The following is a 243793-nucleotide window of genomic DNA, read 5'->3' as shown; positions in this document are numbered from 1 at the left end:
CCATAGCCCGTTGGAATAAACTGGTAAATGCAAACTGACAGTCTGGCATGTTTAATATTAACAATTTAGCATGAAAACAACCATAACCAGCACTAAAATATTATTTAAACACAGCTGGGTCAGCTTGAAAACCCTTACTCAAGAACTCAGGCACTTTTAACTCTCCAAGTTGATATAATCTGCAGTAAACATAGTCAGCTGTAAAAGGGCTAATGGTACATTAAGTCAGCTTTTCAAAGAGAAGGTTCTGAATGTTGTAAAATGCCATGGGACTGTATGTGCTGTGGGGTCCTAATTTGTGAATTTACTGTTTGCTGTTTTAAATAAACTCTCAGCTAATAATCATCTATCAGAGTCATCTCCTAGACTGTCATGCAAAGGGCAACATTTCAAAATTGTAACATCACTTGTTCCAGGTGACTTCATACTATCTCCACTTAGAAAACAAAAGGTTCAAGGTATCCCAGATTCAGCTTTGATTTATTTCTATAGTCAGAAAATGCTTGATACAAGGAGCAGGAGAATCGATGTTTTGGGCATAAGCCCTTCATCAGGAATGCTTAATAGTAACCAATTTAATTTTCTTCTGGTCAAATTAGAGCTAAGATGACTGACATCCAACAAACACTTCATCTTTCATTATTCCAGGTATGAGTTCATTGGGTATATCATTCTCAGAAGACAGTGGAAGCAGAGTCTTTGAACATTTTTAATGGGAAAGTGGATAAATTCTTGATGGATGAGGAGGTGAAAGAATAGGGGGAGCAGTTTAGGCAGGAATGTGGAGTATTTAGATGATCTCATTGGATGGTGGAGTAGGAGGCCAAATAATCTATTGTCATTTCTACTCCTGCTCCTAATTTAATACCTTCATATCGACAGACATATTAGTGGCTAGGAGTGTGTCAAAGAACGTCCACACCACAGTGGCTGACATGGAAGGATTGTGATAATTTTCTTCAGGCAACTAAGTTTCTCCATGATTTTTCAAGGGCTCTCAGAGCTGACTAACTGTATCTAAGACATTAGCCGGGTCAACAATGATGGTGCATAGGTCCATGCTCTGCTCTTGCCATTTGTCCTGAAGCTATCAAACTGCAAAACAACCCTATCTGTGGTTCCTCAAACTTTTTGAATAAACAACATTGACTCTAAGGCAGCAGATTCTGATCGAGGTGTTGCACTAAACTGTTCAGAAGGATTCTGGTGATGCTTTTGCTAGCAATGGACAAGAATGACAATCCTCTGTGATCATTTGATTTGATTTGATTTGATTTGTTATCGTCACATGTATCAAGATACAGTTATAAGTATTGTATTGCATGTTAACCAGACAAATCAGACATTATAGGCAAAAGTGAGGCCTGCAGATGCTGGAAACCAGAATTTCGATCAGAGTGATGCTGGAAAAGCATAGCATCCGAGGAGCAGGAAAATCGACGTTTCAGGCAAAAGCACTTCATCAGACCTTATGTAAGTACATCAGGATAATAGAACAGAATGCAGAACATAGTATTACAGCCACAGAGAAGGTACAAAGAAAGCTCAACTCTAATATATGAGAGTTGAGCTTCATAAGTCTGATAACAGCTGGGAAAAAGCTGTTTTTGAATCTGTTTGTACGTGTTTTATAACTTCTGTAACTTCTGCCCAATGGAGCTGAGTATAACCAGGATAGGAGAGGTCTTTGATTATGTTGTAGGAGCAAATTACTGCAGTTGTTCAGATCTGCACTGAAATCAACAATGCTGGAGATCACAAATTGCAGCAGCCATGGCAAGCCAATGTTTCAAGTCCAGATGATTCTTCTTCAGAGCTCTGATTGGGATACAAAACATTAGCTTGCTCTCTCTCCATGGATGCTGCCTGACCCGCTGTGATCTCCAGCAGTTTTTTGTTTTCAGGCTTTGATTATGTTGGCTGCTTTCAGACAGTGAGCAATGTAGATAAACTCAATGGAAGGCAGAGCTGAAAATGTGTTGCTGGAAAAGCGCAGCAGGTCAGGCAGCATCCAAGGAGCAGGAGAATCGACGTTTCGGGCATGAGCCCTTCCTCATGCCCAAAACGTCGATTCTCCTGCTCCTTGGATGCTGCCTGACCTGCTGTGCTTTTCCAGCAACACATTTTCAGCTCTGATCTCCAGCATCTGCAGTCCTCACTTTCTCCTCAATGGAAGACAGGCTGACCTTTGTGATGGACCGGGCTACAGTCACAAATCTTTGTAATTTCTTGTGGTCTTGGGCAGAGCAATTTTCATACCAAACTGCGATGCATCCAGTTAGAATGGCTTTCTATGGTACATCTATAAAAATTGGTAAGAGTCATTGTAGACATGCTGAATTTCCTTAGCCTCTGAGGAAGTAGGGGCATTGGTGTGCTTTGTTGACTGTATCATTGACCACAAAGGAAATGAGGGTTGTACCTGCCTAGACCATCTCTCCCTCGTTGGGTTTGTTGTACTGCCATGACACCAGTTACACCTCCAGCTGTCTGAAGATTCTTCAGTACTTCTGATTTTCCAACAGGCATGGGGATCATCTATATTCTCAAAAATAATGATTTGGAGGTGCTGGTGTTGGACTGCGGTGTACAACATTAAAAATCACCCAACACCACATTATAGTCCAACAGGTTTAATTGGAAGCACTAGCTTTCGGAGCGCTGCCCCTTCATCCTGTTGAAGGAGTAGCCACATGAAAGCTAATGCTTCCAATTAAACCTGTTGGACTATGACCTGGTGTTGTGTGATTTTTAACTCAAAAATAATAGTTTTTCATCTAATTTTATGCCTCTCAGTCCTGGTTAAATCTGTTTAAAATCTCCTATTCTGACCCTGACAGACCTGTGATTCGGTAAATTCTATAGTCCGGCAATGGCTTTTGACTTCTGACTGTGCTGATGGAATCCCTGTCAGCTGTGACCTAAAGACCATGGAGGTGAAGCAGACAGTGCTCAAGGTACTTTCTCTAGCCCCTTCCTGATCCTGGTGAAGAGAGCTTCATGCTCCTGAAAAGGGATGTTCAATCACTCAAGGGGCAGCCAAGATCCATTTCTGCTTCCTTCCAACCCCGTGGCCTGAGCTGACTGGACAAAGTTCACACATGTCGCTCCCAGTGAACCCCCCCAACCTGCTGCTACTTGACTCGGGTCCTGTGAGAGATCAATGTTGGTCAAGGGACAAGACGAGGCTAGGTGATGGCGATAACTCAATGTCTCTTTGTCGTGTTGCGATCTATAATTTCCACAGCTTGCTTCTGAACCCCTTCAAGACTGACAGACATTGAATTGTTCCCATCTGCTATGAAGTCATCTTTCTTACGCCAGGCTAGGCAAAACCTTATGTCCTGCGCTTACCTGACAGTTTTGACACATGTGACTTGTAAACAATTACAGGTAGCCAGAGGTGAAAGCTGATAGACAGTCAGGACCAACAGAGGATGAGCAACTCTACTGCAACCCATCCTTGTAATGCACATTTCTAACACATTTGTAGAGTTCAGAGTGAGTTACTTCTTGGGTAAAATATACTGGATTTCATTGAGAGAATGAACAGGCAAGTCTTGTTCTCAGCATCATTGAATGACCAGAAGGCTGGCCAGCTGAAACAGCAATGTATCTCAAGCCATTTCCCAGTTATCTCCCTATAATCTCGCATTCTTCTTTTTCAGAGAATAATCCAATTTCATCTTAAATGCTACAATTATACTTGCCCTCACCATACTCTCCAGCTGAACATTACGGCACATTGTTACCTAATTCTAGTTTTGCAAAAGATATTGGGACATCTTAATTGTTAGCCAACAAAATAAATAAATCTGCTTCAAAATGTTCAATAGTTGTATTAGCAAATAATTATGGTAGTAATTAGGATTTTGTCTCTGATACCTGTGCAGGCGAGGGAATATAATTACACTGTGACAGGTTTACATTGGCCCTTTTATTAAACTAGACACGGAATTAATAAAAGGAAAAGATTTACACACTTGACAAAAAATCCTGACATGATGTGTAGCTTGACAGTAATTGCATACAGATGTGAAGTTTCTCATTTGATAAAGACATATACATGAGCATTACATCCAAAAACACACAATATGAGCAATTTTCTTAAAGGGCAAATCTAGTTTAGCACCTTTCTGGCTGAAAGCATACATTAGGAATTCAGCTGTACACCCCCATGGATTTCCATCTATTTGTTTTCTGGATATGAGGTCCTGGTTTGTTAATAGTCTGCATTGAGAATTTGATTTGGAGAAATTGAGTTAGACTTTTATCATTGTACATCTGTATATCTCAGGGTGTTGTTCATTGACAAGTTAGTTAAAGATTGAATTGAATTGGACTATTTCCACCTTTTCTTGCATTGCCATTTTTTTTCCTTCCTTTCTTTTCAGCTATGTCTCTGTCATATTTTGCCTTGCACTTATGCTGCATTGTTATATCCATATTGTTCCATTTGTCTTCATGTCATTTTGCAGTTTCTGAAAGTCTTCCCTTTGTTTTATTTTCTGTATGTCTTTCATGTTCCCTGTATGATTGAACCATCAGTTCACTGAGAGCTTATTTGGAATCGTTTGCCTTTTGGCTGGGTGCACTGTGGGATGGGATTTACAAATAGTAAGGCGTTACACACATTATGAATGGATAACTGTATGGTAGATCATTAAAAGCTCCTGAGTAGCAACTTTATGTTATTCCATCTGTCCATAATGGAACAGTAGCAGCCTGAAAGTCCAGAGTATAGTAAACCACCTGTTTCTACCACTTTGTCTCTGTTTCCACCTGGTGTCACTTTTCTGGGAGTCCCATTATCAATGTGCTGCCCAGCCACTATCTGAAGAAGGAGACAACCTAATATAATTTAAATCCAGGTCTAGTGATGTTAGCAAGAGTCCAGTGCCACTTACATTCGAAGATATCGTTGTAGGGTGTTGTTTTCACCCTGACAGCAGGAAATCATACTTGGAAGCATGAGTTAAAATGACACTCACCTTCAATCATTCCTCTGCCTCGGTTTCCTTTTCAAGAATTTTCATTGCAAATCCCGATTTTCTATTTCCTCAGAATTTGAATGTATAAAATGCCCAGAGTTCAAATTGTTGTCTTCCTCATCACTGTGACTGAAGGAAGAAATGCAGACATAGTACTAGGTCAGGGAACATTGAGAAGCTACAGCTGGTGCACTGAGGAAAGCAAATATGAGACATTCTGTCTATTGCCATCCTTACCCGGCCCATACGATAACTAACACCTGAGTCAATTCCCTTTATAGCTGAGTAACAACAACCAGTATAGCATCTTCCAATCACAAGCATTATCTGAGGCACTGAAAGTAACAATCTTGCAATTCCTTTTTGCCTTGGGCTCTTTCAAGGCTTAAGCAGTTACTTTCATCATATTAGTCATTCTGCAAGCCTGCAGTTAGCAGGTGGCAGATACCCTCTTTCTAGTTTTCAACATAGATATCAACAGTTAGCAGAGAAAGACTTTACAAAAGAAGGTCTTCCTACAAGGTCTCCAACATCTGCAGTCCTCACTTTCTCTCAGTGTCTGTCTGGATAAACATTACCTATTTTCTGCCAAAGACTTTGTGTGGACGTCCTTCCAAAGTAACTTGCATTAAAACCAAGAAGAAGAATTAGTGGCAGTAAATGTTTCCATGTAATCTCAGCTAGTTCTACAGGAGATAGGCACAAAGTATACCATTGACAGAAGGGTGGATTTGAGAATAGAGCTATGAGAAAGTCTCATATAATATGCTAACAGTGGTGATTTTCTGATGAAATCTTCCACTCTACAAAAGCCACAGCCATCTGAAGAAAATGTTCGAGTTAGAAAATTGTGAGCATATTTTCAAATATTCAGCAGCTTCAAAGCACACAGAGCCAGTCAGCTTCTATGAATGATTAGATTAGATTCCCTACAATGTGGAAACAGGCCACACCGACCCTCCAAAGAGTAACCCACCCTGACCCATTTCTCTCTGACTAATGCACCTAACACTATGGGCAATTTAGCATGGCCAGTTCACCCGACCTGCACATCTGTGGACTGTGGGAGGAAATCGGAGCACCAGGGGAAACCCACGCAGACACAGGGAGAATGTGCAAACTTCACACAGAGAGTTGCCTGAGGCTGGAACCCTGGTGCTGTGATGCAGCAGTGCTAACTACTGAGCCACTGTGCTGCCCAAATGTAGCAACCAGCAGTTAAAAAGGCCTGCATGTGAACATACAAATGTACGAACAAGGAGCAAGAGGAGGCCACTCAGCCCTTTGAACCTGTTCTGCCATCCAATAAGATCACAACTGATCTGATTTTAACCGTGATTCTACTTTTCTGCTTACTACCCATTAATCTCTCATCCACCTGCAGAAGCAATATTAGGACAAAGCCCGTCTGTGGAAGCTCAAAACCGCTAGAAATTGTGAAAACCTTTGAGTAAGTCACTGAGCTATGTCAAAGCTAAGAGGAGGAAAAGCCAAACCATAACCCAGGGCTAAAATGGTGGATATCAGATACTTAAGGGAAGTTAAGTCCCTGAGAGGAAGGGTAAAAGTTCTTATGTAAGAAGTTCTAGGCTGAGAAGATTAGTTTAAATCATTATATTTAGCAAATGAGGATTGTTATCGTTGTTTAAAATGATTAGACAAATCTTCAGATAAAACTTTGAGAAACAGATGCCTGTTAAGAAAATTGAGAAATTGGTCCAGACGTGATTTCACTAATCAATTTGTTAATCCTTTCCCATGTTTCCAGAAGCTTCACGGCTATTCCTCTTCCTCTCTTCGATATTGATCCATAGGTTGAGGGCATAGCTGGCTAGTCCAGTATTTATTGCTAAATAAATGCAATTATGAATGATTTTGAAGTGCAGTCACTTGGTACAATCAGGGACAAAAAAACATAATTTATCCTTCAAAATTGTTATGTAATGGAATTTGGATAATGTACAAATTTAGCTTTGTTAGATCATAGTTTGTTCTTTTGTTCACTATTCAATGATGCTGAAGGGATATATTTTTTACTGAAAATACATACTGCAATCTGTCATTACTCAAATTTAGCAAAATCATTAAGATTGCTTTTGAGGACATGTGTTAATAATCAAATATAACACCTACATCAATAGAACTGAGGTTGAGAGGATGGAGTGCGTCAAGTTCCTCAGAGTGACAATAACTGGCAACCTATTCTGAACTTCCCATGTTGATGCAACAGTCAAGAAGGCACCTCTTCTTCTGCAGGTGGCTCAGGAAATTCGGTACATCCATAAAGATCCTCACCAACTTGTACAGGAGCAAAAGGAATTACCGAAGGTGGTGTGCACAGCCCAGACCATCACAGAAGCCAACCTTCCATCCATGGACTCCCTTTACTGACTCACTGCTGCAGAAAAGCTGCCAACATCATCAAAGACCCATCATGCCTTGGCAATGCTCTCCGACAACCTTTTCCATCAGGCAGAAGATACAGAAGCCTGAATACACACACCAGCAGGTTCAGAAACAGCTTCTTCCCTGCCGTTATTAGACTGATGAATGGACTCTTTAGCCTCAAATAATGCTGATCTTAGTAATGTTGATCTCACCTAGCACACACCCTGGTAAAGTAACCTGTATGGCTCTGTCTAAGTCTTTTTGATCCGTACATCCTTGCTTATTATGATCTGCCTTTTGTGCCCGTAAACAAAGCTTTTCACTTTTGTGCCCGTAAACAAAACTTTGGTACACGTGAAAATAAATCAATTAAACCAAATCAAATCAAATTTCCCTGGAAGACCAAAATGCACAAATCCTGCACAACGTGGCTTTTTTCTGAAAGGGGGGAGATAGTCAATACCATCATTATCTCTTCAAGTTACATTGCTCTCAGCGTTTCAATTTTTCCTGGTACTCCACAGGTACGATGTTCCATGGGGTCCACCAGATCTTTGTATGTTGGTGACTGAATTTACATCTGCAGTCATTTTTTTTTTAGATGTAGCAGACTATTTTTTAAAGGAGTTGAAGTTAACAAAATCCATGGTACTTTGGCCTCTGATCTTTCATCATAATAACAGGGTGACCAAGGTCCCATTATGACATGGTTTTAGTGGCATTCTTAGTGGGACCAGGAGGACTGGGATATTGATTAATCAAGCAGTTTAGTAATTAATTAATGTGATACAATGTATAACAAAAGACAGTCTGGGGATTTCTGTACTGGGCTCTATTCTTCCACAACCATCAGATTGTGTCAAACTGGTTGACACACTGTGGCTTACAGGAGGAGTAGCAGGTACTCTCCTGTCTTCATTTCAGCTGGCCAGTGATATGGTGGATTGTAAGTGCGGCCTTGCTGTTTGTTTCAGCTCGGTCTTTTACAGAAATTACTAGCTCCTTGGTTCACGTTTCTCACATTGGCTTCTCACATATGATGTAAAATATCTCCTATATTAGTAACACTAATAGCTTTAATCAAAACATAAAATTTCCCATCAGATATACGGTTTCTGTATAAACGTCACTGGACTCACTAGAATCAGACAATGTGCACAATGGCAGTGGGTACTTATCCCACTATCAGTATGTTATGGACACGTAATGATTTGGGGATGAGATGGATGAAGAGGTAGGAGAAAGCGAAATTGGGTAATCGCTTGTAGACAAAGCCAATAGATCTGACGAGAAACAACAGTACCAGAAGTCAATTACAGTATGATACTTCTTTATTATACCCATTTAATCTCCCTTAATAACACCAGCAATCATGTTGTCTCTTTATGAAATCAACTTCACTGTGAATTTCTAGTGATTATTGGTGTACATTAGTATCAACTGGATTGCGTCTGAAATCTTACGAAGAATCCTTAAGTTGCCAGGAAAGGTAACTTTCATTCCAATAATCAGGAGTAAATTCAAACCCGTGGCTTTATATTGTCAGTCAATAAGCACTCTGCACCCTGTTGAATTACTTTATTAGTGATAAACATGATGTCACACATTGTTGATGGATTTGCAGACTGGCTTACCCAGCAGATCTTTGCTGGAAGGGTCATGCTGCATGGAAGTGTGATTCCACTGTGACCATCATAGCCATGGGAATACTTCTACAAGCGCTTGAAATCATCATCAGATGACATAGCATGGTACTGCTGTAGTGAAGCAAAGACAGTAAAGAGCAGAGCCTCTGATATCCAGGGAGGAATGATGTCTTTGAGTGTTGATGGGATTGTACAAAGCACCTAACTTGTCCTGGACATGAAGTTTCTGTCTACTTGTGAATTTATCCTTCCTGGTTCATTCCTGATGAAGGGCTTTTGCCTGAAACCTCAATTCTCCTGCTCCTCAGATGCTGCCATACTCTTGACTCTGATCTCCAGCATCTGCAGTCCTCACTTTCTCCTAATTTATCCTTCATGCCTAATCCAGATAACTCTACTGGACAACCAAATAGGTGCCCAGCTTTTAACTGTGTTGCCAATTTGCCAGATCATCCAAAACAACTCCCTCATCAAACTGCAGACCTAGAAATATGTAATAATAAGGAGAGGAAATTAAGTATTTCGAATGTTCATTTGAGACGTAAATATCCACTGCAAAATAAAATCTTCGTTTTGATACTAACTTAAGTACCACCATCCTTTCTCTATTAATAATCCATCATAGCCTGGGATTGTTGACTTGTATTTAAATTGGCAAAATGCCCAGAGTGTCAGCTGAAGTTGCATAGAAGGGTCTTCAATAAAAGAACTTAAGTACAAAACTATCAGGCTGGTTTGTCAGTAGCACAGTTGACCTCGCCTTCAAAAGGCACGGCATAAGTAGCATAGCAACTCAGTGGTCAGCACTGATGCCTCACAGCACTAGGGACCTGAGTTTGATTCCACCATCAGACAAAAGTCTGTGTGGTGTTTGCACATTCCTCCATTGTGCATGGGCTTTTGCTGGGAGTTCCACCCAGAGTCCACCCAGAGTCCTACAACTTAGGTGGATTGGCCATGGTACATTGTCCCAAAGTGTCCAGGGATGTGCAGGATTAGCCATGCGAAATATAGTGATACAGGGATGGGGTGAGGAGGAGCGGTGAGTCTGGCTGGGATATTCTTTGGAGAGTTGGTGTGGGCTTGATGGACCAAATGGCCAGATTCCACGCTGTCAGCATTCTATGATTCAAAACTGTCTATGCTAGAATCTTATCACACTGACATACTTGCTCTCAGCTTTAGAAATATCTTGGAGCAGTTGTGTGAAGAAAGAGCTGGATGGGATGTGGAGCAGACTACAAAGCCTGATAGTTAGTGTATAATCAGATCCCGTTCATTTGACCCAGAATTCCACTCAACTTAAAGAAACAGGAGGCCATTTTGAGCCCAGGAGGTCTAAACTATCATGTATATTCTATCTGTGTTCCTCCCACTCCCAACCACACCCTATTCCCTTAGATCCATTAATGATATTTGCTTCAACTGTTACATAGTCTTAAATTTTTCAATGTTAGCATTCATTCCGAAAATCCATATATAACAACCTCTCGTCTCCTCTTTCTGTTAGCTTTTCAAATAATTCAGTTAAAAAAAGAATTTCTCAGGATATTTTGTGAACTGATCTTTAAACAAACATTCTGGTACTTTGCTGATCATTGTTGTTAAGTAAGTTTTCTGGCTTTCCTTGTCATTTCAGTTTCACCTCCTTTGAGTTTACTTTTCTGCTTGGTCACTTTGGATTGGTAAAGTCTAAGAGGTGGATTGAGTTTTTCTTATGATTAATGCTGCAAACCCCTGGACTGGAGCCAGGACACAAACTATCTTTGCAATTGGTGCTAGTGAAATTATCAAATTAATTTGTCCAAACCATACAACATTTGCACCATGTGATTTGTTCTTAATACAAACCCTTTTATTTTGTGTGAATTATATCAAACTAGAACATGCCACAATTACACAGTTGAAAATGTGTTGCTGGAAAAGCGCAGCAGGTCAGGCAGCATCCAAGGAGCAGGAGAATCGATGTTTCGGGCATGAGCCCTTCTTCGGGAATGAGGACAGTGTGCCAAGCAGGCTAAGATAAAAGGTAGGGAGGAGGGACTTGGGGGAGGGGCATTGGAAATGCGATAGGTGGAAGGAGGTTAAGGTGAGGGTGATAAGGTGAGGGTGATAGGCCAGAGTGGGGGTGGGGGTGGAGAGGTCAGGAAGAAGATTGCAGGTTAGGAAGGTGGTGCTAAGTTCGAGGGTTGGGACTGAGACAAGGTGGGTGGAGGGGAAATGCGGAAACTGGAGAAATCTGAGTTCATCCCTTGTGGTTGGAGGGTTCCTAGGTGGAAGATGAGGCGCTCTTCCTCCAGCCATCGTGTTGCTATGGTCTGGCAATGGACCACCCCACCAACCTCCATATACATCGTATCATCCGTCGTCATTTCCGCCACCTCCAAATGGACCCCACCACCAGGGATATATTTCCCTCCCCTCCCCTATCAGCGTTCCAAAAAGACCACTCCCTCCGTGACTCCCTCGTCAGGTCCACACCCCCCACCAACCCAACCTCCACTCCCGGCACCTTCCCCTGCAACCGCAAGAAATGCAAAACTTGCGCCCACACCTCCCCCCTTACTTCCCTCCAAGGCCCCATAGGATCCTTCCATATCTGCCAAAAATTCACCTGCACCTCCACACACATCATTTACTGCATCCGCTGCACCCGATGTGGCCTCCTCTATATTGGGGAGACAGGCCGCCTACTTGCGGAACATTTCAGAGAACACTCTGGGACATCCGGACCAACCAACCTAACCACCCCGTGGCTCAACACTTCAACTCCCCCTCCCACTCCATCAAGGACATGCAGGTCCTTGGACTCCTCCATCGCCAGACCATAGCAACATGATGGCTGGAGGAAGAGCGCCTCATCTTCCACCTAGGAACCCTCCAACCACAAGGGATGAACTCCGATTTCTCCAATTTCCGCTTTTCCCGCCCCCCACCTTGTCTCAGTCCCAACCCTCGAACACAGCACCACCTTCCTAACCTGCAATCTTCTTCCTAACCTCTCCGCCCCTACCCCCACTCCGGCCTATCGCCCTCACCTTATCACCCTCACCTTAACCTCCTTCCACCTATCGTATTTCCAACGCTCCTCCCCCAAGTCCCTCCTCCCTACCTTTTATCTTAGCCTGCTGGACACACTTTCCTCATTCCTGAAGAAGGGCTCATGCCCGAAACGTCGATTCTCCTGTTCCCTGGATGCTGCCTGACCTGCTGCGCTTTTCCAGCAGCACATTTTCAGCTCTGATCTCCAGCAGTCCTCACTTTCTCCTACAATTACACAGTTGCCTTGTCAACATCTGTAAACAGAAGATGCATGAACACATCAGTGACACCTGAGGCATGATATCTTTGGTGTGGTGGATACAGATACTCATTTGATATATTTGGATTTAATTTTTTATGTTGGATCTTTCTTTTAGATCAGCATTGAAACAACTCATGGAAGCTATTGCATAACACTTCCTGCAAATAAGTAATTTCGTATTAAATATTTAATGTGAAAAAATGTACTGTTAATGTGAATATTTTATTCATCTCCTCAGTTTGTTGATTTTTGATCTCTAACATATGTGCCTTAAAATGGCAAGTATCTTATCAATAATACATTTCCAGTTTGTTTAATGTTTTTTTGATTTATAGACACCTAAAACTTTATGGGTTTTCACTGAGTCATGTCTGAAGGATTCCATATAGAGGCCTAACTCTCAGTGTAAGTATTGCTGTGTTTACAGCTAAAGTCTTCTCTGCCTTTTTTTTCCATTACCAACAAAGTGAGCAAAAGGCATTTTACTACAGATGTTCAGACATGCCAAAAATTACCTAATAGCACATCAGTTCTGAGTAGATTTATAAACCTTAACAGCCGATATGAATGAAGTTTTGTTTGCATAAAATGATGACTGTCTTTTATTCAACTTTCAAAGGTTCCACATTAAATTAATGAAAGTAGCCCTACACTTCTACTAGTAATACTAGTGCTTGTGGACTTGCAGAAAGTACACTATCATTAAAACAATCCTACTGGAAAAATATGGCAGTGTTTATTGATTATTAGTGTTTTTCCCAGTGAAATTGACTACAAATGCCTTGGGGAGTAGAAATGCTATGTAATGAATCATTGGTCCAAATGTGCTCCTACTCATTGGAAAATTTGAATGGAAAAGTTAAACATACCCTGTAACATACGGCCTTTTCACTCTGATCTATGGGAGCGAATGCTCTCAGCTCCATTCCTTCCATAACACCTTCAAAAAAAGGCAGGTATAAAAAGAAGTTAGTCACTTGATGCAGAGTTCTTGGTGTCTGACCAGTTGTTGTAGCTATGTTATTTCTGTAAAAACTGAAAGAACTCTTGATGCTGTAAATCAGACACAAAAACAGAAACTGCTGGAAAAGCTCAGCAGGTCTGACAGCATCTGTGGATAGAAATCAGAGTTAACATTTCAGGTTGCGTGACCCTTCCTCAGAACTGATGGTAGCTAGGAAAATGTTGGTTTATATGCAGACGATAGGGTGGGGGATGGGAGTAAGGGGTAAACATTAGGTAGGGATTGAGCTCAAAGAGAGACGAGAACAGTTGGATAGACAAAGAAGTGGATAACGATTTGGCTAGGAGGCTAAATAGCTGTTAATGAGGACTCGGTCACAAGTTACACGACACCAAGTTATAGTCCAACAGGTTTATTTGAAATCACAAGCTTTCTGAGTGCTGCTCCTTTATCAGGTGAAGTAATTAACAATCCCTTTAATGGGGACTATTACTAACTAAGAGAAAGTGAGGACTGCAGATGCTGAAGATCAGAGCTGAAAAATGTGTTGCTGGAAAAGCGCAGCAGGTCAGGCAGCATCCAAGGAGCAAGAGAATCGATGTTTCTCCTGCATATGGAACTAATCAAGAGTACAAATCCTGAACAGCTCACCAAACATAACGTAAAAATCTTTTCAGTGAAATGCCACCACAATCACATCTAGAGATGATCTTACACGATTAGAACTGCCTCAGTGTGGAAGCAAACCATATGGCCCATCAAGTCCACATCAACCTCCTAAAGAGCATCCCATCTCCCCCATCCTATCCCTGTAAGCCTGCATCTCCCATGGCCACTCCACCTGGCTCACACATCCCTGGACACTATGAGCAATTTATCATGGCCAATCCACCTAACTTGCACATCTTTGGACTGTGGGGGGAAACTGGAGCACTCAGAGGAAACCCACACCGGCACGATATTGAGTTTAATAAATTTAGGGCTTGAGCTCTCCAATGTCCTGACCACAAACCCCACAGATCAGACATTATTATCATATCGTCTGCTATTACACACAAACCATTGTTAGTTAGTAATAGTGAATTGACGTTTCGGGCATAAGCCCTTCTTCACCATATGCATGGCTATGGGAGATGCAGGCTTACAGGGATAGGATGGGGGAGATGGGATGCTCTTTAGAGGGTTGATGTGGACTTGATGGGCCATATGGTTTGCTTCCACACTGAGGCAGTTCTAATCGTGTAAGATCATCTCTAGATGTGATCGTGGTGGCATTTCACTGAAAAGATTTTTACAATATGTTTGGTGAGCTGTTCAGGATTTGTACTCTTGATTAGTCCCAGAAAAAAAGTGGCTTTGCTTGTTTTTCTTTCACTTGCTGTTATTCAAAAGTTAACATTATCAAGCGTTTTGAAGGCTTTCCAAAATGTGACACTCCCACATTGAGCTGCTATGGTGGACATTAGGGAAAGAGCAACACTCTTTCAGACAGGGGTCTGCCAAAGTATGATGTTAAGAACAGTAAATCTGTGTAGCTTCATTCTTGCAATGGCAGTTCCAATGACAATTGATCAGACAGGTAATGAGGTAAAAGGCAATGCTTTAATGGTAATCAGATTCTATTTCCAATAGAGCGTCATTTCCTTCCTACAACATGTACCATGATGGGCTATTTGTGACTGGCTGTGATTGATCTGGTGCACAAGTGGGCTTTAAGTAATGCGTCGGAGCTGGAAATGCTGCAAGATTCCAACAGCACTGAGTACGTGGTAGCATGAATGTGATGCTGCTGGACATGGTGCGTACATAATGAAGTGAGCAGCAGAGAATTACATAGATTAACTCTCCAGATCTCACAGAGAGAAACCCTGTGTGAAATTCTCAAAATTGACATTAGCTGATTTTCTTTAAAATTCAACTCATGGTTTCAAAGTTTTTAGATGTCCCTGAACTGGGAATTCTAGTAAACAGTAATAAAAATTGTAACAGATATCAGAAAGATAATAGACAGGTTGGTAGAACATATAGACAGAAGATAGATGAAATCTAGCCTAAAGAAGGAGAAAGTGGTTGAATTTTGGTTGGAAGCATTTGGAAAGATAATATAAACTAAATTGTGTAACCTTAGGGGGAAGGAGGAAGAAGTGAACTCCAGAGTGTACAGATATAAATCTTTGATGATAAAGTTAAGAATCATATGTGGCTCTTGACTTTATAATTAGATTTATAAAGCATATAAGTAAGAAGTTATGATAATTTCTTATAGGTAAATAGTAAGCTCCCGGGTGCAGTACTGTGCTCAATTCTGGTCACTAAACTTTAGAAAAAAATGTCAAAATCTTGGAAGATTGTGCAGAATAGATTGACTAGAATGTGTAAGACTCTTGAACAGGGAATCTCACTATCCTCTGAAGTCCAGACCCTTTACTCTTGAGGTATCAATTACATATGAAAGATCTTGGATACAATTTCCACTTTAAATGGAACACCCACCAAGTGACCGTACCGTCTTGCTACACCAGTTACTTAGTGACCGCCGTGTACAGGAGCTCACTCTAAGGTGGTTGATCTAAGGTGGTTCTTCTTGCGCATCGTCCTGTTACTGACCTGGTCACCTTTCTCTCAGCTGCAGCAGCAATGTCTTTCCTGAATTCTGACACTTATACCCTGTCTCATCTTGTTCCCTTAACATTTAAGGCAAAATCTCAAATCTGGTCATCCGATAGACTTCTGGTACCTTAGCAGTTCAATCTGAGTACCTCATCACCTCTCAAAGAGCATCTAGCAGATGGTCATTTCTTGCTCCCAGTCATGCGATGGTTGTCCTCCAGGTGCATCCCAGTGATAGATGTTCTTTGTTTGTGATGTCCCTCTTTAGATAAGGCAGCGTAAAAGCTATTTACATATTTCCAGGGAAGCCATTGTTTAAAATTGTCCATTTTGAAAAAGAGAAAAAGAAAGCATATTATCTAAATGGTCAGAGTTTGCAGAGCTCTGAGGTGCAGAGAGGTTGGGGAGCTTTAGTGCATGAATCACAGAAGGTTAGTCTGCAGGTACATCAAGTAATCAGGAGAGCCAATAGAAATGTGATGGGTTCTTACGAGGGGAGTTGAATGCAAGCATATGGATGTTATGCTTCAATTATACAGGGCATTGGTGCGACACCATATGAAGTACAGTACTTACAGAAGGATGTTAATCCATTTGAAGCTGTTTGGATAAGGTTTACTCGACCAGTACCATAAATGAAGGGATTGCCTTCTGAGGAAAGGCTAGATAGACCAGGCCTATGTCTTCTAGAGTTTAGATGAATTGGAGGACCATATAATATCCTAAAGGGACTTGACGGGGTGGGGGGGTGGGGTGGATGTTGAAAGGATGTTTCCTTTTGTGGGTTACTCTGGAACTAAATGTCATAGTTTAGAATTTGCCTGTTTAAAACAGAGATGAGAATATTTTTCTGAGAGGGTGGTGAGGCTTTGGAATTCCCTTCCCCAAAAGCGGATACAGAATCTTTAAATATTTTTTATGGCAGAGGTAGAGTTAGCTGAGGTCACCACCTTTAATGACATGTCTTGACCTATCAATGTGTGTGACCTTGTTCAATGAAATCTATTCATATTTATAACACGTTCGTTGAAATTGATGGACTATTAATCATTAATTTGATCAACTGATTAATATCTAAAAGGAAAACATTTGAATTAGCCCTGATACATTTAAAATGGTCTCAGAAGGCACCTGACTTGCAAGTTGGTTAAGCTCCACAGGGAATAACAATATGGTTGTCTCAATAACATTGTTGAGGATCTGATATGCATTAAGATGGTTGAAATTGGCAATTATCAGTCGACAGTTCATCTCCTTGAATGGCCAGAAATAAAAAGAATCTCACCATCATACAAAAAGAAGTGATGAAACTCTCTGGTACTGTGCAAAGTTATGATTATAAGTCTATCTGCTTGTTGCAGATGGGAGTCACATCAAGAAGGTCTTTAGGATGAATTAACAAGATCTCTCTCTTAAACGTTTTTTGTTTGACAAGCTAGAAATATATCTCTCTTATAGATTGGAATATATCAACAAAGCTGGGGAATTTTTAAAAAAGGGATTTCAAATGTCTGGTAAATGTAACATTGCCATTGTCTAACCAGACCATTGGGCCGCTCTCTCATTCGAGGGAGATGACTGGTAGTGCTTAAACCTGAGGGTCACTATGCCCCAAGTGAGAGGAGAGGTTGAGAAGGAGGCTCCTTCATGGTAACCTCAACAATGCAGGAATTGAACGCACACTGTTCGTATCATTCCATTGCAAGCTATCTGTCCAATTAATTGAGCTATTGCTGGGTACCCACTCTGACTGCAGTTTAAGAGACACAGTCTCCAGAAGAATGACCATCTTGATCAGCAGCAACACTGCAGACCACTAAAGGGACATGCACTGACATTGGCACCTGAGGATGTTCATGGCACCTCTTTGACCCGCTTGCAAGATGTTTACAAACTTGAGACCTGCACTTCTGGGCAAACTGGTAACTATCATTGAATCTATCAGAGTGGCACGGTGGCTCAGTGGTTAGCACTGCTATGTCACAGCGGCAGGGACCCGGGTTCGATTCCAGCCTTTGGCGACTATCTGTGAGGAGTTTGCACATTATCCCTGTGTCTGCATGGATTTCCTCCCACAATCCAAAGATGGGGAGGTCAGGTGAATTGTCCATGCTAAGTTGCACATAGTGTTCAGGGACGTGTAGGTTAGGTGCATTAGTCAAGGGTAAATGTAGAGAAATAGGGTGGGGGAATAGGTCTGGGTGGATTACTCTTCTGAGCGTTGGTGTGGACTGGTTGGGCCAAACGGCCTGTTACCACACTGTAGGGATTCTATGAAAAACGACACAATGAAGTGAGCAGCAGAGAATTACATGGAATATCTCTCTAGGTCTCACAGAGAGAAACCCTGCATGAAATGACCTATTTCCACACTGCAGGGATTCTATGAAAATAAAACAGCAGCAGGACCACTTTGTACACAGGAACAGGCTCCCAGCTGATCGATAAGATCAAGCTGTCTCTCAGAATTGCTTACGTGTTCTCTTAGAATGCGCTCACTTAGCACCTAGCTGCATTCTTGTGGCATCCATAACCTTCCCTGCCCTGCCTTTTAGCCCTGCCACACAAACGGAAGTTGACCTTGCTGCTCAGCCAAGATGGGGTGACCATATCGCTGTACAGCAGTGTGCTATGTCAATCTCCCAGCAGCACGTTGTACCAGCAACTTAACAGCAAGCACACTGTGTGGGCAGCGAGCTGGTAGACCAGGCTCCAAGTGTTAGGAGAGCAGTCCTCACCAATGTCAATGGAGGAACCCATCAGTCAGGGGATACAGTAAGTAAAGGGCAGTCAATCGAGAGGATTGGCCACAGTCAGGTGATCAGTCAGGTTGCTCTCCATTGGGTGGGCCAAGCCTCTGTAATCCAATGAGTGGTCTCACTAAGGTCAGGTGCTCCGTAGCGGCCAATTCCATGGAGATGAGCAGGTATCAGTCAGCGCTCTGAGCACTTCTCCTCTGGGGGGGGGTCCATTTAGGTCACCCACTAAATGGGGTGAGCCACTAAGATGGGGAGGGGGCCATATTCAGAAAGGAGGGGCAAGTGTAGGGGTATGGGTGGGTTGCGCTTCGGCGGGTCAGTGTGGACTTGTTGGGCCGAAGGGCCTGTTTCCACACTATAGGTAATCTAATCTAATCTAATCTAATCTACGTGTGGGGATTGGGTACTGGGGGGAGGGAAGATGACAATTGTGAAGGGGCAGGTCAATTGTATTTGTAAAGGGAGGGATATGGTCATGCGGGGGGGAGGGTGCGTTTGTACATGGTCAGGGTGGTGGAGGAACTGTATCTGTCCACACCTGGCATGGTCACCTCCTATGCTAGGAGATTAGGGGTGGAGGGAAGGCCAGATGCAAGCATGTGTAGGTGGTTTGGAGAAGGACCAGGATGATGTGAAGCCTAGGAGAGATTACAAAGAGCATCTGGATGTCTCAGTATTGCCAACTTGTGGACCTGGAGGTGTGAAACCATCAGAAAAAGATACGTGCGATGAAAAAGAAAATACCTATGACCAGGCCCAAAAAGAGCAGAGTAAGTGTCTCAACCTGTAAGGGAAGGGGCAATAAAACCCATTTACCCTTGAGAGAGCAAAGACTCCATGTCCAGACCCATGCATTATACAGGGTCTCTAAACCCTGGTGATCCTAATGCACTGATTCCCTGTTTGATGTACACCTCCCTGTCCCAGACATTGCCAGCTACTTCATTCAGCATTGACACTCTTTGTTTCCAGGGACCAGGGAAAGAAAAGGGATGTTTGACCAAGAACTAGAATAGGTCCAGCAGAACATGTAACCCCTTATAATTTGTTCACTTTGCTTCCACAAGCTCTCAATGCGGGCATTGATTAATGGTACATCCAATATGGACATGATGCGTAGAAGATAGGAGCAATAATAGGCCATCTGACCCCTCGAGCCTGCCCTGCCATTCAATATGATCATGGTTGATCATTGTGCTCAATACCCCAATCCTGCCGCCCTCTATATCCATCATCTCTTTAGCCAAAAGAGGTACTGTATATCTATCTCCTTCTTGTAAACACAATGTTTTGGCCTCAACTACTTTCTGAGATAATGAATTCCACAAGTTCACCACTCTCTGGGTGAACAAATTTCTTCTCATCTCAGCCTTAAAAAGTCCTAAAGGAAGGGCTTATGCTTGAAATGTCGATTCTCCTGCTTCTCAGATGCTGCCTGACCTGCTGTGCTTTTCCAGCACCACACTCTCGATTCTGACCTCCACTACCTGCAGTCCTCACTTTCTCCATCATGCTGGCACAGTTACATTCAGGGCTAGGCAGAGACTCCCACAAACAGATGCTGTGCAAAGCCATTAACATCTACAGAAGCATGCAGCGATGCACAGTGTAATGTCACCCATGCCACTCATGTGCTCTCAAAAGACTATCTTTTCTCTTTCTCTCCTATTACATTTCAGTGCAGTGCCTGGTTCTGTAGTTGGGGTAGAGGGCCCCTCCCTACAATGGAGGCAAATGGATGGGGCTCTTATGTCTAGACAACTTGGACATGTTGAGAGTTTTCTTGTCGGAGGCAAGTGGATCTTCCTCAACTTGAACTTCTGGTGGTTGAGGGGGGCAGGCAGGGTGGAGACAGAAGGCTCAGTCTCTCTGGAGTGTACTGAGAGAGGATTTCCTAGGGGTCTGTGTGCGTAGTTCCTCCTGTAGCTTGGTGCCTACTTCGAGTGAGCAAGGGGGACCTGTAACATTTTTGACTTCCCTGCTTTTGGAGCAATAGCTGGGATATTGGAATGTAGGTCTAAGGCTCAGCTCTGAAGCAGTCAAACTGGACTCAAAAATGCTTTTTTTTTTCTCTCCACAGATGCTACCAGACCTGCTGAGTTTCTCCAGCATTCTCTGTGTTTCCAGCACCTGCAGTATTTTGCCCTTACATAGGAGACATGTTGAGGTGAGCAGTGTAAAACTGTGACAAAACTCATTACAACTCTCCGCTAACATTTGGCCAATTCCTTTGGTAAAATTTAGCCCCATTGTTCTGAACATTTCAAATTCTGTTAGGAAATCTGTTGTACCCCAATTTAAACGAGGGAGCTTTGTGGACATTTTGACAATATATCTCCAACCTTTCCTTGTTTGCTTTTGATCCAGCTCATGCTCTGATCACTTGTCTTTCTCAAGGTTGAGGGGGTGGGGTTAAAGTGGCCTCTTTATAGGAATGTTTCTGCCAACCACTAAGCTGTGTTTTCAATACTCTCTGATGCTGCAGTAAGTAAAGATGCTGAAATTTGTCTCATACACTTTAGCACAATTAAGACTGTCGATCTAGGTTATGGTGTGTTGCTGACTGTTTAAGCATGATAAACCTCATCAGCACAATGCTTCCCACCACTATTCACTATTTCGTACTAAAAATGGCTCACGGATCACAGATTCATCAACCTTGTGGGTTAGTTTATTTAAAACAGGAAAACACAATATACGTTATGAAGCAGACATTACAACAAAACAACAGGTTTTAGAGTGTGCAGCTTTCAAACCTGTATCAGCCAGGTATAATCACGGCTTCATGTTCACATTACACAAGAAGTCCTCAAAGGTAAACTCTTTTAAAGGTAAGGCACACTCACAGTAACACAGCTCAATGGGTGAAGCATTCAGGATTATATTTAAAGTACATAGAGCAGCAGGAAGGAAGGACAGATGCTGTCATTGGAGAGTGCTGTTTGCCCACTAGGGGTACCCACTGAGCAGATTGCATGTCCCTTCCTTTCATCCACATGTTCCTTAAAGCCGACATCACTCAGGGTTCTGGGATGCAAAGCTCCCTGATTTCACTTGCATCTGAGATCCTTACTGTATGGGTCCAATGGCTATCCCAGTAGTGCCCACGATGGACGTCATATGCTGCTGGTTCTGTTGACACTGCCAGCTAATCAGTTTGGCTGGTGGATCCCGAAAATGTGACTAGGAGCCCACCCTCAGTAGACGGCTGTGGACGGAGCTTCTAACTGGCTAGTTGGTTGACTGACTGACTGACAATCTTTCTTCTAGGGCGGAAATGAGCCATCTGCATCCACATCATTTCCTGCCCAATGTCTTAAATTATGAACTTGCTGGAATAAAACCGAAGCAGGGGATCTCATGGTGTTTTTACTTGTCGGAATATTTACCTCAATTTTCAGTTCAAGGTTTGTTTTTACCTTGTAAGTTTCTAGAGGTGCCAACTTGAAACAGGATGGCAAGGACAACCAGGCAACTGGCACAACAGGGTTAGAACCAAAGTCCACCTCCTTAACCAATGAGATGCAAGGATTGAACAGGTATCCGTAGAATAATAGAGAGTGGTTGATTACAATCAAATTAGGGACAGAAAGAAAGAATAAACAAATGGAAAGAGATGAAATTAAGAGAGAGAAAAGTGAGGAATTAGATTAAAAAGAGAAGTATGGAACAATTCACATGGTAAAATTTAATTTTAGGGATTTGTAAGAATAATTTATGACCAATAGAAATGTGAGCCCACAGTTTTAATTGTTCCCTTTCTGGATTGGAGAGGCTGAGGCTGCAGAAACAAAACCTCCTTATTAGAAACATTGTCTTACGGGAATAGGTCAGTCAGACTCAGTTTATTTCCACTGGAATTTAGAAGAATGAGGAGTAACTTGATTGATGCATATAAGATCTTTAATATTGTTGACAAGGTGGACTATGGAAATTATGTTTCCTTTGTGGGTCAGCCCAGAACTTGGGAGTACTGTCTTAAAATCAAGGGCTGCCCTTTCAGGACAAAGAGCAGAAGATTGTTTTTTCTAAGAGGGTTGTGTGACTTTTGAACCCTTTGCCTCAGGAGGGGTCAGAGGTTGGGGTCATTGAGTAGTTTTTGAAGACCAATAGATTCTTGTTAGGCAGAGGAATCATGGGGTCATTGTGTACAGATATGAATGTGGAATTCAAAACACAAACACATAAAACATGATCTTATTGAATGGCAAACCAGGCTGGAGGGGCTAGAATGATCTAGATGGCGCCAATGAATGGCGACTCTTCGCAAGGTCTCTACAGCAGATCCTATTCTTACATAGATTACAATTGTTTGGCTTTTTTAAAACCTTAATTCACTTTTTCTGCAGCCGTAACGTTGTATTACTTGCTCTGACTGTTAGTCTGTGCATTGAGTGGAGGAGTTGGGAGGTCATGTTGAGGCTGTACAGGACATTAGTTAGGACACTTTTGGAATACTGCATTCAATTCTGGTCTCCCTCCTATGGGAAGGATGCTGTGAAACTGGAAAGGGTTCAGAAAAGATTTGTGAGGATGCTGTCAGGGTTGGAGGATTTGAGCTATAGGGAGAGGCTGAACAGGCTGGAGTGTCAGAGGCTGAGGGGTGACCTTATAGAAATTTAGAAAATCATTTTGGGTATGAACAGGGTGAATAGCCAAGGTATTTTCTCCAGGTTGGTGGAGTCCAAACCTAGAGGACATAGGTTTAGGGTGAGAGGGTAAGATTTAAAAGGGTCCTAAGGGGCAACGTTTTCACACAGTGGGTGGTACATGTGTAGAATGTACTGCCAAAGGAAGTGGTGGAGGTTGGTACAATTGAATTGTATGAACTGGAAGGGTTTAGAGGGATATGGGCCAAATGCCGGCAAATGGGACGAGATTGATTTAGGATATCTGATCAGCGTGAATGAGTTGGACTGAAGGGTATGTCTCCATGCTGTTCATCTCTATGGCTGTAAGACTTTGTATGTTATGATCTGCCTGTACTGCATGCAAACCAAAACGTTTCACTATACCTAGGCACATGTGGCAGTAATAAATCAAATAAAAGAAAAAAAGCCTACTTCTGTTCCTACTTCATTAGCTCAAGTGTTACATTACCAACTCTAACGGATGGCAGTGAGTTCAATTCACAATTAACATGCAAATGTGACAACTTCATAAAATTAACAGGGAGCTTGAGGGAATGTTGCCTCTTTTGCAAGGCTTGGAATTGTGATCAAAATCCTCCAGGAACAAATGACAATCTGTGCATATACCTCTTCCTTGCCACTGTTTGCCTGACAAGTTACACACTAATAATGGCACGTACACTAAATTCACCATATTTTTGGCAGGAAATTCTGAGCCACAGTATTGTTTTTTAGCGGTATGTAAAAATGTTATAGCATGTATAATCACCAATACTGTATCTAATGAGTTCAAGCAGCATAAAAGGAACAACACTTAACTTGTTGTTCCCACAATATTTCTCATCTTTCATTTTCTCATTCTGTAGGAATGTGGTCTATTTCAAGGACACGGACTCATACACTCATTAATCCGTCTGCTCTAAAATGCAGCATAAATGGTTTGAAATGAAAACATGAAATCAGTAGACTTCATACATGCCAGTTGTGTTTTTGTAAAATGGCTAGCCTTGAACTTTGTCATCTGTAGCAGTATTAGTTTTCAGCTTTCACTCAGCTATATGATCTGGAAAACATAGGCATTTGGCAGAACTCCCTTTCCCATTGAAAATTGGTGAGATAATTCACTACTGTATCCATTTCTCAGTATCCACTCAATGTAACTGCTTTATCCTGTTAAAGTAAGCCAAGATACAATTATTGAAGTTTTTCTAAAATATCAAAGAGCAATTCTGGAACAAAATCCTGCTATTGATCACTGAATCAATCATTGCATTCTCCTTCAAATATCCAATCTAGGAATCAGTGACTCCAAAATACCTTAATCCTGCTAAGATGATAAATAATGGATATTTTTATATTTATTGTGTTTGAGTATTAAAGTGACAGTGCGATATTCGTAACGAATGCATTAACATGACAGTATGAAATTCCATTCTCCGCTATTTCATCAAAGCTTAATAATCTCAGAGGTTGGTGACAAACAATGGTGAATTTAATGTGCTCACTATTATTAATGTGGATTAGCTTCCAGAAACTTTCAACAAGGCAGGAATCCCTCATGAATTACACACTGTGACAACTTGCTTTTGGCCTCAGGGATCAACAGCGCAACCTTAACAGCCCAGTAGGCTTCAGAAAAGTGCTGCAATTGTGTATTAAGCAGCAATTAACTTTTCTATGGTGAGCTCGGGCTGTTACTTAACAGTGGAAGTACATTTTTTAACGAGAATATTAATGTTCATGGAATGCCCTCTGCTCCAGAAGAGGAACAATTGCAACTGTGGAGATTTCCATTTCCAGCCACCCTCTTGTCCTTTCTATCTTTACATGCAAGAAATTATGTGGTGCCAACATGGTGACTTGCTCCAAACAGAAAACGTGCCTCAATATATTTAAGGGTAGCAACTTGGAGCAGTTTCATTAATACAGTAGACGATGGGCTTATCACAAAAATTAGCATTTCTAACAAGTGGTTAATCCACCACTTTTGAGTCACATGTTTATAATTTCTGAAAATTAACTGAGAAAAACCTAAGATAAATTACATGCTGTATTATTGTACAAGTCCATCTACAGTCTCCACCACTGAAAGTCAACAGCTATGCTGCAGCCATTGGGGGCAACACCTACTTTGGAGCTCTAGGGGAGCATAGGTTAGAAGACAGACATCAAAACAATGCACAAAATGATTTAGCTGGATGCAAGACTGAGCTGTGAGAAGGGTGCAGAGATGTTGCATTGAGATTTAGACAGGCTGAGTGAGTGGTTGAATGCATGATAGATGCACTATGACGTGAATAAATGTGAGGCTATCCACTTTGCTAGCAAAAAGAGGAAGGTAGATTATTATTTGAATGACTGTAAATTGAGAGAGGGGAATGTTCAATAAGACCTGGGCATCCTCATGCACCAGTCATTGAAAATAAATGTGCTGGTGCACGAGACAGTAAAGAGGGCAAATTGTATGTTGGCCTTCATAGCAAAAGGAGTTGAGTACAGGAGCAAGGATGTGTTGCTGCACTTACACTGGTTATTGGTGAGGCCACACCTAGGATATTTTGTGCATTCTTGGTTTCCTTATCTGAGGAAGGATGTTCTTGCGACAGAGGGAAGACAACGAAGGCTGATACCTCGGATGGCAGGACTGATGAATGAGGAGAGATTGATTCAGTTAGGATTGCATTCGCTGGCGTTTAGAAGAACAAGGAGGAGATCTGATAGAAACCTATAAAGTTCTGACAGGACTGGACAGGATAGATGCAGGAAAATTGGTGATGGAGTCCAGAACCAGAGGTTATAGTTTTAAGAATAAAGGGTAAATCTTTTAGGAATAAGATGAGGATTCTTTACCCAAAGAATGATGAGCCTATGGAATTCACTACCACCAGAAGTGGTTGAGGCCAAAATACTATGTGTTTTCAAGATAGGGGTCAATGTAGCTCTTGCAGCTAAAGGATGAAGGTATATGAGTGGAGAGTGGGGTTACAGAGTTGAGCTCAATGATCAGTCATGATCACAATGACTGATGGAGCAGGCTCAAGGGGCTGAATGGTCTAATCCTGCTCCTATCTTCACTGTTTCTATGTTTAACTGACCTTTGAGTTGATTAATAACAAGTAGGTTGTTTGATGAAATAATTTTGGAATATTGTTTTGCTGTTGCTTATATTTGAGTGTTGTGGCCAAAGTTATACTGTGCAGATCAGCACTGTAACTATAGGAAAAGAACATGGGGGACCGGAGGTACATCAGGATTTGCCTCCCACTGGTCCAGCATTGACAATGCTGGATAACCTAACCAGAAAAAAAACGCTGTTTCCACTTCTCCTTTTCTTCCTCATCTTTGGCTGATCTTTGCAGAGCTAAGAGAGCTAATCCTCATGGTCACAAGATAATATAAGATGCTGCCGACCATGATTCATTTGGGATTCATAATCTAGGGAGAACTGCAGGGAGTGTGCACCTGACACTAGAAGCTTGGTTAGCCATCTGTGTGACTACATTTTGTGTGGCAGCATGAGTTTCTTTTATATGCATGTTGTCCATGGTCCGAAGGACATAGGTTTAGGGTGAAAGGGGAAAGATTTAAACAGGACCTGAAGGGTAACTCTTTCACGCAAGGGTGGTGCATGTATGGAATGACCTGCCAGAGGAAGTGCTGGAGGTGGGTACAATTGCAAGATCTGAAAGGCGTCTGGATGGTTATATGAATAGGAAATGTTTAGACAGATATGGTACAAATGCTGGCAAATGGGACTCGGTCAGATTGGGATCTCTGGCTGGCACGGACGAGTTGGACCAAAGGGTCTGTTTCTGTGCTGTATGAATCTACGACTCTATGTGTGTGGGTTATGCTGCACAGTTATGATCCAGGTAGTCAAGGGTAGCCTTATTATCCTGGCACATCCCTTTGGCTTTTCATGTTGGACTGACAGAAAATGGCCTTCTCTCCTTTCTGTACCATGCTTCCCTCTGCCATATGAGCACTAGAGTAACTTCTCTGGTCATCCCCCCCCCCCTCCTTTGTGTGTTGGAGTATCCTCATCTCACACTCCAGCTCAACAACCCTGAGTCCCAGTGTCTCGAGCTGAAGTGAATTATTGCCAATGCGGCAGCCTGAAACACATATTACAAACCTGTCACATTGCCAGCTTTGCTAATTCATTCAATAATTTGTCATTTATTTGAAATTTGAATAACTAAGTGGTCACTTGAGATCTAGATTTATTAAGAAGGAGGATTTAGCTTGATGCTAAATAAATTAGTAATTCATAGCTGTGATTGATTGCTTAGTATCAGTCAGGAGTGTCTTTAAATAGTTAAAATTTAATCACTTATATTGTTTTTCTTTGACTTACAATTACCTCTAAATCCTTGCTAATACAAGTTTAATTAAATGCATATTGGGGTATCTTTCTTTGGGTTCTGCTGGTGTGTTGATGACAAGGTCACTTTTTCAATTTCTCCTGCTCTATTATTACCTTACTTACCTTTCCATCTCAGTTTAAACTTAAACTTCATTGTGAACATGATGTCGAGGTGTCAGTGTTGGACTGGGAGGTACAAAGTCAGAAGTTACACGACACCAGATGATGGTCCAACAGGTTTATTTAAAATCACAAGCTTTCTGAACACTGCTCCTTCGTCAGGTGAGGGTGAAACTTCATCTGCTGTAGGAGCAGTACTCCAAAACCTTGTGATTTTAAATAAATCTGTTGGGCTATAACCTAATGCCGTGTGACTTCTGACTCCATTGGTGCAGACAATAGACACTTGGTTTCATGGTTAACTAAGGGCCTTGATGCTCTCTGGCAGCCCCAATATTGTCAGTGCATATTTTCAGCAATATCTGGTGTAAATCATTTTTGAGCTGAAGGATAATGGTTTGGTAGGGGAGAGGGGTGGGAATCCTAAAACATGGTGCACACTCCGGAGAATCTGTCTTTGTTCTACATTAAACAGTGATGACACCTTTGGAGCAATGAATTAGCATCAAGGATGATGATGGGATAGTGTAGGGGGATGAGCTTAGATTAGTTCACAGGTTGGCGCAACATCGAGGGCTGAAAGGCCTGTTCTGCGCTGTATTGTTCTAGCTCTAAGGCACTTTGTGATATTCAGACATTATGAAAGGTGCTCATTCTTTCCTGCTTACTTTCTTTCTCATTTGCTAGCAGAAGGAATTGATACAAATCTGGTTAAGTGCATTTCTCAATGATATTATTTAGTAGATTTTAACTAGTTTATATCCAAGGGACTCTACTTGTCTGGTGCACACTCCCCACAGCATTCCCTAGATTATATTGATCATGGTCTGCAGCATCCTATGTGACCATGTGGAACAGCTCTTTTAGCTATGCAAAGATCAGTGAAAGACGAGGAAGAAAATTAATTATGATACATATTAACAAATTGTTGAGGGGTTTTAAACACATCAAATAACAGAAAGCTAGAGAAAGGAATCTTCAGATGGTTTAGTGGTAAATACTCTATTGTCAAGCAGGTCCTAGGTTTCATGTTGTGTCTCTGCTGAATGAATTGATTTTGATTATATCTGTGACGGAGATGGGAAAACTGACTCACTTTGTCCAGCTGGGAGACAGCAAAGGCAGTAACTTACCACCGATTATGCTGGCTGGAATGTGCTTGTGTACATATGTGACAATTTAATAATTACCTGTACTTACTGGGCAAGGTATATGCAACTCTTTTAGAAATAAGGAAGTTAAGAAATGCCTTCTACTTGTGAAAATACATTTTTAAACATGAATGGAAAAAACTTTATGAAGAACCAGTGGAGCTCTATGTCTCATGTACATGTACGCTGTGGTATAACGGGAATCAAATTATAAAAGGGAGCAGCACAGCTGGATGGGGAACAAACAGTCTGTGACTGTGAATCCATGAGAGTATGTTAGCTTCCTGGCACCAGGGTCAAGGATGTCTCAAAACGGTTGTCAAAGAGCAGAGTAAGAAGCCAAAAGTTGTTGTACACATTGGTAAGAACAACATAGTTCGGGAAAAGATTATGGCTCTCCAGAGTGAATTTAGGGGGTTAGGTTAAATGGTTGCTCTGGTTTCCTCCTGGTGTCATATGCTAGTGAAAATAGGAATAAAAAAATAGGGCAGCTAAATCAATGGTTGAAAAGATGGTGTAATGTGCAGGGATTCAGATTTTTGGATCATTGGAATCTCTTCTGGGGCAGAAAAAACTTGTTCGAAAGGGATGGGTTTCACCTGATCTGGAAAGGGACTAATGTCCTGTCAGGGAAATTTGCTAGTTCTGTTTTGGGAGCCTTTAAACTAGTATGGAGGTGGGATCTTAAGTAGCAGTGAAATTTGAAAGGCTGAATCAAAAAAGACTGAGTTAATTAGAAAAGACAGACAAAAGCAAGTCTGAGAACAAGGTAGCAGCAGAATTAAACTGCATTTATTTCAATGTAAGGAGTCTTATAGGTAAGACAAATGAAGTCAGGGTAATGGGACAGTGACACCCGAGCTGTTACAGAAACCTGGCTGAGGAAAGGACAGACCTGGCAATTCAATGTTCCAGGTTTTAGATACCATTGGAAGGATAGAAAGGGAGGCAAGAAAGGAGGGGGAAGAGACGTTTTTGATTAAGGAAAACATTACTACTGTAATGGATATTTCTGGTGGTTCATCGAGTGAAGCTATACAGATATTACATAGAAATAAGAAAGGGATGATTACCTTTATGAGATTGTACTATAGGCTCCCCAGTAATCAGAAGGAAATTGAGGAGTAAATATGTAGAGATCTCAGATATATGTAAGAATAATAGGATTGTAATAGGAGGGGATTTTAATTTTCCAAGCATTGTCTGAGAGGCCATAATGTTAAGAGCTTGGACGGTGAGGAATTTGTTAAATGTCTTCAACGTAATTTTCTTTATCAATATGTAAATGTACCTGTTAGAGAAGGAGCAAAGCTTGACCTTCTCTTGGGGAATGAGGCAGGGCAAGTGACTGATGTGTTAACAGGGGAACACTTTCAGACTACTGATCATAATTCTATTTGTTTTAAAATAATTATGGAAAAGAATAGGTCTTCCATAGAAGTTAAGGTTCTTAATTGGAGTAAGATACATTTTGATGATATAAGACAGGATGTAGGGGCATTCTTAAAAGGGAAATCAGGAGGGCAAAAGAGGGATATGAGATAGGATAATCTAAAGAGATTCTACAGGTACATTAAGAGCAACCAGGGAGAGAATGGGGCCCCATAAAGATTATATGTGTTGAACCTCAGGAGATAGGAGGGATACTAAATGAATATTTTGTGTCAGTTTTTACTGTGGAGAAAGAAATGGAGGTGAGAGAACTTGAAGAAATAAATATTGATGTTTTGAAAGAAGTTCAGAAGAGGATGTGCTGGCGGGTCTTAGGAAAAATAAATGTGAATAAATCTCCGGGACCTGATCAAGTGTATCCCAAATGGTTGTGGGAATTTAGGGAAGAAATGTAAAGGCTGCTAGCAGAGATATTTGTGTCACCTGTAACAACAAGTGAGATGCCGGACGATTGGAGGGTGGCGGTGTGCTTTTATTTAAGAAGGGTTGTAAGGAGAAGCTCTATAGAGCTGTGAGTCTGACATCGGTATTTGGTAAGATGTAGAGGTAATTCTGAAAGATTGGATTTCCATGCATTTAGAGAGGCAAAGACTGATTAAGGAGAGTAAGCATGGCTTTGTGCAAGGGAAATTGTATCTCACAAACAGTCTGGGGGGATGAATAGCTGCTTATGGGGGGCAGTTAGTGGCTGATAATGGGTTGTGTGTGGTAGTAACCCATGTATTGACTCTGTGCATGTCTGTTTGGCTGGGGGAGGGGGTGATGAAGCATGCGGAAAGGCGCTGAAGCCCAAAATTTGTTGAGGTTTATATTAAGTCCAGAGGCTGGAGAGTTCCCAAGCAGAAAATGAAGTGCTATTCTATAAGCTTCACTGAGTTTCTCTGGAGTTTCTCTGTAGCAAGCCCAAGACAGAGATGTTGGCCAGGGAACACGGTGGTGTGTTAAAGTAGCAGGTAACTGGAAGCTCAGGGTCTTTTTTGTGGATAGAACGTAGGTGTTTTAGGAACAGTAAGGGAGCAGTCACCTCATTAGGGGTTTACTATAGGCTCCCCCAATAGCAGCAGGGAGATTGAAGAAAGCATAGGTTAGCAGATTTTGGAAAAGTGTGAATGTAGTAGGGTTGTTGTAATGGATGACTTTAACTTTCCCAATATTGATTGGAACCTCCTTCCAGCAGATGGTTTGGAAGGAGCTGTTTTTGTAAGGTGTGTTCAGGAGGGTTTCCCAATTCAGTACGTTGACAGGCTGACGAGGGCAGAGACCATTTTGGATTTGGTGCTCGGCAATGAGCTGGGGCAGGTGTCAGATCTTGTGGTGGGAGAGCATTTTGGTGATAGTGACCACAACTGCCTCACATTTTACATAGCTATGGAGAAGGAGAGAAGCAGGCACAATGGGAGGATATTTAATTGGGTAAAAGGAAACTATGATGCTATCAGACATGAGTCGGGAAGCAAGAACTGGGAGCAATTGTTCCATTGAAAGGGCACTATAGACATGGAGACTGTTTAAGGAACAGTTATTGCGAGTGATGCATAAATGTGTTCCTCTGAGACAGGCAAGAAGGGGTAAGATAAAGGAACCTTGGATGACGAGAGCGGAGGAGCTTCTCGTCAAAAGAAAGAAGGTAGCTTATGTAAGGTGGAGGAAGCTAGGGTCAAGCTCAGCTCTAGAGGATTACAGGCAGGCGAGGAAGGAGCTCAAAAATGGTCTGAGGAGAGCCAGGAGGGGGCACAAGAAAGGCTTGGCAGGAAGGATTAGGGAGACTCCAAAGGCATTTTACACGTATGTGAGGAATAAGAGAATAATCAAAGAAAGAGTAGGGCCGATCAGGGATAGCATAGGGAATTTGTGTATAGAGGCTGAGGAGGTAGAGGAAGCCCTAAATGAGTTTTTTGCTTCTGTATTTACTAAAGAAAAGGACCTTGTAGTGAATGAAACCATTGAGGAGCAGGTAAGCATGCTGGAACGGATAGAGATTGAGGAAGCTGATGTGCTGAAAATTTTGACAAACATTAAGATTGACAAGTCGCTAGGGCCAGACCAGATTTGTCCTCAGCTGCTTTGGGAAGCGAGAAATGTGATTGCTTCGCTGCTTGTGAAGATCTTTGCATCCTCGCTCTCCACCGGAGTCATACCTGAGGACTGGAGGGAGGCAAATGTAATTCCTCTCTTCAAGAAAGGAAATAGGGAAATCCCCGGCAATTACAGACCAGTAAGTCAGTCTCATGTCTGTCGTCTGCAAGGTGTTAGAAAGGATTCTGAGGGATAGGATTCATGACCATCTGGAAGAGCATGGCTTGATTAAATGCAGTCAGCACGGCTTTGTGAGGGGCAGGTCATGCCTCACAAATCTTATTGAGTTCTTTGAGGATGTTACTAGACAAGTTGATGAGAGTTGAGTGGTGGATGTGGTGTATATGGACTTCAGCAAGGCATTTGATAAGGTTCCCCATGGTAGGCTCATTCAGAAGGTCAGGAGGAATGAGATACAGAGAAATTTAGCTGTCTGGATACAGAATTGGCTGGTCGACAGAAGACAGTGAGTGGTAGTGGAAGGAAAGTATTCTGCCTAAAAATCAGTGGTGAGTTGTGTTCCACAGGGCTCTGTTCTTGGGCCTCTACCCTTTGTAATTTTTATTAATACTTGGATGAGGAGATTGAAGGATGGGTTAGCAAATTTTCAGATGACACAAAGGTTGGAGGAGTCGTTGACAGTATAGAGGACTGTTGTAGGCTGCAGCGGGACATTGACAGGATGCAGAGATGGGCTGAGAGGTGGCAGATGGAGTTCAACCTGGATAAATGCGAAGTGATGCATTTTGGAAGGGTGTGCTATACTGTTCTATGTTCGATGTTTTGTGAAGTGTCATGCAGTCTACATCTTGTTTTCCCAGTGTAGAGGAGACCACGTTGTGAGCAGTGAGTGCAGTGGGCTCGGTTGAGTGAAGTGCAGATAAAGTGCTACTTCACCTGAAAGGTCATATCAATTGGACTCTCATTTAAAAGTGAAACAATGGGCACAAAAACTAGGAAGTTGAAAAGAAAAGCAACACATTTCAGGCATAATTCATATCCCCTTAACAAAAAGTGATAATGGAATGATGACATTCAAGAAATGGGTTTCAAGAAATTAGTCAAATGAGGTAGCAAGAGCGATATTAAAATCAGAATTCAATGTTATTGACACCTCTTTGACCCTTAGGGTCTCTGTTCAGGGTGTAGGTTTGCTCGCTGAGCTGTAGGCTTGATATCCAGAATGTCGGTTTCTTCCAACTTTCAACAACATAATCTACAAACAAATCAATGGCACACCCATGGGATCTCCACTATCAGGATTCATAGCAGAAGCAGTAAGGCAAAGACTAGAACAAACAGCCCTACCAACCATCAAACCAAAAATCTGGGTCTGCTACGTAGATGACACCTTTGTCATCACAAAACGAAATAAGATAGAAGAGACATTTAACATCATCAACAACACCCTCACAGGCATAAAGTTCACCAAGGAGGAAGAAACCGACAACAAACTCGCATTCCTGGATGTCACAGTCGAAAGAAAGGACAAGGGAGAACTACAAACCTGCGTATACAGAAAACCGACAAACACTGACCAAATACTTAACTACACCAGCAACCATCCGAACACACACAAACAAAGCTGTATCAGAACACTATTCCAACGAGCCACCACACGCTGCAGCACAGATGAACTACGCAAAACAGAGGAGAACCACCTATACAACGTATTCAAGAAGACCGGATACTCAAAAAAAAATACAGTGCGCAGATTCCTCAAGAACAAACCACGACAAGCAGACCAAACACAGCCAGAAACCCAAATCACCTTACCATACATCAAAGAAGTTTCAGAAATGACAGCCAGACTACTAAGACCCCTCAGAATCCTAGTAGCACACACCCACCAACACTCTCAAACAAAAACTAACAAACTTAAAAGATCCAGTACATCCCATGGACAAAACCAACGTCATCTACAAAATTCCATGCAAGGACTGCCACAAACACTACATAGGACAAACAGGAAGAAAGTTAGCCACCAGGATACACGAACACCAGCTAGCCACAAAAAGACACGACCCGCTCTCCCTCGTAGCCCTACACACGGATGAAAAAAGCCATCATTTCGACTGGGACAACACATCTATCCTGGGACAGGCTAAGCAAAGGCATGCCAGAGAATTCCTAGAGGCCTGGCACTCCAACCACAACGCCATAAACAAACACACAGATCTCGATGCCATCTATCAACCCCTCAGAAAACGAACAGGAAATGACATCACCACAAACCCCAGGAACCCCATCCAGGTAAAAGATATAAATAGAAAGCAGGAGACAACAGCTTTGCTTCACTTGGAGGTCGCCACTGATGATGTTACCTAGCCAGGTAACGAAAAGTCTGGATATCAAACCTACAGCTCAGCGAGCATACCTACACCCTAATTTGGTGACAGATGAATAATATTATTAGGGCAACATGAAGCAAATAGTTACAAAATACCATCACTTTTTAAATGTTCGTCGTACAAACAATTGATCATACTAATTTTAAGCATACTTAAAGGAGTCTTCTGAACAAAATTATTACTGAAATGGAAGACAGTAGGATCCTGCAAGCATTCCTTTTGTCAGATTAGTTTCACTGTGGGATTTCAGTAAGTGGTGAGAATTGTGAAATAGTTATCTGTGACTGGCAGAAACAAACCTGCTTTTCTCATCCGGTGAAAAATGACTCATAATTTATTAGAATGACAGGCAACAGAAGTAGGACTTCAACATTCATCTTCAAGCACAGCAGGAAGAACAGGAAGCATTATAAATCCTGAGAACTTGCTTACCGGAATCACAGGAGATGAAATGTGGGATGGCGGATTGGTTTTTGCAGAAGAAGGGGTCGCTATAAATGCCAGAGATAGGTAATGGCCCAGTGGTATTATTGCTGAACTGCTAACCCAGAGACCCACACAATGTTCTGGGAACCCAGGTTCGAATCTCACCATGGCAAACTGTAGAATTGGAATTCAATAAAAATTTGGAATTAAGAGTCTAATGAAGACCATGGGTCCATTATCAGAGAACCCTATCTGGTTCCCTAATATCCTTTGAGGAAGGAAACTGCCATTCTTACTTGGTCTGGCCTGTATGTGACTCCCAACTGTCCTCTGGAATTTAGGGATGGGTGCTAAATGCTGGACTAACAAGCAATGCCCTCATCCCATGATTGATTTTCTTTTAAAATTGGCTTGAGAGGTGTGTAGAGATTCTTAAAAATGCCCACTCAAGTCCAACCTACCCATTCTCAGTCTTAGCACAAGTGGAATATAGAGCAGGCAACCAAACTTGCTCACAAAAGATGGGGTGGTAATTTAAATATAATGAGGCAATGTCACACAGATCTTATCTGTCTTCCAGATTTAACACTGGCCAAAAAAGCCAAACGCTAAATGGAAGTGAGAATTGGTACAAGAAAAACATTAGATACAGAAATGCGTCCCCCACTGGCAGACAACCTGTTCTCTCTCTGGAAGATCGGAAATCCATTTCCAAAGGATCTCTTTGGAATACCTCCACAGGATCACCACCCCTCTGTAGCATTTACGATCCCTTCAGTCAATGGTCACCCTTGATCTACCGGATTACCAATCAGCCTCTTCCAGTAATGCCCAACCTTTCCCAGGATCACCACTTCTTCAAGGTTACCACAGACACCACACAACCCCATTTCCAGAATTGCAATCACCTTCCAGGCCCCAACCTGCTACCTGCCTGTGGAATATTCAGAAAAGACAGCCTATCAGAAGGCTGACATCTGGTTTGACATTCAGCTGGGTAAAATAAATATACACTTTCTTAATAAAACTGCATATTGTGCTGGGTGACCCGGATTCCCAGGTTTCCCAACCAACGTTCAGCAATTTTGTCACCATATAAACCACAGCCATGATTACACTAAGGTAAAGTGTGCAATGGCAAACTCATTTTTGTTTGCTTTTTTAATTTTCACAAAATACAGAAGTTAAAATGATGTTGAAGCAAGGGAATAGGAATATCTGGCAAAGTCGACAGAAATTGGTCCACTCTATTAAGACACGTGTTTGCAAGCAGCATACCCATCCTTAACCTAACATTGTCACAGCTGAACCCATGAGAAGGCAGGAATTTATTTCTCTTAATGTTGCTTCTGATGAAAATATGATGCAGACAAAATGGAGCAGCTAGCCAGGCGATTTGGTCTGTTCCAGACCTCCCTGTCTTAATTTGTTCGCTTGCCCACCTCACTAAACATCATGGTATTGATTATTTTCTATTCTTACATGTCACAAAACAAATTGTTGCTGTTATAATATAATGTGCAGTCTGAGTACCAACGACTGATGACTTGTCATTAAGTATTGTCACCAATTCTCTTCCTTTGCTAGTCTAAAGAGCTGTTCTGTAGTCTGTGGTGGAGGATGGAGCATTAAAAAGTCTCAATTGAAGAGGTACTTGTCTCTGATAAAAAGATGTATTATTTATTAGCAACATATCTATTACATCACAGTAACAATATATAGATTATATTTACTCTTCGACATATTAGTTATAGCTAACAAGAGGTAAAATTCAGAAATGTTTCTCCATCAGGAAACCATATCTGTTTCTAACTAATTCTCTGTCCAGTGACTGTATAACATCATCAAACTGCTCAGCTTGGCTCAAACAGTAACTCTTTCAGAACCATTACCTGAAACAATATCTCCTCCCAAGTTTTCTTTTCCCCTTATTTAACCCATAATAGAATTAGATATAACCATATTACATTTACCACTCCCCTTTCCTCACTCCAAACCTCTAACTTCATCTATTCAAGTAAACTCAAGCTTTCACAGTTTTACCAACATGCACTTGGAAGATTGGTATGGTTTTGGCTTTAGGATTGTTGACCTTGATTCTGATGTTTAGATCAGTTCTCCACTGGAAGGTCCTTTAACTCCTAGATTTCCTTCACAGATGTTGTTGTTCTTTATAAATGTTAGTGTTTGCCATTAGCTATCTGGAAGATGTTTAATTTTGTAAATGTCCCTCATAGGAAAGAGCAGTATTTGTGAACCATTTTTCCTTGTGGTTTCCTGGATTTCTGGATCAGTCAATCTCTTTCTAACTGGAGGAGGTGGTTTGTTTTATTTTGTGGTATCCCAGATGGTTAGACCAGGCAGTTCCTTCTATTGGACCATCTCCTGGATATGAAGCTGATTGATCATGTTGGAAATCTTCAGTCACTCTTTGTAGTTGTTGGATCAGTGAAATGGACTTGTCTGGACTCTCAATCATTGATGACTTAATTCTGTTGCTAGAACTGATAGCATTGTTTTATCAACATGTTTAGACTGCCGTGCTGTCTGGACAGTATCAGTTGAAAGTAGATCAGTTATATCCCACTGTTCAGTCTTGTGGGTATCACCTGAAGGATCTTCAGTGATGACAGGAATGGAAAACATCTTGATAGTCCTGTAAAAGCTTTCTTCTTTTGATAAAAGACTAAGAGAACTGAATCCTGTAGGTTCAGTTTTTTTAGGTCTATGAAAGTCAATGTGGTCTTCTACTGCTTACTCTTTGACTGGTTGATCAATGACAGTTTGTATCTAAACCAGTTGTGTATTGAAACCCATTGAACTCTATCTACCACTTTCTGAGATCACATCACGACATGGCCAAAACTGAAAAGTATAGATTGTAAACTATATATACATTTCCAACTCCCCTACCATCTCTGTCTTGAAGTGTTACTTGGAATGTAACTTTAGCATTAGCTGTTGCTTCACCAGCACCATGTAGTCTTATGCTGTAATGTCTGATACTTCAGCAGTGGTGTACAGTCAGACATAACAGTATTGCTCATTCCTGTGTTCATCTTAAATTGAAGAAGATGTCCATTGAATCAATAGGTTCTGTCAAATTCCCTTTGGATGGATCTCCAACTTACACCCCAGGAATATAACATACAACACAATACAGCACTGGAACAGACCCTTTTGGATCACCAAGCCTGCGCTGATTCCTAATCATGATTTAGACCCACTACTTATTGTCCATACGTGGTTTCTGTCCCTCTGTTTCCCTCCAGTTCATGTTTCTATCAAGATATGCCTTAAACATTGCCTGCTTCACCACCTTCCCCCACAGTGTGAAAACTCTTCACTGAACTTGTCCCATAAACTTCCTCCTTCTCACCTTGAACCTGTGCTCTCTAGTAGCTGACCTTTCCACCATGGTAAAAAGTCTCTGACTATTCAGTCTATCTATACCTCTCATAATTTTATAGACCTCAATCAGGTCCCCCCTCAGTCTCTGACTTTCCAGTGAAAACAATCTGAGTTTATCCGACCTCTACTCATAATTAAAAATCTCCAGACTAGGCAACCAATCTGGTAAATCTTCTCTTGCAACCCTTCTAAAAGATACACTCCTTCTGGTAGTGTGGCAACTGGAACTGCAGTATTCCAACTATGGTCTAACTAAGGTTTTGTACAGCTGTTAGATAAATTGCCAACTTTTCTTTTTGATGCCCTAGCCAATGAAGGTAAGCATGCTGTCTCATGTATCTCCTCTGATGGAGATACACCATCAAAGGTAGGTAACTCTTCCAATAGAAGTGGTTGTTCTATTGTATAGATTCCTGTTTGTGTGTTATCACTAGCACTTCCACTGTTTAGAAAATGTTTCTAACTTCTTAACATCCTTTGGAATTGATTTGTTTTTGTTCCAGATATTACGTGCTTTTGTCAAAGCTTAGCACTTCATTTCTGTGAGGTGTTTGTTTAACAGCACTGACAATAACTCTTCATTTCTGATGTTATGTCTACTTTTTGTATTGGCTTCTATGATTAGTTTGTTCTTCCACCCCTCAGGATTTGTCTGTGATTTTTCCTGGCCTTTCCTTCCAACATGCCTTGAATAGTTATTGCCAGAGTTAGGTTTGTAAACGGTCTGACAACGATAAACCAAAAATTTCAACAACATTTCTGTCTCATGTGAATTTTAATTGCAATATTCCAAAACAGGAGTTTTAATTAAACTGTACAGGTCATCAATGAAATTGCCCACATATTCTCTTGAAAGTTGAATTCTCCTGTTAAATCTTATCTCGTTATGAATTCTATCTGTTCTTAGATTAAGGTGATTAAACCTTTCATAATTTCATCAAAGTAGTCTATATCTTCTTTTACTTTCTGTTAGTTGATAATAACACCAGCAAAAGAATCCCGTGAATACAATAGAAGATTAATTTGTTCTGTTTTTGATTTTGTATTTAATTTTGAATCAATTCTAGATTTTAGGAGCTGTTTCGAAATGAAATCCAATCTTGTGTTCTTTTAGAAATTTTGTTATAGCTGCTAGATAGTATTACTGTTTTTCTCCTACATCTCAATATGTCAATCAATATATTTTAAAAGTATATTTAAAAAGACTTTTTTAAGTACTTTAAATATGTATAATTTTAACATTGTTTATAACACGATTTTCTATATTCAGGAAAAAACTAATTATAAAGGTCACTAGTGTTTTTGTAGCTTTTTCCTTTAGTTTACTAGCACCATTGTATCAATGTTGAACTGTGTCAAATTCTTCAAATAAAGCTTTCAATTTTAATTGCTGATTGTTCTGTTGTGATCTATTGCCCTTAACTTTTAATTTTTTTTCTTGTAAAACACTTGTGTTTATAAAATTGTTTTGTGTTTTAAAATTCTGTACTGTAGCATAAAGTTATAATGAAACATTGTGCTGTAATAATTTTTGTAATTTAGTAAACAATATAGGTACAAGATTACTGAGAATAATGAGCTTAGGTATTGTCCAGCACTTTAGCAATACACCAATTGGATATAATTTACGTCCAGACAATAATATTATTCCAAAGCGTTGGCATTTGGAGCCACAGTAAACAAAATATGTTCACAAAGACTTAGAAATCTAACTACTACTGATGCATTGAGAAACATTGGACAATATTCACAGCTGGTAAGAATGATTAATAGAGTAGAATTAAAAGAGACAAGATGAAATATAAATGCTGTGCTCAACCCACCAAATTAAACATACCCCAGCAAACTTTACCACCTCTTTTCAGAGCAGACTGTAACCACTAAAAACGATTGAGTCGGTCACCCAGCTAGCACCCATTTTAAATGAGCATGGAAAACCAGCAGCACTCTCTCGAGACTGTGGTTACATTGCCTAGAAATTAATTATTTTCATAAATGTGGTATGAACATTGGGAGGAAGCAGGTGTCATGTGTGCTGCCTTTGGGCTCCTTTGGCTTTCTTTATATGCATCGTATTCTGACCATAGAGACCCAGCCTCACATCAGTTGACAAGGTTAAATTATTTCAATATTTGTACAATGCCCCATGTGCAGATTCTGTAGAAGAAGGGGGAATTAAAGGTTCATATGTAGTGACGTTAGGTTAGACAGCCTGCTACTTGAAGGAATACAATTCCAGAGCAGTAGTATTAGAAGAATAGCAGTTTGGGGAGAACCTAGATATATTTAGTTTCCACCAAATGAAAATGGTGGCCTTGTCTGTGTCTTTGTTTGTGTGTGTGTATGTATGTGGTGTGTGTGTTTATTTGTGGTGTGTGTGTGTTTGTGAGTGTCTTCATTTGTGTAGATATGTAGGTATTTACTTATGTGTGTGTGTGTGCCAAATTAATTTTATCTTCATTGCACATGCCGGTAATGCTCGAACATGTGTAAAAGTGTGCATAACAATAAATGGATGTATATTATATACCCTTTGTGAAGAATTACATTACCACATTCTAAGAGAAATGGAGTGAATGGAGACTAAGTTCACAGTGGAGAGAGGAAGAATATGGTCTTGGGTGAGACAGCTAAGACAATGCTAAAACAAAGTGATTGTCATGCAGAAAGTGCAAAGATAAACAAGTCAGAATTTTTCACAAGACTATATGGTTGGTCCCATAAACAATATGCTCCAGATATCCGACTCTGAACCCTTTAGTGGAGAGAAAAAAAAGAGAATTTGTGCTGACATCTGAGAAAAAAAACATTGAAAGGAATTTAATAGTTTTTGTAACTTTGTGCTTGAAGGTAATGAGCACCATGCCTGTATTTTGTAACATTCATTCATTGTTAAGCTAAAGCAAATAAACCATCAGGATGGATTTTGTAACTACTCAAGACCTCAACATTGTAAGTAATGGGTTTATTCAGATTTTTCAGATTCTGTGTTGGAATTTTGGATATGATGAGCAATCTCATGCACTTAATCCATTCAGCTCAGGGACTGCACCTCAAATTTGTTCCAGAATCCATGGATCTGCAGAACCATGCAAAGAATTGAAATGTGTTCCTCTTTCTGATATCATTTTAGTTATTCTATTCAGAAGCATACTCCAGGGAGACTGATCTGTGATCTTTTGCAACTGAGGCCAAAAAGCACATCAAATCTATAATCGAAAATATGCTTATGCATCTAACCTACTGGGCCAGAAACATCTAGGTCTCTTTCGTGGAATCAGGGTTAGGGTCAGGGTCTGGGTCTGGAATGGTAGTGGGGGTGTGGTGGGAAGGTGTCGACTTGGGAGGTGGTGGAGGTCAGTCACAGGATGGGGTAGACGTAGGTGGGACGTATTGGGGTCCAGCAGGGGCAGGTGTGCTGTCTGCTGGAGGAGATGGGGGCTGTGCAGGTCAGGCAGGCTCATAGACAGCAATGTCCTAGTGGGATTATCACTACACTATTAATCCAGAGACCCAGGCAATGTTCTGGGATCTGGATTCAAATCCCATCATGGCAGATGGTGGAATTTGAAATCAGCAAGAAAGAGTCTGGAATTAAGAGTCTAGTGATGTTCATGAAAGCATTATTATTGTTAGGAAAACCCATCTGGTTCACTAATGTCCTTAAGGTCAGAAACTGCCATCCTTACCTGGTCTGGCATACATGTGACTCCAGACCCGCAGCAATGTGGTTGACTCTTAACTCTGAGCATTTAGAGATTGGAAATAAATGCTGACCTAGCCAGTGACATCCACATCCCATGAATGAGTTAAAAAATATATAAACAGGAGTAGGCCCCTTGAGCCTGTTATAGAGTTAGAAACCACAGAAACAGACCTTTTAGTCAATCTTATCCACGCCAACCAGATTTCCCGAACTAACTAGTCCCATTTGATTGTGTTTGGCCCATATTCCACTGAACTTTCTTATTCATGTATTTGTCCAAATGCCTTTCAAATGTTTTAGTTATACCAACCTCCACCACTGCCTCTGGCAGTTTATTCCATACACACACTACACACTATGTGAAACAGTTGCCTCTCATGTCCGTTTTAAATCTCTCCCCTCCCACCTTAAACTTATGCCTTCTACCTTTGGACTCCCCTAGCCAGAGGAAAAGACTTTTTCTATTCACCTTATCCATGCCCCTCATGATTTTATAAACTTCTGTAAAATCATCTCTCAACCTCCTATGCTGCAGGGAAAAAGGTGCCAGCCTATCCGGCCTCTCTTTATAACTTGAATCCTCCATGTTCTCGAAACATCCTTGTAAGTATTTTCTGACCCCTTTCCAATTTAATAACTGCTTTCCTACAGCAGGGTGACCAGAACTGTATGCAATACTCAAAACGTGGCCTCATCAATGTTTTGTACAGCCACAACATGACATCCCAATTCCTGTACTCAATGCTCTGACCAATGAAGGCAAGCATGCCAAATGCCTTTTCACCACCCTGTTCATCTATGACGTGTTTTGCCATTTAATGAGATCATGGTTAGAGACAAAAAAAAACTGCAGAAGCCAGAATCCAAGGGAGACAAGCAGGAGGCTGCAAGAACACAGCAACACCTCATCTTCCACATGGGCAGCCTACAGCCCGGAGAACTCATTACTGAGTTCCCTAATTTCAAATAACCTCCCTTCTCATCTCCCGACTCCCTTGCCAGCCCTCCCCTCCATTCCTCTGACTGACCCTTACTTCCAGCTACCAACCGGATTCGTTCCTTCCATCGAATAATCAGGTCGTAGCCCCTACCCGTGTTCACCTAACCCTACCTCAGCACCCGGCTCCCACTCCACCAACCCCTTTATCTGCAGCTCCACTTACACCCACACCCAGCCCTAAAGAAGGGTTACAGCTGAAACATCGACTTCTCCACCTCCTGATGCTGCCTGCCTTGCTGTGTTCTTCCAGCCTCCTGCTTGTCTACATTTAATGAGATCATGGCTGATCTGTGGTCTAATTTCCCATACTTGCCTTTGGCCCATAACCTTTAATACCTTTGCTTAACAAAAATTAATGCATCTCAGATTTAAACTTAACAACCGAGCCAGCATCCACCACTATTTGTGGAAGAGAGTTCCAAAGCTCTTACCACACTTTGTGTATCGAAGGACTGGGATAGGTTTGAGATGGAGGAGCTGAGTTGAGGTGGGTGTTGACAGATCCACAGGTGTCAGAGATATGGGCCACAGTGTAATTGGGGTGGATCAGTGGAGATCAGGGTTTTAGCTTCATAGCTTTTTAACCCTCTCACATTTCTTGAATAACTGTTAAGTTTAAGCAAGTCAGAAATCCTTATCTCTAAGGGCCTTTTTCAGAGGGTTCCAAATGCAGAACAATTGCCCCCAGGAAATTTCAATTTCCCGGGTCATTCCAATGGAGTTTGCTGTGTCAGGAGTTCCGCATGGATCTGCATACAGCTCCAATCTATCCTGCAGAAATGACTATCTGGCCATTGGAGTTTAGACAAGTGTATACCTAACCAACTTGTAAAATCTTGCCTTCGGTTTAAAAGTTCCAAGACAGAGTCAGAACATATCACCTGGATGGCAGGCTTTGATACAAAGTGTCTTGGAAGCCTGTCCAAAATCTACTCATATTCTTATAACGAAAGAAGAAAAATTACAATGTAGACAAAGGGATAACTTAGCTGGAGTGGACAGAGTAATGTCAGACAGCACTCACATACTTCGAAAGTTAAATAAAATATAAAGTTATATCATTCTGTCTCCTCAGTTTACAAAAGTGACCCTGGTGAATCAAAATCAGAACAAGTACATCTGTTGAAAGAGAATGGCAGTTATTTCTCAGATTTTCGTTAGCACTTTAAGTTAAATTACATAAAACCCCCCTGAAAGAACTGTGGATGCTGTAAATCAGAGACAGAAACAGAAACTGCTGGAAAAGCTCAGCAGGTCTAGCAGCATCTGTGGAGAGAAATCAGAGTTAACGTTTTGGATCAGTTCTGAGGATGAGTCACTGGATCCGAAACATTAACTCTGATTTCTCTCCAAATATGCTGCCAGACCTGTTGAGGATTTCCAGCAATTTCAATTTATATGAAATTACACTATTTATTTCCAATTCCATCTGATTTTCACAGTTGTTAAGTTTTCTTTTCCATTTACAAATATCTGAGAAATTGGGTTTAAATTTCTTTTCGACATTCTGTTATGTCCTTTTATAAGATCATACCAATCAATTCAGAAAGTTGTTGCCTCCATCTCCTTTTGCTGATCTGACATTTAGGAGGCAAAAATGTGTCACGGCACTTTTTAGTCAAGATTATTCATGGCCATTTTAATTTGTTAATCTGCTTCCCAAATTTCTGACATCTTAATTTTCTCATGTTACATTGCTGTCTAGTAATCTGGGGTCCTACTGACTTCAAAAGGATTCTCAAAGGAGTACTGTTGCTTTGAGAGATATGACCGACAAACGCATATATGATCACAGTGTAAACTGAAAAAAAATACCTTCTGTATGGCTTCTGTATTTAGAATGAAGCTGATGTATAATTGTTGGATGTGTATTTGCAAATTTCATTCTAGAATGTTGGAAATGTATGGCAGATTTGTATTGCACCTGCATACAAAAAGTCAGACATAATTCTGGCACCAAATTCCAGGATAATGTTGAAATAAATGTGCAGGATCAAGAGGGGAGTTTGTGTATATTGATTCTGGCAGATCAGGCTTCCTTAATTAACAGGGGAATATATGCAGAATTGTACACATGGAAGATGAATGTCAGCCCAATGTTTTACCAGAAGTTACCGTTCTGTAGTTTTGGAAAAGACAACCTGGAATGAGCTTCACAAAATGGGATGAGGGAGATTGCTTTAAGCATATCATTTTGAGGCAGAGTGCTTCATCAGCATTTGTAATATTGTGACAGGTAAAATGTTTTAACTGTGGGGGTGAAGGTATAATCTGACCGTTGGTGCGGTACTTCTGTAATCTGGTGACCACTTTCTTATGCCAAACTCATTTAAGGCGAAAATTCAATGGTGCTCCGAATTAGGATTAGAGTGGTGCTGGAAAAGCACAGCAGGTCTGGCAGCATCCGAGGAGCAGGAAAATCGACGTTTTGGGCAAAAGCCCTTCATCAGGAATGAGGGATGAAGGATTGATGAAGGGTTCCTGCCCGAAATGTCGATTTTCCTGCTCGGATGCTGCCTGACCTGCTGTGCTTTTCCAGCACCACTCTAATCTTGACTCTGATCTCCAGCATCTGCAGTCCTCACTTTCACCTAGGTGCTCTGAATTGGACCAGGCAAGGGAGATAGTTTTCCCACTGGGAGCCACAAAGAGGGTGAATGGATTATGATGACAATGGAGTGCTTTGAATCTCTATAGGTCTGTCTTGGGGGCACATGAATAATTAGCTGTTCAGGGAAGTGGAAAGCATCCCTGTCGGGATTCCACAGTGTAGGGTGAATGAGAGGCCATTGGTTCAGCAGCCTACAGCTGGTATTATAGATGGATAGATTGGTAGATCAATCCTTTAACCATCGATATGTGTATGTAGATTCCAGGCATACAGTGATGGCACTCAGCCCCTTATCTGTCAATTCCATGCAGCCCTTCACTGGTTCTAAGCTGTCAGATTACTTGTCTGAAATCCAATGTAACTCTTCCTCTGAAGTGGGGTCACTTCAGTGCCTGAATGGTGAGAGGGTTATATTCAGCTCCTGCACTGATGCGGCACTCATCTTAAAGATGCTGATGTCTTGATCCTGCACATTTATTTCAACATTATCCTGGAATTTGGTGCCAGAATTATGTCTGGCTTTTTTTGTACAGGTGCATCTTGAGTGTTAAAGCTTTTGTATTTGCATTATTTTCCAGATGTAAACAAGAGGCTCCTTTCAGATGCAGGTGAATAGTTGCTGCCTATATATCTTCCTATATATATAGCCTATATATATTCCTATACATTCAACTCATTATAACCCATCAGACTGGACACAGACTTAATGTGATCTGCATGAAAACCTCAAACAGACTTATTTAGACTCAATTAAAATGTTGGGTCAGGTAGTTTTCACAACATTCATGGAAGAAGTTATTGCTTTCATTTCAAAAGCCCTTTGAGACTTTTCTGACATTGTGAGGCTGTTTGAACTCCTAAATTTACTAGCATCTAAATTTTAACATCAGGTGGATGTATGTATGGAATGGAAAATGAGCGCTGGTTGGAGGTCTACCTGACACTGTGTATGATTACCTGGATTACCTACAGTGTGGAAACAGGCCCTCTGAAGAGAAACCCACCCCCCTATATTTACCCCTGACTAATCCACCTAACACTATGGGCAATTTAGCATGCCCAATTCACCTAACCTGCACATCTTTGGACTGTGGGAGGAAACCGGAGCACCCGGAGGAAAGCCACGCAGACAGGGGGAGAATGTACAAACTCCACACAGACAGTTGCCCGAGGCGGGAATTGAACCAGGGTCCCTGGCGCTGTGAGGCAGCAGTGCCAACCACTGAGCCACCATACTGCCCTCATGGTTGTGGTTGTTGGAGAATCAAAAATACTGAAACGAATCATTTGCACCTGAGACTCAGCATGGTGTTCACTTTTTAAAATGTTCTGTCTTGGTACATTAGGGGTTAAGACCCAGCTTGGCTCATTGAAAACATAGCTGGTGATTTCCTGAATGGAACACAAGCAGAAAAGCCTGGTCCAAGTCTCATCTAAACACAATGCAATATTGTAACTACTTGCCAGTTGGTGATCAGGAGGTTTGCTTCAGGGCAAAGCTATGGCATTCACTTCAAATAAAACATTCCATCTGACAGTTTTCAGAATTCCACCCCAATTGGCAGTGTTTTGAATTGAACGAGAAGTTATTTAAATTTACAAAGCTGTGATTACTGTTTCAGGTTTTATTTTGCTGTGTTTAGTGAGTGTATCTGTAGCCTTTCAAGAATAATTGTTAGGATATCACTGTTGAAGAGATAAGCTAACAATTTCAACTCACGAGGAAGGTAGAATTAATGACGCAGCAAATAGGGGCGGCACCGTGACTCAGTGATTAGCACTGCTGCCTCACAACCCCAGAGACCTGCATTTGATTCCTGTCTCAGGTGATGTCTGTGTGGAGTTTGCACGTTCTCCAGGTACTCTGGTTTCCTCCCGTGATCCAAAGATGTGTAGGTTAGGTGAATTGGCCATGCTCAATTGCCCATAATATTCAGGGGTGCATAGGTTTGGCGCTTTAGTCAGGGGTAAATATAGGGGACTAGGTCTGGGTGGGTTAATCTTTGGACGGTTGGTGTGGACTTGTTGGGCCAAATGGCCTGTTTCCATACTGTAGGGATTCTATGATAAATGTAATTATTTCATTCCAAGGGTAAGATGCATTTATTTTGTACTCAGCAAGGAGTGAGTAAAGTTAAAAAAAAAACAAATTATAAATCAGTTACATTCCTGCAATGATATATTTGTTCATTTATTGTAGAAGAGCTTGTATGTGTTTAAACTTCAGGACAAATTCCTATGTATCTCTAACTGTGTTGCCTCTGAAGATAGAGTAAACATTGACGGGCACAACGTTTGGAGTGCTGAATGGGCACTGTGCTGTAACTCAGGCCCGGGCAATATTCGCACGAATATTAAACAGAAAGCCCCACAAGGCTACCTGTTGACTGAAAGGTCCCTTCATAAAGGTTCATAAAATGAGACATCTTTGGCACTTTTTAAGCCATGTCTTAAAGGTCACCTCCGATATTACAAAGTTAAAAATCACGCAACACAAGGTTATAGTCCAACAGGTTTATTCGGTAGCACTAGCTTTCGAGGCACTGTCTCTTCATCAAGCAGTGAAGCTTGTATTTCCAAATAAATATGTTGGACTATAACCTGGTGTTGTGTGATTTTCAACTTTGTCCACCCCAACACTGACACCTCCAAATCAGATATTACACAGATAATTGCCACGAGGGTCTCTGGGTACAGAAAATAGAACAGGGAACCTCAGTGGACGTAATCCTTCCTCGGGGTAAAGCGTCCAAAATTGTGCACATTACTCAAACTGTGGTCTCTCTAATTCTCCACCCACTGCCATCTGGTCATGTGAACCACTGAGGGGCTGCAATGTGGTTCTTGCTGCTGCTAGGCAGAAGTGGCTACTGCAGATGCTGGAGATTAGAGTCAAGATTAGAGTGGTGCTAGAAAAGCACAGCAGGTCAAGCAGCATCCGAGGAGCAGGAGAATCGGCAAAAGTCCTTCATCAGCCCTTCTTGATGCTGCTGTTCACTTCTGATGATGGTGGTGGACCATGCTGGATGGTGTAGAGATGCAAGTTGTGGCGTGAAGAGTCTCCGGACATGACCAGATGGCAGTGCCAAGCCTGGGTGGAGAATTAGAGAGACCAGACCTTGAGTAATGTGCACAATTTTTGACCCCTTAGTCCGAAGAAAAATGTCATTATATTGGAGGCAGTTCAGAGGGGATTGGCTGGACTGATTCCAGAGATAAAACCCTTAATCTGTGATTAATTGGCCAGTAAATTGAATTAATGTACTTTTTGAGTTAATACTGGATGAAACAATGGAACAGTGGGGACAGACAGAACAACAAAGTTAGGATCCCTGGCACATAGGTACGAAAAGGAGCAGATTGAGAGTCAGGGGATTTAAGAAAGCCATAAGCACAAAAGTATAATAAATAATCAATCGTATGATAGCAATATAATAATAAAATGGGTTGCACTGAGGATAACCTATCAGCTAATGCCAAAACAGACGGTAAACATTTTAAATATAGAAATAGGAAAGTGAACATAGGCCTATTAGAGAATAAGCTTGGGAAGTAATAATAGGGAACCAGGGAATGGCAGAGGAGTTGAATAAGGACTTTGCATGAGTCTTCATGGTAGAAAACACTAAAGCACTCCAAAATACTTATTGATAACAGGTACAAAGGGGAGGAGAAATAAATGCAATGACTATCAGTAGAGCAGAAGTACATAGGAAATGCATGGGGCTAAAGGCTGATAAATCTCCTGAAGCTGACAGGGTTGCATCCTTGAAGGTAGGTGATGACGAGGCAATATTGTTACTGGATTAGTAATCCAGAAATCCAGGTAAGGTTCTGGAGGCCCAGGCTTGAATTTCTCTACACCAGATGATGGAATTTGCTGGATAAATCCAACCTGGCCAGTTATTACTCCATCAGTTCATCTCTAGATCTTCAGTGATGGTAGTCGTCATAAACTGTGCTAACAATCAGCACTTGCTTAGTAATAATCTGTTCACTGACACCCAGTTTGAGTTCTACCAGGGCCACTCAACTCCTGACCTCATTACAGCCTTGGTTCAAACATGGACAAAAGAGCTGAATTCCAGAGAGGAGGTGAGAGTGACTGCCCTTGACATCAGGGTGGCACTTGACTGTAAATCATCAAAGTACCCGAGCAAAACTGGAGCCAATGGAAACAAAGTGTAAACTCTCCACTAGTTGCAATCAAACCTATACAAAGCAAGATAGTTATTGGTGGTGGAGATCAGTCATCTCAGCTCCAGGCTTCAATGCAGAAGTGCATCAGGGTAGTATCCTTGGGTGAGCCATCTTCAGTTGCTATATCAATGACTTTCCCTCCATCAAAAGGTTAGAAGTTGGGATGTTCGCTGATAATTGCACAATAATCTGCATCATTTCTGAACCTTCAGATATTGAGATAGTCCATGTCATATGCAGCAATATTCAAGTCTTACAGATGGAGAACTGTGTGGGCAAGTATGAAATTTTGCTTTTTGTGGAAAGAACAAAACAGCACATTCTCTAAATAGTGAGAAATCGCAGAAGCTCTGAGGTATAGCGAGATCTGGTGTCCTAGTCCATAAATCATAGTAGGTCAATAGGCAGGCATAGAATTATAGAGTCATAGGGTCATACAGCATGGAAACAGATGCTTTGGTTCGACTCAACTAGGTTTCCCAAACTAAATGAGTCCCATTTGCCTGTGTTTGGCCTCTATCCCTCTAAACCTTTTCTATCCATGTACCTGTTCAAATATCTTTTTGAGGTAGTAATTATAGCTGAAGCTACCATATCCTCTGGCAGCTCATTCCATATACGTATCACCCTCTGTGTGATAAAGTTGCCCCTCAAGTCCCTTTTAATTCTTTCTCCTTGCACCTTAAACCTATACCCTGTAGTATTGAACTGACATGTCTTAAGGAAAAGACCTTTGTTGTTTATCTTATCCATACCCCTCATGATTTTATAAGCTCTGTTAGGCAACCAAACCATCCTATGCACTAGGGAAAAAAGTCCCAACCTATCCAATCTCTCCTTATATCTCAATCCCGGTAATATCCAGGTAAATCATTTTTATACCATTTCCACATGTTATAATTTTACTGTGAGGGGAATTGAATGCAAGAGTAGGAAGATTATGCTTCACTGACACAAAGCAACAGTGAAACTGCATATGGAATACTGAGTACAGAACTGGTCACTGCACTTATGGAAGTATGTTAGTATTTTGGAAACAGTTCTGAAAAGGTTTACTAGACTAATACCTGGAATGAGAAGATTGCCTTGTGAGGAAAACTCAAAGAGGCTAGTCTGCATCTTCTGGAGGGTCAGGAGTTGCAGGTAGTCAGGGTAGTGAAGATGGCATTCCTTTATTGGTCAGCGCTTTGACTATAGGGCTTGGGAAGTCATGTTGCAGCTTTCAGGATGTTGGTGAGGCCACTTTTGGAATATTGCGTGCAATTCTGGTCTCCTTGCTACAGGAAGGATGTTATGACACTTGAAAGGTTTCAGAAAATATTTACAAGGATGTTGCCAGGGTTGGAGGATTTGAGCTACAGGGAGAAGCTGAACAGGCTGGGGGTTTTCTTCCCTGGAACAACTTAGGCTGAGGGGTGGCCTTATAGAAATTTATAAAATTGTGAGGGGCATGGACAGGGTGAACAGCCAAGGTCTTTTTCCCCAAGTAGGGGAGTCCAAAGCTAGAGGGCAGAGGTTTAAGGTGAGAGGGGAAAGATTTAAAAAGGACCTAAGGGGCAACTTTTTTATGCAGAGGGTGGAACGTGTATAGAATGAGCTGCCAGAGGAAGTGGTGGAGGCTGGCTCCATTACCAAATTTAAAAGGCATCTGGATGGGTATATGAATAGGAAGGGTTTAGAGGGATATTGGTCAAATGCTAGCAAATGGAACTAGATTAATTTAGGATATCTGGTCAGCGTGGATGAGTTGGACCCAAGTTTGTGTGTCTGTGCTGTGTAGAGGTCATTCTGCTAAAATGCATGTTTTGTTAATGCAAATTTGATGTAATGCAATTGACGAATTGGGGGGCAGTTTGTAAAGCGCAGACTTTTAAAATGTGTGTTGGTTGTAACACGATTACATCACCAACACTTTAAGTGCTCTTTCTAAAGCGTGATTTTTCTGTAATGCAGGGTTGCACACAAACACAACCATTGTTTAATAGAAGAACTATCTCTATCTCTATGACTCCGTGACTCTAAAACATAATGATCTTGAGTGGCGACAGATATTGAAATGATCCCAACTACATGTTCACTGATGATAAAACACAGCCCATAGTTTCAGATTTAATTGGAGCAGTATGGAAACAGACCCTTCAGCCCGACAAGTCCACACCGACCCTTCAAAGAGTAACCCACCCAGACCCATTCCCCTACCCTACATTTACCCTTGACTAATGCACCAAACATTAGGTCAATTTAGCATGGCCAATTCACCTGACCTGCACATAGAGTCATAGAGCTGTACAGCATGGAACCAGACTCTTCGGTCCAACCTGTAAATTCCGACCAGATAGCCCAACCCAATCTAGTCCCACCTGCCAGCACCCAGCCCATATCCCTCCAAACCCTTCCTATTCATATACCAATCAAAATGCCTCTTAAATGTTGCAATTTTTCTAGCTTCCTAAACTAGCCTCCACCACTTCCTCTAGCAGCTCATTTCATACACATACCACCCTCTGTGTGAAAAAGTTGCCCCTTAGGTCTCTTTTATATCTTTCCCTCTCACCCTAAACCTATGCTCTCTCGTTCTGGACTCCCCCACCCCAGGGAAAAGATTTTGCCTATGTACGCTATCCATGCCCCTCATAATTTTGTAAACCTCTATAAGGTCACCCCTCAGCCTCCGACGCTCCAGGGTAAACAGCCCCAGCCTATGGCTCAAATCCTCCAACCCTGGCACATCTTTGGATCGTGGGAGGAAACCGGGACACCAGGAGGAAACCCAGAGGAGAATGTGCAAACTCCACACAAACAGTCGCCCAAGGCAGGAATCAAACCCAGGGCCCTGGTGCTGTGAGGCAGCGGTGCTGTGAGGCAGCAGTGCTGACCACTGAGCCACCGTGCCAGCTTTCAAGTAGGCAAATCATAGTTATTCAGAGGATGAACCAGAGAGTGAACTTCTGACAGTTTTGATTTGGATGTTTGTAAAAATTACAAAGTAATTTATAAGCTTGATGAAAGATATGGTAGAGAGAATAAAGAATTTTACCATTTCAATAATAACATACTGCAGAATCTTTTAGAGTATCAAATTTTGACACTAACATCAAGTTCATCGATTACTTTTCAAACTTTACCTCTCAAGTGTTAGCTTAAAAACAATATTCAAGTGATCTAAAAATAAACAGTTTCATGCCATTGGTCCACGTTTTGGATACCATTCTGAGCATTGTCATGCATGTAATTTCTAGGATAAATCTAGGGGCACTGGATAACCACTTAAAGTAATTCATGTTGCAAAAGGACATGTGAAAAGTTAACTGCAGATAGGTGGAGTTATTTTAACACTGTCACAATTAGGTCAAAGTAAATACTTTATAGTCTTGTTTAAAGAAAAGCATTTATCTAAAACATAAGAGACACAACTGGAAAGTGCATGCTTGGAAAGTCAAAATCATTTTTGTCTACCTCTATCTTTTCCATGGTATTACATATCATTTCCCATTTGAGGCTGAGAAACTTTGAAACTTGATACCATGTGTAACATACCATTTCTCATTGCTTGATGTTTTCTTATCTCAATTAATTATTTCAAAGTCTGTGTGGTTCTAGATATTATTGAGCACTGTTCATTTCAATCCATTGCTATAACCCACCAGTCATCAAAACAATTAAATTATAAAGTAAGTTAAATTTTGTACACAAATGAATCCCTTTTTCCACTTCCATGGAAAAAAAAAGGTATTAACGTCAAAATGGTTGATTGTCAAAGAGAACAGTTTTAACACCAAAAGGTATCTATTACATGAGAACTTACTTCTGGCGCCAAGAGGCATTTAGATCGTTTGCTCTGCTATTCCACAGAGGAAAGCGTGCTGAAAGTTGTTGATACCTGAGCAACACAACCAAGGTTTCAGAAAATAAATGAGCTTGAACAATTATTATAAGTCATTTCCTCCAAGGTTATTCGATTTTCACTGATGTGTCGAAAAGCAGTGAATACTTTGACCAGAACAACCCTGACAACAGACAGCTTTCTCAAGTGAAAGGGATCAAAAAGGCAACACTGTTAAGTCAAAGGGGAAATATCTGTGTCATGAATAACACTGAGAATATATTTTGAAATGCTGCCATTTTAATTTGAACACTCATGACCAATAACACATTTCCGATAGATTGAGCTTTGACAAAGGGTCAGTTAGACTCGAAACGTCAGCTCTTTTCTCTCCTTACAGATGCTGCCAGACTTGCTGAGATTTTCCAGCATTTTCTCTTTTGGTTTCAGATTCCAGCATCTGCAGTAATTTGCTTTCATCCAATAAATTGCTTCTGTCTTGCCCTTGTGCAAATATACTCAAATTCATTGATACTAGTGACTTCACCTCTAGAGTCATAGAGATCTACAGCACAGAAAAAGGCCCTTCAGCCCATCTTATCAATGCCTATCAAAAACAATGACCTACCTAATCTAATCCCATTTTCCAGCACTTGGCCCACAGCTTTGAAGTCTTGGCATTGCAAGTTTAAATACTTAGACTCTTAGAACCATAGAGTTGTACAGCACAGAAACAGGTCCAACATGTCCATGCTGACCAGATATCCAAAATTAACTTAGTCCCATTTTCCAGCACCTGACCCATATCCCTCTAAACCCGTCCTATTCACATACCCATCCAGATGCCTTTTAAACATTATAAGTGTACCAGCCTCTACCACTTCCTCTGGCAGCTCATTCCATACACGCACCACCCTCTGCGTGAAAGTGTTGCCCCTTAGGTCCTTTTTAAATCTTTCCCCTCTCAGCTTAAACCTATTCCCTCTATTTTTGAATTCCCCCATGCTAGGGAAAAGACTTTGTCTATTTGCCTTATCTATGCCCGTCATGATTTTATAAGCTTGTATGAGATCACCCTTCAGCCTCCGTTGCTCCAGGGAAATTAACGTCAGCCTATTCAGCCTCTCCATGTAGCTCCAACCCTCCAACCCTGTCAACATCGTTGTAAATCATTTCTGAACCCTTACAAGTTTCACAACATCCTTTCTATATGAGGGAGATCAGAATTGAACCCAGTATTCCAAAGTGGCCTAACCAATGTCCTATACAGTCATAACATGACCTCTCATCTCCTATACCCAATGCACCAACCAATAAAGGCAAGTGTACCAAACACCTTCTTCACTATCCTGTCAGCCTGCAACTCTGCTTTCAAGGAACTATGAACCTGCACCTCAAGATCTCTTTAAATTGTACCAGTTTCTGCCTCTTGTGTCCTGAGGGGCAGTGAGGATCACACTGAGGAGCTTCGGTGGGCAGTAAATTTATTTCAAAATCCTTTTGAGTCCTGGCCTGCTGTTGACTTTGAATTCTTTAGTGAGGCCTACAGTAGTAAGGTCAAGAGGTCTACCTTAGTCCCTATACTTCTCTTGTAACTGGTGTACGGGGATGATCATGTCCCCTGTCAATCCACAGAAACCACAGCTCAAGGACACAGCTGGTCTGAAGGTAGATGAAGACGTTTTAAACACAACCTCACTGATACTGACTGAGGTGTTCCTGTGGTTGTTGCAGTCTCCTATGGCACCTTGAAGTTTGTACGACACATGTTCTGTGCAATACAGGAGGAGGAGATCTTGATGTTGCTGAGGAAGTAGTTGCTACTGAACTGGGTTATGAAAAAAACATTAGTGACAATAGTGCCACACACCTGTCTTCCAAAAAAATTACAAAGTTGTCAAAAAAACTTTTTTAATTATAAGAAAATGATTCATTTGTAAGGAAAGCTTCACAACTATTAAACTATTAAAATGATCTATTAGGATCAAATTTCAACTGGTTATGTCAGATTCCTAAAGATAAACAATATGTGAATTAATAAACAGATCAATTAAATTTCATGTTTTATGTATTGCTGAAGAAAACACATTTAGTTGAAACTTTGCACCTTGCACTCCATCAGGACAATTTACAAGAAATACCGATATAAGGGAAAGGTAACATTATACTGCATAAGAATTAGAATTAGAATCCCTACAGTGTAGAAACAGGCCATTTGGCCCAACAAGTCCACACTGACACTTCGAAGAATATCCCACCCAGACTCATTCCCCTAACTAATGCACCGAGCCTACACATCCCTGAACACCATGGACAATTTAGCATAGCTAATTCATCTAACCTGCACATCTTTAGATTGTGGGAGGAAACCAGGTTACCTGGAGGAAACCCATACAGACACGGGGGTGATGTGCAAACTCCACACCGACAGTAACCCAAGGCTGGGATTGACCCATTGAGCCACTGTGCTGCCCACAAGAGGCAAATGATAATTGGTTCACAAGTAGGTTCTGATCAGCAGAAGCACTGACAATGGGAATGTATCAGTTAATGATGACTAATAATTAATAGCCAATCTTGGTTAATGTTTTAAGGTTGATGCTGAAACATAAACCTAAGAATGGCTGTTGCCTATTTTGTTTAATGGAAATAAGCGCAGCATTTGTAGTTGTTTGTTACGTCTGCAAAGATCAGGGTCCCATGCATTAGAGTATCCAACTTCTCGTAACTGCACCACACTGCAAGTCTGACTGATCATCCTCAATTAGTCATCAGCAAAATTCTTCTCACACCCTCAGGATTAATTCGTGAACATTTTCCAGTCACAGTATCACATCAAACATTGCAGATTGTGAATTTTGGAAGTGTGTACTGTTTACGTAATCAGTACCTTCCTTGTTGTTAACAGCCAAAAGCTGTTTGACTATGATCTGCCAGTCTTTGACATATATATGCCTGCAGTACACCGGCACTGAATTCTATATAACACATTACTCATTTCTGTGATAGGCATAACAATGCTTTAGCTGGACAGCAGATTCCTGCTAGTGACAAACACCATTTGTTTTGCTACTGCATAGTTGCAGGATGAAACAGCCAGATTTGCCTGTTGAGCTTTCAGTCTGGTGCACTTACATGTACCAGAAGCTGCACATATTGTTTCACAGTTTTGAAACAACAAATGTGTGATGACCATTTACTGGATCATTGTTCAGGACAATACCTTGACCAGTGTGAACCTGCCAGATTTAATATGTAAATAAAGCTTGACAGTTATTTGTCAGTCATCATTAGCCAGTACATTCTTCATACCAATAGCTCTACTGATCAGACTGCACTTGCCAACTCATAGCCCTCTCCTTACATATAGTATACAGGATAGGCATTCAGTATGTTGAAGACAATCTGGCTTTGATGGCCATAGTCATAATCTGAAGTGTTTCTCATGTCCCACTTCTGAACCAGTGTCCACATTTTCTCTGGTCCATTCACAAGTGGTTGAGCATTGTCTAGATTTTCTATAAAAAGGCTGAAGCCAGAGATCCCACCACACAGGGCAGTTACCAGGTTGAGGGTAGAGTGGTTGTTATCCGTGCAGCTAAACCAAGTCTACACCTCCCTTTGTGGTAGGCTTACAGCCATCATCAGTTTAGGTACAGGGATCCACAAGGCCTGCTTGGTTATTGTGATAGAGGAAACCACTTACTCCTCTAACTAGAGGAGTCTTTTGCAGTTAACACGCTTTTTTTTTCATGTTAACAACCAATGGAAAGTTACATTGAAAGGAATAGACATTGTTACAGAGACTATGAATCTTAGGTCTTGTTCCTTTGAGATTCTAAGCTGTTCTTCTACATGTCCATAATACATCATTATGGTGCTTATTGCAAGCCTCAGTATTAACACTTCCTGATCTTTTAGAACCATATTTTATTTAAATGCCTCCCATGCTTTAGTCCCATTATTAATATTATAGATTTGTGCAAATAGTTATACTTACTGCCACTTCATCTCTATCCAAGTCTCTGGCTTTGAAAATTCACTCTGTCCCAGAATGTTTTCTGTTCGGAGTTGGAAGACTCAATGGAAGAGTATTATTTTTAAGCTATTCCTGACAGGTCTGCAGGTTCCTTGAAACTGGAAACCATTTCACCTCTTGGATTTCCTTCATGAGAGATACCTTCCATGCAATTAAACACTGCAGTATCTTCGTCATTGGGTGTTGGTTGCTCGTAGAGGGCAGATTTGTACTTTATACAAACAGTTTATAGATCTAGAAGGAACTAACTCTCTTTACTTCAACTTGTTGATTGCTTTGTTGATTTTTAGTTTGCCTAAAGCAATTGCATTAATGGTGAACTCAACTTTTCCTCACTCTTACTATTTGAGGATTGCTTCCCGCTTAGCATGATCTCTGCTAGTCTTACTAAGGCTTCCTCTTGAGGAAGTGAGGAAGTGAAATATTCTGCTAGAAGCTACCTCTTCTGAGCTACCTCAGACTTGAATCCGTCATAGTTATCTGTTCACCAAGCTGCGTTGGTTATATCACTTACAGATATGTCAGTTGGCTCAAGTAGTATTGCTCACACAACTGCGGACAATGCTGGAGAAACTCAGCAGATCTGGCAGCATCTGTCGAGAGAGAAAAACAGTGTTAAGGTTTTCAGTCTTGTATGGCTTTCCTTTAGTATAGCAAATAGGTCAGGCTCCAGACCTTAATAGTCTTTGTCAGCACTGTGGAGCAAAGAAGCCTCGCAGGCACAGACATTGTCCAGTTATTAAAATTAAATGTTTTGCGTGTCAGACCAAAGGTCATTTTCAGAAAATGTAGTCTGTTCTGAACCAGAAATGCCAATAAAAGGGAAAGGTAACATTTACACTCCATAAGAAGCATATGTCAATTGGTTCACAAATAGATTCTGATCAGCAAAGGTGTTGACAAGGGGAATGTACCATTAATGATGACTAACAATTAATAGCCAATCTTGGTTTATGTTTTATGGTTGACTCTAAAAAAAACCTAAGAATGGCTGTTGCCTATTTTGTTCAGTTGAAAGAAGACTTGAAATGTTAACTCTATTTCTCTTTCCACAGATGCTGACAGAACTGCAACGTTTCTCCAACATCCTCTGCATTTGTTTCAGGTTTCTAGCAGTATTTGAGTAATACTGCATATTGGCAACCTCATTGCTTGAGATTCCTTCCAAAACCTGCTGGTTCATGCAGTCCGAACTCTCTTTAGGTGTTGATAGCAATGGAAAATACTTCTGTCAAATCAATATATTCACAGATTCCCATCTGAGTGATGGTGTGAAGCAATTTTTTTATGCCAACAAAACTAATCTCAATGGATTTTGCTTTCTGTCAGGTGTTACCATAAGTCTTGGAAGGCTTATGAAATCTTACATTTGGCTGGTTATTCCTCAATCTAAACTAATTTAATTCTTCCTGTCATTTGAAGAAGATTGAGATCAAGACATCCAATTCCACTCATGACTGAGAATTCTTGGTTGTGAAGTGTACATATAGATCTTCCACAATTTGCCATTCCTTATACTATGTAGTTGCTCATAGCATACCTTTATTCTTAAATGTTATATCTCCTGGAACATTTAGTCGCACTGCTCTCAGATATGGACAGTGTTCTCTTAACCATGAATCACTATCTGATAATATGGTGATGTTCTCAATAGCATTGAACTGAAATTCTTAAAATGGCCATTAACATAAATATGAGCTTTCTCAAAAAGTTAGACCTGGTCAACTTCTCATGAGTACACATCAGATTTTCTTCTATTGCAGATTGTTCCTACTTCATTAGCTCTTTATGCGGGTAGCTATTTGATTTCTTGCTTTTGCATGACTACGTTTTCTGAAAATGACTTTGTGTCTGTGGGGCAAGGTATTCAATGTTAATAGCTGGACAATGTATGTGCCTAAGAAGCTTCTTTGCTCCACAGTGCTAAAAAGGACTATTAATGTCTGGAGCCTTATCTACTTGCTATATAGGTCCTCATATGTGCTGTAGTAGCTCAAGGATCTTCAGAATTGAATGGACTCCATTGATCTTCTGTGCAAAGGTTGATTTTCCCCTCTTAGTCTTGATTTGTATGACTTCCAGATTTTCGATTCACTCACTATCTGACTGGTTTTCTCTAGAGTCAATACTTCTGACAAAGTCTCATCAGCAATTCTGTCTTCAAGAATACTGGCTTCATACCACCGCACACACAGAGATCATTAATGGACTCATCTATAAATTCTTTCAGATGTTGAATCCATCTATTAAGTCTTATTCTTTCAAAATTATATTTTTGTGTGATTAAAGTATTTTTTAAAAATCCTTTCTATAACACTTCAATGGTGTATGTTGCTTCTTTTACCTTTTAGTAAGTTATAGAATTGTCCCATTACTCCTTATTATATATAAAATGTATTAACTTGTTCAGCTTCTGATTCAGTATCTAGTTTCCAAGCTATTCTCCATCTTTAGAGTTGTTTTCTCCAAGGTGTCTAATTGTTAATTCTATTTGACTCATCCCTTAAATACAATCTTCTTGTCAATATTATTGCTGATAAAATGTCTTTAAAAGATAAAATTTTGAAATTTTGCCTGAAGTTGTATAATAATATTATAAAGTTAAAAATCACACAACACCAGGTGCATGTGTGTGTGCAACACACACACATACACTTTCTCACACTCACAACCCCCAACCTCGACAGACAGACACACACAGACAGACAAAGACCCACATGCACACAATTATTTTGTGGGGTGAATTTGTACTTGCAGGGTTACATTGTACTTTGCTCAAAAACTGCATGCATTCATGTAGAACTCTGAGCTCAAAAACTGCATGAATTTATGTAAAACTCCGTTATCTCACTTTTTAGATTAGAATCAATCTAAGCATCATGGCATAGACAGAGAACACAGGGGGCTAACACCTTCAACATATAGTCTAGCTATCACCATTGTTAACAGCTAACCTGAGAATGCAACATATTTAAAAAAAAAGGTTTTGTGATTTACACATGAAAGAAGTGAAACTATCACTGTATTCTAACAGATGAAAGGCTTAACAGACAATCAATTTTTCAATGTATAACTTCAGTTACATCACACTGTAAATTTTTGCTATAAATTCTGCGTTACGATTGAGCCCTCCACTATCACCTGATGAAGGAGTGTTGCTCCGAAAGCTAGTGTGCTTCCAATTAAACCTGTTGGACTATAACCTGGTGTTGTGTGATTTTTAACTTTGTACACCCCAGTCCAATACCAGCATCTCCAAATCATGAATAATATTATAATAATAGTAACATGACTGCTCTGTGATGCTGCACTGCAGGGATTTCCCACATTTTGCAGCTAAAATGGAGGACTCCTGCTTTTTGTAGCCTGAATGGAGGATAGTCACCTTTTCCTGGTTTCACTGGATGAATCCTTGACTAAATGATTCCCAATTCATTAACAGTTTTAGTGACTTAATCTCACTGCCTGTAGCCTTAATAAATGATGTTTACTTTATTCACGATTTTACTAAATGGCTTTCACTATTCATTACTTTAAGAGATGAATCCGGCTTCCTTTAATTTCTTTTTCTGGATGTTTCCAGCTTACAGTGGCTCAAAAAATGATCCCCATTTCTTTCACAGTTCTTTTCCTAAATTATTTTCTCACTTTTCACCATTTAAATAAATGCTTTCCACCTTTAGCACAGTTTTGATGGAGCCCTTAAAAAAGTATTCAAAGTTTTACTTTAGTTACACCAGAGCTGCTTAGATTTCTAATTTGTCCTCGGGCATTAAAGTGGGTCAATGGTTAGCACTGTTGCCTCGCAGAGTCAGGGACCCAGGTTCAATGCCAACCTCAGGTGTCTGCCTGTGTGGAGTTTGTACATTCCCCCCACCACCCTGTATCTGTGTGGGTTTCCTGTGAGTGCTCCAGTTTCCTCCACCAGTCCAAAGATGAAGTCAGAAGTCACATGACACCAAGTTATAGTGCAACAGTTATTTGAAATCACAAGCTTCCAAAAGCATGGTGTGATATGACTTCTGACTTTGTCCATCCCAGTTCAACACTGGCACCATCATGGCGGCCAAAGGTGTGCATGTTAGGTGGATTGACCATGAGAAAATGCTGGGTTACAGGGATAGAATAGGGGGCTAGATACTTTTTAGAAAGGACTCAATGGGCTGAATGGACTGCTTCCACACCGTAGAGATTCAATGTTGTCACCTTAATACAGTTTCCATAAACTCCCCAGCTCTGCAGCCATGATTTAAATTGTTTTTTGTGGCCCTTAATCTCCTGGCTGTTGGAAACATTATGCAACCACCCTCTTTACATCACCCCTGCCCAAAATAACAGTGAGACTTGATCTGAGGCCGTGGGTACTTACCTTCCTTCTTGTTTTTCCAGCCTGTAAAATTGTGCCATATCGAAAGTTTCCCTTGCCTACCCGGGACTTCCAGTGCCTGTGTGAGAAGAGGAACACCACTTACTGGTCTAACTGGAAGAGGAACTCATATTGAACAAGAAGTGGTTCATTGTATATTAATAAAGAATTACAGGTTACATGGGTACGATAGACATTAGTGGGTCCAGACACTCTGATTGGGGTTGGAAAGCCTATTTCCAACACTGATCAGACAAAAAAAATGTACATGGAAAATTTTAGATGACTTCCACGCTGGAAATTTCTGAACCGCAATGTCCTGTTGCGAAACAGAGGAAACCAATCCAGGAATTCTTGAAGCCAGCAGGGAAGAAGATTAGTATCGAAAACACAGCCGCTTTTGCAGTACTGAGTACATCGTGTTCTGTGATTTAAATGTCCAGCCACATGGATTGCTTATGTGAAAGGGTAAGTATTTAAAGTGACTGTGGGGCTAGGGTAGCAGGAAGGCAGGTAGGGTGTTAAAGTGTCAAGCTGGTGTAGGGAGGAGGGTACCAGGTTGTTGAGGAGGTGGAGTAGCAGACAAGTGGGTGAGTGTTTAGGGTATGTCAACAGGTCTGGTCTGGGGAGGGAATCCAGTTGGCTCCTGAAGGTGGTAATGTCAGATCAGATGCCAGGATGTGGGAGGCGTTAAGTTAGTTGCTATTACGCAGATGAGTTATGTCAGGTTGTGTCATGGAGGTGTCTGCCTGGATTTCAGGGGAGGACTGGGGAGCCAAGGCGGGTGCTGGTTCCTGTCAGAGTTGGGAGGGGGGTTGGCTTCAATTAATGGGGGTGGGGTGCACAGTGGATGTCAGGTCTGGGAAGGGGGGTTCAGATCAGAACTCATGGTAAATGGTGGGGTCAGATCTCAGGAAGCAGGCCACCTAATTGGAGGGGTGGGGCCCTTCAGGTTGAGCGTCTTCAGTCCTGAAGAAGGGTTACACCCGAAACATCGACTTCTCCACCTCCTGATGCTGCCTGGCTTGCTGTGTTCTTCCAGCCTCCCGCCTGTCTACTTCAGGCTGAGGGGGCAGGGATCAGGAGTGTGTCATTGGGTAAGAGGAGGAGGTGACTCAGTGCTGAGCCAGTATATAGTTACCCAGTCGTTAGAATAGTATTTAGTCCTCTAACATTATCTGAGTAATTACTAAGCTTACATTCATCAGAAGCTTTGAAATTCACCTACCTTAAGGGATTTTTTGAGGTTTCTAGGTGTAGGTGAATTGCCCAACAGAATAATCAGTTTTCCTCAGGGTCAGCTGTGTCAGGAATTCAATGTGGTCCCAATACAGATCTTCAATCTCTGTTGGTTGAACTGAAATAAATAATGATTTGACTATCTGGGCCATTGTTATAGACAATATATGGAGGACATGGCAGCACTCTGTCCAAAAACCCTGCAGCCTATTAGTATCCTCCTCATAACACACACTGCCACCCAGCTTAGTGTCATCTGCAAATTTGGAGATACAGCATTCAATTCCTTTGCCTAAATAGTTAATAGATATTGTGAAGAGCTGGGGTCCCAGCACTGAACCCTGCAGCACCCACTAATCACTGATCACATTCTGAAAAGGATCCATTTATTCCAACTCTGCGTCCTGTCAGCCAACCAGTTCTGCATGTCAATATATTACTTTTGATACCATGAGCTTTAATTTTCCTGACTAATGTTTTGTGTGGAACCTTGCCAAAAGTATTTTGAAAGTCCAGACACACAGCATTACTGATTCACCCTTGTCTACTCTCCTGGTCACATCCTGAAAACAATTTCTAGCTAGCTAGTTTCTCCTACTCTAATTTCTTCCTCCTGATTGATGGCATGGTGGCTCAATGGTTATCGCTGCTGCCTCACAGTGCCAGGAACTTGGGTTTAATGCCACCCTCTGGTGAGTGCATGGGGTTCCCCTGAATGCTCCAGTTTCCTCCCACAATCCAACAATCCCACAACCCTATAACCTGATGAAGGAGTGTCGCTCCGAAAGCTAGTGTGCTTCCAATTAAACCTGTTGGACTATAACCTGGTGTTGTGTGATTTTTAACCTCACAATATTCAACATCCAATTCTCGTCATCCTGCAGCCATGACTCTGTACTGCCGATGATTGTGTTTGCTCACTTCAACAATTCAGAACTGAAGAACAGTCACACCGGGATCAAAACATTAACTGTTCCTCTCTCCACAGATGCTGCCTGACCTACTGAGTTTATCTGTGTTTGTTTCAAATTTCCAGCATCTGCAGTGTTTTACCTTTATTTTCAATGAATGCTATCAATTTATTGACTTTGCCATGAATGCATGTGAAGGTACAGGTATAACCTTTGCAACATTTAGTATTACATTTTGCTGCACTCATGTGTTTTGCCTCTCTGTCTCTTCCTGCTATTCTCAGACCTTCATTTCCCATAAAACTATTTTCCTTTATGACTCTATGACAATGACTCTCTCGCTTACCTTGTCTATACTTTCTGACATATCACATCTTTTCACATTTGATCCCTTGCCTCAAAGTTTATTTTAAAAGCTTCTCTATTTTTCAAGTTATGCAGTTCATAAGAACACTGGTCCCAGCACAGGACAAGTGTAGACTGTCCTGACTCTACAGATCCCACTTTCCTCAGAACTATTGTCAGTGGCCCATGAATTGGATTTCACTGCGCCCACACCAGTCTTTAAGCATTTGTCTCTCCAATTATATGTACTCTGTCAATTTGCACGTAGTTCAGGTAGTAATCAGAGTTTATAAGCTTTGAGGGTGACTAGCTTCTCATATTCTCTATAGACAAACTCTTTCTTCCTTCTACCTATGTTTCTCTCTAGACCTGAGCACATGTCCTGAACCCTGGCACTGGGCAAACAACATGGACCCCTGCACTTTGCTGCAGAACACAGTGTTAATCCTCCTCTCTTTGCTATCCTTAACAGTCACTGTTTACCTTGTTTCACCTCCTGCCTCCACTTGAATGGCATTCCCATTTGATCCAAGGTACCATGGTCAGTTTTCTCATCCACCCTGCAGTCCTCACTCTCAACCAGACAGATTGAAAGAACCTCCAAGATTAGAGTGGTTTTGGAAATGCACAGCAGGTCAGGCAGCATCCCAGAAGCAGGAAAATCAACATTTCAGGCAGAAACTCTTCATCATTCCTGATGAAGGGCTCCTGCGTGAAACGTCGATTTTCCTGTTCCTCAGATGCTGCCTGACCTGCTGTGCTTTTCCTGCACCACTCTAATCTTGACTCTAATCTCCAGCATCTGCAGTCCTCACTTTCGCCCTGAAAGAATCTCCAATCCATGGACTGTTTCAAAAGTTAATCCTCTGCCTCTATGTCTACTTACCCACCTAGCTCACAGTTACATTCTCTCATCACAAACCACTGACCAAACCAGAAGACCCTATTATTCTAAGTGGTGTGACTGCCTCCTGGTGCAAAGCATCCAGGGTAAATTTTCCTCTTCCTGGTGCATTGTTACAGCGTCCACCTTCAGCCTCCAGCTCAGTGACTTTGAGCAAAAGGTCTTTGAGCACCTGAAATGTGAATAGCTGGTATCAATATGAGTGGGTGCCATTTTGAAATGTGATAAAAGAATATTAAATGAATGCAGCTCAGCTTATTGATTGAATTACCTCTACAGAAAGTGTTTAACCACAATCTATGCAATTTAATACCATCAAATTCATTGTTATCAGATTCCAATGCAACGAATTCATCAATTACTTTCTGAGTCTCTCTGACTATGGCATTGTCGTAGTCATATGTGGCACTTTTGGTTTCAGAACCATCCCTTCACAACAGATAATCTTTTTCTCCACCCACTGAGCTGAACGTTCAGCATTTTTTTTTGAATGGCATTTTGCACACCATTAGCATCCCATGAGTTGATATGGAAACTAGTCACCTATCCCATTTGGTGCCCACAGGATCCTTGAATGGCTTGTTGAAACATCTAAGGGTGAACCCTTGGTGTAACTGGATTGTGAGCATTATTCCTTTGCACTTCATGAACTCATTTCTTCAATGGGAAATTACAGCTACATTCTTTAGATTTATTTTCATTCATTCATGGGATATTGGAGTCAATGACTAGGCCAGCATTTATTACCAATCTCTAATTTCCCAGAAGGCTGTTAAAGACCAGTCGCATTGCTGAGGGTCTGGAATCACATGTAGGCCAGACCAGGTAAGGATGGCAGATTCCTTCCCTGAACCAATCAGCAATGGATTCAGGATCATTATCAGACTCTTGATTCCAGATTTTTATTGGATTCAAATTCCACTATCTGCCATGGCAAGATTCACACCCAGGTCCATGGAACATAACCTGGGTTTCTGGATGAACAGTCCAATGATAATACAAATAGACCGTCACTTCACCACAGGCAATCAAGACATCATTCCACATATTACCAATCCATGGCTTCACTCTATCCTCATCAATCCAACTATTGTCATGGACGTGCACAAAAACACCTGCAGGAAACATGTTGTAGTTATATATTTGAAAATCACCAAAGCTACTATTTTTCTTTTCTGTTGTCAATGCAAGCTTCTTGTTTCCTATCATTCCCAATAGAATTGGTTTTTATCCTGATCACTCCACATTCTACCTGCTGGACTTATTGAAATTCATGAGCATTTCATCCGTGCTGCTGAATTATCGTAGTTGGTACTCCTGTTTGTGCCGCTGTCTGATGATGAATGGCTGGAACCTGGTAATTTTGGCGTTAAGGTCCTTTGGTAGTCTCTGAGCAATCTTGGTCTTCTGTCTCAACACTAGGCTTCTTTGTTCCATAAAGCAGCTGTACCAACTCGCTGTTGGTCTGAAATTCTTGCTGGCTTTAGTGATTGATTTAAATCACTTAAATGTGTATATATGCACTGTATTTCTGGTGATGATGTAACCATTCCAATGATTTTTTTGTGGACACATGCCAGTATGTGTTCTCAAGATCAGGTCAGTGTTTGGTTTCTGTTCTTGTGATATGCTTGGTCTTGAATATCTTCTTCAGAACTGTTATTCTTCCATTCTTGTAGCAGTTTTTTGACTAACGACAAATTCACTCACTGTAACCCTTTACTTTTAATTCATTCTTGGAATGTGGGCATTATTGGCTAGGCCAGTATGTACCAGCCATCTCTAATTGCCCAGAGGGCTGTTAAGAGTCAACAACATTGCTATGAGTATGGAGCCACATGCCGGTTAGATCAGGCAAGGATGGCAGTTTCCTTCCCTACAAGACATTATAGTTTTTCCAAAGATTGGCAATGGATTGATGGTCATCATCAGACTCTTGATTCCAGATTTGTATTGAATGCAAATTCCACCATCTGTCATGGCAGGATTCTAACCTGGGTCCATGGAACATTACCTGCATCTCTGGATTAACAGTCCAGTGATAATTTAAAAACAAGGACTGCAGATGTTGGAAACCAAAGTCTAGATTAGAGTGGTGCTGGAAAAGCACAGCAGGTCAGGCAGCATCCGAGGAGCAGGAAAATTGACGTTACGGGCAAAAGCCCTTCATCAGAAATAGAGCTCTGTTCCTGATGAAGAGCTTTTGCCCGTAACGTCGATTTTCCTCTCGGATGCTGCCTGACCTGCTTTGCTTTTCCAGCACCACTCTAATCTAGAGTCCAGTGATAATACCACGAGGTCATTACCTCCCCCTGTTATTATTTGATGAGTCAGTAATGTTATTTTTTCTTAGCTTCAAAGCTGCTTCGTACTTCATTCTTTTTGCTGGAGGATCAATTTCTGTCCTTCTCTCATGATATTGTGCATGGTATGCTTTGTATGGGCATGTCTTCAAGTTCAGTGCACCTTATTGGCAACACAGCTCATTTATACACTGGATCAACTTATACTCTTTGATCTATGGCATCTCCTTTCATGGCAGGAATGTTCAATATTTGTAAGTTTTCTTCGTGTGGCTCCTCCTAAGGTTGTGGATTCAAGCTCCATCCCAGAGCATGAGTATTCCATACATGCTGACATTCCACTGCAGTACTGAGGCAGTGCTGCATTGTTGAGGTACGGCCTTGCAAATGAGATGTTAAACCAAAGTCACCTTCTTCTTGGTCAACAGTGCATAAAATAAATCTCAGAGCTGTGTTGAAAAAAGAACAGAGTTGTTCTTGTAGTGCCCTGACCAAAATACATCCTTCAACCAACACAACCAAAAGAATATTTTTAATAATGGATCTCATTCAATAGTTGTGGCTTTGTTTTGTGTGTGAATTGGCTGCTTCATTTGTGTACAAACCCTAGGAGTACACTTTGAAAGTGATCTCTTGATCTTGAAGTACACAGGCTCACCCAAGACAATAATAAATGCTAATTTATTATTTTATGTTACTTTATTATTTTGTTATTTTCTTTAGAGAATAAATATACAAAGAAATACAATCTCTGAATTTGGCAGACATTGAAGACTTTAATTTAAACAGTGATTTAACCAATGTTGTAACCTTTTCGATGTTTTCTTAAATAAATATGAAATGTTTGGACAAATGCATGATTACAAAAATGACACTATTTAACAAGAGAGGGCTATGTTTTGGCTGAAAACGCATTTAAAAGAGGAATAATGCTGGGGACGATAAGTAAGTATATACTTAACTTTGGATAGAATTGAAAAGTTTTAAAAACAATTGACAAAGACGTCACCTTTTCAGGTCTGCTCCATGGAGTTCTGTATTCATTAGTGTGTCATTGTTCATGAAGGTTGGACAGGGTGAGATGGCATAAGCTGATAACTTATGCATAGTATTTAAATTAAGTTTTAAAAGGCAGAAAGACATGGGTAATCTCATTAAAACTATTCATTTAATAAATGCAAAATTAATTAGTTTTCCTGATATTTGGTGGCTATTCAATATACAGCACCACCTCACACATCAGATATGTAAATGGAAAGTAGTTGAACTATGACCTTGCACTATCCATGCCATAATACAGGAGCAGTATGGAAAATTGAGACATTTCCCATGTAGCCCATAAATGATTCTGAAGTGCTCTACTTTCTGTGAGACTTCAAAAGAATGCTATGTACTTTCATGAGAATTAGTCAGCCCTGACCAGTTAAATTGTCTTCACATAAGAACGTGGGCAGAGATCCTGCCTTGAGCTCAGTACTATGTTTAACCTTTCTGCTTCAATAAAATAGATTCAAAGTTGTTGGTTTTCATCATGGCAAATCAGTAAAATGAATTAAGCATATATATCAATAAATCAGTATACCAAAAGATGTAGTTTATGAAATGGTGTTTATAAATTAGACAATTAACTACATCTTTTAGTATACTGTCACACATGTGCAGTTTAAAAGATTACTCATTAGAAACTCTTAAAAGTCACACCTTCCAAACTAATCAAAGAAAACAAATAATACTGGAATAGCTTGGCCTTACTAATTAATCTTGTACAACTTTATATCCTGTAAAAATCCGTGTCATCAAGTTTGTAAAGTTTGATGGGAAGCAGTGAGAGTGTTTCAGTTTTTCAAGTTTTCCCTAATCATTAAATGCCAGTAACCAGCATATTCTAATGCAGGTTAGGGAAATGTGAGCCCATGCTTCAATCCCCTGGGTCAAGGGATTACATAAATTCCATCTCATTACTTTTCTGTAAACATTATGCTAGCTCCACAAGAAAGGGCATTGACGTTTTCGGACACAAATGCGGATTGTCTTAAAATACATTGAAAACCACTGCAATGACATGAATAAGATTAGGGTATAATTTACCTGATGCACTGGGCATGTAAGATGGAAATTCAATGTCTTTGTTATATTGCTGGCGAATTCAGTGGAATAAAACCATTAAGTCATGCTGATTGTATTTGCTCTTTTGCTGAGCAGTTTGGGAGTACAGCAAGGTAGTACAATTATATTGCCAATTTTGCATTGATATTAAGTTGTTTCAGGTGCTTGATTGTATGAAAATGGTGGTGGAACTTGGGAGTCAAGCCAGCATGCTGCCACGAAAAATTGTGAGACCACTTCTAACAGTTGTCTTCATACTTGTAGTGGGCTTTTTCATAGCCATCTGGTTATGCCAGACTTTATTTTAAATATACTCAAGTAGAACCTCTTGGGAACCTCCGTTCATTTTAATGTCCAGAAAATGTAGATCCTCTAGTAATGTTGAAAAGTAGCCAACTGGGAGAAGTGGTCTATATGTCTCATATGCTATTTGTACAAAATCAACATTCAACACTGTCAACTGACCATTTCCCTCTCTCAGATCAACATCTACAGTATATTATTTTTGTAATTGATTCTGAGTAAATTTGGCAATATTAAAAGCATTGCAGGCAAATAAAAAGCGGAAAGAATTCATGTTTTCACAAAAAGAGCAGTCATTAACTGGAAATAGGTGAAACCTGACAAGGCTTCTATATATGTCAAAATTGTGGTTTTGCAGAATAGAAGAAGGTCACTCAACTCACCAAACCTGTATCATGGCCAGTATGCTGCAATTGATAACAATGAGGTTATCAGCACTCACAGTCGTTCTGGAGTAAGTCAGATAGCAAGTTTCTGCATCCACTCCTCTGCAGTTACACATGGAAATTCAGAAACATTTGCCCAACAAACCCGACTGCTCCAGAAGTTCTACAATACCAATATCTGAGTGAGAGATTCAGCATTGAAACACACTATAGAGGTGAATTTGATAATGTCGTAAGTCTTAATTACTTCAAAACAACCTCTCTGACCCAGAAAATCTGTATTTACAAGATTTTAATCTATATTTACAAGAATAAAATGTTATTTACAAGATTTTAATTAGAAATTTTTAAATCTGTAATTTGTTTTTACTTGTTTTATTACTGTCCCTTTTTCACAGTCCAATCATTCTTTCATACTTCATTTTATTTTGCTTTGTACATTTGTATTGAATTAAATGTTCAAGTTTATGCATGATAGTTTGAATTCTGCATGAAGGATTTTTCAATCAGATTAGTTGAAAAGGCACACTGTTTTGTTGTGCTCACTCAGATCCCAGATTCCTATAGATGTTACCACACTAGTTTGACCATTTGATACAGTTACAATGCATTGCAAAAGCCTATAGAAATTCTGTGGCTGAGTAAGCATAACAGCATTCCCCAGTTATTGACTACAAAATGGGTGTCATTTTAAAGGAGAGAAACAGATCATACCTATCTCTTTCCAATGCACTTATCCTAATGCCCCCTCAGAAACCCCAATAACCTTGCAATCACAATCTTCGAGAAGAGGCAGTAAAAAAGAATAGAAATAAACCTTATATTAATTATACACAGCAAACTGTGGGGAACTCCTCTCTGACTCTGAAAAACATTTAGAAAAATTCCCCAAGGCACTAAACCCTGATATCTCCAGCTAACACCTATACTTCCAGATGGTACTCATACACAGGGTCTTTGTTTGACCGGTTTGGAAGACCTGTAGGAAAACTTCATTCTCTACATATTATGGAAAGTTAGACCAGAGGTTAGCAACTGGTGAACAAAATCTCAGCATCTAATTAGATGAATTTTCTGCCCGCACAGATAGAACATAATTATGTTATTATTTTAAAGACATTAATCACATCTCCTTGATATTTACATTTTCCCAGAGTTTTTTTTTTCAAATTGTTAAGTTTTCCTGATAACAATGCAATTAATGAAATGCTTTCCAAAGCTCAATATTCCCCCAACATTTAAAGTTGATATTCCAGTAGATCCAGACCAAGTCTTTATATATTCTTCATCAAACTTATAGAGTCAAAGAATCATAGAGGTCTACAAGCGAGGAAACAGGCCCTCTGCACCAACTTGTGCATGCTGCCCAGCTTTCACAATTGCAGTCCCATCTGCCTGTGTTTGGTCCATATCACTCCATACCTATCCCATCCTGTCCAAATGCTTCTCAAATGATGAAATTGTATTCACTTCCACTATCACCTCTGGCAGTCTGCTCCAGACACTCAACACCCTCTGTGTGAAAACATTGCTCCTCTGGATCCTTTTGTATCTCTCCCCTCTCACCTAAATTGCACTGCTAATTGTGGTTATTTTATTGACCTGGCTATATATTCCTATTATTCAATTCACTTTTATAAGCAGCTTTGTAACGCTGATTCACTTATCAACAATGAGTTCTGACCATTCTCCCACTAGCGGGCCATCACAGAGTCCTGCAAACTGCTAAGATTATGTTTAAAGGCAGGTCCAGAATAGCTCCTAGCCAGTGGTGTCAAGCTGCATTAGTTACATTGTAAGAAAACTGCTACAATCAGGGGAGAAGGTTCCATAAGTGTCCCATTCCTCAATGATGATTGAGCTTAGCATGCCCTGGCCTTCTCCTGAAGTCCCCAGCTTCATCGATGCCAATCTTCAGCCAATTTGATTCATTCCACATGGTACCAAGAAATGGCTGGAGTTACAGGTAATTCAAAGGCCATTGGCCCTGACAACATTCTGGCAATAGTATTGAAGATTTATGTTCCATAATGAGCTGCATCATGGCCAAGATGCTGGTATCTGCCTGAAAATTGGCCAGGGATGATCTGCCGGCCCAAAATTAGGAACATTCAATCCAACTAATTACTGCCCTATCAGTCTACTTCCTGTCATGAGAAAAGTGATGGAAGGTGTCACTAACAGTGCTGTTGAGCAGCACTTGCTTAGCAATAACTTGCTCATGAATGCACAGTTTGATATACCCCAGAGCCACTCAGCTCTTGACCACTTTATAGTCTTGGTGAGAACTTGGACCATAGAGCTAATTTCCAGTGATGAGATAAGAGTGACTTCCCTTCACACCAATGCAGCATTTGACTGAGGGTAGGATAGAGGAGAGTTGAGTAGAGGAGACTGACAGAAGACAATTACAACAAAGGGGGAAATCTTCCACTGATTCAGATCAGAGCTAATGTAAAGAAAGATGGTTGTGGTTCCTGGAGGTCAATCTGCACGGACCTGGGACAGCATTGCAGGAGTTCCTCAGAGGGTGTCCTTGACCCAACCATCTTCAGTTTGCTTCATCAACAACCTTCCCTCTTCATAGGGACAGAAGTGGGATGTTCAGCACCATTTGTGACTTCTCAAACATTGAGGCAGTCCATGCCCATATGCAGCAAGACCTGGGCAACATTCAGACTTAGGCTGTTAATTGGCAAATACCACTCGTGCCATGCAAATGTGAGGTAATGACTACCTCAAACAAGAGAGAATCTAACCATCTCCTCTTGACACTGAACGTCATTGCAATTTTTGAATCCCAATCTATAAACATCAATTGCCATTGATCAGAAACTGATTTGGACCAAGCAGAAAAATACTGCAGTGGCAACAGCAGATCAGAGACTAGGAATTCTGCCATGAGAAACTCACATCCTGTCTCCCAAAAGCTTGGCTACCATCTCCAAGTCAAAACTCAGGAGGATGATGAAATATTCGCCATCTGACAGGTTGAGTCTAGCTCCAACAATTCTCAAGAAGCTCACACATCCAAGATGAAGCAGTCTTCTTGACTAGCAGACCATCCAACACCTTCAACACTCATTCCCTCTTCCACCAGTGTACAGTGTTAACAGTGTGCAGCATCTACTAGTACAAGGGAGAGGTGTCATAGGGCCCTGGTGCTTTTCCTACCTCAGCATACATAGAGCAAATTCTCAGTGTACTTTGAGTCCTATGGAATAGAATATCGTAGCACTCATTTTATTCATTGATACATCCACACACTAACAACACCTTCTGTAATTAAGTTGACTACTGGTGTATTTGGACAGAAAAAGAATCAAAAGAATTCATCAACATCCTTAATTATCAACCATTTATTCAGCTTCAGCCACAGAAAGTTATTAATTTCCAAGATATCACAATAGCTAACTTGGAACAAGCCATATATGAGCAGCAAAGCTTTATTGTTCAAAATAACCAACAGACACTTCAGCACAAAAAAAATCCATCAAACTAAACACACCATCTGCAAACTGATGAGGTCACACCTAATGCATAACGATTGCATGTACACAACTTTATACATTGCACCTTGAATCTCAATCCCAGATTGACAGGATTTATTGCAACATCATCCACTACATTTTTCATATGTAATAATGCCTGAACTTATAGTTATGGACCAGACCAGACCCCCTCAAAATATATTAATAGCCTAGACCCAAATTTTTCCCACTTTAAAGGTAAGTATAAGGCGTTGCATTCCAGATGCAATTTGATTGACCAAACTACTTGACTTTAAACAAAGTATGTTTTATTTTTACACAGCAATTAAAATACAAATAAAATAAAAATAAAAATAAAATAATTGGTTTAACTAGCACATCCTTAGCAAGGGCAAATTCAGAAGAACCGATTGTCTCTCATGCAATTCTATCAGCAAGAAGAGAACCCCGGCTTTTAGCTGCAACACAGAGCTTCAAGACCTCATCCAGCTTCAAGACCCCAGCAACTGCTGAAAGCTAAAGCTAAAAATCCTGCTTCTGTGGGAGCTTGACCCCACCCATCCAAGCTGCTTTTATTGTTCCACTTTAAATAAAAACCTAAGGCCTCACAAGCTGTTTACTTTATTGGATTTGAGCAGACTGCTCATCACCTTTGTCTCAGCCTTTCTTCATTAGAAAGAAAGGACAAAATACAACTCTTAAAGCCATAATATCATTGCCTATGCAGCCGTAAGCTAGAGATTCCACATATATTTTCAAGGGATGCATTAACTTGGTGATTTTAAGTTCTCCTAGCTACTAGTTGGTTGAGCATTCCTTTGTTGCATGGTTTAAACTGCTCCCTCCTCTTTCTATCCTCCCCCTTTATTTCTCCCACCTTTTGCAGCTCCTCCTTTCCATTGCATCCCCATGTTGCAGCTGCATTTCCCTGCCCACTCCCATGTAAACTATTTCTTTCTCATCTACTCCTACAACATGTCTGCCACAACTCAACCATTTTAGCAGCAGGCAGCATTAAGTAGATCCAACACACAGCACCCCACTGGCCCTTCCCAAACTCATGGCCTCTACCACCTAGACGGAAATGTGCAGCAGATTCTTGGGGATGTCAAATCTGCAACTTCCCCTCCAAGCCACACACCATCGTGCATGGCTATTATATTACCATTCCTTCTTTTTGTTGGGTCAATGTTCTGGCACTCCATTTCTAACATCAGTATGGGTGTACTTATTCCCAGTACAAAAGCCAAGTCAACAGCACCTTCTAAAAAAACCATTAGTGATGAGTAATAAATGGCCCAATCATGATGGCCACACTTGAGGAATAAATGTAAAACGTAGTTATGTTATATCCTAATTGACTTCTTTATCTGAAGATGCCAACAGGTATTAATAAACAATTTTGATCCACTAGCTTAGTCCACACATACTCAAATTGTTTCTGTTCAAATTGACCCCATATTCTGTGTAAAATGTAATTGCCCATTTACAAACCACAGATAACCTCTCTGTTTTGCTCCATTCTATATCTTTTGAATCACAGTGTTTTCTCCCCACATAATCCATGTAAGACGTCCTATCATTAATTTCACTCCCAGTCGCTCACACAATAATTATTTTCTGAACGCTGATTTCCTTTTGTAGATTTTTCTTCAAAGCTGGCTTGTGCGGATAATTCCATGTTATAATTGTTTCCTGGAGAACTTGTGAAGTTCCCATAACCTCCCTTTTAATTCTAGTTGTACTTATCTTGCTGACTAATGGAAACAAATGACCACTGGTTAGCTTATCATAATAATTCATCATCAATTCTTATGTTCTTAAATTTCTCAGCCTGAAATGCACATTTTAAAGTATCAGTGGCAAAAGTACAGGCAGCCATACTATACCTTTCTCGCTGTTTTATCTCCATGAATGAGGTTTCCAATTATTGCAGCTTACCTCAGATCGTGTACAAATTCAGTATCACCACCTTCCCCTTGAATTCTATACTTCAAAGTAGAATGTCATTTTATTTTACTCAATTTTTATGTTTTTAATAAGTACAAAAGTTTTTCTTGACTCTTTTGCACATCACTTCAGTGTAGCTGGGTACAAATTCTGGAACCCCCTCCCTAACTACAGAACATAGACAGCAGGGGGTCAAGAAGGCACATTGAGTGTAAGAGTTGGGATGTCGTGTTGCAGCTGTGCAGGACATTAGCTGGGAATACTGCATTCAATTCTGGTCTCCCCATTATAGGAAAGATGTTGTTAAGCTGGAAAGGATGCAGGAGAGATTTACAAAGATGTTGCCGGGCTTAGAGGGTTTGAGCTACAGGGACAGACTGAATAGTGTGAGGATATTTTCCCTGAGCATCAGAGGCTGACCTTAACAAAGTTTACAAAATCATGAGAGGCATGGATGGGGGGATTAATAAATTTTTCTCAAGTTAAGGGATTCCAAAACTAGAGGGCATAGGTTTAAGGTGAGAGGGGAAAGATTTAAAAAGGACCTAATGGGCAACTTTTTCACGCAGAGGATGGTGCGTGTATGGAATGATCTGCCAGAGGAAGTGGTGGAGGCTGGTACAATTGCAACATTTAAAAGGCACCTGGGTGGGTATATCAATAGGAAGGGTTTAGAGGGATATGGGCCAAAAGCTGGCAAATGGGACGAAATTAATTTAGGGTATCTGGTCGGCATGGATGAGTTGGACTGAAGGGTCTGTTTTTGTGCTCTACAGTTCTCCGACTATGATTCTTAAATGCGACTTGGGAAGGCCAATAAATACTGCCCAGCCAGCGTCACCCACATCCCACAAGTGAATAAAAATGATTTACAAACGCTACCTGCTTCAGTCCCCTATAGACCTGGGCTAAAGTCACTCTTTCTTCTCTAAGTTAAAACCCCACTATTTAAGCAGTACCTCCTCTCCCTGTTTTTACTACCAGAACCTTCTGCTGTACTTCACAAGTTAGCAACTACAACTGCATTTGCCATCCTGTTAGCCCATATCGTTCTGAAAAGATTTCCGCCCGTTATACATTGTTAAACCATCAAATCGGGCAACATCAACAGATTTAATTCCATGTCTGTCTTCTCAGATACCGCACTGTTAACTCATGTCTCCGACTGCAAAACTCTTTTAATAGATAGAGAACAAGCTGGATTTAGGCCAAGGTAACATTCATTTTGACATTTTGGTATCGTCAAATTATTTTGAATAGATGTTTGGGAGGTTCTAATCTTTAATGATTATAAGGGCTGGTGTAGCTTTGTTAAAATAACTTCAGTGCATATGTCTTTCTATTCTGAAGCATTTCAATGCCTTAGAAAAAATTCTTTGGTTAATCTTTACCATTCTCGGAATTTGGCTGCAAGACAGAATTGGAAAAAAAACTCGTTTTAAAGGAAACAACGGACAAGGTAAATGAAAGCGTGGATTAAACGTGTTAAAAAATCAAAACTCGTTAAATTAACGGCCTTCACATTTGAAGTAGGGTGACATTGATGGAAATATTTAAGTTTATTTTTAATGCACATTTCTCAGCCCAGGTTAGGGGATAGTTTTTACTCACTGTCACACATTATCCTTTCCCTGCAGCTCATTGCAGTGCGGATGTACTCCTGAGCTTCCGTTTGAATCAAATGTTCGAATATTCCCAGACAAAATCTGAGCTGGTCAAGCGTCTCCGCCAAACTATTTGCAAGGAAACAAATTATCCCCTTAAATATAACGCAACGATTTGGTACCGGAAGGGCCATCGAAGCACTTAAAGAACGTTTATTTTACCTGGATCTAATTCTATAGAGATTGACAGTTGGCAAATGGGGAGATGGTTAGATAACTCGCCCAGTGGCTGAAAGGTAAGAATGTCACAGGTCACTGAAAATCCATTTTAATCAGATAGTATGGGCAGGATTGTAATCTTACAACACAGTCATTTCAAATCAAACCAACAGGATGTTTTTAAACATATATTTTGGTATAATGATTAAACATAATTTAAACCCCATATTCTCCTTACATTTGCTTGTAGCTATAACCAAGTCCCTGATCAGCACAGAACAGATTCACAGGAATTAAACTCTTGTAATGAGGTCCATTTCTATTCGGGAACAAGTGTAAGAGATTTCATCGAAGCTCACAAAGTTCTGTCCCATTTTGATGTATGAATAGGGGAAGACCTTTTCGGCGGATCATCAGTGTAAAATAATAATGTTTTAATAATAATATCTTCACACAGGCGGGTGCTACAATTCTAGGGTAAGATTTTACCACGGCGAAAGATCACAATGCATTGTGACCCGTAAAAGGGAAGGATTTGCGGGAGTGGTGGGGAAATGGAGGACCCTGGGGAGAGCAGGGTCGAGGAGTGATGATGGCTTTGGACTGTTGAAACACAAACCGAAAAATAGTGTAATTGTTACACATTTTAGTGGAGTTTATTAGATGCGTTTCTGTGTGCGCTATTGTACAATATCCACGCTACATTATACACAGAAACGAATCTCCCTGATGATAGTACATAAGGGCACTGTGCACTTCTACAAGAACCGAACGGAATATTTCGTGCGCTGAATTTATGATATTTGACCATCCTTGAAACTTGAGAATGTTCTGCATTTTGTCAACATTTCAATGCACATATGGTTTAATGTGGGCCTCGGCGTTGTGAAATGCAACATTTAGGTCGAAACAGTATGAATTATTTATTTAAAGTTTTAATTATTTTGTTTGGTAACGGGGTGCACTTGAATTGTTAGAGCAACGTGTAGCAGGTTAGAGAGCTTGAGTATCATTAGTAGAGATCTACAGTCTGTTTACAAGTTAGCCGTTGGAGTATTTATCAATACATCTGTCCCTGGAAAAGGAAGATTGACCCCACTGGAACCCTTAGCCAATCGATTTCCTGCTTTCTTAAGACTTTGTCTCGGTAGATGTAACTGGATCTGAAAAACGTGGGGCAAACACAGCATCGAGCATTTCTGCAGGTTAAGCCATCCATATAGGGCTCGGTTTCCTTTGTCAACGGAGACTTCGTACACTGGCAATTCCTGATGTTTTAATCTCTGCCCCTTCCAGTCAAAATAAGAAACCGAAAAGGAAAACTCACCGTCAATTTAGTCGGGTACCTGAGAAAACCTCTGTTGACTATAAATGCCAGGAGAATTTGGAATTAATTTGATGAGATTTCCTTTTTTTTTCTGTTCACCTACTGGGTTTTATGACTCGAATATAAAAGACTACGCAGGCTCTGTCTGAAATATCCAAAGAAACCCTTTGTCATCAAACTCTTTGCAATAACAACTTATAAAGCCAAACAAATTACGGCAGAGGACTCTTTAACAGAAACCTTGTTTCGAAAAAAGACACTCGATCAACGTGTGTGATTTTCCGGATTATACTTTTTTCATAAGTGACTTTAAAAGTCACTTTTGTTTTAGTCAATCAGGATTCGACCACATTTTCGTTCGGGGGTCATCTCATTTATAAATGTTCGCTTATAAAATCGGACAGGTTGAAACCGTGGGACCAAAGAGCGGGTGGGGAGGTGCATCCCATACCCACACGAAAATTTATCGAGTTACTTGCACGGTCTCCTCTGACAGGGATTTGGTTCCATTCCCTGCCACAGGTCTGATCAGAGCCCGTTCCTTTCCTCTAGGCTGTCAGCCGCACGGTTATTGAAGAAAGGCCCAAGATAGGAAAGTGAGACTTGAATTCATTCTGAACTCGAGAGGGTCTCCACAACTGTCCACAAAATCAATCAATTCGGCCATAAATCTCCTGGGAGCGGTCAAATCAGAACATACCTGCACAACCAATCAGGGCTCCCCCCAACACTCTCAACTCTTCAGACACTAATGTCATATCTTCTGATAAAATCATCATTCTTGTTGTTAAAAGACTATATTAGATGCTAATCTTCTTCCCTTCCAATTAGATGCGTTCACATTCCACATGGAACATGTGCTACTTGCAACTGACTCCTAACTGAAGTGCTAAACATTTTTAAAAAAGCTTTACTTATCCTGCTTCACCGAAGTCAAATGGGTTTTTTTTTTAAATGATCTATCTTGGCGTTTCAGTGACACAGGCATTGCAGGAATACAAGGGGAACATCTAAAGCGTGAAAGAACAAGAATTGAACACAATCGTTTAGAAGCTACAAATACACGAAAGAACTCTGGACGCTGAGGAGCTGAAACCGAAGCAGAAGTTGCTGGAGTAATACAGCGGGTCTGGCAGCATCCGCGGGGAGAACGCAGGAGTTACCGTTTCAAGACAAATGTATTCAGACAGTCAACTCCTAAGCGAAACATTGTGTGAAAGGACGACAAATAAATTAGGATAAACGCATTTCTGGATTAGTGGTGCTGGAAGAGCACAGCAGTTCAGGCAGCATCCAAGGATGCTGTGCTCTTCCAGCACCACTAATCCAGAATCTGGTTTCCAACATCTGCAGTCATTGTTTTTACCTAGAATAAACACATTGTCGAGTTCTAGATTAGAATAGATTCCTTACAGTGTTTGGCCCAACAAGTCCATACTGACCCTCCGAAGAGTAACCCACCCAGACCCATTTCCCTCTGACTAATGCACCTTACCACTATGGGCAATGTAGCATGGCTAATTCACCTAACCTGCACATCTTTGGATTGTGGGAAGAAACCGGAGCACCCGGAGGAAACCCACACAGACACGGGGAGAATGTGCAGACTCCACACAGGCAGACACCTGAGGCTGGAATCGAACCTGCGTCCCTGGCGCTGAGACACCATGCTGCCCTTCAATTAACCTTACCCTATAGCTAGACTTCAAGTAAAGTTCCAATCATGCATTAAAGCATACATTTTTTCGGGAAAAATCATATGCCAATAATTTTGAATGTTTAGGGTTTAAGAGATACGATTCTGTCACATAATAGTAATTGAAGATAGTTCATTCAAAATATGGGTTTCATTCAGTAAGATTAAAGGAGCCCTGACTTGCCATTTACTTGTTGAAGTATTTGTATTTAGACGTACACTTTAAACATTTTTAAAATAAAATCTGAACTGAGGGTGGGTTGTTTTATGTTTAATTATATGGCCCGAAATTAAGAAGCCGTTTAAACGACCATTGCTGTAAACAAGTCGGTTGAAATCTCTGAAGAAGGAGCACTGGACTCGAAACGTTGACTCTGCTTTCTCTGTGTGTGTGTGTGTGGAGACAGTCAGACCTGCTGAGTTTCTCCAGCAAAGTCCCTGTGTTTGAGTGAGAGTTCGAATCCCCAACGCTGACGGAACGTACCATTTGGCACAGAAGTTTTTTAAAAAATGAGGTGTTATTTCAAAGTTCAGACTCCAGGCGTAAATGTAAGGTAGGAAAATGTTTAAACAGATCTTCAATAAGAAAGAAAATAAACTAAAAGGATGGAAGCGCCCCCCCCCCCTGCCCTTGTTGAGAGGAATTGAGTCTCTGTTGTAGAGTTTCTCAGTCATTATCAATTGAATGGTTAGATCCATATAGCGCAGGTACATCCCCCTGTTACAAAATGATAGTGGAAACACTCAGAACCAGCTGGAGGTGGGGTTTCATTTGTCGACAAAGGATTTTTTTTTGCATCGGTCTTTGGTATTTAACAAAATTGTACAGGGAATCCTTTTCCAGTTGAGGCCCATTTCAATTTTGCAGAGAGCCGCTGTCATGTCGACTGGATCTGTCAGTGACACTGAGGACTTGCGGGAGATGGAACTACACGGGCTCCAGCTCCGGTGTAACGGTTTCAAGCACGAGGCGAACGACACGGGGTTCTACATCTCGGCTGAAACCACCGACGAGGCGTGCGCCGACTGCATCCCCAAGAGGAAGAGGCGCCCGGGCGCCCGCAAAAAGCAACTGCCCAAGCGAGTCAAAGAGGGAAAACAGACTCAGAGAAACGCTGCCAACGCCAGAGAGAGAGCCAGGATGAGAGTGCTGAGCACAGCCTTCTCCAGGTTAAAAACCAGCCTTCCCTGGGTGCCTTCAGATACCAAACTGTCCAAACTGGACACCCTCAGACTGGCAGCTAGTTACATTGCACATTTAAGGCAAATCCTGGCCACCGATAAATACGAAAATGGATACGTCCATCCGGTAAATCTGGTAAGGAAATGTGAATGTGACATGAACTAAGATTGCAATCATTTTGATGATCACAGTAGTTGGGATTAACCCTGGGGCTGCTATTGTGGCAGGTGGATATCCCGTCTTTTAATTTCAAGTTCTGTCCAACAGGATAGTTTTCTTAAAAAAAAGACACAGGGCAAGTATTAAACCAGCACCGAGGGTGAGTTGCAAAGTAAGCGCACTTGTAGACGTAGCGTGTGAATGTTGCAAGTGAATTGCTTACTCTGTGATTTAACTTGGGATTACTGTTCCAGTCAATAACTAGCCTGTTTTTGCTCTGTCTGAATTCTCCCGTTACATAAACCTCTCCATTCCAACCGAGAGTCGAAAACAGACAGATGCCTCTTTACCGTCCATGTCGCACTTTGAAAAAAATAGCAGGATGTGTGCATCTGTGGCGGGGGGCGAACATGGATTATGGCATCCACAGCATGATATTAGTTCCACATTCAGATCTCCCCCCAGTAAACACGCAAGAGATCTCCATGAGGAAGTTTTCTTTTGAATACAGCGCGGCATTAAACGCTATTCCACAATGTTATGGGACAAACCAGAGAGATCTTCCAAAGAACAGTCACCTTGCCACTCCGAGATAAAAAAAAAGCTTAACATTTTCTTTCTCTCGCCAAGACATTAGCCACAAAATGTGGGTAACTCTGCCTGAGGGGAAACCTAACACAGAAGCCAGGCATGTCAATCGGATGTCATTCTGTCGCTCCGAAAGCTAGTGTGCTTCCAATTAAACCTGTTGGACTATAACCTGGTGTTGTGTGATTTTTAACTTTGTACACCCCAGTCCAACACCGGCATCTCCAAATTATAGATAATAGGGTCACCGTGATTCCAGGATTTCTTGTTGCTGATTTTATCGTCTGGTTACAGATTTTGTCAGCTACCAACTCGGAAAGTGGCCGGTTCTGAATACCAACATAGTCAAATTGTTTTAATGGCCAATCTTTTAATGTTTGAATTATGACGGTGGCGCATTATATAATTAGTCACTAATTACATAATGTGCCACCGTCATAATTAAAATATTAAAGCTTTGCCGCTTTAATAAGAATTAAAATACTTCAACTTTCAAAACAACACAACTGCTTTTTTCGACGTGTTTCATTAAATTATAAAATGTCTGTTTTTGAGCTAATTCCATTATGTGTCTATATACAATATCCTTTCCATCTTAGGGGGAACTGAATTCTGTGCAGCTGAAAGGAGGTCTCATGATTAGTAACTGGGATTGAGCAGGATTTTCACAAGCACTAACATTGCCTTGGAATTAGACACTACCAATTATTTGCATTTCTATTAAATGGGGACGTTTACACCAAGCTAAACATTTCTGTGAAGATTCCTTCAAGTTTTCATTTACAACAAAGGAATGTTGTCACTTAAAATGTGAACTCCTATAAAAAATAAATGCTCATCGTTTCCCGAAAGCTTGTCCGGATTAACTTCTGTCTGAGTCTCACCCTGCTTTGTTTTATTTCGAAGGACAGGCTTTTCAAAATTACATTTGAACATCTAATCTAAAACCTCTGGGAACATCAGTACTAGGAGCAGGAGTAGGCAGTGAATTCTACAGTTTCACGCCCTTTTGAGAGATGTAATCTCCCCTCATCTCTGTTTTCAATTCGCTATGAGCTCTCATTCGAGATTGTCCCACAGGGGGAAACATCCTCTCTGAGTCTGGTTTGTCAATCCCCTTTAGTATCTTACATGCCTCAATTAACTCTTCTCTCAATCTTCTAAACTCCAGACAGCATCGTCCTAAAGCCCTCTTCAGCATCCCTGGAATCAATCTAATGAAGCTTAAAAATGTGTTGGTGGAAAAGCGCAGCAGGTCAGGCAGCATCAAAGGAGCAGGAGAATCGACGTTTCGGGCATGAGCCCTTCTTCAGGATTCTCCTGCTCCTTTGATGCTGCCTGACCTGCTGCGCTTTCCCAGCAACACATTTTTAAGCTCTGATCTCCAGCATCTGCAGTCCTCACTTTCTCCTAATCAATCTAATGAACCCACACCAATCTGGAGTATCCCAGTTAAGGCTTCTTGTTGTGATGCAAAAGGAAAGGACTTACTGTTCTTGTAAACAGCCAAGAAAACAGCACAACTGTAAACTTCCTGTTCAGGATAACATTGTAACGAATAACCTCCCAGAGTTAACTGCTTACAACAACCCTTAACAAATGATTTCGTATGGTTTACATTTGTACAACTCCATGTGGTCAGGAAATGATGGGTTACCCCTTTGAACCTATGAATCTCTATGGGCATTTGTCGGTATTGGTCCAATTATTGAGCGTCTGTTTGATAATTCGATCTTCCAGGTTCTGCCAGCTGATCGGTTCAGAAATGTATCTCGTTGATTCTTTTTTGCAGCAAACTTATTGCAAGATATTGCAAATTATACAGAATCTTTATGTGATGTGGAGGTGCCGGTGTTGGGCTGGGGCGGAGAAGTTAAAAATCACACCACACCAGGTTATCAGGTTTATTTGGAAGCTGGTACTGTTGGACTATACACTGGTGTGGTCTGATTTTTAACAGAATCAGTATAAGTTGATCTGTATTCCTTTTGAATGTTATTTCATGCAGAGTTGATTAAAGAGCTCAAAACGCGGAAACACAAGTGCTGGCTGGGAAAACGGGCTTTGCGAAAATATTTAGCTCCTCGCTGTCACACTGGGGACCAGAGGAATATTTCATTCCGAGGAACGGTCACTGGACCCGAAACGTTAACTCTGACTTCTCTCCACAGACCTGCTGAGCTTTTCCAGCATTTAGTTTGTGAATATTTTGCCCTAATCCTCTTGATTTCACTTTTCAGACCTGGCCTTTCGTAGTTTCGGGACGATCAGACATGGACAGCAAAGACCTCACAGCTGCGTCCAGACTGTGTGGGACCACGGTGTAGCTGCGACATCCTCTCACTGCTCCCTGCTCTCTGAGCAGCGTTCCCTGCTGTCTCCCCAGACGGAGCATGTGGGTCTGCCTCAAGTGGCCGAGCTCCCGCGGTCCATCACCTTTCGATGTAATTCCAGGCTTTCGTCTTTTAACTACACACTTTGCAGGACAAAGCTCTGATTTGCGGCAAAAAAAATGTCTCGAGTTGACGATGGATTAGGAAAACATCAGTGGTAACAGGATAGCCCAGAGGGTTGTTGACTGGGAGATACACAGGATGCAAAAACACACACACACACACACACACACTAAGGACCAACGGTGGATGTTTACATGACAGGATATAGGATAAGGCACGAACAAACTACAGTGAAAGTACACCCAGTATTAAAACAACCATTATTAATAGAACGTCGCTAGTTTTAAATCTGAGATGGATTATTTTTTTGTTCAGTAAAAGTATGAAGGGATATGGGACAAAGGAGGCAGCCCACAGATCAGCCGTGATTGAATGGTTGGAGAGACTGATGGCCCTGATCCCTGACGAGCAGTATTATCTTGCGATATATAAATTGTGGAATGATGACCACAGTGGGTAGCAGAAGGAGCAATCTATTTTTCCACAGTACTGCAGAGTTATTTTTGGAATTTGAGTCAAGGTGCCATTGTCCTGCTGGCTTCCAATATTTTGTTACAAATTTGTACTACGCCTATTGGTTTCACAGGTCGGCGCAACATCGTGGCCGTTTTCGGGCCTGTACTGCGCTGTAATGTTTCTACAGCGCACTCACCTCTCAGCCCTGCTTTCCAGGATTATGGTTTATTCATGATAGTGTACAGTTTAGTTTTTTATATAAAAATTGATTTTTTTTACTGTAGTTTTGTTTGAAAATAATTTTATATGTGGAAGCAAGAGCACTTTATATGTTTGCCATTAAAATATCAATTAGTGGAAGATTTTACCTTAAAAAGAGCAATGGATTTAAGGTTGTTAGCAATAATATCTCAATTTCAGTGGGATTTCCAAATGTTTAATTCCTAGTTTCTTTTGACCAGAGTGCTCCCAGTTGCTGGAACCATTTTTCATCTTTTAATCGTGACTGATTATTTTAGTTTTGATGTGTGAATTTGGTAACTTTTTATTTTGGGAAAAAACACGCTGCAATGTGTAGGATCTACAGGATCCATTTCAGCCTTCTTTGATCATGTCTCAAATCTGCAGCTTCCATTACCTAGGCACACAAGGTTTGAAGATACATGGGAACACCGTCATTTCCTAATTCCCTATTAAGTCTCACATCATCCCAACTTGGACATATATCATGATTCCTTCATTGGCATTGGGTTAAAATCTTGCAACTCTTCCCCCAAAAGCAGCACGGCGGCTCAGTGGCTAGCACTGCTGCCTCACAGCGCCAGGGACCTGGATTTGATTCCACCCTTGTGTGGAGTTTGCACATTCTCCCAGTGTCTGTGTGGGTTTCCTCTGGGTGCCCCTCCCACAATCTAAAGACGTGCAGGTCAGGTGGTTTGGCCATGCTAAGTTGTCCATAGTGTCCAGTGCTGTGTGGGCTAGATGGATTAGCTATGGGAAATGCATGGATAGGGTATTTGGAGGGTTGGTGTGGACTCGATGGGCTGAATGGTCTGTCTCCACACTGCAGGAATTCTATAATTATCCACTTAATGTTAACTAGGGATGAGCATCAAAAATGTGGCCTTTGCTTGTGACTCTCATACCATAGGAATGCATTTCAAAACTCCTCCTCTCAGATGTCACAACACTACAGAATGTGCCCTAACACCCGTGTTCTTTAGTATTTTGTTTTTTCCACAGAAAATTGTAACTTTTTTGTTGATAATGTGTGGCAAACTCTGTATTAAAACATCTGAATAAAACCCGGTGAAACAATATTTTTTAAATAAAACTGCGGTCAGCTTGACCAAAATATTTCCTTTTGATATGTAAAAGGTGCTAAGAACTTTAACCGTTTTAAAATGAATCATTAAAATATCTGCAATGTGAAGGGTTGCATTTTAACTTTCTCAAAAACCCATTGACTTACAATTTGGACAGCATTGTTCAAAAAGCCAGACTTTCATTAATAATTCCTTGACCTCAGTTTCATTCCAGTGGTGGTAGGCAAGTATGAAAATAGCTTTCTGTTCAAGTGATAATGAAAGTAGAACTAATACCATACCTCTTTGTGTGTGATGAAAGTGGTTACTAATTTTTATATAGTGCAGTTAACTTAATAATTCAGTATTAAGTAACTTTATGTATCCCAACACATTGAAAATCAGTTATTAGTCATTGAACATTATGGCTCCAATTCAGAGAACCACTGCAAATAGGGAAATAGATTTAAATAAAACAATTCACAGAAGCAGCAGTGTATAAACAGGAGTTATATAGGACTTGCACTTTCAGGAAAAAAATGTAAGTTATGTTACATTGCTAAAAGAATTAACTTTAACAATATATTAACTTTGAAAATGTAACAGACAAATTTAACTTTCTACTTAGAAATTGTAATTTTCCACGGCCCTTATCTTCTCCAATATCAACCACTTTCTTATTTCCTGTTCCATTATGCAGTTGCTACTCTTTCAGCCAACTTGCTTTCATTTGCTGGAACTCCCTCCCTTAACATTTCTCTTCTTTTAAAGATAATGTGGAGGTACTAGTGTTGGACTGGGATAGACAAGGTCAGAAGTCACATGACACCAGATTATAGTCCAACAGGTTTATTTGAAATCACAAGCTTTCGGAGCGCTGCTGTGTTGTTCACCTGAGGAAGGAGCAGTGCTTTGAAAGCTGGTGATTTCAAATAAACCTGTTGGTCTATATCCTGGTGTTGTGTGACTTCTAACATTTAAGGAATTCTAGAGTTGCTACAGATGTGCTGGGGCTGTTATAATCAATTATTTTTTTTAAAAAAATGACTGCCAAAGCTGCTGTCTCTCACTTGCAGTGCTCACATCAGTACTTTCCTATTCAATTAGATCAGGAGAGGTTGCTGTTTGGCATCACGAGTGGGGAAGTTAGATGGAGCTAAAAGGCATAGCATAGGTCACAAATTGAATGGAGGAAAGTGAGAGTACAGGAAAGGCTGAGAATAATAGTGTTAAACCGAATCTTATGGCACTCAACGTGCTTATAGGCCACATTAAGTTTCGTACATTAATGTAAAATAAGAGTAAATGGGATGAGATTAAATAAGGACGACCTGGAGCATGCAATAGCTGAATTTCAGTGTATAACCAATAAGCTAGTGAAAGAGTGATCATTTTAAGGTAAGGTTTGCAGCTTATTTAATCATTTGGCAATCCTTTTACCCCAAGTTAAAGTAAAGTATTATTCCAAAATAGAATCTTAAAACAATTTACTTTGAATGGCTCTGTACAGTACAATAAACCACAAATTATGTCACATATTCAGATAATAAATGCATTTGCAAACCACTATTTTCACTGGTTTTGTTTAATTTATTTGTTGTAATTAGTCATGAAAAAAACGCTTGGAGGTATGCTGTACAAAAATTAGTCTTTCCTTACATTTGTTAAAACATGTTATCAAGACCCAACACTGAGGTGATTCATAGAATTTTAGCAAGATATTATTGGCAACATAGAAACTCTATACATTTAAATGATAAAATATATAAATATATATTTTTACAATAAAGTTTATTGTTCTGTTTGAACTTCATTCATCAGATATATATACATATTAAGAACTAAAATGATATTATGATTTATTTAATAAACAAGATGGTTTTAAGATCTAATTAACATTTGCTTTAACAAATGCTTCCTTTCCTTGTCTTTGTCTGTTCTGGGACTGCAAAATAAATACCAAATGAGGGATGAGTGAAACTATGAAGAAGAAAGTAAGTAATTTTGATATGCAATATTATACATTATGTGTAAGTGACAGTTTCTAAGCTTTAGCTATTGGATTTAGTGATTGGATGGGCATATTGAAATGATAATAGTTGTTCAGGTAGAAATGCAAAGCAGCATCCTGAGCTCTAAAGTTATTATAGAGTGGCGCATCAGATAGCAGTGATGTAAGTCAATGAGCTGTCCAGAAGCTAAGCATAACATAAACTTTAGCATAATTAAATAAGTAAATACAATGAAACTAGTCTAAGATAGCAGCAGAGTGTATGTTCAGACCGCAATATATCACATTTTGTTGGTGTGATACTATCCTGAGCAAACATGTTGCAGGAAGTGTCTCCATCTCCGATCTCTTCAGTGTCTGAGTTAGACTGCAAGCTGGAGAGAATTTGAGACATAAAGGAAGTGGAGGAATTTCTGAATTGTTACACCCAGAATATTGTCATGCCCTAGAGGAGAATACAGTTTCAGGAAAGCATGAGTGTGACTCATGGGAAGCAGGCTAATGGTGATTTGGGAGCCATTGAGGAGGAGGTGCTTTAGATGCTAGTCCTCCCAAGTGGGGAGGCACGGTGGCTCGGTGGTTAGCACTGCAGTCTCACAGCACTAAGGTCCCAGGTTCGATTCCAGCCTTGGGCGACTGTCTGTGTGGAGTTTGCACATTCTCTCCGTGTCTGCGCGGGTTTCCTCCCACAGTCCAAAGATGTGCATGTCAGGTGAATTGGCCGTAGTGTTAGGCAATAGTTAGAGGGAAATAAGACTGGATGGGTTACTCTTTGGAGGGTGGGTGTGGACTTGTTTCCACACTGTAGGGAATCTAATCTAAAAACAGGTATGATCTGTGAGAAAGGGAGCTGAGCTGTAATATAGTCAAAGAGACGTTGGTTAACAATAGCTAAGGAAAAAGAATAGAACCGAAGTGCAGTAGAGATGGGCGACTCTAAAGTTTGTGGATACATTGCAATCTCTGTCGCCAATAACAAGTATCAAGTACGGTATAAGTTGCAATGGATGGGAAGAAAACCGAAAAATGAGAAAGGTGAATACAATTGTTGTGATCTGTGATGGAATAAACGACATAAGCAGGAAAGGGGGAGAGCTCTTGTTGAAAATGTCTCAGGAGTTTAGCTCGAAACAAAAAAAAACTAGAATCTCAAGTGTAGCAATCTTATCCAAGTCACAAGCAAATTGACATGGGAGCAGACAGATCAGAAGAATTGACATGAGACTGACGGGCTACTGCAAGAAAGAAGTATTCCTTTCTATGGGAGACTCACACTACCTCTACAAGAGGAATGAGCTCTGCCAGTGGGGTGGGTTTCACCTGCTATTGAATGAGACAGTTGTCCAAACAGAAAGGATTAATAAGGAACTACAAAAGAATTTAGACAAGGGGAGGGATTTACATCAAATGGAAGAAACCTAAACATAAACAAAACAAGGCAAGAGAAAATAGGTTAAGAGTAAAGCAATGGAGGACATTGATGGGGACAGAATGAATAGTTTTACTGAACAGGAGTTTAAAGGATGGTTAACCATAGAGTGAGAGGAAATCCTATGAGTAATAAGTTTGAATGTTTGTAAAACCCTTCGATGTCTATAATAAAGTAGGGAGCTGGATGCAGTCATGGATTGGGTCACTTGATTAGAAACATTAACTCTGAGATCTGTCCACAGATGCTGCCAAACCTACTGAGCTTTTCCAGCAATTTCCAATTTTGTTTCTGACTTACATCATTCGCGGTTTGTTCAGTTTATTTTATAGATTGAGAGGAACTGGATATATAGGGATGACTGAGACATAATCACAGGATAAATCAAGAATGGGAATTAAAAATTGCAGATATATAGAAAAAATAGAGACGGTATAAAGGGAAATAGTATGTCAATATTTATGAGGATAACATAATGGTGGTAGAATTGTGTAACATAGACATCAGCAACACAACCATAGAAAACACAAGGATAAGGTGATGATGATAATCAATAGTGGGAGAGATGAGACAGAAGAAACATGCAAGTTAGGGAACTGAGGGGAAAACCATGAAAATTAATTATGGGGAATGTTATTGATCTTGATAATTAATTGGAAAAAAAGAGAAAAGTAATGGGGATAAGGAAAGAGTTCCCACAGTGTGTACAAGACTTGATTTAGATTTAAATGCATACTTAAGACAAAAATTAGAGTTTTAGAATGCAGAAAATCTGAATGTGAAAGTTTGAGAATAAAACATGGGAAAATAAAATGAGTGAAAATATTGGCTATACATTTTTTAACCTCATGGTTCATTTAAAAAGCTGTTGAACAGAGTGCACAAAAGCAACATTCTGCTAAAAGGAAAGAACCAAGAAATCACAAGTGAAGCTTCCAGGATGAATTGAGGCATAAGAGAATAATTGATGTTTAGGAAAGAGGCTGATGATAAATACCTGGGATGCAGATAAGTGCAAATGCAAGGAGATTAGGAGGAAAGTTTTAAAAATGGGACATATAATAGAAATATTGTTATATTCTCCATCAGGATCTTTGACTTTTAAAAGGAGATTCAGTTGATAGCTGAAATAATGGCACAAGTTTTATTCTTTTTTTAGAAAACTCAATTGCATTAATAAATGACTAAAGGAATATTGACTCAACACTCATGATTTTGTAGACAAATTATACTTTAAGTTACAGAAATCAGCATTTACCTTTTATACTTATGAGAGCCCGATGAAGTATCATGTAGATTCAAAACATTAGCTTGCTTTCTCTCCATGGATGCTGCCTGACCTGCTGTGATCTCCAGCAGTTTTTGTTTTCAGTCAAGATAGTTTTGATATCACTGGTTAAAACCATTGATGACTATTTCTTTGTTAGGGACAGTTCAGGAGGGATGATCTGTATCCTTATTGTCTCCTGTGTTTGCAGCACCCCTGAAATTATAACCGTGAAATTTCACAAGTTACAGGTTAACTTTGTCCCTGGGAAGTTTCTGAAAAATTGTAGGCTTTAGACATTTGGAATATTTTATGGTTAATAATGTGCATTTTAAGTACAGCAAGATCCCATTTTAAATTAAGCAAGGGAGTATCATGATGTAGAATCTCTCTTCATACATCAGGGACATGAATTTACAAAGATGATGGCCAGGGATAATTCAGATAATGTTTCTGGTAGATCATCACAACCATCAGATCTAAAGATGATAAATAATTTGTGTATTAAAATAATGAGCGCAAAAGGAAAACATCAAGTGAATGTAAAATGTTAATATGATGATTCTGCTCCTTTAACAAAGTTACGTTTTCCTTGGTTTTTTTGTTTCAAGAGGTCGGAAAGACACAGGTTTCAAAATGTTTGGCTTTAATCCATTTGGAGAAGCTTTTAAGTTTAAAAAAAGCTTGCATAATGAAAGGGGAGTGGTCAATTCTCCCAGCTCAGCTTTCCTCTGGTTTGGTTTGGTTTTAGTGAGCAGTCAGTTGTGAAGCTGCTGGACCCAAAGAAGCAGGTCCATGCTAATCCTCCCTCTCTCTGGTATTTCTCCTGTGAGACCCTGTGTTTGATTTTCCCTTTTGTGCCAAGGGGTGGTTATGGGGATTGTTGCAAGTATTTGGAACAGCATCACTAAGTTGAGATAATCTGTTGGGTTTTCAGAGAGGTTAAAGTATTCTATATTCTGATCTCTTTTGTTTGTGCTTCATTCGGTATTGTTGGAAATAAATTCTGTGCTTCATTCGGTATTGTTGGAAATAAATTCTGTTTTGTTTTAAACTAAGTGGTTTGATCAGCTGCATTACTCCTGGAATATCCACACTTACACCTGCTTAAAGCAACTAGCAAAGTTAGGGTCTGGGATACTTTCTTAAAATGTTTTTAAGGAGTCTGACTTGGTCCATAACATTAGATAGGCACTGGTGCTACCTGAAACAGTATGAGCTAAGTGGCTTCAGGTAGAGATCCAAACTTTAAACCCACTGAAGCTAAGGTTACAGTTAAATGGTGGCTCAGTATTTATCCCAAAAGAATAAACAAAACTGATACCCAGTGGGAAGATTAAAGATGGAAACATCCAACTCTGTCTCTTTCTCCTGCTTTCCCTCCATACTTTTTGATCCCTTTCCTCCTAAGAACTATATCTTGAAAGTATTCAATGTTTTGGCCTCCATTGCATTCTATGGAGGTCTTCAGTCAGATAATGGATGTTAAATAAATCTCAGAAGGAAAACCCAGAAAACAAAGGTCCTCTCCCACCCAGCACATTTCCCTGCAATAGATTGCTGTACCATAGAAGCACCTAGAAGCATGGGGATTGCTGTGCTCTGATAAACCTTAGCCTTCCATCCCAGATCCAGCACCTCAAATACTCCTACCCTCAGTCAACAAAAGGCCGAGCTCACACATTGGAGTCAATGCTGAATATCATCATTGATGTCTGCCTTCTTCAATAGGAGGCTCCCAAGGGATCCAATGGTTCACATTGTCCAGGATCTTCTGTTGATCTACATTGATAGGGAAAGTGTTATGCTATGGGAGCTGGATGGGAGAGGACCTTTGTTTTATGGAGTTTTGGTGAAAGGCTCTTTTCTCTTACATGTTGGAAAAACAACTAACAATGGCCTGACATCCAATTTTTGAGTGAGCGCACACACACACACGCACAAATATTATTTGTTTCCTGGGACTCAGTGACTGATGTCACAGGGATTGTAGTTTTCAAATGGATGGCGGTGTGAGTTGAATGGTTTCCTATCGTTTCTAAACATTATATCTGCATGTGTGGGCAATTTTCCTGGAGGTCAAGTGCTGGGGGTTGCAAAACAAAACTTGGAGAAGTGGTCAAAATGTCTTGTTTGACTCAGATATGATCTATGGTAGTTTCATTGATGGGAATCACATATAATAGTGGCTCAATGAATACGATAAAAGGTCTTACTCGGACTGTACGAAACATTTGTCCATTAATGCTCACGGGGGTGTGGGAGTCTGAAATCAGGCAAGCTGGAGAGTAAGTGATCAGGGAGTGAGCTGCACAGAATAAGTGAATGGGAGAAGTTGATGATTGGGAGTGAAGAGTGTCTGTGGTCAGGTGGAGAGAGTGTCAGAGATTTCAGAAATAGACGTATCAGTGATTGGGGGAGGATTATGTTGTGGAAGCTAGCAATTGGGGGTAGGTTTGTGGTGGGGTCTGGAATACAAGTGATTGTGGTTTGGGGAAGTCAGTGGTCCTGGGCTGGGGAAAATTGAAGATTGCGGAGTCTGTAGCAATGTGAGCTTGCACTGTGAGACTAGGAGAAGCCCTCTGGTCCCTCCTGACAAATGAGCAGTGCTATACCTGAAGGGCTGAACTCATTACTCCATTTTCTCATTATTCCTCATTACTCCTGGGTTCGAATCTCAGGGAGTAAAATTGGAAGATGTTTTTAAAAATCTCATTAAAATAGAGTTGCACAAATCACTTTTAAAGGTTTCTATAACTGTCCTGTCTCCTGTGAGTTACCCTGATTGTTCACATCCTATCTCCATTGAAGGCAGAACGGGATGGGTTACTGTGCTGTTGGAGTTGGGATTGAGACTTTGAAAGTCCCAACTGAAGTTTACGATTCCACCAGATGGCCAGGATCTTCCAGCGCTGTCAGGTGCTTGCTTTCTGAAAATGTGGGGAGACACCTGAGCTGATATTTTGCAGCATGACCCAACCACAATTTGGAGGACAGCAACAGGACCTTTTCTGAGATCAAGACTCTCCCCCCAGGGTGATCATTCCACTCAGCGAGAGCCGCCAGCAGGTCGGAGCTGCTATGACAGGACACCCAGCATCCTGGCAACCAAGATGACGTGCAGGTGTCCTTTGTAGGGGTTCCTGGGGTCTTGGGGGCCACAGGGAATCATGGGGTGGGAAGGTTGGAAGCAAGGATTGGGACATTGCTCTCAATGGCCATCCCTGCAAGTTTTCTCTCCCTTTATCAAGCACCAATCATTGCAGATCACCAATACCCTCTAACCCACAGCAACATGGTATACCAGTGCAGTGGGTTGACTCTCTTTGTGCAAACTAAAGCGAAGATAATTGCAGCCCGAGCTGTAAAAGGCCCTTGAACAATACTGTATGGGTCTTAATTGCTAATGGGTGACAAGCTTAAACTTGGGCCTTTCCTCTCAGACTGGAATTTGAGCTGAGTTGGGAAGGCAGCCCATTCTCTGATGTTATCGTCCTGCATTATCGTGTCTCCAGACCCACCACCTCAAGGACTGGAAGATCCCACCCAATGTACTGACCCCATCAAACCACATTATCATGTTCAACATCTCAATCTATTCACCCCCTCAAAATTCTAGACCACAGGGTAGTATAAATCCAGTTTGTGTAACATCTTGTCACAAATTAACTCTTTTATTTCAAGTATCGCTGTGATTAATCAATACCAAGTTATCTCTCCTGCAGTCTGCTGTGCTCAAAAAATATTGGTCCATCCAATATAATTTCATTAAATCTTGGCATGTGAAAGTATAATTATATCATAAAAGGAAAACCACAAGAAATAGGGCAATAAACTTAAACTAAAGGCATTTTGGCTTATGTGGAAAGAATGAAGTTAGTAAATATATTGCAAAATACTGGGGATCATGGTAGAAAGATATATCATCTTAGTTGATATAGCCACAGATAAGGACATCTCTGCAGGAGTTCCTCAGGGTAGTGTCCTAGGCCTAACCATCTTCAGCTGCTTTATTAATGACCTGCTATTCATTGTAAAAACAGAAATGTTTTTTGCTGTTGATTCCACAATATTCAGCTTCATTTGAGATTCCTCAAATACTGAAGCAATCTGTTCCTGCTTTCAGCAAAACCAGTCTAACATTCAGGCTTGGGCTGATATATGATGAGTTCCAGGAACTGTCTGTCATCAGCAAGAGAGAACCTAATCACCTCCACTTGATGTTCAGTAGCATTATTTTGCACAATTCCCTCATCATCAACTTCCTGGTGGTCACCATTGATCAGAAACTGCACTGGACTAACTATACAAATACTACGGTTACAAGAGCAGATCAGAGGCTGTGCAAACCTTAATGTACCAAAGAGCAGAGCCTATAAGGCACAATTCAAGAATGTAATGGAATGCTCTCCATTTCTCTGGATGAACAACACTCAAGAAATTCAATTCCACCCAGGAGAGAGCAGCATCCCGCCTTGAAATGCCATCCACCCCTTAAATAGTCACAACCATTGGTCCCCAGTGGCAGTAGCATGTACTATCTACAAGGTGCATTGCAGCAGGTCTCCTTTGAAAGCAAATTCCAAACTCATGACTTTTACCACCTCGTTGAACCTGCGAACATCAACATTTGCAAGTTTCCCTCTAAGTTATGCAGCAAACGTAGAAATATTTTACTGTGACTTCACTGCTGCTGTGCCAAAAATCAGGAAGTCTTGTCCCAGCTGTGGCACATGAACACTCATATTTGATGGATTGCAGCAATTCAAGAAGGCACTCATCACTAACTTCCTAAGGATAACTTGGGATGGTGAACAAAAGTTGGTCTTGTCCAGAATTCTCACATCCCATGAAAGAAATTTTAAAAATGCACGGTCCTATTTCATTACAATAAAGTAGAAAATTGTAAGTGCATGAGCCAGATTTTAAGTTGAACATTAATATTTAAACTGATATACATATTAATATACCATATACTTGTATAAACATGTTACAGTATTCAGCAGTCACGAATACCATCTATCAACATTTGTGACAATTGAGTTAAAATGAATTATTAATGGAGTTATTTACCAGATTGTTAAATAAAATAGAACATTGTTTAACCACTTATGTTATAATGGATATGTTTACAAACAATCCTGATACAGCTTAATATATCAGCTGACTGCTGCAATTTTAAACAAGTACTTGTTCTTTGAAATCATTCTCTTCTGCATGAGCAATGGCAAGTTTTCACATTAATAGGTTTATTTTGAATCATGCTACCTTGGAATGCAGAATGTAATGCTGCATATGTGATATGTTTTCCAGAAGTGATTTAAGGGTGATTTAAATCACGGCACATATCTCAACAACATTTGGAACCAGTTATCTGATGGTTGATTCAGCATTACTCCATAGAATAGCTTCAGTTACAGTGACAGATCCTAAGCTCAGAGGATATCGGTCAAGACAAAACTGAATGAAAAATTCTTATAAAAACAGGGGTTTGATCAGCAACACCAAATGTCTAATAGGTAGATCATGTCTACAGTTTCGTGCTTCCAACATTGAGTCACAATTAACAGGAGAGGAGAATTAAGTGTTTGATTGTTGGGCCATCCCAATCATATTCTTAATCATAACAGTTAAAGCTAAGCAATTAACTGTTTAATTTTGATTTAAGCCATGAATCCCTTTTGTATTTAAAATTTACTGTGGTGCAGAAACTCTGTAGATTTTGTGATATCTTTTTAAATCAAAGAATTTAGTTCCGAAACAAACACTAATTTTCAAGTCCGAGCCAGAAATGCTCTCACTATAGATCCACCACTCTGCATGTTTGAAAAGACAGCATTAGACATTCCAAATGTGTACCCTTTAACAAGTTATCAGTTCTCATTTTTTTTTCAGAACATATGGTGGGAGATTTTCAATGAGAGCACAGAAAATCTGTGGAGGGTGAGTGTGGAAAATTGCTTTACAGTCACTGGGGTCAGTATTAATTCCTGCAACCGGAGGGGAACAGTTCTGGGCTTTAAAACTGAAAACTCGGGGAACACTTTGCATATGTGTGTCTACTTGGAGAGGAAGGGGCTTTGGAATGATATTTAAATCAGGTTCCCACAGTAAAGCTGAGAACCTAATTTAATATTAACAGCTGCAGGCCAGATCTCCCAGGACATGAGAAACTGAGCAACTGGATGGAGAAGCTGCAGAAGTTAAACGCTTTTTAGAGCATTTCTTGAGAGTCGGGAGGAGATGGTGTGCTTTACTCAGTCTGAGGGGAGGCAATGGCTCAGAGGTGTTGTCATGGGACTGGTAATCTAAAAATCCAGGGAATGTTCAAGGGACCTATTTTTGAAACCCATCACTGTAAATGGTGGAATTTGAATTCAATACAAATCTGGAATTAAAAGCTTAAAGATGACTATGAAACCATCGTTAACTGTTGTTGAAGTTCATCTGATGTCCTTTCGGGAAGAAACCTATCAACTTACCTGATTCGTTGACATGTGACTCCAGGCCACAACAATATGGCTTTCATCTACCCACCTATCTTCTTCACCCTTCACTCCGAACTATCGTCCCCCGCCACCTGCATCCACCTATTGTCCCTCCAAGTACAGGACAATAGTTTGCTTTACACTGAAGCTGATACTGAGCAATGAGGGAAAGAAAGTCAATGAGTGTTAACCTGAGATACTTCCTTATATTTTTGAGCAGAGTTATAATAATTCCTCACCTACTGGAGAATGGTGCATTCCCATCTGAGGGACCTTGAGAATGGGAGAATATCATATTTTGCCACACAGACTGGTGCTAACAGTGCGGCTTCAACCCCTGCACCAGCTGATGTTGTATTGGAGATCCTGTCTTCTCAACTTCTCCTCTTGGCTGAGACCTCAGGTGACCCTCAGGTTAAACAAAGGAGAAAGGGGGACTAAGATACCTGTATGTTTAGTTCGCTTTTAATATGACACACACACACACACACACACATACACAGACACGCACACACACACACACACACAGACAGTCACACACACACACAGCCCCCCCCACACACACAGCCCCCGCCCCACACACACACAGTTTGGCAGTTTGAGGAAGGGTCATTCAACCAAAAACGTTAACTCTGATTTCTCTCCATGGATGCTGCCAGACCGGCTGAGCTTTACCAGCAATTTCTATTTTTGTCTCTGATTCACAGCATTGGCAGTTCTTTTCATTTTAACCACTAATGGGATGTTGGGGTGGCTGGCTGGAAGGTGGTGGTTTCAGCCGCCTTCTTGAACCACTGCAGTCCATGTGCTGGAGGTAGACCCACAATACCATTAGGGAGAGAATTCCAGGATTTGGACTCAGTGACAGTAAAGGAAGGGCTATATATTTCCATGAGAAAGTGAGGTCTGCAGATGCTGGAGATCAAAGTTGAAACTTTATTGCTGGAACAGCACAGCAGGTCAGGCAGCATCCAGGGAACAGGAGATTCGACGTTTCGGGCACAGGCCCTTCTTCAGGAATGAGCAGAGAGTGTTCAGCAGGAGAAGATAAAAGGTAGGGAGGAGGGACTTGGAGGAGGGGCGTTGGAAATGTGATAGGTGGAAAGAGGTCAAGGTGAGGATGATAGGTCGGAGTAGGATGGAGGCGGAGAGGTCAAGAAGAAGACTGCAGGTCAGGAAGGCGGTGCCGGGCTGGAGGGATTCGGCTGAGACAAGGTGGGGGGAGGGGGGATGAAGAAACTGGTGAAGTCCAAGTTCATCCCCTGTGGTTGGAGGGTTCCCAGTCATATATATTTCCATGTCATGATGGTGAGTGGCTTGGAGGTGGAAATTGCTGGAAAAGCTCAGCAGGTCTGGCAGCATCCATGGAGAGAAATCAGAGTTAACATTTTTGGTTGAATGGCCCTTCCTTGAACTGCCAAACCCACTGAGCTTTTCCAGCACTATCTATTTTTGTATCTCATTAGTCAATAAGGGAAAAGAAAATGCAGTTATATCAACTGCCACAAAGGAATGAAACTGGGCTGACTTTTTGTCTTGAACATGGACAGTATTGAAACCAAAGTGAATGCAGTGGTTCAAGAAGACAGTTTGTCACAGTTTTTTGGTTTATAATTGTCACATGTAATGAGATACAGCGAAAAATATTGTTTTGCATGCTATCTAGGCAAATCATACCTTACATAGGTACATCAGGGTAACAGAACAGAATGCAGTATATAGAGCTACAGATACAGAGAAGGTGCAGAGAAAGATTAACCCTAATGTACCAGAGTAGAGAAGGGCAATACAATGCTGACCCAGCCAATGGCACTCACTCCCCATGAGTGAAGATTAGATTAGATTCCCTACAGTGGGGGGGAACAGGCCCTTTGGCCCATCAAGTCCACACTAACCCTCCGAAGAGTAACCCAACCAGACCTATTTCCCTCTGACTAATACACTTAACACGATGAGCAATTTAGCATGCCCAATTCACCTGGCCTGCACATCTTTGGGCTGTGGAAGGAAACCCACACAGACACGGGGAGAATGTGCAAACTCCACACAGACAGTCATCCGAGGCTGGAATTGAACCTGGGTCGATGGTGCTGTGAGGCAGCAGTGCTCACCACTGAGCCACCAGGCCATCCATGAAGAAAGAATAATAATTCCAGCAGCAAGCTTTTGTGATCTTAAAACAAAGAAGGTTATTTATTTTCACACACTTACCCCGATTAAATTGAAAATACATATCTCACATATAATGTGGGGTATGAGGCAGCACTGTAGCTCAATGGTTAGCACTGCTGTCTCATGGGACCTGGGTTCGATTCCAGCCTCAGGTGACTGTCTGTTTGGAGTTTGCACATTCTCCCTGTGACTGCGTGGGTTTCCTCCAGGTGCTCAGGTTTCCTCCCAACGGAGAGGTGCCCAAAGATGTGCACGTTAGATTGATTGGCCATAGGAACTGCAGGGTTACAGGGGTGGGGTGGGGGGGTGGGATGCTCTTCGGAGGGTCTCTGTGGACTCAATGGGCCGATGGTCTGTTTCCACCCTGTAGGGCTTCTATGTGTTCCCACATACAGTAAGATTGTTTGTAAGGGTACACTGTTATGTTTATTCCACTCTCTAGTTTACAAACAAAAGAATTCACAGCAGACTGTGAGGTTTTGTGTACCCATATTTCTAAAAGATTATTTCTCAGATGAACCTGAAGTTGGAATTGGCAGGAGACTCATTCTCCTCTTCCGGATCTCCTTTTCACAAAATCTTCTAAACCCAACAGCGCTTCCATCTAGAACGGCAAGGGCAGCAGATACTTGGGAACACCATCACCTGCAAGTTGTCATCTGAGACACTGACTATCCTGACTGGGAAATATATTGTCGTTCCTTCAGTGTTGCTGGTGCAAAATCCTGGGATTCCCTCTCTGAGGGCATTGTGAGTCAACTCACACCAAATAAATGCAGGTGTTTGGGAAGACTTTCTCAAGCTGAAAATGTGTTGCTGGAAAAGCGCAGCAGGTCAAGCAGCATCCAAGGAACAGGAGAATCGACGTTTCTGGCATAAGCCCTTCTTCAGGAATCTGCCCGAAACATCGATTCTCCTGTTCCTTGGATGCTGCCTGACCTGCTGCGCTTTTCCAGCAACACATTTTCAGCTCTGATCTCCAGCATCTGCAGTCCTCACTTTCTCCTCACCTTCTCAAGAGCAACTAGGGACGAACCATAAAGTGGAGGGGGGGGGTGGGGCGGGGGGGGGGGGGGAATGGCTCAGTCAGCACCATCCTCCTTCCGTGAATTAAACAAAAGGTCCTGACCCTGGAGCACTCTTGACCACTTTGTGCAGTGTCAGCGACCAGCCCCACTGTGTGGCATGAGCGATGTATTGCATCCTGGAAAGACCAGTCCTTGTCCCAAAGCAGCAAACGCCTTCTGAGCTTCCACATTCTGCACATGGTACAGGAGCTGCTCAGTTTGCACCTTCGACCATCAAACCTTGAGTATGGCGGGGCTCTGCGTCTTCAATCTTGTCATTGGAATGACATTTGTTGAAAACTGTGGTAACATTTTAACAATGATGTGCCACCTATGGTGCTCTCATTTGCACCCACTACACTCCGCGGGTGGGAGCCATTCCTCCACTGTCGGGCCTGGAATTTTGGTTGGTTAACTGTGGATTGTTCAGATTTGGAGGCTCCAGACTGGAGGCAGGAATACCCTCCTGGTCTGTGAGTGAGGGTGAAAGGCCCAGTTACCTCTGGAGAGGCCTGAAAGGAAACCTCTAAGAAGTCATCAGAGACCAGACCAACCTCCCCCAAAATATATCATAGTGATAGCCTAGACCCTAAATTTTATTTTACTTTAAAGACAAAGCGCTGTATTCCAGATATGACTTGATTGGTCTACCACTAAGCTTTAATCAAAACACATTTTATTCCTTCAATATAATTAAAATGCAACAAAACAAAGAATCTGTATAACTTTACATTGTTGATAGACTTAACAAGGCAATGTATTATTTAACATCGGTGGGCGGCACGGTGGTTAGCACTGCTGCCTCACAGCGCCAGAGACCCGGGTTCAATTCCCGCCTCAGGCGACCGACTGTCTGGAGTTTGCACGTTCTCCCTGTGTCTGCGTGGGTTTCCTCCGGGTGCTCCGGTTTCCTCCCACAGTCCAAAGATGTGCAGGTTAGGTGAATTGGCCATGCTAAAGTGCCCGTAGTATTAGGTAAGGGGTAAATGTAGGGGTACGGGTGGGTTGCGCTTCGGCGGGTCAGTGTGGACTTGTTGGGCCGAAGGACCTGTTTCCACACTGTAATGTAATGTAATCTAATCTTAACCACTCATCACCAACCATTCCAATATAGGCAGCATCCCATAAACACGCCCTCTATCAAAAATACAAGGCAATGGCACGGTGGCTCAGTGGGTAGCACTGTTGCCTCACAGCATCACAGACCCAGGTTTGATCCCTGTCTCGGGCGAGTGTCTGTGTGGAGTTTTCACATTCTCCCTGTGTCTGGGTGCTCTGGTTTCATCGCACAGTCCAAAGATGTGGTTTGGCCATGCTAAATTGCCCAGAGCGTTCAAGGCATTAGTCAGAGGGAAATGGGTCTGGGTGGGTTACTCTTAGGAGGATTGGTTTGGGCTGAAGGGCCAGTTTCCACACTGTAGATAATCTAATCAAAACAGTTATTATTCTCCTTGCTCTCGCTGAAAGAAACAATCTGCCCCTTCCGATATCTAAGAGGAAAACTCTGTCTAAGTCTTCAATCTGGCAGCAGGAAGAATGCTATCTGTCTGCTCCAGCAGGTAACTAATAAAAAAACAACAACTGGAAGCAAAACCAGAAGAATGTTGGGGTCTGTATGAATCTGACCCCATCATTCAGGATTCTTTTGTCTTACTCTGAAAAAATACCCAAAAAGAAACCTATTTACAAACTGCCCTCCAGGGGGAGCCACTGTCACAGCACCCCTCTTCAAGAAAAACAGGGCAGAACACATCTTTTAAAGGCACAGTGTCATCACAGTATGTATGTGGTTCCTTCCTCAGCTGCCTGCCTACTAGCCACACCCTGTCTCTTTGTGAGGAAGAGGAGCCCAGTGTGAGGTCAAGGTCTCTCAACCCCCTGCCAACTTGCCTGAACACAAATGGATAGAGCAATGAAATGCAGGTCTGTGCACATCTCCAGTAGACCCTGAGAGGGCTGGAGCTAGCAGCTACCACCATGCTTGTGGGGGCAACCAACCGCACATCTACCCCAGGGGATAGCAACCCGAAGGCATTCCTGCAGCCCTGCCTGCTGCCTTTGGGTCTACTTGTGTAGTGAAAATGAAGAGGTGCTGGTGTTGAACTGGGATGGACAAAGTAAAAAATTGGGGGGAAAGTGAGCATTGCAAATGCTGGAGATCCGAGTCGAAGAGTCAGGTGCTGGAAAAGCACAGCTGGTCAGGCAGCATCCGAGGAACAGGAGAATCGAAGTTTTGGCATAAGCCCATAATTGAGGCCATCCTCATAGGTATCAAACTTAGTGTGCGTATGTGTGCTTGTGTGAGTGAGTACGTGAGAGTGGATAATGTAGTGGGGTGACCTGTACATAGAACATAGAACATAGAAGAATACAGCGCAGTACAGGCCCTTTGGCCCTCGATGTTGAGCCGATCCAAGCCCACCTAACCTATACTAACCCACTATCCTCCATATACCTATCCAATGCCCGCTTAAATGCCCATAAAGAGGGAGAGTCCACCACTGCTACTGGCAGGGCATTCCATGAACTTACGACTCGCTGAGTGAAGAACCTACCCCTAACTTCAGTCCTATATCTACCCCCCCTTAATTTAAAGCTATGCCCCCTTGTAATACCCGACTCCATACGCGGGAAAAGGTTCACACTGTCAACCCTATCTAACCCCCTAATCATCTTGTACACCTCAATCAAGTCACCCCTAAACCTTCTTTTCTCTAATGAAAACAGCCCCAAGTGTCTCAGTCTTTCCTCATACGATCTTCCTTCCATACCAGGCAACATCCTGGTAAACCTCCTCTGTAGTGTGACATGAACCCAAGGTCCCAGTTGAGGCCATCCTCATGGGTACCGAACTTGGCTATCAGCCTCTGCTGATAGGGACATTTGGCCTCGGATCTTCGGGTGATCATCCTCCAAGGCGGACTTCAAGATACGCAGCAATGTAGAGTGGTTGAGCAGTCTGACTCAAGGTTGGAATACAGACAGAATCTGACCTCACACCTTTAATGCATTGTCTGAGCTGAAATGTCACCTTTTTAAATACAACCTTAAGTTATCTCAGGAATGTGACTTGAAAGAAGTTCTGGGATTTACATGTTAATGAATTGAAACCATCGGGGAGAAGATACAATGCCTGAACACATGCACCAGCCAGTTTCGCAACAGTCAAGATTAGAGTGGTGCTAGAAAAGCATAGCAGGTCAAGCAGCATCCGAGGAGCAGGAAAATTGATGTTTTGGACAGGAGCCCTTCGTCAGGAGGAGCTGATGGATCAGGAATCATCCATTTCTGATGAAGGGCTCCTGTCTGAAAGGTTGATTTTCCTGCTCCTCAGATGCTGCCTGACCTGCTGTGCTTTTCCAGCACCGCTCTAATCTTGACTCTAATTTCCAGCATCTGCAGTCCTCACTTTCGCCTGGTTTCGCAATAGTTTCTACCCTACTGTTCAGAATACTGAATGGACCCACAAACTCTTAATATTCACCTGTATTTGTGTTTTTGTTTTTGCTGCTGTTTACCTATTATTTACTTATCTATGCTACTTCACTCTGTGATCTGCCTGTATTGCTCACAAGACAAATCTTTTCACTGTGCCTCGGTACACATGACAATAAATTCAATTCAAATCAACCAGCAACCCCATTCTAAAAGATGAAAGACTTAACAGCAATCTAGGTTTGTTCAATATATCGTATCAGTTACATGACACTGTGATTTTGTGCTATAAATTCTGTATCTTATCATCCTGCTCCACTACCTGATGAAGGAGCAGCGCTCCGAAAGCTTGTACTTCCAAATAAACCTGTTGGACTATAACCTGGTGTTGTGGGATTTTTAACTGTGCAATTTTATGAAGACCTTACAGGCTGCTGCAATGGTATCCTTTCCTACCCAGAGCAGAGCTGCGGCCTACTCTCCAGCTGCCTTCCCAGTGCCAGAGACTTGGGGAACTTCTTCCTCAACTAACTGAGGAGACTCTAATCGAGAGCTATTACCCAGTGGGGTGGCAGCATCACAGCTGGTGGATGGGGCAGGAGACAGCCTTGCCAGTGCATCCTCCAAGAGATCTTCCTCAGAGGTTGGTGAGGGATGTCCCAGGGTTCTGTCCATTTGGCTGAAGTTGCCACTCATGCCTGCAGGAGGCAAGAGAGAAGATATGCCTCATTCAGGAGGTAGATGTTCTGCCATGTCAACAGTCCATTTACAGTGGGGGAATGGGAGAGTAGCACAGCAACGGACAATGACTCATACTCCGTTCCTGGGGTCATTGATATTTCTGGCTGACACAGGATTGGTCCTGGTCTTCTCAGATGACAAACAAAATTATCGGATAATGTGAATCATCATAGTGATTGATAAGGTGAATGTTGAACAGATGTTCCCCTGATGGGACAGTCTAGAACAAAAGGTCATAGGTATAGAGTGACAGGAGGCAGGTTCAAAACTGAGATGAGGAGAAGCTACTTCTCTCACCGGTTGTGAGACTCCCTCAGTGGAGGCAGAATCAATCAGCAAATTCAATAAAGAAATAGATTTAATAAAGAAATCAATACATTTCTAATGAAAAGTGGGATAAAGGGCTTTGTGGAGCAGGTGGCAAAGCAGAGTGGAGTGATTCCTGAAGAAGGGCTCATGCCCGAAACGTCAATTCTCCTGCTCCTTGGATGCTGCCTGACCTGCTGAGCTTTTCCAGCAACACATTTTCAGCTCTGATCTCCAGCATCTGCAGTCCTCACTTTCTCCCAGAGTGGAGACCAGCCAGGTTAAGATCAGCCATGATCATGTTAAATGGTGGAACAGGCTAGAAGGGCTGAATTGCCTTCTCCTGCTCCTAACTCCTAGGTTCCTGTAGGAGATGAATGTTGACCATTTTATCATCCATCTTGGCTCTTTCTTTCTTTCTTTTTGTGCGCTGTTGTTCCTCACTATGAGAAAGGAAGGGAGCGATTGAGATGAAAGCGGCTGGCACAGCCGGTATGTATGGGGGAATAGAGTGGTGAGGTGCCACCAGTGAGTGAGTAGGCAGTGTAGAGGCCATTTGGGGTTTGGTACTGTGGGGTTTGAGTGGGTGTAAGCAAGAGAGCGAAGATGTCATAAGCAATAGTGAGAGTGATTGAGTCTGAGCTCTGGCAGGAGGTGGGTTCAGTAGCAGAGACAGAAGTTGCTGAGATAAGATGGTGGCATTTACCCTGACAGAGTAGAAAAGGTCACTGACCTTCTTCCTACACCTGCTGACTGTTCTTTGGCACAGTTGAGACCACATTGACCTGGGGGTCAAGCTCAGACTAGGCTGACTGGACCTGGAGTTGTTGCCTTCTTTTGGGGGAAAAAAGAGAGCTCTCTTGTGTGTCATCAGGACTAGCTCAAACCTGTCCATAAGGTGGTCAAGCCATTTCACCTTGTCTGCCATCTACAGGGCAGTGGTGGACTGAGAGCAACTGACCAGGTGAACAACCACCTCAACTGGTGCCCAGGAATTCCACAATCCCCCGGCTGTTCTTCTGCCGATGGCGATTGGGAGACTTGGGTTAACATCAGACAAGTGGGACACCATCTTGGGGTGGTGCTGGGGAATGAGGGGTCTGTTTGGGATGACTGCACAGGAAAACCTGCCTGGACTCGGGGAGAATAACTCTCCGTGAAACCCAGTGAGATTGACACTTTACTGATTTCTGGAAAGGGTCAGCTCATTGTGTTTATTTGATATCTTTCAGCACCATCTTGTGGCAACAAATCATAGAGTTGCCACAACATGGCATGATGGATGTTAGCAGCAGGTGATACGCCTTAAATCTGGAATTATATCCAGTTAAGAGTGAACAATTTGGAATAGATTTTTCAATATTTGCTTTCTACATCCCCCTCAACTATTATATGGGACACTAATAAGCTATCATTCTTTCTCAAAACGTTGTCTATTTCTATTTTGGATACTTACAGATTACCTAATATTTCAAAACTGCACGACTCTGTAAATAGTAATAGGATTTATTTAAACAAACTCATTTGAAAATACTTTTACATTTGTAGTCCTGAAAACCTTTTCAATGTGCAATTATTTCACCATTTATTTAGTTATTTATATGTTACTTAGGCATTTTAAAAAAAATTTAATTAGATTACTTACAGTGTGGAAACAGGCCCTTCGGCCCAACAAGTCCATACCGACCCTCCAAAGAGTAACCCACCAAGACCCATTTTCCTCTGACTAATCCACCTACCACTAGGGGCAATTTAGCATGGCCAATTCATCTGACCTGCACATCTTTGGACTGTGGGAGGAAACCGGAGCACCTGGAGGAAACCCACGCAGACAGGGGGTGAACGTGCAAACTCCACACAGTCACCTGAGGCTGGAACTGAACTTGGGTCCGTGGCGCTGTGAGGCAGCAGTGCTAACCACTGAGCCACTGTGCCGCCTCAAAATTAGAAAATATCAAGTAATAACGTTCAGACAGTTTTTGTTCAGGCAGCTAACTGATTCAACACCTGATTAATCTTTTAAATGAGATTTAAATCTCCTGATTAAAATTTCCTGTCATTCTTGGTTGTTATTTCAAAATCTAATTCCTTTCGAATAAAGCAATGTCAGTGACATTTAACAGAGGACATGTAAATAGAGAGGCGGGACCTACCACCAGCGCTTCACCGGAGACTCTCACTGATGATGTTACCCAGTATGGTGACGAAACGGTTTCCTCCCACAATCCAAAGATGTGCAGGTCAGGTGAATTAGCCATGCTAAATAGCCCATACTGCTAGGTACGTTAGCCAGGGGTAAATGTAGGTGAATGGGTCTGGGTGGGTTGCTCTTCGGAGGGTCAGTGTGGACTTTTTGGGCCGAAGGGTCTGTTTCCACAATGTGGGGGAATTTAATCTAATCAAAATGTATGAAAACAAACCTTCAAGCTCAGTGAGCTAACTCACATACTTATGTTTTGATTGTTTCATGGATAGTTTGTGAATGATGCACTTGAAATTATAAATTAGAACCCTAATTGTAACCCACCTTGAACAGCACGAATAGAGCAGGCAGCTTATTAAGGTGGAGTCGGAGTTTGATTTCTTCATATATTCCCTCATGCTGCTATTTGAATCAGGAACATTTCAGGGAAGGGAGATACATCTGTCACAGGTAGGAGAGGTTGTATTTAATATCCTGAAGGCATGCTCCAGTGATATCAATGGGACATTTACTTGAAATCACAATGCCCCACAAAATGAAGCTGACCTTGTATATAGAGTTACTCATTTTGGGTTGAAGATATTGACCTTCATTCCTGATGAAAGGCTTTTCCCCGAAACGTCGATTTTCCTGCTCCTCAGATGCTGCGTGACCTGCTGTGCTTTTCCAGCACCACTCTAATCTAAACCCTGAATATATTCCTGGCTGTTTGTCACATGACTTGCTCTTCATGGTATCAGTCCTGCCATTGGTCATCCAAGATGTCCATTGTCACAACATTCCTCCTTCCCACTCCTGACTAGAAAGTGCAAAGACTCTTTATTGCCCAATTAGATGATTCTGTGCTGTCAGTTAAACTCCCCAAAAATAAGGGAACAAATACCAAGAGAAACAAATTTAGTTTTGCATCACATGGAGACCTCTCTAGAATCTTTAGGATTCACCTTCTATTGCTGGACACATCTACTAACTCTGGAGGAAGACCTAGTGGAGTCAGTAAGCTTAAAACTGGAGAGCTCGGTAAATATACGTTGGGCCGGGAAGCAATCTTTTGATCTCACTACCTCTACCTTTTCCTTCACGTCCCATAAGACTATCTTATATTGGAACAGAATTAGACTATTCAACTCATTGAGTCTGCTCCACCATTCGATCATGCCTGATGTGTTTCTCAGCACCATTCTCCTGCCTTCTCCCCATATCCCTTGATCACCTTACTGATCAAGAACCTACCCATTTCTGTCTTAAATACATTCAATGTCTTGGCCTCTATAGACGTCTGTGCCAATGAGTTTCACAGATTAACTACACTCTAGCGGAAGAAATTCTTCTTCATCTCAGTTTTAAAGGGTCATCCTTTCACTCTGAGGCTGTGCCCAGGAATTTTAGTAGGCAAAAATGAGTACTGCAGATGCTGGAGATCAGGGTCAAGATTAGAGTGGTGCTGGAAAAGCACAGCAGGTCAGGCAGCATCGAGGAGCAGGAAAAAAAAAATAAAATCGACCATTCGGGCAAAAGCCCTTCATCTGGAATGAGGGGTTTTTGCCCGAAACGTCGATTGTCCTGCTCCTCAGATGCTGCCTGACCTGCTTTGCTTTTCCAGCACCACTAATCTCGACCCTGGAATCTTAGTCTCTCCCCATGAGTAGAAACATATTCTTCACGTCCAGTCTATTCAGGCCTCTCAGTATTCTGTACTTCATCTCTAGTATCATTCTAGTAAACCTCCTCTGGACCCTGTCCAATGCTAGCACACCCATGAAGGGAAACTCTTTGAGACTGTACACTAAGCATTGATCTGACTCTTTGGATGCTCCTGCAGATTTAAGATTGAACTGGCCTTCCATCAAATCTCATGTTGTTCCCACTAACGAAAACAGGATTGATGCAGACAGTTAAAAGAAACATGAAAGTGCCTCAGACTCCATTGTTCTTTGGTATCACCTGAATACTGCACACCTTTCCTACTCTGAACACATACTGAATAAAAATAATTGTCTCAGTCATCATTGATTTAAATGCAAACACAGCTAATGATGAATTGTGCTTTGAGGAAACTTTCAGTGATTTAAGGATGTTGCCAGGGTTGGAGGGTTTGAGCTATAAGGGAGATGCTGAATCGGCTGGGGTTGCTTTCCCTGGAGTGTTGGAGGCCGAGGGGTGACCTTATAGAGGTTTATAAAATCTTGAGGGGCATGGATAGGATAAATAGACAAGTCTTTTCCCTGGAGTGGGTTAATCCAGAACTAGAGAGCATAGGGGTTTAGGGTGAGAGGGGAAAGATTTAAAAGACACCCAAGGGGCAACTTTTTCACACAGAAGGTGGTGTGTATGGAATGAGCTGCTACAGAAAGTACAATTACAACATTTAAAAGGCATCTGGATGGACAAATGAATAGGAAGGGTTTGGAGGGACATGGGCCGGGTGCTGGCAAATAGGACTAGATTAACTTATGCTATCTGGTCAGCAGTAAAAATCTACATATACTGGTCATTTCTAATAATAACCTAAATTCAGATTTTAGATCCTCATCTCCCCACTTTGGTCATTCCATGACCATACCATAAAGGCACAGATCAAATTAATCCAATTCGATGGCAGTGAAAGACCGCCATACTTCCTCTTCCTCTGAGTGGGAACCAAGGGCAGGCAATGGTGTTTTCTCATCTTCATCTATAAATGGAGCAGAAGCATTTTCTGAGTGACACCAATGTTGTCAATAGAAACTAATATTTTAGCAATAATACACTTAACTATAGCAATACCAACAAAAAGACCAACTAAAACAATAGCAGCATAGATAGCCATATTGATCAGCCAGTTGTATCATGAACCAAAACTCCAATCTCCCCATCCTGCTCCTTCATTCATTTGGTTGACAAAAGTGTGGATGTTATCTATATGTTTAGTAATGTTTTTGATAATATTAGTGACCCCCATGATGCACTTTCCTTTGACTATGGCGCAAACTCCACCTCCCTTCTCAAGTATGTAATTGAGAGCATCCCGGTTTTGTTGGGTAAATAGGTGCAATTCTGAAAGCATGTCCCTAATTTCTATTAGGGCAGCAGTTGTCTGATTTCCTAAAATCGTGAGTCTGCAAAGCAGATAATAACAGTCTTGATGACTAATATTTCCTGAAAACCCTCCCAGTGAAAGAACACTAAGAGCTGCATATGCCAATGAGTGTGTTTTACTTCTTGATATGGCCTTTGGATTCTTCCATTCTGCACAAAAGTCAGGAGAAACTGAACATTTAAAAGGGGAATTATGATCTCGTTGCCAGGTAATTGGACAGGGAACAGTGGTTGGAAAGAGTGTTCCTACATCTACAGCACAAGGAGTACTTGCTCTATTTCGGTCAAGGTAGTTAGATGCTTTATTATAACTGAAAAAAAAAGTCCAGGTTTAGCATAGATAATAGACTGACTTTCCCAGTAAGGAGCAGGCCTATCTTTGTGACTTCCTGGGGTATGTGGATAATCCATGATTACATAATTTGGCCCTGGGTGCTGAGGGTGAAAATCATCTAATCGAATGAGGTGAGTTTCTTCATACGAAATATAGTGGACATCCCAAAATGGTTCTACCCATCCAATAATTGGGAAAATATCAGCGCCGTTAGGGGTATCATGATGAAGGTGGTGTTTTTACCCTCTCCATATAGAGTTTGAATTCCAGTAGTAATAGGGATACATTTTTTATTAAGGCATAGACATGAGATGAGAGGTCCTTCAGAAAAGTAGTGACGACTAATACATTTAATCATAGCACAGGGAATAATTTTAGGCACTCTTACATAAGCGCACCCCCAACCCTTACCATTGTAGCAATTTGGATAGGATATTGCGGACTTATTGGAGAAAATCCATAAACAAGTAGCAGGTGGAGATAGGTAATAACTAAAAGATATTACATCCTGTAAATACTTTAGTACTATTCCATATGTCCATGTTAGGATTTGGAAGGATAAAAGGGGTCAGGGAGTCTCTTGCTGAAGTACGGGCATAATAAACTACTTCTTCCTCTCCAAATATTTTATTATGGGTTTCTAGAAACAAAATGTTAGTGAAGGATAACATCCCCCCTTTGTCTCTTACTACGTGATCTATCTGAAAGGGGACATTCATAAAACATGCATTAACTTAGTGCCCAATTAAATGGTCTGATCTACATCTGTAGTTAACAGTACTTAGAATTGAGTGTCAAAACCAGATGGTGATTTTGAGCAGAAAAGTTGGTGATGGATATTGGCTGGAGGGCAATGCTGTTCCCAAATTATGGTAACACAACACAAAGCTTTCAAACCACACTGAAATTTTTCTAATATTGAGCTAACCCTAGAATTTAGATATTGGTAGAGTCTTAAATTATAAACCATCATCAACCACGTCTGAGGGAATATGGGATGGCGAGCAGATGCGGTGGAGGTGAAGGAATTGACTCCCGACGGAATTGACAACCGACTCCCACGGCTACCTCTCCATTTCTATCTTGGGCAACCGACTCAACACGGACAATTATTATAAACCGACCGACTCCCACAGCTACCTAGATTACACCTTCTCCCACCCTGCCCCCTGTAAAGACGCCATCCCATATTCCCAATTCCTTCGCCTCCACCGCATCTGCTCCCAGGAGGACCAATTCCAATACCAAACAACCCAGATGGCTTCCTTCTTCAAAGACCGCAATTTCCCAGCTTCCTCATTTCCCCTCCCTCCACCTTCTCAGTCCCAACCCTCAGACTCAGCACCACCTTCTTGACCTGCAATCTTCTTCCCAACCTCTCCGCCCCCACCCCCTCTCCCGCCTATCACCCTCACCTTAACCTCCTTCCACCTATCGCATTCCCAATGCCCCTCCCCCAAGTTCCTCCTCCCTACCTTTTATCTTAGCCTGCATGGTACACCTTCTTCATTCCTAAAGAAGGGCTTATGCCTGAAACATCGATTGTCCTGCTCCTTGGATGCTGCCTGACCTGCTGTGCTTTTCCAGCAATGAATTAATGCAGTCATGTTTTAAGTTAACCATGAGGCAAGAAGACAGATCACCGACAATGTGTGAAGGAATTAAAGACAAATGATCCTGCCAATAATAATAACTATATTTACTATTATTTATATTAATAACAATAAATATTTATAATAATAAATAAAATCATTATCTGTAATTCAGGTTGGGAACCCAACAAGTGACTAAAACATTTTAAAAACTGTACTGCTTTATCCTTCTTATCGCATCATTCTCTTCCCTTCTGTAGTTGATCTCCTAGCCTCTATTTTCATTTTAACATTATTTAACCAATTTATCAATTTATGTTTGTCTAACTTTAAAGCCTGTTCCTAACTATACATTTTGGAATCTTGATTGTCCTTAGCTGAAAGCTAGTTTTAGGATTTGAATTTTCAGCTAATCAAAAATTGCAAGAGGAGAATAACTAAATAGGTGATTTGTCTCATTTCCTCATCCTGGTCACTGTCACATGGCTGTGACATTATGGAGCCTGCTAACTCCATGGAATTGGTCAGTGATGCTACAAAAGAAAAAAGTGATTGATATACCACCCTATTCCTCGATATGTTTGGCTGTCCCTCTTGTCCAATGGGTGGGATGCTGGGTGACAGCAGTGCCTGCTTAATTCAGGCAGTAGTCCGTTTTCATTTGTTAAGGACACCTACTGATGTGGATAGAATTCAGTTTGGATTTTGGGGAGAGCACTGAATGGAGTGGTACCAAGCATACTTTGAAGAGAAAGTGAGGTCTGCAGATGCTGGAGATCAGAGCTGAAAATATGTTGCTGGACAAGCGCAGGTCAGGCAGCTTCCAGGGAACAGGAGAATCGACATTTCGAGCATAATTCCTGAAGGGCTTATGCCCAAAACGTCGATTCTCCTGTTCCCTGGATGCTGCCTGACCTGCTGCGCTTTTCCAGCAATACATTTTCAGTACCAAGCATACTTTACCCATTACTGAGTGGGGATCCAGCTGAAGAAGATTACGGAAAATAAGTTTTCATTTATTTTTGTGGGCATTGGAAGATCAGAGCTTAGTTCTCTTTGTCTTGTTTTGAGAGCAGATCTCCTCTGTGGTAATATATCAATGGTCATTATTTTTACAATATACATCTGAGTAACATGCAACATTTTATTTTCTTACAGTCATCAATATAAATTGGAAATTCATTTATGCAGTATTTAATATTTAAAATGTAAAATGCATACAGATACCAACATTGAAGTCCACTATAATTACCCGGTTTTAGTCTCTTAATTTAAATCCATGATTAGGTTTCTTAAGTAGTCCTGAGCAGTCATTGCTCATTTACCATGCTATAGGTCGTGAAATAGCTGGAGCTGCCTCAAAAGGTTTTGTCTATTCAAGTTAAAAAAAACTTCTAATGCATGAATAATGGCTGAATCCAAGGACACAGATATTAACCATAGGATATTAATTTTTAGATGATTTATCACAACCTAATGTTGAATTGAAATGTCAACTGTCATTGAGGGAGGAGACTCCCTCTATAAGACTACAACTGTCCTTACCAATAATCATCAATAAAACACAGCAATCTTAAAATTAAGTGGAAACAAACAAGTCTGAAACAAAAAAAAAAGGTTATAGTGTTGTCTTCCTCCACATTAAACTAAATTTGAAATTGAATAAGGTTGGCTTTCAAGTAAGGATAAAAGAGATTATTTAGACAGTAGGGCAGTCATGGCCTGTAAAAAGAACAGGAGTTAATACTTTATTTCATAATCACTGAAGGATCCTTAACCTTAAAAGAAATCCTGTTAAATTTCCGAAATGCACATCAGATTCAAAACAGTGCTGGATCTTGAGCTTTTTCACATAATTTCACTTACATTGAGGATGGATGATCTGGTCTGTCTATGCAATTACCCATTTTAAAATTACTTCAGTTTTATAGCAACTAATTTAAAAAAAATTATTACTCACTAATCAGACTTCCACAAACCCTAATTAATTTCGCAAATCTTTTTTTTTAAAATAATTAGCTTTTATTATAAAATGTCATGATAATAATAAAAAATCAATACTTAATTTTTAAAAGTAAGTTATTATTATTAGTTATTAACTTATCATTAAGTTCCAGGCCTCCTTTTTTCCTTTTATAAGCATATAAATCTTAACCAATATATTTTAAATTACCATCAACCACCTGTATTAAATATTGGGATCAACTGGCTCCGTAATAGTCACAAATATCGGGGTCCACTTGCTTCCCTAATAATTCCGAACATCAGGGGCCACCTGTTTCCCTAATAACTGTATTAAAACTGTTGGGGCCACCAGCCTGCTGAAAATCCAACTTTTGGAACCTGGAAATTAACAAAGCTCAGGAGATAGAAGTTTTCTTTTAAAAACCCCGAAATTAACAAAGCTTGGGAATTTAGAGTTTAACACTCCCCTCAGAGTTCAGCAACTTTCGGAAACCACTGTCCGTAAGTACAAAAGCACCCCCAACCTCCGTTAATCTCTCCCCCACTTTGTATAAACATTTAAAATGTCCCCCAGACCCAACACTTGCTGAGACCGATCCTTTCGGGCTGGACTGGGAAATAAACAGCGACGGTCACGTCGGACACCACTTGAACGAGAGGAGAACCAAACGCTCTTAAAATACTCACGTCTGACTGGCCGAATTCCTCAACACACAATAGTGCAGGACGTTTAACTCTTACACTGCTGTTCACAATCTGTCCGAGCCGAAACGTGTCACGTAAGGAAGATTTACGACCCCTCAAGAGGGGCCCCTTGGTTCAAGATTGGGCAAAAGAATCAACTAATGTGGCCTGTTCAAAACCAAGGGTCATTAGTTTATTGAATTAAGGTACCTTGATGCAATTCTATCCAGCAACACAAAGGTTAAAGCTTCTGTGTTCTGTGGTGAAGTTGAGCAATTACATTTGAAAATTACACATTACTTATATGTTTTTTTAAGAGATAGTACAGCCTTAATTACAAGAAAGACTAATCACATATAATAAGGTGACATGATTTACAACAAGTTAATCCAATGATATTTCCTGGGAAAGGGTTCTTAATTACAAGAAAAGTCCAATCAACTGTAATATAGTGACGTGATTGACACCAGGCTAATCCAATGGTATTCCTTGGAAAAGAAATCTTATTTATGTAAATTGTCATGTCATTGTAGCAGTTCAAGGTTAGTTTGAATGGTCAATTAATGTGTCAATCAATTTTATAAAAACTCTATTGTCCTCTTATCTTTGAATTTCAGCTTAATTCTGCAAATCAGCAGTACAGGTTCAGAGTTCAATCATTATTCTCAGCCATTTTATAGTGTTTTTTAAATTGAAAAACCATTTTGTGGTTAGTAAAAATCTATATATACTTGTTGCTTCTAATAATAACCTAAATTCAAAATTTAGATCCTCAGGTCAGGCAGCATCCGAGGAGGATGCCCGAAATGCCGACTCTCCTGCTCCTCGGATGCTGCATGACTGGCTGTGTTTTTCCAGCACCACACTCTTGACATCTTAGTTACACTGTCTACCTTTTTGTTCTTACCTTGTCTAGGGCAGATGTTTCTCTTCTGAATGTCAATTGTTAAATTTAAATTTGAGATTGAGATCTGGGATTAGAGTCGTAGAATCTCTAAAGTGTGGAAACAGGACATTTGGCCCAACAAGTCCACACCGAGTCTCTGAAGAGCATCCCACCCAGACTCACCCCTCTATCCTATAATCCTGTATTTCCTGTTGCCAATCAATCTAACCTATATATCCCTGGATGCGATGGGCAATTTAGCCTGGCCAATCCATCTAACCAGCACATTTTTAGAATGTGGGAGGAAACCGGACCACGAGGGGGAAGCCCATGCAGATGCAGGGAGAATGTGCAAACTCCACACAGACAGTCGCCTGAGACTCAAATTCTACCCAGGCCCCTGCTGCTATGAGGTAGCACTGCTAACCAATCATAACTAACTGGTTAAATGTTCCAGTTTTGTATTGTATATGATGAAAGTACACTGACCTCAGTAGTCTGTAGAAGGTGCGTTTGCGATGATTGTTTTTTGTAAGTAAAAGTGCACGTCATTCAGTTTGAAAAAAGAATCTTCTGTTACTAACTTACACCTATTGTCTTCTGTGTGTCTCAGTAACTAATGCTTTCCTTGTGGGTTTGTTTTTTTAAGATTAGTTGAGGCTTTAGTATTATTGAGGGTAAATTATTAGAATTCTTCTAATTCTACTTTGATCTGAGCTCAAAGACCCAATATGTCAACATAAATACAGAAGGTACATGATAACATCAAGTGATAAATGGCTTAGTGGGAATGAAAAGGAGACCCGGAAAACTAAAATCTAAATCAAAAAGTCCCCTTTATGGAAATCTCAAGAAAAGTCTTCAAAAGAAAAAGCATTATTTTTGGCCTAGCTTCAGTTCCTTGCAGAACTTTCGACAAATCCTTTTACTTAAAAGCAAAAGCCTGATGATTACAGAGCAGTGCTGAGGCTGTGAATATTCTATGGCAATGACTGTCTCCCTTCTTTAGAGGAACAAGGGCGGCAGATATATGGGAACACCACCACCATCAAGTTTCACCACCTGAAGAAGGGCTTATGCCCGAAACGTCGATTCTCCTGTTCCTTGGATGCTGCCTGACCTGCTGTGCTTTTCCAGCAACACATTTTCAGCTCTAAATAAAAAAAAGACCAACATAGGGTGGCATAGCGGCTCAGTGGTTAGCACTGCTGCCTCACAGCACCAGGGACCCAAGTTTGATTCCACCCTCGGGCAACTATCTGTGTGGAGTTAGCATGTTCTGCTCATAACTGTGTGGGTTTCTGTTTGCTGATCCGGGATTCTTCCTGTTACAATGCGGAAGTCAACCCCCACTGCTAATTAAAATTAAAACACTCAGAAAAGCTTGCCTCATAATCTCCTTAAGTGAAAGAGAGCCTCTAACTTCCATAGTTGAAACAAAAAAAAATTATTTTTCTAACCCTAACAGAAAACAAAAACTATAAACAAACCCGAGCCTCTTTTCTCTTAACTAATTATGATCTGGTCCCAACTCTATAAAAATGCTGCTCCAATAATACAATTATTAAACATTAAATTACCTTAATCTTTCAAAGTCCATACAAAGTCTGTTATACAGTCTTCCTTCCGATCTTCTGAATCTGCTATTTCCTTCCATCTCTCCGATTCTTCTGTCTTCTCCCTGGATCTCCTTCATACTTTTTAGTGTGAGGTTCTTTGTATACAATTTCTTGGTACCTTTAATAGATCATGTGTTCTGAGAGATTTCTTTTGAGAGCCCCTTTCAGGTGACATGTGCTCTCCGTCTGAATAGGCAGTTAGCTCTGAATAATTTTCAAAATTTCCCTCCTTTATTAATCCCAAAGACTTGTACCCTCTCATTGGTCCGATGTCAATACAATAAAATACAAATTCAACTGTTTCTTGGTATTTAGATTTAGATTAGATACAGTGTGGAAACAGGCTCTTCGGCCCAACAAGTCCACACCGACCCGCCGAAGCATAACCCACCCAGACCCATTCCACTACATTTACCCCTTAACCTATTCTGGGCTGAAAATGTGTTGCTGGAAAAGTGCAGCAGGTCAGGCAGCATCTAAGGAGCAGAAGAATCGACGTTTCGGGCATGAGCCCTTCTTTAGGAACCTGCTGCGTTTTTCCAGCAACACATTTTCAGCTCTGATCTCCAGCATCTGCAGTCCTCACTTTCTCCTCTTGGTATTCTGGGCATAATTTAAATTAATTGGTTAAATTCAAAAGCTGACTGTTAAGAATCATCAATTCTCCGCACTCTCCATCAGCAAGTCACAGACACGTGCTGTAACAATCTCTCAGTTCAGAAAAGACATCGCTCTCTTAAAGTGACCATACACTTTTTGAACTTTGTAACACCTCTCCGCTTAAGAAGAAAACTAACCATCATCATGAAATGGTGGCTTCATTTTTTTTCTTCTAAATCTTAAAGCCATTATTATTAAATACATATGTCATTAATCTAAGTTATATCTTTCATATTAATTCTGCACACATATATAACATTGGACTCTATCAGTTCAATCCTTTTTATACATCTTCTATTATATTTTGGTCCTCTTGTCAAAGTCCCACTACTACACTCATACCCCCAACTCCAACATTCACCAGTCCTTACTTGTTTCCAGGGGTCACTTTTGTCTCTTTGTTTTTGTGGCCTGGCTCCTCAACTATCTATTTGATTCCTGCCTGCTAACAGTGACATAATTCCGACTGGCATTGGGTGGGAATATGTGGGTCTGTGTAACCACGTCTCAGGAAATCACATGCTGCGAGTGATTCATGTCCTAATCCAGCTCCTGGAAAAATGCACTTGAGTTAAAATCAGCCACAGAGTCATAGCACGGAAACAAGCCCTTTGGTCCAACTCATTCATGCTGACCAGATATCCTAAATTAATCTTTTCCCATTTGCCAGCATTTGGCTCATGTCCCTCTAAACCCTTCCTCTTCATCTACCAACCAGATGCCTTTTAAATGTTGTAATTGTACCAGCCTCTACCACTTCCTCTTGCAGCTCATTCCATGCATGCATGAAAAAGTTGCCACTTAGGTCCCTTTTAAATCTCTCCCCTCTCACCTTAAACCTAGTTTTGGACTCCCCTACCTTGGGAAGAAGACTTTGGTTAATCACCCTACCTATGTCCTTCATGATTTTATAAACCTCTTTAAAGTCACTCCTCAGCCTCCGTCGCTCCAGGGAAAACAGCTCCAGCCTATTCAGCCTCTTCATATAGCTCCAACCCTCCTTCATTGGGGTTGTGGACAGCCTGGCTTCAGAACGTCCATTGAGGGAGAAGATTGGCAGTGGCCAGAGAGAACGTTTAAACAAATGCCTCAGGCTTCCTGATGTTGAGTTGGAGGAAGCTAAGGATCATCTGAAGGTTGAAATCAGGCAGATAGATTTGGATCCTTGATGACTACAGGTGGGAGACTGCTCAGACAGCAGGACTAGGCAAGTAGTGCTGCTTCATGACAATTCTCATCTTTTAGTTGTTGGTGAAATGATAATGTGCTGCAGCTGGAGCAAACCCTAATAACATCTTGAATCATGTTTTTCATGACTGTAGCGCTGGAGATCTTTATATGGCCATAAATCAAATTAGCTCACAGCAAAGCAAAACTAAATCTGCATCCCAGAGGTAGGAGTTTTGTTCCATAGCACATTAACAGCATAGGCAAGTGCGGAACATTTACATGACCATGGGTAATTCAGAGCAGCTGCTAATTTGCAGGAAACTGTGTAAACAGGGTATGTTGTGGTAGGAGAATCAGGTCAATCTGTGTTGGAGGCGTGAGCATGTGGTGAGTCATGTGAAACGATCCACAACCATTCAACTAAAAAAGTTGTTTTCATAGCTCTTGCAGTTTCTTTAAAATGATTGTTCCAGACATCATATTTATTTTATATTCGGTCTCAGTTGGTAAACAAACCTTTCCTCAAATTCTGTCGGATAAAAACCTAGTTGATTGAAGAGTATCTCTCTCATTGTGCAATATCTGTGCAATGAATGAACCTGACTGTACAAAACTGGAAAACTACAAGTCCACTACATTGCTTTGAGTCCATGAATTGTTCCATCATGAAGTTATGGCATGCCCAACCATGGTACATCTAGCCATGAATTTCATTCATCATATGGAGAATGTGCTGAGATATATTAAAAAAGTTCTATCATATTCACTTTTTGTGTGCTCATCATAATCTCTGCAATGGTATCAATACAGTCTAACTGTGTCGGTACTGTATTAAGCTTGAAAACTATTATCCTTTCTTTCAGCTATGTTTGACAAAGGGCATCTTCATGCCACTGGGGGTGGAATTTCGCAGTCATTGGGTGAAGTGGGCAGTGTTGAGAAAGTTGGGAAAATCGCATAGGATTAACAGTAAGGAAGAGTCTCACTGTTGAGAGCAGAAAGTCCCATTTTCCAAAAAGGTGTTGAACACTAAGATGAGAATCTCACTCGTGAGCAGTGAGAGACCAGTTTGCATGCATTAACATCTCATCATTGTTAATCTCACCTCATTGATATGTAATTTCTGATTTCCATACTCGCTGGTTCGAGATTATATGGAAGAAATTGCTGGCTTGAAAGTTGCAGTCATTGGAAGTATAACCTCCAGCTCGCCCCTTCCTCCTCTGATTCTCTATCGTGGACAACTGGCACAGACATCTCAAAACATGCTCCTTAGGCAATGACCGCACACAGTCTCCATTCATGGACATGGATGGGTGGCACAATGGTTAGCACAGCTGCCTCACAGCACCAAGGACCCAGGTTGGATACCAACCTCGGGCGACTGTCTGTGCAGAGTTTGCAGTTCAGGCAGCATGCTCCTTGGATGCTGCCTGAACTGCTGTGCTCTTCCAGCACCACTAATCCAGAATCTGGTTTCCAGCATCTGCAGTCATTGTTTTTACCCTGTGTAGAGTTTGCACCTTCTCCCCGTGTCTGTGTGGGTTTCTTCTGGGTGCTCCAGTTTGCTCTGAAGATGTGCAGTTTCAGTGAATTGGCCATGCTAAATTGCCCAGTAATGTCCATCAATGTGTGGGTTAGCCATGGGTAATGCAGGTGTGGGTGTAGTGGGTCTGCTCTTCAGAGGACCAGTGCAGACTCACTGGGCTGAATGGCTTCTAACAGTACGGTAGGGATTCTAAGACTCTATGACATTGGCCTCATACACCCCTGTGGCATGTCGCTGATCCACTTACAACATGGATCTGTATTTCATTGCTGCCCTTTCAGTAGAATGTTGCTGCGAGGAAACTTTGCCGCAAGGACAGTCTCCTACTTGGTGAATGTCTCTCAAGGATCCTTAATTGCCCTCTTAGCACTCACTCACTTTATGCTCACAGTATCCCTGTCTTGGCTAATGGGCAGGAATCAGCGAGTGTGGAGGTGAGATTAACAATGATGAGATGTTAATGCATGCAAACTGGTCTCTCACTGCTCACGAGTGAGATTCTCATCTTAGTGTTCAACACCTTTTTGGAAAATGGGACTTTCTGCTCTCAACAGTGAGACTCTTCCTTACTGTTAATCCTATGCGATTTTCCCAACTTTCTCAACACTGCCCACTTCACCCAATGACTGCGAAATTCCACCCCCAGTGGCATGAAGATGCCCTTTGTCAAACATAGCTGAAAGAAAGGATAATAGTTTTCAAGCTTAATACAGTGCCGACACAGTTAGACTGTGTTGATAACATTGCAGAGACTATGTTACGGACTAGACCAAACCCCCTTCAAATATATCAAGGAGGTATCTAGACCCCGACTCTTATCTTAATTAACAGCAAGTGTAAGATGCTGTCTTCCAGATGTATTTCGACTGGTTACACTACTCAGCTTTAAGCAAAACACACTTTATTCTTCCCTACAGTTAAAATGCAAACAAAGGAAGATGAATCGATATAATTTTAACTATGTTGGAAAACTTAAAGGAACAATAGATTATTTAACTACTAAACTACAACTGTTCCGATATTGTAATATCCGAAGGGCCTGTGCCCGAAACGTCGAATCTCCTGTTCCCTGGATGCTGCCTGACCTGCTGTGCTGTTCCAGCAATAAAGTTTCAACTTTGATCTCCAGCATCTGCAGACCTCACTTTCTCCTCCCATAAACACACCCTTGGCAAAGGCAAAGTCAGTAAAACAGATTGTCTCACATGTGATTCTGGCAACAGGGAGCGAATCCAAGCTTTTTAGCTATAGCAGAGATACAGCAACTTACACAAACAGCTTTAAAACCCCAATAACTACTGAAAGCTAAACTAAACCTGCTTCTGTGGGAGCCTGACACCACCCGTTCAGGCTGCTTCAATTGTTCAAACTTTAAAAAATAACCTAAGGCCTCACAAGCTGTTTACTTTATTGGCTTGGAGGACACAGCTCAATACCTACGGCTGAAAATCTCTCAGAAAAAAAAAGACAAAAAACACCAGCCATAGTAATATCAGAGGGTTTTTTTTCAGGTTGCTGACCCGTGACCAGTAGGGTTCCACATAAATCAGTGCAGAGATCACAATATATATTAATGACTAGGAGGAAGGAAGTGAATGTGCTGGAGCCAGTTTTGCAGTTGATATAAGAAAAGGTGGAAAGGCAGATTGCAAGAGGGATTCAGACAGTTCACAGAGAGATATTGATAGGTTATATAAGTGGGCAGCAAATTGGCAAATGGAGTATAATGTTGGAAAATGTGAACTGGAAGGGAGAACAAAACAACTGAGTCTTATTTAAATGAGGAAAAATTGCAAAAAGCTGCAACACAAAGAGACTTGTGCACAAAGTCTTTGTCTTTTGGCATTTTGATTATGTGGAGAGTCTTTTATAGACCAATGTCCCCATGATGACAGGATCTTGTTGAACCCATACAGTTGAGTAAATTTCTTAAAATCTCTGATGTGAACAGGGTGCCATTGTCACATGATAGTCTTTCAGGAGTCTCTTTCTCAGAACTGGTACTTGAGATGATTGTTGCGGGTCTCAAGGTTTGCACTTTCCAGATGCAAGGGATTTTGAGTCGCAGTCTGTGACTCTGAGATACTTGATTATGTGTGATTTAATGGGCTCCAACAGTATGCCATGGTTTGGATGGTCCTTCTGATGTCATAACCCAAATGAGAAGACTGCACAAATAATTGAACTCCACTATTCCACAAGCCTTCACAAAGTATAAGAAAACAACTTAAACCAGCTATCAAAATGATCAACATTCCTGACCTGGGACAAAAGCAACTCACACCAGGTTTAGTCATTAACAAGAAAATACTTATTTTTTTCAATAAATGGCAATTTAAAAATAAGATTACTAATATATTACTTTGTGACTTAAATTATAGCCCTTTAAAATCTAAAATACATACACATTCATGGAGCCATTGTTAAAAATCACACAACACCAGGTTATAGTCCAACAGGTGATTGGACTATAACCTGGTATTGTGTGATTTTTAACTTTGTCCACCGTAGTCCAATGCCGGCACATCCACATCATACAGTCATAGAGGCATAGAGCTGTACAGCATGGAAACAGACCCTTCGGTCTAACTCGTCCATGCTGACCAGATATCCTAAATTAATCTAGTCCCATTTACCAGCGTTTGGCCCCCTTCCTATTCATGCACCCATCCAGATGCCTTTTTAAAAGGTTCATTCAGAAAGAAGACAGACAAAAGACAGATAGTTTGACACAGATACAGGTCACTTTGTGCATTTCGTAAAAGCGAATTCATTATAACATGATTGATGAATTGGAGACACTGTTTCTAAAGCATGAACTTTTAAAGCATGTACTGGTTATAACACAATTCCAGCCCAATTTGTTTAAATGGTGCTGCTGCTGCTATGCGATTTTCTATGGGATTGCATGAGAATGGAAACACCGCGTTATAGCAGAACTGACTGTACTATGGGTGGAAAGATATGGTATGGAAATGCCATTTCTATAGATCAGAAGTCTAAATCACAAGGTTGGGTTGTAGTTTCTGATAGTTCTTTTGATGTTAGCAAAGATGCCAGGGTACTGTCTGTTAAGTGATGGTCATTCTACTGTTTGATAGTTAATCAGGTGGACCTAGGTCTTTTCTTTGTATTTGAGTTCTTTCTTTTAGATTTCCAGACTGTTTTTGCATCACACAGAGAGAAGGAAGAGAAATGTTTTCTATTTGTTGGCTCCAGACGTTTCTGGCAACTGTGCCTCTCACAAATCTGAAGAAAACTATGGCTGGACTCATTGTCGTCAGACAGTTTATTTTGAAGTTAAAATCTTGTGGTGCCTCTGTGATCTTATGTGTAAGTGTGGCTTCATGACTAACAGCTAAAGCTCAACAAGTATGGTGCTAAATTTACAGAAAGACCAGATCAGGGTGTGAAAGGAAGAAGTAAAACTAGACTGCTGAGCAAGGAAAATTGCTGATGCTAAAGATTCTTTGATATCCGTGGTTGCAAAAGAGTTCAAATAAGACTGATAAGAGGAACCATAGACACAGATGTCTCATGTTTACGTGAACTCTTGGACAAATGAGCTCAGGACTATGAGGGTCTTGTGCAAGGGATGCATGATGCTGAACACTCTGGAAAACCCTAAAAAAACGCAAATAAATGAAAGCACATTGATGACATTGACAGTGACAGCACGAGTGGCAAAGTGAAACAAATTGTCACAACGGGGAGACCCTGAGGTCAGAACTCAGAGAAGACTATGACTCATCCAAGGGAACCTGCCCAATTCATCATGTATGGACAGTAGGTAGATTCTAGTCAATCAGTTAGATAATGTGTTGATGTGTGTTTTCTAGGAATGTAAGAATTACTATTAAATGGAAGTTGCATTAGATTCTAATTTGCCAGTCTGTCCTTTACTTGTCATGAAATTTGAGATGTTAGCAAAAAGAGAGGACAATACTGGACTAGCTGGCCATCATAGAATATGAGTTGCCTGATTGGGGCTGTTAATCTGGTTCCATCAGGGAGCCCTGGCTGACATATACAAAGGGTGAGTATTAGGGATACTGACACTCTCGTACCTGACTCTTAATGAGACTGACCTAATGCCAAGGAATGTGCTTGAGTAAATAAAGGGTGACTTGGTGAGAGATACTGTGGAGTTATTTTATAAAAGCACTCTTTAACAATCTTACTGCTCCAAAAAACAGCACAGTCTTGAACAGCTGCAAATGTACGGCAATTGAATTTTCAAGTTGCAATTTTAGCTTTGTATCACTGTCTGACATTCAATCTAGTTTATAATCTAAAAAAAACATATACGTTTCCCCTTACATGTGTTATGGACCAGGCCAGACCCCCTCAAAACAGTTCAAGAAAGTAGCCCAGACCCTAACTTTGCTCGTTGTTTTAAGCAGGTGTAACATGGATTTTCAACAGGGGTTGCAGCTGGTCAAACCAATTAAATTTAAACAAAACAGAATTTGTTTACAAGATTACTGAATCAAACACAAACAAAAGAGAACAGAGTACAGAATAACTTAACCAATGCAACAACCCAACAGATCATCCCAACTTAATGATGCTGTTCCCAATAAACAAAGAGCAAAGAAAATTTACAGCCCAGGAACAGGCCCTTCGGCCCTCCAAGCCTGAGCCGATCCAAATCCACTGTCTAAACCTGTCGCCAAATTCCTAAGCATCTGTATCCCACTGCTCCCTACTTACTCATGCATCTGTCCAGATGCACCTTAAATTAATCTACCGTGCCTGCCTCTACTACCTTTGCTGGCAACACGTTTCAGGCACCTACTACTCTCTGTGTAAAGCACTTGCCGCGTGTATCCCCCTTAAACGTTTACCTCCCACCTTGAAAGCGTGACCTCTCATTATTGAATCCTTCACTCTGAGAAAAAGCTTACCCTGCCTACCCTGTCTATACCCTTCATGATTTTGTAAACCTCAATCAGGTTCCCCCGCAATATCCTTTTTTCAAATGAAAGCAATCCTAACCCACTCAAACTCTCTTCTTAGCTAGCACCTTCCATACCAGGCAACATCCTCATAAATCTTCTCTGCACCCTCTCCAAAGCACCCACATCCTTTTGGTAATGTGGAGACCAGAACTGCACACAGTATTCCAAATGCGACCGAACCAATGTCTTGTACAATTTTAACATGACCTGCTAGCTCTTGTAGTCAATACCCCATCCGATGAAGGCAAGCATACTATATGCCTTCTTGACCACTCAATCCATCTGTGCAGCCACCTTCAGGATACAATGGACCTGCACTCCCAGATCTCTCTGCTCATCAACTTTTCCCAAGGCTCTTCCATTTACTGTATGATTCGCTGTAGAATTAGACTTCCCAAAATGCATCACCTCACATTTGCCTGGACTGAACTCCCCATCTGCCACTTCTCCGCCCAACTCTCCAGTCTATCTATATTCTCTGACAGTCCATTATGCTTTCTGCTACTCCACCAATCTTCATGTCATCTGCAAACTTGCTGATCATACCAACAGTGTCCTCTTCTAGATCATTTATGTATATTACAAACAACAGTGGCCCCAGCACTGATCCCTGTGGAACACAACTGGTCACCTTTCTCCATTTCGAGAAACTCACTTCAACTCCTACTCTCTGTCTCCTGTTGCTCAACCAGTTCTTTATCCACCTAGCTAGAACACCCTGCACATCATGTGACTTCACTTTCTCCATTAGTTTACCATGGGGAACCTTATCAAGCACCTTACTAAAGTCGATGTATATGACATCAACAGCTCTTCCTTCATCTAACAACTTGGTCACTTCCTCAAAGAACTCTATTAAATTGGTAAGGCTTGCAGCATTCCCCATAAATACCCATTGGCACAAAAAGAAAAATCAAATGCAGGAGAGAGAGAGAGAGAGAGATGGCAGCATGGAACACCCTCTTCCATGTCGCAGTTTCTTGGATCACTAGCCTCGAAACTACCCAAACTAAACCAAACCAGAGAAAAGCTGAGCTGGGAGAACTGACCACTCCCCTTTCATTGTACAAGTTTTTTTTAAACTTAAAAACCTTTTGCCTGAGGCAGTATCTGTTAGTTATATTCAAATTAGTCCTAAAACCCTTCAACCCTAGACTTTTCCAAACCATGTCTTTATGACTTCCTGAAAAAAAAGGACAACATAACCTTGTTAAAGGAGCAGTGTCATCACATATGGAGCTATCGTTTCCTCTTCCTGCTGTGTACTTCTGTGCTTCTGGCATTCATGACATGAAGATACATATTTTCAATATCTTGGTAGATGCCTATTCAGTGCACAGCTGATCTGGCTTTAAGGTAACATGTTTTTGTCAATACCATGTGATCTTCATGCATGCCCTATAGAAGTTCTTCCTGCATCTTTTTGGGTGTGCTTATTCTGGCCATAAAGTCTTCCTGTGGTGACAACTAAGAGGTGTCTGTCACCAAGACTTTTCTTCCTTGACGATGTGCCATGATGGAATAATTCTGGGGCTTCACAAGTATTCTCATGTGCAATAGATTCTTCTGACCTCTGTGGATCTAACCCTACTCCATCACGAAGTATCTCACATAGAGTTGTTTGTGGAATGTCACAAATCCATGCACCACTCCCAACAGCTCTCTTTTGATGTTTGCATATCCGGTTACAGCTGAGGTTAGAGTTTTGGAGCTGAACTCTATTGGTTTTCCTTCTTGTGTTTAAGCTTCTCTAAGTCTTCTGGTAGAAGCATCTACCTACAGAGTGATGGGTTCTTTCTCTCACTGGAGGAAGTGCTTGTTTCTTGTATATTACCATTTTGAGTTTGTTGAGGTTGCTCTCATGGGCCTTGGAAAACTGTGTTATACCTTTTCTATCCTCAGTTCCTGTAGGTTTTCAATGTGTTCTGTCACATGCAATAGGTTAAGCTAAAGCAATGTATTAGTTCCCTCTTTGGCCTTCCATTCCAGAGATAGCCAGGATTCTTTCAGGCATCATGTGACTCCCTCATGTGTGTATATCATTATGGAGAACCGGCATTCTGTCATTTTTGCAATGCACCGATCTGGGTTTAACTTGATCGCAATGTTACTGGTTCACTCCATGGCTTCATGAAGATGGTTGTCATGATATTTCTTATTTGCATCATATCTGGATAATACCTGCTATGCTAACTGCTCCTGTATGGCATTTCTGTTGCCTGCTAGAATTGATCCATGAGTTAGAGGAGCCGCTGTTGGACTGGGGTGGACAAAGTCAAAAATCACACAACACCAGGCCAACCACCCGATGAAGAAGCAGCGCTTTGAAAGCTAGTGCTTCGAAATAAACCTGTTGGACTAAAGCCTGGTGTTGTACAATTGATCCAGGCTCACTTTAAGGTGAATAAGTGAATGGAAACGTTTGCGCTATCCATGTAGTGTGTTGAACATTGTCAACAATAAAGATTCTACATCTAGCTTTGTGTTCCAGTAAGCATGTCTGACATCAAACATGCTGAAAATTTTACTTCTGTTAGTGTTGTTGTGATCTCTTCTAATGCTGGAATAGGTGGTGGTCCCTCTTACTGATTTTAAGATCTTTGGGATCCAGTGAAATTCTTGGCTGTCCTTTTGGCTTTCCTGTTACAATGCTGGAACACAGTCAATCTTTAGGTTCCATGACTCTGACGATTGTCTTTTTTGTTTCCATTTCACTTTCAAACATTTCTCATAGTTCTGTTGAGATCTAATGTCGGGCTGAGAACTGGTTTTATTGCTGGTTCAATGGTGATGTGCTATACAACATCTTCAAAGCAATCAATGGTTTCATCGAAGCACTCTGGGCACATTCGCACCAGATCTTCTTTGCATCTGATCACAGAGTATTTTTCAACGGGTGTAATATCTTCACTGGTCTGTATTGCTTTCATTACCTCATAGTTTACTGAGTTAATTTAGAATTCTTCACAACTGTTGAACCCCAGAATAGCAGGACGGTTTTTAGTGGCATCTTTTCCTTCGATGTTTTCTGATATTTTATGAGCAGGATGATGTCATCAACTATCACCGGAGACTTATTGTGGATTTCTTTCTCACCGTCGAACCAGTTGTTTGAATTTTGTTTCTTGGAACTGCTGCTTCCTACCTTTTCATGCATTTGCATAGTTCTTATTTTTATCATAAACTATCTGAAATGTATCATCATCATCATCATTCAAAGTATGAATATTTCGGTGTATTTCCTACATACTTGCCCAGTTGTCCAGGCTCTGGATACTTGTCTGACCCCTTGTTCCTTTGACCAGCACATCTTTTTTCCCAATGATTGGCCATTCCACAAACTCTGCACGTTGATCCATATGAGGGACATTTCTTTATGTCTTTGAATTGTTTCAGTTTCTGCACATCCTACTGCAGTGATTGTAACAGGGTCAGCTGGCTGGACCTCATAGAACATGAGTTCCCCGACTATGGCTGTCAACCTGGTCCAATCAGGGAGAACTGGTTGAAAGAAAGTGTGAATGGTCGAGATATTGAGACCCCCAAATGCCTGAGAGGCAGTGCTATTGTCAAAGGTTATGCATTTGTAAATAATGGGTGATTGATGATGGGACACTGGCGTCTGAAGAGATATTTCACTTTCTCTTAGTTTGGTGCACATTGTTTAGTTGCTGGTTCATTGCATCAACCCTGCTGCTTTTCTATTAGTTTAACTGGAAGCTAAGTCAACATCTTTACCAGTCTGCTTGCAGCTTCAGGTGTGCTGTCAGTATGTGAAGTTGGCAATATTGCAAACTGGTCCCATTAGTTTCACACTGCCCACATCTCACAGTGTACACAACTCCAAATCAGGAGATCAATCAGCCTTACCTCTCTGAACTTAAACTTACATTTTATGGCTGCATTTTTTCAGTCATGTTGCAAAATTCTCAATGGATCATTTGTCTCTTGTTGGATCTGTTGCGATTTGCACCGGTGCATACAATAGTTTGTACATGTTAATATGATGATTTGTACCTGTGTATGCGATGGCTTGAAACTGTGGATACGTTTATTTGTACCTGTGAACACAATGATTTGTACCTGTGGATATGATGGTTGGTACCTGTGGATATGATGGTTTGTACATATGGATATAACTGGTTTGTACCTGTGGATATGATGGATTGTACCTGTGGATATGATAGTTTGTACCGGTGGATATGATGATTTGTACCTGTGGATACAATAGTCAATACCTGTGGAGACTGTAGTTTGTACCTGTGGATATGATGGTTTGTATCCGTGGATACAATGGTTTGTACCTGTGGATACGATGGTTGGTACCTGTGGATATGATGATTTTGTACCCGTGGAAATGATGGTTTGTACCAGGGAATACGATGGTTTGTACCTGTGGATACATTGGTTTGTAACTGTGTATATGATGGTTTGTACCTATGGATATGATGATTTATACCTGTGGATATGATGATTTATACCTGTGGAGACTATGGTTTGTACCTGTGGATACAATGGTTTGTACTTGTGGATACAATGGCTGGTAACTGTGGATATGATGATTTTGTACCTGTGGATAAGATGGGTTGTACCTGTGGATACAATGGTTTGTACCTGTGGATATGAGAGTTGTACCTGTGGATATGATAATTTGTACTTGTGGATATGATGACTTGTACCTGTGGATACGAGGACTTGTACCTGTGGATACAATGGTTTGTACCTGTGGATATGATAATTTGTACCTGTGGATATGATAATTTGTACCTGTGGATATGATAATTTGTACCGTGGATATGACGACTTGTGCCTGTGGATACTATGGTTTGTACTTGTGGATATGATGGTTTTACCTGTGGATATGATTTATTTGTATCTGTGGATAGGATGATTTGTATCTGTGGATATGATGATTTGTATCTGTGGATACAATCACTTGTACCTGTGGTTATGATGGTTCGTACCTATGGATGCGATGACTTGTACCTGTGGATATGATGTTTTGTACCTGTGGATACGATGGTGAAAACCTGTGGATATGATCACTTGTACCTGCGGTTATGATGATTGTACATGTGGAGACTATGGTTTGTACTTGTGGATATGATAAATTGTATCTGTGTATATGATAAATTGTACCTGTGGATATGATGTTTTTTGCCTGTGGATACAATGGTTTATACCTGTGGATATGATGATATGTACCTGTGGATACAATGGTTTGTACCTGTGAATACTATGGTTTGTACCTGTGGATATGATGATTTGTACCTGTGGATATGATGATTTGAATCTGTGGATACAATCACTTGCACCTGTGGATATGATGGTTTTCCTGTGGTTATGAAGGTTTGTACCTGTTGATATGATGGTTGTACCTGTGGATATGATGATTTGTACCTGTGTATATGATGGCTTGAACCCGTGGATACGTTAATTTGTACTTGTGGACACAATGATTTGTACCTGTGGATATGATGGTTGGTACCTGTGGATATGATGGTTTGCACATATGGATACGATGGTTTATACCTGTGGATATGATGCTTTGTACCTATGGATACGATGGTTTGTACCTGTGCATACGATGATTTGTACCTGTGGATACGATGATTTGTACCGGTGGGTATGTTGATTCGTACCTGTGGATATGATGGTTTGTACCTGTGGATACGATGATTTGCACCTGTGGATACGCTGATTTGTACCTGTGGTTATGATGATTTGTACCTGTGGATACAATGGTCTATATCTGTGGAGACTGTGGTTTGTACCTGTGGATATGATGGTTTGTACCTGTGGATACGATGGCTTGTACCTGTGGATACGATGGCTTGTACCTGTGGATACAATGGCTTGTACCTGTGGATACATTGGTTTGTACCTGTGTATATGATGGTTTGTACCTATGGATGAATTGGTTTTTACCTGTGTATATGTTGGTTTGTACCTGTGTATTCAATGGTTTGTACCTGTGTATATGATGGTTTATACCTATGGATATGATGATTTGTACCTGTGGATATGATGATTTATACCTGTGGAGACTATGGTTTGTACCTGTGGATACAATGGTTTGTACTTGTGGATACGATGGTTGGTAACTGTGGATATGATGATTTGTACCTGTGGATATGATGGTTTGTACGTGTGTATATGATGGTTTGTATGTGTGGATATGATGATTTGTACCTGTGGATATGATGGTTTGTACCTGTGTATATGATGGTTTGTATGTGTGGATATGATGATTTGTACAAGTGGATATGATGGTTTGTACCTGTGGATATGATGGTTTGTACGTGTGTATATGATGGTTTGTATGTGTGGATATGATGGTTTGTACCTGTGGATACGATGGCTTGTACCTGTGGATACGATGGCTTGTACCTGTGGATACATTGGTTTGTACCTGTGTATATGATGATTTGTACCTGTGTATATGATGGTTTGTATGTGTGGATATGATGATTTGTACAAGTGGATATGATGGTTTGTACCAGTGGATATGATGGTTTGTACGTGTGTATATGATGGTTTGTATGTGTGGATATGATGGTTTGTACAAGTGGCTATGATGGTTTGTACCTGTGAATACAACAGTTTGTACCTGTGGATATGATGATTTGTACCTGCGGATATGATGATTTGTACCTGTGGATATGATGGTTTGTATCTGTGTATATAATGGTTTGTCCCTGTGGATACGATTGTTTGTACCTGTGGATATGATGGTTTGTACCTATGAATACAATGGTTTGTACTTGTGGATATGATGGTTTGTTACCTGTGGATATGATGGTTTGTACGTGTGTATATGATGGTTAGAACGTGTGTATATGATGGTTTGTATGTGTGGATATGATGGTTTGTACCAGTGGGTATGATGGTTTGTACCTGTGGATACAATGATTTGTACCTGCGGATATGATGATTTATACATGTGGATAGGATGATTTGTACCTGTGAAGACTGTGGTTTGTACCTGTGGATATGATGACTTTGTACCGTGGATATGATGGTTTGTTCCAGTGGATACGATGGTTTGTATCTGTGGCTACATTGGTTTGTACCTGTGCATATGATGGTTTGTACCCGTGGATATGATGGTTTGTAACTGTGGATACGATGGTTTGTACCTATGGATAGGATGGTTTGTTCCTGTGAATATGATGGTTTGTACCTGTGGATACGATGGTTGGTACCTGTGGATATGATGATTTTGTACCCGTGGATATGATGGTTTGTACCAGTGGATACATTGGTTTGTACCTGTGTATATGATGTTTTTTACCTGTGGATGCATTGTTTTATACCTGTGTATATGCAGATATGATTTATTTGTACTTGTGGATATGATGTTTTATATCTGTGGATATGATTTATTTGTACCTTTCAATACGATGATTTGTGTCTGTGGATACGATGATTTGTACCCCTGGATACGATGATTTGTATCTGTAGATACAATCACTTGTACCTGTGGTTATGATGTTTCGTACCTGTGAATGCGATAACTTGTACCTGTGGATATGATGTTTTGTACCTGTGGATATGATGGTTTATAACTGTGGATATGATCATTTGTGCCTGTGTTTATGATGATTGTACATGTTGAGATTATGGTTGGTACCTGTAGATATGATAAATTGTATCTGTGGATATGATGTTTTTTGTACCTGTGGATATGATGATATGTACCTGTAGATATGATGATTTGTATTTGTGGAGACTATGGTTTGTACTTGAGGATACGATGGTTTGTACCCGTGGATACTATGGTTTGTCCCTGTCGATACTATGGTTTGTACCTGAGGATATGATGGTTTGTACCTGTGGATTTGATCGATTGTATCTGTGGATATGTTGATTTGTACCTGTGGATCAGATCGTTTGTACCTGTGAATACGATGGTATGTACCTGTGGATGTGAGGATTTGTACCTGTGGATATGATGGTTTGTAGCTGTGGTTATGAAGGTTTGTACTTGTGGATATGATGGTTTGTACCTGTGGATACGATGATATGTGCCTATGGATATGATGTTTTTACTTGTGGGTACGATGGTTTGTGCCTCTGAATATGATGTATTAAATGGTTTGTACCTGTGGATACGATGGTTCGTACCTGTGGATACATTGGTTTGTACCTGTGGATGCATTGATTTGTACCTGTGAATATGACGGTTTGTACCTATGGATGCGATGATTTGTACCTGTGGATATATTGGTTTGTACCTGTGGATATGATGGTTTGTACTTGTGTATATGATGGTTTGTACCTGTGGATACGATGATTTGTACCTGTGGATACATTGGTTTGTACCTGTGTATATGATGGTTTGTAAGTGTGGATGCATTCATTTGTACCTGTGTACCTGGTGGTTTGTACGTGTGGATATGATGGTTTGTACTTGTGGATATGATGGTTTATACCTGTGGATATGATTTATTTGTACCTGTGGATACGATGGTTTGTAACTGTAGATATGATTTATTTGTACCTGTCGATACGATGATTTGTGTCTGTGGATACGATCATATGTACCTGTGGTTATGATGTTTCGTACCTGTGAATATGATGACTTGTACCTGTGAATATGATGTTTTGTAGCTGTGGATACGATGGTTTATAACTGTGGATATGATAATTTGTGCCTGTGTTTATGATGATTGTACATGTTGAGACTATGGTTGGTACCTGTAGATATGATAAATTATACCTGTGGATGTGATGGTTTTTTTTAACCTGTGGATACAATGGTTTAGACCTGTGGATACGATGATATGTACCTGTGGATATGATGATTTGTATTTGTGGATACAATAGTTTGTACCTGAGGATATGATGGTTTGTACCTGTGGATTTCATTGATTGTACCTGTGGATATGTTGGTTTGTACTTGTGGATCTGATCGTTTGTACCTGTGAATACGATGGTATGTACCTGTGGATGTGAGGATTTGTACCTGTGGATATGATGGTTTTTAGCTGTGGTTATGAAGGTTTGTACCTGTGGATATGATGGTTTGTACCTGTGGGTACGATGATATGTGCGTATGGATATGATGTTTTTACTTGTGGATATGATAACTTATACCTGTGGTTATGATGATTGTACATGTGGAGACTATGGTTTGTACCTTTGTATATGATAAATTGTATCTGTGAATATGATGTTATTTACCTGTGGATACAATGATTTATACCTGTGGATAAGATGATATGTACCTGTGGATATGATGATTTATACTCATGGAGACTATGCTTTGTACCTATGGATACGATGGTTTGTATCTGTGGATACTATGGCTTGTACCTGTGGATACGATGGTTGGTACCTGTGGATATGATGGTTTGTACCTGTGGATATGTTGGTTTGTACCTGTGGATCTGACCGTTTGTACCTGTGAATACGATGGTATGTACCTGTGGATGTGAGGATTTGTACCTGTGGATATGATGATTTGAATCTGTGGATTCAATCACTTGCACCTGTGGATATGATGATTTGTACCTGTGGTTATGAAGGTTTTTACCTGTGCATATGATGGTTTGTACCTGTGGATATGTTGATTTGTACCTGTGGATATGATGGTTTGTACCTGCGGATATGATGGTTTGTACCTGTGGATATGTTGATTTGTACCTGTGGATATGATGGTTTGTACCTGCGGATATGATGGTTTGTACCTGTGGATATGTTGATTTGTACCTGTGGATATGTTGATTTGTACCTGTGGATATGATGGTTTGTACCTGCGGATATGATGGTTTGTACCTGTGGATATGTTGATTTGTACCTGTGGATATGATGGTTTGTACCTGCGGATATGATGGTTTGTACCTGTGGATATGATGATTTGAATCTGTGGATACAATGGTTTGTACCTCTGAATACAATGTATAAGATGGTTTTACCTCTGACTATGATGTATTAAATGGTTTGCACCTGTGGATACATTGGTTTGTACCTGTGTATATGATGGTTCATACCTGTGAATATAATGGTATGTACCTATGGAAATGATGGTTTGTACCTGTGAATATGATGGTTTGTACCTATGGATATGATGGTTTGTAACTGTTTATATGATGGTTTGTCCCTGTGGACACGATGGTTTGTACTTGTGGATATGATGGTTTGTACCTGTGGATACCTTGGTTTGTACCTGTGGATATGATGGGTTTTACCTGTGGATATGATGGTTTGTACCTGTGGTTATGATGGTTTGTACCTGTGGTTATGATGGTTTGTACCTTTGGATATGATGGTTTGTATCTTTGGATAAGATTGTTTGTACATTTGGAAATGATGGTTTTAACTTGTGGGTACGATGGTTTGACCCTGTGGATACATTGGTTTGTACCTGTGGAAATGATGGTTTGTACCTGTGAACATGACGGTTTGTACCTATGGATGTGATGATTTGTACCTGTGGATATGACAGTTTGTACCTATGGATGCGATGATTTGTACCTGTGGATATGATGGTTTGTACCTATGAATACGATGATTTGTACCTGTGGATACATTGGTTTGTACCTGTGTATATGATGGTTTGTGCATGTGTATATGATGGCTTGTAACTGTGGACACGATGGTTTGTACTTGTGGACATGATGGTTTGTACCTGTGGATACAATGGTTTGTTCCTGTGAATACAATGGTTTGTACCTGTGGATACGATTGTTTGTACCTGTGGATATGATGGTTTGTACCTGTGAATACAATGGTTTATACCTGTGGATATGATGGTTTGTACCTGTTAATACAATGGTTTGTACGTGTGGCTATGATGGTTTGTACGTGTGGATATGATGGTTTGTACCTGTGGATACGATTGTTTGTACCTGTGGATATGATGATTTGTACCTGTGAATACAATGGTTTGTACCTGTGGATATGATGGCTTGTAACTGTGAATACAATGGTTTGTACCTGTGGATACGATTGTATGTACCTGTGGATATGATGGTTTGTACCTGTGAATACAATGGTTTGTACGTGTGGATATGATGGTTTGTACCTGTGAATACAATGGTTTGTACCTGTGGAAATGATGATTTGTACTTGTGGATATGATGGTTTGTATGTGTGTATATGATGGTTTGTACGTGTGTATATGATGGTTTGTATGTGTGGGTATGATGGTTTGTACCTGTGGATACGATGATTTGTACCTGTGGATATGACGATTTGTACCTGTGGATACAATGGTCTATACCTGTGGAGACTGTGGTTTGTACCTGTGGATACGATAGTTGGTACCTGTCGATAGGATGGTTTGTTCCTGTGAATATGATGGTTTGTACCTGTGGATACAATGGTTGGAAACTGTGGATTTGATGATTTTGTACCCGTGGATATGATGGTTTGTACCAGTGGATACGATGGTTTGTACCTGTGGATACATTGGTTTGTACCTGTTTATATGATGGTTCTTACCCATGGAGATGATTTATTTGTACCTGTGGATATGACGGTATGTACCTGTGGGTACGATTTATTTGTACTTGTCGATACAATGATTTGTGTCTGTGGATACGATGATTTGTATCTGAGGAAATAATCACTTGTACCTGTGGTTATGATGGTTCATACCTGTGGATGCGATGACTTGTACCTGTGGATATGATGTTTTGTACCTGTGGATACGATGATTTATACCTGTGGATTTGATGGTTGGTACCTGTGGATGTGATAATTTTGTAACAATGGATATGATGGTTTGTACCTGTGGATACAATGGTTGTACCGGTGGATATGATGTTTTATAACTGAGGATATGATGGTTTGCACCTGTGGATCTGACCATTTGTACCTGTGAATACGAAGGTATGTACCTGTGGATGTGAGGATTTGTACCTGTGGATATGATGATTTGAATCTGTGGCTATGAAGGTTTGTACTTGTGGATATGATGGTTTGTACCTGTGGATACGATGATTTGTACCTGTGTATATGATGGTTTGTAACTGTGGAAATGATGGTTTGTACCTGTGGATATGATAGTTTGTAGCTGTGGATACGATGAATTGTACCTGTGGATATGATGACTTGTACCTGTGTATACAATGATTTGTACCTGTGGATACGATGTTTTGTACCCGTGGATATGATTGTTTGTACCTGTGGATACTGCGGTTTGTACATTTGGATATGATTTTTTGTACTTGTGGATATGATGGTTTGTACCCATGGATATGATGATTTGTATCTGTGGATATGATCGCTTGTACCTCTGGATATGATGGTTCGTACCTGCGGATATGATTATTTGTACCTGTGGATATGATGGCTTATACCTATGGATTCTGTGGTTTGTACCTGTGGTTATGATGGTTTGAACCTGTGGATATGATGATTTGTACATGTAGATATGATGGTTTGTAACTGTGTATATGATGGTTTGTCCCTGTCGACACGATGGTTTGTACTTGTCGATATGATGGTTTGTACCTGTGGATACATGGGTTTGTACCTGTGGATATGATGGTTTGTACCTGTGGATATGATGGTTTGTACCTGTGGTTATGATGGTTTGTAGCTGTGGATATGATGGTTTGTACCTGTGGATATGATTTTTTGTACCTGTGGATACGATGAATTGTACCTGTGGATATGATGACTTGTACCTGTGTATACAATGATTTGTACCTGTGGATACGATGTTTTGTACCCGTGGATATGATCGCTTGTACCTCTGGATATGATGGTTTGTACCTGTGAATACAATAGTTTGTCCTTGTGCATATGATCTATTTGTACCTGTGAATACGAAGATTTGTATCTGTGGATACAATCACTTGTAGCTGTGGATATGACGGTTCGTAGCTGCGGATATGATTGTTTGTACCAGTGTATATGATGGCTTATACCTACGGATTCTGTGGTTTGTATCTGTTGTTATGATGGTTTGAACCTGTGGATATGATGATTTGTACATGTGGATATGATGGTTTGTACCTGTGGATACTGTGGTTTGTACCTGCGGATATGATGGTTTGTACCTGTGGATATGATGGTTTGTACCAGTGGGTATGACGATTTGTACCTGTGGATACAATGGTTTGTAACTGTGGATACTATGGTTTATACCTCTGGATATGATGGTTTGTACATGTGAATACGATTGTTTGTACCTGTGGATTCGATGGTTTGTACCTGTGGACATGCTGGTTTGTACCCGTGGATTCGATTGTTTGCACCTGTGGATATGATGATTTGTACATGTGGATACAATGGTTTGTGCTTGTGGATATGATTTATTTGTTCATGTGGATATGATGATTTGTACCTGTGGATACGATGATTTGTAACTGTGGATACAATCACTTGTACCTGTGGATATGACGGTTTGTGCCAGTGGATATGATGGATTATACCTGTGGATACTGTGGTTTGTACCTGTGGTTATGATGGTTTGTACCTGTGGATACTTTGGTTTGTACCTGTGGATATGATGGTTTGTTCTCGTGGATTCAATGGATTTTACCTGTGCATGTGATCGTTTGTACCTATGGAAATGATGGTTTGTTCCTGTGTACATGATGGTTTGTACCTGTGAATACGATGGTTTGTACCTGTGGATAGGATGGTTTGTACACGTGGATTCAATTGTTTGTACCTGTGGAAATGATGGTGTGTACCTGTGGATCTGATGATTTGTACCTATGGATACGATGATTTTTACCTGATGATACATTGGTTTGTACCTGCTGAAATGATGTTTTTTTACCTGTGGGTACATTGGTTTGGACCTATGGATATGACAGTTTGTACCTGTGTATATGATGATTTGTACCTGTGGATACTGTGGTTTGTACCTGTGTATATGTTTTTTTGTACCTGTGGATAAGATGGTTTGTACCTGTGGATACGATGATTTGTATCTGTGGATATGATCGCTCAAACCTGTGGATGCGATGGTTTGTACCTGTGGATACGATGGTTTGTGCTTGTGGATATGATTTATTTGTACCTGTGGTACAATAATTTGTACCTGTGGATATGATTGTTTGTTTCCATCGATTCAATGAATTTTACCTGTGCATGTGATGGTTTGTACCTATGGAAATGATGGTTTGTACCAGTGGATATGTTGTTTTGTATCTGTGGATATGGTCACTTATACCTGTGGATATGAAGGTTTGTACCTGTGGATATGATGGTTTGTACCTGTCGACACGATGATTTGTATCTGTGGATACGATGCTTTGTACCTGTGTATATGATGGTTTATACCTGTGAATACAATGGTTTGTACCTATGGATACGATTGTTTCTACCTGTGGATTCGATGGTTTGTACCTGTGGATAGGATGGTTTGAACCTGTGAATATGATTTATTTGTACCTGTGCATACGATGATTTGTAACTATGGATACGATTGTTTGTACCTGTGGATTCAATTGTTTGTACCTGTGGACATGATGGTTTGTACCTGTGGCTATGATTGATTATACCTGTGAATATGATGATTTGTACCTGTGGATACAATCACTTGTACCTGTGGATATGATGGTTTGTACCTGTGGATACTTTGGTTTGTACATGTGGATATGATGGTTTGTACATGTGGATATGATGGTTTGTTCTCGTGGATTCAATGGATTTTACCTGTGCATGTGATCGTTTGTACCTGTGGATACGATGTTTTGTACTTGTGGATACTGGGGTTTGTACCTTTGGATATGATTTTTTGTACCTGTTGATATGATGGTTTGTACCTGTGGGTACGATGATTTGTATCTGTGGATACAATCACTTGTACCTGTGGATATGATGGTTTGCACCTGTGGATATGATGGATTATACCTGTGGATACTGTGGTTTGTACCTGTGGTTATGATGGTTTGTACCTGTGGATATGATGATTTGTACCTGTGGATATGATGGTTTGTATCCTTGGATATGATGGTTTTTTGCCAGTGGATATGATGATTTGTACCTGTGGATTCAATGGTTTGTGCCTGTGGATACGATTGTTTGTACCTGTGGAAATGTTGGTTTGACTTTACTTGCTAACTGATGCTGAATCTTGCAAACACTTTTTCTTGACCATTTCTCTCTTCGTCCATCGTCTTCCATCAGTTCAATAAATGTAATCCTCCTGTCCACAAATGGACACAGCTGCCCCCTTTGTAATCACCAATGCCATTTGTGCAACATACTAAATGTCAATCAGCATTCTGGGTTAATCTTCTCAACTGCTCAATAACAGCATCGAGGTCTCAATTCACTGTCGGCAGTCGCTATGTATTTACTGCGGTGTCATTGGCAATTTGCATTTTGTTTTCACATAAATCGCTCAGTTTGACTTTCAAGATCAACATAAGCCAATGTTGCAAACCAAAATTAAATTATAATTGTAGATCCCTACATTATGGAATGAGGCTGTTCAGCCCATTGAGTCTGCATCCACCCTCCGAAAAGCATTCCACCCAAACCGAGCCCTCTACCCTATAACACTGCATTTCCCGAGGCCAATCCACATAATCTGCATATTTTTGGACTGTGGGAGAAAACAGGAGTTTCTAGAGGAAACTCACACAGACAAGGGGAGAATGTGCAGACTGCACCTGGACAGTCATCTTAGGCCGACTTCGGATCTGGGTCCCTGGTACTGTGAGGCAGCAGTGCTAACCACTCAGCCACCTTGCCAGGTCTGTGTTAACATGTGTTGTCGTTTCACCAAGTCGGCATCTCAGATCTGTGTCTGACTGGTGCTGCTCCTGGCATGCCACCCACACTCTTCATTGAAGTCGGGGTGATTTCCTGGCTTTTGGTAAATGTAGAGCTGGGGATAAACCCCAGCATACGGCTACAGTCTGTGGTGGAATACCGTCTGCAATTGCTGCCTCATGGATATGCTCAAAGTCTGTCTCATCCCACATATTGGTAGTGCCCTACAACAGAATGGAGAGTATACTCAATTTAAGGGCAGGACTTTGTCTCCACATGGACTATGCAGTGGTCATTATTACTGATACCTTCATGGATTAAGATCTGCAACAGGTCTGTTATCACTGTTGTCTTTTCGAAAGGTATGTTCTTCCAGCACATGCTTAAACATTTTAGCAACTGAACTATTTACAGGGTTTATTTTTGTACAGGAGAGTATCAAAGACAGAATTTAACAGTTCCTCTGTGTCAAAAAGAAAGCTTACAATGTTGAGGTTTTAAAGAATTCTAAACACTTCCTGATATGCTATCAGCATGACAAGAGCTTCATTCAAGTTAAGGATACAGTTCCTGGCCTGAAGCTGCTCCAGGGGCTTTGATAGGATTGCTGTTTGATTGCCTTCTTTAATGTTTCTGAACTGTCAGATTGCAAGCTGAGAATTTATATGTCAACTTTCAACCAACAATTGTGCCCCAAAGTGCTTTCTGTCATTCCTTTTGCAATCTGGCAATTTGTAAATTTTCTGCCCTGAATTGTTTCTTCCATGTTTTGCTTTATTTCCCTGATGACCTTGTTTTTGTCATGGAGCCACCTTTACACATACTAAAATAGGTCAAGAGGCTCTAAACAGAGGCAGAAGCTGTTCTGGCTTGTTCTCCGGAAATAAAACCAAAGAAAGTTTCTCATTGCCAAGGTTAATGAACCTATACCTGTGTCTGACATTCAATCATTTTAATGCCATCACATATATTTAGATTACATCCTGAGTAAATTCATAGTGCAAGGATTAATTTCAATGAATGCCTTGCCTCAAAACAAACCCCAATGTTAATGTTTAAGGAGGAATGTTATCATTTTGAAGAAGGTTGTTTGTGGGTTGGAGGAAGTACATTAAATACATTAAATAAGTACATTAAATTAAAATAAAAGTATCTGGAGGAAGACTGTGGGAGAATGTCTCACTTAGGTCCACTGAATAATATTGGAACAGATGTGCTGAAGAAGTTTTATCTCATTCCTTTTCTTAGTCTTTTTGCATATACTGTTTACTGATATAATGGGGTCAAGTTACTGACAAAGTACTGTCAGTTTGAATTCACTTTTTGTTCGTGACTGGATCTTGTGCGTGTGTGTCTGTGTGTCTGTGTGTGTGAGAGAGAGTGTGTGTCTGTGTCTGTGTGAGAGAGTGTGTCTGTGTCTGTGTGTCTGTCTGTGTGAGAGAGTGTGTATGTGTATGTGTGAGTGTGAGCGTGTATGTGTGTGTATGTATGAGTGTGCGTATATATGTGTGTATGTGAGTGTGATTGTCTATGTATGTATGTGTGTGTGTGAAGTATCTCAGGTTAACATTCATTGACTTTCTTTCCCTCGTTGCTCAGTTTCAGCGTCAGTGTTAAGCAAACTATTGTCCTGTACTTGCTATCAGAAGTACAGGAAAATAGTCTTTAAAAAAAATGTAATTTATTCCAAAGTTGTTTCGCTATTTCAACATCATCAGAATTTAAGTGGACCAGGTAGTTCCTTCAATAAATATTATGCTCCCCTTTCTGACGGTAGTGTGGGAATGTTTTTCAAACCCAAACAGAAATAAATTACTTCAGAGAGCCAAGGAAGATTCTCACTGACAGATGTCTCTGTTTTGAATGTATAATCTGAAGAGAATGTTAAAGGAAAGGGTTTCATTGAATCCCTACAGTGAAGAAAGAGGCTGTTTGGTCCATTGAGCCTGCATTAACCTGCTGAAGAGCATCCCATCTAGATTCAGCCTCCAACACTCCTCTGATGTTCTTATTCCCATGGCCAATCCACATAGCCTGCACATTCCTGGACACGAAGGGCAAAATTAGCATGACCAATCCACCAAACCTGAACATCTTTGGACTGTGTGAGAAATCCCGCCCAGACAGAGGGAAAACATACAAACTCCACACAGACAGTGTGGAGACCCAAGGTTGGAATGGAACCTGGGTCCCTGGCATTGTGGTGTAGCAGTGTGAACCACTGAGCCACCATGCATCCCAATGCAGAAAGGATGGAAAACTTGAAAAGTCAATTTTCCAGTTTCCAGTTAACATTCTAAGACAAATGTGGCTTAGACATGTTCAGCTGATAATCAGGTGGTTTAGATATGGAGTATGCGATGTGACTCAAGGCTGGAGAAAATAACAAAACAACCAATAAAAACATTTTTAGACCTTTCAATACTATAAGCCATTCTTGTCGCGCAGAAGAGCTTCATTACATTCAGTAAGTTCAGAAAGCAGCAAGAGAGAGTGAAACACCACTTTAAGAAGGAGGAAGACTGGAGAAGGGCATAAAGTGTTAAGAAGTTGACCACTTCAGGAAGGAGCAGCAGTAGTGTAGGGAATAAAGAGAGCAGAAGAAAGCTAGACTTTAATTTGGGAAAGGGGGGGGGGGGGGAAGACTGGAATGAGAGCAAAGTGGCTTTGATTATGAAGATGGGGAGCAGAGGGACATGTAAAGACAGGAAGTAGAGTGGGATGAAAGAGTGAGAGCAACATTGGCTTTAAAAAGGGAGATAGCAGTTGGTTGAAATGAAGGAGGAGCTAACTGGAACCTGGTCCATGAATCACAAGAAATTAGTATGTGGGTCTAGCAAGTAGTTAGAAAGGAAAATGGAATGTTGTCATTTATAGAGTCATTGAGATGGACAGCATGAAACAGACCCTTTGGTTCAACTCATCCATGGCAACCAGACATCCTAAATTCCTCTAGTCCCATTTGCCAGCATACCCCTCTAAACTCTTCCCATTCATATTCCAGATGCCTTTTAAATGTAATTGTTCCAGCCTCCACCATTTCCTCTGACAGTCATTTCATACTCTTCAGTCCTTTTATATCTCTCCCCTCTCACCTTAATCCAATGCTGTCTAGTTTTGGATCCCCTGTCCTGGGAATAAGACCTTGGCTATTATCCTTTGTGATTTTACAAACCTCTCTAAGGTCACCTCTCAGCCTTCGACACTCCAAGGAATATAGTCCCAACTTATTCAGCCTCTCCCTGTAGCTCAAATCCAACCCTGTCAATCTTGTCTGAACCCTTTCAAGTTTCACAATATCCTTCATCTAGTAGGGAGACCAGAATTGAACTCAGTGTTCCAAAAGTGGCCTAATTAATGTCCTGTACAGTCATAACATGACCTCCCAATTCCTAGACTCAATGCACTGACCCAATAAAAACAAAGCTACCAAATGCCTTCTTCACCATCCTATCTACTTGTGACTCCACCTTCAAGAAACTATGAACCTATGCCCCTAAGGTCTCTTTGTTCAGCAACACATCCCAGGACCCTACAGTGCTACAGTTTTACAGGGACTTGATGCCACCATATCTCAAACACTGTGTACAACTTTGTTCTCTGTACTTATGAAATGATATAATTGTATTGGAAGCAGTTCAAAGAAGGTTTCGAAGAATAAGATCTGATCTTGTTAAAACATGATGGGCTTGATGGTGAGATTGTTTCCCATTATGGGAAGGTTCAGAACTCAGGGACACAGCTTACAATCAAGAGGTCTTCTTATTAAGATGGAGCTGAGGAGAAAGGTTTTCTCAGAGGGTCATTAATCTGCCAAATTTCTTTTGTTTTAGAAAGTAGTTGGGATAGGATCATTGTTCATTTTTTAAGACTGAATTAAATAGATTTTTGACTGACAAGGGAGTCAAAGAATATAAGCGGGGGACCAGAAAGTAGAATGAAGGCCACAATCACATCAGCCATGATATTATCAAATAGCAGAACATTTTCAAGGGGTAAAATAGCCTTCTTGTTTTCTTAATCTGTATGTCCCTATCTTCAGTTGTTCATAATTCCGTGTGGTGTAGTTTAAATGGTCTCCTGTTGGTAATATATTTGATACTCTAATAGGAAGCATGATAAAGGTTATGTATGTAAACTTTATTCAAGTTATCTATCAGCATGCTCACATATGTCAGCTATTTGGCTAAGAAAGACTTCTATATTGGCTTCGGCCCTATATAATAGTCATCACATTCTAATTTTGCCAATTAAGATGTACAAAAGTTGACCTCCCAATAATACAGAGGAAAATATGACCCTAGATTTGTCTGACACACATGACACTCCAAGCCTCCAGAGAATAAAGGGTAGATTCAGGAAGGGCGAACTGCTGAAATCACTGTCTAGACTATTATGTAGGGTCCACATGAGTGGGTTTGATTTTCATCATCTTGAAAAAGGCAGTGCACAGTGTGATCCTATCTGTTGTGGAAGGGGACCTCAAAGAGAGGGGTGGGAGTATAGGGGACAATTTTATCAACCCAGCTACAGTCCTAATAAAGACCAGAAATGTAGGTCAACAATCTCAATTTTACCAGCAGCAAGTCTTTCATAAGCTAGCATCCAGCTTGACATTTATTCCTCAAATCATACAAAGCTGCCAGCCCAGATATAGTACACCTCCAATACAATGTCCTGTGTCAGCAATGAGTCAGTAACTGAAGAATGGTTGTAACATAGAAGGAGGTAATTCATCCCATCAAGTTCATACTAGATCTATGTACCAGCAACTCAGCCTGTCCTACCTCATTGCGCTTTTCCTATTGCACTGCTTTTTTTCTGTTCATCTATCAAGTGAAAACCATATTGAATCCATCTCCACAACATTAACAACCTTTCACACATAGTTCTGTTTCATTTATTCAACTTTGATGGCCCAGTAATTCTTTGAAAAGATCCTGTAGTGTAGCTCAGTGAACAAGCTAGTCACAGTTTGGAATTTTAGGCAATCTAAATCCAAAGGATCCAATCTGAGACTCTGGAGTCATTAACATAGAGTGCAGATATACAACAGGTATTTTATTTTAAGATAAGCAGAAACCATCTGTTTATCTGGAAATGCAAACTGAGCCAGTTATATCCAAGTCCTATCAGGTTCACCTCAAGACAATGAATTAGTCATAAGACTTTAGGCTATATTATGAAATGTATACACTCAGATTAATCATGGATTATTAAAGAAGGCATTCCAAATTGGTGAAAGATTTAATCTGTTAAATAATATGAGGAAGTATTTGAGTAAGATACCATGGCTAAGAAACAAATTCCTCTCCAATGATACTGATTAGATTACCTTCAGAATGAAAACAGGCCCTTTGGCCCAACATGCCCACAACAGCCCACCAAAGAGTAACCCATTCCCTTATATTTAGTCCTGACTATGAGCAATTTAGCATGGCCAATTCACCTAACCTGCACATCTTTGGACTGTGGGAGGAACACACACAGACACGGGGGAAAATGTGCAAACTCCACACAGACATTCACCCAAGGTGGAAATTGAACCCAGGTCCCTAGCACTGTGGGTCAGCAGTGCTAACCACTGAGCCACTGATGCTGCAACCAGCTTCAGCAATAAAATTTAGCAAATGATGATCAGTCCACTTCGCAGTTTGGTATTATAATATTAAGAATTAAGGATTATAGTGAGCGGGTGAGTAATTGGAGCTGAGTCCATGAGAAATCTTACTGAATGGTGGAGCAGGCTGAAGGGGCCAGATGATGTACTGCTGTTCCTATTTCTTATGTTCTTATGATGTAAATATAATTTCACTTATTTTAGTGTTTGGAATTTGAACTAATGGGCCTGTGGGTTTTGGACTGTGAGTATGAGAGGGTTTAATGATTACTTTGTCAGTTCTTCTGACACCATGATTCTTTATTTGGTGTCTGAGAGAGTTGGTCCCTGAAGTGCTCACAACAATTTGTTTGGATCGAGCGACTTTTACAAGCTGACAAAATAAACACAGAACAGCATTAGCCTGCTTTCAGTTCAAAGGATCAGGAATTGATTTTTTTTTGCTTAGCTTTGAAAACATTTTGGTCTCAGTTCACAGATGTCCAGCCTGATGTTGGATGTATGAAATGATTCTCCTGGAACAAAGAGTCAGTCCGGAAAAGCTAGAAGTAGATTATCTCAGTCTAGAGGATTTTAATTTGTAAGTTCCGAACTACAAATGTTTAGATTGAACCCTGAAAGGGTTATTCGAAGCAAGTTCAGGACATGAATATCAAGGAAGAGGCTAACAATCTCTCAAGATTGGGAATTAAAGGAAACATTTATATTAAATCTCTCGATGTGAAAGAGAAGCAAACTCTCTCTGGTGCTTGAGTACTGCAAAGGACTGCTTTTGGGATGGTCAGAATATTGTATTTTATGGTATGTTGCCAAATCTGGGTATGTAGCGCTGGTTGGTAAAGACGTACAATGCTCAGGAAGACATATAGGATTTCTATAATATCTTTTTGATTGTAACGGAGTATAGCATTCACCTTTTCTTTCACAAATTTTAATACTCCCTGTGTCCCAAAATTGAATAGAATGCAGTCTAAGAATATTTGGCTAGAGGTTCAGGGACAGAAGTGTTCCAAGCAAGCATCGTCTAGAGGAGCACCTGAGAATGGTATGCCAAGACAGAGAGTTAAAATTCCCTTGAAGGACCCTGAGACAGAGCTACATTAATTGGGGCTGATTGGAATTGGTTCTTACTATAATATGGTCAAAGGACCTGGCTGTTTGTGAGGCTCTGGTAAGTGGTCTATTCTATTCTATTCTTAAAGTTCACAAAGTATGAAAATTGTGGCAAGGTGAATAAATGTAAAAAAGAACCAAAAAATGCATCAATAAAGTTAAATAATTAATTAAAGCTCATAAAGAATGGCAGGGCAAGTGCTGTGACAAGGCTGCAGCATGTGGGAGTCCTTGGATACCATTGTGATCATACATCTCTATATTAAATGCTGAAAATAGAGCAGCTTCAGCTCAGATTTTTATGAACTGGGGATGGGGATTCTGCAGTGCAGCAGCAAAGTGCAGAAGAACTAGCAGTACTCCAAAACAAAAATCTTTAAAGCAAATGAAATATCAAAGCACATTAGGAAGTCATGACAGCAGAAATGGTATCATGAGCAAACATTTAATTTCAGAGAATGGCCAATTTAGGGGTGTGGATCACTGAGGCTGGGTGTGATGGAGGGGAGTGTGGACTGGTGGTGGTACAGTGGTAACGTCACAGGACAAGGAATCCATGACTCTAAACTAATGTTCCAGGGACATGGCAGATGCTGAACATTGATACAACAACAAATATGGAATAATAAAACAGCTATTTTACTGGTAATCATGTACCATTGTCACTTACCCTCAACCTGGTTCACTAAAGTCCTTTAGAAAGTTAGAGCTGAAAATGTGTTGCTGGAAAAGCGCAGCAGGTCAGGCAGCATCCAAGGAGCAGGAGAATCAACGTTTCGGGCATGAGCCCTTCATCAGGAAGAAGAGCCCTTCTTCTTCGGGCTCATCCCCGAAACGTCGATTCTCCTGCTCCTGGATGCTGCCTGACCTGCTGCGCTTTTCCAGCAACACATTTTCAGCTCTGATCTCCAGCATATACAGTCCTCACTTCCTTCTTTAGAAAGTTAATCTGTCATCCTTAACTGGTCTAGATTATGCGTGACTCCAGACTCAGAGCAATGTGGTTAGCTCTGGACAGTCCACGACAAATATCATGCTGTCCCAACAAACTACCATGATTCCATTCCATAGGAACAGTACTGAAGCCACCAAATCATCTGAATTTATAAAGTCAAAGACTTGGGAAAGTGGTTGGAGGCGTGGGGGTGGGTGGGACAGAGGTGGTGATGAGATGGGGTCATGGTAAAGGTATTTACAGAGAAACCTTGATTATCGTTAGGACACAGGCGGGGAGTATTTCGATCGATTAATCAAATTCTGGATAATCGAATGCCAGGTAACATGGTTTAGCCAGGCATCAGGACCTTGCGATCTTGCTGGATAATCTGATATTCAGATAATCGAATGCCAGATGATCTGGGGAGAATATGTTATATATGGGTTTGAAAGAGTTAATACTGACAAGCTACTAAAATGACATCTTGAAGCCTGGTAGGGAGAGTAGTTAAGAATCTCAAAGGAGTCAGACCCAAGATCAAGTCCCCCTAACAATTTCTGCTATAATATCCTTCTAATATCGCTGCACAGATAGAATCAGCTGTATACTGCTAATTAGAAACTACATAACTATCCTTTTCCACATGAGACTGCGTGGACATTGGAGAAATGTATGTCCACAAGATACTGGTGAAAGCATAAACATCTTCCACAATGTGCTTGACTCGCATTAATGACATTAATCCATGAAATTAATGCATAATTTATTGTTAAAGAATGAAAGGTAACTATGGCAGAAATAGTAAAGGAATAAATTAAAAATCAACATTCAACTTCAAAGAAGTATTTAAGCAGCATGTTGTTAAATTATTGCCCCACTGCACTTTGATTTGTTTTAATTAACATAATTTAAAAAATTTTCATTACAATAATCAAATTTCTGTAAATTGGATACTGCAGTCTTGAAAGCTGGTGGTACAGTGGTAACGTCACAGGACTGGGAATCCATAACTCTAAACTAATGTTCCAGGGACATGGCAAATGGTGAACAGTGACTCAACAATGTTGGATAAGTTGGATACTGCGGCCTTGGAAGCTGGTCAAAGATTGCTCACAGTGTTAGCAAAACCTTTGTGACTCGTGGAGACTCTTAGACAGCTATTGTTACTAATAAACGTTTAGGAAAGTTGTTTGTCAGCTAGTACAAGTCTACATGAGAAGGAAGTTCACTGATTTCACTTTGAAATGAGATCTCCAATATTACTTGAAAGAGAGAGATTTATAGCTATCTCCAGCTTGAAATAAAGCGAATGTTTAATAATATATCTCTGCACCTTATATCTGAGATCAAAATATAGGAATAAAAGTAGACATTAAGGGGATTATCTAAAGGATTAAAGGAAATAGTCTGCATGTTTGCAAATAATGACAATAAAAAGCATAACAAACCTAGTTGAAAATTTACTTTTAAAGCTGAAACACAATAATAATGGTGACTCAGCTCATGAATTAAGAAAAACAAATTGATGTTAAAGAAATGCTTTTGAGAAGCGAATTGTACAATAATACTTCAAGGTCCCATTGATGTGGAACTATATTTATATTGCTCATTTGTTGCAACAGTCAGAATAGGAAATAACTTGCATAGTTTTTAATTAAATTGTGATCCATTGTTTTATTCCTTCCTTCGTGTGTGTATATGCCAGGGAAACATTGCTGTTGGACTCAAGCAGATCAATCATTCAGCCCCAGCATTATCCACAAGATAAGACTAATTTATTTTCAGAGACATGTTGTAAGGATTGAAATTTTCCTTAAATGCCTCAACAAAAATGATTACTGATGCTTCCATTAATGCTGCATACATATTTCACAGTAGATTGTTATCCATTCATCTCTTCATTTAGTGTAACAGAGAATGGTGAAGAAACTCAGCAGGTATGGCAGTATCTATGGTTAGAGAATTAATGTTTCAAATCTGATGACACATCTTCAGAAGGGTCGTTGCTGGTGTACGGTACAAACGAAACAATTCTTCCTTGAAGTTTTGCTGTGATGAAATTAAAGTTCTTTCTCTCTTTATTTAAATTGCTTCACTGAAAAAAAATTAATTTTAAACAAACTGATTTACCATATGCAGATTAGTGACTCAATATACAATTTTAGATCTTTTACGCTTGTCTCTGCTGCTCCACCAACAGATGGCACTGATTTACCAAGATCATAGCCATGACTGTGGAGATCGGGAAAGCAGAAGCATTTGCATCTCTGTGAAAACAATTGTTTTTGGTATGTGGATGCAAATTGAAGGGGATAAATTTGGTCACTGTTGTCCTGATTTTACAAACATAAAGGGGCAAAATTTGTGAAGCAACAGTCTAATTCCAATAAGCGCCTAAGGTAGAGACTTATCAAAATTGTAGGAACCAGGTGCATTTGTTACCTGACTGAAGAAGGTGCTAATTCATTCCATTTGTGAATAATGGTCTAAAACCTATTTCTGGATTCTTGCTCTTGGTCTATGAATGCAGCCAGCTCTCAAAGTTGTTCAGTTATAACTCGGAGGTTATGACCACTTGCAAAACACACAATTTTTTAAAAAATCTGCAGGTGATAATCCATTGCTCCTCCCATTGTCCATCCCTCCCCTTCCCTTGAGATATTGGTAATGGCAGGTGTTCCTTTTGGAGGTGCAACAGGCACTACGTGAAATTGATTGAAATCAGACATAGATTCAAAATCAGGTAACAATTGGGCCTCTTCAGTTGAAGTGCATACATGTGATCCAGCAGTGGACCATTAACCAGTTTTTTTTAAAAAAGTTGAGGATTGTGAATGCTCCATCACTAAATATATTTAAGGTTAGAATAGGCAGATTTTAGTCTGATAGTAAATCAATGAATATGGGGATTGGTTGGGAAAGTGGAGTTGAAGGTCAAGCACTGCCATGATCATGCTGAATGACATAGTAGGCTCAATGGGCCATAAAGTATTGTCCTGCTTATCTTCCCCATGTTCTTGTGAGCTAACCTAATTCAGAATTAATGTGAGCTAACCCAATTCAGTATTAATGTGAGCTAATCCAATTTAGCTAGTTTTCAAATAAAAACAGAAATTGCTAGAAATACTGAGCATGTCATGCAGCAGTTTGTGCATTAATAATCAGTTTTAACAACATTTCACACATGTAATCCTTCAAGTCAAAGGTCATCAACTTGAAATCTTTCAGATCTATTGAGTCTTTCCAGTATTTTCTGATTTATTTCAGATATCCAGTATCTGTACCATCGTGCTTTTGTATTAATTTGTTTTTGAAATTTAACTGAGCACGTAACCACAAAGGGTCCACAAACTCCATCAGAGCTTTGCTTTCTGATTGCAAACTGCATTATGCATTTGTAATCTTCAATTATTAATTGTTAACGTCTTTTTCTGACCAAAGTAATTTAGGAATGATCTTTTATCGAATGCTTATTCTCTTTGGATTTGAGTTCAAAAAAGTTCATTTGACATTCAGCAAAGTGCCAAATCTATTTCATCTAACAGCTGTTTATCTACTGTGTTATGAAAGGAACAAAAATACTATGACTCTTTCTTGTAGCTGCATCAATCATATTATTGGTGCTTTATTTTGCTCTGTGAACAGGCAAGGTTTAATCAAACACATGTAACAAATGTAAATTTTAACAACATTCTATATTTAGACAATGCGTACCTTGAATTCAAAATGTATTTTAAAATTCATTCATGGGAAGTGGATGTCACTGGCTATGTCAGTATTTATTCCCATTCCTAGTTACCTTGGAGAAGATGGTGGTAAGCTGCCTGCTGCAGTCTATTTTATGTAGGTAGACCGACTACACGAAGGAGTTAGGGAGGGAACTATAGGGTCTTGACCCGGCGACACTGAAGGAGCAGCACAATATTGCCAAGTCAGGAAGGTGGGTGGCTTGGAGTGGAACTTGCAGGTGCTGGTGATTCCCATATATCTGCTGCTCTTGTCCTCCTAGATGGTTGTGGTCACGCATTTGGAAGCTGCTGTCGAAGGGATCTTAGTGAATCTCTGCAATACATCTTATAAATGGTGCACACTGCTGCCTCAGTAGACGGTAATGGCATTAAGGTAGGTAAAAACAAGGACTGCAGATGCTGGAAACCAGAGTCTAGGTTAGAGTGGTGCTGGAAAAGCACAGCAGGTCAGGCAGCATCTGAGGAGCAGGAAAATCGATGTTTCGGATGAAAGCCCTTCATCAGGAATAGAGGCAGGGTGCCTGCAGGGTGGAAAGATCTTGAGGCTACATTCACCCAGTATTCCATCACACTCCATGCTTGTGCCTTCTTGGTGTCAGATTGCCTTTGGGAGTCAGGAGGTTAGTCACTTGAAACAAGATTCTTAGCCTCCGACTTGCTCTTGTAACCATTTATTTGTCAGACTAGAGCATTTCAACTTCTGGCCAGTAATAATCCCCAGGATGTTGCTGGATGGGGATGCAGTGATGGTAGTGCCATTTAATATCTACAGTCAATGGTTAGATTCTCACTGTTGATGATGGTCATTGCTGGCATTTGTGTGGAACCATTGTTACTTGCCACTTGTCAGCTGAAGCCTGGATGTTGTCCAAGTCTTGCTACAATTGGTTTTGGATCTCTTCAATATCTGACAGTTTGCGAATGTTGCTGAACATTGTGAAATCATCGGCGAACATCTACACGTCTGACCTAATGGTTGAGGAAAGGTCACTGATGAAGTAGCTGAAGTCTAGGCTACTACTCTGAGGAACTCCTGCAGAGATTTCCTGGAACTGAGATGTCTGATCTCCACCAAGCACGACCATCTTCCAATGTGCCAGGGATGACTTCACCCAATGGAAACAAGTCCCAAAGTTTCTGTTGACTATAGTTTTGTTAAAGCTTCTTGATGCCACACCCAGTCAAATGTGACCTTGATGTTGCTTACAGCTCACCTCTGGAATTTATCCATGTTTCAACCAAGGTTGTAATAAATCAGAAACACAGTGGCCCTGGCACAGCCCAAATTGAATGTCACTGAGTAGGTTATTACTGAGCAGGTGCTGCTCGATGACACCTTCAATCACTTTACTGATGATCGAGAGTAGACTGATAATGGGGCATTAATTGACTGGGTTGGATTTATCTAACATTTTGTGCACAGAACACACCTAGGCAATTTTCCACATTGTTGGGAGGCTGCCAATATTGTAACTGTACTGGAAGAAATGGTGAGGGGTACTGCAAGTTCTGGAGCACAAGTCTTCAGTACTATTTTTTAGATTTCTTACAATGTGGAAACAGGCCCTTTGGCCCAACCAGTCCACACCAACCCTCTGAAGAGTAACCCACCCAGACCCATTTCCCTCTGACTAATGCACCTAGCACTATGGGTAACTTGGCATGGCCAATTCACCTGACCTGCATATCTTTGGACTGTGGGAGGAAACCAGAGCACCCGGCAGAAACCCAGGCATACACGGGGAGAATGTGCAAACTCCACACAGACAGTCGCCCAAGGCCGGAATCGAATCTGGGACCCTGGTGCTGTGAGGCAACAGTGCTAACCACTGAGCCACCATGCTGCCCTGGAATATTACTGGAATATTATCAGGCCCCATAACCTTTGCAGTATCCACTGTTTACAACTGTTTCTTGATATCATATAGAGTGAATCGAATTTGCTGAAACTGTCATTTATGATTCTGGGGACTACTGGAAAAGATTGAGATAGATTATCTATCCAGCACATTTTTGGCATCAGGTGACTTTAAACTGCTTTAGAGTTTTGAAATCAGTTGGACTAATATTCAAAATTAATTTCACATCGCAATGCAGATCTTTTATCCGTTTTAAACAGGAATCATTTCAGCTCCACTTTCTTCATCTCATCTTCTGGTCCTTATAATTTCAAATGTTTTTCTTTTGTTAGTCTCTTACCTGGATCACTCTGAGTTGAGACGATGGGATTCTATGCTATACTCCTTCATCAACATTAATGCATTTTAGTTTGTCTCTTCCTAATTAAAATGTGTTAATTCCTTCTGAATTCTCTCAGTCCTCATTTCTAGAGGAATTTAGTAACTGTTGCTAACAAAAAGGGGAAAGATTCTGCACCCAAAGTTTGGGGGCTAATGGAAGAAAATGGAGCAATGTCCTAACCACAGAATCACCTACACGCCCAATGTCCATAAGTACAAAATGTGCCAAATACCAAACTGTTCTTAAATATACCAATCAGGAGCCTAAAGCATGTGTAGACCTCTAATGTCAAATTTGAATTAAAGGAGGGGTGCATTTTCTCTCAAAGAATACAGATCAGCCAGATAGAATGGAAAAAAGCAATTTGAGATCCTGCAGGGTCAAATGATTCCCAATGCAACAGTAGGGATGCTCATGAAATACATAACCTTCAAAAAGACATTTTTTAAAAAAAAGAATTTAAAAGAATGAAAATAAAAGTGATCACTATTTGCTGAATTATTGCATTGCCTACAAAGCAGCATCCAGATATGGAAATGTTCAACACCCACTTTTGTGGGGTTCTCATGTTAGCTAAAGAGTGTGTAGTCTTAGCAAGGGACATTCCATTTGAGGAATCTGTGACATCCATTATATTATTTCTTGATGCTCTATTTAGACCCTTAAGTTGGGAAATTGAATGGATCAGCCCTGTAGTCTGGTTTTGCATAGATGAGCAGGAACGCTAATTATACCAGCAATAGACTGGCCTAATGTACAGCTCTAAACAAAACTCTGAATTTCTCGAGGGGACTGATTCTGAGCCTTTGATTGAGAGTGGGAGAATCAGAATGAGACAGCAGTAGATGGTATCTGCATGAACGGTTCTCCCCAGGAAAAAGATGTAATACATGCACGCAAATAGTTTTACATGTTCCCTGTTATGAGCTTGGCTTGTTTAGCAATCAAAGAGATTCCTTTCCTCAGCATACAGCTGGATTGTGACCACAAGCACCATATTATGTGGGTCCACGCCTACTACTTCAGCAGCAGTCATGATTTCAATTCTCTACTCAGTCTCCTCTGACTTTATTCCTCCCACCTGCCAAGTTGCTGAGCATCAAAGGCCATCCGTTCCAGAAGTAGATAATGATAATTTATCGAGAGTGTGGTGCTGGAAAAGCACAGCACGTAAGGCAACATCCGAGGAGCAGGAAAATTAGACGTTTCGGGCAAAAGCCCTTCATCAGGAAATAGCACATTCTCCCTGTGTCCGAGTGGATTTCCTGTGGGTGCTCCGGTTCCCCCACATAGTCCTCCCATAGTTTCCTGTAGGGATTTTATGAAGTCCAAATATGTGCAGGTTTGGGTAGATTGGCCGTGGGAAATTGCCCCATTGTGTGCAGGGAAAATGTCGGGGGGTGGGTCCAGATGGGATGGTCTTTGGATGGTCGGTGTGGACTCCATGGGCCAAATCTTCTGCTTCCACATTGTAGGGATTCCACGATTCTGAACCAGGAGAGCAGGCAAAGTCTGCGAGTTCTAGCATGATGAACATTAACTAATACTTGAGGGAACAGATTGACTGTGCACTGAGTAAAAATTCAAAGATCTCCAGTTTGGAACTAACCTCCTAACAGGCTTATTATGAAATCACTGTGTGCAGCCAATCCTATTGGCTCCCATTCCATTTCCATTATATTTCTGCAAGGAGAAAGTGAGGTCTGCAGATGCTGGAGATCAAAGTTGAAACTTTATTGCTGGAACAGCACAGCAGGTCAGGCAGCATCCAGGGAGCAGAAGATTCGACGTTTCGGGCACAGGCCCTTCTTCAGGGCCTGTGCCCGAAACGTCGAATCTCCTGCTCCCTGGATGCTGCCTGACCTGCTGTGCTGTTCCAGCAATAAAGTTTCAAATTATATTTCTGCACCCAACCAGAACAGTGATCAACCCCATAACGTTGACATCTATTCTTCATAAACAAGTCAAAGACTGGCCGGTATATCTTTCAGCTTGTATCTTTCTGTAGGATTTGCTTCTCATTTCTGATCTGTCTATGTGTGTTGGGTTATCAGATATTCTCACAATTAGTAACTCACTCTTTTGCCAACTCAAGGTAGCCCAGTTAAATCGGTTCCTTTTAAAACATAAATTCATTTGATCCTGTGAGAAGATATAATTATGATAAAATTTAATCACTGTGGGCTCAGCAGGGGCTTTTTTTCAAATCACTCAGTTTCAATAACATAATATCAGTGTTCAAAGTGATAAAAGACCACCATGGTGTTATCAGCACCAACTCTTTTTGTTATTTCAATCCAGGTTATCTCAATGTTTAATCAGATAAAATCGTACCAGGTTTGAGTCAGGACTGTGCATCAAATGACGTGAGCCCTTTATAGCTATTGTCAGTCACAGCCACAGTCAAGAGATTCGCTTATTATGTTGGTTAACATATTTCCTGAAGGTTATACAATGTCCAGCGCTTATAGATTAAAGTGAAAACCAATTGGATCACTGCTGGAATAGGGACCAGGGTGTAAATCTTTGAGGAGAAAGTGAGGTCTGCAGATGCTGGAGATCAGAGCTGGAAATGTGTTGCTGGAAAAGCGCAGCAGGTCAGGCAGCATCCAGGGAACAGGAGAATTGACGTTTCGGGCATAAGCCCTTCTTCAGGAATGGAGAAAGTTTGTCCTGAAGAAACGTCGATTCTCCTGTTCCCTGGATGCTGCCTGACCTGCTGCGCTTTTCCAGCAACACATTTCCAACCAGGGTGTAAACTCAGGCAACAAATAACATTGGTGTTGCTTGATGATTTTAATCAAGTAGACATTCAGCGAACACAACCAGTGTCAGGCATTTTGTTGACACCGCATAATGTGGGATTCATTCTGAATATTCATCTGTGTTTCTTGGTACAGGGAGCACTATTCCTTTTGAAGGGAGAAAACCTTCTAGACATTAATTCCGTGACATTAGGAACAGATTGCAGAGTATGCAGGTTCCAGGGACCCAGCTCCCAGAATATTTATGCAAAACTGGAAGAATGGTCTCACTGCGGTTGTTACGGTAAGAATTTCGCTGATTTACTTTTGGTGCACAGCTCTGGCAGTTCCTTGCCATCTCGTAGTCTTTGCCCAAAGTAAAATCAGACCCACAGTGCCATGATCTCCACCATGGTACAGCAAGCAAGTAGTTTCCAAATGTACACAACCAGAAGAGAGATCAAACCCATAATGTTAACATCTACTCTTCACATCCAAGTCAAAGACTGGCCCGTGTATTTTATTAACTAGTGTCTTTTTAATTAGATTCACTTATCATTTCTAATCTTTTTCTGCCTTCTGCCTTATCATTTCCTCTCGTGTTTAGCAACTGACAAACTTGTTCTTTTGTTAACTCAAGAAAGCCCAATTAAAGTGGCTCCTTTTAAAACATAAATTCATTTGATCCTGCAGAAAGGTATCCTTCGTAAATTAACCAGGTCACGATAACTGAAAGGGCAGTTGTACAACAAAGGGAAGCCAATTCATCCTTCTGCACCAGGGAGCCTCTGGAAAATAAATTGTGGATGAGTATTATTTGTTTGGCATGGTTATTGTATTTTGAGGGCTAACATGGTGGTGTGAAATCCAAATTAAGACACATGTCTTTTCTACTATGAGGGCCATACTGATTGACAGATCAATATTTTACCAAATTGCATCTCAATATCAAATGGATGGGTGGTCAGTTGCTGTTATTTTATGTTATACACAAGAATGCTCTTTGGTGACACAAGTTACATGAAATCAATGTTGATCTTAGAAAATTAGGAAGAGCCCTAAAGAATTCCTCCTTCAATTTATTGTGATTTGGAACAATTTCCTACAGCAAGTACTGGTCTTCAGCAATTGATCATAGAGGAGATAGACTTAATAACAAATTCCTATTCACCATTATTCACAGCTTCCGAAAAAGAAATCAACCTTATGGTGCCACAGTCTTGAACACTATAAGGTTTGTGTGAATATTCTGTTCCAGCAGAATTGCAGGGTTGGACAAACATCAAGAGACTGATTAGGAACAATATATAGTGTTTAAGCTTTATCTGTATTGAGACTTTGGGCAAAGAAACCCTTAAAAACTACCAGCATTTGGGAATGTTTCCCGTGCAGTTGTAACTTGAACTTGGAACTTTAGAATATATAAAATCAAATTTCATCTATCAAATCACATTTGGAAAAAAAGCTACCATTTAAACCAGGGTGAAAACTGTGTTGGACTCTCTTTAATAAGAATCCATTTTTATTTTCAGACATAACATAAATTATTTTGAAAAAAATTTATAGTCAAAGCATTTTAATACAAATGCAGGTTTTAGTAAAACCTTTCACAGATTTAATCTTTTATCCAACTATTTCTAATTTTAAAATTGTCTTTATCAGGTTATGGTAAATTAATTGAAATAACAATGATCATGTTTGTTTGTGTCTTTCCTAGCTAGTTGATGCATATTATTGCTCAGGACAATGTCCTAATGGTGAGGTTATGCAGCACGTACATGCTTGACATGCTCTCTGTTGAATACTGTATGGCTTCTCCAGAAATGTTCAAGCCCACCTGCTCAATACTGTACTTCAAATGATAGGAACTAACGGCATTATGGGTCTACCTACACCAAATGGACTGCAGTGGTTCAAGAAAGCATCTCACCATCACCTTCTCAAGGGCTACTAGGGACGGGCAATAAATGCTGATTCAGCCAGCCAACACTACATCCCTTGACTGAATAAAAAAAAGTATTCTGGGGTGGGTTCAATGGGCTGAGTGGCCTTATTCTTTGCTGTAACTATTCTAAAATTAAAACCTTTTATCTTAGCCTGCTTGGCACACCCTCCTCATTCCTGAAGAAGGGCTTATGCCCGAAACGTCGATTTTCCTGCTCCTTGGATGCTGCCTGACCTGCTGCGCTTTTCCAGCAACACATTTTTCAGCTCTGATCTCCGGCACTTGCAGTCCTCACTTTCTCCTAAAACTAACACAATGCTGGCCAAAGCTAGTGAAAGTTCACCGACCTGAAACATCAATTCTATTTCTTTGTCCACTGCTGCTGTCTGGCATTCTGACTATTTCCAACAATTTCTACTATTATTTTTGATTCCCGATGTCCAGTTCTGAGGAAGAGTTACTGGACCTGAAACATGAACTCTGATTTCTCTCCACAGATGCTGCCAGACCTACTGAGCTCTTTCTGTTTTTGTTTCTGATTTACAGCATCCATAGTTGTTCAGATTCAGAGTATTTTGCCATTTTATCTGTGTATAAGTTAAATAAAGCCTTTTTATTCATGCATATTTTTGATAATTGCCAACTGTAAATGTTTATTTATTTCTGTTTTGAAACGAAAGAAAAATCATTATAATGTTCAGATTACAACATCTTACACTGAAACAGGCAACTGAACCAATTAAATAATTAAATGTGAACATCTGCTGGGATTCTTAGCATTTTAATCAAGTTGTAGCTCGTAAGTGTGCATCCAAACCCATTGAATAATGTTTGTACATAACTACCACAAGTTCATGTTTTCTTTCAATTGATAAGATCACTGGATTTCTTTGTAATCCCCTTTGATATATGAAAGTTAAAGATGGGCAGAATTGAATGGCCACCCTTTCGGCCATTCTGGGTTCAAATCTCAACGGTGACGGAGACGTTATTTATAAAATGTGGTTTATAAAATCACAAGGGGCATGGATAGGGTAAACAGACAAGGATTTTTTCCCCAGGATATGGAGTCCAAAGCTAGAAGGCATAAGTTTAAGGTGAGAGGGGAAAGATTCAAAAAGGAACTAAGGGGCAACGTTTTCATGCAGAGGGTGGTTCGTGTATGGAATGAGCTGCCAGAGGAAGTGCTGGAGGCTGGTACAATTACAACATTTAAACGGCATCTGGATGGATGCATGAATCAGAAGGGTTTAGAGGGATATGGGCCAAGTGCTGGCAAGTGGTACTAGATTAGGATGGGATATCTGGTCAGCATGGATGAGTTGGATTGAAGGGACAGTTTCCGTGCAGTAGAGCTCTATAACTCTATGAAAGAAGAATGCCCATTGCATTATTGATATTGTGGCTGTTGGTTAGCTCAGTTGGCTGGATAGCCAGTGAGCAATGCCAGCAGTGTGGGTTCAATTCCTGCATTAACTGAGGTTACCACAAAGCACTCTCTTTCTCAACCTCTCTCCTCGCCTTAGGCATGGTGTCTCTCAGGTTAAACCTCCACCAGTCTTCTCTGTAATGAGAGAGTGGCCTTTGGGAATTATGGCAATTTAGGATTTACCTTTATTTTATATATATCCATCTCTTGGTTCATGACCCATCTGCTTTGGTTCCAGACTTTAGCGTGAATGATCATTTAAAATGTCATGGGGCCTGCAGGATTGGGGAGGGTGGGAGAAGCTGAAACATCGCGGGAAGGGGAGGGGGGAAACACGCGATGGAGTGATCTTCATGATGCCAGCAACAATGCATTTTGTCATTGCAGCAGTGAGGAAGCCGGGGGACATCCTAGCCCTGAGGGCAATTCTGTCAATGAAGTGATTTAGAGTCATAGAGATGTACAGCATGGAAACCGACTCTTCGGTCCAACCCGTCCATGCCACCCAGATATCCCTACCCAATCTAGTCCCACCTGCCAGCACCCGGCCCATATCCCTCCAAACCCTTCCTAATCAAATAACCATCCAAATGCCTCTTAAATGTTGCAATTGTCCCAGCCTTCACCACATCCTCTGGCAGCTCATTCCACACACGTACCACCCTCTGCGTGAAAAAGTTGCCCCTTAGGTCTCTTTTATATCTTTCCCCTCTCACCCTAAACCTATGCCCTCTAGTTCTGGACTCCCGGACCCCAGGGAAAAGACTTTGTCTATTTATCCTATCCATGCCCCTCAGAATTTTGTAAACCTCTATAAGGCCTCCAATGCTCCAGGGAAAACAGCCCCAGCCTGTTCAGTCTCTCCCTAAAGCTCAAATCCTCCAACCCTAGCAACATCCTTGTAAATCTTTTCTGAATCCTTTCAAGTTTCACAACCTCTTTGCGATAGGAAGGAGACCAGAATTGCATGCAATATTCCAACAGTGGCCTAATCAATGTCCTGTACAGCAGCAACATGACCTCCCAACTCCTGTACTTAATACTCTGACCAATAAAGGAAAGCATACCAAACGCCCTCTTCACTATCCTACCTACCTGCGACTCCACTTTCAAGGAGCTATGAACCTGCACTCCAAGGTCTCTTTGTTCAGCAACACTTCCTAGGACCTTACCAATAAGTGTACACGTCCTGCTAAGATTTGCTTTCCCAAAATGCAGCACCTCACATTTATCTGAATTAAACTCCATCTGCCACTTCTCAGCCCATTGGCCCATCTGGTCCAGATCCCATTGTAATCTGAGGTAACCCTCTTCGCTGTCCACTACACCTCCAATTTTGGTGTCATCTGCAAACTTACTAACTGTGTCTCTTATGCTCGCATCCAATTCATTTATGTAAATGACAAAAAGTAGAGAGCCTAGCACCTATCCTTGTGGCATTCCACTGGTCACAGACCTCCAGTCTGAAAAACACCCCTCCACCACCACCCTCTGTCTTCTACCTTTAAGCCAATTCTGTATCCAAATGGCTAGTTCTCCCTGTATTCCATGAGATCTAACCTTGCTAATCAGTCTCCCATGGGGAACCTTGTAGAATGTCTTACTGAAGCCCATATAGATCACATCTACTGCTCTGCCCTCATCAATCCTCTTTGTTACTTCTTCAAAAAACTCAATCAAGTTTGTGAGACATGATTTCCCACACACAAAGCCATGTTGACTATCCCGAATCAATCCTTGCCTTTCCAAATACATGTACATCCTGTCTCTCAGTATTCCCTCCAACAAATTGCCCACCACCAAGGTCAGGCTGAATGGTCTATAGTTCCCTGGCTTGTCTTTACCGCCCTTCTTAAACAGTGGCACCACGTTTGCCAACCTCCAGTCTTCCGGCACCTCACCTGTGACTATCGATGATATAAATATCTCAGCAAGAGGCCCAGCAATCACTTCTCTAGCTTCCCACAGAGTTCTCGGGTACATCTGATCAGGTCCTGGTGAATTATTCACCTTTAACCGTTTCAAGACATCCAGTACTTCCTCCTCTGTAATCTGGACATTTTGCAAGATGTCACCATCTATTTCCCTACAATCTATATCTTCCATATCCTTTTCCACAGTAAATACTGATGCAAAATATTCATTTAGTATCTCCCCCATTTTCTGTGGCTCCACACAAAGGCTGCCTTGCTGATCTTTGAGGGGCCCTATTCTCTCCCTAGTTACTCTTTTGTCCTTAATACATTTGTAAACATTCTTTGGATTCTCCTTAATTCTATTTGCTAAAGCTATCTCATGTCCCCTTTTTGCCCTCCTGATTTCCCTCTTAAGTATACTCCTACTTCCTTTATACACTTCTAAGGATTCACTCAATCTGTCCTGTCTATATCTGACATATGCCTACTTCTTTTTCTTAACCGAACCCTCAATTTCTTTCGTCATCCAGCATTCCCTATACCTACCAGCCTTCCCTGACAGGAATATACTTTCTCTGGATTCTTGTTATCTCATTTCTGAAGGCTTCCCATTTTCCAGTCTTCCCTTTACCTGCAAACATCTGCCTCCAATCAGCTTTCGAAAGTTTTTGCCTAATACCGTCAAAATTGGCCTTTCTCCAATTTAGAACTTCAACTTTTAGATCTGGTCTATCCTTTTCCATCATTATTTTAAAATGAATAGAATTATGGTCACTGGCCCCAAAGTGCTTTCCCACTGACACCTCAGTATTTCCCAAGAGTAGGTCAAGTTTTGCACCTTCTCTAGTAGGTACATCCACATACTGATTCAGAAAATTGTCTTGTGCACAGTTAAGAAATTCCTCTCCATCTAAATCTTTAACACTATGGCAGTCCCAGTCGATGTTTGGAAATTTAAAATCCCCTACCATAACTACCCTATTATTCTTGTAGATAGCTGAGATCTCCTTACAAGTTTGTTTCTCAATTTCCCTCTGACTATTGGGAGTCTATAATACAATCCCAATAAGGTGATCATCCCTTTCTTATTTCTCAGTTCCACCCAAATAACTTCCCTGTATGTATTGCCGGGAATATCCTCCCTCAGCACAGCTGTAATGCTATCCCTTATCAAAAATGCCACTCCCCCTTCTCTCTTGCCTCCCTTTCTATCCTTCCTGTAGCATTTGTATCCTAGAACATTAAGCTGCCAGTCCTGCCCATTCCTGAGCCATGTTTCTGTAATTGCTATGATATCCCAGTCCCATGTTCCTAATCATGCCCTGAGTTCATCTGCCTTCCCTATTAGGCCCCTTGCATTGAAATAAATGCAGTTTAATTTATTAGTCCTACCTTGTCCCTGCCTGCCCTGACTGTTTGACTCATTTCTGTTCTCAGCTGTACCCTTCTTAGATCGATCTCTTTCCTCACTATCTCCCTGGGTCCCACCCCCCCCCACTCCGGCCACTTACTAGTTTAAATCCTCCCAAGCAGTTCAAGCAAATTTCCCTGCCAGTATATTAGTCCCCTTCCAATTTAGGTGCAATCCGTCCTTCTTGTACAGGTCACTTCTACCCCAAAAGAGATTCCAATTATCCAAAAATGTGAATCCTTCGCCAATACACCAGCTCCCCAGCCATACATTCATCTGCTGTATCCTCCTATTCCTGCCCTCACTAGCTCGTAGCACTGGAAGTAATCCAGATATTACGACCCTTGAGGACCTCCTTTTTAAATTTCTGCCTAACGCTCTGTAATATCCCTTCAGAATCTCAACCTTTTCCCTTCCAATGCCATTGGTTCCAATTTGGACAATGACCTCCTGCTGGGTCCTCTCTCCCGTGAGAACATTCTGCACCCTCTCTGAGACAGCCTTGGTCCTGGCACCAGGGAAACAACACACCATTCTGCTTTTTCTCTGCTGGCCACAGAAACGTCTGTCTGTACCTCTCACTACAGAATCCCCTAACACAATTGATCTCTTGGAAGCTGACGTACCCCTCATTGCATTAGAGCCAGTCTCAATACCAGAAACTTGGCTCTTTGTGCTACATTCCCCTGAGAATCCATCACCCCCTACATTTTCCAAAACAACATACCTGTTTGAAATGTGTATATCCACAAAAGACTCCTGCACTAGCTGCCTACCTCTCTTACCATTCCTGGAGTTAACTCATCAATGTGACTCTATCTGAGACTTTCCCCCCTTCCTATAACTGCCATCCATCACATACTGTTGCAAATTCCTCATTGCTTCTATCTGTCTCTCCAACTGATCTACTCGATCTGATAAGATTTGCATCCAACAGCATTTATGGCAGATATAATCCGCAGTAACCTTTAAACTCTCTTTCAACTCCCACGTCTGACAAGAAGTACATATCACTGCAAAGGTAATTTTTGCTCCTTCACAATCTACAGACCCAGAAAATTATTCCTCTACAAACACTGCCCCAGGTTAAATTAATAGCTATGGCTTATATTTTAAGTTTAATCAAGAGACTTATCTCCAAAAACATATAATCAACAAAGAATCCACTGTACCCACTACTGCAGCCTTTCTCTTGGACAGACTTAAAACAACAATTAGCTTATCTGATTCTGTGCTGTGAATTTCACCCAACAGTTCCTCCAAGATTAGTTGTGAATTTCACTGTTTGTTAATTTTCCCAGATGCACTCCGATATCCAGCGATACACAAATTCAAACAGCAAAGGTGGTAACTGTGCAGGTTTTTTTTCTCTCTCTCTCCTGCACTGACCTCACCATGTGCTTTCTTTGTCTGCTCTTCTCCCTTTTAAAATGCTGTTGTTTTGACTTTTATTTTCCAAAGTTCCAAAACAATGCAACAGCATCTAAAACAGTAATTGCTGCTCCTGGAATTTGAGGAAATCACCTCCAGCACTAAAATACCTCAAAAAAAGGAGCAGCTCTAACAGCCAGAAATTTTTCCCGTCCTCCATCTTGGATTACCCAGAATCCAACCCTTCTTCACTGCCCCTAACATTCTTCCTGAGGCACATGAATTGACCACGGCTTGTGGAGTCCAGACACCCGGTGAAGCCCAACAGCTCACCAGGAGCCTTCCTAATCAGGTTATCCCATGGCACTCTGAACTATTATCCTCAACTGGGTCTAGCCGACTGGCTCAGAAATCACTGACCTACATTGCCTGCTGTGAAAGCAGTGTCCATCAGTGAATCACGCAGCTCGGTGCAGTCCATCTGACTGGTTCTTACTTCCGGTGGCTGGTGAGGTGCCAACTCTCCACAGCCAGCTGATCGCTGAGGCTCTCTTGCCTTGTTAGCTGCAAGATTGTCAAAAAAAACCTATGAGCTCTCTGGCAAACTGCTAAGCCAGGTAGTGCCAGCTTTCCAGTTCAAAGCTGCTTCCAAAAAAAAGATCCAGGCTAATGATTTTTTTTTCTTATTTATTCATGGGATCTAGGTATCTCTGGCTGTGCTGCCATTTATCACCTTTACCTATTTGCCCTTAAGAAGGTGGCACTGAACTGCCTTCTTGAATCACTGCAGCCCATTTGGTTTTCTCCACAATGTCGTAAGGGAGGGGTGGTCCACAATTTTGACTGAGCAACACTGAAGATACAGTGGCATATTTCCAAGTCAGGATGGTGAGCGGCTTGAAGTGGAACTTGAAGGGGGTGGTGTTCCCATCTGCTCCCGTTGACCTTCTAGTTGGTTTGGGAGGTTTGGGAGGAGCTGTCTAAAAAGCCATGTAGAATCTTAGCGGTGCATCCTGTAGATGGTACACACTGCTGCTGAACAATGATGGTGGAGCAAGTGGATCTTTGGGGCAGCTTAGTGGCTCAGTGGTTAGCACTGCTGCCTCATAGCACCAGGGACCCACATTGAATTCCAGCCTTGGGCGACTGTCTGTGTGAAATTTGAACACTCCCCCTGAGTCTGTATGGGTTCCCTCCGGGTGCTCTAGTTTCCTCCCACAGACTGAAGATGTACAGGCTAGGCAGATTGGCTGTGGGAAATGCAGGGTTACAGGGATTGGGTGGGGAGGGGTTGGGTGGGTTGCTCTTCAGAGAGTCAGAGTGGTCTCGATGGGCTGAATAGCCTGTTTCCAGACTGAAGGGATTCTATGATTCTGCTCCTTCATCAATGACCTACCCCATCATGTGGTCATTCATGAGGATACTTGCTGATGATTTGCACCAAGGTCAAGACCATTCAAGTCTCCTCAGATATCAAAGCTGTCCATGTCCAAATGCAGCAAGACCTTGACAATATCCAAGTTTGGGTTGACAAGTGCCAAATAACATTCATGCCACATGAGTGCCAAGCAATGACCATCTCCAAAAAGAGAGAATCTAGCCATGACTGTTTGATGCTCAATGGTGTTACTTATTCTGAATTCCCCGCTATCAACATCCTGGAGATTACCATTGAACTAGACTAGCAACATAAATACTCTGGCTGCAAGAGCAGGTCAGAGGCTAGTAATACAAGAGCAGGTCACAGGCTAGTAATACAGCAGCAAGTAACTCACCTCCTGACCCCCAAAGTCTGTCTACCATCTTCAAAGCATAAGTCAGGAGTGTGATGGAATACTCCCCACTTGCTTGGTTGAGTGCAGTTCCAACAACACTCAATGAACTTACCACCAGGCAGGACAAAGCAACCTGTTGATTGACACCACATCCACAAACAATCTCTCCCTCCACAGTAGCAGCAGTGTGTACCATCTACAAAATGCACTGCAGAAATTCACCAAACCTTCTTAGACAGTACCTTCCAAACCTCCAACCTTCTATCTAGAAGGACAATATGGAAACACCACTATCTGTATTTTCCCCTCCAAGTAGCTTCCCACCCTGACTTGGAAATAGATCGCTGTTCCTTCAACATCACTGCGTCAAAATCCTGGAATTTCCTCCCTAACAGCATTGTGCATCCACCTATACAAAATGGACTGCAGTGGCTCACTAACAGCTTATGATCACCTTCTCAAGAGTATTTAGGAATGCCTGATGAATGCTGACTTAGTGACCAAAGCCCATGGTGCCTGGATGAGTTAAAGCTGTTAACTCTCGCTATGCCTGAATGGTGCCTATCTTTACCTAAACAGCATAAAGATTGATGTGTGGTGAACACTTTTCTAGTAGTAACGATCTGTTTTTATTTTCTTTTGCTAATAATCACAATTTTGTTTTTACCTGCAGAGTTTAAGTTAGTAGTAAAGTCTCCTCTAAAGTCACTCAGTTACTGTTGCTTTGCCACTGATCAACTTTCTGCAATCCTGTGATCTCTCGAGTGAGTAACAAACAGATTCAATACATTTTGCTCATATTCACCAGGTGATCTTTCTGAAAATAGCAAGATTTATTTTTCACAAGTGAATTATGAGAGATGTGTCATGTCCATAGATTGGGAGTTACATGTTGTTTCATGCAATTACATATTTCCATGATTACAGCTTTGACTCATGCTGGGATTGTGTTGTGTCTCAGGTCTGTGGAATTAATGCTAAATCAATCAGTGGATAGCACCCAAGCACTAGTCAATGTCTGTTGAATTGTAGACATATTAATATACACACATTTTAACAATTTCCCCTTCAGCAAAATTTTACAAATATTTTAATTGAATATCCCAGAAGTCTGGAACTCGAATTAAGTCTGTCTGTTCCATTTTTGTGATTCTAAGCTGAATTCTCTTGTGAGTAAATTTTAGTGACGGTCTGCCCTGGGAAACTGTAAGATTTATATTCAGCATGTTGTGGAGGTGAAGCACTTATGGAAGGAAGGGGTTTTATTAATTGTCGTAAAGTTCACATTATTATCATAATACCAGCTGCAAATCTGTCACAAGTTCTTGATCCGTGTTATATCTTGGTAAAACATGATTTGAGATTTTAAATATATATCATGAACAATAAGGGATCTGACACTGATTCCTGTGGTACACCCCTACATAGACAAATAGTATTCTACCACCACCTTCTGCCTCCTACCGAGAAGCCTATTTTGGAAAGACAAACAGGAATTGCTGTGAACATTCAGTTTGTCTGGCTGCATTGGTGGAGAGAAAGTAGAGTTAATGTTTCAAGACCAGTGACCTTTCAGAACTGCTTGCAGATAAGAAAAGGTTGGTATATATATATGCTGAAGATGGGCTAGGGTGGTAGGGGAAGTATTAAATGATAGGTGGATTTGGAGCTTGGAAAGAGAGGTCAACAATTTGACTGACAAAGTGGAGGAGCCGGTGTTGGACTGGGGTGGACAAAGTTACACATCACACAACACCAGGTTATAGTCCAACAGGTTTAATTGGAAGCACTAGCCTTTGGAGCACTGCTCCTTCATCAGGTGGTTGTGGAGCAGGACCATAAGACACAGAGCTTATAGCAAAAGATTACAGTGTCATGCAACTGAAATATATCATGGTGTTGTGTGATGTGTAACTTTGACTGACAAAGGAACGGGTAGAGGTCAACCTGGGAGAATCAATAGCTGCTAATGCTGACTGCTAGTAGCTGACAAGGGGTTGGTTCCAGTAGCAGCCCATGGGATGGCAAGGTCTGGTGTGTGGGGGTTGGGTTAAGGGCATGGAAGAAGGTGCTCAGGACCTAAAATTGTTGAACTTGATATTAACTCCTGAAGGCTGCAGAGTTCCCAAATGGAAAATAAAATGCTGTTCTTCCAGTTTGCGCTGAGCCTTGCTGGAGCGCTGCGACAAACCTGGGATGGAGATGTTGGCCGGGGAACGTGGTGATCTGTTGAAATGATTGGAAGCTCAGGATCATTTTGTGGACAGATCTCAGTGTTCTGCAAAGCAGTTGCCCAGTCTACGGGAGACCATATGGTGAGTAGACTAGATTGTATAAAGTGCAAGTAAAGTGCTCCTTCATCTGTAAGATGTGTTTGGGCCCTTGGACTCTGAGGAAGGAGGAAGTAAATGGGCAGGTGCTACACCTTCTGAGGATGCAGGGGAAGGTATCATAGGGATGTGTGGGGGGGGTGTTGGGAGTACACCAAGTTGACCCAGAGGGAACAGTCCCTGTGGAAGGTGGACAAGTGAAAGGGAGGGGAATATTTGAGTCTGGTGGTGGCAGAAATGGTGGCTATCGATCCTCTGGATGTGAATGCTGGTGGAATGGTTGGTGAGGACAGGGGAGACTCTATCGCTGTTGTGGGTGCAAAGAGACAGGGTGACGGCCAAAGTGCGGGGGATGGGTTAGACTTGGCTGAGGGCCCTGTCAAACATGGTGCTGGGGAATCCGCAGTTGAGGAAGAAGGTAGACATTTCGGAGGCTCCCTTGTCGAAGTTGGCATCATCAGAACAGATACAACAGAGTTGGAGAAACTGGGAGAATGGAGTGTAGGTTTTACAGGAAGCAGGGTGTGAGCGTTTATGGTTCAGGTAATTGGGGGAGTCGATGGGTTTGTTGTGGATATTAGTGGCCAGCTTATCCCCAGAAATAGAAATAGAGATGTCAAGGAAGGGAAGGGAGGAGTCAGAGATGGACCAGGTGAAGGTGAGAGCAGGGTGAAAATTGGAAGCAAATTTGATTAATTTTTCCAATTTCAGACAAAAGAGGGAAACAGCACAGATGATGTCATTGATGTACCAGAGAAAGAGTTGTGGATGGAGGCCGGAGTAGGACTGGAACAAGGAATGTTCCACGTACCCCACAAAGGGACTGGCATAACTAGGGCCCATGTGCGTACCCATGGTCACCCCTTTGACCTGAAGCACAGGAGTTAAAAGAGATGGTGTTCAGGGTGAGGACGGGCTTGACCAAGCAGAGGAGGGTGTTGGTGCATGGGGATTGTTGAGGCCGTATTTTCTGGAAGAAACAGAAAGCAGTGAGACCATCCAAATGGGGGATGGACGTGTAAAGGGATTGTGCTGTCCACGTTAAAGAGGAGGAGGAGGCTGGAGCTTGCAAACTGGAAGGTCTGAAACTGATGTAAAGTGTCAGAAGATTCATGGAAGGGGCTGAACAATGGGAGAAAAACATTTGGGACAAGTTGGGGGGGGTGGCAGGAGCAGGTGGAACCAATGGCTCTTCCTGGACCGTGCTGTTTATGGATTTTGGGAAGGAGGTAGAAGCGAGCTGTGTGGGTCTGGAGGACTATGATTCTGAAGGCAACCAGGGACAAGAAGTTAATTTTGGAACCAACTCGCCAATTTACCCTGGATCCTATATGCTTTTATGTTCTTTATCAGCGTCCCATGTGAGACTTTGTCAAAAACCTTGTTGAAATCCACATGGACGGGGGGAGGGGTGCGGTGAGAGGCAATTTGAATATTGGCCTTTTCTTAAAAGAGGATGGAGCATAAAAGTAGAAAGGTTTGGTAAAATTATACAAGTTAACCATCCGCCCATACCTGGAATACTGTGAACAGTTTAGCGTTAGAGGCAGTCCAAAGAAGGTTCACTCAGTTGATCCTTGGCATAGAGGGATTTTCTTGTGACAAGAGTTCAGTGTCTTAGGCTTGTAGCCTTGGTGGTATTTAGAGGAATGACAGGGAACTTGTTTGAAACAAGAATGATTCTCAGGCAGTTTGAAAGGTTTGACAGAGAGAGGTTGTCACCTCTAGTGGGAGGGTCTTGGTCAACAGGGCACAATCACAGAACATTTAAAACTGAGATGAAGGGGTAATCAATCTGTGCAATTCTTTCCCACAGAGGGCTGGAGAGGTTAGGCTCTTCCATACATTCAAGACCGAGATACACAGATATTTGATCAATAAGGATAAAACAGTAAAGTACAGTTAAGGATGATCAGACTAGTCATATATCATTGAACGATGGAGCAGTTGTAATGGGCTGAATGGCCTACTGCTATATTTTATGATTGTATGGTTGTTGTCAATTTGACAGCTCACCGTGTGTCAGCGGCCAACACAGCAACCAAACGGCCATGTCTCAGTCACGTCAAGGGGGAATGTTGCTGTCAGTTTGGAGGTTCTGGGGCTGTCAATAAAGGGCACTGTTCCATCTAAGTCTAGGGGCTTGGGGACAACCAGTTATCTGTTTGGTGCACGTACAGTCAGGTGTCCATTCCATTGCAGTCCAGGAATGGGGACTGGGTCCCAGTCAGCTTTCAGGTCTAACGTCAGTAATCCAAGCATGACAGGAGATTAGTCTCGGAGCTCCACACGGATCAGTCAAAGTTTTGGTCACTCACCAGTTGGAGCTGTCTGTCCAAGTTGGAAGTCGATGGAATGAATATCAAAGGGGGTTATCAGGGGATTCTGATGGGTTAGTGAAATTAAGGAACTCACTGCTGGGAATTGGAGTGAGCAGCCTCCAATATGGAGGGGACAAGGCTGGAGAAGGAGAGAGGTTCACTCTGAAAGGGAGGGGGAGGTGATTCTGAGGACCCGAGAATGCCTGGGAGGATATTTGATGCTGCAAAGTGGGGTGTTTGTTTTTTTTACCCATGTGGTGTGAGTGCAGGTGTGAGACACAGTGAAAGACACAAGATGCATGAATCTTTATTCAATTCCCACCACCAGGAAGAAAGGAAACACCCAAGTGACCAGTGACAAGCAGTGCACATCACAGGACAATGCTGCGTGATCAAACAGTGAAGGGAAGGGGCAGGCATTAAATCAAAATAAATTTGGAGGGGGAAATAATACACTCCACTCCTTGCGGCACCCACCTCTCCCTGAAAATCTCGAGGGTGTTGGTGAACACTGCATGCTCCTTCTCCAGGGACACCTGGGTTCTGACATAACCGCAGAAGAGGGGCAGGCAAACAGCCATAATGACCTCCTCCACGGCCCGTTGCCTGGGCCTGTTATGGCCAGTTTGGCCAGGAACCACGCGGAGAACTGGGTTTTTGGCTATATACTGACTGCTCATATTACTAAGTACCTGTTCTGTATCTTACGCTGCCTAGCCAGATTCCGTGTGTGTGTGTATGTGTGTGAGATTGATGAATCCAGCTACGCCAAGGGTTACTGACTCTGAAGCTGTGATGTAACAAAGGCTGAGAGTGATGGAGGACAAATAGGCACACTAGCAGGCCAGAACTAGCAGGCCAGAACCAGCAGGCCAGAACCAGCAGGCCTGAACGAGCAGGCCAGAACCAGCAGGTCAGAACCAGCAGGCCAGAATCAGCAGACCTGAACCAGCAGCCCAGAAGCAGCAAGCCCTGAACCTGCAAGTCCAGAACTAGTACCCCAGAACCAGCAGCCCAGAACCAGCAGGCCAGAATAAGCAGCGCAGAACCAGCAGGCCAGAACCAGCACCCCAGAACCAGCAGCCCAGAACCAGAAGCCCAGAATCAGCAGCCCGGAACCAACAGGCCAGAACCAGCAGCCCAGAACCAGCAGTCCAGAGCCAGCAGCCCGGAATCAGCAGGCCAGAACTAGCAGGCCAGAACCAGCAGCTCAGAACCAGCAGCTGTTTCCAGCAGATGCCTGTGTCCATATGAAGAGGTCACAGCTGGAGGTCCATAGGGATGTGCAGGAGGTACAGAAAGGCCAGAGACTTTCACTCTCATTGTCATTTCCTCTACAGGTAGAGGTGCTGTGCTGCCACACTCTGAATGTGTCCTGGGACACTGTCACAAAACTCTGCCAGCTGTGCCAATGCAACATAAATCATGAGCGAGTGGGTGCAATCCTATCGCAGTGCCAGAGCTGCACTGAATATTCATGGTCCTGGAAGGAACCACCAGGAATCTGTGTGGGGGTTTCACAATCCCCGCCCCGCAAACGCAGCAAGGCTGTCATCAATCACATTCCGGCTTTCTCATGACAAGGTCAATGCTGTTGCCTGGGCAGTCGGCTTTCCCAAGGTAGCTGACTCCCCCCATGGTGTAAGGTGTGATATACTGTATCAAGGTCACATGAAGAGACCATGTCATCGTAGAACATTACAGCGCAGTACAGGCCATTCAGCCCTCGTCATTGTGCCGACCTGTGAAATTAATCTGATGCCCATCTAACCTACACCGTTCCATTATTATCCATATGTATGTCCAATGCCCATTTAAATGCCCTTATCACCAGCGAGTTTACTACTGTTGCAGGCAGGCCATTTCATGCCCCTACTACTCTTGGAGTGAAGAAACTACTCCTAATATTTGTCCTAAATCTATCACCCCTCAATTTAAAGCTATGTCCCCTTGATTTTGCCTTCACTATCTGAGGAAAAAAGCTCTCACTGTCCATCCGATTGAACCCTCTGATTATCTTATATGTCTCGATTAAGTCATCTCTCAACCTTCTGGGAAAGCAGGAGCAGTCGTCCATGGAGGAAGATGAGGACACTGAGCAGGAGGCGAAAAAACCTTCTGCATGATCGAGCACATCAGTGCTGGCTGCTCTAAGCCAGACTGGACTTAGTTGACATAAGAGCAAATTAAGACTTGGAACAACATTTCTCTAACACCTGCATGAAGCAGAAAATGATGAACTTGAAATTGCACCCTCTCTTCCCTCCAACTGGATTCACTTCCTGGCAAAGTCAAAGTAAATGAAATCAAGGTAACAGCTCATTCCTCTGACTGATGATGAGTGAGGAACAAATGGATATGCAGGCTCACAGGCAGTACAAAGAGAACATGCATAGCAAGAGTCAGGAACCTAAGTGAATAGTTTCCAGTAACTGGGGCAGGGGGTAAGAGGGAAGTGGATTAACTTAGACACTTGGGTGTTATTTGTTGTTGACATGCAGTAGTGCCAATTTCAGGTGGGGAAGTGGGTGATGTGAAGAAGCTGGTAGTCAGAGCTGTTACAGCCAGAGAGTCATAGAGATGTACAGCACGGAAACAGACCCTTCGGTCCAACCTGTCCATTCCGACCAGATATCCCAACCCAATCTCGTCCTACCTGCCAGCACCCGGCCCACATCCCTCCAAACCATTCCTATTCATATATCCATCCAAATGCCTTTTAAATGCTGTAATTGTACCAGCCTCCCCCACTTCCTCTGGCAGCTCATTCCATACACGTAGCACCTCTGAGTGAAAAGGTTGCCCCTTGGGTCTCTTTTATATCTTTCCCCTCTCACCCTAACTGTATGCCCTCTAGTTCTGGACTCCCCCACCCCAGGGGGGTCTATTTATCCTATCCATGTCCCTCATAATTTTGTAAACCTCTATAAGGTCACCCCTCAGCCTCCGACACTCCAGGGAAAACAGCCCCAGCCTCCCCCTATAGCTCAAATCCTTGTAAATCTTTTCTGAACCCCTTCATGTTTCACAACATCCTTCCATTGGGAGAGGGGGCTGAAGGAATGCTTATGATTCCTAAGCATTAGCCCTGTTGCCTATCTTAATTCACAAGGAATGCTGAAACAATCACTCAACACAGGCAATCGGCCATTTCTACCTGTGAGTAATTGCTCTAAGCCTCTGAGAAACACATGTGGCTCGTATGAAATTCACATTAGACTGTCCTTTATCCTGCCAGAGCCTGATTTAAATATCTGAGTCTCCACACCTGGATACTCGAATTCCTAAAATAATAATAGAAATTGCTGGAGAAACTCAGCAGGTATGGCAGCATCTGTGGAGAGAGAGGAACAGAGTTAACTCTTTGAGACTGGTGTGACCCTTCTTTGGGATTATGGTTCTTCAAAACCAGAATATCTGCCTCCAGAAAAGTAGCACGGATGTAAACCGAATGATTTTAGGTTAGATTCTGCTTATTCTATTTTTTAACCCATTTCCATCTCCAATGCATGACAGGGGTATTAATAGCAAGGCTTTTGTGTTTTTAAACTGAAGTCATTGGGTGGAATCTTACAGCTATGGTGAGAAATTTGGGAAATTCAAATAAGATGGCCAGAGATGCCCTACTTGAGATCGTAAAGTTGTTTCTTCTGACTAAACTGTTGGATCATGACTGTCACGAGTGAATGGTGAGGGACTTATTAACTCAGATGATTAACACTTCATCTTATCTCATTAATGTGCAGTCTCCCATTCTCTTACATGGTGGATAGAAGCAAGGTATCACAACTTCCCAATATGAAAGTCAGAACAGGTATCTAGCTCTTGAACTTTAGTACTTTCATCTTCAACACCAATGCCAGCATCTCTGGGCACACTCCCTTGGCTGCAACTGCCTACAAGGTAAAAACAATGACTGCAGATGCTGGAAACCAGATTTTGGATCAATGGTGCTGGAAGTACACAGCAATTCAGGCAGCATCGAGGACTTCAGCAAAATCGACGTTTCGGGCAAAAGCCCTTCATCAGGAATAAAGGCAGAGAGCCTGAAGCATGGAGAGATAAGCTGGGGAGGGTGGGGGTGGGGAGAGAGTAGCATAGAGTACAATGGGTGAGTGGGGGAGGAGATGAAGTTGATAGGTCAAGGAGGAGAGGGTGGAGTGGATAGGTGGAAAAGGAGCTAGGCAGGTCGGACAAGTCCGGACAAGTCAAAGGGACTGGAAGTTTGAAACTAGGATGAGGTGGGGGAAGGGGAAATGAGGAAGCTGTTGAAGTCCACATTGATGCCCTGGGGTTGAAGTGTTCCGAGGCGGAAGATGAGGCGTTCTTCCTCCAGGCGTCTGGTGGTGAGGGAGCGGCGGTGAAGGAGGCCCAGGACCTCCATGTCCTCGGCAGAGTGGGAGGGGGAGTTGAAATGTTGGGCCACGAGGCGGTTTGGTTGATTGGTACGGGTGTCTCGGAGATGTTCCCTAAAGCGTTCTGCTAGGAGGCGCCCAGTCTCCCCAATGTAGAGGAGACCGCATCGGGAGCAACGGATACAATAAATGATATTAGTGGATGTGCAGGTAAAATTTTGATGGATATGGAAGGATCCTTTAGGGCCTTGGATAGAGGTGAGGGAGGAGGTGTGGGCACAGGTTTTACAGTTCCTGCGGTGGCAGGGGAAATTGCCAGGATGTGAAGGTGGGTCCTAGGGGGGCGTGGACCTGACCAGGTAGTCACGGAGGGAACGGTCTTTGCGGAAGGCGGAAAGGGGTGGGGAGGGAAATATATCCCTGGTGGTGAGGTCTTTTTGGAGGTGGCGGAAATGTCGGCGGATGATTTGGTTTATGCGAAGGTTTGTAGGGTGGAAGGTGAGCACCAGGGGCGTTCTGTCCTTGTTACGGTTGGAGGGTTGGGGTCTGAGGGCGGAGGTGCGGGATGTGGACGAGATGCGTTGGAGGGCATCTTTAACCACGTGGGAAGGGAAATTGCGGTCTCTAAAGAAGGAGGCCATCTGGTGTGTTTTGTGGTGGAACTGGTCCTCCTGGGAGCAGATACGGCGGAGGCGGAGGAATTGGGAATACGGGATGGCATTTTTGCAAGAGATAGGGTGGGAAGAGGTGTAATCCAGGTAGCTGTGGGAGTCGGTGGGTTTGTAAAAAATGTCAGTGTCAAGTCGGTCTTCACTAATGGAGATGGAGAGGTCCAGGAAGGGGAGGGAGGTGTCAGAGATGGTCCAGGTAAATTTAAGGTCAGGGTGGAATGTGTTGGTGAAGTTGATGAATTGCTCAACCTCCTCGCGGGAGCACGAGGTGGCGCCAATGCAGTCATCAATGTAGCAGAGGAAGAGGTGGGGAGTGGTGCCGGTGTAATTACGGAAGATCAACTGTTCTACGTAGCCAACAAAGAGACAGGCATAGCTGGGGCCCATACGTGTGCCCATGGCTACCCCTTTGGTCTGGAGGAAGTGGGAGGATTCAAAGGAGAAATTGTTAAGGGTGAGGACCAGTGCGGCCAAACGAATGAGAGTGTCGGTGGAAGGGTACTGTTGGGGACGCCTGGAGAGGAAAAAACGGAGGGCTTGGAGGCCCTGGTCATGGTGGATGGAGGTGTAGAGGGATTGGATATCCATGGTGAAGATGAGGCGTTGGGGGCTGGGGAAACGGAAGTCTTGGAGGAGGTGGAGGGCGTGGGTGGTGTCTCGAACGTATGTGAGGAGTTCCTGGACTAGGGGGGATAGGACAGTGTCGAGGTAGGTAGAGATAAGTTCAGTGGGGCAGGAGCATGCTGAGACAATGGGTCGGCCAGGGTGGCCAGGCTTGTGGATCTTGGGAAGGAGGTAGAACTCCTGCACCCCATCCGTGGCCATTAGCATCCAAATAATCCAGTGTCACTGCATCGCTTCGCACTCAATCAAGTTGGAGGCATATGACAACCCCTGCCTGGCCTTTTTGTCCTTTCCCTCCTCAGCCAGAGCAAACAGGCTCACAGTGCTTCTTCTGGGCCTTCCCTTGCTGAACACTTCCAAAACCAGGAAGCGTGTCAGCGGTCAAGGTGGAAGTCAGCTCTATGGCACCGTGCTACATCAATCTCACACCATGTACCAGACACATACCCGCCAAACAAACTGCACGTCCTTCAACCAAATGGCCACATCTGAAAGTCTAAGGGGAGTAGTCCTCCATCAAGAGAAGGGAGCAGGTGTCAGCACAGTAAGCCCAGGTGTCATCCAATGTTAGCCCACGTTCAGTCAGCCACTTAGTGTAGTTAGAGTAAGGATCTGTTCCTTACAGGGAGTGAGCCAATTGTTGGGCACCCCACCTCCAGTCTGACTCTTTTTGTCTTACTGTGAGCATTTTCTACTGTTCTGAGACTAAAGAAGGGAACAAGTGAAGATGAAAGTAGGTGGCACCACTCCTAGTGTGAGGGTTGAGCTGGTAAGGTGTCCCAAACAAGTAAATCGGAATTGCAGAGGCCATTTAGGGGTTTTAGCCTGAGGCAATTGGGTAGGTGAAAAGTAACAGAGGGAAGCTGTTGCATGTGATGGTGTCAGGGATAGAGAATGGGTTTTGGTGGGAGATGGCAACAATGGTGTTAGTGATAGATCATGGGTTTTGGTGAGAGATGGTGGTGATAGTATCAGTGATAAAGCAGGGGTTTTGGTGGGGGATGACTGAGACGATGTCAATGATAGAGCTTGGGATTTGATGGGGGATGATTGTGAAGGTGTCAGTAATAGAGCCTGGGTTTTGGTGGGAGATGGCGGTGACTGTGTCAGTCATTCAACATAGGTTTTGGTGGGGTTTGGTGGTGATGGTGTCAGTGATAGAGCATGGCGTTTGGTGGGGAATGGCGGTGACGGCCTCAGTGATAGAGCATGGGCTTTGGTGGGAGATGGCGATGACGGTCTCAGTGATGGAGCATGGGTTTTGGTGGGAGACGACTGTGATGCTGTCAGTGATAGCGCATTAGTTTTGGTGAGAGATGACGGTGACATTGTCAGTAATAGAGCATGGGTTTTGGTGGGGTGTGGCTGTGACAGTCAGTGATAGAGCCTGGGATTTGTTGAGAGATGGCTGTGACGGTGTCAGTGATAGAGCATGGGTTTTGGTGGGGTGTGGCTGTGACAGTCAGTGATAGAGCCTGGGATTTGTTGAGAGATGGCTGTGACGGTGTCAGTGATAGAGCATGGGTTTTGGTGGGAATGGCAGTAGCAGAGATGGATTGTGTGTGAAGTGGCAGAGAGGAGATGGTGACCAATATCCTGGTGTAATTGAGAACGAAATTAACCTTCCTGTGGTATTCCTGGGCATTCCTCAGGATGCTTGAGACCGCCTTGGACCCAGGTGATCTTGGACCAGGTTGACTATGTCTTGAGGGAGACTGTGGCCCTCCTTTATAACCCCTCGTCCACTGAGACCACCCAGTCACTATCTACAAATCCTGAATGGCCCATCATGTCCGGGCCAAATGTGTGCCAGGTAGCTCCAGAGTGCCAGTGACTGACTGGGTTTGCGAGCGTTTCTTTAAGGATGCCGCGGCACCAGGAATTATGTGGTGAGTATGTCCGCCTCTGGCAAGAGGGAGAATTGGGCTAGCATCAGGCAAAAGGGGAACCAACCAGGTATAGTACATAGCCAAGATGGTGAGTTTGGAACTTCAGCATGAACAAACTCACTCGGCCTCGCAGAGATATGACATCTGATGAAAATGATGCTTAGTTGATTTGTGGTAAAAGTCAGCCTGTAGTACGTGATGCTGTTTCTGCTGCTTCCACAATAATTAATTTGTTTCTGAGTGATGGAGTTGCACAAATTCTGCTGCATCAGTGGCAAGAGATCTGAGCCTTTTACTACAATGTACAAGTTGGTGCTTTTATGGTCGCAGATTTCAAGTATCCAGCTGAAGTGTGTATATCCATTGTCATATGCCATTGGATAACTATTCTTCAGAAGAGTATTTAGAAATATGCTTTGTTGCACATGTAAACTCTTTTTAACAAACATACAACAAATTAGAAAGATGTTACACTGTCCATCTTGCTATTGGAACAAGGCTAATAACTGACTAAAGCTGTCAAACTTCTATTTATGACATTATCATCTACAGTGAATATTATTGAAAATTGCAGCAAGCAGCAGGCTAGACAATAATATTTTTTTAGATTGAAATCTAAGTCAGCTTGTCATGCATTAATGCCAAAGATTATACTTGAGTTGATTTAAGATCAAAATTGAGACCATGAAAAATAATCTCCCGGGATTGTATACTATGGTCCTTGCTTATGGAATTATTCACAAATTATCATCAAATACAAGCAAGCATAACAGAAAATATCATCTGCATTTAATAATATCTGTTATTCTGATTAGGCATTTCAGTCACTGTATTTTATGGTTTTGGAAATGAACAGATTACAGTGGAAAAAGTGACTTGAAAGATATTTTATGCATCACAATCCAGTAAACCTCAACAGTTTAGCAGCCTATTTTAAGAATTTTCAGATTCATGCGATGCTCAGTGTAGTTTTTGCAGGCATTTCCAAGTAATAAAGACCAATGAGCTTTTTTCAGTCTTTTCATTATATTTCATTGCCCTTTGGCAATTGAAAATCACGAAGGTAAAGTACATTTTTAGATGAAATTATTTTTCTTACAATTCATACTTTTGAAAATATTATTTCTGGTCAATGCATTTTAAATTCAATGCTATTAAGATATAAAGGTAATTGCTCTGACCTAATTTTGATGCATTCACTTGCTTATAAGCACTGTTCTTATTATTGACCATTACATAGTTATTTTCTACATTTTTTGTGTATAAGATTTATCTATATTAGGTATATGAAATCTAACTTATTTTTTCTATTTTCTTCAGAAAATCCTCCACACACATGGCTTATATATTCAATTGATTAGTATTATTTTAGTTTTGATTATTTACTAGTAAATGTTTATTTCACAATTCAAATTAACAAAACCTGATTTTCTTTGCTAACCATGTTTTACAGTTATCTTTTCAAATTAATTCATGTTTGCATAACTGTGTTGTGATTCCAGTTGATGGTATTGCTGGACAAAACAGATCCAAGATTGAAATCAGGCTTGATTGATCATATTTTTATGTTTTGGTCTTTCACAAAAATATAAGCAGGAAATGCTGCAGATTCAGTTTTAGCAACATTGTTCATCGTGCAAAAGAAAAGACAGAATAACCCAAGTTATTTACCTACAATACAATTTAACAGATTTTAAAACACAGAATAAAATAAATCTATCCCAACACCATTGCATTACAGCACTCTGACAGCAGAGCGAGTTTGCTTCTCCATTATATTTCTCTTCCGTTTCCCACTCTTGAGATGTCTGGTAGCTTTAGTCATCCAACTGAGCTTAGATTTTCTCAACTTCAAACAATCTCTTGAGGAATCTAACCAAACACATTTCAAACTAAAATCCTAATACCTATTTCCAGAGGGTTCTAAATCATTGCTTTTCTTCAGCAGAAACTGTTTTACATACCTAACTTGTATCGTGACCTTTGCAAACTGAAAAGAAAGGTTTTCCTAGCTATTTTTTTTAATCTTCATCTTGCTAAACAGAAAGCAAAGCAGTGTTTCTCAATGTTTACACTGTTTATTCATAAAATGTTTCCAAAGCAAATTCCTAGGGACTCTCTCTTGCAGCTGAGAGAGAAAATGGTTCCAAATATACTGGCAAGTTAATACATATACATACAGATGCAGACCAAAACTCACAAGCCTATAGTTCAAATTTCAAAGTTTAAAGTAAGTGACATTTACATTCATCTATCACAATTGTCATTATTAAAAATCCATGTAAAGTCATGGAAGTTTTTTTTGCAATTTTTGTTAGTATTATTCATTAATAATAAACAATAAGGATTCAAAAGTTTTGCAACAAAAATGTTGGGCTGCTTAGTTGGAAAACAATTGAAAGTCATGTTTTTTTTTCTACAGTTAAGTCACGGGTGGAATTTAACCTCTTCATCTAATAATAATAGAAATTGCAAGTCTGTTTTGAAATTCTATATTGGTGTGCGAGAAAAGGTTTTGAGGTTTGGAAACTTACCAAAATAACTATGGCATTTATTTCATTCTCCCCATATTCAGCTAATTATGGCTGAAAATGTTTCAAAAAGGTTATGTTATTCTTAAATTCTTCAATATCGATGGCAATTATTCTCATGAATTATTATGGCATTTTTAATCCGAATATATTTTTTGTAGAATTGTTAATTGAATACTACTAGCTTTCTTGCAAATAAAAGGCAGATTATATGTGATTATCAATTGATTGGCTAAATGAAGAAATTGAATGTTTTTTTATCAGAAGTAAGTGAAAATTGAGACTCTACAACATTGTGTGCAGTCAACAAAACACCTAGCATCAACTTATCAAACCATAATCTCTAAACTATAAAGTAGCATGCAGTCTATTCCTCTCAGCAGCTTCTGATGGAATGTTTTTAACATTGTACTCCAGCAGTTTTTTTGTCAAAGTTTGAGCTGTTGACCTGTGAGACTGTGGTTTATTTTTTCTGTGTTGCTCCCCAGAGTGAGACGGTGTCCTGACAGTGCAGTCCTGCTTTTCCCAAGAGGATTGAATAAGGAAGATCAAATATGCAAGAAGAGAAAAACGAAAATAGTCATTTTGGTTATGGGGCAGCAGGTCACGCAGAGCTAAGTGTTTGGTAGATCAAAAGCTTAAAATGGAAACCAATATTTTTCTTTGTTTAAAAAAGCGAAGAAAGCTCAAAATACAGTCCTAATCCTAAGGCACTAAATTACTCCTAAAGATTACTAGCAAGAATTCCTGCATTGGAATTTATGATGGATAATGTAAATTGCAGCAATATCTAGTTGCACTATAAAATGTGTTAATATGTTAATGTGTTTTATTGTGAAGAACAAAAACGCCCATTCAAGCAAATTATTTTCCGTATCCAGTGACTAGAGTTTAGTTTTATAAAGTTGCTTCTGAATCATATAGGTAATTTGCAACACAGTCCTGAAGCTGAACAGATATTTTTTTCCTTTAATTAGATTGCAGGGATACTGTTTGTTGTGATAGCCCAATAAAGCTGGAGGTAAATGTTAGAATTTATTGAACTCATAATTAACCATTAATCACTGTTTGCAATAATACAGAAAGTTTCCAGAAGTTTAAACTGTTAGCTTTTGATCGTTTTCCGGAAACAAAATAAATTATTTTAACTTAACATTTAAAAGTATTAAAATACTTTATTCTACAGAGAACAAGTGTACCAAATGAGCAGGACTAATATATTATACAGTTAAAAAGACTGGATTATAGAGAACTTGAAATATTCATTAAATTAAAATCAATTGTGTATTTTACTTAGGGTTGAGATTATTTCAAATTGTAAACTAGTGCATACCTATAACTTCAAGGCATAACTTACTATCACATGGTGACATACCAGAAAGAATGACATAAACTCAATAACTACTCAAAATAAATCTGTTGATATAGTCCAAGAGAAAGGAAAACAACTTTTCCCCCCATTACTACTGTTTGCATAAATAGACTCAATTTCACAAAGTACAATATGAAATGATTTTTTTTTTGTGCATCCATGTCACTTAAATCCTGTATCAGAAAAGTGATGACAAAGTTGAATTGAATGACAAGAGTGTGCCATTAGTCATTCACTTTGATAAATGATCATAAACATTATGATTAAACATATGTAACATTGAGAAGCATTGGTTTGCTTTCTGTTTAGCAAGATCTAGAGTTTCTTTTGGCATTTAAAAAAAAACCCTTTACAGTCTAGAAATTAAACCATCCTCTATTGTATGTTGTGTTAGTTAACATGCAAAGGATTTGTTATTTGAAATACATTTTGGAAAATATTGTTTATTCCAAGGACTGAATTATCAGGGCAGGGGAGGGGTGAGTGGTGAGTAGTGGTTGGTTGTTTCAGAGCCATTTGCCATTAATAAGCTGAAAGTAGGACTTCTCTTCTGGATTAGGACATTCTAGCTTAGAGAGCTATCACTGGGAGTGTCTCTTTTTCATGGTCACTGCTGGTACTGGATATGGGGCTTCAAGATGAGCTATAGTGGGTCACAGGTCTCCTGAGGTACCAAGTTGGAAGGCAGCGTCAATGAGGGTAGTGAGGTGAGGGTTTGATAGACCAAGAGGGGAAGCCTTGGGGTTGGGGGCAGGGATGCCATCCCCTCCCATCTGTGTCCACCACCAGCCAATGTAAGGCCAAGCACTTGCGATGTGAGTCACACCCCCCCCAGCTAAATCCTTAACTTAAGGCCTTCAATTTAAACCAGCCAGAGGTGCACTACCTGATGCCTCCCAAATGCCACTAGTTAAATTGTGGTGGAGCAGGGGCAGAGATCACTATATCACCACCTTCTCCATATCTGACATGGCCTAGTGATATTAATTAAAGATCAACTTGTGGAACCTTGAGATGGCTACTGCTAGATTTGCTGGTGCAGTGTTAGTGGCAGTGCTGTGGTGGCATTGTTGGAGGTATTGTTGGAGTTTTGCTGAATCGTTTTCTGAAATGTTTGGGTTTTGAAATATGGAGATGCTGGATTTCATCAAGGAGGTCAGAAGAGGTGTTTGGTCTCTGCAGAGGCTGTCTGCTTCACTCATGATGTGGAGGTACCAGTGTTGCACTGGAGTAGACAGAGTTAAAATTCAACTAGGCGAAAGTGAGGATTGAAGATGCTGGTTTTCAGAGTTGAGTGTTTGATGCTGGTAAAGCGCAGCAGGTTAGTCAGCATCCGGGGAGCAGTAGAATCGACGTTTCAAGCATAAACCCTTTATCAGAAATCATACAATGCCAGGTTATAGTCCAATAGGTTTATTTGGAAGTACTAGCTTTCGGAGTGCTGCTCCTTCGTCAGGTAGCTAGTCGGGCAGGATCATAGGACACAGAATTTATAGCAAATAATCATAGTGTCATACAACTGATGCAACATATTGAACAAACCAAGATTGCTGTTAAGTCTTTCATCTTTTAGAATGGGTTGTAGGTTTCTGTTCATTAATATGTAAATCCCAGAACTTCTTTCAAGTCGCAGTCCAGAGATAGCATAAGATTTTATTTAAAGAGAAGGTGGCAGGATAGCTCAGCTCAGACAATGCATTAAAGGTAAAGGTTCTGTCTGGATCCCAACCTTGAGTCAGACTGGTTCTATTTCCAAATTAGGAATTTATAAAATGTCACATGGACTGACTGCTTACAGATTGTGTGCTTTTTGAACAAAATAGAATGTATCTGCAAATGCAAATTCATCCCATAGACTTGCATGTGTGTGAGCTTGCCTGTGAGGGAGAGTGTGTGTGCGCGCATGCTTGATAAAGTGTGTGCATGAGTTTGACAGAGTATATGCCTGTAAGAGGGTGTGAGCTTGGGTGTGAGTGTGGGTGTGAGTGTATGTGTGTATGTGTGTCTGTATGCATGTGTATGCCTGAGAGAGAGTGTGTGATATGTGCTTCTTGTCAGATGTGGGGGTTTAAAGAGAGTTTAAGGGTTACTGCAGATTATATCTGCAATAAATGCTTTTGGTCGCGAATCTTATCAGATCAAATGGATCGGTTGGAGAGACAGTTAGAAGCAATAAGAAATTTGCAACAGCAACAGTATGTGATGGATGGCAGTTACAGGAAGGGAGGGAAAGCCTTAGATACAGTCACATAGATGGGTTAACTCCAGGAAGGGTAAAAGAGGTAGGCAGCTAGTGCAGGAGTCTTCTGTGGCTATACCCATTTCAAACAAGTCTGCTGTTTTGGAAAATGTAGGAGGTGATGGATTCTCAGGGGAATGTAGCACGAACAACCAAGTTTCTGGTATTGAGACTGGCTCTAATGCAATGGGGGGTATATCAGGTTCCAAGAGATCAATTGTGTTAGGGGATTCTCTAGTCCGAAGTACAGACAGACGTTTCTGTGGCCAGCAGCGAAAAATCAGAATGGTGTGTTGTTTCCCTGGTGCCAGATCAAGGATGTCTCAGAGAGGGTGCAGAATGCTCTCAAGGGGGAGAGGGGCCAGCAAGAGGTCATTGTCCACATTCCAGCTTTCCCATGATGAGGTCAATGCTGTTGTCTGGGCAGTCGGCTTTCCCAAGGTAGCTAACTCCCCCCATGGTGCAGGGTGCGATATACTTTACCAATGTCACATGAAGAGAGCCATATCATCATAGAACATAGAACACAGAACATTACAGCACAATACAAGTCATTTGGCCCTCGATGCGCCAACCTGTGAAAATAATCTGATGCCCATCTAACTTACACCATTCCATTATTACCCAGATGTATCTCCAATGCTCATTTAAATGCCCTTAATGTCTACTACTGCTGCAGGCAGGCCGTTCCACACCCCTTCTCTGAGTGAAAAAACTACCACTAATATCTGTCCTAAATCTATCACCCCCTCAATTTAAAGCTATGTCTCCTTCACCATCTGAGGAAAAAAGCTCTCACTGTCCATCCTATCGAACCCTCTGATTATCTTGTATATCTCGATTAAGTCACCTCTCAACCTTCTTCTCACCAATAAAAACAGCCTCCAGTCCCTCAGGCTTTCTGAGTAAAACCTTCCCTCCATACAGGCAATATCCTTGTAAATCTCATCTGAACCTTTTCGAAAGCTTCCACATCTTTCCCATAATGCGGTGACCAGAACTGTATGCAACACTCCAGGTGTGGCCTTACCAGTGTCTTGTACAACTGAACCATGGCTCAGAAACCCAATCTCCTTACCAATAAATGCCAATGCATCATATGGCTTCTTAACAACCCTATCAACCTGAGTGCCAACTTTCAGAGATTGATGCACCTGAACACCGAGGTCTCTCTGTTCATCTACACTGCCAAGAATTTTATCATTAGCCCAGTACTCTGCATTCCTGTTACTTCTTCTGAAGTAAATTACCTCACACTTTTCCACATTAAACTCCATTGCCACTTCTCAGCCCAGCTCTGCATCTTATCTATATCCCTCTGGAACCCACAACATCCTTCAGCACTATCCACAACTCTGCCTTCCTTAGTGTCATCAACAAATTTTGCAAATGTCATGCAGCTAAAGAACGCGGTTCATCAATGCACATCCAAGGAGCAGGAGAATCGACGTTTCGGGCATAAGCCCTTCATCAGGATAATCTGGGATTTACATATTAATGAATCAAAACCTGCAACCCATTCTGAAAGATGAAAGACTTAACAGCAATCTAGGTTTGTTTAATATATTGCATCAGTTGAATGACACTATAATCTTTAGCCATAAATTCTGTGTCCTATGATCCTGCCCCATCTGATGAAGGAGCAGTGCTCCGAAAGCCAGTGCTTCCAAATAAACCTGTCGGACTCTAACCTGGTGTTGTGTAATTTTTAACTTTGCTTCACTAATGAGATTTATAATTACAGTCCCTGCAGGGAAACGAGAACATAAGGCATCAAGGAGTGGGGAAGAGAAGCAATGGACCAAGAGTGCTCTCAATTGTCCTACCTGGCACAGGTTCTATGGTGAGCCCTTCTGCTTCCATTTTAACCAGAAACAGTGCTTGAGGTGTCTGCATTTTACCAACGAGATAATAACCGAACTGTACCACTTCCTATATGGGAACCTGCAGCTGCACAGCAGAGTCAGAACAGCAAGCCATCAAGATCACTGTGGTCCTACACTTCAATCCCAGTGTTTCTGCATTTCCTTGACATCCTTTTAAGTTCTTTGACCCAGTTCTTTCCCATTTCTCCAACTTTGGATCACCATTGTCTTCTGTTTTCCTCTGAAAGTACTCCAGGTTGGTTTTGTATATGTCTAAATAAATCCAAGTTTTTTTATATTCAGTTAATTTGTCAAGTTTATCACTAATTGGTGCATTCAGACAGCTTTTTAAAATTTGGAATGGACGTGTTTATGTGATCTGAAATGCGTTGAGTAATTGGTGTTGATTGTGCATAGGAATGTACTTCAGAGTGGTGGATGCATTCATTCCAGGCATTCAGTCTTGCAGCCAAACAGATGCTAAGAAACAAAGGGAAAGCAACAAAATAGTCATTCTGGTCAGTATTGAAGCAAGAACATAAGAATTAGAGACTGAAGTAAACCATTCAGACCCACTGCCTGTTCTTCCATCAAATAAGATTATCATTGATGTGATTGTGGTCTTACTGTGCTTTCCTACCTCCTCCCATTACTGTTGGCTGCCTTGTAAATTAAAGATCTAGCTCGCTAAGTTTTGAATATGTTTAATACTGATAAAGGGCTTATGCTCGAAACATTGATTCTCCTGCCCCTCCTGCGCTTTTCCAGCACCAGACTCTCGCCTCTGGTTCTCCAGCATCTGCAGTCCTCACTTTCTCCAAATATATTTAATGACCCATCCTCCATTGCTCATTGGAGAAGTATAAACACCAACGTGAGAGGGAGGCATCTCTGCCTCAATCTTCATTTTAAACAGTGGCCCACTTTTTCTTTAAACTGTACCAACCAGGTCTAGATTTCCCCATGAGAAGATACAGCCACTCTGCGTCTGTCCTGTGAAGCCCCTTCGGAATATTAAATATTTCAATAAGGTCACCTTTTATTCTTCTAAACTCCAATGAGTATAGGCTTAATCTGCTCAAAGTTTTTCTCATAATCACCTTAATGAGCACACTCGTAACAGTTTCCAATGTAAATGTGCTCCTTAAATAAGATTGCAAGTAGTTATCCAAATATGGTTTCACTAATGTTCTGTTGCATTGTAACAAGGTTTACCTCCTTATATACAGAACATTGATTATCTGAATTTCAGATGATCTGAACAAGCTCTCATGTCCTAATCCTTGGATAAACCGTGTTATCCGAACATTCAAATAACCAAATATTTGATTATCTGAACAAAATATTCCCCGCCTGTGTCATTTGGATAATCGAGGTTTCCCTGTACTCCAAACTCCTTGTATAAAGGCCAATATTCCATGTGCCTGCCTAATTACTTGCTATAACTGAATGCTTTGGTGATTCATGTACAAGGATACCCAGCTCCCCGGTACCACAGCATTCTGAAGTCTTTCTTTCCTGTTTCAATAGGTTTTTTTTATTTTTCCTGACAAGATGTATAATTTTACATTTTCCCAGATTCTACTCCATTGCCTTGTATTCTACACACAGACTGCTGTCTGACTGATTGATGCTTCATTAAAGTTTGCTGACTTACCATCAGTCCTTTTAGTCAAGTCATTCATATAGATGTGAAAGGTTAAGGTCCCAGCGCTGATTTCTGTGGCATTCCACAAGTTACAGTTTAATATTTTTAAAAATGATTCTTTTGTTCCAAGTCTTCGTTTCTTGCCAGTTAGTCAGCCTACTATCGCTCAACAAGCTCTTAAGCCTTGTAACAACCTCCAATGTGTCACCATATGAACACTTCTTTTGAAACCCAAATGTTGTTCTCCATGATAGTCAACTGAAACAAAACTTTTTTGTTTTCTCTCAAGATTCTTTTTAATAAAGAAAATTCCTCATTAATTGTAGCAGAACAAGTTATTTCTCAGCAATTAGCTCACAGTGATATTAGAGTTCTGCATATTTTCACAAAAGAGACTTATTCTTTCATTAATGTATTTCTTCGTTCTGCTTGTTTCTTGAAAACATTGGTCATCAATGCATCAGATTTTATGGAACTCTTCTGCAATCTTTCCATCTCAGTCTCTGAGACTTGATAGCACTAAGTGATTGCTCATAGGTGGGTTTTGAGGTCAGCAGCCTCTCAGAGGTAGTTGGATTGTTTCAATTCTTGTTGACTTGGCTCTGCTTAAGATCCTTCAAAATGAGAAAACACTTTCACCTAACAGAACTGGTACTTGACTTTAAGCTTCATGAAAGCATTCTACATCTCTCAAAGTTTTGATTTTAATTAGGTCTCTACTTGTTGTTTGAGAAATCTCTCAATTGTTTCTGTTACGTGCCGATGAGACTCAGTTTTAGCCTCTAACTGCCACTTATGCACATCAACATTGTTTGAACTCGAATGTATGACACAATCCAATTTGGAATTACATGTATGATTTCCCCCTTGGATAGCTTTTTCTCAGCTGCTTGCTAATGCTGAATGACTACGTCCCCCAAAGAGAACATTTCTTGTTCCTTGGCATCTGTCCTTTGGACAGGTGACACTATGGTAAAGAGACAAAAAAACTGCAGATGCTGGAATCCAAAGTTGACAGGCAGGAGGCTGGAAGAACACAGCAAGCCAGGCAGTATCTGGAGGTGCAGAAAGGTCATACCCTCTACCTATCTTCACCTATCCCAACTTCACCACCCTGCCTCACCTCCCCTTTATCTGCAGCTCCCCTTACACCCATCCCAAGTCCTGAAGAAGGGTTACACCTGAAACGTTGACTTCTGAACCTCCTGATGCTACCTGGCTTGCTGTGTTCTTCCAGTCTCCTGCCTATGTATGACAGAATGGAAAAGTCTGTTTTGTAACTTCCCTTGCTGAAAATTGAAACCTTCTAATGCTGCTTTGGCAAACCATCTGACAATAAGCTACTGTAGTGATTGTAATGAGGTTGGTCAGCTGGAACTCACAGAATATGAGTTCCCTGATAATATGGTCCAGTCAGGGAGCCCTGGCTGACACAAAAAGGTTGAGAGTCAAAGAAAATGACACTCTGGTGCATGACTCTGCATGATGCAGAGCTAAAGTCAAGGACTGTTCATGTGTAAATAAAGGGCAACTTGGTGATGGAATACCAGCCTCTGTGGCGCTATTTTAGTGGCGATGAGAGTAAAGCACGATCCTGAAGAAATTCGCTCGCAACAGTTGTCTCTGAGTTGGGACAAGCATTTCCTACATCGAGTCTTTGGGAAGCTTGATTTGTTCGATCCTGCCAATGACGACTGGGCCCAGTATGTGGAAAGAATGCTTTATTTTTCTTCCAGGCAAACAACATTGTGTCTGATGAAAAACAATGAGTAATTTTCCTGATAGCTTTAAGGAGCTGTAGTTTCTTTTCTGACGTTAGCAGCCTAATTTCCCTGAGGCACCAGATACTAAAGCCTTTCAAGAGTTGACTGATATTGTTCAGCACCCCAAGCCTCCACTAATTCTGACACACTATCAGTTTACAAGCCCATTCGTTTAACAGCAGGGAATCGGGATATTTCTTAAAGTTGAATGGGATTCAACATACAAGGACAGCTCCATATCACCCATCATCCAAAAATATGGCAGAAAGAGTGGTCTAAACTGTGATGGCTGGATTGAGGAAACAGCTTATTACTTCATTAGATAACGAACTGTCACAGTTCTTATCTGATTATTGGACCACTCCACATGCAACTACAGGGACAGATGCAGCAGAGTTGCTAATGGGGGAGAAGACTCCACACCAGATCAAATCTTATTTTCTCAGACTTTGGGGCAAGGGCAGGATGGAATGGCTCAGGAATTCCAATGCCTGATACAAGACTCCGCCAAGCGAGAGAAACGGTTTGATACAAGGGACAAAGTTTGGTGTAAGAGTCATGGGAATGGTCCTGCATGGGTAAGAGGCATGGTTGACATGAGGCCAGAATCAATGATGCATAAAGTTTGGGTAGGCATGATGATCTTGGACAAGCTCACAGACCATAAGAAAGCTGGGAATTTGCAAACGGTGCAGAAGCAAAACTTGCCCTGCCCCACTGAACCATCAGAAATGCTGTCAGAAACCATGGATTCACCCTGGCCACCAAACGATGTTGAGTCCTCGGAATCAGAGATGGACATGGTGGAAGTTGCCATATCCTCAACACCTTCGCTACAAGAAGAGAGTAAAATCCTCCTGAGGCACTCTTGGTGCAGGAGGTGAGTTCCTGTGTCTTACACACTGCCCATATCGGACGCTGGGTTGGTGTAACCTGGCCCAGTGCTAAAACACCCCAGGAGGCTCTGTAAGGGAAGGGACTGGACTATTTCCATGGACTCCGAGGTGGAAGGATGTAATGCTTGTAATGAGGTCAGCCAGTCTCAACTCGTAGAATGTGAGTTACCTCTGACTAGGGCTGTTAAGCTGGTCCTATCAGGGACCCCTAGCTGACATAAAAAAGTTTCGAGTTATTGATACCTTGGTACCTGGCTCTGTATGAGACAGCGCTATAGTCAATCACTGTTCATGTGTAAATCATGTGTTCATCATTCCTGATGCCTGAAACGTCAATACTGCTGCTCCTCAGATGCTGCCTGACCTGCTTTGCATTTCCAGCACCACAGTTTTGACTCTGAGTCTCCATCATTAGCAGTCCTCACTTTCTCCCTGTAAATAAAGACTGACTTGGCAATACTGGCCTCTGTAGAGTTATTTCACTATTTTATGGCATGTGTGGCATTCAATGTCGATGCATGTGCAAGGTTGGCATCAATGTGGAGCCGTCACGCCAAAGCGCAGACAAGAAGCAATGCTCCTATGATCCCCTAGTGACTGGCCATGGTCCCCTGTGGCTGTTGTCTTCACCAGGACATCAGTAACCAGAGCAGACAGAGTCAAAGTCAGTGTGATAACACCAGGGAAACCCTATTGCCCTCAGATAAAAAGTCAGTCCTATTTGGAAGTTCAACCTGTTTGTCAAACTGCACTGTTTATATTTTTCACTGTCCATTCTCCATTGCTGACATTGGAATGACAGCTCACAAATTTGCCTCCAGTGTGTTTACATTTTCTGATTCTAATATTGTACACTTGCAATTTACTTCACTATTTATGTTATTGTCATCTATTTCATCAGAAAATATCTTTGCATAAATACTATAAATATGCATTCACTGGATGTAAGTTTGTTCGCTGAGCTGGAAGGTTCATTTTCAGATGTTTCATCACCATATTAGGTAACAATTAGCCTCTGGTAAAACACTGGTGTTATGGCCCGCTTTCTATTTATGTGTTTGGGTTTCCTTGGGCTGGTGATATCATTTACTTTGATGCCATTTCCTGTATTGGTGATGCCATTTCCTGTATTGGTGATGTCATTTCCTGTTCTTTTTCTCAGAGGGGAATAGATGGCATCCATAAGTGGGCCATAACACCAGTGCTTCACCGGAGGCTCACAGATGATGTTACCTAGTATGGTGACGAAACGTCTGAAAATGAACCTTCCAGCTCGGTGAGCAAACTTACATCCAGAACCTCAACCTGAGCTACAAATCTTCTCCAAACTCACCAATATGCATTCCCTTACTACTGTTTCCCAACTCAAAAAGTAATTGCAGAGTCATGCATGCAGACGTCCAGCACGGAAACAGACCCTTTAGTCCAACTCGTCCATGCCAACCAGATATCCGAAATTAATCCAGTCCCACTTGCCAGCACCCGGCCCATATCCCTCCAAACCCTTCTTATTCATATACCCATCCTGTTGTCTTTTAAATGTTGCAATTGTACCAGCCTCCACCACATCCTCTGGCAGCTCATTCCATACACTTACCACCCTCTGCATGAAAATGTTGCCTCTCAGGTCTCTTTTATATCTTTCCCCTCTCACCCTAAACATATGGCCTCTAGTACTGGACTCCCACACCTAAGGGAAAAGACCTTGTCTACTTATCCTATCCATGCCCTTCATGATTTTATTAACCTCTCTAACGTCACCCCTCAGCCTTTGACGCTCCAGGGAAAACAGCCTCAGCCTATTCAACCTCTCCCTAAAAAGCAAATCCTCCAACCCTGGCAACATCCTTATAAATCTTTTCTGAACCCTTTCAGGTTTCACAATATCCTTCTGATAGGAAGGAGACCAGAATTGCGCGCAATATTCCAAAAGTGATCTAACCAATGTCCTGTGCAGCCGTAACATGACCTCCCAACTCCTGTACTCAATATTCTGACCAATAAAGGAAAGCATACCAAACACCTTCTTCACTATCCTATCTACCTGCGACTTTAAAGGAGCTATGAACCTGCACTCCAAAATGCAGCACCTCACATTTATCTAAATTAAACTCCTTCTGCCACTCCTCAGCACATTGGCTTATCTGATCATGATCTAGTTGTATTCTTTGATAACCTTTCTCACTATCCACTACACCTCTAATTTTGGTGTCATCTGCAAAGTTACTAACTAAACCTCCTATGTTCACATCCAAATCATTTACATAAATGATGAAAAGTAGAGGACCCAGCACTGATCCTTGTGGCACTCCACTGGTCACAGGCCTCCAGTCTGAAAAGCAACCCTCCACCACCACCCTGCCTTCTACCTTCGAGCCAGTTCTGTATCCAAATGGCTAGTTCTCCCTGTAATCCATGAGGTCTAACCTTGATAAGCAGTCTCCCATGGGCAACCTTGTTGAACACCTTACTGAAGTTCATATAGATCACATCTCATCAATCCTCTTCAGTTCTTCAAAAAAGTCAGCAACTGCATTTCTAACCTTCTTCCAGTTATGAGTACATTGTTCTGAAAAATTAACAGTCTCTCCAAAAATGCCTCTATGCTGCCTGATTTCCAGATCATTTCCAACATTTTCTGTTTTCATTATCATATTACTTGCTTCATAAGGTGCTACATAAATGTAGTAATGAACTATAAATTCCCCTCCTCTACCTAAGAAATAAAAAATATGACATTGAAAAGATTAAAACATTACACAACTTACCTGTGCAAATCAGTTCTTTTGTCTTTCTTTCGGGACTGGCTTTAAGAGACTTGGTGCTTAATTTTTGGATTGATGTGAATAGGTGTCAATTTTAAAGTGGCAACTTGAGTGTTCATCTCATTGTCTCCAGTCAGTTTAATAGGAGAGACAGTATAATTTCCAGGTGACTCATTTTGCAACTTCTTACTGGATGAAAGAGCATCACCTGAAATACCATTAAAATGTTGTGTGTATTTCATAGCTACAGATCTCACCAGCTGAGGTATTTTTGCAGCAAAAGTGTCCTTATCACCATCTTCACCTAACAATTCTGACAAACTATTTCCTAGATTACTTATATAAAAATCAGAAAGAGGAAGCTTTTTGCTCTGCTATATAATTTTAGATCTCACTTATTTTGGACAACAGATTTCTGATTACTGAGAATCTCACGAATACTGAATCTAAGATCTTTTGGTCTTCTGCTGAAAGGAATAACGTCTACTACTGTTAAGTACTTTACAAGTTTAGCTTCTGTCAAATAAGTGGCAATAGGAATTATTAAACAATGATGCCGAATTTGCAGTTTTCTGGTTGTCCACATGAGGGTAATAGTGCGACAAAGACAGGTCAATGGATTTAAGAGATTTTGGGAAGACACTCAACATCAATTTTCTGCCAAATAAAATATATTAATCTCTTTTAGTAATCACATTTTATCAGGGCATTTACATGGCAGAAATCATATTGTTAGTTTTCTCATAAACTCAGTAAAAGAAATCGTAAATCAATTTAGAATGATTATATTGTTCAATATAATTTGGACATATAGCTTATGAGCACTTGTTGTTGAGCTTTAAAATGATGAATACAGCTAATTCTCAGTAGATTCAGCACCAGTTCAGCTGGAGAGAGAATTTCACGTCGTTGTTTGCATAAGCAGATAACATCAAAGCAACCTGCTGCTTGTGTTAGATAAATACTGAAAGCTGGGTCAGTGTAAATTAATCCTGGAGGAGCAAGAAATAGTTCGACTTAATGATAGTTTTGTGTGTTTTCTTTACTATTCATGTAGTGTTAAATGGTTAGCGATTATGAGATTTTCAAGCAATTGTTCTGAGCTTGGCTATCGAATGATTTAAAATACTTGGAACAAATAAAATATTTGAAATTTAATATGACTCATAATCAAGATGAGTATAAAATGTGATTTTCCATTTGGATTCCATTTCAAGGTGCTCTGTATTTTTGACAGAGCAATTGTTTTCCTTCTATATGTCACTTGAATCGAGTTGATATGAGCATTAAAATAAGTTAAGCAATTCTCAGGACATTTTTAATCCCATTAGACTTTCTTCTGAAACAATGGTGGAAGGCTTATAACAAATTTTGGTGTGGTTATATTTTATACTTTCTAAGTTTAAACAGATATTTTGTGGGTAATTTAAATCCCAGACCAAGTGGTTTGGGTGCAAGTGGTGAGTTAAAATAATTGATTTTTAGATCATGACCTCAACCAAATTCCATGCATTGATTTCTGTTTTTAATAAAGATGCTTTTGATTCTGTGTGAGTAACGATTCACTACATTTGGGATCATTGATATGGGATGCTGAGTTATTGTCAGGATACTTAACATCTTTATGAAGCATTAGTTATGGGATGATTTAAATTGTATGTCACTGGCCTATGATTTAAATATTTCCATCATGGATTTGCTGGAGTAGGAATATTTTCTCCAGCTCTCTAGATTCACCTGTAAGCAATAACCAGCACAGTGGCCCAGTGGTTAGCACTGCTGCCTCACAGTGCTAGGGACCCAGATTCAATTCCAGCCTCGGATGACTGTCTGTGTGGATTTTGCACATTCTCCCTGTGTCTGCATAGCCTTCCTCTGGGTGCTTTGGTCTCCTCCACAGTCCAACGATGTGCAGGTTAGGTGGATTTACCATACTAAATTGTCCAGAGTGTTCAAGGATCTGTAAATTAGATTGATTAGGCATGGGAAATGCAGCGTTATAGGGGGATGGGTCTGGGTGGGATGCTCTTCTGAGTGTTGGTGTGGACCTACTGGGCCAAATGGCCTGTTTCCACACTGTCGGATTCTATGGAAACTCTCTTGTGATCTCATTCACTGTGTTCGTATTGCTGATGTGCAATTTCTCCCACCCCATGTGCAACTCACTTCCTCTAACTGCAGGTCTGCGCTGCCCACAGCCAACCTGACAAACTCTCTAAAACTTAAACGTGAACTTTGCATTAGTTTGAGGTGGGAATTTGAGATGGCAGGTTTCTAATTCGGGGTTCCTAATGCTCCCCACCTAAAATTGTTAAGCCTTATGCGTACTTTTCAAGATATGAGACTTTGATAAGACTTTACCTTCTACTCCAGACCCACGGCTCTAAATTTGCCTCTGGAGTGGGCAATAAATGCTGGCCTAGCCAGCATCACCCTCACCCTGTGAATCACCATTTGAAAAATGCCTCTGATGCTGATTTGTGCTACCAACAGCGTGGGTTCAATTCCTGCATTGACTGAGGTTACCATGAAAGATCGTCCTTCTCAACCTTTCCCCTCAACTACATTGTGGTGACCCATAGGTTTCGCCCCCATCAGTGATCTCTCTCTCTCTAATGACAGTGTGACTGTATGACAACTTTACTTTTCACCTAATGCTATTAAATGTATAAAATGAAGACAAACAATATTCTAAAATAGAAAGCTAAAAAATAACAACTGTACAATGTCACCTACCTCCCAGCTACCACACTTGCAAAGAGTTATATTGTTGTTATATGACTGAAATCAGCATGCAATTTTATATCTGCTTAACACTGTCAAGAACTTTGAACTTGAATGTATTGTGGCGCTGCTGTTGTTAAGAAATTCAATCATGTTGATGAGGAAACCTGTTCCTTCCTCCAGCTCATAATTGCCCTCTGGACCATTTAATCATCTGTAAATGAAACAAAGCTTTGCTGTGGAGTACCGGAAGAAAGGTCATGGCTTATCAAATGCTTCCCACTCCTGAAGCATAACCAGGGACCAATCTCCACTTTACAGACTGCCTGCTGTCAAACCTGAGTTGAAAGCAAACTAATGCTTCCTGTTGTCACCGGGGTGACCTTTCTGAATGACTTCATTGCACTGCTGCACCTTGCGCACAGCCAATTTTTGAATAATGAAAAATTTTGCAAAGAATGAAACTTCTTTGTGTGCTAATGGGAGACAAGTCTGCTCAACATCCAAAATATCAGCCTCCCTGCATCTGTCTGCCAAGAAGTAAAGATAAACTTATTTCAAAAATATCAATCTCAGGAACTCAGCTTACTGCTTGGAGAATTTAAATTAAACACTTCTTCTGAAATGTGTATCAACCTTACAAATAGGCTGAGTCATAGCAAAATAATTTGAAAAACTTCTTCCTTGATTTCCAACCCACGCAAAAAAAAACTAAAGTAACCAAAGAATGAGCTTACACTAAAGAATTTCACAAAGAATTTCAATTTAATCAAAGCATTGGACTCTAAGAAAAGTTGCTCAAAATTTGTGAGAAGTGAATACAGCTTAAGTCAAAAGTTTTGTTACCTGTTCCTTCAGGTAGAACAGCGGTCACTACTTTTGCCCTTTCCCATGCTTATGTGCACAGACCTTTGCTACAGAAAACAGTAGGAGCAACTGTTTTCCATTCAGAGTAGGTTGCCAGCTGAAATCTTAAGAATGAGTCCACTATTGAAAATGGACCAAGTGATAAGGTATGTATTCTGATAGGGAGCGGAAATTTGATAATGAAATGAGATGTCTAATAGATTAATCTGGTGTGATTTGCCAAAACACGCAAGGTTTTATGGAAGATTACTCACACTAGCAATAGGAAGCTCTTTGTATTGTGAATAGTCCTCACTTATCATTGTATTCTTTATCTCAATAAGAAACATAATGGTTTGGTTGTTTACATGTGAGAAGGATATTCATTCCAGAAGCTGTGAACTCCCTTACATTTTGAAATGTTTCCAGGAATTAGGTCATTTTCTAAAGGGTTTGGGCAGTTGGGGATACACATATAATCCAAAAATCACTTTTGCTTTCATTGGCAAAACTGAATGTTATTTCATCAACTGGGAAATAATTTTACTGCCTGCCCGAGCACCTTTGCAGGAAAATCAACAAGTTAGGGCTGAAGTTTTGGCGAAATCTGAACTACGGCCAGGTTTCTTAGGAGAGTTCTGCAAATTGAAACCAAGTGGATTCTCTCGCTGTATCTTTACAAACTCGCCTCATCAATTATATACCACACCTCTTTTGCATCTCTCAATTTTGAAATCCACCACATCTCACGATATGCTGTTCACATAGCAAATCTCCACACAGCAGATATCCCAAAATTCACTGGCATCCCTTGAACAGCGTCATTTTTAAAACGCTGTTGTGAGACTGAGTAAGTACTGTCAGTCCACAGCTGCCTGCTGGAGTCAGTGACGTTTGCCCCAGAGTTGGCAGGTAGGGGGATACCAGTGCCTTACTCTGTGGCAGTGTTCTGGAGGTTCCACTGAACAGACCGGGCCTCCCTCAGTACCAGCAGTGAGGGCCACAACACCCGACCATACCCTGCCTGGTCTAAGGTTGCCATCCAGGTTAGACCATTCTCAGTTACCTCAGAGTAATGCCTGGCACTGTGGGAACACGGTCAGTATCCTTCTCCAGAATTCCAGGGTACGTGTTATCATCTTCTCTCAATACTCACTCTATCTCTGCGACCGTAGCCACCTCCCGACAAAAGGCTCATGCTCCACCACGCTCGCCATTGCCTGCAGCCACCTTCTGCATTCGCTCTCAACCATCCCAACCCATGCCAACACTAATCAATATGCCCTCTGCACTGCCTGTTCACTGGGAACACCTGCACCAGCAGTGATAGATGTGCCACCGACTTTCTGCTTCAATAATAGTATGTGGGTTTCCTCTGAGTACTCTGTTTTTCCAGGACTATGGGCCATGTGAAGGATGATGAGATTAAAAAGGGCATCTGGGTATCTTGGTGACAGCATACAGAATGGGCCAAATGGCCCCCTTCTGTGCTGTATCATTCCTATTGTTTCTGTGTGCCGTGAGAGTTATTCAGAGGCTAGCATGTATCAGATGCCAATGTCTGAGGACCCAGTGTGTATGTGGCTGGTGCCCATGGAGTGTGTCCTGAGATGTTGGTGCCTGGTTTCCAACATGGAAGTCAACTGGAGTAAGCAGCGAGTTGAATCTGCCAGATACTCACTCTGGTTTGCTGGTCGAGTTTTTCTGACATCAAGCTTGGTTGGGTTAAATAGGAGTCTGGATATTGATGAGGGGGGGTTGGGCTATTAACGAGGCATTTAATCCCTTTTAATTGGCAACTCTCCACTGCCTAGCGAGAATCCTTGTGAAAAGCATTAAAAGTGAAGCAAGTAGCCCGTGACATCAAACTGCACCTCTCTGAGACATCTTGTCAAATTCTGCCGCACATCTCACCAGAGTTCATGTCACTGAGACCACTATAAAGAGTCCACCCTTTTCTTTGGTCAGAATTTTGTATCCTGCCCCATAACAACTTTGGTGTATGGGCTATTTAATCAGACAGTAGACCGGATGACCTCAAACACCTCTCACCTCCATCTTAATTAAGTCCATGGCAGGAAGGACTTCGAAAGGCCATCCCTCTCCACTGTCAATTCCTGCCCATTTTAGTTTTTATCCAGCCACTTCTGGTATTTATTGAGCAGAGGGTGGGATCTCACCATAGGCTGAGTATGACATTCAAACTACTCATACAATGTTGTTTGTAGTCTTGGAGCATGGTGCTTGTTCCTCGTTCAAAGGCACTCAGTTCCTGACTGAAGAGCTTAATAGTACCTTCCAAACCCACAAGCACTTACAAGTAGAAGGACAAGAACACCACCAGGTTCCACTCTAAGCCACTCACCATCCTGACTGGGAAATATACCACCGTTCCTTCAGTGTTGCTGGGTCAAAATCCTCATTTCTTTTCCCTTAAGGGCATGGTGGATCAACCTACACCACATGGACCTCAGCAGTTCAAGAAGGCAGTTCACCCCCACCTCAAGGAGCAGTGTGGTATGGACAATGAAAATTAAATTGCTGGCCAACTGGTGATGTGCATGCCCCATAAGCGAATTAAACAAATTAAGGAAGAGTAGGGTACCCACTAAAAGCCACCCACACCCACCTACTCTCACCATTGACCCTGGTTCCCCATGATCTTCCTCATTCAGTGACTCCCCTCCCACCATCACTAGCCTAGAATCTCTGACCCAGTAGCAATTCTGGGTCCCAGGTTGTTGTCAGCTGCGTTACTGCCTCCCTGCTCATACTGGGATTCAATAGAGCGATGGATCTTTCAACATATGGGACCTCTGGTCATAGTTCCTGATTCCAGGGAAAGGTCTGTCAAGTGGATTCTGACCACTGTGTGTGTGTTTGGGACAGTGGGGGTGGATTTGTTGTTGCTGTGAAGTGCTTTAACCTTGTTGTTAAAACCTCTTCTGAGGCTAATCAATCAAAACCAAATCAAGTATCTTGTAATTTTATACGATTGTTGGAGGGAATGTATGCATCCAGTTAAAAAAACAATACATTTCTTGTTTCTGACTCTGATTTTGAATTTGGTTCAAGTTTCAACTTTTGTACGCTGGCTATGCATATTAACAAACTATGCCTTGCTGTAGTTAGCTGTGCTGTAGGTGACCAGATAAGTTAGTCACACTTCAATGATTAATGCGATTGACAATGGACAACATTGACAAAAGTATCTTTCAAATATTGATAAAAGTTCATAGGATTTCAAATATTGAACGTCTTTTCAGTTCTATTTATAATTGCCTTTATGCTGTCACTTTTTTTAACATGGCTCATTAATAATCATTAATAGAGGAACAATGCTGACAGCATTGAACTGAAACGTTTTGCTGCAAAAACCGCAATTGTATATCAAAGTCTGCCAATGAGCTTCAAAGTAAAGGAAAAATATAAAAATTATATCACTTGAAGGGAAATCAGTTACCCACTGGCTGAATATGCAGTAACACTCATACGAGAAGATAAATGATGAATTGCCTGACGTAGACAAACAGGAGCCAAGAGGCCAATTTAGACAAAATTATAGTCATTTTGGCTACAAGAACCAACATTTGCATGTGCTCCGTCAGTACAATGTCGTGCCTGGAACCAAGCCTCCCTCCACTGTACAGCTGGAGTTAGCACTCTCATGATTACCATGAGGCCCTTACATTTCTTGTTTATGTATTAAATACAAAATAATTCTATCACCTACACAGCCAATCACATTTGGCGATAAGCCATTAGTCATAATTCAACACTGTTAAGCAAAGCATTGAAATGGTCGACCACCCATTAATAAGTACTATTACTGTAAATTTCTTTTACTCCCAAGAGCTGATTGTTAATTTTGGAACCGAAGTATATAATTACTTGGCTGTGACTATGATGTTGTTGCTAATGCACTAAAGTTAAACTATTTAGCCAGGTGGACGATATAGACGTGAAAATCCTCAGTCCTGGCATAAACGCAGTGATGAGTTGAGTGCAGGTGGTGGACATCCTCACTGGAATATTATTGAGCCAGTAAGGGCCATTTCACTTGAAGAACATTAGCAGGCACCTTTACCAGAAAGTCGGGTTCTTGAGAGACTAGGCGAAGTGTAGAGGGGGTAAAGGTTGTGATATGGCCAAAGGAGAGTTGTTGCTGGGAAAGGAAAACTTGCTCTCTTTGCTGTTCTTTGGTCAGCACTTAAAAATTAATGTTACACGACCCAATTGATCTCCTTTACAGCTGATAGGAATTGATCATTTTATGGGTGTCCGAGGGCTCTTGTGGTACAGTGGTATGTTGATATCTCTGAGCCAGAAGGCCTGGGTTCATGCCCTGTTTGTTCCACAGGTGTGTAATAACATCTCTGAGCAAGTTGGTTCGAAAGTATCTTTCATGGGAGTCCAGTCCCATCTCTGTCTACCATCTGGGTGTTTATCCAAGCAGCACTATTGGTGCATAGTAACAGCAATACAAAGGAAATTCTTTGTGGGGGTTATTCCCACCCCTAAAGACTGAATGCCCCCAACCCTTCAACAGATGGGATAAGCAGGATTTCTACCTATGGCAATTAAAAGGCTCCAGTTTATTAGAGACCTAACAGTCCTGCTTAAATTCCAGGGCACAAACTTCAGTGCCATGATAGTGCCTGCGACAGCGTGGACCTGCAAAGTGGGATGTGCAACCACTTCAGCTTGGTCCATGTCCAAACGTGGATTGCACAGCATCTTCAATGCGTTCACTTGTCACTCCCCAAGTGGATGGGCCCTGCACTGATGCTATTTAAAGGATCAGGTGTCTGATTGATGAGTGAGATGATTTAGATCACCTTCTGCTATGACCAAGTCTCTGAAAGCATCCTGGGATATTTTTGGAGGTGTTGACAGTTCTTGGCAGGGAGAGTTACAGCATTCTCACAGGGAGCACCTGACCACACAAATGTACGAGGTGGGGGAAGGGGGGGTTGTGTTGGCAATGCCTTTGAGCCTGCCATGTAACAAGGTGAAGGAGCAGACACTGCAGAAAGGGCATTGTCTGCCAAAGCTCTCTGCCAGGATTGATCCAGACTCGTCTATGCTCCTTGATGGGAGGTTACTTGGCAGGCCATGCAGTGAATGCAGCGTCTCATGCTCTGCAAACCTGACTCCATTCTCCTGTATGCTGCCCCACCAATGTCCTCATTTGTATCCTCTATGGCTGAACCAATTATGACTTCAGCCTGCAGCTAGCTGGTGCATAAACTACCATTTTTATTGGCCTGGACTTAGCCTGTTTGTACCTATTGACTCATCATGCACAGATCCTAACTCCAGCTCATCTCTAGAGTAAGTGTAGCACACTGTCTGATTGAACGACATTCCCTCTTCGTTTGAGCTGAGTTGTAGTTCTGTGTCCTCCTCTTGCGGCTGCTGTGGCTGGGGAGGTTGCAGTTCCTGGGTCTCTGAATGCCTGGTTGTCTCCCTATGCTGCACCAAGCCCTTCTGACATAACCAAATGTGCACAGAGCTAGCAAGAAGCCCTTAACTGGCCATTAAGTTGGCCCAATTGGGTGGATGGCCAATCAGCTAACTTCCTCACTAGTCGATGACATGGTATCAGCAAGACATTGGACATGCCAATCAATGTCTTCCTGTGTCATTTTCTCTGCTTCCCAGTCCCATCCACAAAGGTGTGATCCTGGTAAAATCCATGCCCATATCTCTGTCCTCCAGTTACCCTCCAGGAAGCCTGGATCTGAACTGTCCTGTTAGCAGCATTGACACTGCCCCCAAAGGTTTTTAAGATTTGAGACAACTGTACATTTCTTTAGTGATCTTTTGATCCAGGCTGTCAGAGAAATGTGCAGAACAATGCCCACTGTTGGCAAGCAGAGTAGAGCTGGACTCGCCCCTTTTTACTGCATGAGCTGCAATATTCCTGTAGTTTTAACTTCTTGGTCTTTGGGTACAGATTGGTGACGATATGAGTAACTGGTTGAATATGTAGGTAACTGGGTGAATGTGTGGGTAACTGGGTGAATGTGTGGGTAACTGGGTGAATATGTAGGTAACTGGGTGAATATGTGGGTGTGTGAAATAGAAGATTGAAGGCGTAAATGCATAGAATGGGTGGTCAAGGAGTGGTCAGGTCTGTTTGATGGGTCATACAGGGATAGGAGTTGGTAGCTGGATCTGGTTAGTACTCTGGTTTAGTTTAGAGGTGGGCACGCAGTGGTCAGACCAGTTTAGGCCTGGAGGTTAGCTGAGTGATTGGGGTTTAGCCAGTGGGGCAGAGGGTAGGATGAGGTGGGGAGATATTATAGTTGGGTTGGGTCAAGTAGTTGTAAGGTAGTTAGATGTTCAGAGAGAGTTGTCAAGCCAGGCTAAGTCCAAGGGAAAATGGGACAGTTGTGGCATAAGATGGTTAGGGACTAGTTGAACGAGTCAGAGAATAATTGGAAAGTCTGCAGCTAGTGTTGAGGGGAAGGGTAGGGGGGTCAGTTTGGGTTGGCGGAGTTTTTGGTCAGAATGGAGAAGGTTAATTGGGTAGTCAAGTTCTCTAATGGAGTCATGGCTTTTGGTCATGCAGTCACCCTTGTGTTAAACCAAGTTTTAATCTGTCTAGAGTTTTTGAAATAGTGCAGGGAGCTTTTGCAGAGGAGACACAGCAGAAAAGAAATGCTGTCCATCAGCAAGTGACAACTGTTAGAGATATCTCCTGGACAAACTAGGGAGGCTAAGGAAATTCAGAATGTCCGCAGTGACTCTTAGCAATTTTTATTGATGTACCATAAAAAGCACCCAATCCAGATACATCACAACTTGCTACGGCAACTGCTCATCCCAAGACTGCAAGGAACTACAGAGAGTCATGAACACAGCCCAGTCCATCGCACAAACCAGCCTCCCATCCATTGACTCCATCTATACTTCCCGCTGCCTGGGGAAAGCAACCAATATAATCAAAGACTTGTCCAATCCTGGTTATACTCTCTTCCTCCCTCTTCTGGCAGGCAGAAGATATAACAGTTTGATTACATGTATGAACAGATTCCAGAACGGCTTCTGGAGCTCTCAAATGTTAACATTGATCTCTCTCTCTGCATCTTCTCTGTGGCTGTATTCTGTGGCTCTATTCTACACTGTGTTCCATTACCCTGATGCACTTTGTATAGTATGATCTGCCTGTATAGCATAAAAGCAATACTTTTCACTGTATGTCAGTACATGTGACAGCAATCAATCAATCAATTAATCAATCAATCAATCAACTTCCAGGCAGAGGTTTTGGTGAGGACCTGGATGTAGAGCCCCAACAAGTTGAATAACTTCACACAAATGGCCGAGGTCAGTCTGTGTCTCCAAAATATCATGTCTCACTGACTGCCCACGAGCTTCATACTCTACTCCAAATGCTCATCATTCACAAACAATTCTTCATAAATCAGACCTATGTTGCGGACCATACCAAACCTCTTCAAAATATATTAAAATATAGTCGAGCCTCTAAGTTAATAAAGGTAAGCAGAAGACACTGTGTTCCAGATGCAATTCGATTCGTCAAACTTCTCGCGGTTAAGCAAAATACACTTTTTACAGTCAAAATAAAATAAAATAAAAGAATTGGCTTAACTGTAACTATATTGAAATGCTTAATAAAATAATATAAATATCAATTTATACTTAGCTGCATAGTATAGTAACATTCCATAAATACACCTTTTGAAAAGGCAAGTTCAGTAAAATAGATTGCTTCACATGCAAGTCTAGCAGCAGGAAGAGACCCCCCAGCTTTTAGCTGTAACAGAGAGAGGAATAAAAGCTTCCACACCTAACTCCAAGACCCCAGCAACTGCTGAAAGTTAAAACTAATTATCTTGGTTCTGTGGGAGCTTGACTCCACCCATTCAGGCTGCTTCTATTGTTCCAGCTTTAAAAAAAAACAAAGGCCTCACCAGCAGTTTACTTTATTGGCTTTGAGCAGACTGCTCTTCACCTCTGTCTCAATCTATCTTCATGAAAAAACAATAACAAAATAGCATTTCTGAAAGTCATACTATCCTCACGCTTATAACTTCGATTCATTGCTTCACTGCATGCTCACACAGTACTGCAAGCGCACCCTCATGACACACATGCTGCCAGCCATGATGGTCACATCAACTGCATACATTCCACTACACTCACTGACACATTTCCCTTTCTTGCAGGATAATGTGCCATAGAGGGAATAGAATCTACCTGAGGGAGGAGCATTGGGGTATGATTGGTGATGGAGTAGGCACTCCTATACATTCATATCCTTGCAGAGGAGATGGTGCTCATTAGCGCTGGAATGGCAAGGATAGCGATTGAGCCCAGTGATGTGGCTGAAGCCACCAAAGCTGACATGATGTTCAAAACTAATAGCTGCTCTTCTTATGTCAACTTCCATCCTTCATCTCATATTCTCTTCTGATTTACACACTACAGATAGTATAAGCATGCACTTCTTTTTTCATCTATTCTCATCAGAAGCCGATCTTTCTATTTTCAAACATGCAGTTTGTCAGGCAGAGATGGCGTGGAAGTACAAGATGAACCACCTTCACCCTCCCTCACCATTGTAGAGATGATGGCCCAGTGGTATTGTTGCTCGATGATAAATGAGAAGATCCAGGTCATGTAATGAGAATCTGAGTTCAAATCTTACCATGAAAAGATGGAATTCAAATTCAATAAAAACCTTTAACCTTCAAATAATGATTATAGTGGATTGTTGGGGGAAGACACCAACAATTTCACTAATGTCCTTCAGGGAAGGAACCTGCCATCCTTACCTGGTGTGGCCTACATGTGACTCCAGACCCACCGCAGTGTAGACGACTCTTCATTGCCTCTGGGCAATTAGAAATGAACTATAAATGGTGGTCTAGCCAGTGATGCCCACATCCCATGCAAATAAAAAAAAACTGAGACTGGACAAGCTTTAGGGGACTGAATAGAAGTGGAATCTGTACTTGGTGAGACACTGAATCTAAAATCACAGCAGGGGACAAGTACAGCACAATTTGTGCAGGACACTGTTCTCTGCTTGAGATCAGAATTTTGATTAGGAGCTAATAGGAAAAAGCAGATGGGTATGCCCAATGAAATGCTCAATACATTAACAGGTTTGATCACTATTAAGGATAGTTGGGTCCAGCATCATGTAGCACAGAACTGTGGGTGGACCATTGACCCACCCTTTCCAGTCTGGATGTGACAATGAATTCCAAGAAAATGCTTGCAGATCAAGATACAGTATCTAAGGGCCAATGTTTCATATTGCATTACAGAGCTTACTTGCTAACTGCTGTGCAGTTGTAGAAAATCAGACTGAAGGTCATGTGGTCTTAACTTGTTGCTGTGAAAGCTCACACTGCTGCCAGAGGTTATCGCGTCATAGAGTCATAGAGATGTACAGCATGGAAACAGACCCTTCAGTCCAACCCGTCCATGCCGACCAGATATCCCAACTCAATCTAGTCCCACCTGCCAACACCCGGCCCATATCCCTCCAAACCCTTCCTATTCATATACCCATCCAAATGCCTCTTAAATGTTGCAATTGTACCAGCCTCCACCACATCCTATGGCAGCTCATTCTATACACTTACCACCCTCTGTGTGAAAAAGTTGCCCCTTAGGTCTCTTTTATATCTTTCCCCTCTCACCCTAAACCTATGCCCTCTAGTTCTGGACTCCCTGACTCCAGGGAAAAGACTTTGCCTATTTACCCTATCCATGTTCCTCATAATTTTGTAAACCTCTATAAGGTCACCCTTCAGCCTCCGACGCTCCAGGGAAAACAGCCCCAGCCTGTTCAGCCTCTCCCTATAGTTCAAATTCTCCAACCCTGGCAACATCCTTGTAAATCTTTTCTGAACCCTTTCAAGTTTTACAACCTCTTTGCGATAGGAAGGAGACCAGAATTGCACGCAATATTCCAACAGTGGCCTAACCAATGTCCTGTACAGCCACAACATAACCTCCCAACTCCTGTACTCAATACTCTGACCAATAAAGGAAAGCATACCAAACGCCTTTTTTACTATCCTAACTGTCTGCGACTCCACTTTCAGCAACACTCCCTGGGACCTTACCATTAAGTGTATACGCCATGCTAAGATTTGCTTTCCCAAAATGTAGCACCTCACATTTATCTGAATTAAACTCCAACTGCCACTTCTCAGTCCATTGGCCCATCTGGTTAAGATCCTGTTGTAATCTGAGGTAACCCTCTTCGCTGTCCACTACACCTCCAATTTTGGTGTCATCTGCAAACTTACTAACTGTACCTCTTATGCTCGCATCCAAATCATTTATGTAAGTGATAAAAAGTAGTGGACCCAGCACCAATCCTTGTGGCACTCCACTGATCACAGGCCTCCAGCCTGAAAACAACCCTCCACCACCACCTTTGAGCCAGTTCTATATCCAAATGGCTAGCTCTCCCTGTATTCCATGAGATCTAACCTTGCTAATCAGTCTCCCATGGGAAACTTGTCGAACGCCTTACTGAAGTCCATATAGATCACATCTACCGCTCTGACCTCATCAATCTTCTTTGTTACTTCCTCAAAAAACTCAATCAAGTTTGTGAGACATTATTTCCCACGCACAAAACCATGTTGACTATCCCTAATCAGTCCTTGTCTTTCCAAATACATGTACATCCTGTCTATCAGGATTCCCTCCAACAACTTGCCCACCACTGATGTCATGTTCACCGGTCTATAGTTCCCTGGCTTGTCCTTACCACACTTCTAAAACAGTGGCACCACTTTAGCCAACCTCCAGTCTTCCGGCACCTCACCTGTGACTATCTCAGATACAAATATTATACAAATATCTCAGCAAGAGGCCCAGCTATCACTTCTCTAGCTTCCTACAGAGTTCTAGGGTACACCTGATCAGGTCCTAGGGATTTATCCACTTTTATGCATTTCAAGACATCCAGCACTTCCTCCTCTGTAGTATGGATATTTTGCAAGATGTTACCATCTATTTTCCTGCAGTCTATATCTTCAATATCCTTTTCCATGGTAAATACTGATCTAAATTAGTCATTCAGTATCTCCCCATTTTCTGTGGCTCCACACAAAGGCCGCCTTGCTGATCTTTGAGGGGCCCTATTCTCTCCCTAGTTACCCTTTTGTCCTTAATGTATTTGTAAAAACCCTTTGGATTCTCCTTAATTCTATTTGCCAAAGCTATCTCATGTCCCCTTTTTGCCCTCCTGATTTCCCTCTTATGTATACTCCTACTTCCTTTATACACTTCTAAGGATTCACTCGATCTATCTAGTTTATACCTGACATATGCCTACTTCTTTTTCTTAACCGAACCCTCAATTTCTTTCGTCATCCAGCAGTCCCTATACCTACCAGCCTTCCCTGACAGGAATATACTTTCTCTGGATTCTTGTTATCTCATTTCTGAAGGCTTCCCATTTTCCAGTCTTCCCTTTACCTGCAAACATCTGCCTCCAATCAGCTTTTGAAAGTTCTTGCCTAATACCGTCAAAATTGGCCTTTCTCCAATTTAGAACTTCAACTTTTAGATCTGGTCTATCCTTTTCCATCACTATTTTAAAACGAATAGAATTATGGTTGCTGGCCCCAAAGTGCTTTCCCACTGACACCTCAATATTTCCCAAGAGTAGGTCAGGTTTTGCACCTTCTCTAGTAGGTACATCCACATTCTGAATCAGAAAATTGTCTTGTACACACTTAACAAATTCCTCTCCATCTAAACCTTTAACATTATGGCAGTCCCAGTCGATGTTTAGAAAGTTAAAATCCCCTAACATAGCCACCCTATTTTTCTTACAGATAGCTGAGATCTCCTTACAAGTTTGTTTCTCAGTTTCCCTCTGACTATTAGGGGGTCTATAATACAATCCCAATAAGGTGATCATCCCTTTCTTATTTCTCAGTTCCACCCAAATAACTTCCCTCGATGTATTTCCGGGAATATCCTCCCTCAGCACAGCTGTAATGCTATCCCTTATCAAGAATGCCACTCCCCCTCCTCTCTTGCCTTCCTTTCTATCCTTCCTGCAGCATTTGTATCCTGGAACATTAAGCTGCCAGTCCTGCCCATCGCTGAGCCATGTTTCTGTAATTGCTATGATATCCCAGTCCCATGTTCCTAACCATGCCCTGAGTTCATCTGCCTTCCCTATTAGGCCCCTTGCATTGAAATAAATGCAGTTTAATTTATTAGTCCTACCTTGTCCCTGCCTGCCCTAACTGTTTGACTCGCTTCTGTTCTCAGCTGTACCAGTCTCAGATTGATCTCTTTCCTCACTATCTCCCTGGGTCCTATCCCCACCTTACTAGTTTAAATCCTCCCGAGCAGCTCTAGCAAATTTCCCTGCCAGTATATTAGTCCCCTTCCAATTTGGGTGCAATCCGTCCTTCTTGTCCAGGTCACTTCTCCCCAAAAGAGATTCCAATAATCCAAAAATGTGAATCCTTCTCCCATACACCAGCTCCCCAGCCATGGATTCATCTGCTCTATCCTCCTATTCCTTCCTTCTCTAGCTCATAGCACAGGGAATAATCCAGATATTACTACTCTCGAGGATCTCCTTTTTAAATTTCTGCCTAACTCTCTGTACTTTCCCTTCAGAATCTCAACCTTTTCACTTCCAATGTCATTGGTTCCTATGTGGACAATGAACTCCTGCTGGTCCCTCTCCCCCGTGAGAACATTCTGCACCCTCTCTGAGACATCCTTGATCCTGGCACCAGGGAAACAACACACCATTCTGCTTTTTCTCTGCTGGCCACAGAAACGTCTGTCTGTACCTTGGACTAGAGAATCCCTTAACACAATTGATCTCTTAGAACCTGACGTACCCCTCGTTGCATTAGAGCCAGTCTCAATACCAGAAACCTAGCTGTTCGTGCTACATTCCCCTGAGAATCCATCACCCCCTACATTTTCCAAAACAGCATACCTGTTTGAAATGGGTATATCCACTCCTGCACTAGCTGCCTACCTCTCTTACCTTTCGTGGAGTTAACCCATCTATGTGGCTGTATCTGAGACTTCCCCTCTTCCTATAACTGCCATCCATCACATACTGTTGCTGTTGCAAATTTCTCATTGCTTCTAACTGTCTCTCCAACCAATACATTCTATCTGAAACAATTCGTAGCCAGCAGCACTTATGGCAGATATAATCCGCAGTGACCCTTAAACTCTCTTTAAACTCCCACATCTGACAAGAAGTACATATCACTTTATTAAAAGCCATTTTTGCTCCTACACAAACTACAGACCCAGAAAATAACACCGTCTTATTCCTCTACAAACACTGCCCCAGTTTAAATTAATAGTTATGGCTTATATTTTAAGTTTAATCAAGAGACATATCTCCAAAACCATATAATCAAGAAAGAACCCACTCTATTACCTACTGGAGGTTCTCTGTAGGCCACATTTAATAACAACGATTAACTTATCTGATTCTGTGCTGTGAACTTCGCCCAACAGTTTCTCTAAGATCAGTTGTGAATTTCACTGTTTGATAATTTTCCCAGATGCGCTCCGATGTCCAGCGATACACGAATTCAAACAGCAAAGGTGGTAACTGTGCAGGTTCTCTCTCTCTCTCCTGCACTGACCTCTCCATCTGCTTCCTTTGTCTGTTCTTCTCCCTTTTAAAACTGCTGTTGTTTTGGTTTTATTTACCCCAAAGTTCCAAAACAATGCAACAGCATATAAAACAGTAATTGCTGCTCCTGGAATTCGAGGAAATCACCTCCAGCACCTAAAATACCTCAAAAAAGGAGCAGCTGTAGAGTCTCTCAGATGTTCATCACTCTGACCTCCAACACATTGCCCGGTTTATGAAGCATACTTATGGCAGTCCTACCCTACCACACAAACATGCTGCTATTTGTTAGGATGACAGCAGTCCTCTTCCAAGTACTGCCACCTCAACAAATTCTCTTCCTGTGTCTGCCTGCTCAGAGTGATGCCATCTGTGATGAGATGGTTCAGTCTGAAACTGAGCCTTCCTGGTTCACTCTCTCTCAAGGTTATACTGCGCTCCTGCAGAGTGGTCTTCCATTGGCCCTATTCCATTCACTGGTGTAACACTGGAAAGGCACCCAGAAGATAATCATTGGATGATGCACAAGGTTCATTTGTTGGCTTTTTGTATATTACATTGATGGATTTTTAAACTTGATTGGGAATATTTGTTTCATGTTGATTTTTATTTCAGTTTTGTGGTCAAGCTAACATCAGTCGAGACAGTAAGGATTAGGCCAATTGTTGAATGGAGTTGAAGTTGCCTTCACTCCACTGAAGTTAATTGAGACAATCATTGTCAACCTGATTCCTCTTCATCTTCTTCCTTCTTTATCTTCCTCCTCTTCCCCCTCAAATGTTTGACATGAATCTGGTGGTAGCAGTCATGTGTTATGGACCAGACCAGACCTCCTCAAAATATATTGAGAAGGTAGCCTAGACACTAACGTTTTTATATTTTGAAAGGTAAATGTGAGGTGCTGTGTTCCAGATACAATTTGATTGTCAAACTACTTGACATTATGCACCACATAATTTAGTCAGACACTACAGCTAAAATACAACAAAAGAGAGAGGAAGTTGGAATAACAATGATATAGGAAAACCTTAACAGAATAATAGATTATTTTACTACTACACAATAACTGCTCTAATAAAGTAACATCCCATGAACATAGACTTAGCGAAAGGGCAAATTCAAAAAGCAGAATTGCCTCCTGTGCAATTACAGCAGGCCAGGTGGAACAATATCCAGAGAAAACTCAGAGAGAAAGTGTAGCAGCCAGGAGGGAGTCACTGTGGCTTCCAACCCAGCTGAAATCCCAGGAACAATGGCTGCTAAAAAAACTAAAAATCCTGGTTCGATGGGAACCTGACCCCACCCATTCAGGCTGCTTCTATTGTTCTAATCTTTAAAAAAAAAACTCCAGGCCTGGCAAGCTGATTACTTTATTGGCTTTCCAACTAGGAGAAAATGAGGACTGCAGTTGCTAGAAATCAGAGTTGAGAGTGGGGTGTTGGAAAAAACATAGGCAATATCCGAGGATCAGGAGAAAAGACATTTTGGGCATAAGCCCTTCATCAGGAATTCCCGATGAAGGGCTAATGCCTGAAACATTGATTCTCTTGCTCCTCAAATGCTGCCTGATCTGCTGTGCTTTTCCAGCACCCCACTCTCGACTCTGACTTTCCAACTGGACAGCTCGACGCCTTTGTTTTAAAACCTTAAAACCTTTTAAAAAAAGGAAAAAAAAAAACCTCTTATAGCCAAAGCATCATTACACGTGCTCTTATGATGGTGAGTTTGTGCAACATATAGGCTACAGTGACACAAGCTCTTGCAAGAACTGCCGGAATTCGCTGGAGTAGCCTATGAATAGGAATATCTCCTCCCTGACCTATCACCTTCATCTCCTCCCCCACTCACCCATTGTACTCTCTGCTACTCTCTCCCCACCCCCACCCTCCCCTAGTTTATCTCTCCATGCTTCAGGCTCTCTGCCTTTATTCCTGATGAAGGGCTTTTGCCTGAAACGTCGATTTTGCTGAAGCTCCTCGATGCTGCCTGAACTGCTGTGCTCTTCCAGCACCATTGATCCAGAATCTGGTTTCCAGCATCTGCAGTCATTGTTTTTACCATATTGTTTAAGCACTCCAGTCATCTGCTTGATTGCATTTTATGTAACAACATGTTTCTCAAATGTCTGCTTCTCAAAAAAGGTTCATGAACCAGAAGGTCAACAGATAACATTTGTTATCCAGTATAATCTGCTGGTCCCATGGTGGTGACTCAAATGCAATTGGTACATAAGAACCTTAGACCATAAGAAATTGGAGGACGAGGAGATCACATGGTCCATTGAGTCTGCCCTGGCCCTCATGACAGGTTTTCAGCCTTAACTCCAATTTCTCAACTGTTTCTAATATCTCTTCATTCTCAGAGATCTGACCTTCTTTCAGCATTAAATATTATTGATGATGGAGCACCTACAAACATTTTGTGAGTAGAATTCTAAAGACTCACAATGCTCTTACAGCAGAAATGTCTCCCACCTCCTGTCCTAAAATTTGGACATAACTCTGTTAGATTTAGAATAATTATGGAAAAGGATGACGATGGGCTCAGAATAAAATATCAAAATTGAGAAATGGCTTGTGTTTCTATGGTATGTTATGTTTTGGTCTAAGTGTATCAGAAACACTGGGCCATGTGTCTTTGGCTGGATGTTTGTTTCACTAGGATTCTGAAGAGCTCAGCATTGGGCCCCTTACTGTTTGTGATGTACATTAATGATTTGGGCTTCCATGTAGGTGTTCTGATCAAGAGGTTGTGGATGGCATGAAAATTGTCAGAGTGGTAAATAGCGAGGAAGATAGCCATAAACTGCAGATGAATATCAATGAATTAGTTAAATGGGCAGAGTAGTGGTAAATGGAATTCAAAAGGCAAGTGATTACTCTATGAATGGTAGAATCTTAGAAAGTAATGAAGATTGACCTTGGTGTTCACATCAACAGGTCTCTGAAAGTAGCAGGGCAGGTAGGTCAGGTGGTCAAGAAAGCACTTGCCTTTATTAACTAAGGTATAGAATGCAAGAGTGGAGAGATTCTGCTGGAACTCTATAAAACACTGGTTTCATCACAACTAGAGTACTATGTGTGGTTCTGGTCACCACATTATAGAAAGGATGAGATTGCAGCAGAGAGGGTGCAGAGGAGATTTATCAGAGTGCTGTTTGGGCAGTGAAAAAAGTGTGGATCAACTGTAGTTATTTTCCTTGGGCCAGCAAAGGTGTATAAAGTTAAGACATCAAGATAGAAAGGCACTTTTTCCATTAAGATATGGATCAATTACCAAGCGGCATGGTTACAAGGCAAGAAGTAGAAGGTAAAGAAGAAAGTTGAGGAGATTTTTAGTCACCCAGAAGAGGTTGAGGGTGGTCAAAGTGGAAACCTAGGTGATTAGAATGATTAGGTCAAATGTGGCACCACTGGCATCAAATGCGATTACACACTGAATGACATCACAACCTACACGCTTCTCCTGTTAATCCCTGTGCTTGCATTTATGCTCTTAACCAAAACATTGTCCAGCATGGACAGCAGCAGAATTATGTGCACTGCTGCCCTCTTGGACACAAAATCCCCAATCATAATAGGAACAATACGACCGAATTTGCAGTCAAGACCTGCCGACCTTTCAAAGGCTGAAAGAGAAATTGGAACTCACTTTTCAGAACTGTCTCTTGCCTTAGAGCAAGGATCCCAGAGGTTTCCAGTGCTGGGTCTGGCATCAGCTTCCTTATGCACTCTCTCATGTGGGTGCTGTTCAACAAACCCTGAGGAAGAAACTCAATGTTAGGGAAGGAACTGGGATTGCCTCACCCACTTTATTCACATGGCCCTATTTCACATAAGTAATATTGGGCAAACAAAGCAGCTTGAAGCCTGACTTCTCTCCTCCGTTCTTCTTGTTTTGCAGCTCAGGAATGAACATTAATCACAGGAAAGTCATGCCCTTGTGATTCAAATCAATGCAAGCTATAAGATATCAATTCCTCTGGTATTAGAACTTGTATAATTTCATGCTACAACTCTGCTTGTTTTCAACAAGCTATAACAATTCTCTAAAATGTGCAGTCTTGTTTTCTTCTTAAAGTTGAAGTAAACTAAATGTTGATAGTTTGCAATACTGGATAATTTATTAAAAGACATGGGTTTATTTATAAAGGCTAATTTTGTGGCTGTGTATTCTTGGCTATCACTTGGATAGCTGGCTGTGAAATTCCAATCCTAAACTGTGGACTCACACTTTCCCAATTAGTGCTCGCAATAAATGCCATTCCATGCCAGGGGTGCCTGGCAGTGAAATTAACACAATCAAATATTGGAATGAGTGTTGTTATGCTATTAAATCTTTCTTTCATTCAAACATTCTTTCTGAAAACAAAATGGTAGAAGACCCCATGAGAATTGAGGTTCCCAGAACGAAATGGGCTTTTCGATTTCCATTTTAGAAGAAAGTATTTTTGTGTGTCATCAGTCTAAATTTGGAAAGTGTGTTGAGATTCTTTATATAAACTGGAACTGACTGAATGTCAATTAGAGATACTAGTTCAGGCTCGCAAATTCAAAGCAGCTAAAATGAAATGGAAATTAAACAAAATGAGCAGATTTAAGATAATTCTCAAATGGATTAAGATAATTATAAAGCTCATCAAAGACAAAAATGTTGATAGATCTATAGTGGGTGGCAGATCACAGACAGCCAAGAATGAATAATCCCTTGATATGTTTCAACAAATTTCCACTGAGGATAGAAAATCCAAATTGAAAAATTATAAAATAATGTAACTAATAAAAAATATATAGGAACCTGCATACTCCAAACATACTAGAGAGAGTTTTTCTCTCCAAGAAATGTTCATTGACTGGAGGTACGATTTATACCCCTCAAACAAGAGGAAGTCTAACTGCTAGCCAACCTGATGACCCACAGCACTGTAGTCCCAACAGCACCACCTGGAGTGCTGGCCACCACAGGGACTACAAGCTTTTGACCTAGAATGGAGCTGAGTGTGAGAATCACATAATGAGTGTCTGAGCAGTGAGAGTTGTGAGGGAGGGTGAACCTCATGTCAGGGATGTACCTTGGGATAGCACCTGACCTGGGGAAAGGAGGTCAGTGAAGGTGGATGTCCCTACTTGCAAACTTTCCAGTGGGGACAGTAACATTCTTGATGAAGGGCTTATGCCTGAAACGTGACTCTCCTGCCCTTCGGATGCTGCCTGACCTGCTGTGTTTTTCCAGCACCATGCTTTTCGACTCTGATCTCCAGCAACTGCAGTCCTCACTTTCTCCACAGTAAAATTCTGTCCTGTCATACTGTTCCGGTGCTTCTGCTGTTACCTTCTTCTCATCCTCATTATCATGACCCTTTTAGAAGGGATGCAATGATTCTTTGTCCCACACCTAGGGAAAAGACTTTGTCTATTTATCCTATCCATGCCCCTCATAAGACCATAAGACCATAAGATGATGGGCATTTCAACTCCACTTACCTGCATTCTCCCCGTAGCCCTTAATTCCTTGTGACATCAAGAATTTATCAATCTCTGCCTTGAAGACATTTAGCGTCCCAGCCTCCACTGCACTCTGTGGCAATGAATTCCACAGGCCCACCACTCTCTGGCTGAAGAAATGTCTCCGCATTTCTGCTCTGAATTTACCCCCTCTAATTCTAAGGCTGTGTCCATAGGTCCTAGTCTCCTTGCCTAACGGAAACAATTTCCTAGCGTCCACCCTTTCCAAGCCATGTATTATCTTGTAAGTTTCTATTAGATCTCCCTTAATCTTCTAAACTCCAATGAATACAGTCCCAGGATCCTCAGCTGTTCCTCGTATGTTAGACCTACCATCCCAGGGATCATCCATGTGAATCTCCGCTGGCCACGCTCCAGTGCCAGTATGTCCTTCCTGAGGAGTGGGGACCAAAACTGGACACAGTACTCCAAATGGGGCCTAACCAGAGCTTTATAAAGTCTCAGTAGCACAACAGTGCTTTTATATTCCAAGCCTCTTGAGATAATTGACAACATTGCATTCGCTTTCTTAATCACGGACTCAACCAGCATGTTTACCTTTAGAGAATCCTCGACTAGCACTCCCAGATTCCTTTGTACTTTGGCTTTATGAATTTTCTCACCGTTTAGATAGTAGTCCATGCTTGTATTCTTTTTTCCAAAGTGCAAGACCTCGCATTTGCTCACATTGAATTCCATCAGCCATTTCCTGGACCACTCTCCCAAACTGTCTAGATCCTTCTGCAGCCTCCCCACTTCCTCAGTACTACCTGCCTACCACCTAACTTCGTATCATCGGTAAACTTCGCTAGAATGCCCCCAGTCTCTTCATCCAGATTCATGATTTTATAAATCTCTATAAGGTCACCCCAAGCCTCCGGTGCTCCGGGGAAAGAAACCACAGCCTATTCAGCCTCTCTTTATAACTCAACTCTCCAGTCCCGTAACATCCTTGTAAACATTTTCTGCAGCCTCTCAAGTTTAACAATATCTTTCCGACAGCCCACAGGATTTGGTGTAGTGTATTGAAATGGATGGAAAGCTGGTTGGCAAACAGGAAACAAAGAGTTGGAATAAATGGGTCTTTTTCCAAATGCAGACAGTGAATAGTGAGGTCCTGTAGGGATTAATGCTAGGACCTTAGCTATTCACAATAAACCTTAATGATTTATTGTGAGCAGTCAATGAAGGCAAGCAAGCAGGTACAGCAGGTAGTGAAAAAGCTAATAGCATGCTGGCCTTCATAACAAGAGGGATTGAGTATAGAAGCAAGGAGGTGCTTCTGCAGCTGTACAGGGCCCTGGTGAGACTGCACCTGGAATATTGTGTGCAGTTCTGGTCTCCAAATTTGAGGAAAGACATTCTGGCTATTGAGGGAGTGCAGCACAGGTTCACAAGGTCAATCCCTGGAATGGCGGGACTATCTTATGTTGAAAGAATGGAGCGACTGAGCTTGTATACCCTTGAGTTTAGAAAACTGAGAGGGGATCTGATTGAGACGTATAAGATTATTAAAGGATTGGACACTCTGGAGACGGAAACATGTTTCCGCTGATGGGTGAGTCCCGAACCAGAGCACGCAGCTTAAAAATAAGGGGTAGGCTATTTAGGACAGAGATGAGGAGAAACTTCTTCACCCAGAGAGTGGTGGCTGTGTGGAAGGCATTGGAGGCCCAGTCTCTGGATTCGTTTAAGAAAAAGTTGGATAGACCTCTCAAGGATAGTGGAATCAAGGGTTATGGAGATAAGGCAGAAACAGGATACTGATTGAGGATGTTCAGCCATGATCATAATGAATGGTGGTGCAGGCTCGAAGGGCAGAATGGCCTACTCCTGCACCTATTGTCTATTGTCTATTGATTTAGATGAAGGAACTAAATATAATATCTCCAGATTTGCTGATAACTCAAAGCTGGGTTGGAGGATAAGATATGACAAGGTGCAGCAATGTTACAGAGTAATTTGGAGGCTGGGTGCATGGGCAAATGCATGGCAGATGCAATATAATGTGGATAAATGTGAGGTAAATTTGGGAGCAAAAACATGACTGCAAATTATTATTGGAATGGCTATGAATTGAGAGAGTGAAATGTTCAACAAGATGTGGGTGCCCTTGAACACCTTTCACTGAAGATAATCATGAAACTACAGTCAGAAGGCCAAGGATATCTTGATATTCATAGTGAGAGGATTTGAACACAGGAGCTGGGAGCTGTTGCTGCTATTATAAAAGACCGCTCTTAAATCACAAGCTTCAAATAACCTCAAACCACATCAAAAAATTGGTGAGATGTGCAGTTTTGATCTTCTTATCTGAGGAAAGGTATAGAGGGACGGTAGCGAAGATTTACCACACTCACTACTGCAACGGCAGGACTGACATATGAGGAGAGATTGGGATAAAGAAAATTGATGAGGAGAAGGGTGCTGTTTCATAGAAATCTATAAAGTTTCAACAATACAGGACAGGGAAGGATGTTCCATTTGGAGGGGGAGTCCAGAACCGTGGATCACAATCAAACAATATGGAGCGAACAATTTACGGCTGAGATGAGGAGAAATTCCTTCATCCAGAGAATGGTGAGCCTGTGGAATCACAGCAATCAGCCAAGGCCAAAACATTGTATGATTTCAAGAAGGAGTAGGGTATAGCACTTGGCACTAAATGGATAAAAGCATATGGATGAATAGTGGAAGCCAGCAATTGGGTTAGATGATCAGTGTTGACTATGATGAATGGTGGAGTAGACTCAAAGAGCTGAATGGCCTACTCCCGCTCCTATTTTCTATGTTTCTGAAATACAGGTCGTTCTTCAATAAACATGATGGCTGCGTTCTTATGCAACCCTGAATTATAGGAAAATCAATCTTTAAAAACAGCGCTTTAAGTGTCGGAGATGTAATCGAGTTACAGCCAACACATGTCTTAAACGTTCGTGCTTTAGAAACAGTGTCCCCAGTTCGTCAATCGCGTTACCTCGAATTCGCATTAACGAAACACACATTATCGCAGAACCGCCTGGACTGTTTATTTGTAACACATTAACAGCAATGAGAAATCACCAAGAGCAGTTGTAACCATACATTTTTCATGTTAAATATATACAAGACTGAATGGTAGTTGAAATAAAGGGAAAGTCACAATAAGTCAATACTTTCAACTTACTATTTAGACACATTCGGAAGATTAGGTAGCACGTGGCATTACAATAGTGGTTAAAGCTCTCTTAAAGAGGCTGTAATGTTTTGTTTCAGAATCTTCTGTCATGCTTCAACACAAAGCTGTGATGACAGACCTAACAATCACTAGACCTACCTCTACTCACTACTCACTGTATTCAGTTTGAACAGAAATCATTTGTTTTGAACAGGTTGATGTCTGTTGGTGGTTTCGGGTTGAAAATTAATGGGCTGCCCCCTCGGTTGGTGGGTGACATTTTGATAGGAGCTTGTTCTTAACTCTTCCAATAAATGGCACTATCGAAAAATAACAAAAGGCAAAAATCATCATCTAAACAACTAATAATATGGGCGGCACGGTGGCACAGTGGTTAGCACTGTTGCCTCGCAGCGCCAGAGACCCGGGTTCAATTCCCGCCTCAGGCGACTGACTGTGTGGAGTTTGCACGTTCTCCCCGTGTCTGCGTGGGTTTCCTCCGGGTGCTCCGGTTTCCTCCCACAGTCCAAAGATGTGCAGGTCAGGTGAATTGGCCATGTTAAATTGCCTGTAGTGTTAGGTAAGGGGTAAATGTAGGGGTATGGGTGGGTTACGCTTCGGCGGGTCGGTGTGGACTTGTTGGGCCGAAGGGCCTGTTTCCACACTGTAAAGAAATCTAATCTAAAAAAATCTAATCTAAACAGCTCTCTATCTGATAGGAATCTGAGTGACTTTGTTTATCGCAAGACATACATTAGAATCAACAAGAAATCTAACAAGACTCATTTTCACATCAGCAGCAACTCATGCCAACCTTTAGATCTTTTCTAATCACCCTGTTCAAAATGTTATTTCATGCCAGTGGGACATGAGCCTGGGTCCCCTGGCTCAGAGGTAAGGACATTACCACTGCACCACAACAGCCCTTTCATGCCATCATTAATGCTTTTCACAAGCATCCAAATCTCAAAGTCTTCCGGGAAATAGTTCATTCCCGAAGCCGATGGAAGTACCCATCAGTCAAGGGATCCGGGTGCATAATGGGTGGGTACTCAGATTGGCAGAATGTGACATTGCAGTTTATGATATAAAATTATAAAGTGATATTGAGAGACCAAGTGAGTGGGCAAAACTGTGGCAGATCAAGTTCAACGGAAACAAGTGTGAAGTTATCCATTTTGGACCGAATAAAGGTAGTTCAGGGAACTTTCTAGATGGTGTGAAGTTAAATCCATTGGATGTCCAAAGAGACTTGGGATTCACATGTATAGACCATTAAAATGTCACAAATTGGCAATGAAAATACTCATGAAAGCTAATGCAATGCTGACCTTTATACCTCAAGGACAGGAGTACAAAGATGCAGAAGTGATACTGTAGTTTTACAAAACCCTAGTTACACTCCATTTGAAATACTGTGAGCAGATCTGGGCATATCAGGAAGGATATTTTGGTCTTGGAGAGAATACAGTGCACGTTTACAAGAATGATACAAGGGCTTCAGGGTAAGTTATAAAGAGAGATTATATATATTAGACCTGTTTTCTCTGGAATTTCAAAGTAAAGAAAGCTTTCTAAGATTACAAAGGGATCTTGATGAAATGGGTCAATGGGCTGAAAAATGGCAAATGGAGTTCAATCTGGATAAATGCGAGGTATCGCAAATTTGGGAGAAGAACTAGGAATAGGGCTTATACAATTAATGGTGGGGCCTTGGGTAGTGTTGTAGGACAGAGGGACCCAGGGGTTCAGGTGCATAATTCTTTGACATTTGTGTCACATATAGACAGGGTGGTTTAAAAGGCATTTGGCATGCTTGCCTTCACTGCTCAGTCCTTTGAGTATGAGAGTTGGAGTGTCATGTTGAGGTTGTACAATATAGTGGTAGTTCCTCTGCTGGAATACTCTGTCCAGTTCTGGTCGTCCACTTATAAGAAGGACATTATTAAACTAGAGGGAATCAGAAGAGATTTACTAGGATGTTGCTGGGTATGGAAGGTTTGAGTTATAAAGAAAGGCTGGATAGGCTGGAGCGTAGGAGGTTGAGAGACGACCTGATAGAAGTTTATAAAATAATGAGGGGTATATATTAAGCTAAATATAGGTGTCTTTTCCCAAGGATGGGGGATTTCAAGACTAAGGGTCACATATTTAAGGTGAGAGGAGGAAGATTTAAACAAGACATGAGGGCAAAGTCTTTGCACAGAGGGTTAGAGTGTGGAATGAACTTCCTAAGGAAGTGGTGGATGTGGGGCCAATTACAAAATTTAAAAGACATTTGGATAAGTAAGTAATAAAAAACGTTTGCAGGGATATTGGCCAGGAGCAGGCAGGTGGGACTAGTTTAGTTTGGGATTATGGTCGGCATGAACTGGTTGGACCAAAGGGTCTATTTCTGTGCTATATGATTCTAAGACTATACGTTAACAGGAAATTTTAGATTAGATTCCCTACAGTGTGGAAACAGGCCCTTCGGCCCAAAAAGCCCACGCTGACCCTCTGAAGAGCAACCCACCCAGACCCATTCCCCTACATTCACCCCTGACTAATACACCTAACACTATGTTCAATTTAGCATGGCCAATTCACCTAACCTGCACATCTTTAGACTGTCTGAGGAAACCGGAGCACTCAGAGAAAACCCACGCAGATACAGGGAGAATGTACAAACTCCACGCAGACAGTCGCCCGAGGCGGGAATTGAATCCGGGTCCCTGGCGCTGTGAGGCAGCGATGTTAACCACTGAGCCACCGTGCCGCCCTATGACTGAGTAGATAAAGGTCAACAATTTCCAGTGGTTGCAGGATCTAGAACTAGGAAGCATAGTCTCAAAATTAGAGGCAGACCTTCAGGGGAGATGTTAGGAAGAACTTCCACACACAAGAGTGGTAAAGATTTGGAATTTTCTTCCGTCTATGGACAGTGGATGCAGGGTTAGTTGGTATTGTTAAATTTGAGATAGATAATTTTTTGTTCCACAATGGTATAAAAGGATATAGGCCAAAGACAGGTATCTCGAATTAGGCCACAGATCAACCATGAACAGTGGAACAGACTTGAGGGACTGAATGGCCTTCTCCTGTTCTTATGTTAATTCAAGGGCAACATCTGATATTAGTCCAGGGGATTGGCCACAGTCAGGCATCTATCTGGGCTGGTTTCTGTCAGGGAGCCCTAGCCTCCGTGGTATGAGCAGTGGGTCACCGTTCGTTGTATAACTCCATAGTGCCTGGCCTGGGATGTGGGGTGAAAATGTTTGGAGAGATGTCCAGCCTCCAGTCAGGGGTCTGGGAACTCCCTGGCTGTGGCTATCAGGTCAGGTTGCTCAAACAGATGGCCACAGTATTTCCATCGAGTCCATCCCCAGAACCAAGGGAAAAGGAGGTTTTGAGCAGGGGGTTTGCAGGTCTGTCATTGCTGAAGGCTGTGGGGAAAGGAAGGGGCATCAACACTTTCTGCAAGAGGGAGGCACGGTCAGGCATGGCTGGGAAAGGAGTCATTGGGAGATGGGGTCTTCCACAGTCGGGTTCACACTGGCTTCAAGGAGGATGGGGCAAGGAAGGGCCACACTTGGTGGGAGAAGGGCTGGAGGGTAGGTATGTGTATGCACAGTATGGGTGGGGATATGGGAAGGCATGAAACTTATTGGGTGGGCTACTGGGAAGGGCATTGAGATGTTTGCAAGTCCACCAGCTCATACAGGTGGAGGCTGAACATCTCTGGCTGAGGAGAGCTCACTGACTCCTTCCACAGTGCTGTCAATCACAATGAGACAGTTGGGAAGAAAGTGAGTGTGCCCACACTCGGAGTGGGAGCTGGGAGTGACTGGACCTGCGAGGGCAGGAACTGCAACACCCAACAGGGTTAGGGCTTTTTACGGAAAGACCATTGCACCCAGAGCTATACCTGACATAGAGTTACTGTGTCCCGATTCCTTGGCCATCCTAACGCATTGCCCACTCTGTGTTGCACACTCCTGCCACAGACATTGCTGGGCAACTCATTGACAGCCACACAACTGGGCACAGAGGCTGCGAAACAGTTAGGATGCTGCATGTGGTGCACCAAAGATTTCAGCATAACCCAATGCCATGTATATATATTGTTCTGTTTGTTTCCACGTGATGCAGAAGATTTACAGCATAGACTTTCACTATTATGCCTGTAAAGTAAATAACAAAGGACTCTACAGCACAGGAACAGGCCCTTCAGCCCACCAAGACTAGCCAGATACAGGATGCCTGGATGTAGGTTTGCTCTCTGAACTGGAAGGTTCATTTTCAGATGTTTCGTCACCATACTAGGTAACATCATCAGTGAGCTTCCAGATGAAGGACTGGTCATTTGGCCTGCTTTCTATTTATATCTTTAGGTTTCCTTGGGTTGGTGATATCATTTCCTCTGGTGGCATCATTTCCTGTGGCGATGCCATTTCCTGTTCTTTTTCTCAGGGGGTGGTAAATGGGATCCAAGTCGATGTGTTTGTCAATAGAGTTCCAGTTGGAATGCCATGCTTCTAGGAATTCTCATGCATGTCTCTGTTTGGCTTGTCCTAGGACATTAGTTTTGCTTGTTGTCTGTGTAGGGTCTTTCAAGTGCATTAGCTGCTGTTTTAGTGTGTTGGTGGGTTTTGGGCTACCATGATGCCAAGGGGTCTGAGTGGTCCAGCAGTCATTTCTGAGATGTCTTTGATGTAGGGCGGAGTGGCTACGTTTCTGGACGTGTTTTGTCTGCTTGTTTGGGCTTGTTGCTGAGAAATTGGCAGACTGTGTTCATTGGATCAAGTTAGAGTGGTGCTGGAAAAGCACAGCAGGTCAAGCAGCATGTGAGGAGCAGGAAAATCGAAGGTTCAGGCAAAAGTCCTCTCCTGCTGTGCTTTTCCAGCACCAGTCTAATCTTGACTCTAATCTCCAGCATCTGCAGTACCCACTTCTGCCTGTGTTTATTGGGGACTCATTCTTTTTTAAAACACTGTATAGGTGATTTTCCTCTGCTCTTTGTAGTTCCTCTGTGCTGCAGTGTGTGGTGGCTTGTTGATGTCATTTCCAAAATACCCAGCAATGTAACAAACACTACATTGGACAAACAGGCAGAAAACTAGCCACCAGGATGCATGAACATCAACTAGCCACAAAACGACACAAAACAACATGACCCTCTCTTGCTAGTATCCTTACGTACAGATGAGGAAGGACACCGCTTCGACTGGGACAACACATCCATCCTAGGACAGGCCAAACACACACGAGAATTCCTAGAAGCCTGGCAGTCCAACTGAACTCTATCAACAAACACATTGACTTGGATCCCATTTACCACCCCTGAGAAAAAGGAAATGGCATCACCACAGGAAATTACATCACCACAGGAAATGATGTCACCAACCCAGGGAAACCTGAACACATAAATAGAAAGTGGGCCATAACACCAGTGCTTCATTCGGAGGCTCACTGATGATGTGACCTACTACGATGACGATATGTCTGAAAGCAAACATTCCAGCTCAGCGAGCAAATCCATAACCTCAACCTGAGCTACAAATCTTCTCAAATCTCGCTAACATGATGCCTTTCTCAACTAAAAACCTTTTCCCTCTATACAATGCACCTCCCCCTATTCCCTGCCTATTTGTGTTTCTGTCAAGAAACCTCTTAAGTATTGCTATTGTACTTGCCTCCACCACCTCCTCTGGCAACATATTCTAGGCATCTCCCACCTTCTGTTTAAAAAACTTCTCACATCCCTTTTAAACATTCCCCCTTTGACCTTAAACCTATGTCCACTAGTAATTGACATTTCTACCCTGGGAAAGAGACTCCGACAATCTGTCCTATCTATATCTTCCATGATTTTCTAAAATTCCGTCAGGTTGCCTCTCAGCCTCCAACATTCAAGTGAAAACAAACCAAGTTTGCCCAATCTCCCCTCAGAGCTAACACCCTCTAAACCAGGAAAAGACCTGTACATTTCTACACTTTCTCCAAAGCATCCACATCCTTCTGGTGGTATGGTGACAAAAACTGTACACAATATTCCAAAATGTGGCCCAACTAAAGCTCTGGACAACTTCAACATGACTTGTAAATTTTCATATGATGTACCCTGGATCCTGTATATACAGGATCCTGTAACAAGTCCTTTCAACCCAACACAGAGAAACTAGCATCCAGCTGTTTGGTTAAAGCACATAAATGACTACAAAATTTCAGAATCATTTACAATCCATCATTCATGCCAACAAAGTGCACTCAATAAATCTTCTTCTGCCTGCCCATCCCAGCACATTCCAATCATAGAGTCATAGAGTCCTACAGCACAGAGACAGGCCTTTCAGCCCAAACTGGCCCATGCTGACCAAAATATCCATCCATGCTAACCCCATTTCCCTGCACTTGGGCCATATCCTTCTAAACCTTTCCTATCGACGCATTTATTTAAATGTCTTTTAAATGTTAATGTTACACTTTCCACTGGCAGCTCCTTCCATATGTGTTCCACCTCCTGTATAACAATGTTGCCCCTCAGGTTCCCTTTTATTCTTTCCCCTCTAACCTTAAACTGATGCCCTCTAGTCCTTGATTCTCCAACTCTGAGAAAAAGACTGAGTGTATTCACCCTATCCATGCCTCTCATGATCTTATACAATTCTGTAAGATTCCCCCTCAGTCCCCTACGCTCTAAAGAGAAAAGACGTAGCTTGTCCAGCCTCTCCCTATAACTCAGACCATTGAGTGTACTGCCTTCTAGTGTACTCCGTGGTTCCGGAGCTGGGGTGAGAGCAACCCATTGGCCCTAAAGGCTCACTAAGTGACCCAGGGGAGCGCATGAATCCAGATGGGCCAGATTTGATCTTGACCGTCTTCAGCTTGAGCATTCAAGGGGTGGAAGATTGCAAACAAGGTGGAGGTGGATGGCCCTGCCATCTTGGAAGTGAAAACTCTTCTAAGGCCTGTGTTTGGTTTCTCCTCCGACCAAGTGCTCATTTACTCAGCTCTGTCTCTTTGTGAGGATGGGGTACCTGCAGTGTTCCCTGTTCCTCTGTCACCCTGTTGGCCCACCTTCCATCCTGAGGCCCTGTCACTGTAGATTTGTGCACATCTCCACTACACCCTACAGCCTTTGGCCTCCTGCCTCAGGGACCCTTAGGGAGCTGGAACTGGCTGTCCATAACAACCAGCAACCTGTACATGGACATGTTGGACTCACTGCATTGCTGAAAATGTGTTGCTGGAAAAGCGCAGCAGGTCAGGCAGCATCCAAGGAACGGGAGAATCGACGTTTCGGGCATGAGCCTTCTGAAGAAGGGCTCATGCCCGAAACGTCGATTCTCCTGTTCCTTGGATGCTGCCTGACCTGCTGCGCTTTTCCAGCCACACATTTTCAGCTCTGATCTCCAGCATCTGCAGTCGTCACTTTCTCCTCACTGCATTGCTGCAGTGTCTGGGCAATGAGGTGCACTGCAACCCAATGCCATCCTGCTCCTCCCTGGGCAAGTTGATGCAGTTCCTGACTGCCAACATCACATGCTGTTCTCCTGCCTGCGGCTGAGCAGCTCCCTGCTCTCTGGCAGAGCTCCAAGAACCAGCAGCAATCCTTCCTCATCCGATTGTGCAGCCATCGCAATGGGGTATTTGTCAGCTGGGGGTCCCCCACTCTTTAAGTCTAATGTTCCCAACGAGCTGTCAGTATATGGGCTAGTAGGCTGCAGGAGATAGTCTTGCTGATTCTTCTTCTGAAAATGTAGTACTCAGGTCCAGGAGGGCACTTCTTGGGGAGGTGGGTTTTCCGTGGCAGAATCATGGGGATGTCTGTGCTGCCTGCAAGACACGAGAGAGAGAGGAGATAGCACGACCAGTGGTTAGCAGTGTGCAACATGGGAGACTGACAGTGGGGTTAATATGAGCCTTCAAGTGGAATGAAGAGTGAGATTTGTGCAGTTTTTGATGTGATATGGATGTCTTGGCATCCCTGCAGGAACAGGCCCTGTTTTTATCAGAGAATCATTGAATCCCTACAGTGTGCAAACAGGCCCTTCAGCATATCAAGTCCACACTGACCCTTCAAAGAGTATCCCACCCAAACCCATTCCCCAACATTTCCCCTGATGAATGCACCTCACCGACATATCCCTGGACACTATGAGCAACTTGGCATGGCCAATTCACCTCACCTGCACATCTTTGAATTGTGGGAAGAAACTGAAACACCCGGAGGAAACCCATGCAGACACGGGGAGAATATGCAAACTCCACACAGACAGTCACCTGAGGCTGGAATCGAACCCAGGTCCCTGGTGCTGTGAGGCAGCAGTGCTCACCACTGAGTCAACATGCCATCCCTTCTCCGAGAGGACCAGGATTGTCTCCTCGTAGTGGGTGAGGAGCCAAACATTGGGCACACCCTTACCCAGACAGCTTCGCTGTGCCCTGCTCTGTGCTGCCTTCCTGAGTAATGAAAGAAAGGCAGGTATTGGGCAAGGTGACAGTATAATGTGGCCGGTAGTGCTCGGAAAGGTGGTAGAAAAATGGTGAACTATTCCAAGGGTGTAAGGAAACATGACCAAGAGCTTGCGAGGTTAGTTTGAGGGGAGATTGGGGTGGATGAGATGAACTGCAGGCAACCGTGAGAGTTTTCCATTGTTAACTTCTGGGACATGGGTTTCACAGGCTGGGCCAGCATTTATTGCCTATCCCTAGTTGCCCTGGAGAAGCTGCTTTCTTGAACCACTGCCGTCTACTTGGTGTGGGTAAGCTGCTGGGGAGAGAGTTCCAGTATTTTGACCCAACTACACCGAAGGAGCAGTAATACAATTCCAAGTCAGGATGGTGAATGACTTGCAGGTGGTGGTGTTCCTGTGTATCTGCTGCCCTTGATTTTCTGGATGAAGTGGTTGTGGATTTGTGAGGCACTGTTGAAGGAACATTGGTGAATTTCTGCATTGTGTCTTGCAGTTGGTACACACTTCTGCTGTTATGGGTTGGTGGTGGAGGGAGTGGATGCTTGTGGATGTGGTGCTGATCAAGCAGGTTGCTTTGTCTTGGATGGAGTCAAGCTTCTTGTGTGTTGTTGGAACAGCACCCGAGGCATTGGGGAATAATCCTGACTTGTGAGTTATAGATGGTGGACAGACTTCAGGAAGTCAGGTGGTCAACCCTAGCTTCTGACCTCTTTCTGTATTTACATGGTGAATCCAGTTGAGTTTCTGCTCAGTGGTAACCCTCAGGATGTTGACAGTGGGAGATTCAGTGAGGATCATGCCATTGAATGTCAAACGGTTAAAGATAGATTCTGGTTTTTTTTGGAATTGGTCATCGTCTGGAATTGTGAGGGACAAATGCCGTTTCCTACTTTTTAACCCAAGCCTGGATATTGTCCAGGTCTTGTTGCTTTGGCATCTGAGGAGTCATGAATGGTACTGAACATTGTGCAATCATCAGTGAACATCCCCACTTCTGACCTTATAAAGGAGGGAAGATCATTGATGGAGCAGCTGAAAGTGTTTCAGTCTGGGACATTACCCTGAAGAACTCCTGCAGAGGTGCCCTGCAGCTGAGATGACTGACCTCCAACAATCACAACCACCTTCCAATGTGTCAGTATCACTCCGGCAGTGGAGAGTTTTCTCCCAAATTCCCATTGATTCCAGTTTTGTTCAGGCTCCTTGATGCCACATTCAGTCAAATACAGCTTTGATGTCAAGGGTTGTCACTCTCAGCTCATCTCTGGAATTCAGCTCTTTTGTCCATGTTTGAACCAAAGCTTTAGTGGGGTCAGGAGCTGGGTGGCCCCAGGTAGAACTGGTCCTGGGGATCAGTGAGTGGGTTATTGCCAAACAGATGCTGCCTGATATTACTATTGCTGATACCTTGCAACACTTTATTGATGATTGAGAGGAGAACGATGGAAATTGGCTGGGCTGGATTTTTCCTGCTTTTTGGGTAGATGCCAGAGTTGTAGTCATGAATGAGGCAAGTTCTGGAGTACAAGTCTTCACAAGTACTATTGCCAAAAAGTACTTCACAAGTACTAGCACAAGTACTATTGCCAAAATATTATCAATGTCCCATCATCACACTGTTGCACTCTACCACATCAATTCAGGAGCCCAATGGATAGGGGTCTGCACTGATTGTCTTCTGTATTATATGGAGCAAGGGGAACAATGCATGTAGATGGCATTGGGTCCTGCTGACACCTTAGGCAGTCCTTGTTTGACATCCTGACTTTTCACCTGGTCGTGCACAGAGCGGCAGCTCTTAGCTAATGCCCAACAGTGACTGAGCTAGGGATATACACACAAAGAGATTCAATCCTGTAGGATGGCCAAGAAGTAGACATTCTGCACGTCTGTGTTCCAAACAGTGCATCAGCCTTTTAAAAGCCCTAAATCATTGTACACGGTGTTAGCTGTGACCCCTTCCTCACAGATCACTTTCTCCGAGCGGAATGGTGGCCAATTTCTTCTCCATTGTTCACTTTCGACAGAGTTCACAAAGGAAGGCGACAGTGAGTGCTTCTCTGTCAATGCTTCCTGCCTCAGCCTGAGCGAGTTTCAGATGCCCCCTTCTTAGTTGCTTATCCCATCAACCCCAAAGGCTTTTGACTTCCCCAGATTCTAACCCAGCACGTCCACATGTGCCCACACCTGCCCACCTTTCCCACTCACCCCTGAGTACGTGAGGTGACCATGTCTGATGTGCTGATTAAATTTCCCCTTGCTTTGAGTCCAGGGTGTTCCTGGCCATAAGTAAACTGCCCACTCCTGCATTGTCGTGGTTTGTCATATCTCCCAGTTACCAATTTGTTTACAACTGTACTCATCTCTTCTCCATGACAGAAGATCCTGATGCCAAAGAACTAACCTGCCAAAAGGGGGCAGTCTTGTAGCAAAAGCTGCCCTTGGCCTGCCAGCTGCCTTAATGTGTGTGTGGAGAGACTCGACAATGGCCCACTCCCTTGAGTGGCCTGACTAGTTAGCAGTGGCTGAGACAAGCCCAGATGCCTTGCCAGGTGACTGCACACAAAATGATCCAGGACTGAGACAGCTCTGCACTGACTCTTCCCCCTTCTGCCATTCCACCCTGATGGACCGTTAAGGAGATAAAGGACTGACTGTGACCTATTCCTCGAACTGCATAGATACGGAACCTCCCCTTAGCAAAGCCACCCTAGCCAGATGCTTGAGCCAAGGCCAAAGCCCTGGACTGGTATGGCAGGCTGCCCTTGTCTAGCGTGCTGGGACTTCCTAACCGATGGGTGTTCCCATGGACTTCACTGACGTCTACCCCCTGAAGACTTTGAGACATAGCCAGCTGCTTGCTGAAGTGTGCTTGGCATGAACAGATTAGATTCCCTACAGTGTGGAAACAGGCCCTTCGGCCCAACAAGTCCACACCGACTCTCCGAAGAGTAACCCACCCAAACCCATTTCCCTCTGACTAATGCACCTAACACTACGGGCAATTTAGCAAGGCCAATTCACCTGACCTGCACATCTTTGGACTGTGGGAGGAAACTGGAGCACCCGAAGGAAATCAATGCAGACACGGGGAGAATGTGCAAACTCCGCACAGACCGTCACCCAAGGCTGGAATCGAACCTGCGACTCTAGTGCTGTGAGGCAGCTGTGCTAACTACTGAGCCACCGTGGCCAGTGCAGCAAGCTGCCTGGTTATGTGACTGCACTTGCTGACACCATGAGGCAAAGTAAAGCATGCACGCTGCAGGCAAGTCAGTAGATGCTCAGTGAATGGGTGCTAAGAATGCAAGCAGCACTGATACACAACCAGGTTATGGTCATGAGTTGAGTCTCTGTTCCTGTGTGTAACTTAACCCGCTGCAGCCTTTTAGTGCTAGTTACCAGTGTGCCCTACAATGTCAGTCTATGCTTCTAGGTCACACTGCCATTTTATCAGAGAGGTGTCAGGCTGGTGTCAATGGTTTGCACAATGTCAGATTCCATGGAGTAAGGGTACTTGCAGTTCGTGCACATTCTGCAGGTTTGGTTGAGAGGAAGTGATGAGGAGGTACCCACTATGGTTTCCACAGCGGGTTTCTCCAAAGTCTGATTTGTTCGGCAAGTTTGATAAGACTGGGATTTTAATGAGGTGCATTGTTGTATAATATTAACAAGGTGTTTAACAAGTCTTAATCCCTGCCAGCCGAGTGAGAATCTCACCATGCTGCTTGTGAAAATCAAAAATGATGGAGACTAATTTCGATGATCTCACTGGACTTCTCTTCTGATTTTGCCGCGCATCTCGCCAAAGCCAGTGTGGCTGACTCCTCTGTAAGATTCCACCCTCTGTTACAGAAGCACTTTCCAATCTGATATGCCTCTGTATTCTCCACCTGGCCAACTACATCAATTCACAAAAAAAACAAAATTCGCCCCTCCAAGTAGACTTCTTTGTCAACATAGAACAAAACATACTTTAAAAGAAGCAACATTTGTTAGAAATGGCATTTAATGAACATAAGAATTCATTAGATGTGAGTAACTAATAATTTCAAAGGTAAATGCTTTGGATCTTTTCCTCTAAAGGTATGTATTCTTCTTCATAATTATATATATTCACTTGTTGCTTGTGATGTTTTACAATATTTTGGATATTTAAGTTTCAGGTGTCCAAACGTCTTTCTTGTGTCAGTGACTACTGTAACAAAACCCAATTAGTTCCACAAGGCACTTATAGATTAACAGTCTCTAGCTTGATTACAGTGAATGGTAAGTATTTCCTGCACTTTATATTCACATATGGATTGAGTAAGGCAGTGGCAGAGAGACTACTGTTTTCACTTCACTGTGTCTTCATTCAGTTACCAAAGGCAAATCAGCCCTTCTGTTTACATGGTTGGCTCCTCAGAGAATTTTAAGCTTTTACAGTTACAATGCCAGGCCAAAATAATGCCCCAGTGATAATTGCACACTGTTGCACAGGGACATTGAACATCAAGTACATGTATTCCATTACACTTAGTACTCGATTTTGATACAGAAATTAAAAGGTTCTTTCAAATGTATTTATAGATTGACTAAGAAAGTATGGTGTAGGAACTGACTGAGAATTACCTTAGTTCTGCAGAAGTATCTTTGTAAGTTAATGATATGATCCCCTCTGAACTGAACAATTAGCAATTACTTAATTTTTCTTTTGATCTTTACAGCTGTTCCAAAGGAGATTGTGTTTCTCACAACTATTCCACACAAAAAAGCTTATATTTCTTTGTGTGTCTACCTGTAATTATTTTGTGCAAACTACACCAACTTTAATATACTGGATAGGAATGAACCTCTGACCTCATTCCCTGACCAGTGTCTAACTTGATTCACATTTGGTCATTTTCAATCGATTGAGAATCAGATGGGTTCTATAATAAGTAGGTGATCTGTGAGGAGGCAATGAGGATAAAATGTACTCCAAAATGCATTCTGTAGTCCTGCTAATGACAAAATACCCAAAACATTCCATCAAATAGACGTAATTCTCGTTTAGCATTTAATACTAGATTTGCTCTGGATAGAAACTTGTGATCCTGTACAATTCAAAATACTGGATTATGAGAAATGTGAGATAAACATAATATTTGAAATACATATCTATTTGCATTTGTTTTTGTGGTAATGTATAATTCCCACAATACAGAACAAAGAACATTTCACTAACCCAATTATCTTGGAATGACATTATTCAGAAGCAAAGGATCAGCTTAGTCTGTTGAACAAATAATGTTACTAAAATCACAAGTTTTAGCAGGTATAGCAGCATCTACAGATAGAAACAGTTAACATTGTACATTTACGACAGAGATGAGGAGAAATTTCTCCTCTCAGAGGATTGTGAATTCCCACAGAGGGCTGTGGAGGCTGGCTCATCAAGCATCTTCAAGGCTGACGTAGATGGATTTTTGATCAAGAAGGACATCAAGGGTTATGGGGCAAAAAGCAGGAAGTGGAACTGGGGATGATCAGATTACCAAGGTCATGTACACCTCTGTGACTCTGTGTTGAATGGTAGTGCAGACTCAATGGACTGAATTGCCTGATGCTGCTCCTATGTCTTATGGTTTATTTTAAGCCAACGACTCTTCATCAGTCTGTTTTTAATTTACTGGTTTATGTAAGCAGGAGAGAAAGGGGCTAGTTGGTTACTAACTCTGTAAAACAGCTACTTACTTAATCCCATTCCTAATACTTTTATACAGATTTTTCTATTACCAAATGTTTTTGTGCTTCTTTTCTGAAAACTATTATCAATTCCATCACTGTTTAACTGATATGTATTATTATTTTGGGAAAAGTACTAAAAGACACAGCCTCAAACAAAAGTTAGACCTTCTTTGACCCAGAAACAGGAATAGCAAGAAAAACTTGCGATTACTACAAATCATGGAATAGAATAGAATAGAAGCCGTACAGTGTGGAAGCAGGCCATTCAGCTTAATGACTCCACACCAACCCACCAAACACACTCACCCCGTCCCTGTAACCCTGCATTTCCCATGGCCAATCCACCTAACCTGCACATCTTAGGACTGTGGGAGGAAACAGGAGCACCAGAGGAAACCCATGCAGACACTGGGAGAATGTGCAAACTCCACACAGACAGTCGCCCGAGGGTGGAATCAAACCCAGGTCCCAGGTCTGTGAGGCAGGAGTGCTAACTACTGAGCCACCAAACCGATATCCCAGAGCCACTGTACCACTCCCCAATGAAATTATTTGGAGAATATGGAATTGTTTTTAAAATGATTCTAAAATACTTTTGGATCGACTTTTGTAGCAGGAAGCTTTAGTCAGGACATTTCTTGTAAATGGCCTTTGCAAGAATTATTTCTATCTTCTGGAATCAGAGCTAGGGATGAGATGCCATAACCCCTGCCTTTCATCCTGACCCTGGATGTAACCATGGCGATGGGCTGGTTAAAAAGCTGCCTTGGTTTTCTGGATCCCAGTTCTATTAAAGCCCATTAGGTCCTTTCAATCCCAGCCTTTCCTCCACACCTCCCCCCATCATCCCTCATTTCCTCCTTTACAAGCTCCATGCCCCTATTTTGCCCACTTACCCCCCAGCATGAACTAGCTACAGAACCAATAAGCCATACCATAACACTGACAACTCATGAAAGGCCCACTAAGAAAATAGTTTCTGTTGATTCAGTTACCAGTGAGCCTCATTCTGAATGCATGAATGCTCTCCAAGATTCGCTAATGGATTAGTTCAGCAGAGATCTTCTTACACAGGCTAAAGTGGAGAGTTAACTTTGATAGATCGATGACCTAATGAGTTTATAATAAGTTATTCTTTCATAGATTTGTTTTTTCAATGCTTTATGTTTAGGTAATATTGTAATCCAGAGGGAATCTCAATGTACAGGTAGACTGGGCATATCTAAGTACAACTAATGTTGTAGAAATGAATGCGAGATGGTTTTCTGGAGCAGACATTGTTGTAATACCCTGAAGTATTCTAGACATTTTAATTTACAATTTCAAAATGTGTGTGTCTTACAAAACACGGCTAATACTGTCAAAAATGGCTTGGATGTAACTTATGTGGCTGGCTTAAGGTAGAAAAATCACAGAATGTTACACCCATGGATGTGTAAAGAACTTCAAACAACAGCTCATCAAGGAATTAGGGCTTAGATTGGTTCAGAGGTTGGTGCAACATCGAGGGCTGAAGGGCCTGTTCTGCGCTGTATTGTTCTATGTTCTAACTGGCGTGTCAAAGTAGACTGGACTGTGGCCTTTTGTGACTTCAGAGATATCAAGGGGGCTAACGGGTCTCTACTCAACAGCAAGCCAACCCCTACAGATTATGTCCCGAACTGCAGGCAGATAGTTTGTTTTTGTTTATTTCCTTTTGAAGAACACACAAGGACCAAGGCTATAAAGTGAGATTCAAATCTGCTGCAGTGTGCTTGTGAGACTAAACATTCTCATATGCATCAGCCTGGATTAGCATGTTGTGAAGGGCACAGCTGAAGAACTGCTCCCACTCGCCCCTCCATTGCAGGTAAAGTAAGACTTTCTCTCATGCTGAGTACTGTAAGCAAAACAGAAGGAGTCAGCATGACAGCAGGACTCCATCTCACCCTGGATGTTAGAATTCAGTCATGGTCTAAAGGAATCAGAACTAACCTGTCTGTCACTAGCAGTCTGGAGCTGCTCTACATGAGTTATGATGTTAGCCCCAGACATGGTAGATCGGCAGAAATTGGTTCTGGATCAGTGGTGCTGGAAGAGCACAGCAATTCAGGCAGCGTCCGAGGACAGGCAAAATCGACGTTTCGGGCAAAAGCCCTTCATTTTACCTCGGCAGAAATTGGTGCCATGCATCTTGGACAGGAACCCAGAGGGCCTGCTGGATGGAATAATTCACCTCGCCATCTCGCCTGTTGTACCATGACAATCACATCTGCCAAACAAAATTCTACATACTTACTGAAATGTTTCCCTCTCTCTTGCAGGAGAAATTAACGTGTACATACAGAGCGAAGCATGTAATTGAAACAGATCAGACTGTGTGTTCTTACCCTGATGGAGGACATACTGGTTACAGCCAGGAAAGGTGCCAAAACCAGAGAAGATCACAGTGTATTCAAGCTTAACTCATTTGCCCACATCAAGTGTCTGATGTCTGTCACTGTGGACCTGAAGTACGAGAATTTGCTAACAAGTTCCAGTAGAGAGCTACTTGGTACGATCGGGGTAGGGATATGACACCTCACCCATGACAGCCATTTTTTTCTGATCCTTATAGTCAGGGACAATAAGATTGTGACACTGAGTGACATTTTATAAGCTTTTGTAGTTGTTTCATGTGGGTGACCAATCTGGCATCATCAGTGTTGGTGAGAACTCAGATCGGGATTGGATCCTGTTGTGTCTTCCCTTTCAATCTTGATAGATTGCTGAATGTTTCATCTGACCTGGTGTGCAAGTCAATGCCTTCTATATCAGAAACATGGAGAAGAAGGCACCAAACAGAACAGGCAATAGCACATAGCCTTTCATCCCAAGCAAGATTATTCTTCTTTAAATACAGAGACATAATAGCACAAAGTACACCTGGTGTGATATCAGTAAAACCTTGTATAGATTTAGTAAGACTTATCCTTGTATTCCAATCCTTTTCCATCATCTCATCATGCAGTTTGATTTCTTAATTTCTTGCTGTAATTATAAGCTGACACTCTGTTCCATATATGAGTACATACAAGTCATGATTATTAGCATTTATAGTATATTGTTTGTACAGGTCCTTCCAACTATCAAATTTACACAATTCACACCTTTTAAAAGTATTCTGCTTTTATATTCTTTCTATCAAAGTGAATAATGCTTCTCTTCAATGTACTCTTATCTACCATTTTGTTGCCCAGTTGCTTGTTCTGTATGACTCTTCTTGAAGCCTCTTTGTGTCCTCCACACAGCTTACATTCCTGTCCAGCTTTTTATCATCAGCCAATGCAGGTACATTGCTCTTAATCTCTCCATTGAAGTCACTAACATAGATTGCAGGTCGTTGATGACAGAGCACAGACTCTTGCTGCACTCCACTAGTCACAGCTTGTTGGTGTGAAAGCAGCTTGTTGATCCTTACACTCTGCTTCCTGTACACTAACTAATTCTCTATTTATTCTCAGATATTACATGTGCCATATTCTTGCATTGGGATCAGCTTTAATTTGGGGCAGAGGAACCAGAAAAACTTGTCTCGATGCTTTGGAATACAGGGAGTCTGACTTACAAATACTCATTCTCAAGAATGTGAACTCTTACAGGGGTGTAATTTTAAAGACTCGACATATCAACATTTCCTATACTTACAAATGGCTTCTTAACATTAGCCTGCACTGTGTTTTGACTTGCATACAAATCAATTTGTGAATAGATTTCAGAATGGGACCCATTCGCAATTCCAGGAAAAGCCCGTGCTTTTGTCTCAGGAGGCTTAGGATGCATTTCAGGTCGTGGCAAGCTTTGGAATGCTTTGAAGTAAGACTTAATGCCCGATTAGAACAAGGTGGCAATGCTTTAGCTTCTTTGCCTCTTATAGGGGACATAAAAAGAAATCCAAAAGATATTTGTAGGATCTTACAATCAAGAGCACCCACATATAACTCATCAGGTAACAGTTGAGCTGGCAATTGTGTCAATTTTTGGAATTTGAGTTTGTAGTTCTGGTTATTTTCCCAGAGCTGCAGAGTACCATTGCCTGCACATATGTGCCAAATAGGGTACCCAAACATCACCCAAGATTGATCATTAACCTGCATATCTTTCCATTCCATTGTTCTGCAGCAGATGTGCAACCACGAATATCTATTCAGCCATGTAGAAGAATCCTCAGAAATTTCACTGGATGGTCTCATCCTACAATGTTCCATTCCCAAATGTCTTCACACCTAGAGGCAAATTTAGCCATTCAGAGACAAAGAACACCCACTCACTACATTGCTGATGATGCCTCCCAGAAGCCCAAGAAATAAGGTCCAAGAGTGATACAATGAATGTCATGTGACCACCAGATGTGTCATCAAGTGAGGCATCGAATGGCAATAATTCACTTTGCATGCCTGGTCAGACTTCAGACTCCAGCTCCAATCTCCAGAATAGCCCTGATGTGTTACACTTTGCAGAAAATTACACAGTAATAAGATTTGGCACTGCAGAAGGATAAACTGAGGGAACAGAATCTCCTTGGATAATTGCAAGGAGAAATAGAAAGAAATTGTTGCGTGGGATACCCTCATTATTGAATTATTCACTTTGGTTCTACCTCAGTGTAAATCCAACAGCCACATGCACAAGCCACTCTTGCCTCTCAAAATTCTGCCAATTCATTAACATAAAGCAGCCCTGCAAACAGCCAGGCCTAACTTTCACAGCTCCCCCATTACTCTGTGTCAAATCATGTCTACCCATTCATCATCACACAACTGGAAAGGCTGCATGCCATATAGCAAACCAAAGAATAATCCTTATGTATGGTTCACATACAAAATAGACATAACATTTTCATGTCAGCTGATGTGTGCTGTGCCCAAAAGCAGGTCCTTGGCTCATAATCTTCTCCATGTCCCTCTATCCTGTGTCAGTCTTTTCGTTTTCCTTCAACTTTCAATCCATGTCCGAATGCAGCAGGACTTGGAAATATCAAACCTTGGGATGACAAGTGGCAATTAACTTTTGTATCATACAAGTGCCAGGCAATAACCCTCTCCAACAAGACAGAATAGAACCATACCTTATTGTATTGCCATCACTGAATCCCCTGCTATCAACCCCATGGTGGTTACCATTGACCAGCAACTGACTGGATGGGCTATAAAAATACTGTGGCTACAAGAGCAGGTCAGAAGCTGGGAATTCTGTGGTGAGTAATTCACCTCTTGTCTTCTTAGTGGCTTTCCACCATCTGTAAGTCAGGAGTGTGATGGAATAGTCCCCATATGCCTGGGTGGGTGCAGGTCCAGCAACATTCAAGAAGCTCCCACCATCCAAGACTAAAGCAGCCATTTGATTGGTAATACCAGCTCCGTAGCCAAGAAAGCCCAGCAGTGCCTGTATTTTCTGCATAAGGCTGAGGAAAGCCCACCTCCACCCCCCCTCCCCCACCCCTCCATCCTCATCACATTCTACAGAGGGTTCATTGAGAGTACCCTGAGCTGCTGCACCAGTGCCTGCTTTGCGAATTGCACCATCTCGGATTGTAAGGTCCTATAATGGATAGTGAAGACAACTAAGCAGATCATCGGGGTCTCTCTTCCCTCCATGACACACATTTACACCACACGCTGCATCTGAAAAGCTAAGAGCATTGTGGAAGACTCCACACACCCCTCACTCAAACTCTTCTCCCTCCTGCCATCTGGCAGAAGATACCAGAGCATTCAGTCTCTCATGGCCTGACTGTGCAACAGTTTCTTCCCCCAAGCCCTCAGACTCCTTAACACTATATGATCAGTCTCTATTCGTCTGAAACTTTGCAGAACTTTGAATTGTTGCAAGAACCATGTTTTATTAATTATCATTCTTTTATTACACTGTAATTTTTCACTACCCCATGCCTATTGTCTTGATGTGTCAGGAATTACTGTACTGTCTTGGATGTTTTGCATTTCTTATGCACTTTATGCCGCCCTGTGTATGATCGTGTAGTTTGTGTTGTCCATATAGCATATTGGTCCTGGAGGAACTCTGTCTTGTTTTTACTGTATCAGTTGTATCTGGTGGAAATGACAAATAAAGCTCGCCTTGACTCTTGACTTGACTTTTGACCCATTCACCTTCTCTTCCTTCACCACTGCATACTATCTGCAAGATGTATTGCAGTTACACACCAAGACTCCTTCAACAGCACCTTCCAAACCCACAATATCTACCACCTGAAGGGAAAAGGGTAGCAGATACATGGGAACACCACCACTTGCAAGTTCTCCTCAAAGCCACACACAATCCTGAGTTAGGACTATAAGGCTGTTGCTTCATTGTCACTGGGTCAAAACGTTGGAACTCCTTTCCTAACAGCAGGCGGGATATCCCTACGCCCAAAGACTGAAACAGTTCAAGTCACTTTCTCCTGGCAATTATGGAAAGGTCATAAATGCCAGCATAGCCAGCAATGCCCACCTCCCATTAATGGCTGCATAGTTAAGGAGAACAGTCTCCCCGATTTCAGATGGCTGGGCATCAGTCTGAGATTACTTAGTCACTTGGTGTCAGGGAGACTAAAGCAGCATTAGTTGGCTTAGACATAGCACTTGGAAGTAAGGTCAACCAGGACTTTTTACCTTAGAATTTGCACTTTAGTACAGAGGATAAACCAGTCAGTTTGTGGCTTATATCAAGTGATTTAGCACAGCAGGAGAAACAGGAAGCATGTGGCAGTGAGAAGCAGGAAAGAGTACATGTGAAAATGCTGAGAGGGACGATGTCACTGTACATAATAGTGCTGTATCATTGTCAGAGATGCTGCACATGCCAGAGGCTTATGTTAGCCGATACATGGGAACACCACCACCTTCAAGCTCCCTTCCAAGGCACTCTCCATCCTGACTTGTAAATATATTGCCATTCCTTCACTGTCGCTGGGTCAAAATCCTGGAATTATCTCCCTAAATGCATTGTAGATCAACCTACAGCAGGTGGACTGCAGCCGTTCAAGAAGGCAGTTCACTACCATCTTCTCAAGGACTACTAGGGATGGACAATAAATGCTGACCCAGCCAGTGATGCCCACATCCTACAAATGAATAAATAAATACACAGTACAAGCACTGAAGAGAATAGCACTGTGTGAGAGTCAGAGGGAAGGAGTGTTTAGTGTGGCTAGGCTGGATCCAGTCAACCAGGGGCCATCACCACAATCAATGGCACAGATAAGCCAAGAACAGTCCATAGTCACTCAGGTGGTTGGTTTTATGCATGTACTGGGATCAGTGCTATTGCTATCTAGAGATTGAGCCAAGACCAGTAAAGTAAAAACAGTCCAGAGCTTGCAGGTTGGTCACTCAGGGATGGGGTGAGGTGAAATAGGGGAGGAGGTAGAGTAGGTCACACTTTTTGCAGCTCAGACCATGGTGTCATCAGGGCCTCAGGCAGCTCCAGCTTGGCCTCATTGTATTTGGTTATGAAGGGAATGGCTGCAGTGATAAGTGGCAATTGGTGATAGTAGGGTGGGAGCTGGAACTGTCCCAGCTGGGACTGCAAAGTTTCAAGTGGAAAGTTCAGGCAAGTCATAGTCACTCTCGCCTCAATATGTGGAGGGG

General features: G+C 41.7%; 1 protein-coding gene and 1 long non-coding RNA gene across 2 annotated transcripts; one reads left to right on the top strand and one right to left on the bottom strand.

Annotated features, from left to right (window-relative positions):
* Positions 1-5038: 5038 nt before the first annotated feature.
* Positions 5039-118758, bottom strand: LOC122549603 (uncharacterized). The gene is made up of 4 exons (XR_015756814.1): positions 118560-118758; positions 63620-63748; positions 62395-62470; positions 5039-5120 (listed from the first exon to the last, which is right to left on the bottom strand). It is a non-coding gene; the product is annotated as an uncharacterized LOC122549603 (long non-coding RNA).
* Positions 81893-90421, top strand: msc (musculin (activated B-cell factor-1)). The gene is made up of 2 exons (XM_043689208.2): positions 81893-82493; positions 85346-90421. Exons 1-2 carry the CDS (start codon positions 82056-82058, stop codon positions 85430-85432), a joined length of 525 nt encoding a protein of 174 aa, XP_043545143.1. The 5' UTR covers positions 81893-82055; the 3' UTR covers positions 85433-90421.
* Positions 118759-243793: the final 125035 nt, after the last annotated feature.

Source organism: Chiloscyllium plagiosum, unplaced genomic scaffold (genome assembly GCF_037043375.1).
Source record: "Chiloscyllium plagiosum isolate Xiang-an unplaced genomic scaffold, Cpla_swu_hap1 HiC_scaffold_4, whole genome shotgun sequence".
Taxonomy (NCBI): Eukaryota; Metazoa; Chordata; class Chondrichthyes; order Orectolobiformes; family Hemiscylliidae; genus Chiloscyllium; species Chiloscyllium plagiosum.
Note: the sequence above shows the minus strand (reverse complement) of the source record. Positions and strands in the feature narration are given on the sequence as shown.

Excerpts from the sequence above, each read along its gene's own strand:
- msc (XM_043689208.2), top strand. The coding sequence starts at position 82,056 with ATGTCGACTGGATCTGTCAGTGACACTGAGGACTTGCGGGAGATGGAA. Across the intron at positions 82,494-85,345 it reads ACGTCCATCCGGTAAATCTG|ACCTGGCCTTTCGTAGTTTC; the intron begins GTAAGGAAATGT and ends TTCACTTTTCAG.